This window comes from Suillus subaureus, assembly GCF_016647635.1.
Source record: "Suillus subaureus strain MN1 chromosome Unknown BJ212scaffold_3, whole genome shotgun sequence".
Lineage (NCBI taxonomy): Eukaryota > Fungi > Basidiomycota > Agaricomycetes > Boletales > Suillaceae > Suillus > Suillus subaureus.
The window spans coordinates 1478571-1698555 of record NW_024538559.1 but is presented as its reverse complement, the minus strand read 5'-3'; the positions used below and the strand labels follow the sequence as shown (position 1 = coordinate 1698555).

Sequence of the window (219985 nt, the reverse complement as noted above, 5' to 3'; positions counted from 1 at the left end):
AATTGAAAGTTTCTTGCCATTCTGAGCACCATGAACAACTTGATGGGTGACAAACTAGCAGAATTTGAAAGATTTTTGTGCTATGTGTTGATAGTTGGACTGACACAAACACCCTTGTAGATACTATATTACACTGGCTTCAGATAGATAACACACTAACACAATGATAATCTTGCATTGCATTGATAATCTCAATTAAATTTTGTGAAACTTGAGTCAGGGTTCAAACATAACCAAAACCAGGTATTTACAGGATAGATTTTAGCCTAACCAAAATGGAAAGTGTTGCAAGACTTTTAAATAGTGTTGCCACCAAGGCGAATTGAATTAAATTGAGGTGGGAAATTGCAGCAACTCAACACAACTCAGCACTTATGAGTTGTAATAAATTGTGCCTCGTTTGACTTGCAAGTTGGTAACAAGTTTGGGAGTGATATGGACTGATAGTCCAGCCAATGAGAAGCCAGTGAAGCTCATACCACCAACGACAATTATTTGCAAGTAGCTACACAAAAAGCAGACAGAACTAATTACAATCAATTTCCCTTGCATTCATGAGCAACTGATCGAGCTCTCAAAGATTCCCAGTAGCCATCAGCTCATCAACTGCTCTTGGAGTTACAGGTCCACATATTGTGTAGTCTTGCTTGTTAGCCACTAGGTCCATTGTAAAATCAAGGTGGTCTTGCTTGTAGACGAACTTCAGAACTTGTAGTGCTTTGAGTGTGATCAGAGATAGGTTGCTGTGCCACAGAGTGCAGTTCTCTTCGCTGGCTGAAAAAATATGCTTGGAAGGCACAGATGAAGCTTGAGCAGGTAGGACATCCATAGCAACACGAAATAAAAGCAGGAATATGTGCTCTTTTTGCTATATAGCAATTGTTAATCCTATGAAATTAATGAAGGAATTGTATGGCATATCTCCCAGAAATGAACTATATCTGTTATGTGCTCAGCCATTTTGAGTAGTAGACCTGCATCTTCATAACAAGAAAACTCGCACTCAACATTTTTCCTGTCCTGTTCGAGTTCCTTGTGAATGCATTCCTCTGTGGTTTCCGGTGCTAGTGAGTGCATCATTGGTTCAGAGATGATGATGGTGGGAGTTGGAGGAGTAGTGCTGGTGCTAGTAGTGGATGCTGAGTGCCAAACGGTTACATTGAGATTGTTCATGCATCTGTATCCAGTGGACAAAGACTGAGAAGCAATCACTGTTGAATTGGTGAGCTCCTGCTGTGATACTGAGTGTGCGGATGGTTCCAATCGGGTTTGGGCCTGGCCAACTCTGATGGACATACAAAATGAAGTCATCCGGACACTGAAAGTCATGACTCGTCCAGAATGCACAAAAAAAATGTACTGCCTGTAGTATCCATTCTCGAGCATTTTGGATGTCCTGAGCCTCCCAGTGTTCCTTCAACCACTTGAGCTTGATGCTTGGGTTGACAACTTTTGTTCCACATATGAAAAGGAGTTAAAGGAGTCCAGACATCATTAATAATGGATCGACAAGTGAAAGAAATAGAAACACACTCATTGAAAGTGCATATATGCATGTTTTCCTTCCTTTGTTTATGTACTGCCTCAGTTTATCAAGACTGACATCAATATAGTGGGACAACTCCCATATCGTGCTTCATAATTGGGTCCACTGACAACTGAGTACTTCATAAGCTGGTAGGGCCATTGATAGAGTTGGTGTCCACTCCAAAGAAAGGAGTTCCTGTGCTACATGAGGAACCTTGATGATTTGATGTATGTCACAAAGAACATCAGTATCCTTCACATCCATGGAGAGGTCTGTGATGTCAACATTCTGTGTCTCCAATAAGAAGGATTAGATTGCCTTCAGCAAAGAACATGTTAGTGTGAGCTCTGGCATTGACACAAGTATGTACAGGGTTTAGCAATAGCACTCTATCAATCATCTTGAATGTTGAAGACCACCTAGTTGTACAGTCATGCAGTAGCTGTAATGTCGGGAGTGTGGTCTTTCCATCAGGAAGTTTACCTCTCCAGTACCCATTTTCATTCCCTTCTTGGATCACAGTCTGGAGACAATGATGGTGCTGGCCAGATAAATGACAAGCTGAAACTATTCTGTGACATTGTCCAATTGGGTCTCACTCAAGTGTTCTAATACATGCTTGAAGTGCTTGTTGGCTGGCAGGATCAGTTGAGGTTGCAAGAACAGGAAAGCAAGGGTTCTTCTTTAATTCTGCAAGGATTGCTTGCACTGCAAGGTTAACCACATGCGGAAAGCACCTGATAATGATTGGTCAGTGAAATTTTCAAGCTTCAACCTTGGCTTACCATAGACAATTTCTGTCATGATCAAAAGGAATATTTCTTCACCTGAGTTCACCTTTGATCTCTACCATGAATGTGTTATTGTTGGATGCATTGTCCATAGTGATCTGACCAAGCTGTGCAATGTGAGTATGAACATTGAATGTGACAAGGGGAACAACCTGTACCTTGTTGCTAATTTCGAGCTCATCAGTGATTTTAAGGAATTCTTGACCAAGGTGTGCACCAGTATGAGCCCCCTCAATAAAGTGAAATGCAATGAGATGTGCTTTAAAAACTAAGTAGCCTTTCCCATCATGCTGTGAAGAAGAAATTGGTACTAGGCGGTTAGCAACTAGCACTACTTATCCTAAGAAGCGTAAGTTAATTGATCAGCCTGAGAGGACTGCTATTGAAGCACTTCCTTCAATTATGTGTGAGGGAAGTAAGTGAGCGAAGGAGTTATAACCTATGTTGGCCTAAGAAACTTGAGTGCAGACCATATGTATACCTTTGAATTTCTATGCCAAGGAATCGACCATGAATGCGGGCAAAAATCAACTGATGTTAGTATCACAAGAGTGGGATGAACCATTAGAAGATACGAGCAAGTGTATTGGATGTCAGATGCTGGTGCGGCAGATGTAATGCACACAAAATTGACTGCGCTCTATGGAGCAGCTGGTCACAAGGGATATAGTGTGAATGAAGAACTGTGCTAAACTACTGGTCATGGGTCAGGTATTCTTGCAAGAGCTTAAGGGTAAGATCCTAGCAGTACAGAACTTCAGAGCAGTTGAAATGTGCAGGATTGCCAAGAAAGAGCAAAATAGATGGATTGTGCAAGGTCTACAAAAATAACATGAGAATGACTCTCCTATAGAGCTGAGTCCAGGGGGAAGGGAACTACTCAATTGTATGTACTGCGGTTGTTTATATCATAGTGCGTGAATGTCTGGAATGTGTAGGCGAGAATTGTAGCATAGTTAGCAAGCGCATGATGAGTCTATAGGTAATAAGACATCATGCACTGTGGATCGTGAGTAGCCATGTAATAAGACCTGCAGCTCGTTTAGCAATGACATTTGGGAAAATTAATGCACCAGTGGAGATAGGTGGACATGGATAGGACATGGGAGGGTGGATTCCTAGGACTGGACTGGAGTAAGAGTGGATGGGTCAATATATATGGATTTAATGATCCGTGCTTTATCTCCTTTCCTGAAGGTGAGAAGAACTGTGCTATTGATCATACACGCCTAGCACTGGTATGATCATCATAGCATGTCATGAAATGTGCTGTTAGTGCCATGTAACTATCCAGGTTCTGATCACTCCAAAGATCAGTGGTATGAGAAATGCGACTGAGAGAATTCTGACAAATGGATGAGTGTTGTAATGTGAACGCATATGAAATCTGTTGTGTCATACCTTGAGATCATCTTTAATTTTGCAGTACTCTGTCCAAAACTCCTTGAGAATCATTTCTGTCAGCTTCATGCAATGTGGGAGGTTCTTGTCCTGTATTTTGCCTTCTCCAAGGTACAAAAGCAGATCCCGAAATTCAGGACATTCAATAACATTGAAGGACTGTGGTATTCTGAGTACATCTGTTAGATAAGCTCATGAACATTAAAATATCTTCACCTGATCATTTACAACTATCCACTTCATGAGCAGATGATAGAACATCTCAATTGTAAATGGCAAGCGTTGAATTTGTTTCCCAGGGTCTTCCTCACCGTTTTTGAGTCCCACAATTGTGCAGATTTCTTTGTACCATTGGCTGTGCTTTAACAAGTGGATTCGGCAGGTTACTGTCATTCCATCACCAACTTTGTAAACTTTCCATCATGAGTTCTCCTTGTCATCCCTGAACATTGTGAGTGTCTGACCAATATTAATTAAACCAACATCAGGAAAATGTGATATGGCTATATAGCAATCTATAGCACTATAAGATGCTATATAGGGGCCATAGAGCCATAGCTCATATAACCAAGTGCTCAATTGTGTAGGCTAGTTACAGCAATATATAATGTGCTATAGTGTGCTATAGTACCATACAATAGTATGGTAACTATATCCTACTATATAGATGACCAACATCAGACCCATTTCAAGCTATCTTGGTAGCTACTTTGTTGCCATTGTAGCTCTCAAAACCAAAAAAAAAGCGAAAATTTCAAATTATATTTCAAGTAACTACTACAACACATGTAAACTACTAACTACCAAGGAGGCAAAAATGCGAAAATTATAGGAGGCAGAGGTAAGATAGCTAGAAAGAAGAATCAGAAAAGAAAGGTGAAAACACAAGAAAGACTTGCCAAATAATCAAAAATGCGAAAATTATTGAGGGGGAGGAGGGAAAAGAGCTAGAAGAAGGAAAGGGTCAGAGAGGAAGGAGAAGAAGAGAGAAAGACTTACCAAATAGTCAAAAATGCGAAAATGATTGAATGGAAGGAGGGAAGGAAGAAAAAGAGAGACAGAAAGACTTACTACCTAATAGTCAAAAATGCGGAGCTAGAAGAAGGAGAGGTCAGAGAGGGAAGGAGGAGAAGAGAGAAAGCAGAAGAAAGACTTACCAGATAGTCAAAAATGCGAAAATTATTGAGTGGAAGGAGAATGAGGAGGAGGGAAGGAAAGAGAAGGAAAGGAAAAAATGGGAAAAGATTTGTGGTTGACCGCACTTTTGCTTATATAAGCTGTGCCAAATAAAATCACAACACAAGACTTGGTGAATTTTGATTGAGTGAATTTTCGCATTTTTGCTTACTTGACTATGGGAACTTTTTCCAATGAAAATCCAAGTTGTAGCCCTTGTCAAGGAGAGTCTATCTGTAGTCTTATGATGTCAATAGATTAAAATCCTAGTAAGTTATAAGCAAAATACTCGAAAGTGGACAGTTCAAGAAAGCACCTTGACCATGGGAACTTTTCCAATGAAAACCAAAGCTGTAGTTCTTGTCAAGGAGAGTCTATCCATAGTCTTATGACATCAATAGGTTAAGATCCTAGTGAAATATAAGCAAAATACTCAAAAAAGTAGATGGTTCAAGAAAGCACCTTGACTGTGGGAAAAATTCTGATGAAAACCAAATTTGTACTTTATGGCAATCTATAGAATTACATGATTTCTATAGCAGTCTATATACTGTTATAGCTAGTCATAGACTGTATAGAGCTATGGTGTACTATAGAGGCTATATAGAGGAAGGTCTTCTATAGAGATACAGTTTTTCCTGATGAAGTGATACTCACCCACAGAGTCAACAGGCAACATATGGTGAGTTGGGCTTTTTCATTAACCTTGGCTGATTCTCTGGTATTTTGTCTGGTTTTTCGGGGGAATTCACTGCCCACATGAAATACCACACATCAGAAGCAGCAACCTTTGTATCACGTGGAGGCTGTCTTGCCTGAGGAACTGGTCCTGAGCCAGTTGGAATAGCCATGTTGCCTGCTGCTGCAATTGAAGGTTCACTAATCAGCACAGTGTTGGAGGATGGTGTTGACACAGGCCCAACTCCACATACAGCAGCTGCTGTTGCTGGTGTGGTAGCAGCTGTACTGGCATCTGCCTTCTGTCGCTTTTGAGCAGGTGCTGTTCTGCTAGCTGGGGTCATATTTTTGCATTTCCGGCTTCTCTTCTCTGCTACACCTGTGTTGACCACCTTGCCAGTTGTATTCTGACAGGGTGCATTCATAGCACTTTGTGGCATCATATCCTGGGGTTGTCTAAGCCCGGCCACAGGTAAATGCAAAGGTGATGATGCATTAGTAGGGTTGTACTGAGGCGGTCCCCACATTGTGCAGAGCATATGAAAATTCTGTGGAGGCATTGCTTGCATCAAAGTAGTGTACAGCCCACTGTGTGATGAATGAAGATCTTGTGCAGGTGGAATTTGCAGTACATGATAATAATGTGAGAAGCCTTCTTCACCATTTGCACTTGGGGCAGAAGACTGAGTTGTTGGACCAGGTGAAATGTTCTGGAGTGATTGAAAGGATCCACTTGGAGTCTGAAGTGGAGACAGTGTGTTTTGGTGAGAATTCAAGTGTTCTAGACTGAGATGACTCAAAGAAAATGACCATGGCCCAGCATTCTGCTGCAATGACATGGTGCCAAAAATGTTGCTCACAGTTCCATGCTACATGATATTTGAGTATTAAATGGGTTCAGTCAGGGTTCAATAGCCAAGATTGATCATCTAGAAAATTCCAAATCCTTTTGAATGTTGGAGGGGCAGCTACCAGTCTGTTGCAGCTCATGCCAATTGCAGTGAGATATAATGATATTGGCCATTCACAGGGGATTATGATGTATGGAAGTGAACTACATTGTTAAGGTCATACTCAAAGGATAACTGGATCTGAAGGGCTTTGGCCTCAGCTCGTGTGCTGTGCCCCTTACCCAAGTGTTGCCCCTTATTTCAGGAAGGCAAGACTAGTGCATCCAGAAGGTTGGATGAGTAGCGTAACGGATCCAGATGACTTCCAGATGAGGGATAAGTATCGTAAGGCTAATCTGGACAAGTCCAGACTAGAAACTAACAGTAATGGACTGTCGGAGACAGAGGCAGATACAGATAGACTATAGGAATCAATCCTAAGTCTCGGAGGGTGACAAGAGTAGAGGTACTCAAGTCCGGAGGACAGGAATGAGTAGAACTAAGATGATATTCGAACTGAGGTACTACAGAAAGTTACAGGAGGTTATATACTATAGGTATCTAATGGAATGATCAATCAGCAGAGTCCGAGGCTATGTATGAAGCATGTGGATAGTCTATTGGTAAGTAGAAACAGATCACAAATCATGAAACAGAAATGAAACATAGGTAGCAGATAAGGGAGCAGGATGGATATACAGATAACTGAAATACCAGAGTTAGGGGGTTACTGAAAGGAGACGAGTGCTGGTTGTGGATTCGGATGAGTTGTGGACTGGACCAGATGAGTGGACAGATTGAATGACGAGATGTTGGAGGGAGATAAGATGTGGATAGGATTGGAGATAAGATGTGGATCTGAGATGAGATAAGGGTCAGATCTGAGATCCAGATATGTGGATATGACATACATCAACTCAATTCTAACTTGCGAGTTCAATGAGTTACAACTTGATTTAGCTTGGTAGGTTTGAGTTGAAATGAATTTGGTCATTTTCAAAGCGAGTTGAGTTTAACTCAATTTGAACTCACCTTGACAACAACACTATTTTTAAACCACAATCCCGCAAAGTCAGATTCTTACACCTGAGGCAGGATGGGATCTGCCTGTGGGACAGATTCACATCATATCCACAGAAATATTTTACATTTGTGATAGAATCTGTACTGTAATGATATTGGATATCAAATTTTACATATGTTTGTGATATGACATTTGGGCAAATTGGGGGGACAATATCCTAAATCTGATGGCATCTTGTATCCAAACTGTGAAATAAAATCTGTTTTACTCTGAGATATGTACCATATATAGAATTTAAGCATGAATGTGGTGGCTGATCAATTTTAATTACAAATTTTAAATATGAACCCTATACATATTTGGTATGGAGCTTTCTTATTGGTCAGTCATTGAACAAATTCAGAATAATACAATCTGGATCTGCACATACAAAATATTATTGTCATAATTTCAATATGAGCATGGATCTGGTGCTAAAACAAAGGTTTCCTTTCAAATTCTAAATATTGTTGTCTATGTATTCTTCATTTGGAGATAAATCTGGTGGTGACACACAGGTGCACTGACCGCCAGCAAGCTACTAGCTATCTCCCAACATGGTTCTCCTATCAGCATTGGCTGATTTATCTTAAAGGACTAGGAATGAAGTCTCAGCGTTGGTGAAAGACCAGCTTATACATTGAATATACAGTGGCTCAAAAAACTGTCTGCATGTTTTGACATTTTTCACTATCTATGATATTGTGTGAGAATGAACAAATGGCTCAAGGATATGGTTATACCACATTGTAGTATGGCTTCAGGGCTTTCATTTGAGCCCTACACCGTGGGAATCGGTGGAGATATGGTGGAGACATAAGGCTTATAAAATGATGACTCATGTGGACAGTTTTTTGAGTGTATATTAAAACTATATAAATCATTATTTATGACACCACAAAAATCATGCCACTATTATATAAATTATGAAGTGGTGTCATTATGTTATTTTATGACTATATCTAACTATATAAACCAGAATATCTCATGTATCATAGTCATAATCACCATGAAAGCCATCTCCTCTGCTCAAAGAGATAATATCCTCTCTCTGTCTTATGCTGGCCTCTCTGCTCGCCAAATTTCCTCTAGAACTGGAGTATCCAAGTCCACTGTGGCCAAGTTTATCAAAGAAAGCCACCCAGACAAGGAAAACTCTTGTGGAGGACGTCCATCCAAGCTTACCTCTACTGACAAAAGGGCTATTATCCAACATATCACTACAGGAAAGGCTGATAATGCTGTCCAAGCCACCCATTATATCAATTCCACCATCACTACCCCTGTCTCTTCACAAACTGTGAGGAATGTTCTCAAGGCAGCTCATCTCAAGGCAGTAACAAAGAAGAAAAAACCTCTTCTCTCCATCAAACATAGGCAGAGAAGACTAGCCTTTGCCTTAGCTCATCAACACTGGACTGTAGAGGACTGGAAGCATGTTATATGGTCAGATGAGACCAAAATCAATAGGATTGGGTCAGATGGGAAGGTATATGTATGGAAAAAGAAGGGAGATGGCCTAACAGACAGAGAGGTTAATGGGACTGTCAAGTTTGGAAGAGGTTCTTTAATGGTATGGGGCTGTATGGGATGGAATAGTGTGGGAATACTTGCTGAGGTTGAGGGGAAGATGAATGCTGAGCAGTATGTGGACATTTTAAATGACCACTTGCTGCCTAGCTTGGCAGAATCAGGGATTGATGAAGAAGATATCATTTTCCAACAGGATAATGATCCCAAGCACACATCCAGAAGAGCTAAGGAATGGTTTGAGGAACATAACATCAATGTTCTTGACTGGCCAGCACAGTCTCCTGATGTCAATGTCATTGAACATCTCTGGGAAACACTCAAGAAAAAGCTTCAAGCCTATGAAAACCCCCCTAAAGGAGTATGGGAGCTTTGGGAGAGAGTAGCAGTGGAATGGGGGAAGATCACAGCTGAGGATTGCCAGAAATTAATTGAGAGTATGCCTAGAAGGATAGAGGCAGTAATTAAAGCCAAGGGAGGTCATACAAAATACTAGAATACCTGGTTATTATTGTAAAATACTTGAGTCAAAAAACTGTTCGCATGAGTCACCATTTTGTGAGCCTTGCATCTCCACCATATCTCCACCGATTCCCACGGTGTAGGGCTCAAATGAAAGCCCTGAAGCCATACTACAATGTGGTATAACCATGTCCTTGAGGCATTTGTGAGTTCTCACACAATATCATAGATAGTGAAAAATGTCAAAACATATGGACAGTTTTTTGAGCCACTGTACCTAGGAACGAAGTCTGAAGATGAAATAATGTAAGTGAGAGACGGCGTGCAAAAGGGAACATAGACTATACCTCAGCATTGGTGAAAGACCAGCTGAGGTACAAATAACAAGAAACAACGAGTATATGTAGTGCTACACTATAGAGTCTGTGATGATGTAGAAAAGAGAAATGGAATGTCAATGTTGGATGCCAACACACCCCCACAACGAGACAGTGAAATGGTGCGAAGCACCCCCATCACCGAGAGACAAGAGCCAGGCCAGAGCAATGATGAATGAAGAGAGGTCGCAGAAGAGACTTAGTGAATATGTCAGTAATGTTTTTGTGTGTTGAGAGCCAGATGGGTAAGAAAGTGCCTTCCTCAATATGCCAGCATATGAAGTGGTAATGAAGATCAATGTGTTTGGTACAGAAATGATTAGCTGCTTCCTTCGACAGGGCAATAGCACCAGCATTGTCAGCGAAGAGCTGAAGAGGAAGGGAGATGGGGATCTTGGTGCAAGTGAAGAAAGACTGCAACCATAGGCTGTCTTGGATCACAGCTGTGAGGGCCATATACTCAGCCTCGGTGGATGACAAGGCGTGAGTCGCTTGTTTCTTTGCTGAGTGTGAGATGGGCCTGCCATTGAAAAACCAGATGTAACCAGTCATGGAGATGCGATCCTCGGTGCATGAAGCCCAGTCTGAGTCGCTGAAGCCATGCAAGGCAGGATTGATACCAGGTCCACCATAGTGAGTGCGAATGTCTATGGTACCAGCCAGATATTGAAGGACATGTTTAGCTGCAGAATAATGGCATGATTTGGGAGAGGCATTGTATTGTGCGAGCTTCATGACAGTGTGGGCGATATCCAGACGGGTATACATGGCTAAGTATAGCAGCTCACCAATGAGTTTCCGATATTTGGAGTCGAGATTGTCGATATGAGGGTAGACATCGGTGGGATGGCCAAATGGGAAGTTTGGATCCATGGGCAATGCAACAGGATTGCAGTGAGTCATACCATGTTCTCCAAGGAGGAAAATGATGTAATCCTGTTGATGCATCCACAATTCTCACATCTTGTGGTCTCAAATGAACTGAATCCCCAAGTATTTAGTAACTGGTCTGAGATCTGAAATGCCAAACCGCTTTGCAATTGCCTCCTTTATCTGGTCGAGGAAATGTCTGTTATTTGAACCCATGAGTCTGTTGTCAACGTGCCAGGCAATGATACAGACCATGCACACTCCTTCACCATTGATGTGGTTGAAGATAAAGACTGCATAATCAGCTTCGCAGCGAATGAAACCAAGAGAGTGTTAAGAACCATGCTCAAAGGAGAGAGAGACTGACTCAGAGGGGCTTGGCCTCAGCTCGTACGCTGTGCCCCTTACCTGAGTATGTGCCCTTCATTTCAGAGGAAGTCAGATGATGGTCTAAGGAAGTCCAGAGGACTTCTGGAGGCTGGCCACTCTGGTGGAGAGTGCGGGAGGACTTCCGGAGGAGCACGTGAAATGTCCGGAGGAGCGCAGGAGAGTTCCAGAGGAATGCAGGAAATGCTCAGGAGAGTTTCCACTGCAAGGTAATACTTCTACAGGAAAACAGGATGGAAGGATAGGAGGTCTGGAGGACAGAAGGACAAGATGTCTGGAGGTCTGGAGGTATGGAGGACAGAACATCCAAAGGTACAGAGGGCGGAACATCCGAAGGTATGGAGGGTGGAATGTCTGAAGGTACAGAGGGTGGAATGTCCGAAGGACAGGATGCCCAGAGGTATGAGGGACAGGATGTCTGGAGGTACAGAAGACAGGAGGTCCGGAGGTCCGGAAGGAATAGGGGCTACATTGGACAAAGTCCGATGCAGAAGCAAACAGAGGTAGACTACCCTAAGGTAGAGTCGGAGGGACAGGAAGTGGACCTAAGTCCAGAAAGAGGGTAAGTGCCGGAAAGGCAAGACTCCAGCGTAGGGAAGCAATCCCTAGACTTGGGACAGAGACATAGGGGACAAATCCGAAGGTCCAGAATTCCAGCCTAGGGAATCCTTCCCTAGGCCTTATGGAAAAGGACAAGACTCAGACAGACTGAAGTCCAGAAGATGATTGGCAAGTAGAACAGGATCTAAGATGATATTCAGACTGAGGACTCTACAGGAATTGTACAGGGGTTATATACTAGAGGATATCTGAGAGGATCAGTAAGCAACAGAGTAAGGCTATGTACGAGCATGCAGAAACACATTGGTAAGTAAGATGGAACATAAGTAAATGAACTTGGAGATGAAATTAGTACAAGGATCAATCAACAAGATGGAAACAGAGATAACCAAGAACTGGAAAGGTGGAGATGCCTAAATGGGGATAGGCGCAGGATCTCGGACGGAAGGTGGGAATAGGTCCAGAGATAGTACAGTTAATATCCGGAGGTCCAGAGATCTGGGGATCCAGAAGGCAGGATGGAAACAGGACTGAGATATGCGAGGTGGTGGATGTAGTCCAGAATCTGAGAGGAGGTAAAGTCCAGATGTCTTGCTGGACGGAATGTGCATAGGGTGGACAGGATAGGGGATCCAGGAATGAGTCGGATATGGGGTCTGGAAATAGGTCCGGAAAGCATGGGGATATGATGGGATCTATGTCTGGCATATGGGATATGACAGAGAGGTAAGCACTTCGTGCAGTAGTTTGTACCAGCCATAGGCTGCCTGTTTAAGTCTGTAAAGCAAGGAGAGGAGATGACAAACGAGCTTTGCAAAGTCGTCGCCAAGGCGTTTGAACCCTGGAGGCTGCCACATATACACATCTTCCTGTAACTTGCCCCATAAGAAGGCACACTTGGTGTCAAAACAGTCAAGCTCCCAGTTGTACATCGCACAGTAAGCAGCGAGCATGCGAATTGAAGCTGACTTGGCAACAGGTGCAAAGGTCTTCCCAAAATCCACCCCCAGGATTTGTGAAAATCCCTGCATGACAAGCTGAGCCTTAAACACTGGGCCACCCTTCAAGTCCTCCTTGAACTTGAGAACCCACCTACAACTGATGGCACAGCGACCAGGAGGGAGAGGAACTAACTCATAGATATTCATTTCTGACATCAAGTTGATCTCTTTGCACATCACAGCCATCCAATGATCTGCATCAGGGCGTCGCATTGCTTCATCAAATGTCACAGGTGGAATCGCAAGGTCATATCCAGCAGCTAATGGGTTATGGCAAGTGTCACTGCAGATAGAGAGGCTGGCTACCTCAGCAATTATAAGATTGGTGATGACATGGGGAAAGCTGACATTGTCAGTGTTGGGCACAATGGCATCAGGGTCAGGAATGGGAGGAGGAGGTAGGTCAGGCATGGGCGTCAGAGTAGTGACAATGGGAGCATCGGCAACAACAATCGTGGTGGGTGGAGGAGGGACTCCATGGAGACAGGCAACTTGGATCTCCTGCTGATGTGCAAGGTGAGCTTTCTCACTTGCAACGCATTCCTGGAACATCTGACCTTTGACAGTGGGCAGAGGGATATGGCCCAAGCAACAAATGATGGGAGCATGAGGAGGCTTGATAGAGGTGGTGGGAGCAGACTGAGTGGGAGGAGGCTTAGGTTTGGTGTCGTCCTCATCATCATTGCTGTCAGGGAAAGGTTGCATCAAGAAGCTCTCATCAAATTTGACGTCACAAGAGTTAAAGAATGCACCTGTGACAGTGTCGCGACAGCGCCAGGCTTTGACACCTGGAGGATACCCCATAAAGACCACTTCCCATGAGTGAGGACCAAGTTTCTGTTGTACTTCTGGGGGAATGCAAGTGAAACAGTGTGAACCAAAAATGCGTAAGTGTGGGAGATTGGGTTGAGTGCCATGTAACATTTCATACAGAGTCTTCCCTGGCAGCAAGGCATGGGACTCAGTCCGATTGAACAAGTAGCATGCTGTGAGAGCTGCTTCTCCCCAAAGCTGTTGAGGTAAATGAGCAAAGTCCAACATTGCATACATACAACCTTCGATTGTACACATCACCCTCTCCGCCTTCCCATTCTGCTGATGAGCATAGGGGGCAGAGCATTGACGTAGGACTCCTGTTTCCTCAAGATTCTTGGTAAAGTCATCATTAAGAAACTCCCCGCCATTGTCAGAATGAAACACCTTCACCCATTTGCCTGAAAGATTCTCCCAGCAAGCTTGCAGGGTCAGCCAGGCAGCCAGCACTTGATCCTTCATCACAAGAAGTTGAAGGTCAAGAGTGTGAGTGTGATTGTTGAGGAAAATGATGAAGTAGTGTTTCCCATGAGGCATGACTGTAGGGATAGGCCCACATACATCGCTGTGAATTATGGTGAGGAACATGTCAGCATGTTCAGTCTCAGATGAGTGAAATGGAAGATGAGGATGTTTAGCGAGGATGCAGCTCTTGCAATGTGAGAGTGGTGAGGCAGACTGTACAGTCACCCCCTGCACAACACGTGAAAGGCACATTACAGCTTCCTTCCCAATATGGCCAATGCGAGTGTGCCAAAGGTCCAACAAGAGAGGCATGTCAACAAATGCTGAGAGTTCGGGTGTGGAAGATGCAAGAGGCATAGAGTATGGGATGAACTCAAAGTCCAGCGTGTAAAGTTTGCCAGTGACAGGGATAGAGCCAACGTGGGTACCCTTATATGCTAACTCACAGGTCATGTTTGACCAAAAATTGATGTCCCATCCTTTTGCATTCATACAGCTGACAGATAGAAGGTTGAGGAGGGTGTTGGGAGCATGCAAACAATTTGTGAGCTGTATGCGAAGACGATGACCACTGATGGTGAACCAGGCAATGCAGGTACCTTGTCCAGTCATGTGCAGAATGCCATGATTAGTGGTAAGGACGTCGACTGGATCCTCCATGGAATAAGAGTGAAAGAAGCTGCAGTCCTTGATGAGAGTGACCGTAGTTCTGGAATCCAGAATGTGTTACGGCGAACTAGGATAGGCGCAATGACAGATACTCGATAAGAGTGATGTCTGTGGTTGGATCGAGACCTCACGAATGTAAGGCTTCTTAAGACAAGTCGGAGAGAGTGTCTCTGACTTGAATATCAGTTATCGGACGACTTAGGATTGGGGGTCCTAAGCAAAGGATAGTTCAGGTGAAAACCTAGTAGATTAAAGTGAAGATCTCCTAAGTACAGAGCTGAGCTTATATAGACGTAGCCTACTTTAGGGCAGGTACGTATGCATCATCAAGACGAGTCAGAGATAAGGATATACGTCATCAAGACGAGTCAGAGATAAGGATGAGTCACCTAGCGACAGCAGTGGCGATCGTGATGTAATACAGATATGGTAAGAGACTGGTCTACTGATGGCGCAATGAGGCGCGGTCAGGATGTAATACACAGATAGAGAGGAAAATGAGATAGGGGTGGACAAGATTGTAACATTACCCCTCATTTAGGAGTGAAGTCACCGACTTCAGTCATCCTGATTAGCCCAGTAAATGGGGTCAGCATCGTAGTTTGAGTGAAGCAAGTCATCCTGCTCTTCAGTGATAGAGAGTTGGTCTTTGAACTCAGCAGCATGGTAGATAGCATCCTGCTCAATCTCCCATCGGGCGAGAGCATCGTAGAAACCGACGTCAGTCCATACTAAAGGAATGACTGCTTCTCCTTTCAACTCTTTACAAAAGACCGACAAATGGCCAGGTGCATACTCCTTGCAGACTTGGCAGTAGTATGCAGGACAGTTCTTGTGATGATGCCTGGTGACGTGGCAGTTACAACATACGACATTGTTGACCGGCGATGTTTTTACGGTTGTGATGGAGGAGGATTGGTTTGGGGGAGAGGGCAATCTGGATCGCTTAAGCATTGCCTTAGACGGGGAGGTGGAAGCTGCTTGCTTGGCAGCGATGTGGGAGGATCTCCATTTAAGTGGGAGTCTATGTGTGGTTCTCATGATGGGGGCAGGAGAAGGAGAATCTGGTACGTTGAGTACAGCAATAGGAGGGATATTATCATCCTGATGCTCAACGGTAGTCATCGTAAGGACTGGTGGCAGGATAGGAATGGCGATGTGGGGGGAAGGTGGATGTGCGACTGGGTCGAGGGCAATGCACTCAGTGACGATATGGATGGCTTCTCAGATAGCCTCTCTGGTATCGTCAGGCAAGAGGCGGATTGCAGTGTTTCAAATACGTATATGAAGATGACGGAAAATAGTTTTGTGGCGTTCATCATCTAGGAGGTTGGCGGTACGGTCAATAAGACTAGCGTCTCTAATGATCCTAATGATAAGACCACTGGATATTGCCCCTTGCTCTCCAAGAAGGCGATCTATCTCAATGGCGTATTGCTGGGAGGTAATAGTGGACTCAAATAGAGCGCTCGTCTCTACCTGGTCAATAACCAAGAAATAGTCTGTGAGGGTGGAGTCATCAGTAAGAGTGAGGGTAGAGTCGGAAGCCAGTGGTGATTCTATTGGGGCTGATGAGTGGTGTGTGAGATTAGCGGCAGTGGCATTCTGATAGTCAAGGAGGGTCAATGGGTGGGCGTTTCCTTCAGCGACAGTGTTCATGGCAGCGGTAAGTTCTTCAATACGTAATATGCAAAGACATAGTTGTTCGAGGTGGGACATTGTTTGGAAGTTTACAACCTATGGGTCTTTTTATAGGCGACAAGGATGTCAGAAGCATTGCTAAGATTTTCTTCAGGAACCCATTCGTTGCTGGCAGAGGAGTATCCTTTCCAGGATATGAGATAGTGTCTTCGTTTACCCATTCCTTTGTGTGATAAGATCACATCAATTTCATATTCTTCTTCATTATCGATGATGTCAGGAGGTGGGTCATGGAAATTCGGGCCGTGAACTTCTGTTTCATGATAGGACAATAGTTCGGAAGTGTGGAACATGGGGTGTACTTTCCACTGGGGAGGTAATCGGAGTGTGAATGTGATGGGGGAGAGAACGTCGGTGATAGGGAAAGGGCCATATCGTTTGGGTGCAAGCTTCCGCGATGGTAATTGCGTGATCAGATTCTTTCCAGATAACCAAACCTTATCTCCTATCTTCCATGGATGATACTTCTGTCTGTGAGTTCGTTCCGCCATTCATTGCATAGCAAGGTTATGGCAAGAGAGCGCTTCTTCCCTAGACTTTTGGAGACAGTGGAGTCTGTCTTCTGCTGCGGGAACCGTAGAATCGGGAAGTGTGTAAGGGAGGGCTCATGGTTCGTATCCCATCATTAGGAAGAAAGGTGACGTGTTGCGAGAGTTGTGTTTCCAATGATTATGCACAAATTCTGCCATAGGGAGGTGTTCCACCCAGTCTTCAGGGTGATTCCGACAATAGATTTGGAGGTACATTTCGAGCTCTTGATTGAGTCGTTCGGTTTGGCCATCGGTCTGGGGGTGATAGGCAGTGGAAGCAGCTATCTTGTATTTCAGGAGCTTGGTGAGGGCTTGAGAGAATTTGGATACAAATTGTGGTCCACAATCAGAAATGACTTTCTCATGTAAGCCAAATCGGCGGTAGACGTATTTGAAGAATTTCTTGGCAACCCCTTCAGAAGTGATGGTTTTAGTGCATGGGATAAGAATCACCCCCTTTGTAAGGCCATGGTCTACCATGACCATGACAGAATCAAAACCGGTGCACGGGGGAAGATTGGTAATGAGATCAACAGAGACCTGGGCGAAGGGAGCTGCAGCAACGGATGGGATCGGGACAAGGGGGGGGGTCGTCGGGTGAGTGTCTGATTTCATCTGCTGACAGAGTGCACAGCCTTCCACATATTTACGGATATAGGTGCCCATAGAGGGCCACCAGAAGTCACGTTTGACTAGTTCTTTGGTTTTAAAACACCCAGGGTGACCCACAGTGGGATGATCATGACATCGTTCCAAAATAAGGCGCTGCCCGGTGGGATGGATGTAAGCGTGGTCCTTATAGTAAAGAATATCGTCCTTAACTGCCCAATCTGCGAGGGCGGATTTCATTGGGGGAAGGGAACGGCCATCCAATGCATCGGAGGCAGCAGCAAAGATGGGGTCAGGGTCGGAAGGGTCAGGGTTTGTGAGAGTGGTCATGAGCTCAACATCAAGGAGTCGAACGAACATGGAGTTGGGAAGGAGTGTTTCATCGACATTGTCTTCTGAGGAATCCGAACCATGGTCAGGGCGGCGGGAGAGAGCGTTGGGGGCGACAAGTTTGGTTCCAGTGACGTGATGGAGTTCGATATCATAACATGACAATATTAATTGCCATCGGGCTTGTTGGCAGGTTAACTTCTGAGCCGTTCTGAAATACAGTAGATTTTTATGATCTGTGAAGACGACAACAGGATGAGGGTTGCCTTCCAGGTAATGGCGCCATTCAGTTAGGGCGCGGATAACTGCGAGGAGTTCACAATCGAAAATCTGATAGTTCTGTTCTGTGGGGTTCAGAGTCTGTGACAAATATCCACATGGGTGATAAACACCATTATCATCAATTTGGAGCAATACTGCTCCAGTAGCGATGAGAGATGCGTCAGTAGCAACCATGAATTGTCTGCTGGGATCAGGGTTCCTAAGTACCGGTTGCTTTAAAAAGCACTCTTTCAGTGTGGAGAAGGCAGACACGCATTTATCCGTCCAAAGGAATTTGGCGTCTTTCTTGGTAAGGTCAATCAGGGGTTGTGCGATATTGGAATAATGGGAAATGAAATTGTGGTAGAAATTGCAGAACCCCAAGAATGACCGAACTTCTTTCACAGTAGTAGGGGTAGGCCAATCCCAAATACCATTGGTCTTGGCGTCATCCATTGCCACATGTCCAGGGTGGATTATCATTCCGAGATACTCCACTTCTTGAGCGTCAAACGTACACTTCTCAGGTTTGAGGAAGAGTTTTTCCTGTCGAATTCTTTCAAGGACGTGCTGAGTTCATTCATGGTGAGAAGTGAGTTTGTTAGAGAAGATCAGAATGTCGTCCATGTATATGACAAGCCATCCTTCATTGATCTCCTGTTGAAACGTTCTATTCATATATGCCTGGAAGGTAGCAGGGGAGTTACAAAGGCCAAAGAACATGATGTTTGGTTCAAAGAGACCATACTCAGTGGTAAAAGCGGCTTTCCATCGATCTTCTGGGTGAATGCAGATATTGTTATACCCTGAATGAATGTCCATCTTCGTGAAGTATTTGGCACCATGTAACTGAGTGACCAGAGAAAGCAGTAATGGAAGTGGGTAAGCATTCTTAACCATCCATTCATTAATGTACCAGTAGTCTTGACAGGGGCGAAGATCTCCGCTTTTCTTTCCTACAAAGAAGAATCTGCTTGCCTGGGGCGACTTTGATTCAGAGATAAACCCCTTCTTTACGTTTTCATCGATGAAAGCTTTGACCGCTGTTCGTTCTATTTCTGATAATGGATACACCTTGGACGTTTTTGGAATGAAACTGGGTTTAGTCTCAATTCGGTGGTCTATACCAGGTCATTCAGGCGGTAGCTGATTGAGGCCGTCTTTTGCGAAGATGTCGGCAAAATCATGAAGGTAGGAGGGAACAAGTTCTTCAAATGACTTCTTCTTCTGTTCAAGCCCAGTGGCTAGCACAAACTGCTGCGCTTTGTTACTGGTCTTAATGTATTCGGCAGGCCGTGACAGAGGTGTAACCGTAGATCATAATTCCGCAGCGCTGGTACCATCCTTGGTTAGGGGAGTATCCAATGAAACATTGGTGAATACCCGGAGCTCGGAGGTGTCAATGGGATATTCAACCAAGAATTCGTTGTCTTCTAGGTGGTAGGTGGAGATTTCACGTACAGGTGGTGCATGGTCCATTGTCCATATGTCATCTTTCATGTTGAAAGAGCCGTCATTGTCATCAGGGATGGGGTCCAAATTAGGCATCGCTAACAGGGCTTCTTCGTCAGGAATTTCCTTGATGGTGGCTCGGGGCATTGGTTCTCTGGGTGGCGTAACCAATTTAGGAGGCGCCTTTGGCAGTGCTACAACTGGAATCAGGTTTATCTCCTGACCCGTTTTTTCTGGTTTTCGGAAAAGGGGAGGGAGTCCATTCTTCTTTCGTTCGTTATCAACTTCTTCTTCAATTTGATCACTTTTCTCCATTTTGGAGAGCTCTAGCGTTTCCGCTTTCCATCGGATTACCAGGTCCATAGTGCGTAGCCAAGGGATCCCTAGTAAGATCTGATCACGTCGGCCAAGCCATGTGATATTAAACTTTCCAATCATAGATCGTTTGTCTATTTTGACAATGAGGACACAATATCGGGTGATAGCACCTCCTCTCGCATAACTTCCATCTGCAGTAGTAACCCGGAATGGTTTCGATAGTTTGTGTGTGCAAATTCCATGAGTCTTGACAAACTCTTCGGAAATAAAGGTTCCAGCGGCGCCGGAGTCAACAACAGCTGTTGTTTTGATGGTTTTTAGACAAGTTTTGGAGATAAGGGAAATGGGAACGCGAAGTTCCTTTCTGATTCCAATACTCTGTACAAGTCTTATAGGTACATTGGAAGATACTGACGTCGATCCAGTCTTCCATATCAAAAATCCTCAGCAATGCGACGGATCGTTGTATCTTCATCTTCACTATCGCTTATTTCTTCTCGGCGAATAGGAGTCTTCTTCTTCTGTGGGCATGCTCTAGTCAGGTGTCCCTTCTGATGACACGTGAAGCATAGTCCCTTTTTCATATGGTCACTTCTTTCAGCGTCGGTAAGCCGGTCTACCTCCATGGCATTTGGATCGTGTCGGTCAATGGATGGTCTGGGTACATAGCATTGTCCCATTGGTTTAGTGGCGGTCCGATGATTTGATCGGTATGCGGCACCCCTCTGGTAATTGCTGTCAAGTCTGATGACTGCAGCAACGTACTTATCAAAGTCTACGGGGATGGTTTCCATCTGAAAGATGGAGTTGACGATTCCCTTCTTCAATCCATCATTGAAGAACGTGATTAAGACGGTGTCCTGCTTGACACAGGCTTGTGCAGCAAGAGTCTTAAAGCTGGTGATGTAGGAGGTTAGGTCGCCCGTCTGTCTCAACGTTCTAAGTTTATTCATGGCGGTGCCGATAGCATCGGCCAGTACGAAGGCTTCTTTGAACTTGGTTTCAAAGTTCGCGAAGGTTCCATAGGATTTGGAAGCAGAGTTGTCAACTTCAGTGTAGAAAGTGAGTGCCCAACCCATAGCACTATCTTCTGTCATATATGCGAGAGCGGTGATAACCTTTTTGTCGTTGGTGTTGTAGGTCGTAGCGTTAAGCGCAAAGTATGCCTTAATTGCATACAACCATCGTAGGGCCTGCTGAGGGCTTCCATCATAAGTGGACAGAGCTCCGGCTTTCAATTCTGGGGTGTTGGGGACGGTGGACATCCTGAACATCTGGTCAAGTGATGTTTCTGATTCAGGGGAATGTTTTTAGTTCTCTCTCTGAATTCTTTCTGGGGTCTATATCCTCTCTGATGATGGAGAGGGTCGGTGAATGACTTTAATCTTTTGTTACGGCGAACTAGGATAGGCGCAACGACAGATACTCGATAAGAGTGATGTCTGTGGTTGGATCGAGACCTCACGAATGTAAGGCTTCTTAAGACAAGTCAGAGAGAGTGTCTCTGACTTGAATATCAGTTATCGGATGACTTAGGATTGGGGGTCCTAAGCAAAGGATAGTTCAGGTGAAAACCTAGTAGATTAAAGTGAAGATCTCCTAAGTACAGAGCTGAGCTTATATAGACGTAGCCTACTTTAGGGCAGGTACGTATGCATCATCGAGATGAGTCAGAGATAAGGATATACGTCATCAAGACAAGTCAGAGATAAGGATGAGTCACCTAGCGACAGCAGCGGCGATCGTGATGTAATACAGATATGGTAAGAGACTGGTCTACTGATGGCGCAATGAGGCGCGGTCAGGACGTAATACACAGATAGAGAGGAAAATGAGATAGGGGTGGACAAGATTGTAACAGAATGGTAGTGAAGGGCAAGTTGATGCTACACATGACTTTGTCGTGGACTTCAGTTATGGAAGCGAAAGAGAGATCATCCATCAAACTGTTTAAATCAGCTGCCACCGCAGCGATAACAGGTGCAGTCGCCACAGGAGGTGTAGGTGCCTTAGTGACTGCAGCAGCAGCCACATTAGCTGTTTCCTTCTCCTTAGGTTTCTCCTCCGGCTTCTTATTCTGCATCCAAGGTGCCTGTCCCACCATACCACCTCCCTTGCTATAACAGTGGGCATGGTTGTGATCCCCCTTATTGCATCTGGGGGTGGTACAAAACACACCATCAGGGTTGAACTTGTGCTTGCGCAACCCTGTGATAGAGTTGATGCCGGATGGAGGAGCAGTGGCAGTGGCATTCGTGTATTCAGATCCTGGACGAGCTGAGTGGATGGCTTGGGCATGAACATGACGTGCGGCTTCAGCAGTGATGCGAGCAACACAGCTTTCAACTGTGAAATTGGAAGGTGTGCTGGACATGGCAACCATGATTTCATCATGCATCTGCTGTTCGAGCATAGACTTGAATTGTTGCCAGATAGGCGTTTGTGGGAGTCCAATGAGCAGGCTGTAAATGGTGTCACTGTCACATAGAGGAGCACCAGAATTGTGTAAACGCTTGCGAAGTACAGCATGTTGACCAACATAATTTGTCACATCTGCTGAGTCCTTCATGTGAAGCGCATCAAGACGTTGATGGAGCTGATACTGTGCACTGGTATCTGTGTGATTGAAATGCTCTGTGAGAGTTTTCCAAGCCTTACATGCCAAGACTGTATGCGAACAAGAGATGAGGGCCCCAACAGAAGCATTGAGATGACAAGTGATGAGATCTTTAGCCTTCATGTTGTCCAGTAGCCATTCATGCATCTTTGCCTTTTTGGTGGATGTGACATTGGCCGGATTGATGGGAACGGGCATTAATGATGGAGTCCCAAGTAGGTTGGAGGGATCAGAGGTCAAGTTGATATGACACCAAAGGTCTTCACACACAAGAGCATATTGCATCTTGGTGGACCAACCGACATAGTTTTCTGAACCCAAAAGTTCAGGGATATGATCATATTTCCCCATTGCAATACCACTATGAGGGATTAATACAATAAAGTGAAAGATGTGAGCAGTGGGCTAACATGAGTGAAGTTCATCCAAGTAGTTTTGTCTGGCTAATAGGAGCCAGGGCTCATAACCTCTTAAAGGACTAGGAAGACGAAATAATGTAAGTGAGAGACGGCGTGCAAAAGGGAACATAGACTATACCTCAGCATTGGTGAAAGACCAGCTGAGGTACAAATAACGAGAAACAACGAGTATATGTAGTGCTACACTATAGAGTTCGTGATGACGTAGAAAAGAGAAATGGAATGTCGATGTTGGATGCCAACAATTTAAACTGTCTTCTATCATATAAAACGGAACGCGTTCACCGTCCTTCATTCCCCCGCTATTTCCCTTGAAGTTATCATATTTGTGCTGATAGACTATTAGACGATGCTCTACTTGTCATTCGGGTTCAAGGCTCTAGCAGCATCGGTCGCTCTCGTTCTGGCAGCCAATGTCCTCCGCGCTAAAATACGATTAAGGCCACGCCTGCCTCTTCCCCCATGTCCTCCTGGACATTGGCTATTCCGAAACCCTCTACCAAAAGTCAAGTGAGAACATAAATAGAGGACGCTCTGGATCTACGTGGACGCTGACAGTAAACGCATTACAGCCAGTCTCAACAGTTTGCTGAATGGATCAATACCTACGGGCCTATAATCTCGCTTCGGGTCGGGCCTGGTAAGGTCATGGTCATCATTGGCAGATATCAGGTAAGATGGTTCAAATACTGGTTATTGCACACTTTCATACTCGCTTGCGCAGGAATCGAATGACATAATGGAGAAGGAAGGTGGTCAGTTAGCGGACCGCCCTCGTGCGGTTGCAGCAGGAGAGATCTTGTCTCGTGGGCTACTCATGGTCCTTGCACCCGCAGGGGAGCAGTTCCGGAGACTTCGCAAGTTGTGTTGATATCCTCTCTTGCCGAACTGTTTGATTGAAGTTGTTTCATTAGGGCAGCATACACTCATCTTCAAGCGAAGGCTGCAGAATCCTATGCGCCCATTCAGATGGACGCCGCTCGTGATGTCATCCTCGACATCCTTGATAACCCTAAAGGACATCAAGCAGCTGCGAATCGGTGTGTGGTACTTCATGACTTATCCTACAACCACTTGACGCATTCAACGCAAGCTACGCCGCCGCGGTCATCCTGCGTGTCATGTATGGGAAGTCCACGCCTACCGCCGCAAATGCTCCCGAGATCATCGTCATCCACAAAACGCTCAAGCGCTTCCAGATGCTCATGCGACCTGGGGCATTCCTGATAGAGCGCTTCCCAATCCTAAAATACGTCCCAGGATACACAACCGAGTTGGAGGAATGGAGAAGAGAAGAGAGTCAGGTCTACCATGACCAACTCAATCGCGTTTCAAGAGAATTGGCTGGTTCAGTCAATGTCTTTCTTAAACACCTTCTGACCAGTTCGTAGGCGACCGGCAAAGCTGGTCCTTCATTTGCTCGGTACCTCCTTGAGAACCAGTCCTCGCACAAGCTTTCGCAAGAAGAAATGGCCTATCTTGCTGGATCGCTCTTTGGCGCTGGTTCAGACACGACGGCTGTGGCAATCATGTATGTCGTGATGGCTTCAGCATGTTATCCCAAGGCGCAGGAGAAAGTGCAAGAGCAGCTGGACATCGTCGTTGGTCGTAACAGAGGTATGTCAAAGCTCATCTTAGTGAACGAATTTCAACCCGATCGTTACAGCTCCCACGTTCGATGACTACAATTCGCTCCCGCAGATAGAGGCATTTATGCTGGAGTGTCTTCGCTGGAGGCCTGTGGTAGCCCTTGGATTTGCTCACTGCGCATCGACCGATATCGTTTATGTACGTTTCCAATTCCTTGGCATGATTTTCCGATTCTTATGGCTGCTCGAGCAGAAAGGCATGTGTATCCCAAAGGGCGCTATCGTTTTTGGCAATCATTGGTACAGATTGATATGCATTCTGGTCAAAGAATATGCTGCTCACCCTTCAACAGGGCAATCTCACGTGATCCGATTGTTTACCCCAACCCTGACATGTTCGATCCTGAGAGGTGGCTCAACAGCGAAGGCAAAATTCGGGACGACATCAAGTTCCCTTCATATGGCTTTGGACGCAGGTACGGCCTTGCCTGATATTGGACCGAGTAGAACCTTGTTGAAAAACAACCTGCAGAATCTGCCCCGGGCGGCACATAGCGGATCGTTCGGTCTTTATCAACATCGCGCTCCTTCTGTGGTCGTTCAAGATCACTCAGGACCCAGAGAACCCAATTGATGACATGGGCTTCGTGGACCGCGTGGTTGCGCACCCCAAACCGTTCACTGCGCGTTTTCAGCCGCGATTTGGGAATGAGGCATCTCTGAGAGGCGCGATGGCTCATTACAGGGAGGGGATGTAGGATCTTGAACACGAAATAATGGCTTGTACATGCGCGCTTAGGATTTGTACTATTAGCAAGAAGCATCAGGTTGTTTTTGGAATATTGGACGACCACCCAAGACCTCAAATTAGTGTGTATGGACTGCGTGCATTCCTCATTTACATTTCGTCTTTGTGCAATTTACAAATGCGCCAGCCAAGTCTCGATTAACCCCCAGTGTCTAGACGTTTACCAGTGGACCCGTTCTATGGTCACTAGCAGCCTTCTTGCATGTGCGTCATTTTGTTACTCGCATGTTTGTTCAGTCTCACCCAAGCGTTAGTTCTTTGACTTCCTTTTTGGTTTTCCTTCACAGTACTTCTCGACGTGTAACACCCGACCTCCCGAGCGCAGTAACTAAAACGGAACCGACTTCGTTGATTCCCCCGCCATCTAATAATAGCGCGTTCCTTGACCATTCTCGAGCCTCCAGTGTCTTTCTTATGCCTCCTTAGTGTTGTTGGCAATACTGCGCCATTGTGCCGCGCCAGTTTCGCCGACCTGGCAATTATTAGGGGAATTTAAAGTTAAGTGCCCAATGCCCAAGCCCGTTTGGCAGATATACGTCACAGAGCATATACCGCGACTGCATGTCATGCTCCACGCCTCTCGAGAGCATGTCCTAAAGTAAGCATATCTTCGCATGCAGTGCCTGCAGTTCTAGTGCATCTTGGACAGGAATGTGAAGCGCGCATTGGAGCTTGCCGACATCGTCACGGATTCGAGGTACAAGCTATATGATGATTTCTTGCATCTCAATGGTCGGAGGCTTGACGCTGCGTGTCGGGCAATGTTAGCTGGGGTGGATCGGATCCTTTCAAGATCATTCTGTCGTAATCACACATTTTCGACATGTTTTTTTCTCTCTATCTTTATGCGACACGCTTGTTGTATTTATGACCTTGTTGATGGGCTGCGAGTTTGTGGCCCGTTCCCTTCTACTCATGCAGAAAGGATGTTCGATGACCTCTGCATTCTATGCGACACGAAGACTCAGTAACAGAGGGACGCATCAAAGAAGAGTCATACCCAAGTTCGCGGGGATGAATATACCAACCTGATAACGGTAAAGGCGGAGTATATCATGCCTTGTGCTTCATTGTTCGAACGTTCATGATCATGACGCATTTGCAGAAAGCAATATATAGGAGCAGGCCATGATTGATGTATAACAAAAGTATCGTGCAGACATGATTTAAGTAACTGAGATATTGTTGGGACAGCGGGAAATGAAAGGGGTCAGGACCACAGAAAATAGCGAGCGAGCCTCAAACTAGATACCTATATGAACAAATACGATCCGCTGTTCCAGTGGAATATTTTTTGCGCCGCAATCTCTTCACAGCCTTGTGCAACGCCATCGCAGCCCGCGTGCAGTCCAATCTCCCCGAATCATCAACCAGCTTGTCGTAGAAAGCAGACACAACCTGCCGTGCAACTTCGTCGTCGACGGACCACATAGTGTTGGAAATCAATCCGTCAACATAGTAGTATAGATATTTCTTTTTGTTTGGTGTCGCGTTCACTACCTTCAACGTACTTACTAAATACGGTAACTCCGCTCCAGGTACATTCGCTCGTCTCGTTTTCCCCTTCTTCCCCAGTCTGTTCATACTCGACTGGGGTAAGTCTCACTATATGATACTCACATTCCTTACTGACGTAGTACAGGACTTACGAAGTCCTTGTCTCTTTAGGTACATACTATATAAGTCTGTTCATACTCGACTGGGGACTTACGAAGTCCTTGTCTCTTTAGACGTGTGACGTCTCTTACATAGAACCTATGACACTACGAAATCCAGAAAATTGCATCGCCGCGGCGAGATGGATCGACTCGTCGGGACTCTTCTCATCGCCCACGGTAGTGTGGCAAGCCGATAAGAATGCAAACTCCGGATTCTCCCAGTTGGATCGGATGATGTCCATCAACGGCCCATCACGCATTGCAAAGGAGGATTCAAATGGTTGTTGTCGATTCGGCATTCCATGGCAGGCTAGGTGAAGCCACTGGTTATGATTAAGTGTGTCGAGAACACCCTGCACTGTCGCGTCGCTGTCCTCGAGCGACGTAAAGGACGAAACGATGGGTACGAGACGCTTAGCTATGTCGGCTAACTCGGGAGCGACACATCGCAATTCATTCCCACTGTCCGGGTTTCCTTGACCAATTGCAACAAAATATTGAGTAGATGTATATTGAGAAAAGCGCTGTCTCGCACGAACGAGCGCCGCCAACGTGGGGGTATAAGAGGAGATGTAAATCTGTGACAAGTTGTCTCTCCCCTTCTCGTAGGGTCCTGCTCCATGTAGAGGAAGTAAAGTGAATTCAGCGGTGGGACACCACCAGATACGCGAGCCAGGCTGAACATCCGACTTCTTAAGGGCTTGGACTACGGGGTCGACGATATCATGCCAAAGCTTGCGGAGGATGCCTACAAGCGTGTTTTGATGATTGGAAGAACCAAATTGCTCTGCGACGGACTGAAAATCGAAGGACAACTCGGAGACTTTGGTCCGCGAGATATCAATTGGAATGTGGACAGGATTTTGGTCACGGAGAACGATCAAGGTATCGCAGCTGTGCTGACTAGCATTGACGATGATGACAGGACCTTCTTCAGCGGCCTTCTGTAGGTCGGAGAACAGGGGAGGCAGGAGAAACCGAGACAAGTCGGGGAGCATGCGGATGCGCGAGAGAACATCGTTCCATTGCATGGTCAGTTGTCGGATTTGTGGGGACTGGTCTTCAGTAGACTTATCAAATGTGCTACGAAGGCGAAAGCTCAACTGCTTGAACTCTGTCGCCAAGGCTCCGCCAGTATCACCAGGCAGGGAAAGTTCATCGAATGGTGAGCTCAGGCGTGCCAACTGGGTCCAGAACACTGCACGGCCTTGCTCCACCAGTTCCACAGCAGTTGTCAGCGCGCCATGACGAATGCTGCATGAGAAAGCGTCCACAGCAAGCGAAGCCGAGGCCATCCTCACGACATCAAAATGACGCGACGAAGGTGACAAAAGGGTGACATGCTGATCTAGGAATTTCAATGCAGTTTGGTATGCAATCAATGCACAATCATGGTTTGCGTCCTCGGCGAAGGTGATCCATGACTTAGCAACAGTCAGATCGCGACGAGAGACTGCATGGGATATGTGGGGGAGTTGCAAGAACAGGCTAAATGCTTCATCAAAGTCAGACGGGACGCCCCGCTCCATGAATCTGTCTCGAAGGCTGAGGGCGAGATTGCTGAGACACATCGATCGATCAGAATGACCGGAGGGGAGAAGGAGTAGTGCAGTCCGATTGAGCTCGATGGACTCATCAAGGTCAGATGGGACGCCCCGCTGCCTGAATCTGTCTCCAAGGCTGAAGGCGAGATTGTTAAGACACGTCGGTCGATCAGAATGACCGAGGGGGGAAAGGGACAGTGCAGCCCGATTGAGCTCGATGCACTCATCAAGGTCAGACGGGATGCCCCGCTCCGTGAATCTGTCTTGAAGGCTGAGAGCGAGATTGTTGAGACACGTTGATCGAACAGAGTGACCGGGGGTGAAAAAGAGTAGTGCAGCCCGATTGAGCTCGATGCATTCATCAAGGTCAGACAGGATACCCCGCTGCGTGAACCTGTCTCGAAGGCTGATGGCGAGATTGCTGAGAGACAGTGGTCGATCAGAATGACCGAGAGGACGAAGGAGTAGAGCAGCCCGATGGAGCTCGATGGACTCATCCAGGTCAGACGGGATTCCCTGCTGCGTGAATCTATCTCAAAGGCTGATGGCAAGACTGTTGAGAGACTGTGATCGAAGAGGATGACAAGAGGGGAAAAGGAGTAGTGCAGCCCGATTGAGCTCGATGCACTCATGAAGATCAGATAGGACACCCCGCTGCGTGAATCTGTGTCCAAGGCTGAGAGCGAGATTGCTGAGAGACAGTGGTCGATCAGAATGACCAGAGGGGGAAAGGAGTAGTGCAGCCCGATTGAGCTCGATGCACTCATCTATGTCAGATGGGACACCTCGCTGCGTGAATCTGTATTGAAGGCTGACAGCGAGACTGTTGAAAGATGACCGGGGGGGAGAAGAAGAAGTGCAGCTCGGTTGAGCTCGATACACTCGTCGAGGTCAGATGGGGCGCCCTGCTGCGTGAATCTTTCTCGAAGGCTGACGGCAAGACTGTTGAGAAACTGGGATCGATCAGAATGGCTGGAGGGACACATGAGTAGTGCAGCCCGATGGAGCTCGATGGACTCATCCAGGTCAGACGGGACGCCACGCTGTGTGAATCTTTCTTGAAGGCTGACGGCAAGATTGCTAAGAGACAACGATCGATCAGAATGACCGAGGGGATGAAGGAGTAGAGCAGCCCGATGGAACTCGATGGACTCATCAAGGTCGGACGGGACGCCCCGCTGCCTGAATCTGTCTCCAAGGCTGACGGCGAGATTGTTAAGAGAATGCGATCGAGGAGGATGACCAGAGGGGAAAAGAAATAGTGCAGCCCGATTGAGCTCGATGCACTCATTAAGGTCAGACAAGACACCCCGCTGCATGAATCTTTCTCGAAGGCTGACGGCAAGGTTGTAGAGAGAAAACGGTCGATCATGATGACCGAGGGGACGAAGGAGTAGTGCATTCCCACTGAGTTCGATCGACTCATCCAGGTCAGACGGGACGCCCCGATCCGTGAATCTTTCTCGCAGGCTGACGGCAAGATTGTTGAGAGACAACGATCGATCAGGATGGCCAAGGGGACGAAGGAGTAGTGCAGCCCGATTGAGCTCGATGCACTCATCCAGGTCAGACGGGACGCCCCGCTGCATGAATCTTTCTTGAAGGCTGGCGGCAAGATTGTTGAGAGACCGCGGTCGATCAGAATGACCGGGGGGACATCTCTTCAAAGCCGCTCGATATTGTTCTACATCGTCCGCCATGCTATGGTACCACACTCAAGTTACACGAGTACTGTTAGGAACATAGGGAGGATGAAGCCAAAGGGCGCTCAGCGCAAGTGAGCAAAGACGACACTATCATGTTATCCGCCTTTCATCAGCACAAAATCGAAGTAGACAAGTTGGAATTGCAATGCACACGCACATATGTAGAAATTCGAGCAATGAAGTAGTAGAAACCTGTGAGAGGATATGATATGCTGAGCGCTTGTCGATTACAACAGGTTCCACGTGTCCACTGCAGTCGACAGCTATAAATTTACTACAGCATCCCGACAGATCGAAGTTAGCGAGCTTTGTGCCTGCAAATTTGCAAGTCGACTTGAAAGCGTCGGGGACCTGGGAATGACTAGTTCAACACGGGAAGTATGATTTTATCATGATCCAGGAATTCACATTTTCCGTGGAGAACATTGTAATGAAATATAGCCAGTGTTTAGCCCGCCCGGTCCCGCCGACGTGCTCGTCCTATTTCGGTGGTGGTCTTCTTCACTTTCTCGTTGGCGGGTGACCTTGACAAACTTGGCAAACCCATTTTACTGCGTGTTCAACGATCGACATCAGGACTTTTCGAACATCAAGCGTGTGAATCATACCTATCAATGTGTTAGACTCCCTCTAATCGTGATTTTGCAGATAACAATGCTATGGCCGGCGGTGATAGCTAGGACACACGATCGGACTTGGTCAGGAAGGAGTTGGGCTGGTTTGGTAGTTGCAGGTGCGTTCTTCGCGATCTTAGGTGGATTCGCTCACTCATTACTCGAATAGATCAAGTAGTGCGTCCGAACCACGATTCGCATACGTCCGCAAAATCTATGGATTCAAAGTATGTCCTACAATATAAGGCTTCAGTTCGTGCTAAGCTCGAGCCTGTATCTCAGACATGACTCTTGATAAGAAGGAACAACTTCTTCTATCGAGGTCGTTATGAGCTCGTCTTGGCTTTCGAAAGACAGAAACACCTGATCAAGTAATCGTGGGGCTCAGCGCGATGCCAGCACTTATGTAGATCCTCCTTCCAAAGCCGCACTGACCGTCAGCGAACCACTAGCTATCTCCCAATAGGGTTCTCCCACAGGCATTGGCTAGTTTAACACATCTTCTGTCAGCTTGCTCAAGATAAAACTGGAGTTGCTGCGCCGCGCGTTTATCATCCTTTATCCCTCCACCGCTTCCCTTGAAGTTACTGTATTTGCATTTATAGACTATTAGACAATGATCTACTTGTCATTCGGGCTCAAGGCTCTAGCAGTATTGGTCGCTCTCGTTCTGGCAGCCAATGTCCTCCGCGCTAAAATACGATTAAGGCCACGCCTGCCTCTTCCCCCAGGTCCTCCTGGACATTGGCTGTTCCGAAACCCTCTACCAAAAGTCAAGTGAGAACATAAATAGAGGACGCTCTGGGTCTACGCAGACGCTGACAGTAACGCGTTACAGCCAATCTCAGCAGTTTGCTGAATGGATCAATACCTACGGGCCCATCATCTCGCTTCGGGTCGGGCCTGGTAAGGTCATGGTCATTATTGGCAGATATCAGGTAAGATGGTTCAAATACTGGTTACCGCACACTTTTATACTCGCTTGCGCAGGAATCAAATGACATAATGGAAAAAGAGGGTGGTCTGCTAGCGGACCGCCCTCGTGCAGTTGCAGCAGGAGAGATCTTGTCTCGTGGGCTACGCATGATCCTTGCACCTGCAGGAGAGCAGTTCCGGAGACTTCGCAAGTTGTGTTGAAATCTTCTCTTACCGAACTGTTTGGTTGAAATTGTTTCATTCAGGGCAGCACACACTCATCTTCAAGCGAAGGCTGCAGAATCCTATGCGCCCATTCAGATGGACGCCGCTCGTGATGTCATCCTCGACATCCTTGATAACCCTAAAGGACATCAAGCCGCTGCGAATCGGTGTGTGACATTCCATGACTTGTTCTACAACCACTTAACGCATCCAACGCAAGCTATGCCGCCTCGGTCATCTTGCGTGTCATGTATGGGAAGTCCACGCCTACCGCCACGAATGCTCCCGAGATCATCGTCGTCCACAAAATGCTCAAGCGCTTCCAGATGCTCATGCGACCTGGGGCGTTCCTGATAGAGCGCTTTCCAATCCTAAAACACGTCCCGGGATACACAACCGAGTTGGAGGAATGGAGAAGAGAAGAGAGTCAGGTCTTCCATGACCAACTCAATCGCGTTTCCAGAGAATTGGTTGGTTCATTTAGTGTCTTTCTTAAATACCTTCTGATCAGTTCTTCGTAGGCGACCGGAAAAGCTGGTCCTTCATTTGCTAGGTACCTCCTTGAGAACCAGTCCTCGCACAAGCTTTCGCAAGAAGAAATGGCCTATCTTGCTGGATCGCTCTTTGGCGCTGGTTCAGACACGACGGCTGTGGCGATTATGTATGTCGTTATGGCTTCAGCATGTTATCCCAAGGCGCAGGAGAAAGTGCAAGAGCAGCTGGACATCGTCGTTGGTCGTGACAGAGGTATGTCAAAGCTCATCTTAGTGAACGAATCTCAACCCGGTCGTTACAGCTCCCACGTTCGATGACTACAGCTCCCTTCCGCAGATAGAGGCGTTCATGTTGGAGTGTCTTCGCTGGAGGCCTGTAGCAGCTCTTGGATTTGCTCATTGTGCTTCGGCCGATATCGTTTATGTACGTTTCCAGCGCTCTAGCATGATTTTCTGATTCTTATTGCTGTTCGAGCAGAAAGGCATGTGTATCCCAGAGGGCGCTATCGTATTTGGCAACCATTGGTACAGAAATATGCATTCTAGTCAAATGAATGTGCTGATCTCTCTTCAACAGGGCAATCTCACGCGACCCGAGTGTGTACCCCGACCCCGACCAGTTCGATCCCGAGAGGTGGCTCAACAGCGAAGGCAAAATTCGGGACGACATCAAGTTCCCTTCATATGGCTTTGGACGCAGGTACGGCCTTCCCTGATATAGAACCCAGTAGAACCCTGTTGAAGAACCACCTGCAGAATCTGCCCCGGGCGGCACATAGCGGATCGTTCGGTCTTTATCAACATCGCGCTCCTCCTGTGGTCGTTCAAGATCACCCAGGACCCAGAGAACCCGATTGATGATATGGGCTTCGTGGACGGTGTGATTGCGCACCCCAAACCATTCGCTGCGCATTTTCAACCACGGTTTGGGGATGAGGTATCATTGAGAGATATGATGGCTCGGTACAGGGAGGGATTATAGGATCTTGAGCATGATTCGTGAAGTAGTGACTTGTCCATGCACTTGGAATGTGCTGAGGTTTGTACTGTTGGCAAGAAGCATCAGATTGTTTTTTGGGAATATTGAACTTCAACGTGACTGCCCAAGACCTCAAACGAGCAAGTGTCGGCACCGTTATGGCCGCTGTGCACGTGCATTCCTCGTCTACACCATGCAACTTACATATATGTGCCAGCCAAGTCTCAATCAACCCATTGACAATGGACCCGTTCTATGGCCACTGGCAGGCTTCTTGCATGTGCGTCGTTTGATTACTCGCATATCATGTTCAGAATACTTCTTTATCTGGCAGCTTCCTTGTTTCGTCGGTCTCATCCAAGCATTAGTTGACTGACTTCCTTCTTACTTCATCTCCCCAGTACTTCTCGACGGATGCAATACCCAACTTCCCAGCGAGCGCAGTGGCAAAAACGGAACCGACTTCGCCCAATCGATCGGATCAGCTCTTGGGAACCCACCCCCCGCCATCCGATAATAGTTCGTGCTCCCGCATTCCCTCGCGGGCCTCCAGCGTCTCTGTCATACCTCCAGCCTTTCCCTCTGATACCTCCAGCGCTACTCTCATCTTGTCGACTCCTCCCTAGCCCTTTCATCATTATATCATCGCCACTACTCTGCACCAACACGTCCCCTGTCACATCGTGCAAGTCGATGCAATGATCTAGAACCACGATTTCACTCTGACCACCAAATTCATAGTCACCACTGTTAAGGCTTTGTCGGCGGTTGCTGTATCATGACCACAATAATAGTGACATCGGCTGCGCCACTCCCGACTCCGCATGAAGACACCAAGACAAGATATGATTTGTAAATGACTGCAGCACAAAAAAATCGGATACCTGTATGTATGTATACCTGTATTGAGAAGGGTAGCTTCAGTTTCCCCAGTTCTCGCGAACTCCGATACTCAATTGTTCTGAAGCAAGTGTCTGGACCAGACAGGGTTTGTATGATTGAGTGCATGGGACGAGATGGCAGAGCACTTACCCATCATGAGTAACTTCTCTCACAATTGAGAGCAACGGCGCAATATTGTTCATATGAACTGTGCTCAGCGGTGTGCTCGTCTGAAAGTCTACCACCGGTACCTGGAAGGATGCAACTGCCAGCATTGCCAAAAGACAATCAACTTGTACTTTTTCCGGCGCTCCCACCAGAGTCAATTTCTGTAACATGGGAAGATGAAGTCGAGTGAACAAGTGGATATGTCCTTGCTGGGTGTCCTTCAGTACGTAGGCGAGAGGGAGGATCATCGATTTCAGCACCGAACTACTTATAGGGGTAGGAACGTCCCTATAATAAAAGCCTACAGCTTCATCAACCAGGATGGTCTCCAGGTGAGGGAAACTGGCTATAGCAGAGCATATAGCATGCGTGGAAGCGGCCTCCAGACGTAGATTTCTGCAAGTAAGGGTGGGCTGTCCGTCTGGGACGTTGAGATAAAAGTAACCATAGAAGTGTAGGCGCGAAAGCTTTGGTGCATTGATTCTCCTGAGACTTCTGTTATTGCACACCAAGGTTCTCAACTGAGGAGTGTCGAAGTCAGGATCCCAGCTATACACGGGTGACATCAACACCGTTTCCAAACGCTGGCTCTCAGAAAGGAGGACATCAAGAACTCGAGAATTTGCCCCTGGTTGAACCCAACCATGTATGCGGTGTTGGAATCCGTCAACAATGTAAAGGGTGAGGGGAAGCCTGCCAGAGCGAGCAAGCCAACACTGGAGGAAATATGGAAAAAATGGTTTCCATGGTTTGATTTTCACACGGAGCACAATCTGGATGTGCGACCAGACTCGCGGCGTTGAATGTGCAACAACTCGCCAAAGGCGGCACACTCTGGTGTAGACTAGGGGAGGGTTGGCAACATCGAGCGAAACAATGTTATGTTCTGACGATAAGATACTGGGACAGTCTGGCCATGGCATGTCGTTAACAATGAGCAAAAAGACTTGTTATAGAAGTTCCATTGGCAACCGATGGATGTACGCCGGTCCTGTCGGCGTCAAGTTGACGGGAGAACTTGAACGAGAGAATGATATTAATGTGTAGATCTCACGGAGCAATTTCATGCTCCTCTTGCTGAATGCTTTCATCATTGACATTGAAAGCAGATTTCTCGTCTTTAGGAGAAGACAGACAACTTGGTCAAAATTTGGATGTTTCATCAGCAAAACCCTAACCCTATGTGCTGCACTGCACAACGCTGCACAGCAATCACAGTGTCACAGCGAGGTCCCCCCATGTACAGCGCTGTACAGTGCTGCACACTACACAATTTCTCAATAAAACATAATTATTAGCACACCATCTTGTTATATACATGTTTATGACTACATCACACTTATTTTTACATAGAATCAATACTTGTGTGGTGCTGCAGAGCCTTTACAACAAAATCTATGTGACCTGTGACACGCTGTGTGGCTGTGGCGCTGTACCCAAATCAGGGTTTTGCTGATGTTGTTTGTTGTCGTATTTAGGACTCACCTGATACTTACATGACGCTCGTTTACTGATTAGTTATGATCCCCAGCCTCTCGCTCTCCCTTTCTTTCCATGTCCCAATTTACTTGTATCCGATACTCAATTCTTAATGGTACTTCTTTGTTTGCATGCAAACTCTCACCGAGAGGTCACGGATTCCCGTCCCCCTCAATGACCGCAATGTGATCTACATCATCCAGAATGAAAGTCACTATGCTGATTGTCGAAAATGTACGCTGTATGACACAAAATTCACTCTACGAATGAAGCACTCAAGTTATGTCCACGTCTCCATGTGACCACTCAGCTTTCTGTCCGATACGGTCTCGTAAAGCAGGTATGCTGCTAGCGAGCGAGCAACTTCCCCTCAAACATTTTTGTAGAATGCTTGCGCTGATATAATCGTGTAAGAAAATACGAGCCTTCGATGGGCCCTAATATTGATATGGCGGCGTCGTTCATTCAAACGACTTCGGAATGAAGGTCCTGGTGGAAATGTCTTTTGGTACCGGAAGAGGCATGCGTAGCAATCGGGTCGTTTCTATGACACTAGAGTTGAATACACTGTAAAACTCTTAGATATGTGCCTTCTTGCCTTTAATTGTTCAGTCGACATTCTATCCATTGCCTTTTTGATAATATATAGCTCACCAATCGAGGCGGATTTGATGTGTCTTGCGTCACGATAAGGCGCTCGGAATATTCATTAACGCAGAATACGTACCTCGAGACTGTATTGACTTTCGCTTGCTTGAGAGTTTGACATTTGCCCATTTGCGATTGTAGTTCTGCTGATGCAAAGTTTCGGACCGTCTGGTAAAGTTGTATAAAGGTAAACGACGATCAATTTATCGTTTAGCGTGTAGCGCCAGTCCTGTTGTTCACATTGCTCGTGGACAGTCATGTAACAGTCCGTAAAACGGTACTTGATGCACCGAAATCAGTGGCTTCACCTGGCCTGCCACATTAGCATAGGCGATGAGTTGGCCTCGATGAAACGATCCATCGTCGTTGGAGCAATACAATCATAGGTTCCATGTTGTCAATGATTCGGATGCGTAACGTTCCATGTAAATTTTCTCCTCCCGCTTTCTCTAACCTCCAAACTTGGCAGAGAATTCGCGCACTCCTTAGTCGGTGCATCAAGTAGGCGCCTCCTGCCGTCGAGGCTGGCTTGTGTTTCCCTCCATCTGAGTTCGTACTCAGCCCATCAGTAGCTACAACTGTGACGCATTAGGCCTGCCGAGTGCCCACAATCTTGTCCATATTGCACTTGATACAAGACTTCGAGTTGATGTCTCCAAGTAGTGCTCTGAGCTCCGGTCCCTCGCCGAGATTCATATGGTGAGGCCTTTTGATGATGATCAACTTGAATTACTGGCGTCCAACGCATGTTTTGCAATGGTATAGTCGGTTGACCATCTTCACTTAGCTTCAACGAATGCACCATGGAACTAAAAATGTCATAAGGATGTAGCTGCAAGAAAGACAACACCGATGACCTGTTTACGACGGTAGGTCATCACCTACAGTTGGATCGCTGGAACCATCATCCCAGCTAGGCGTTAAACGAGCAACCTTCTCGGGTCGCTCATCATCAGTCGCCGATGGCTGCACGGATGAAGCGGGTATATCGGTACGTTTCCTTTTCCTCTCCAACTTCGCCTTCTCCCTCGCCGTCAGCTTATCGAACTCGTCGTGTAAATGCGCCTTCAACTTGGGCATGCTCACCAGGGCACGGTCGCACTGCCAGCAACAAAGGTCGCCGTCCTTTAAGAGCGACCTATAATGGTTGGCGTCGAGCTTAATCATCTACCAAACAAACCCCGAAATTCCGTCATTAGTGCGAAACAAGGCATCCTTTGCCGCGCGCAACGTACTCTCTGATAATATGAAGGCACAGCGTCGAACCACGAAAGGACATCCTTCAAATGCAGAAAGAATCCCAGGTTAGGATGAAACGAATTGTAGTGCTTCTTCAACTTCATCTTCGGAGAGTACAAGTCTGCAGAAAGCACATGCAAATGGAGGTGTCTGAAACGATGCCATAATGATGGGATGAACTCAATGAATCCATAAGATAGGATAGACAAATGCTTACTCCATGCTCGAAATCGGGTGAAACCCCATCCAAATTTCCCACTTGAATTTATACAGCTTCATCATCTCTTCCTCAATCATTTTCTTCACGTTATTCGCTTCCTCGTTCAGGTTCATAAGCACCTCCTTTGCGGTGCTTTTCTCGCATCGAAGCAAAGAACGCAAGTCTGCGAGATGGCGTGCGCTCAATGGCGGCTGGATTCGCGGTATGACCAAGAAGTGAAAGATGGATTTAGGGAACGCATCGAAGACCGTCAGACATGTTTCCGAGTGAGAGAGTAGGATCGATGGTGGTAGAGTCGTTGGATTGGGTTTGGATGCATAACGGCGGAAGATGGCAAGATTGGGGACAGAAGGTGCAGTTGCCATGTGTGCAACCTATCCAACGCTTCTGGGACAGTTGGACGTAGATCGCAGTGATGCCACTGGACTGTAGTACAGTTCTACCCTGCCACAATGAGGATGCGCAGCAGTACTACTTATCGGGCTCGTCATAGAAACGTATTACATGTACTAACCTTGAGCTTAAAGGCGCCATTGAATAAAAAAGCCTGGGTTGGTACAATGGTTAGGTGATCCCCGGATCAACTAGTACGTCAATGAAATTTTCTTCAATATAAGAAATTCGGGGATGAACGTTGTAATGGGTAGTTGTATATGAGTCCTCAGCGGTGACACGATGAATCATGATCGACACGGAGCTCCTGCTAGTGAGTATGTCATGTCCGGTGAAAATTAGTTGAACCACCTACTACTAGTATCACGATGATCATCGCGGAACTTACTTGCCGAAGCAGAGCTGAAGTCGGCGGTTGCCGGCATGAATTTAATTCTGATCACGGTTGTTCCTCCAGCCGTCAGGTCCCATAGTCCCGAGTACTTAATACGAGGCTCAAACCAAATTCAAGGTTATCGTGAGGCCGTGCAGTTTCAAATTTCACTGTATTGAGCCCTCTGAGCCAAATTATGCTCCGGCTCGACCTCACTGGGCCCCGAGGAACACCAAGAATGGCCATAGAATCCTTACTGATATTCATTCGTCCTCACATTGAACAACCGTAGTCTACTGTCCATGACTCCATCATTCAAACCTTCACGTAAAGTTGCAAAATTTGGCACCGAACGACAACCACAGTATTTCAAATCGTTATCAGGTGCGTCCTTATGCAGCTCAACTTCAACTTATTTATACGACTTTCATAATGAAGCCTAACTTGAAGGAGTCGCTATCTTCGGATATTATCGACTCGGACTTTCTATCGCTTGATTTGAACATATTCATTATTAATGTGCCATATTCAACCTACTCTCTGCGAGCGCTCGTTTTTAGAGGGATAATCATGCGGGAGCATGCCATTTATTCATCCCCGACTCGGAGTGTTCGCTTCAGTGCCAGGAATGGCATGCCGCATGAACGTAAAGGCAGAAGTCAATTGACAGGATGCCGCCCAGCGGTGTGGTTCATGTGGGCAACCTATACTTATACCAAGTACTCTCGTGCGTACTACAAAACAATTCCTCCGAGCTTCACTCACTGCCAGCACTGTATGCTTTTGCCTACCTGTATAGCTTACGGCAAGCCATATCAGGTCGCATCTAGCTCACCTGTTAAAATGGAGGACGAAGCTATTTATCACGCAATAAGTGCCTTGACGATCATTCTCGGGTTGTCGATTGAGTAGCTTTTTGGTTGTAGGCCACCGCTACCAGACTGGTGGAAGGCCCCAGACTCTAAAGAGTTCCCTAAAAAGGCCTTTCTATTTCGTGCACTCTGCTTGATCTCGGTAGCGAGACCCTCTATTGACCAATACTGGCTGTCTTTCACAGATGATGACAAATGGGAGAAACAACAGAAGAAAATCATTAACAAGCTGTGTAACACTAACATAGTGGTGGGTGATATCGATGTGACATTGCCGCGTACTGATGTGGTGGGTGGCGTTGCAGGCTGGCTTGATAGTGGTCTTTGCAGTCAAAACATGAAGAAATCTAACGCTGAGACTACATATGCTCACCACTTCCGTGGTCTTTGTTTCAACACAACCACCCATGACATCATTTCTTCGGTACATATTGCGTGGTTCCTATATTTTCGCCTTCTTGTCATTCGCGCATGCGCTCGATTGTTTGATGTGCGGTTTAGCAGTAGTTAATATATATGACGCCTGTGATCGAACATGGGTTAAAGATGTTGGTGGCGAAACTGGCCTTGTACATATCGACATTCACACAATTGCAGGTCTTGACAGCGTCGCGCTTTCGATTGTGTTGTACACCTGTATCTATCAGCTGGCCGGGTATATCCCTCACCGTCTCTATCATTTTTCCAATGTTAGGTGAGCAGTTACATCCTCGCGCTGAGATGTAAATTACTAGTGACACTTCATAGCAATTCTGAACGCATGTTGTGCTTCCGGAGTGTGGTGGGTTCAATGCTTGACCACGGTAGAGGTCTTGTCCTGGGCGTGGCTGCCTCCTCTCTTCGCCTGGTGCGTAGTCCTTAAAAAGCACTCGATACAGTCGGTTTCATACACCTTTGTAATGTTCCCTGGCTGATCATTCCTTTCGAGATAAGTAAGCAGACAGTGTGCTATGTTCGTTATTGTCAATTGTACATGAATATGATCAATTCGCATCGGACACGGAGCTGATGTCGCGACTCGGGAAAGCTACTTCAATCTCAAAATGACGAACCCCCGCAAATTAGCCAAATCTTAGATCTTGATCAGATTCCAGAGGATACAGAACGTTGCAAGCAAAAGACGGCGACGATGAAGTTGGGAAACAACAGTCGGAGGGCAATAGTCATCGATTATGAAGTGGCTCAAAGAATGGGCCCAAGTAATTAGTTGGACTCATAATCAAAACACCAGCTTCGAGGCGCTCGACGTCGAACGATAAACGTTGTTTGATTGGGCAGGGACTGCCACTCGATTACACAAGCAAACACATACAGGATTGACGGGGCGACCCATGGAGGCTCGAAGCTCTAATGAGGCAATGACCAGAGTTCCAATATTTTGGCCGGGCTTCCAAACGCGCAGTCCCGCGGAAATGTGTAACGAGTAGGGCGTGCACTGGCATATCCTCAATCCCTTGTCCTATGATAGCGCAGCAGCCTGAAGGCGCTGCCACAGCCGCACTGCCCATTGAGACACTCAATGTTAAACTCTACCAAGGCATGTCATCGCTTATTGTAACAAAGAAACTGATTGCTTTTGATGGATTGGTCAAGCTCATGATAGAACCTCGGCAAGCCTTGGATCTCACGGGAAGATGCGAGTTTTGACGCTGGCCTGTTACACAGCACCAACACTGCCACTTTCTAGTTGCCCCGTATAACCTCAAGAGTTTGGTGTTTGTTTGATATACCTATTACCCATCAATTATCCATCATACACATTATGTGGTCCTGGGACACCCAGCCGAATTCGCATGCGCAATGCAAGTTTATCGAACTTATATTCGATCGAACTGGAAAGTATCCCAACTGGGACCCGCCCTCGGAGATCCCAGTGCGTGTTAACAGTGGCCCACATCGCCCTTCATTGGATGTTCATGTTGAGCAGGTTGGATCGTACGGAAGGATTGACAAAGCCACGGGCAATCTGATTACCCAAGGCTCCATATACTCAGATGACTTCAAACATTATCTTATCGATGCAGGTATCAACTTTGAGTCTGGCGAGCATCTTCCCGAAGAATGTCCAGAGGAATCTGAATTCACGACTTGGTCCAAAAACGTGAAACGAATCGAATCGAATGTCGATTCTCAAGCGTGAGTCGGCGGGTCCTTAGCTTTCAGTCCTTTTCGATCATCTCCTAATATCGCATTCCATTGGTTCTACCAGGGGTGTTCCTGAAATTGCCACAGCTGCAATCAAAGGGACATGGCAAGTTAAGAAAGGCACCACTGGCGCTGTCTTGCTCATGAGTAACCCTCGCATAAAACGCATTACTTCGGACGCCCTGGGGAAGCTCGCTCGTATTCAGCTCCTTCAATCCATGCATCTCGTTACCAAAGCCTTCTATTGCCCTGCCTTCTCCATGTACCTCTCAGATACAAGTGAGTCTGCTATCCTATCAAAAACAAATATACTCATCCAGGGTAAGGCGGTGAAAGTTTCTCCATAGCTCTTCTAGGTTCCGCGCCTCTTGTGGCGCCTGTGGACACCGTTAATGCCATGGCTACTACGAGATGGTGGAGTGACACGCAATCTGGATTAACACGCAACGGATGCAAGACAGAGCATTGCTTCACCCCTTTATATGAACTTTTGCATGTCAGGCACCCTCGTAACAGGCGATCGTCGCCATCCCCAGTACGCACAGGTGAAATGTTGTGAGTGTACTCATTACTACTATGATGGATATTGGCTAATCGAGGAGCGTGCAAGATGGATAGCCCCTCCCGTCCCGTGGGCGCCTCTCCGTGAGGACGGCACAGAGGTGCCGGTATATATCAACGTGGGTATCACATCTAACTGGCCAACTTCCATAGTTGACGAGTTCTTCTACAGGATAATACGGATTCCAGCGACTCTGAGCCGGAATAAGGCTACATCCACAGTAGCGAACATTGGCAGCGCCTGTGGCGAGATACACGATGAGCTTGTATCATGTTGTAACATTATGACTTTCGTATTGCCTGTACGATACGCTTTCGATGCCACTCTATACCCTACGTAGTTTTTGCAACAAGAAAGAAAATCATATGGGTCAGCAGTATCTATCTAATTTGTACAATGAGCCAAGAAGGGGAAAGCACAAGGCAGTTCGGGCAAAAATCTGATCACCGACGACCATGTTCTAGTTGTCAACGAGCGAGGGCAGGGTCGAGTTTTAATGCGTAACATACCCGAGCTCTTACATGTAGGCTCTCCGAGCGCAGACCACGACTGAACGACAGCGTGCATATAAGGGGGAAGTCCATAATTGTCAACACGGATAACAAAGTGTGCACGGAACAACGTTTTGTGCAATCACTTATTGTCAATGTGACAAGGCTCATGTATACCCCACGCCATTATTCATGTTCATCTTGGAACTTACGATCATGGAAAAAGCAACAAGCATGAGCTGCTGGGTGATGCGTACGAGAAGTCACGGCGAAGTGGGAACGAAAGACCACTAGTAAGTAGACGGAATATACGGCAGGATAAGAAATTTGACTAAAGTTGATGGAAATATTGTCGAGAAGCACGGATTGATCAGAGTGCGGTAGCTCGATGGAGCCATCCATGTCAAACAGGACGCCCCACTGCTGGAATCTGTCTCGAAGGCTGATGGCAAGGTTGCTGAGAGATGGGTCAGAATAGCTACGAGGACGCCAGGGCTCCTGCATGACCACTTGAATATGGATCGTAAGATGACGAGGAAATATACAGTCAACAACGATGAATCAGTGTTGTGTAAAGTCTAGATCGCTTCCTAGTGATATTGATTAGTCGGTGAGTCGAGGATTGAGAAATCACATTAACTAGATAAGAGCCTCTCGTCAGACAATGGAAAGCACCAGTAACTTGAAAGCCGATAACTAGCTTGGCTGGATTTATCTCACAAAATCGAGAAGATTGACGTGAATAGGCAAGAAATCAAGCGAGGAGTGGTTGCCTAGCTTGATTGAGGTTGCATTACACAAGAACTATACAGGAGGGATAAGTAGTTAAAGTGGAAGCGGTAGTGAAAAATGAGACATAAGGAATTGGCAAAGTCCACTAACATGTGGGAGTCAGGGACTAGTACCATAACTTTAGAGAGCTTGAAGACTCTTGAAGAGGGCCTTGTTATTCTGTCGGAGTTTTAAACTGCTCTGCGCAGATGCTTGTGGACCTGTGGCTGATAGTAAGCATGGCCGCTACACTGCGGTCCGCAGCAGGCGCCGGGATGAAAGACCCAAACTTTCAACCAAGGCATGTAACCACTGCCCATTGTAATAACAGATTCGAGCAACCCAGGCGTTCATAACTGATCGATGATCATGAACCGTATCTCTGTGTTTGTTTGAACGGATCCACGTCGTGACGACTAGAATAACATTGTGTCCTTTTTTCAGAATGCTCTCACGTCGCGGTATACCATCGGAGTTTTTGGCGCCTGTCACAGCAGCACACAGCAGCACACTGCCCTGGCCTTTACATCCTTTAAAACCTCGAGATCGTCACTCACTGGCAAACCATATACTCACCAAAGATGTGGACCTGGCTCACCCATGAGTCGAATGCGCAACGCAAGTTCATCGAGCTTATCTTCGATCGAACCGGGAAGTATCCCAACTGGGACCCACCCTCAGAGATTCCAGTGCGTCTAATCAGTGGCTCACATCGTCTTTAGTTGTATGCTGATATCGAGCAGGTTGGGTCATACGGATTAATCGACAAAGATACGGGCAATTTTTTCCCCAAAGGTTCCATCTACTCCAACGAATTCCAGCCGCTTCTCCTCCGTGCAGGTATCGACCCCAAGTCTGACGAGCATTATCCCAAAGACTGTCCGGAAGAGTCTGAATTCACTACTTGGTCGAAAAACGTCAAAAGAATCGAATTGAAGGTCGAATCGCACGCGTGAGTCACCAAATCATCTGTCCTGATATCGGCTTGAATCCACCAGAGGTGTGCCTGGGATTGCCGAAGCTAGTATCAAAGGAACGTGGCAGGTCAAAAAAGGAACTACTGGCGCTGTCTTGCTCATGAATAAACCTCGCATAAAAAACATTACTTCAGACGTCCTTGGAAAGCTCTCGAACATTGAGCTCCTTCAGTCAATGCATCTTGTTACCAAGGTCTTTTATTGTCCTGCCTTCTCCATGTATCTCTCAGATAAAAGTCAGTGCGTCATGCCGTCTGAAACTAATATACTCATTTAGATACAGGCGGAGAAAATATCAGCATTGCTCTTCTAGCTTCCGCCCCAGTTGTAGCGCCCGTTGGCACTGCCGGTGCGATGGCTGAGATGAAATGGTGGAGTGACTCACAAGCTGGATTGGCACGCAACGGATGCAAGACGGAGCATTGTTTCACTCCTTTGTATGAACTGCGGCATGTCAGGCATCGCCGCAATAGGCGGGCGACACCATCCCCTGAACGCACAGGCGAACAATTGTGAGTGCAACCATTAGGCTGACATGTTGGTTAGCTGAGCAGGGTATTAGATGGGTTTCCCCTCCTCTCCCGTGGGCGCCTCTCGATGAGGATGGTCAAGAGGTGCCGGTGTACATCAACGCGAGTATCATGTCTTACTAGTCAATCTCAGTATTTAACAACTCCTTGAACAGGAAGATACAGATTCCAGTGACTCTGAGGAAGAGTGAAGACTCCAAGCATGTACTCCCAGTAAATGATCATTGACAGCAATACCCAAACAACTCGCTTCCCATAGTACAAATGTGTTTATGCTGGGATTGATGATGAGTTTGCATCATATCTGTAACACCAACAAGCATTGTAACTTTCATTCGGACTGTACAGAATACCTTGGAATGCACACGTTATCAAATGAAGAGCCGGGGACAACATTTAAACTGACTCGGAGTCGCAGGCAAAGCTCTGACGTACCTTGGTGCACATGCCAGATAATGATCGCACAGTCCTTTTACCCAGAGTCTGATAACAGGGGTATAGAACTTTTATCCCAGTGATGCCACTAACCTAAAGATCCGACTTGTGATGCTGATAGTCCAGATGCATATGAATCACTTGACGATACTTAATTACAATGTTAGGGCGATCACTTAAGGGCGGCAAAGTTCAAATTCCACACTTCTTCGCAGCCGTGCACATAACTCAGTGGCACTAACCATGCATGCAAGTCCAACAAATGTTAAAGATCTCAGACTTTACACGACGATTACATTCTCCCATTTTTACGAGGAAGTCCAGTATACTGACTTTCATCCAGGATGTAGCAGATCGGACTGAGGTCCGGTTAGTTCTGAATATTGTGCACTGTGGTTAAGAGAATAATATGCGGAATTTTTTGTCAAAAGAAAACAAACAGTCAATGAGATAATAACGCGAATGGCGGCTAGCAAATTCGGCACTCGGAGTTCGTCCTGGCCGGTGATAGAGGACAGGTAGCAGGTCCCTGCGGGGAAAAAGATTGGCCCGTGGTGAGGCTCTGTACTAAACATGATTAACACGCAAGGATTGATCTCGCTTTACATATCCTGCCCTCAGCGGTATGGCTGTTGCGCTGGGAGTTTAACAGATGGGGGACCTCGCTAGAGGATTTCCCAGCTGATGTGTCGCAGAAATTTTACTGTGTTTGGTGACGGGGGCCAAAAACAGTACCGGGGAAAACGCACTCCGAACATACAATGTACACGAAGGTGCGTAAGCGGACCATGGAATCGTCAGCGTTCATTAACGGGATCGGGCCTTGATTGTTCTTGATCGGAAATTTCATATAGAATTCATTGATGTTAAATATATGAGCATGAATTGGCAAAATATGAAATGTAATCAGGGTTGACGAGATGAGGACATCAACAGAACGTGTACCACCAATATTGGCAGCGGAGAAAGAGAAAAAATAATTCTCTAACATACAAAGTTCAGCTAAGCATCCGGATCATGAGTGATTCAAGGTCAGATCACTGAGGACTGTTGACATGTGTTCATGATGTTCCGCGAGAACGTAATGAAATCCATGCAACCCCTATAAGAGCTTCACACGTTGCGTAAAGATTGATTAAGAGTCGACGAGTGCATGAAATGCCAGAACTTGTTTGTAGGGTAGAGCACGGGTACGGGTAAAACCGCGGTGTATTGCTGACGGGTACGGCGGGTACGGGTACGGTGTAGATTATGGACACCCGCCCCTACACCATGCCTACCCGTGGCAGTTTGCGGTGTTGGACGGATGTAGAGCCCTCAGCTTGTCCGAGGTGCGAGGGTCAAAATTTTAAGGACCTCCCGAGTCAGAGCTGTCACCGTGTCACTCGTTCCAAGAACATCAAATCTACATCCACCCATACTGTCGAAGCTTCGACCGCAGGTTCATCATGTAGCAATGTCGATTCAGAGTGACGATCGACTGCACTGGTTATGCTGATGTTCCAGTGGATTATGCGCTGCTTGAAGAAGACTGACGAGTCTTCTATCCAATCATACTCGTCAAAATCGTCTTCGATAGGCTTCGATATCACCGTCATCATTGCCCGAGCCATCGGTGATCGATGTCAATGCCATTGACACGGCGACGGAGTCCGACAACGAAGAGGACCTGGATGCGGAACTTCGTAAGCCTTCTGCTGATACTACTATAATATATCAGTGCCTTACCAATTCAATACAGAAGACTCAAGAATTAGCGTTCACCTGTCTATGGATTTTTGATACCGATCATGCTGCTATTCAGAATGTGAATGGTCATGTTTGCCACTTCTTCCCCTGCGCAGCACAAAAATGTAGATGAGAATCAGAGGTATTCGCCGTCTCCAGGACTCAAAAATACTATGCGACCCGCGGGTCTGTGAAAAAACCGCGGTATACCACAAACACCGTTCATACCCGTAGAATTGGCGGGTCGGTGTACACCCGTACCGTAGCGGGTGCGGTGTGGCTCCAGCGACCCGCGGGTCCACCCTTACTCAACTCTACTTGTTTGGAACGGCAAAAACATGAACCACATTGAGGGGATAAGCCTGAGCTGTCCAGGAACTAAGTGATCGACGGGGCATCAACCTTCATGCTAGACATACTTACCAGATGCTTTCTCCCACAAGTTAGCCCAGCACGCAGACGGATCCAATCTAAGTCTCGTTCCATATGATACTAGAGGGATCGTCATGTACGCGGCCTCAGGTACGTTACTCGTGACCTTACCTGTGAGCTTTGGGGTCACAAATTGAGCTTGGCATGAAGTCTGACATCGGGAGACCCCTCAAATCTATATATAGGGCGCCGCTGCTTGTTGTTGTTCTTCAGCACCTGAGTCTGTTTCGGTTCTCTGTGTTAGTCTTCCAGCTCTTCTGAATCTCACACGCGACAGTTACAGAAAGCTGCAGAAGAGCGGGTCCAGGGGACCACAGCATAATAGCTGAGTCTCAAGACATTGACGCGAGAGAGTAGATATAAGCGCTCGCTGAACTTACACGGCATTTGCCGACAGCATACCTAATATAGCAATCTCAGGAACAAAATCTGTCTTGAAGTTAACGTCGACGTCAAGAAGTGTGATTCATATATAGCCTGGATTTTGTTGTGAGTTTCACTTCTTATCAGCAGCATTTGAGCTGACCATTGAACGTGATGATGCTAGCATCGACCACGTCGAGTGTCGCAATAAGCAAGGCTCGCTCAAGACGACGGTCGCATACCTTGAAGCTCACACCGGCTTCTGGCACACCTGGACTAAACTCATCTTCGTATTCCCATTCGTCTTCCTCGCCCTTATCTTCGTCGCGAACTACATCGTGCTGCAAACTACCATACATAAGTTCGTGCGACTTGCTTACCCCCGCAGACACTGGCGCACACTCTTCCAAGACAAGTTCTTCTGTAGTGTCTACACTGCCGTCATCACCACAGAAATCTTCACAAAGTTCTGTCGTCTCTGCTGCATCGATACCTTCTATGCGCAATCACCATCGTCCACGGGAACGCGACTTGCTCTCCGAGAATCGTAACCAGGAACTGAGTGCAGACGATGATGAAGATACAACCAATGTTATATATGCTGCCAGACGCACTCGAAGCAGTCAAGACATACACCGTCACGCAAATACACGATCAGCGAAGGATTCGCGAGCGAGTGGGTTTCATGCATTCCTAAGCGTGGGCCTTGGCTGGCGGAGGCCCAAGTCAGAGCAGATAACGACTGCTCCAGGACAATTAGGTGCTGGTGAAACTGAAACCGAGGCTGACGAACCTGTGAGGATTTATCGGTATATATCTCATACCTTTCTTACTTGGACATGTGTTTGCAGCCGCGACATCTTCCGACGACGCGTATCCTACCTGCCTCAGGTCCATTAGTTCCACCAAGCACTCTGACAACTCTACTTTTCGATGTATCGCGCCTCTTGTCTGTTGTCCCTGCTTCATTAGGCGCGCTAATAAATGCCTGGTGTGTGTGGAAACCTCCAGGTCTGGACTCAGAACACTTCGCTCCCGGATCATGCTCTCGAATAAATCAAGAGCATGATAGTTGGGGTCGTATCGCCCTGCCGGACAGAGCTGATTATCTCCTGGCTGTGCTTTGGGTAAGGTTTTGGCTTTTTGGGATGGTTAATCTCCCAGTTGATATTTCTCATCTACAGGCATTACTGACAGCGCACCAATGCCTCCAGTTAACAACCGGACTCCTTCACCGGTGGCGTGCCTACTACGCCCCTTTATCCACGCTTATACGCCTTCTCGCTTTGCAGGCCATTTGTTGGCCTGCGACCCACTTTACACTTGACATCCTTGGCGGACTAGGTTTTAATGTCGATGTCGCATCCTATACACTAAATATCTTGGATGGCACACTGCTGCGTTGGACCACAATACGTCCGGATGTATGCTGGGCTGTTATAGGGACGACGACGTGCATTTCTCGCAGCATTCAAATATGGGTGACAAGCAACCTTCTCCCATCAGATACAAGCACTCGCGCATCGGCAGTCCCTGATCGTCTACGGCCCCATGTGAAACTTAAGAGCGAGGAGACACGCAAATTGGTTGGGCGCCGGTGGGATTGGGGTATCGTTGCAAAGGTCTGCATATTACCTGCAGGGTGTTTGTATTTTGTCATGGCGTGGATTGGCGCATGGAGAAGGGAGACCTGGGGCTGCTAGAGTTACAGGTCACTTCCATTTATACCTGCTGTGTAGTTTTATGCATCAATATCCCCATATGTTGAATATACATCACGCCATAAGTGCAGTGTCAGAACGCTGAGCTATCAAATCATGGATCTTGTGTGGCCATTCTCTGAAGTCGGCGTGAGGGGAGAATGTCTGTTTCTATCTATGGGAAAGAATATAGGCCTATATGGGATGCACCATCCGATTTGGTTGTCCATGCCAGTGATACATTCGTTGAGGCTATGTGTTCTGAACCTCTTTTTGCAGCATTCCTCGCCGACTTGGATAACTTGGGGAACGTTGGTATAAAACACAAAGATTTCTTTGGCTGCTGTGGGTGTCATAGTCGCACTAAGGCTACTCAACGCACGAATAAGATAAAAAATAATTTATCAAGCAAACTATTGATTGATACACCATAGCGAGTAATAGATACAATTATAAAAACACCCACCGTTGGCTTCAGGACATGCATTACAGCAATTTGACTCATTGCAGAAAGTTTGGCTCAAAGGCAACGGGAGGAAGTACTAGTAGGCCGCGCTGATTGAACGAGGGGTGCGACGATCGCTGGGATCAAAATTCTGCTGCCACTGTTCTCTAATCTCCAAAAGATGGTGACCGGCTGCAGGTAGTTACACTGCGGCATTCGTCCCCGAAAATGTAGGGACGTCAGGGTGTATATGTTTATCATTCCATCAAGACTTACTGACACTCGGCTGGCTCTTGATTTAGCCTCAACTCTTGTGTAAATATGTTGAGATCAAGAGATCCCACATGTGGAATAATTTATATGAAATGACTGTCTTGCTTCTATTAAATCTGCCTGAGGGAGACTGCTTAGCGTGATTGCTGTCTTCGAACTTGGGGATTAAATTAATATTTTAATCAGTAGCAGCAGCTATAAAATGCATGAGCACAGAACTGACGAACAACCAACAAAATAACAAACCCGCACTCAGCTTAAAGATCTCGCACTTTTCGACTGTAAGGCTCATCTTTCCAACCTATAGATCCTACTGATGAGGGTCTAGATGACTCTCTTGGCGATTATTCTCCTGGCATTTATGGCTGTTGGTCCTCTTAGTGCACGAGTCATGCTCGACTCTGAGACCACTGACGCTGAAGCATGTGTTTTGGGGCTGTGCGGGGGTTTCCCGTGCCCGGACGCGGTTATTACGTACTCCAAAAGTTGCGTCTTGAGTGACGGTACCACGTCGACTCAGTACTGTTGTTCTCCATCACCTGGGAAAGGGTTGTGACGCAAATGAGGGGTTCGGGTATGTCAGCGATGAAACTCTTTTTCAAAATATGTACTGAGCGCAAAATACTGTAGAGCTACGACACTAGGTTCGTCACATGCAGCATGTGATTATGTCATACTCAGTGTCACTGGTTCGAATGTCCATGTGACCTGTGACCACACCCAAATAGATTTGCCTGCGGATGCTTTGCCGCTTGCAACCATATGACATGCCGCTGCTTCGTGATTGTGACAACTTGCTTCAGGATTCGCCTCACATAGTGCTAATGATGGTTTGCAGAAGTGTCTCGCCCATACTGTGAGATTCAAAGAGATGCAAGGGCACATGAAGGACACAAACAGAAGCATGAAGAAACTCTTGTGGTTCATGTCAACTGGCAAAACCCCTTGTTATGGGCTACTATTGCTGAAGCTGCTGTTCAAGTAGGGATTGGCATATCTCCCATAGAGATTGTGCAGGATCTTCAGCAGAGGGACTTAACACAATTCCAGACATGACTCCACAGGTAGTTGGAATGTGGATTGACCACTCAGGTGACAAAGCTGTTTGGAGTGCAGCGACTCTTGCTCGTGTTCAACGATGCAGCCTACCCATGTACCAAAACACATGGAAACACATTCTATCCTCCTATCCCAATGTGGTCAAATTGATCATGAATGACCTTCAGTCTCTCTGTCAAGTTGGTGTTGCATTGGACACTCTCCACTGCCATGGTATCATCCTTGCACACCTGCAATGCTCCATTCCCGAAATTTTTGAGCCTGTTGCCAAGGATGGTTCTCGCTTCCGCTGTACTGAGAATTGGGTGAAGGAGTTTCTTTATGAACACCTCAGTTGGAGCTTCCACAGGGCAACACATGCCACACAAAAAACACCACCCAATGTTGATCAGATTCTCCTCGACCAGTTCCTCCATCTGTCACTCACAATTCATGACTGCGCAATCTTCAATGCTGCATTCATTGTCAATATTGACCAAACAAATATCATCTATCAACCATCAAACACCTCAACTTTCGAAACAACTGGCTCAAAGCAAGTCTCTGTAATTGGGCAGGAAGAAAAACAAGCTTTTACCATTGTCAATGGAATATTGGCCAGAGGTCATGCCCTCCCCTTGCAATTGATCTATGAGGGGAAAACTTCTTGCTCCCTTCCTTCAAAGTCAACTCCACAATATAAGGAAGCAATGGAACTCAAGTTCAAAATCTCATACTCAAGCACGCACACCTACTGGTCAACATTTCCCCTCATGTGCAAGTATGTTAATGACATTCTGGTGCCTTACTGGGAAGAGCAGAAAGTGTTACTTGATGCACTGGCTGACCAGGAGTGTGTTTTGCACCTTGATGTGTGGAGCATGCACAGATCAATTCAATTTTGCATGTGGTTGGATATGACCTACCCTTGGATCAAATACTGCTTCATCCCTGGGGGCTGCACTGGTGTTGGTCAGCCATGTGATGTTGGTATTCAATGTCCATTCAAACTCGCTGTCAAACAGACGCAGCATGCTGATATAGTCAACGAGTCTCTCACTTGACTCACCCATGACAGTTTTGCATCACTCATCCAACTTGACATGACAATCAGCACCCTTCATGATTGGTCATTGCAGTGGGTTGTAAATGGGTATCATGCTATAAACAAGCCTGAGCTCATAAAGCAGGTTTGTTTCTCATTTACTCACATTGTTGAATCTTGATGCATGGAACTAAATCCTATTTTGAAGGCATTCTTCATGTGTAAGGCTGGGAAGAAGTTCAATCTCTCATTTGTGAGTCTCACAAGTTGGGAGGCATTGCAATATTTATGTGATGTTCAGAAGAATGATCCAGCTGGATGGGCGAGGATTGCTACTGCTCAGTACAAGACTGATGGTGTCGAACAGGCAACAAATTCTGAGTCAGAGGATGAGGCTAGTACTAATGCTATTGGAGTCAAATCCCTGTTCAATGATGCCAGCAAGCATGATCTTGATGCCAGTGACATGCCAATGGATGCACTTCTTGACCATATGGCTTCTGGGGGTGAACAGGTCCATTCTGACTGCCATATCAATGCAGATGGTGGACTTTCATGTGCAAACCACTCTGAAATCTATGATGTGGGTGACATTGCTGCTGAAGATGTGGAAGGTAGCTTGAACAGTGTTCTGAAGGTTGATTATGGGTGTGGAAAGTGTAGATGCATCACAAATTCGATGTATAATGATTTTTGGTCCCATTAGTGCACAACCTATGTTTTTCCTATGTTTTTTTCCGAATGTCACAAATTAGCTTCATCCCGCCAAAATTCATGTGATGGTCACACCAAATAGATTCGATTCATCAAGGGCTGTGACCTGTGATGAACCTAGTGTTGTAGCTCTACAGTAGGGATGAAAACAGTTCTGCTTGCATGTTAAGCTGCAATAAAGTATCCCCCAAATATTCTTGCAGGTTGTCTGTGGTAACATTCTTTAGTTACCTTTGTAAAGATTTTTCTTTATTGCCAAGAAGCCAGACTTGTTCTTGATCACTGACTGTACAGACCTAAGAATCGAATGAGGAAAGAACTACCTGCACAATGGAGTCCTTGTAGGGTCAATGTGGCAGCAATAGTGGCACATACTGGTAGCAGTTGGCTGCATGCTAAGTTAGCATTCAGGTCATTCTGTGTCAGAGTCAAATAAACTCCAAGATATGTGCCTTCTTTCCTTGGATTATTTGGACTCTCCATTGTTCAGCCTTTTGGATAATACAGTAAGCAACAAAACCATTGCAATGTTTGTGTGAGATTGATTACTTTGGCTATATCATCACAGGGATGGCAGCTATGAAAATGTGAATGAGAGCAATATTGTAGCCCTATATCCAGGCTACAATAGGTGTACTACATTGGAGATGTGAAAACATATCCTTAAAAGGATATAAGCAATTTACTACATGGTATGCATTGCAATGGTTTTGTTGCTGATATTTTTAAATATCAAAATCCTATCAATAGACATCAGTTATGTTATTTAGTATGTCCTATAATGTCATGTGACATGTAAAAGGGTCACCATGATATAAACAAAGCCAAATGTTGAACTTTCTCAACATTCATCATCATGAAAACCCTCTCTGCTGACACAAGCAACTGTTACAGTTACACTTGCCCCCTATTCATTTTCCTGCTTACTTGTATTACATCGTGATCGCTATTGCTGTCGTTAGATGACTCATCTCCTCCTTCACTGTATTACATCATGATTGCTATCGCTGTCATTAGATGACTCACCCTTATCTCTGACTCATCCTTATCTCTGACTCGTCCTTATCTCTGACTCATTGTGCTTGCCCTAAAGCACTTACTTACTATATATACTTGGTCATGTACTCAGTAGATCTTCACTTTAATCTACTAGGTTTTCACCAGAAACATCTCTTGCTTAGGACCTCCAATCCTAAGTTGTATTGACCGATATTCAAGCCATAGACACTCTCTTTGGCCTGTCTTATGACCCTTGCATTTGCAAGGTCTTGATATAACTTCAGTTGCCGCTCTTATTGAGCTACTGTTGTTATGACTATCCTAGTCTATAACAAAAGATTAAAGTCATCTAATGACTCTCTCCATTGAAGAGGTCCTAGACCCTTGAAAACAGAACTAGGGCAGAGAGAGACCAGACATCCCCTGCAAAAACAGAAACATCACTAGACCAGAACGATCAGGATGTCCACCACCACCAACACCCCAGAACTTAAAGCCAGAGCCCCCTCTACCTATGATGGGAGCCCTCAGCAGGCTTTGCAATGGTTGTATGCGGTTAAAGTGTACTTTGCGCTTAACGCTACAATCTATAACACTGACGAGAAGAAAGTCATCACCGCCCTTGCATACATGACTGAAGATAGTGCCATGGGTTGGGCACTTACCTTTTACACTGAAGTCAATAACTCCGCCTCCAAGTCTTATGGAACTTTTGTGAATTTCGAAACCAAATTCAAAGAAGCTTTCGTACTGGCTGATGCCATCAGAACAGCCATGAATAAACTCCAAATTTTGAAACAAACGAACGACCTCACTTCCTATGTTGCTAGTTTCAAAACCCTTGCTGCCCAAGCCTCTGTAAAGCAAGATGCTGTTTTAATCATGTTTTTCAATGATGGATTGAAGAAGGGGATTGTCAACTCCATTTTCCAGATGGAAACCATTCCCACAGATTTTGACAAGTATGTCGCCGCAGCTATTAGACTCAATAGCAACTGGCAAAGAGGAGCCGTATTTCAGCATAACCACTGCACTATTACCAAACCAATGGGACGGCGATACATGCCTAGACCGTCTGTTGACCGGCATGATCCGAATGCTATGGAGGTAGACCGGTTGACCGAAGCCGAAAGAAGTGATCATATGAAGAAAGGATTATGCTTCACGTGTCACCAGAAGGGGCACATGACCAGAGCATGCCCACAGAAGAAAACCCCAGTCTGTCGTGAAGAAATAGAAGATGATGAAGAGGGTGAAGAAACAACAGTCCATTGCCTTGCCAAGGATTTTTGATGTGGAAGACTGGATTAACGTCAGTATCTTCCGATGTACCTATCAGACTTGTACGAAGTATTGGAATCAGAAAGGAGCTTCAAGTTCCCATTTCACTCATCTCCAAAACTCGTCTGAAAACCGTCGAAACAATGGCTGTTGTTGACTCCAGCGCTGCCAGAACCTTTATCTCTGAAGACTTTGTCAAAACCCATGGAATACGAACACACAAACTCATGAAACCATTCCAGGTTACTACTGCAGATGGAAGTTACGCAAAGGGGGGCGCTATCACTTGGTATTGTGTCCTCATCGTCAAGATTGATGAACGATCCATGATTGGAAAATTTAATATCATGCAGCTTGGCTGGCGTGATCAGATCCTACTCAGGATCCCCTGGCTACGTGCCATGGACCCAGTAATCTGATGGAAAGCGGAAACACTAGAACTCTCTAGAACTGAGAAGAGCAATCAAATTGAAGAAGAAGTCGACACCAAACGAAAGAAGAATAATCTTCCACCTCTCTTCAAGAGAGGAGGCTCGAGATCAGAACCAACTCCAGTTGTAGTGCTGCTGAAGGCACCTCCTGCGAAAATGTTCACAACCACATCACCTAAGGAACCAGCACCCTGGGCTACCATAGAAGAGGTCCCAGATGAAGAAGTACCCCCTGTACTCCCTAACCTTGAACCCATCCCCGATGATGACGACGATTCCTTTGACACTAAGGATGATGTATGGACCACAGAATATGCACCATCCGTATGCGAAATCGCGATGTACCACCTTGAGGATGATGAATTTTTGGTTGAGTATCCCACTGATGCTTCCGAGCTTCGGATTATCACCAACACCTCACTGGACACTCCATTAACTAAAGATGGTACCAGTGTTGTGGAACAACGATCCAGGGTTACACCACTGTCATGGCCGATGGAATTGGAATACATCAAAACCAGTAATAAGGCACAGCAGTTTGCGTTAGCGGCGGGACTTGAGCAGAAGAAAAAATCATTCAAAGAACTTGTCCCCTCCTACCTCCACGATTTTGCCGACATCTTTGCAAAGGACAGCCTTAATCAGTTACCACCTGAGCAACCTGGCATAGACCATCATATCGAAACCAAACCCAGCTTTATCCCCAAAACATCCAAGGTGTACCCGTTATCGGAAGTAGAGTGTACCATGGTCAAAGCTTTTCTTGATGAAAATGTAAAGAAAGGTTTTATCTCAGAATCAAAGTCGCCGCAAGCAAGCGGTTTCTTCTTTGTAGGAAAGAAAAGCAGAGACCTTTGTCCCTGTCAAGACTACCGATATATCAATGAATGGACAGTTAAGAACGCCTACCCTCTCCCATTACCACTGTCATTGGTCGCTCGGCTGCATGGTGCAAAATACTTCACAAAGATGGATGTCCATTCTGGGTATAACAACATTCGAATCCACCCTGACAATAGATGGAAGGCCACTTTTACCACAGAATATGGTCTCTTCGAGCCCAATGTCATGTTTTTCAGTCTCTGTAATTCTCCTGCTACCTTCCAAGCATATATGAACCGGACATTCCAACAAGAGATCAATGAAGGATGGCTCATCATATACATGGATGATATTTTGATCTTCTCCAACAACCTCACCTCTCATCACGAATGAACCTGGCATGTCCTTGAAAGAATTTGTAAAGAAAAGCTATTCCTAAAGCCAGAGAAGTGCATGTTCGACGCTCAAGAGGTAGAATATCTGGGAATGATCATCCATCCTGGGTGTGTGGCTATGGATGTTGCCAAAACTGACGGTATTCGCGATTGGCCCACCCCAACAATGGTAAAAGAAGTTTGGTCATTTTTGGGATTCTGCAACTTTTATCGAAACTTCATTTCCCACTATTCCAACATTGCCAGACCCCTGATCGACCTCACCAAGAAAGACATCCAATTCCTTTGGTCAGAACAATGCGCATTAGCCTTCTCCACTCTAAAAGAATGCTTCCTAAAGCAACCAGTCCTCTGAAACCCAGATCCAAGAAGACAATTCGCAGTAGCTACTGATGCATCACTCGTTGCTACTGGTGCAGTATTGCTGCAAACCAATGAGAATGGTGTTTATCATCCATGTGGATATCTATCACAGACATTGAACCCCACAGAATGCAATTACCAGATTTTTGATCGCAAACTCCTCGCCGTCATCCGCACTCTGACTGAATGGCGTCATTATTTGGAAGGCAACCTTCATCCTGTCATCATTTTTACAGACCACAAAAATCTGTTGTATTTCAGAACTGCCCAGAAGTTAACCCAGAGACAGGCCCAATGGCAGTTGATTTTATCCTGCTATGATATTGAACTCCACCATGTTGCTGGTACCAAACTTGTCACCCCTGATGCACTCTCCCGCCGCCCCGACCATGGAGTAGATTCCTCTAAAGACAACTCCAATGAGACCCTTCTCCCCGACTCCATGTTTGTCCGCCTCCTTGACCTTGAACTCATGACCTCTCTCGCAAACCCTGATCCCTCCGACCCCGACCCCATCTTCAAAGCCACCTCTGACACCTTAGATGGTCTTTCTCTTCCCCCCATGAAATCCACTCTTGCAGACTGGACAATTAAAGATGATATCCTTTACTATAAAGACCGCGCCTACATCCACCCTGCTGGCCGGCACCTTATTTTGGAATGTTGTCATGATCACCCCACCGCTGGTCACCCTGGGCATTTTAAAACTGAAGAACTAGTCAAATGGGACTTTTGGTGGCCCTCTATGGGTACCTATATCTGTAAATACATAGAGGGTTGTGCCCTCTGTCAGCAGATGAAATCTGATACCCATCTGACCATGCCTCCCCTCATCCCTATCCCTTCTGTCGCTGTGGTTCCATTTGCCCAAGTATCCGTTGACCTTATCATGGATCTTCCTCTTTGTGCTGGTTTTGACTCTGTCATGGTTGTGGTAGACCATGGGCTTATGAAGGGGGTAATTCTTATCCCTTGTACTAAAACCATCACCTCCAAAGGGGTCGCCAAGAAATTTTTCAAATATGTCTACTGTCGATTCAGCTTGCATGAGAAAGTCATTTCTGATCACGGACCACAATTTGTGTCAAAATTCTTGAAAGCCCTTGCCAAACTCTTAAAATACGACATAGCTGCATCTACTGCCTATCATCCCCAAACTGATGGTCAAACTGAATGTCTTAATCAGGAACTCGAAACCTATCTCCGAATCTATTGTCAAAACCACCCTGAAGATTGGGTGGAACATCTTCCTATGGCGGAATTCGTGCATAACCATCGAAAACATGACTCTCGCAACGCCTCACCATTCTTCCTAATGATGGGATATGAACCAAGAGCCCTTCCTCATATACTTCCTGACTCTACTGTCCCTGCAGCAGAGGATAGACTCCGCTTGCTCCAGAAATCTAGAGAAGAAGCACTCTCCTGCCATAACCTCACTATGCAACGGATGGCAGAACGAACCCATGGACAGAAATATCACCTGTGGAAAATAGGAGATAAGGTTTGGTTATCGGGAAAGAATCTAATCATGCAGTTACCATCACGGAAGCTCGCACCAAAGAGATATGGCCCTTTCCCAATCATCACCGTTCTCTCCCCTATCACATTCACACTCCAATTACCATCACAATGGAAGGTTCACCCCACATCCATGCTTCTGAACTATCGTCCTATCATGAAACAGAGATTCATGGTCTGAACTTCCACAACCCACCCCCAGATGTCATCGATAACGAAGAAGAATATGAAATCGATGCAATCTTATCACACAAAGGGACGGGTAAACAAAGATGCTATCTAGTGTCCTGGAAAGGATACTCTTCCGCTAGTAATGAATGGATCCCAGAAGAAAACCTTAGCAATGTCACCAACGTCCTTGCTGCATATAAAAAGGCTCACTGATTGTGAATCCAGAAACCATGTCTCTTGAACGCCTACACCTCTGCATACAACGCATCGAAGAACTCACTGCTGCTATGAACACTGTAGCCGAAGGAAATGCTCACCCGTGGACCCTTCTTGATTATCAGACTGCCACTGCCATTGCCCTCACCAATAACGCATCTTCCCCAATAGCTTCCCCACCATCATCCAACTCTACCCTTACCACCGACTCTACCCTTACCGACTACTTCTCTATCATTGACCAAGTTGAGACCAGTGCTCTATTCAAATCTGCTATCACATCCCAGCAGTACGCTATAGAGATAGATCGCCTCCTGGGAGAAAGAGGAGCGATATCTAGCAGACTTATTATCAGAATCATCAGGGACACTAGCCTCATCGACCGCACCGCTAACCTTCTTGATGACAAACGTCACAAAACCATATTCCGCTATCTTCATATACGTATTCATAATACTGCAATCTGTCTTCTGCCTGATGATACTCGAGAAGCTATCAGAGAAGCTATCACATCGTCACAGAATGAATTGCTCTCGACCCAAGTCACACGCCCCCCTCTCTGAATATTGCCATTCCAGTCCCACCGCCGATTCCTGCAGCAACTACCGTGGAGCATCAGGATGACAATATCCCTCCTATTGCTGTACTTGACATACCAGCTTCTCCACCTCCTACCCCCATCACGCCCACTACACACAGATACCCTGTTAGATGCAGATCCTCCTGCATCGCTGCCAAGCGAGCCACGTCCATCTCCCTGCACAAAACAATCAAATGATCAAGATCTCCCTCTCCCCCTAACCATTCCAATGCCGTCACTATAGTAAAAAATGGCACCAGTTGATAACGTCGTGTGTCATAACTGCCGCACCGCCGGACATCGTCACAGGAACTGCCCAGCGTACTATTGTTGAGTGTGCAAAGAGTATGCACCTGGACACCTATCAGTCTTTTGTAAGGAGTTGAAAGGAGAAGCAGTCATTCCACTGGTATGGACTGACCCTGGCTTCTATGAGGCCCTTGCTCGCTGGGAGATCAAGCAGGATGCCATTTACCATGCTGCTGAGCTAGCCGATAAATCACTCCCTATCACTGAGGAACAAGACGACTTGCTCAATTTGGACTACTCCGATGACCCTATTTACTGGGCTAACCAAGATAACTGAAGTCGGTGACTTCTTTCCTAAACAAGGGGTAATGTTACAGTTACACTTGCCCCCTATTCATTTTCCTGCTTACTTGTATTACATTGCGATCGCTATTGCCGTCATTAGATGACTCATCTCCTCCTTCACTGTATTACATCGTGATCGCTATCACCATCATTAGATGACTCACCCTTATCTCTGACTCATTGTGCTTGCCCTAAAGCACTTACCTACTATATATACTTGGTCATGTACTCAGTAGATCTTCACTTTAATCTACTAGGTTTTCACCAGAAACATCTCTTGCTTAGGACCTCCAATCCTAAGTTGTATTGACCGATATTCAAGCCATAGACACTCTCTTTGGCCTGTCTTATGACCCTTGCATTTGCAAGGTCTTGATATAACTTCAGTCACCACTCTTATTGAGCTACTGTTGTTATGACCATCCTAGTCCATAACAGCAACCAAATCATTTTTCACCTTAATTTTAACCAATTTACAAGGGAGATCTCACATGCTACTGGTGTACACCATAGTACTATTATCAGAATTCACTCTAAACCTTATTCTGACCTTCAAAAGTCCTCTGGTGGTTGTCCTCCTGTCCTTTCCTCCCCCAATGTTTAGCATGCTACATGGTTGATCAGTATAGACAAGGCTGGAAATGTCACTCAAGTGATAAGAGCACTTCAGGACATCAAGAACCAGTCTATGTCCTCTCAGGCAACACATCATTACTTGAGGAAATCTGGTATGAAGCCTGTAGTGAATGAAAAATACCCTCTCCTATCCAAGTGTATAGGAGAGTAAGACTAGACTTTGTTATCAGTCACCAGCTCTGGACAGTGGATGACTTTAAAAGAGTCATATGGTCATATTAAACCAAAATTAATCATTTGGGGTCAGATGAAAGGAAATAGGCTTGGAAAGGAACAGGAGAGGCCCTAAATAATAGGCTAGCAGGAGAGAAGAGGGTATTTTTCATTCACTACAGGCTTCATACCAGATTTCCTCAAGTAATGATGTGTTGCCTGAGAGGACATAGACTGGTTCTTGATGTCCTGAAGTGCTCTTATCACTTGAGTGACATTTCCAGCCTTGTCTATACTGATCAACCATGTAGCATGCTAAACATTGGGGGAGGAAAGGACAGGAGGACAACCACCAGAGGACTTTTGAAGGTCAGAATAAGGTTTAGAGTGAATTCTGATAATAGTACTATGGTGTACACCAGTAGCATGTGAGATCTCCCTTGTAAATTGGTTAAAATTAAGGTGAAAAATGATTTGGTTGCTTGTGTCAGCAGAGAGGGTTTTCATGATGATGAATGTTGAGAAAGTTCAACATTTGGCTTTGTTTATATCATGGTGACCCTTTTACATGTCACATGACATTATAGGACATACTAAATAACATAACTGATGTCTATTGATAGGATTTTGATATTTAAAAATATCAGCAACAAAACCATTGCAATGCATACCATGTAGTAAATTGCTTATATCCTTTTAAGGATATGTTTTCACATCTCCAATGTAGTACACCTATTGTAGCCTGGATATAGGGCTACAATATTGCTCTCATTCACATTTTCATAGCTGCCATCCCTGTGATGATATAGCCAAAGTAATCAATCTCACACAAACATTGCAATGGTGTCTTAATAACCGAGGGTCTTATATAAATGCATGTAAAATGTAATGACACCACAATTACACTAGGATAAGACTTCTTGCCAGTCCTCAATTAACATGGTCTACAACTTTTCTTCTTTTGTGGTAGATAACGTGTGAGTTCTTGGGAGGCTCGCTAAACCAATCTATGTGATTAACTTAGCCGGAGCTTTTGTGTTATATCCCAACTTATAAACTTGTCTAGGATAAACCATCTAGACACTGGAACATGGTTCCTTGTTAAGATAATCCTCTGTAGAGACTACGGTCTCAAATACAAATACATTGTCCTGCATGATTTGGGAATCATGCAGAACATGTATATGACATGTCATCCCACATTTCCATAGTCTGTTAGCTTAGTCCTCAGACTACACAAAATGTACTTTGAGTACAGACTCAAGTGCAATATTTCACTTTGCATGCTCCAATCATGCAAAAATATGGTATGTTGAAGAAAAGTCAAATATGATGAAGAAATCATATATTGACCTGGTCAAAGTTGATAGTCATACAAAAGCTTAGGTTATTGCCTATCATTTGGCTTATTTACTTTGACTAGAAATAACCAAGGAGAAAAGATAAAAGCCTACCAAAAGCCTATCTAAAAAGCCAGTGTTTTGATTTGTTCTGTCTTATGATTTATTCTACTTTATTTTCTTCATATTTTTCTTTCATTTCCTTACCTACTTGATTCTTTGACCTCCTAGAGACTCCACAAAATGTACCTGCAGGGTATGATGTCATGTGTTATGGCGAACTAGGATGGGCTCGACAACAGGTACTCAATAAGAGCAATGCCTGAAGCCGGATCAAGGCCTTACAAATGTAAGGTTCTTAAGACAAGTCAGAGAGAGTGTCTCCGGCTTGAATATCAGTTATCAGACAACTTAGGATTGGAGGTCCTAAGCGAAGGATAGTTCAGGTAAAACCTAGTAGATTAAAGTGAAGTTCTAACTAAGTACAAGACCGGGTTTATATAGATGTAAGAGGTTTAGGGCCGGTATTGTACGCGTCATCAAGACAAGTCAGAGATAAGAGAATGACGTCATCAAGACGAGTCAGAGATAAGAGGATGATATCATCTAGCAACGGCACATGGCGGTTGTGATGTAATACAGCTGCGGGCGGTTGGTCTAATGATGGCATGGTAAGGTGTGGTCATGATGTAATACATGAGCGAGAAAGGAGAAAAAGAGATAGGGGTAACCATGATTGTAACATTACCCCTTGTTTACGGATGAAGTCACCGACTTCAATTATCTTGATTGGCCCAGTAGACGGGGTCCGCGTCGTAGTTGGAATAGAGCAGATCATCCTGCTCTTCAGTGATGGTGGTCTGCTCCGTTGCGGCGGCATGAGCGATTCCATCTTGCTCAATCTCCCATCGAGCAAGAGCATCGTAGAAACCTACATCGGTCCACACCAGTGGAATAACCGCTTCTCCCTTCAACTCTCTACAGAAGACCAACAAATGACCGGGTGCGTATTCCTTGCAAACTCTGCAGTAATACGCGGGACAGTTCTTATGACGATGCCCAGCGACATGGCAGTTGTGGCATATGACGTTATCAGCCAGTGGCGTCTTTACGATTGTGACAGAAGAGGACTGGTTTGGGGGAGATGGGGATCTCAACCGTTTAGACGGTGCTTTAGTTGGGGAGACAGAGGCGGCTCGTTTGGTGGTGAGACGTGAGGATCTTCTTTTAAGCGGGAGTCGTCGTGTGGTGTGTGTGACGGGGTTAGGAGAAGGAGAAGTCGGTACGTCAAGTACAGCAATAGGAGGGATATTATCATCCTGATGCTCCATGGTAGTCATAGTAGGAGCTGGCGGTGGTACGGGGATAGCGACATGAGGGGATGGTGGTCGCGCAACGGGGTCGAGGGCAATATGCTCGGTGATGATATGGATAGCTTCTCTAATGGCATCTCTGGTTTCCTCAGGTAGGAGACGGATCGCAGTGTTGCAAATACGTATGTGAAGATGGCGGAAAATGGTTTGATGGCGCTCATCATCAAGGAGGGCAGCGGTACGGTCAATAAGGCTGGCATCTCTAATGATTCTGATTATGAGGCCGCTAGATATTGCCCCTCGTTCTCCAAGAAGGCGGTCTATTTCTATAGCGTATTGTTGGGAAGTGATGGCGGATTTGAATAGAGTGCTTGTCTCTACTTGGTCAATGACCAAGAAGTAGTCGGTAAGAGTGGAGTTGTTGGTGAGGGTTAAGGTGGAGTCGGAGGTTGGCGGCGAAGGTACAGGGGATGATGCGTGCTGGGCGAGGTTGGTGGCGGTAGCGTTTTGATAATCAAGGAGTGTCAATGGGTGGGCGTTTCCTTCTGCAACAGTGTTCATGGCGGCGGTAAGTTCTTCGATGCGGAGGATGCAAAGGCATAGTCGTTCAATGGATGACATTGTTGGAAAACCTACAGCCCATGGGCCTTCTTATAGGCTTTAAGGGTGTTGGTGGCATTAATGAGATTTTCTTTGGGAACCCACTCATTGCTAGCAGATGAATATCCTTTCCAGGATACGAGATAGCATCTTCGTTTACCCATCCCCTTGTGCAACAAGATTGCATCAATTTCGTATTCTTCTTCGTTATCGATGATGTCAGGTGGTGGGTCGTGGAAGTTCAGACTGTGAACCTCAGTTTCATGATAGGTTGATAGTTCAGAAGCATGAAACGTGGGGTGGACCTTCCATTGCGGAGGTAATTGGAGTGTGAATGTGATGGGGGAAAGAATGGTGGTGATTGGGAAAGGGCCATATTGTTTTGGCGCAAGTTTCCATGAGGGTAGTTGGGTAATCAAATTCCTCCCGGATAGCCAAACCTTATCTCCCACCTTCCATGGATGGTACTTTCATCCGTGAGTTCATTCGGCCATTCGCTGCATAGTGAGGTTGTGGCATGAGAGGGCCTCCTCTCTTGACTTCTGGAGGGAAGCAAGTCTTTCTTCTGCTGCGGGGATGGTGGAGTTTGGGAGAGTATGAGGGAGAGCTCGTGGTTCATAGCCCATCATTAAGAAGAATGGTGACGCATTGCGGGAATCATGTTTTCGGTGGTTATGCACAAATTCTGCCATTGGAAGGTGTTCAACCCAATCTTCTGGGTGATTCCAGCAATAGATCCGAAGATACGTTTCGAGTTCCTGGTTGAGTCGTTCGGTTTGGCCATCTGTCTGAGGATGGTAAGCAGTGGATGCTGCTATATCATATTCCAAGAGTTTGGCAAGGGCTCATGAGAACTTAGATATGAACTGTGGGCCGCAATCTGAAATAACCTTCTCATGCAGACCGAATCGCCAGTAGATGTATTTGAAGAATTTCTTGGCGACTCCTTCTGAAGTGACGGTTTTAGTGCAAGGGATAAGAATTACCCCCTTCGTAAGGCCATGGTCGACCACGACCATTACAGAATTGAAGCCAGCGCAGGGAGGGAGGGAGGTGATTAAGTCAATGGAGACTTGGGTGAAAGGAGCGGTGGCGACAGAAGGAATGGGGACAAGGGGAGGGGTTGTCGGATGGGTGTCAGATTTCATCTGCTGGCAGAGGGCGCAGCCCTCGACGTATTTACGAATATAGGTGCCCATAGCGGGCCACCAGAAGTCGCGCTTAACTAATTCTTCAGTTTTGAAACGCCCGGGATGACTGGCGGTGGGGTGGTCATGGCATCGTTCTAAAACAAGGTGCCGGCCAGTGGGGCGGACGTAGGCACAGTCTTTATAATAGAGGATATCATCATTGATCGCCCAATCAGCAAGGGCAGACTTCATTGGAGGGAGGGAGAGACCATCGAGGGCATCAGAGGTGGCGGTAAAGATAGGATCAGGGTCGGTGGGATCGGGGTTCGCGAGCGCAGTCATGAGCTCGACGTCGAGAAGTCGGACGAACATGGAATCAGGAAGGAGTGTTTCATTAATATTATCGTCAAGGGAATCTGATCTGTGGTCAGGACGGCGGGACAGAGCGTCTGGGGCAACAAGCTTAGTCCCCGCAACGTGATGGAGTTCGATGTCATAACATGACAGAATTAACTGCCATTGGGCTTGCCGACGGGTTAATTTCTGGGCTGTCCTAAAATATAACAGATTTTTGTGATCGGTGAAGACGATGATAGGATGGGGATTTCCTTCCAGATAGTGACACCACTCGGTCAGAGCGTGAATAACTGTGAGGAGTTCACAATCAAAGATCTGGTAGTTTCGTTCAGCGGGGTTCAAGGTTTGTGACAAATATCCGCATGGGTGGTAGACACCATTATCATCCATTTGGAGCAATACTGTACCCGTAGCAACGAGGGATGCGTCGGTAGCGACCGCAAATTGCCTGCTAGGGTCAGGGTTTCGAAGGACTGGTTGCTTTAGAAAACGCTCTTTCAGGTCAGAGAAAGCAGCCATGCATTGGTCTGTCCAAGAGAATTTAACATTTTTCTTGGTAAGGTCGATCAAGGGTCGTGCGATGTCGGAATAGTGGGATATAAAGTTTTGATAGAAATTGCAGAACCCCAGAAATGACCGAACTTCTTTCATGGTTGTAGGAGCGGGCCAATCCCGAATACCGCTGGTCTTGGCGTCATCCATGGCTATGCATCCAGGACGGATAATCATCCCAAGATACTCTACTTCCTGGGCGTCAAATGTGCACTTCTCTGGTTTAAGGAAAAGTTTTTCTTGTCAGATCTTTTCAAGGATGTGTCGGGTGCATTCGTGATGGGAGGTGAGATCATTGGAAAATATAAGGATGTCATCCATGTATATGACAAGCCATCCTTCATTGATTTCCTGTTGGAACGTCCTATTCATGTACACCTGGAAAGTAGCGGGGGAGTTGCAGAGACTGAAGAACATGACATTTGGTTCAAAGAGACCGTATTCGGTGGTGAAGGCGGCTTTCCACCAATCTTCAGGGTGGATACGAATGTTATTATATCCCGAACGGACGTCCATCTTAGTGAAGTATTTAGCACCGTGTAACCGAGCGACCAGGGAGAGTGGTAACGGGAGTGGGTAAGCATTCTTGACTGTCCATTCATTGATGTATCGGTAATCCTGGCAAGGGCAAAGATCTCCGCTCTTCTTTCCGACGAAGAAGAAACCACTGGCCTGTGGTGATTTCGACTCAGAGATGAACCCTTTCTTTATGTTTTCATCAATGAACGCTTTGACTGCTGTGCGTTCCTTTTCAGATAACGGGTATACCTTAGACGTTTTAGGAATGAAACCGGGTTTAGTTTCTATTCAGTGATCTATGCCGGGTCGTTCAGGTGGTAGCTGGTTCAGACCATCTTTTGTGAAGATGTCGGCGAAATCATGGAGGTAGGTAGGGACGAGTTCTTTGAACGACTTTTTCTTCTGCTCGAGTCCGGCAGCCAACACAAACTGTTGTGCTTTGTTACTGTTTTGATATACTCGTTAGGCCACGGCAAGGGTGCAATGGCAGGTCGCTGTTCTGCAACACTGGTACCGTCTTTGGTTAATGGGGTATCCAGTGAAACGTTGGTGATTACTCGGAGCTCGGCGGCGTCAACGGAGTATTCAACCAAAAATTCATCGTCTTCTAGATGATAAGCAGAGATTTCGCGTACAGCTGGCGCATAGCTCTCTGTCCATACATCTTCCTTCATGTCGAAGGAGTCGTCTTGATCGTCGGGGATAGGGTTGAGATCAGGCAGCACTGGTGGGGTCTCTTCTTCTTCATCAATGACTTCTTCTATCGTGGCTCGAGGTGGTGGTTCCTTCAATATAACCGGTCTCGCAGGAGGCGCCTTCGGCAGCACTACGACTGGGACCGGGTTCTTTTTCTCGTCTTTCTTTTCTTGGAATAATGGAGGTAACTTGTTCCTCCTTCATTCGCTATCAACTTCTTCCTTGATCTGATCACTCTTCTCTGTCCGAGAGAGCTCTAGCATTTCCGCTTTCCATTGGATTATCGGGTCCATGGCGTGCAGCCAAGGAATCCCTAATAAGATCTGATCACGCCGACCAAGTCGTGTGATGTTGAACTTCCCTATCATGGATCATTCATCTATTTTGACAATAAGGACGCAATATCGGGTGATAGCGCCCCCCTTTGCATAACTTCCATCCGCAGTAGTAACTCGGAATGGTTTTGAGAGCTTGTGTGTATGAATCCCATGGAGTTTGACAAATTCTTCGGAGATAAAGGTTCTGGCGCCGCCGGAGTCCACAACAGCTGTTGTTTCGACAGTTTTCAGACAAGTTTTGGAGATGAGAGAGATAGGAATGTGAAGTTCCTTTCTAATTCCAATACTTTGTACAAGTCTGATAGCTACATCGGAAGATACTGATGTTGATCCAGTCTTCCACGTCAAAAATCCTCGGCGAGGCGACGGATCGTTGTATCCTCATCTTCTTGATCGTCTATTTCTTCCCTGTGAATGGGGATCTTCCTCTTCTGTGGGCATGCTTTGGTCATATGCCCCTTGTGGTGACACATGAAACATAGTCCTTTCTTCATATGGTCGCTTCTCTCAGCTTCAGTGAGCCAATCTACCTCCATGGCATTTGGATCTTGTCGGTCAATGGAGGGTCTGGGTACATATCGCTGTCCTGATGGTCTGGTGGTGGTGCGATGGTTTGTTCAATACGCAGCTCCTCTTTGGTAGTTGCTATCCAGTCTAATGACGGCAGCGACGTACTTGTCGAAATCTATTGGAATGGTTTCCATCTGATAGATGGAATTGACGATTCCCTTCTTCAGTCCGTCATTGAAGAACATGATCAGGACGGCGTCTTGCTTTACAGAGGCTTGTGCAGCAAGAGTCTTGAAACTGGCGATGTAGGAGGTGAGGTCGCCCATCTGTTTCAACGTTCAGAGTTTGTTCATGGCGGTACCGATGGCATCAGCTGGTACAAAGGCCTCCTTGAACTTGGTTTCAAAGTTCGCGAAGGTCCCGTAGGTCTTGGCGATGGAGTTGTCGACTTCGGTGTAGAAAGTAAGTGCCCAACCCATAGCACTTCCTTCTGTCATATAAGCAAGGGCAGTGATGACCTTCTTATCATCGGTGTTATAGATTGTAGCGTTAAGTGCGAAATACGCCTTAACTGCATACAACCATCATAGGGCCTGATGAGGACTCCCATCATAGGTGGATGGAGCTCCGGCTTTCAATTCTGGGAGGTTGGGGACTGTGGACATCCTGAGCGTCTGGTCAAGTGATGTTTTCTGGTTCAGGGGAACGTTGTCGTTCTCTTGCTGAGTTCTTTCTGGTTCTATAACCTCTCAGATGGAGAGGGTCAATGGGTAGACTTTAATCTTTTGTTATGGCGAACTAGGATGGGCTCGACAACAGGTACTCAATAAGAGCAACGCCTGAAGCTGGATCAAGGCCTTACAAATGTAAGGTTCTTAAGACAAGTCAGAGAGAGTGTCTCCGGCTTGAATATCAGTTATCAGATGACTTAGGATTGGAGGTCCTAAGCGAAGGATAGTTCAGGTAAAACCTAGTAGATTAAAGTGAAGTTCTAACTAAGTACAAGACTGGGTTTATATAGATGTAAGAGGTTTAGGGCTGGTATTGTACGTGTCATCAAGACGAGTCAGAGATAAGAGGATGATATCATCTAGCAATGGCACATGGCAGTTGTGATGTAATACAGCTGTGGGCAGTTGGTCTAATGATGGCACAGTAAGGTGTGGTCATGACGTAATACATGAGCGAGAAAGGAGAAAAAGAGATAGGGGTAACCATGATTGTAACAATGATGTCATGATGATGTCATATAGCTCCACAGAAATTTCTGGAATATTCTGTTGGATACTATGAAGCCATCTATGATGTCATAGTGATGTCATTGGATGCTAGAATGTTCTGCTCCACTTGGCTCCACTTTTGCTCCACTTTGCTCCACAATGAGGTCATTTATGATGCAACTCTGATGTCATTTCTCTTTCCAACCTTATTTCTTGGTACTATACAGTTTCTCCCATCTCATGTATTTAAGGAGAGCACTTCTCCACCCATAAAAAAGAAAAATAAGAATCTCTTTTATCATTTAAAAGAACCTCCACTTCTTCCACTTTCTCTGACATTGACACTCTTTGTGTTAGCCAGGAAGTGCAGACCAAGTACATTTGGTTTACTTGCTCTGAGATCATTTATTCTTTTCTTGACTGTACCTGTGCTGTCTAGTGTGCATCTGACATATAGTTTCAGAGGACTAGAAGTACCAAGTCAAGCCGTATTATCTGTGCCTGCAGATTCCTTTGTTGGATCATCTGCTCTTGTATCATGTCATCTTCCTTGGATTAAACCCTTTGCATTTAGGCAGGGAAATCCAATCAGCTTCTACCAAGTTCCCTTTTATAAGTCCTTTAGTATATCAAGGCAGGGGAATATCATTAGCATTATTTGCTACCTAGTTTTGTGCATAGTACGCACCTATTCTTTATTTTCTGTCTAGTCAAGTATAGGACTAGAGAGACTCACCCACAAACTCTATTCTCTATCTAGTCAAACATAGGACTAGAGAGACTTACCTACAGAATCTATTCTATTTGTCTAGTCAAACACAAGACTAGATAAAGTTCTATCTACATACTCTACATTATCTGTCTTGCCAGATAAAGCTAGGCTTGTATTGTAGAACCCCTATTTACAACCAGGTAGAATAAAACCACCGGGCTGTATAGCAGGTAACCTCCCACGAATGCCGCATTATCTACCACAAAAGAAGAAAAGTTGTAGACTGCAAACTTGAGGTTGTAGGCAGCATTCAGTCTTATCAAAAGTGTAATTGTGGTGTCATTGCCTTTTGACCACTTTTATATAAGACACCTCAAGTAAGAAGACAACATTGACCAAAGACTGGTTGGTCAAATAGGCACAAAGTGGTGAGAAACTAGTCTCACAAATGATCAGATTGACCAAAGCTTGTGTTGGTCAATTTCAGTAAACTAGGTGAGAAGTGGGTCTCACAAATGAACAGATTGACCAAAGCTTGTGTTGGTCAATATCAGAAACTAGGTGAGAAGCTGGTCTCAAATAAACTAAGTTTCTATTGTAAGAAACTTATGTAATCTCAAGGGAATGTCTTTTCCCTGCACTTGGTACTTCAAAGGGGCTTTCTTTGTAAGCAACAATCTTCACAGTGAGTAGCTCAAACTGAGATTCAAATGATTGCAAGTGGGAGATCCTATTTTTTTGGGGGGAGAATGGGCCCTCCTTATATACATTTTGTGTGGGAATATTATGTAAGTAAAAAAGCGGAGCAATGACATCAGAAGTGGAGCAGAACATTCCAGAATATTCCATAGGTGGAGTAATGACATCAGAGGTGAGTCATTGTGGAGCAGAACATTCCAGAACAAATGACATCATCATGACATCATAACCTTCAACAGAATACTTGCAGGAGTATCTGTGGAGCCATATGACATCATTATGACATCATACCCTGTAGGTACAATTTTGTGAAGTATCTGATGGGTCAGAGCATCCCAATAGAAAAATAAATCAAGGAAATACTAGAGAAAACAACTCAGAAATAATAATACAATAACAAGACACAAAACACAGGCTTTTTAGATAGGTTTTTGTTAGGCTTTGAATTTTTCTCTATGGTTTTCTCTAGCCAAAGTGAATAAGCCAAAGGCAAGGCAATACCTTAACCTTCTTGCTTCACAATATCAACTAGGTCATTATGTGATTCCCATCTCACAAATGACTTTTCTTCAAGATATAATAAATTCATGAATCACAGAGGGGAAACTGAACTATATGACCAAGGTTTGAAACCAAGGTATGGGTTGACTAGCCTGATACCTAAGCTAACAGACTTTGTCTTTTAGGGGGACTACCTAGTAGTCATGTCCATGCATGATTCCCAAATCATGCAGGACATTGGGAAGGGAACCACTCTTCTTCTCATATGCTCTCAGTCACTCTAGCATCATCTCCATCAGGTCATCTATCATCTGTGGGCATCAGTCAGTTATATGAAGGTAAGAAAATGATTTGTTATGAGCAGTATACCTCTTGCTTTGACTTCTGATACCTCAAACTCGCAGGGCATTGTGTGAAAGACTTATCAATAGTAGCAATTACTGCAGCAATGGATGGAGTGCCTGCCTTGCTGGCAGGTCCAGGGTGGGTGACATCCATGCCCATGAGCATTGTGCTCTTCATAGTAGCCAGCATGTGCTTTCAGCATTGAGAGTATGATTGATGCCCCCAAGTTTCTGGTTCAGCTTCAGGGTGACATTAGCATAGTACTGCTGTGGACCCTTGTTTTTCAAGACCTTGTTCAGGACAATCATGATAGAATGTATCCCAAGCTCAACATTGCAGATGCGTTTGATGCCAGGGTACAGCTTCATGTCACAAAAAGGTAGGAGGACCAGTATGAATGTTGGTTTTCCCTTTATAAAGTTCTGGATTGTCTGCTTGATTTCCTTTATACCCTCCAAGTGACCCCTGTCCCGAGACTGTTGGGGCAACTGGGATGTTTTTGCAACACTTGGAGGCTGGTTTGTGAATATCATTCCTGACCTCTGACAACCTTCTTTGAACCCTGTCTACACTTTGGTCATGTCTTCGTTACTGGGAGCAGCATACCCATCAAAAATGACCAGAACCACCCATTTGGCAACAGAAGCCCCAGTGAGGAACTTCACATTTGTGAGGTTCCAACTTCCTTTTGCCAGCTGTATGAAAAGAGGACTGGAACGATATTGCAGACTTTTGGGCAGAGGAAGTTCTCATCCAGGAACATGGGTCATCATCTCATTGATCAATATGCCAAACTCATCTAGAAGATTCACCTTGGGTTCAGTCAAAGCAAGCGAGGGTAATCCTCAGTTGATTATCTCTTCAAAGTTGGTGGCCAGTGACTGGCATGCATGATTCAGCATATTTGCGGTCTCTGTTATGAACTAGGATAGTTCTAACAACAGATGACTTGATAAGAGTCAGGACCTCTGCCAAGATTCTACATGAGACAATAAGTCAAGTGTTCAGTGTAAGCTAAGTCAGAAGGAGTGCTTCTAACTTAAAGTATGATTCAGACAACAAGAGATTGGAGATCTCAAGTGAAGGATATTCCAGGTAAAACCTAGTAAGATTAAAGTAAAGAACTAAAGTATACAGGAGGACTATTTATAGTGAACTACTGTGCTTTAGGGCAGGCATGAGAATGGAATGAGTCAGAGATAAGGGATGTGTAAGCAATAGCAAGAATAGGTCATCTAGCAATGGCAACAGCAGTTGTGATGTAATACAAGATATGAATCAGGGATAAGTCTAATGGTGGCATCATACAGCTCGTGACATAATACACAGTAAGGAAGAGAAAATGAATAGGGGTGTACATGGTTGTAACAGTCTCTTGATCATCAAGAAGACCTCTGAATGGCTGCAATGCAATCATACACAGCTCTAGTGGAACATGAATAGATGCCCCCTCTGTCCCAAGGTCAGCGACTGGGAGATCTGGACATTCCAGAGATATCCCATGCACTAGCACCTCATGATTAGCTTATTGAACAGAGGCTAACAACTAATGACAATACCATTTTCAAAATGCTGGGCAACTGAAATCTGGTGTCCATCCTTTATAAACATTGTTTTCTTTGCAGATGATGACATGATCCATAATAACATGTGATGTTTAGTGTAACTGAGATACATAGTGGTCACTTTGACATTCTGAGTAAACTACTGCAGAGTTGTGCCCTTGGAACAATCCGAAAATTCTTTACATGCTGAATCCAGTCATGTGATAGGCTTGTAGAAGGGTGTCATGCATACACCAACATTGACCATCAGCTCTCCAAAAACAGGTCTCACAGACAAGAAAAAACCTCTGAATGCTTGCAAGCCCATAAGCCTGGATGAGAGCTCATTTCCCTTGTAGCCTGGGAACTTGAAGTAGCAACTGTTTCCAACTTGAATTGCAGTCAACGATGCATGTTGCTGAAGAACAATGTTGTATGCAGATATGAGTGGGGAAATGTTGTATTTTTCATTATTGACATCACAGTGGAGGTATCTGGACAATAAAATTGAGACAACAGATCACATCTCTTAGCTCAGTGTTTACTTCTTGAGTTTGCTAATATCCCATTTGCAGAGCAATTCAAGGGAGACAGTATACCCTGGTGAGTTTGGACCAGGTGTCTGTCCTTCCTTGAAGAACCTCACAGTAATCTGCATGGGTTGGGGCAGCTCCTTGGCAGATACTAATGTCTCTCTCCCATCAAATGCCATGGAGGACTTGACACTCTGCCAAGTCTGCTCATTAGTCTGCTCCAGTAACAGTAGGAGGCGATGTTGAACATCCTTTGCATTCCTAGTTGGTTCAACTTTGACATGATACATATAAATCAGTGAATTTGTGACCCTCACTGCAAAGAAGTTGGCAACCAGTGCAACTGGTTCTCCATAGGTGCTGAACCCTGGATGGATAGGCCACTCATACTGAATGCCAACTTCACAACACATTTTATCTAGTGCCTGCTCATGAGAGTGGAGTAATTCATCAGCTTCACCTCTTTGAGAGACCTGCTGCGGTCTAGCAGGCGGTCCACAAGTGCTTCGTGCAGGACCTGCAGCAGGGTCCCGTTTCCCAGGGCCCCGCTGAGCTCCTCCGCGACCACGAGTGCCTCGGTTCTGAGCTCGGTTAGTACGATTGGGATTGGTGTTGGTATTCATGGTAAAGGAGTAATGAGAGTTTGCAGTGGGAGCTCGAACTTTGTGGTGTTTAAATCACTTACTCAGCAAAGAATTTCGTTGTTTACACGCACAGATCAATACACAAACTTTAAATAAATATTCGCACACAAGTACAGTATCGGTACGACTTGCAGTAGCCCCCATCAGATATAAAACATGCTCCCGCGCAAGTCAGGATGCACGCCTTCTCCCCAGGCTGCCTTCGCCGCCTGAAACACTAACTTCTTCTCTTCCTCCTTGTCCACTTTTCCTTTCCCCTTCCCTTTCCCTGTTGCGACAGAGCTTGATACCTTATCATCGGCACTCAAGAAATCGTTCAAGTAACATCTCCCTCTTTCACAGGCCAAATCGGCGTAATATGCGGCTGGGACGAGACTCACGGCCTTGGTGGCACGAGCGTATAGGTAACTCGCAGTGTGTGTACCCTGCTGCACCTCATCTGCGCCAAGGTGGTTCTCGTCATACACCACTGTGTAGTGGGTTGCCTTCACGTGACCTTGTAAGCCAGCGTGAGCTTGAAGGTAAAAGTCAAAGTCAAACCTATAGTGATCAAAATGTTAGAATAATCAACTTGCGGTCAAATAGAAGGGCCATACACTGCAGTGACGCCTCTATCAACGACGGTTCCTGGACGAGTGTTACCGTTTCGGTCTGCGAATTGAGACTCGGTCGGCCAGAACTTGGCATGGTGGCGCTTTCCACAAATGATGATCGTCAACGACGGGCGATACGGCTTCGTTTGGGGGGCTCTCTTAAATGCCTCCAACATCTTAGGAAGCTCTTCCTCCAGCACAGTATTGAATTGGCCCTGTTCATTCAAAATTAGCCGGCGACGTCAAGATAGAGTAAACAGCTCATCTCACTTCAGACACGCCATCCCTATAAACAAAGACTCGGTCTGGCAGGGTTCGATTCTTCTGACTGTAAAACATGAGGCGTTCTATCATCATCGCAGTCAGGTCTGTGATCATCTACAAACAAGGAGTGAGCGTTAGGGCGACAACATTGCGATGTCGCTTACCTCTTTCTTGGTCTCCTGACACCTGAGACTTGCTGGGAATTGGACGAAAGAACTATCTGCGCTTGCGACGACAGCAGCAATTGATGGTGTGCCTTCCACACTACCGGGGCCGGGGTGCGTGACGTCCATGCCCACAACCATCGTCTTGGCCTTTGTCCACCACTTCATGCTCTCCGCATCTAGCATGTGATTGACACCTCCGAGTTTTGTGTTCAACTTGAGAGCGACATTTGAGAAGTATTGATCTTGTTTATTGCGGTCCCGTAGCACCTTATCTGTAAGCATATGGAGGGTGTGGACGCCCAACTCAACGTCACAAATCCGCTTTATTCCTGGATAAATGTAGTTGTCCCGGCGAGATAAGATGACGAGTATGAATGTCGGTTTTCCTTTCTGGGCAATTTGCCGCCTGATATTCTGACGAATCAGGTCTAGCGACTGCTGCCTTGATGGATCACGGGCGGGAGAGATGAGTTCTTGGTTCAACAAAGAGGGCGATGACCCCAGCGACATGCCACTATTGCGGCATTTCTCACCGAAGCCCTTCCAGATCCCCTCCAAAGCCGGGTCCGTGGGCCCGTTGAACACGGCTTGCCCATCTTTAATGACAAGCACCCACCAGCTCTTGATGGTTCCGCCAAGGTGGAATTTAACGTCAAGAATGTTCCAACTGCCGCTGCTGACGTTGGGAGGCTTCCCTGCTTTATAGCTGAGGCGAGGCGGGGGAAGTTCACGTGCAGGGATGACCGCCATGTTGTTATCTACCGCCATGCCGAAGCTGCTCATAGGACTAGCCAGCGTCTGAGGCGTAAATCCAAGAGTGGGAAGGCCGCGGTCAACGATGGCATCTGCGTTGACTCTGGGCGGGTTGCAGGCGAACCGAATCATGTTCGAAGTCTCTTTCTCATTGAGACGCCCTCTGAACGGTTGTCCGGGCTCGATTTCACATAGTTCGGCTGGTACGTATATGGGGAATTTCGAATTCGGGCCGGAGGTGTCAATGACTGGACAATCGTGTGCATGCTTCAACTTGATGTGGGGGTACTCTGATGAAGAATTAACGATTGAATGAAGTATGGGATGAAAGAAACGAACTTCTCTTGAAATACTCTTCAACAGATATCTTGCCATTGTACTCTTCGCAGTGAAAAGTCGTCTGCCTCGCAGTCGTAGTCATGATCTTCTTAATCGGTTTCTTTTTCTTATACCCTAGATGACTCGTGGTCACCTTGAGCTTCTGCGTAAAGCGTTGAAGCATGGCGCCGTTGGATGACCGGTTGAACTCCATGATGGCGTCGGCAAGGTTGCCTGGCTTGTAGAAGGCAGTCATACAGACACCGACGTTCACCATGAGTTCCTTATACACAGGTCTGGCGGACGTGAAGAAGCCTTTCCAGGCCTCCACGCCAAGCGCTAGCTCAAAGCGCTCTTGCGAGGGGAAGAAATAGCGATTCTTGCCTACACGAACGCCGGTACGCACTGCATGCGTTTGGAGTATGAGATTCACAGCAGCTATCAGTGGCTGGACGTCGTAGTCCCGCGACTCAATGTTGCCACTGAGATACCTGGCCATCATGAATTAATGTGAGAACAAAGGAGGTAGCTTTCTATAACTTACTTCGTGAGTTGCGCAATATCCAGGTGACCCGTGTGGGTAATTGCGAAAGTATATGTCTTGGATTTGGCATTGGGACCAGCTTCCCCTTCTTCGTAATACTGGACTTGCACGTCAAGGGGCTGAGGCAGTTTCTTGGAAGCCACAAGCCTCTCGCTATTGTCATGGGCAATGGACGGCACAAACTCTCTCCAGCCTTGTTGATTGCTCCGTTCTAGGAGCCAAAAAAGGCGCGCACGAATGCGCTTAATGTCTGTAGACGGCGTAATCTCGACATGATAGTCGTAGATAGGTCCTTTAGGAAGCTTTATAGGAAAGAAATTGGCTCGCAGTGTAATTTGGCGGCCGAGGGTACCGTAGCCAGGCCGGTGAGGGCGTTTAGGGTTGAAGGCGAGTTTTTTGAAGGAAGAGATCAATTGATCCAAGGTTGCCAGACGTTGGTCTACAGACGTAGGGCCCCGGAAGATCAATTCTCCTGGACCTCCCCCTCTGGGACCACCGCCATACCCGCCCCTCGTACTGGGAGAACCTCTTCCTCCACCAAACCCGCCGCCACCCCCTCGAGCGCCACTTGGGGGACCACCGCGATTACCGCCTCTGCCTCGCGGAGGGTTGCTCATGGTTCAGAGATATAGATGGGTTCGTGGTTGTACTGGAAGAGAATTAGACCCAAAGTTACTTATAGTCGTGGGCAGTGATAGGTCGTGGGTAGCGCTTGTGAAGTTGCTGCGCGAGTCAAGTACAAGTCGTCATTTGTGGCTGTGCAGTAATTTAGATTCTAGACTAGCTAGTATGAAATGTGAAAGCGAACAATGAGGTTTTGCATTGTTCCCTTCTGATTTGGATACCTAGAAAAACACGACGTACGATTGATAAAAGAACGTTTGCCCCCATGCACTTGCGCAGTGATCTGGATTCGAGTCACTTCTGAATGACTCGGAAGTCACGCGCACGCTTGAACCGCCTTTGATCAATGATTTGTAAATTTCATTCACCCAAAGAAGAGCGACTTAATATCCAACTATAACCATGCTTCTTTGTCGGTGCTTCTGTTGGGATGTACACGACCTACACAGGCAAAAGCCTATTACAAGTAACAAAGCCACGTGGTTCACAACTAAAGACGGCCTATAACCCTACACCTCACAGCTGAGTGCGTGCGAGCACCTCATGGGACCAACGATTGCCCTCTCTCCACCAGCGCGTGGTGCCCATCTCAATTTCATGCAGCGCAGGATAAGCTGCGGAGATCTTTGGCACGAGGAGTCGTTGCTTTGCGGCATCACCGCAGACCGTCACCGATTTTTGGTAATAATGAAGATGCAGCGTCTCGAGGTTTGCCGGAAGTAGGAGATGACCGTTAGCAATCCAATTTAAGAAACCCTGATTTGAAAACCTTCATTAGAATTGTGTTTATCTCGTCGATAGTCGACACCCCTCACCGATATCAAGAACAGTGGATGGTGTGAGAAGTTATCGCTATCTCGCGCTTCCATGGTATCAGCAAGCATGTCCATGATAAGTGACATAGGTTCTTCCTTGTTTGTCATGAGCAGTCAGAAAATATTCACGCAGAGGGCGTAAAACTCACTTCGTCAACACCCATATTAATATTTGGCGTGCGGAGGATATCAAGCCGCAGATGGCGAAGATTTGGGTGGATGCGCACGATGTCCTACATGCTGTCTGGGGTAGGATGAAAGGGAGAGAGCATGAGATCATGTACTACGCGAGTGGACGCAGAACAATCATTCAATGCTTTGCAGACAACATTGTTGTCATAGACGCCAAACGGATTCCCAAGACTGGCTTGAGGATCGGTCCTGTGATTCATCCTCAAACAAACAACATTGACGGGCCGCCCAGGAAGTAAAATGGGGATAAGAGTCGGAAAACCGTCATAGGCTACGAGGTTGAGGACAACAGATTGTAACACCGGCTTACTAGGCTTAGCCATGGTTGAGAAATTCGAAATGGTGAGCGATGTGAGTGAAGGTGTTCCACTCAAGAAGGCAAACAGCGTGTCCATGTGAGTTTCCGGAACCACCACAGAAAGATGCTTTAGGTTCTCGAACTGCCCCACCCGAGCGAGTCCAAGGAGGAAAGAGTTTGAGAAGGTGAGGTCGAGTAGTGTGAGTCTTTCTAGATGTCAGGGGTTGAAGAGCGAGGAAATAAGTTGTGTAGTTGGAGGTGGTACGGGTGGTGGGTCACGATGTGCCTCATAAGTAATTGATACGACTTTGAGCTTCATAACCTTGTCGGTGGATGATAGATCGCATCGTTCCATGTTGAGGTATTCCAGCTGAGGGATTTTTACCAGCACAGACCAGCGCTCTTCCTCAATCTGAACATCTGAAATGCTCAGCACACGAAGGTTTCGGCATAACGGCAAAATGAGGAAAATCGAGAAGGATGGTTGTACGAAGGGGAAGCTGGCTTTGTCGTATTGCATGATCTCTGTTTCTTCTAACGGAGCAGGCGATCCAAAGGTCCTGATGCTCCACGTCTCTACTAGCCCGAGTACCTCCCGAGCGTCACTGTCACTTTGAAGGGCGTGAAGACGAAGAAGAAGTCGGCGTGCTCGTGCGATTCGTGCAACATCTTTATGTCGAGGCTGGAATATGTGCCGGATGGTGCGCTTGTATGGGATTGTAGTGGTGATGTGTTTGAACAACAGGTCTTTGCAGATAAAACGAAACGACCGACAAGTAGATGACACAGCAAGGAGATCATCAACCTCCAGGAAACTCCAGCAATGCTGCCAAAGTTCGGGAGGAAGCGACCACGTATTCTTTGGTTCCTGCAAAATTCCAAAGAGCTGACCCATTTTACGTATTCTTCTAGCTTTTAAGGCGAGGTGAACGTCGACGTCTAAGCTTACGTGAAAATATGCGACTACTTGTTTATGATGTCATCCCTCGCCTGTAGGGTACCGCGTCTTAACGATTTCCTTCGTAAACCTTTCTCTCTCTCTCTCTCTCTCTCTCTCACTCAACCTTAATACTATACAATGCAGAATCCACAACGCGATCTTCCAGTCGTGCTGACAGGTCTGGCTACTTCCCACAACCCTGCTGATTTGCGTGCAGTTGTCAAGAAATTCTATACCAACGACGCCTCTTTGCACCACCCTTTCAGGGTCATAGAGCATGGAACAAACTCGAGGCAGAAAATCCTGGGCATGTACGAGTGGTGCCGCATCATCAGCCCCGACACTACCTGTGGTGTGAATGCAGTGTGTTAGTTTACCCAATAATATTATTTCGTCGTTCAAAACTGACTATATGCGCGTCTAGTTTATGATAGGAAACACCAGGTTGTTGTCGCCGAGGTAACTCGACACTTTCAAGTTCGAATCAGTCCCTTCAAGGCAACCCCTTCTCGGTGAGTGTATGCGCGCGCCATTGGTATCCCGTCGTGATGTTGACATGAACACGAATCGCGCACCCGTCAGCTACATTATCCGTATCAAGCTCCAGGAGCGAGACAAGGTATTCTATATCTATTCCCAAGAAGAATTCTTGCACCCCATGGTTCGTCTATTGCTGACAATATTATTCCTTTGCATTTCGCCCTGATCGTCAATATTAGGACTTCATGAATTCAGTTCTGCCACCCCTTGCTCCGCTGGTCCGGCTTGCACTTGTCTTCTTCACATTGATGGAGGTCATGTGCTCGAAGGTGTGGGTCTTCAGCTTGTTCCTGTGGGCGAAGCTCTTCGGCATAGGTAGCGACATTCAGAGAGGCAAAGTCAAATCGGGCTTAACGAGGTTGGTGCAACCTGAAGACCAGGAGACGGTAGATGCCATATTGAAGACTACGCAATACGGACGGTCCGGAGGTAACACGAACAGTTAAATGCTAGCGCAGCATGCACACTCCAGCTTTGGCATCTCCAGTCCATTGTTTTCATCATCATTCCCAGCTGTACTTGCATAAGGATCAGGACTCCCACTGTACTTTGATCACCAACACTTAGAAACTGTATTTTCAGACGCAGCCATGATCGTCGCTTTTGTACTATGTTAAGACGTCACATTATACCTTGTTTCTCGCACAATGAAAGTTTAGGCGTGGGCCCCTAGCTCGTTCGTAATCTCAAGACCTCGACATAAGTCCACAAGACCGTTATTGGCACCTAACCATCTGTAAAGTCGACCGATTGATAACTTGAAACAGACATTAGGCAGTGAGCACCATCGAGCCAGCGGTAGGCCAGACATGTGTTAAACGGACCAGCACAGGAGCAAGAACGGCAACCATTTCCTAAAATATTCACGAAATAAGTTTGTTGTCTGGGAGCACAATGCCGACTCGAAGCTCATGCATCATGTGACATGCTTGGGGCACTACATTAATTACCTGGCTTGTGACTCATTGACACTGAAAGTAGATGGCGGCCCTCAAGTTGCGCTAGGATTTATGTCTTCAATATCGCGATGCAGACAAGGTTCGCGCCATGCTATTCTTTGTGAACTGCCGTGTAACTAAATTCGTTAGGTTGCGCGATTTCATTAGAGCCAGTAAGTCGATAATGATCTGCGAGCTCCTCGGATTTGTGTAGATGGTTAAAAGAATAGAAAGTAGTAGTGTTGGCGTTATTGCCAGTGCATATGGCGACACAGATTGACCTGCCGCTGGGTGGGTCGCGTTAAGAATTTTTAAAGGTATAAGCTAGCTGTCAAAAGATTACTTAGGATGATACTACAGAACGCACTCATTAGATTCCTGTGGACGGGGTGATGTTTTGGTAAGTGTTGGCTTCGACATTAAGGTTAAAGCCAATTCTAACCAAAACATCATAAATTAGAGTCCCGCAGTGCACCGTACCACCTGAGCACGCAGCGAACTTGTGATGGTGTTCTATGTAGCGAGAAGGGCAGGGCCCCTCCATGGATGCCAGCTCCACACTTCCGCAGGGAAAAGACTGTTGTTGTTAGCTGTTGAGTCACAGTCCCGTCTGCGGGACACCAAAATGGTAGTGTGGGAATCCACGTCATCGCGGTCTGATGGCGTAGTTGGTTATCGCATCTGTCTAACACACAGAAGGTCTCCTGTTCGAGCCAGGGTCAGATCATAATTTTGGTATTTTTCTTTCTTATCCCAAGTCAACTTGGTCAAAGTATTGTTTCAATGATGGTGATCAACCATTCATTTGATTCCTATCTGTCCAGACTTCTTGTAGAAGAAGGAAGCCAGTCATCCGAATGCCTTCTAAAGGTCATAATCTTCAATTTCTGCACCCATATAATCCTTCTCCTGCTGATTCCGTCGGCGATGATTGCTTTCGAGGACTCTCGGAGGACCCGGAGCTATCGATGTATGTTTCGTTGAATCGTTGATGACAACCCTGAGGCCTGAGATCTGATGCTCCCTACTAGTCTTTATAGGCCAGACCTTAGACGACTGAAAATAGTTGTTCCTTGAGTCTAATTATTATCCCGCGGTTGCACTCGTTTCCTGCGGCTATTGTCCACGATGTGCTCATAGTGTTCTCACGCAAATCAACTATAGCGCTTGCTGGATCGTTCCCCAATTACCACACCTTGCTGATAGACTTTTGGCCTTTCTATTTCTGATCCATGGTCTATGTCATGAAGACGTGCGGTATGACCTATCTTTGTTATCACCTCCCCGCCTGTTGACCATTGCGCTCTACTTACTGTGCTTCATCCACGGCGGGTGCGCTTTCAAACCCTTGCATCTCTATTTCCTGCTCTGACGCCTTGTCCAAACATTCTTCCCCCGACAGCTTCCCATTGGAAGGTATTAGTAGCACCATCCAAGACCTTCCTACAAAGGAATCTTCAACGAGATGTCGTGTGCTCTTTAAATTTCTATGGGGCCCTATTGCTGACCAGTTGATTTGATGCCGTCATGGTGATACGCGCAAAAACTTGAACTGTGAACAAGCATGTCTACGTCATAGGTATGTCGGCGAGGAACAAAGCACGGTGATCTCATGCTGATAATATTAGAATTTAGGACACTCCAATGGTAGATTCAATGAATTACATCCGAACCAGAACTGAAAAATAGGCACTCGTAATATGCTGTCGCTACTTGACCCATATACTCCAAAGACATGAAGCTTGAAGCTCTGTGTTGGCATGGTTGCTTCATTCAATGCTATGAATCCTCATAAGTAGTCTGAAAGCTAATCAAATCACGCCCGAACAAAAATGATCATAAGTATAGCGGGTATCGCGAGAAACTACCCCATAAGTTGCTAGTGAAAATAGTAATGGAATACAATAATAATACATCGCTATCGTCATATCTCGTTTCATCATCTATTACGGTACATATCACGGAGCCCCTGCTGCAGCAGGTGAGCAGCGTGGGGCGGCGCCCATCAATGCCTTTACAAAGCAGGCGCAGATGTGACAATAGGGGCTAGGAGAGCCCTATGCTTAGGTGGGGCGGTGGCTGTAGAGGTGCAAGCTCCGTCGTTAACCCAGACACCCGCGGTACCTGTTATGGGAGTGTCAAGTTTGTTTTTCTGGAAAAACCGAGTTCAAATCACCTCCAGGGGTGTCGTTCTCCGTCCACCAGCTCGCAGCCCACAGGTACCCACTAAGTTATAGGTTAGTAGATGGATAAGAGCAAAGCAGAAAATATGCACCCATAGGTCACTTCATCACCTCCGGTATACTGTGTAAGGTTCAGTGTTGAACGGAGGAAAAAATAGAAATATACTCACAGCCACACCAGTGGTCCATCCAGCAACACCTGCGCAAGTGGTCCCGGGAGTTGTCAGTGTGGTACTGGTGCTTGTCGGTGTGGTACTGGTGCTCGTTGATATGATACTGGTGCTCGTCGGTGTGGTGCTAATGCTTGTAGTGCCAATGCTCGTAGAGGTGCAAGCTCCGTCGTTAACCCAGACACCCGCGGAACCTGTTGTGGGACTATCAATTTGTTTTCTGGAAAAACTGAGTTCGAATCACCTCCGGGGGTGTCGTCCTCCGTCCACCAGCTTGCGGTCCACAGGTACCCACTAAATTATGGATTAGTAGAAGGACAAGAGCGAATATGAAAATACACACTCGTAGGTCACTTCAGCACCTCCGGTATACTGCATAAGGCTTAGTGTTGAACGAAGGGGGAAAAAGAAATATACTCACGGCCTCACCGGCAGACCATGCAGCAACACCTGTGCAAGTCCCGGGTGTTGAGGTACTGGTGCTTGTCGGCGTCGCAGACGTCGTAGTTGTGGGCATTGGCCAGGTGTCCCCGCGCACAGTCGCGATCCATGAGGAACCAGCGTAAGGATACTGATATCGGCATGCTCAGAAACCCTGCGGATCACTTGGATTCTCACGTACCTCCCAAACCATTACACCGGCATCTAAAATTCCCCATGATGATCAGAGAGAGAAAGTAGTTATGTCAATGGGACAGACTTACTCCATCCAGAAGCATAGGCCGAGGAAACACAGGACGCTAAGAGAGATGGGTCTATGTACCCGTTGGTGGCTTGTGCTGAAGTAGCAGGCTTGCCAATCACAAGCTTGTTCAGAGAAATACCGCTATCAGCAATTTGGAAGAGTGCAGATTGTGGCCAAGCAGTCGAGGAGTTGTACAGGAGACCATCACAAGTTGTGTACTCCGTTGTGCCCTCTGTTTGTTGTTACTATAGAAAAAGGGAACGCATCGAAGAGATACCCACGGTTGTAAAACTGAGGTGCCAGAAAATTAGAACAAGCAATTAAAAATGATAGGATGTCGGCCCGCACCTGCACATTATACCAATCAATCATACTGCCGACCACAGAATCTACCCAGAGGTATCCTCCACCACCCCAATAATTAGGAGAAAACCTTTTGGTTGGATTCAGTCAGTAGGCATCGACTTGGCCACTATATATTCACCATGGTGCAACAGCTGTGCGAATAAGTTTAGCGTGATAATGGTGTTTTCTGAATATCTCACTCACGAGCATGAGTCAATATATATTGGCCCTGAGGAAGCTGTGTGCGCAGCTGGGTGGTGAAGTTGCCGAGCCACTGCTCAGCAGAGCCAGTACCAGCGTCGAATGCAGCGAAATCCTAAGGAAAATTAGTTCTCATCGAGCATTACCAGACATCATGCAACATGCCTCGTAGTCGACATCTACACCCTGGAGGCCATATTCGATAACCCAAGCTGCCATAGTATTCGCGGTATCGATGGGGTCGTATCCCGATGAAGTGGGGGTCTCAGTGGACCCGAAAAGGGACACAATGAGTGAGATACCTGCCGCCTGGTACTCGGAAAGAATCGAAGAACGTTGAGATGCTGTAAGCTCTTCCCATTCCTGAGCTTGATCTGCTGCACCATATTCCACGAGGAAAGACAATGCAAACACATTGAAGCCCTGATGTTTGTACCAGTCGACAATTAGGGTATCAACTACAAGTAGAGGAAGGGAAGGCTTACCGAAATATCTGACACCGTTGGTTCGCTGGAAACGTACGCGTCACTGTATAAAACGAAATGGGGGGCTACTGGGGTAGCACGCTTCAACACATTCCTTGCTTTTGGAGTCAGGCCTCTCAGCATCTCCTCAAGAGGTACAGAGGCGACCTCTCCGAAGCACGTGAATGCTGCCATCGCAGCCGTCAGGGCAGAGTAGAGATGTACCATGATGTCCGAGATATGGAAGGTGAACGAGGGTTTGAACTTGTGCAGCGAAGTAGCTACCTATCCAACACAATCCGCCGCGATTTATACCTGCAGATAAGAATGTAAAAGTCCCAACCAGAATCAAAAATTCAGATACCCCAAGTACGTGTGATTAGTTATCTCATGAGTGTGACGGAAATAGTGGGCCATCTGCTTCTGACGACGAGGACAACATATGTGGTTCCTGTAAGCAGAGCACCAGATAGTCAGAATAGAACCTTGAGAACTTGTCAGAGTCCCCTAAAGGGACATGAGGTAACGCAAGGGCATGACGCAGAATGAACGAATGTTTACATGATACCGAATAGGTAGGCATCTCCTCAAAGTGACAAAGGTGAGTGTGCCAATGACTGGCCTCAATCGAGGTACCGAGATCCTCCCATGTGGGACTCGCTCTAACTTCTCAGCATCCGAATATATCAAGTCGGCTTGAGTAGAACTCGCGCTGCTGGGCAGATTCTACCCCATTGTCCTAATTAGTATGCTCAAGCATTCGAACGGTGGATGTATCATCAGATTGAAAAGGTATCTGAAGGAGGGAGAGAAGTTAAAAATCAGGACATATCGCATGCGACTCACCATATTTAGGAATCTGAGTCTCTAAAGCCGGCAGTAAAGAGATCAGTTCGTCGCAATTAGACGGTATCTCCTACGCATGGGATTCCAGCCGGGAACAGCGGGTCAGCAACCTGCGGCATTGAAGTACTGTCACTACTGCAGTGCCGCGTACGTCAAACGACGATTCCGAGTCCTCCCTTCAAATGGTTCAACTATTTGGAGGGGGGAATCAGTATCTGCTAGTAAGAGACTATATCTATAAGTTTTTGTCCAATGATTTGTATAGCTTGTTTTAACACAACCGTCGACGATGAACGTATTGAACTGGACTACGTACTAGTAAGTACTTGTTCCGAGGACATTTCCTAGTTCTCACGCTGCGTGCAACTCCCATAAGAGCTCCATTCAATCTTCCAGCATACGGGAGGTACTTGGAGATGTCCCATAAACGCAAGTACCGCGGCAAGGTTCCACCAATAGCTAAACTTCTAGCTAGATTCACGCCAGATCTTTTCACTTTGTCTATTCAAGCACACGAGGCTACTATCATCCGCGGCCCGCAATCTCTTTCAACAGCACTTTCTCTTGAGGCGCCGCATCTTCCAACTTTGGGGGTCTATGCAAACGACGCTCAAATCGGTAACGCTCTCATACAATGGGGTGCTAGCACAAGAAGTTTTCAAGTTCTTAACTCGGATTCTTCTTTCCCCGAAGCGTCGGATGACAAGGCTACTTGGGTGGATAGGTGGGTCTCACTAGTAGTATGGTCATTGCTAAGCTATGGCGGGTCGTCTCAAAACACAAAGTGGCAATTATATACTCTGCGCATGCAATGTCGTAGATCCGTCGGATCTACGCTCTATCCGCTTCGAATTGGAAGATATGGTCTCATCGTTATCCTCTGTTCTACCCAGTTTGATCCAACACTCGCTTAGATACGACGCTCGTCTTCTGCTTGATGCCGTCCCAGAGCATGCAAGTTCGAGTATCTCTCAGTCAAGGCCCTTGTCTTCAACCGGATGGTCAGACTTGGCATCTGACACTGAAGATACCTTTTTCTTCACACCAAATGAGATTGAGGACTACCGGCGCGAGAAACGCAGGCGCCTCATTGACCAAAACAGAGAGGATCGTCTGAGAGCTCTTGCCGAGACTGACGACAGCGAACAGTCGGATATTTGGGGAGGTAGTGATGAGGAGGTAAGAGGTCATCCACTAGTACCTGTACCGAGGATGACATATTAGACGGCAATTCCTGTGCTAGCCTGATGATGTCCAATCAGAGCTCATGAAAAGAACAGCGCTACACCTTCTCTCGTCCCCTAATCCTGCGCAATTGGAGATGCGCATTCTTGCAAACCATGGTGCAGATAAGAGGTTTGCATTCTTAAGGGGACGGTGGTCACGAGCATGGCGCACAACCAAGGAGAGGCTCAGACAGGAAAAAGTCGACCAATCAGCTCAATCGCTGCGAGCTTCACGGAACATAGGTCTGGGAGGACTCGCTGCGTATGGAGATAGTGATGACGAAGGTAGCGAGGAAGAGTCTGAGAGTGGAGAAACATCTCCATTAAAGGTTGGTGAGAGTTCTGTCACGACCCTGGATTCGCTTCAGAACCACGATGCACGGTTGGAGGGGGTTGAACAGGGGGCTCGGCGCGCTAGAGCCAGGGAGTGGGCTGCGCAACGCCGTGCACGACAAGGACAAACTTTGAGTACAGATGAGGATCGGACAAATTCCTCAAATTTATGATGGCCGTATGGTGACTATTTGTTTCCCGGATACAATGTTCCCTGAATTTGCAACGCGAATTGCTACGCTCTTTTTGAAATAGTGCAAGGGAAAATGCCGTTTCTGGACAATGGGCGAGGCGCTCGAATAAGAAACACGATGATCTGACCTTACTTTCAGTACCCTCATGATGGACCCCTTCGAATCCAAACCATTCATCTGTACGGAGTTGACCTCTACTGGTTCCCTGCCTTTTTCAAACGGTATTGGGATGTCGCATGGGTAGACGGTGGTTAGAAACGCTTGAAGTGCTGAGACAAAAATTCTGTGTCCTGATGACAGCTCCATTTCGTAACTCTCCGTAACGGTTAGTCAGGCATTTCCCTGGACTCTTGGTTACGATGCAGATATCAAAACTGTGATTCATTTAGACACTTCCTAGGACATCTCGGCTATCTTGGAACAATTCCAGGTCGCCGCTGAACCAGTGCAGCTGTCAAACCTAGATTGTCCTAGCACCCCTGGGTATGCAAGCCACAGCGAGCTCCTTCCTTCTGAGTATAAAATATTTGTATGTCCTGCTCATCTGTTCTAAACCAGGTCCCCACCAACCGATCTTGTTGTGAGTTTTCCTAATCTTTGCTATGTAGTACCTATTTCCTAATGACGGCTCCTGAACACAATAGCCTTATCACATCAATATTAATCATGTCCCAGTCCTCTTCTGTAGCACAACCGAAGTACGCACGTCTTTCTTTTTTGCCAAAATGTGAGCTTATCGTCGTTACCCCATAGGGAATTAAAGCATGTTGGCATTGTGGGAGCTGGTATGGCTGGCCTGTATGCTGCATATCGGTTGAAATTGTCAAACGATCCCCGCATCGCAGTCTCTCTGTACGAATTAGATGGGAGGGTCGGCGGGCGCGTTAAAACCTACCGCTTTACATCCGAGAAGGACCAATACTTTGAGGCTGGTGCCATGCGTATTCCAAGTACCCAGATGCATCAGCCAACCTTCGACTTGATTAAACTTCTCAATGACACCTATCACGCCGACCTCAAACTTATCCCTTATCATCTCACTACCCCCGGCAATCGCACCTTCATAAATGGTATTTTGAAGAACGGGGGCGATGATGGCACTGCCAAGGCGCTGGGGTTCGACCTCCCGGTACCATATGGTAACAAGACTGCAGATGCTCTGCTACTGAGTGCTATACAGGCGTTCATTGATTTGTTGGAGAGAGACTTTGACCAGGGCTGGAATCTCCTCCTGCGTCTTGACAAAGTCCCATTCCGTTCCTACCTGGAAGATCTTGGATGGCCGCAATCAGTCATTGATTTCACCGAGACTATGTGTTCTCAGACCAACCAGTTCGCACTTAGCTTCTCCGAGCTCATCATGCAGAACCTCGACTTCGACACGAAACAGTGGTTCACACTGGATGAGGGGATGGACAGACTTCCTCAGGCGCTTGCCAGGGTGGTTGGCATGGACAATATCACCTTTGGTGCGCGAGTCCAGAAGATTGAGCAGACAGGTGATGGTGTCACTATCTGCGCAGATACGCCTAGGGGTCGGGTAGAGCAAACCTTCGACAAAGTGATTCTTGCCATTCCACCCAGTGCGTTAAGGATGATACCAGAACGTCCTCGCTGGGATTACAGGAAGGAGCAAGCTATCCGCGCTATGTTCTACGAGGCGTTGTATAAGATCGGTCTGCGCTTCAAGACTCGATTTTGGGAGCATGTTCAACCCCCTTCTCTAGGGGGACAATCGACGACTGATCTGCCGATTCGGTGGATTGTATATCCATCCAATGGCATCGGTTCTGAGGGACCTGGTGTCCTGCTTCTGTATTCCTGGAACACAGACGCCTCTGTGTGGTCCTCCATTCCTTTCAGTGAACGTCTTAAGAGCTCTCTGTGTCACCTTTCAAAGGTTTTCCCGAGCGTTGACGTCTACAACCAGTTCATCGCGGCAGAAGATTTAGCCTGGTCCGAACACAACCCTACCGGCGACGCAATGTTCCTTCCTGGGCAATTGTCAGAGTACTTCGAAATTGCTCGTCGTAAGGAGGGTAACATCTACTTCGCCGGAGAGCATTTGAGCCGTCATCATACGTGGATTACCGGAGCCATCGATTCTGCCAGATCAACTGCAGAAGAGGTTATTAGTGACTTTGCCTTGAAGCGCGTTCCTACAGGGTGGATTCCCCCAGCTGGAACAGAACCCAGTGATCATTATGATCCTGAGGCTAACCGCATGAAGGTGATCAAGGGTGGGCTAGAGAATATCAAGAACAACCGCGAGGAATTCGAGAAGTCTGTCTTACTACTAGTAAATGCTCTATACCACAAGCATTGATCATATCCACGCGCATGTACTATCTAAATAGTAATTTTACTTGCAACATTCGACATATTTGTGCGACTCATCAAACAAGAATGCTTAACACGATTGTATTCCTCTGGAGGAACATTCTGCTTTACCCTCGGGACTAGTACTCTGAGACTCGGCTATCAAGTACCAGTGCAACATCGACACGTCCGCCGCCACGTGGTCATGGAGTGAAGACGTGTCACGTGTCCGGATAAAACCGGTTCTTTAGTAAGTAAGAGGTGAATTCTCCCTAAGTTACTAACCCCTTGCTAGCTCCCCAGGACATCATGGACCTGCTGCACTCTCAGCTTGCAGTACTCCAGCAAAAGTTGTCTTTTGTTGCAACTGATCCAATCGACTGGAAGTTTTACGTTCAAGCTTTCTCATGGGGCGTTACGTTGTTCGAGTCTTACCTTCTGTCAGTGTACTGCTCTGTGGAATTCTCTTTCCTAGCTAACCTTTTTTTGCTCGCAGGCTTCGCCAGTATCCCCTGTACTCGAAAACTTCTCCTCCAGAAGTTTTAGCAGACCACTTTGATGCTAAGGCTTTCACGAAGTCCCAGAATTATGGCAAGGACAAAGCAAAATTCTCCCTGGTCACTGGACTGTTCAAGCAAGCCCTTGATTCTGCCATGCTCCATTATGGATTATATGCATTTGCATGGGACATGGGTGGGCGGATGATAGCCTATTTCGGATATGGCAGCGAGTACGAGGTTCAGTGGCTTCTTACAATCGATTCAAACTCCAAAACTGACTGAACATAATAGATATTGCAATCCCTTGCGTTTGCTATCGTGCTTTTTGTGATCTCGTCAATACCTTCGATACCTCTATCTGCTTACCAAACATTTGTTCTGGAAGAGAAGCATGGCTTTAACAAGACTACGCCCACGTTATTTGTTACGGATCTCTTGAAAAGCTGGGCGATTGGCTTTATCATCGGCATGCCGTTTCTTGCCGCCTTCCTTTACGTTTTTGGGTGGGCTGGGGACCGTTTTGTCCCGTGGCTGATGGCTTTTCTGTTCGGCTCTTTCCTCTTGGCAAGTAGTGCTGTGCTGATATGCTTTCTCCTCTAGCCTGGCTTTTCAGATCATAATGGTTATTATATATCCAACTGTGATTCAACCACTCTTCAACAAGCTTTCGCCCCTCAAAGAGGGCGAGCTACGCACAAGGACTGAATCGCTCGCAACGAAGCTCAAGTTCCCCTTGAAGCATTTGTACGAGATCGACGGTTCCAAGCGTAGCTCCCATAGCAACGCTTACTTCTTCGGATTGCCCTGGGTCAGTGTACCCCATCTGCTGTGACCGTCCTTGCTCATCATGATTTAGAGCAAACACATTGTCATCTTCGACACCCTGATCAAAGAAAGCAAGCCAGACGAAGTCGAAGCAGTTTTAGGTATGCACACGTTTTCTTTTCTGGTCTGTCGATCGAACGCCTTCAATCAGCGCATGAACTCGGCCACTGGTATCACATGCACCCAACGAAGTTGCTCTGTGTATCTCAAGTCCATATCTTCACCATCCTTGCCATGTTTCCCGCCTTCTTGCACGCACCTCAGTTCCTGCGGGCATTCGACTTTTCCGAGGCTAGTCTCTGTCCGCCCACCAACCATCGTTGCATTCTTGCTATTCCAGGTGCATTATGATGTGGCCTTTCCTTTCATGTGACGCTGACTCTAAACATAGATGATTCTTAGCCCCCTAGAAGCGATTATTGGCATTGGGCTGAATTTCCTTTCGCGCCAGTTTGAGTGGGAAGCGGACCGTTTTGCGTGCGAGATCCAAGAGCGATTGTCGGCTCCAGAGATGAAGGATATGGGCGAGAGGCTTTCACGGGCGTTGATCACGCTCCATGTCAAGAATCTGAGTACCTTATGGGTTGATTGGCTGTGAGTTGAGTTGTGATACTTTGGAATCGACGGGCTGATACGTCATTGATATAGATACTCGGCTTATCACCACTCGCACCCCACATTGACAGAGCGACTGAAGGCCCTTCAGGCATTCCAGGCTAAGATGGATAGTGCAGCGAAGAAGGAGCTCTAGATGATTCGCTTCCGTTCGATTCAGTAGGTATGGTACAAGCATCTCATCTACATATTATAAGCACGGAGCGTTTGATCCCGCGCAAGCAATCCGGGTCGACGCCATGTGCGCGCTACACTAGTGGTTTATTTTGGCTGACGCGTTCTCGAACGATCGCTTGGCGCTGCGTTTGGACTATGTAATGTGCTGTGAGCTCTTCTTACAGTTTACCATTATTATGGCGTCCTCTTGCACAGCATTAATATTGTTGGAATTCAGAATGTGTCTTCCTATGCTCATGATATTGATAAGATACGCATCAGCTGGACAATTTTCATTGCGACCTGCATACGCGACTACGTTCAATGGTTTGCACGGTGTCACTCTAGATGCATTTGCACAAGGTCAACTGTACACAGCTCTCCCGAGTGCAGAATGCATCAGGACGTTCGGACGTTGTTATCGACGACGAATGAGGCAAATAGATAACTACTGTAGATAAGAACTGAATATAAATAATGTTTGTCCATCCGTAGGCAAGCGGATTCCTGGTAAAATTGTATATTTCATCCCAGGTACGCTCAGGGAACATTATTGAGTATGGATAGTATCATTCCCCAACTAGGGTTCTTCGTGAAACATAATCCTTTGCATCCTGCCTTCCCTTGTCAACATCGACGCTGAGGAGTACAGGCACTGCTGCCCACACCATGAATACGAGGAAAAAGAATGCGTAGCGAATGTTCCCCGTACTATCCGCTATCAGGCCGACGACGAACGGACCAACAAAAGAGCTTGACTGTATGCAGAAATGTAGTCAGTGCAAAACAAACTTGAAATTATCTGCCTACCTTGTCTGTTATCGAGAAAAGACCGTACCTAGGGCTGTATGTCAAGATTTTACATGCCACACTCGTGAAAGACACGTACCATCGAGCTTCTTCCCCAGGAGGTAATAACTCCGCATAGAAAGCTCTAGCGTAGCTCTGAAACGCACCGTACGCAAAACCTGTGATAGCGATACCAGTCGGTTAATGCTTACAATCGAGGCAAAGGGCACAGACCAAAATACACTGCGAGACCAAACATTTCTCCTTGCGTCGTCAATCCGCCAAATCGCGCAGTTCCCTTGAAGATGGGCAGGAATCCCAAGCACCCGTATGCTGGAATCAGCGAGACCATCATCACGAGAAGGACTAGGACGTGAAGATTCGACCACATGAATTTACGTTGAAGGATGGGGGATACTAGAGAGCCAATGATTCCTGAGAGTGGTGTGATAGCGCCGATGAGGACGAGAGACGAAGCTTCCATATGCAGAGTCGTTTTCCCAAACAGGATCGCGGTCGATGTTATAGTAGTGAAACCTGTTGAGAAGTCAAATTCAGAAGAGTATTGGATCGGTGCAATAACAGACAGACCATCGGAGAGAAGGAACCAAGCAGCAAGGTATCTGAAGGTATGTTGAAGACGCTTTATTTCCCGCCAGCGAAGCATAACTCCCAATCGTTTCCATGCAGCCACAATCTCCGAACTGAAGGTCCAATCGTCATCTGGCTTGATAGAACCAGATTCTGGTTCGTCGATGGTGCTTGCGTTTGGGAGCCAGATAGCAGCAGGAATCGAGAACAATGCCCACCATATGCCGCTGAGGCCAATGGCGAGACGTAATGAGAAAGTAGATCCATGCAGGCGAGTGACAGGTATCAGTGCAACCAAGAGAAGGATTATTCCTGCGCCATAACCCGAAGCAATTCCCAAGGATGATATTCGCGAGGTGGCTCTCGATAATGCGGCAGTGTAATTTGATTGAGCAATATCAGGATGGGTTGGATGACCAAGAAGAGGATCTGACACTTCTTCAAAAGAGGGTTCTAATTCAAGATCAACGCTTGCAAGAGCAGCATTCTCATTCTGGTTTTCAGATGAGCTTGTCAGTTCGGAGTAAGCTTGAACTACTTCTGGGGAATCTTTCCCCAATGACGGCAGGTACGCGTTCATAGCTACTATGGAGGCACCAAAGCCAACATTGGCCAAAATTGCAAACAGCGCAGAGACCATCCATAATGATGACGTTGACGATAGAGGAAGAAAAAGGCTCGCGGAGAATGCACCTATTGCAGCAAAAGTGAGGAGAAGGGGCTTTCTGTATGACGCTGACAACCAGTAATGAAGACTAGTTCCAGAGCGAAACTGTGGAACATACGACGGTCGGCTATGCTCCCCATTGAAATCACCGTGAGTGCTTGCAGAGCGACAGACAACGAGTAGACATAGAGACTGAGTGTGTTAGGACATCCGCACCAGCGCTAGTCAGGATAAATCAGGCGCACCTAAAACTGGCGGTATCTATCCACAACCAACTGATCTTCACTGCACATCTGCCATCTGCGTTTGCGGGCGTAACGCCCGAGAGTGAAGAGCATGATTCAGTCTTCTCTGGTTGCAAGAACCCATTATCACGGGCAAATTGCTCCAGACAAATTGGTAGGAAGAGTGTGAGGGAAACTACCACAAAAGCCTCGCTTGCTATGGCATGAGAAACTGATTGGGGAGGAAAGTACGAGTACTACACACCTAGCAAATGCATAACTGAGCCATCCTCTCAGCCTTTGCTTGTACGTGGCCGACATTATACACTGGTCGTAGGCCCCCGGGAGCTCCCTGGATCAAATGTCTGTGACACCGCCCATATGCCGGGTCTCAAATATATTTTTCGGGTGTAAAACCTGCTATTCCGGACAGACATGTAACACGGTTTGGCATATGTGACACTCCAGATACAACGAAAAGGCATGTAGTATTACAGGAACGATGGTTAATGACGGACGCGTCCCGAGTACGCCTACTGTACGTATCCGTGATGAAATACTAAACTTTCGTGATCTTGCCCTCAGAATCATGAGTCTAGGTAATTTTACTTCAGTGCTTGCGGTGCCGCAGTCAGTGCTACGGCCAAGCTACGGCCCATCAGCAAACCGACATATAAGTTCTCGACATGGTCACGGTAGCCGTGGGAACTGGTGAATTGGATAAATTTAAATGACTATCGATACGGCGAGAATTTAAATAACATGGCTGGTGCATGGCAATGTTGTGACAGTGCTTTGCGTCCAGTGCACTAGTGAGTACTTGAGTGTTGGTAGGGTATTTGTGTCCATTGCTGTTTTGCCTGTTTAAATTGAATTGCACAAAGACATACCGGAAAATTGGGGATGTCCGTCCCATTGTTCCGGACAGACACCAAGTATGTGGGGGCTTCCGGGGGCCTCTGGTCATGATGCAGGCCAATTGCCATTTGCATCGATCCCCTGATTAAACTTCTGGGCACTTAGAATTCAATATCAATCCTTACTAGTTACTCGTGTATTCGAGTTGTTAGAGTCGGAATGTTAGACGGAGATTCCTCGCCTCAGGAAAAGCTACGGGCCTGGGACTCATGACAAATAATTATACGATGAGCTTGGTATGAGCACAAAAATCACTCCAAGTAAATCTCACGTCAACTGAAGGTGCTTGATCATTCTGTAGTCCCAACTTGCTACCGGGAAGCGCTGGGTCGTAGAGTCGAGTGTCTTTCCCGCAGCATCGTTATCCGTAACCAACGCATTTACAACCCTGAGTATGCCAAAGAGCACTGCAAAAAACGATAGCCTCCATAATTGGGTGGGTTGACTCATTGTATTGACCAACAAAATTGAGTTTAGATTGAGATGACCGACTACGCTAGGAATTGTCACCATCTGAGCAAGTTAACGTGGCCCACTAGTGAGATGCTGACGACTCGCCAGTGCACCCAACCTTGAAAAGATGTCGCCCTCAATGGCTGACATACGATATCTTGATCTTATCGTTTGTGAACCTGGCGAGAGTAAAAGAATGTAGCGGTCAGCCACACGAGTAGAGAGGATGTTTCTGCACGTGGAAGAGAGATCTCCTCAAGCGGGGAGTTGTAGCCTTCGAGTTAAGCTACATCATTTTAGCGACGAGTAAATGGGAACGAACTGAGCGATGGATAGTGACGTAGTAAAGTAGGGTAATAATATCCGATTGCATGGCCTACGAAAGCCTCCGAGCCGGGTGTACAGCAGCTAGCATATGATTGTGCCACCTCCCAGCTACAGAGCATGGCGGCATTAGGACCGAGAGAACAATAGAAACATACGACATACCTGCTCTAAGTGAGCGTCAATGATATCACCATCTTCCATTTCCATCTGATGATGCGTCAGCGTACGAGCGTCGACCGTTCTCTGGACATCAGTAGAGTACTCACATCTACAGGTGTATTTTCAGCCCGCAATCTTTTGCCATCGTAGGTGAACTTAAACGTCCCTGAAGGATTGACCGTGAGTACAGACCTTTCCGAGAGCAGTCGCCACTCACCTGGTTCTTTTCCAAACCGTTTCTGGTGTACGTCATGCAGATCGATGAACATGCAAGATGTGATGGAACGATCATGTTCTCACCTCTGCTGCATCGAATATCTTCTTGAACGGCATGTTGTGCTTCACCTTCACAGTGATTTCTGGCCACGGGTCATCAATACCTGCAACGCGTCGGAATGGCACGAGGGGAAGACTGACGGGTACCCTCGTAGTTAATGACCAGGCTCAACTTCGGTTTGACATCTTCAGCAATATCTTCGGACATATCTGTACACGCAGTCGGTTGAAGGCCCAATGTAAAGGAGTGGAGAGTTCAGTACAAAACGACACTAGCTTGGATGGTCTCAGTAGTTAACGCGTACAAACGCGTGCATTTCAGAAGCCACTCTTCCCACCTTCACGTGACTACAGGAAGTACAGGCAGTGGGGCCAACAGCTTCAATTACATAACAGTAGCGGGCTCGGAATTTCCAACTGCATCTTGTGCTCGGGAGAACTCTCAGAGGCCCGTAGCACATCCATCACAATGAAGGGGGCGTCACAGCCCACCATTGATACTGTTGGGATGTTGCTCAGCCCTCGTGCTGGCAACATACCATCAGTATTGAACTTAAGTATCAGTAGATCTAAGTGTCGATGATGCACGCATACCTCACATATTAGTCTTAAATAAATCACACGCGTCGGACAGATAAGAGTATCATAAGCGCATACCTCCCCGGTTCTATGCAAAATGAGTTGTCAGAAGTAAAAGGGTATTGTTTCAAGATAGATTGAAGGTATACATCATTACGACAGGGCTGTTTATGTCGAACAGAACGATGTCCCGACAAATTGGACAGTAAAAGAAGTACAGTAGAAAAAAAACTGCTGACTATAAAGTATTCCTGGACGATGCAAAGATTTACGAGAACTTCCATCTGCAGGTGATAAATGAGACACGAGTTTTTTCGAAGATAGCTTACTCACTTGTTGCCACAGTTGACGCATCTGTAAACGAGACAAAAAGTGAGTATATCTTGTACAACAGGTCAAGGTCACATACGTCACGAAAGTCTAAAAAAACATATACATAAACTTTAGTCTGATTCCCATTAAACATTTACTCACTGTCATTGGCTCGTCAGCGCTTCTGGTCTGCGCCTGGCGATAGCGACACTTGCGCTATGAACAATGAGATACCAAGCCACCAAATTCGACGAAAAAATCTTACTTGCTTGCATCTTGAGCATTGGAAGCCTTCCGTTTCGGCTTCTTGTTCGCCAGCTCCCAAAGACTTGAAGAAATTCTCCTCCTTTATTTTTTGATCTGCCGCTCGTCGTTCCTCCGAAGACATTTCCTAGAACAAGTCAGCTTTTAAAAAATAGATCTTATGATGCCTGATATACCTCGCTTGTCATTTTGCTGAACTTCTCCGCCGAAAGATCGCCGCTGACAATGTTCTCTCGCAGACTTGGATTACCCTTGTCCTTGAGGTTGACGTACGAAGAACGGATCTTGCCCTTGTATGCAGCATTAGTACTGCCAAACTGTACAAAAACAGCGGCCTCCACAGCTTTTGCTCGACTCAGAATTAGCTCACTGGCTATTTTCAGGGTCAGTGAGAGTTGGAGTAAAGCTGAAGTCTGGGACCAACTCACGAGCACCAGAGTCGCAAGCAAGGCCATCATAAATGAGTTCCGCGCACCTGTCCCGCGTGTTGTCGCCCGTGCCGGACGCCTTTACACCATCTGCTTTCGCACTACGAGGCTCTAACTTCCCGTTCACTGGGGCGGGGGTAGCGGCGTTAGATGGTGTGACCGAAGCAGATCCCTTGCGAGCTTTGTGAGAGGATAGAGTTGATAACCATGGTCATCATAAGGATCAAGCAGCATATGCGGATCGGACTCACTTGGTGCTGCCCTTCCGTTCGCAGGTGTCCCCGCTTTGAGCCTGAACCTCCTTTAGCGCGCTCCACCTCGTTTTTCCACTTCTTCACAATCTCTCTAGCAAGTTCGGAGACCTCTTTTGCCTCATGAGTCCGCAATTTTCCGACAGCGAGCCCTGCTTTGCTTTCCTATGAATTCACACCAGTGAGTCAGAACAAAGGAAAAATCCGGGCACGAATACCTACCCTTAGGATTGCTTCATTTACTTGGAATTCTTTCTTCAAGATTTGCAGAATCGATACCTTTTCCTACACGAAAGTTATCAGCAAACAAAACTACAAGCATTGACCTAGAAAGATTTGTACACACCTCTGTGGAAGTATTTTGGAGCTGTTTAACGAGCTTCTTAAGCTCGGCTGCTTCAGACATGACTGACGAAATGCTATGTCTACCACTATGTTACTTCAAGCACTATTCAAATCCTTCTTAAACCACCTAAATCAAGACCACGAAATAGTCTTGAAGCATGTGTATGAAAGCTCTCTAGATACTTCAGATAAGCGAATCGCGGTTCGTTCTTGTAAATAAACAAACAAAGGTAATCAAACCGGTCATCCCCAGCCACCCCGCCAGTTGACTAGCTCATTTCCTCGGTAATCCAGTATTATCAATGACTACAACATACACTCTTCCGCCGTTGGATCCTTTACTGAAGAGGAGTGCAAAGCGCACGAGAGACATATTTGCATCATGTCCAGATGATGGAATGAAGGAGGATGAGAAGAGGTGCGTAACAAGTTCTGGGACGCCGAGCATATTTGCTGAAGAGACTTTCAGCGCGCGAATACGTCTCTCGGTGAAGATTAACGACGAATACCGTGATTTCAAAGAACTCCCTCCTGCATTACTTGCTCAACAAGGTCCTATTGGTCCTACTCGGCCAAAGGAGCAGAGAAAGGCAATCACTGCCGGACGTAGGTTATCAGTTCTTCTCAAGTCTGACTGATAGTCTCATCGGCTCATTCAGCATCCAGCGACACATCAAGAATGATTGCCACAATAGACAATACACCCAAAGTGCAACCCTCCACGTTCGTTACGTCCAATAAGCTCTCCGAGGCTCTAACTCTACACAAAACGACTCGTACCATCAAGCCAACATACCATCCACCATGGAAGCTCGTCCGCGTGATATCTGGCCATTTGGGTTGGGTTCGCAGTGTAGCGGTTGAGCCAGGAAATAAATGGTTTGCTACTGGTGCTGGAGACAGAGTCATTAAAATTTGGGACTTGGCTTCAGGGGAGTTGAAGCTTTCCCTGACCGGTCATATTTCTACTGTCCGAGGACTGGCTGTTTCACCGAGACACCCGTACTTGTTTTCGTGTGGTGAGGACAAGGCAAGTCATTCTGTCTTCTACCGACCTCGTCTCGTTAATCATTGCTCCCTTTAGATGGTGAAGTGTTGGGACCTCGAAGCAAACAAAGTTATTCGGCATTATCATGGTCATCTTTCAGGCGTTTACTCTTTAAGTTTACATCCGACGTTGGATGTTTTGGTCACATCCGGTCGTGATGCCTCAGCTCGTGTCTGGGATATGCGCACAAAAGCCCAAATTCACGTTCTCGCAGGGACATTCTGCAACAGTAGCGGACGTCAAGTGCCAAGAATCCGATCCACAAGTCATCACTGGAAGTATGGACTCGACGGTTAGGTATGTCGAATTTTTTCGCAAATTAATACACTGGCTGATCCTATCCTGGTCAAGGCTGTGGGACCTAGCAGCTGGAAAGACGATGGTTACCCTCACCCACCACAAAAAATCTGTAAGGGCCCTGGCAATTCACCCAACAGAATATTCCTTTGCATCTGGTTCCGCAGGCGGTAATAACATCAAAAAATGGAAATGCCCAGGAGGGTGCATTTGTACACAACTTCTCCGGTCATAACGCTATCATAAATACGCTTTCTGTCAATGCAGAAGGCGTATTTTTCTCTGGTGGTAGGTTACCATATCCTATTGGCTTTCCTCAAATTTGAATTAATCGCCATTGTAATGCTTAGGTGATAATGGCACACTCACGTTCTGGGATTATAATACGGGGACTCCATTCCAAAATCTTGATGATGTACCACAACCCGGTTCCCTCGAGGCGGAAGCCGGTGTCTTTTGTTCGACCTTCGATGTGACCGGAACGCGGCTCATTACTGGTGGCGCTGACAAGACTATCAAGGTTGGTTGGGCAACTCAAAACGCACAAAACTTTGCTTATTGATCTTTCATAGGTTTATGCCGAGCAGTCGCAATAATTGCCGCACGTGTGTATTCTTCACTAGAGCGTCTTGTTGTAGTATCGTATTGTGCTTCCTTATTTCCGTCTGCACAGACTATCCATGTTGTTTTGCGGCTGATTTAATACTAACAGGGTTGCAAGCGCACACCATTCTATACGAAGCGCATATTCAGGTTGAATGTTCCGTGCTGTAGGTTGTGCTCCCATCGTAATGGCATCATTGGTTTTGATTGAGTGGTGTATTCCTTTATGCTCGAGTCATCTCTACGAATGTCAATGGGAGTTGCGAGATCAGCGACAGCATTCAAGTGGTCGCTTCTCAGTAGAATGTCCACGGGCTCTGCGATGGTCTCTGATTCGTGAGAATACCTCAACACCCAATTTGATTTGTAAGCTCGTATGGAGGGGTTGCCTGAAAGAACAGCTCAAAATGCACTTTTCTAGATTGAGTTCACTCTTTCGGGTTGGTATTTGAAGTGGGGCACATTCAACCTTGAAATCAAAGTTTCCTGCAGCTGCCCAGACTTTCTACGTCCGTCATTGGGAAGCCCAATGCGCTAATAACGTCCCCCTCACCTGCATGAATGCGAGTGGCACTCTTGATACGAATCATTCGCTCAGTGTGGCAGGATTATCCCAACATTGCACCCAAGCCTTGTCACAATTCGCACTCCAACAGAACGTCAGCAGCTCAGGCGCTATCGGGTGTTTGGAATGCCTCTCATCTCCTCACGGAAGAGCTTGCCCAAGTAAGTATTTCAACACTCCAACATATGTATTCGTCAAAGTTCATAATTGTACGTGTGGTATCAAATATCCGCTACGAGTCATGCCACGTCAAAAGACTCCTCGTCTTCTGAAACTATATCTCGTCCTGCTACCTATTCGCCGTCGTGAGCTGCAACACCTGCAGCACAGGATGTCGACGATAATGTCTACGATTGTGACGATGACCTAGGTATTTTCCATGAGAATCAACAAACCATGCAGCATTAAATTCACGAACAATCATTATTGCGTCGATGATGGACATGATCACATTGGCTATTGCCGAGATAACGTCATTAATGCCGGAGCCGATTGCAGAAACGATGGAGCCCTAGGTATGCAGGAAGATGTCGGTACATGCCATTAATATTGGGTTTGGGACGCACGCACCATGATGGATTCAGCTTAGCCGAAGAATAGAAGAAAGGGGTTTTATTTCGTAATATACTTAGTGTATCAGTTCGTTCGGAATGGTTGAACATCCGAGTGGTGTAGTTTTATACTGTCGCAGACGCCTCGATGATGTCACGAAATGGCCATCATCATCATTGGAGCTCAACTGGAGCCCAATTGGAGCTAAGTACAAGATGGTGCCTGAGAAATCCGTAACATTGCCTTTGACTCGCCTTTTGGATCTGCTTTCTGTTGCAGATGTCCTAAGGTCAAACTAGCGGGGCTGCACGCTGTAAGTATATTGATCCCATGAATTTTGGAAAAGTGCTCACTGGCAGTGCTGCGGTGATGGGTGTTGCAAGTCAGGAGGTTTCATTTGCTCCAAATACTAGGACTTGGACCAGTAGTTGGCTTGACTCAAAGCCTGGGAAGGCAAGTGATCAAGCTAAGTACTTGTATATGAATAATTACACTGAATTCTTCAACTCAGTGATTCCTCCAGCAGGCAACCGTTATAACCGACGTGCCTCAGTCACTGACGGTGATAAACTCTCAATTTGGTGGTACATGTCCCAACTAGAAACCACGACTGCTGCGAGTGAGCAGCCAACTGTTGCATATGACACTAATTTCTGCTTCCCTGTTCGCGAGTTGGAGAGCGAACGGGTCAAACTGACACCTTTCATCGTAGGTCATATTACAAGATTCTTATCAGCCGCTAAAATCAATCAATCGATAGCCTGACCTACACGCAGATCTCTACTTCCAAGGTTCAGCTACCTATCCCGATCTCTACGAATTTATACCTTGGGAAACTTTTACCGACACTTCAGACTTCGTGAAGCAAGTGATTGATAATCGCGTACGACCTGACACTGGGGTAGCCCTCTATGCTATCATCGACAAGACGCGTACCAGTATCACCCCCTCCTCATCAGCCAACTTCGCCGGCATCATAGGATACATGAACACATCTCCCGCAAACTTATCAACCGAGATCGGTTACGCAATGATCCTACCGCCGTTCCAGCGAACGCACGTCACCACGAACGCTATCGGCTTACTCCTTCAATACGCCCTCGATTTACCCCCGCATGGTCTGGGGCTTCGTCGTGTAGAGTGGAAGGCAAACAGGCTGAATACTAAGAGCATAGACGCTGTGCAGAAATTGGGTTTTAAACTGGAGGCTGTCTTACGCTGGGATAGGATTTTCGCTGGCTCGAAGGCAAGTGCGACGAATGGAGTGGAGGAGAGGGAGGGCGATCCGCGTCCTGGCATGGTGGGGACAGATACGGCATTGTTGGCATTGTGCTGGGATGATTGGGAGAGCGAGCGTGCACGGATCCTGAAGGTTATGGACCGAAGATCGTGACGAAATTCGTTATCTATTAGAAGCCGTTGTCCATGGTATTCGGCCCCCTGGACGATCAGTCCACGTTAATTGTGATATATGACCGCATAGCAGAAGTGCAATATCATCTACCATTGCCTTTGAAGAAGGTCAAGCGGGAAAACGACGCTCCCTGGCTTGGCACCAACGTACTACTTAAATCGAGCTGTCTCCCGTGACGTCCAAGATAAATGTCAATATCATACATTCACCTGGAATCCAAGAGTCAGGTATGTTCTACGTATCAAGATATCACCAGGTCAAACTCTGGGCAGGATCAAGATGTGAAGGTAGCGGAGTGACCCGGTATTCAGGGTAATATGTGCGAGCCCTTCCTCATATACATTACACCCGGACTTATCTATTTCGTCTTATCATCCCACCTGGAAATGGAGAGATTACTCAGAACCGGATCATAAAGACATGCGTTACGCAAGAATAACTCACAAATCCAAAAATAATTTCCACAGTATGGAAAACATGATTCCCTGGAGGCCGTTCGCCAAGATACGGGTTTTAAGTCCCCGCCCGAACAAACCCTTGAGGCCGTCTGCTGCGATGACGGCGCGGGCAGCATCGGTATATCCAATTCGGGTAGCGTTGACTTGTCGGTAGGTCTTCAGCACGCGAAGAGAGTTGGAAATGGTGTCAGAGGCGATGGAAGCTGCAAAGCCGATTACGGCGGAACGAAGGAGTTTCTGCAGTATATTCGCTGGAAGTGGGAGGACCGCATTGAGATAGTTGTACGTCCCGAACCACTGGGTAAAGAATGAGCAATGAATGTATGACCTAAAATAAAGTACTTACTGGGTAGTGACCGACGAACGTGGCAGCGGCAGTCGCGAGGGCGCCATACCACAAGCTGCCAACGCCATATTTCTTGACCTAGGAGAATATCAGGACAAGCAATTACCATATGCGTGAAGATATACCCTAGCTCTCAGTAATGCAATGCCTTCCTTACCCTGCGTCTGCATAGTCGTCTTGATCGTGTCAACTGGGGTCAAGATCATGCGGAAGCAAGCCGCAGCAACACTCGCGAACACTGTCTTCAAAAGTGTGGGCAAGGTTTTCATATATGAATTACTTTGAAGGAGGGCGAGGATGCCTGCATTAGCAGCGGTGTCACCAAAGCGGGACACTGGCCCTTGGACCAGAGCTGCGGTAAGGCCTTGGTAATACCGTGTCCAGCCACCATCAGTGTATAAAATCTTGGTAGCCTGTGTCGTCGTTGTACCGTATCGGTATTGGTAATTCATGATCGTGCGCAGAGGCTGCATAGTTTTCAGCGGAAATCGGAGACATTCGGTATGAGGAATATCATACCATGAGCGTCAAGACCTGCAACACCATGGCTGCCAGGATATCAAATTGTGGCAGAAACGTCCCAACGAATAGATTTACTTACCCGCAGCACCACTTAACCCTCCCCCTAGTGCACTCTTGAACGCCTTTCCCAGGTCAAACTAAAGAGAACATTGGACGTGAGGAAGAAGGTGAGTGCACGAATCAAACTACAACATACATTCACATCATCTGCGTCAATGAAGCCTTTGATGAATGTGGCCAATATAAACAATCCTAGCAGTGTCAGAACGCTATAGACGATTATTTGCCTCTTGGTCCATGGGTCTTTCGGGTCACTGGTCTCGTCTGTCAAGGTAAGTGCCTCCTCATCCTGAGGGCGACTTAAGCTGCCTGTGGGGTTATCATGATAGCTTGGCGGCTTCGAGTTGGCCAGTAAAGGCTGTTCCTCGGGAACGTTAATTCCGGCAGACATGGGTGATTGGGACATCAAGCGGAGGTCGCATACTGGCCATGATAACGAGATTGCTGACGAATGCGTTGCAAATGCGGAACATGTGCATGATTCTCGGAAACCTATAATTATAGCCCGACGCGTGTGCTCTTGGTCAAGTCCGCAAGCCTCCGCAACCTGGAGGTTTATCCTCACGAAGCTCCGGCTTCGCGTGGTCCAGTGCAATATCAGACAGGTGGTGACTTGATGCACTTCCTACCACTTCTCACCGATCAGTTCCATGCCATCAAAAATATGGTGCACAGGGATTGCCTGCTACAGCTTGAAGCAAGTTGACGTCAGGCGTTCGCATTATGGGAGGTTGTGTAAGACTGTAAGCATCTTTCTTCAGAATCATTTTGGTTCATTGATCTACGGTTGAGCGCTGTCACGGAATGGAGCCACCTCACGCGGTATTAGCCGACATCCCAGGATGTTTAAGCGTTTGTGCAGCACAATTGTTGCGAACCTGGTACTTTGGTCTTGAAGACCTGACTCCCTGACGTGACTCCGAGTCCTGTGCATGCTTGCAATTGGGAGTTGCGCGAATTCGGGTCGAGGCGTATACGCGTCAAGATATGTATGTGATACAGGCCCTATAACGCCGCTATAGCTGGGCTGGACTTGAAGCTTTGAAGCTTGATCAAAAGCTCTAAGGCACAGAAAGGCACAAATCTACTTCAGGATCAATCGATTATTGTTCAATTTTTGTATTGGCAGTGCATCGGCGGCAGTATTGGTCGTGACTTGGTGATCTCCTCATCATGATCAGTGAATTGATGGGTCCGTGACATTGTAGCCGTGAGACCATAGCGACCCTCTCGCACCCTTGTCCTGAATACTGCCATGGCGAGTTGACATTTATTCACCTCGGCTCCCAAAAATTACTATAAGGCTTGCAGCTGGTGGCAGCCGTTCGATCATTTTTTTCTCTCAGCTCTGTACGAAACAGTCGGTATCACGACTTGAAAGTTGGTACCAATGGTCCAAATCACTCCTTTCGTTCAGGTTCTTGCTACCGTCGCACAAGGTAAATTTCGATCCACTGATATCTACTAGTTAACTGACACGCCTCCCTCGCATCTAGCCTCTCCTTTCGTACGCGACATTTCTCCCAATGCTCTTGCTGTTCGCCAGGTAGATACAAGCGACCTTCCTTCTCAATGCCAAACCACATGTCAAGTCATCAATACGATGACTGTGAGTACACCCGATAACTTAAGCTCCTGACATCGCTCAGACATCCCCCAGAACTGCGGCACCAGTCTATCTTGTATTTGCGCGTCGTCCATCGGAACCGAGCTTCAATCATGCATGAATTGCATTGTTGCGGCTGAACCATCTGACTCGACAGAAGCTAATTCCGCCATCGAAAGCTGGAACGAAGCTTGCGGTGGATCTCTCACTGTTCGTTGATGGCTTCACAAGTTCGATTTTGTGGTGGCCTGACGGTATTTCATATTTACAGCTTACTAGCGGAAGCACTTCCACTTCGACAACCACTTCTAAGGGCTCTACTGCTACTACTACCAGCAGCGGCAGCAGCAGCCCTTTTACTAGCAAGACTGGCGATGCTGTGGGCATGAAGACGGCTATCGGGGCACTTGGCTTGGTCGTTGCCATTGCTTGCGGTATCATGATCCTCTGAACATGAGTGCCAACCTTAGTCTTTTAGGGTCACCTTTTCCTGACGCATCAGCATAACCATACCCTCCCTTCTTAATACCATATAAGTATACCTCTTGTTACCGAACACATCAACCAGTAAAAAATTTCGCCGCTATGGCATGGTGCTCGTTGATCAGTGGTATCGCTGAAACAGGAATAATGAGTCCAGAAGAGGATCGTGCGAAGTGAGACAATCAAATACGAGGTTTGTGTAAGGTACCTATTTCCATCATATCTCTGGATCAAATGTCCTGGTCTGGCAGATGCGTGATATATAGATTATTCCCTCAAACACCCCTTATACGTTGCCTGGAACTTGAAGGTTTTAAAATAGTTCTACTATTGTCGATCGACAAAGAATCGTCTGTTCCAGCTTTAAAAAATATTTCTCGGTGAAGATAATCCACCAAAGATGAGTTGTGTACCTGCGCAACGTTTTGTTATTTAATCATCGACAAGACACCAGTAAGAAATTAAACCAAAGACCAAAATGCCACTACTAAACAGACCAATTGGGAGGGAAACAATTGCATATATAATGAACAAAAGTCCATCATGACATATCAACATACATGGTGTTCGAATATAAGATTACACAATGAGTCTGAGAGAGTGCAACAGAACCACAAGCATGCTATCGTACAGATTAATCTGACAGGGGTAGCGTTGGATGCCGTAAACGTCAGTAGAAGCATCGACAAACTGGAATCGACATCATACAAGGGTATACAAAACCTGAAACAATGTGATCATGCAAAAAATCAATCATGGTGCCATGAGAGCAGGTGGCCTGTGGAGGAGGTGATGCTGCGTGGCTAACTGTGCGCGTTCGCCTGCGAGCTTGTTGATCGAATTCAAGAGATCTCCGCGACGAAGGGGCTCTGCAAAATAAATATCCGTGAGACTCGGAGAATACATGGGTAAATGAAGCACATACTGGTGATGTGATCGTCCATGCCTGCCTGCAGGCATCGTTCGCGATCACCGATCACTGAAAAAGCAAATTAGCGAGTACCATCATTGAGCTTCGAGATTGTAACGTACTAGCGTGAGCAGTGAGGGCGATGATAGGAATTCGTAGGAGTCCTTTATGCATCTCATACGCTCGGATCAGCTCGGTGGCTTCCATTCCTCCCATGAAAGGCATTGATACATCCATCTTGGGAAGATATTACTGCTGTGGGTCATCGAGTGAAAAATGACTTACCAAAATAATGTCAAATGGCTTGTTCACTTGTACCCGTGCCTTGAAAGCTTCGACGGCTAGACTTCCATTCTCTGCAATCTCAACTGTGTGGCCATACTTCTCCAGAATCTTGACCGCTAGTTTCTGGTTGACCATGTTATCCTCGGCAAGTAGGATGTCAAAGACAACATCATTTGGTGCCGAGACAGGCGAGACAGTATTCGACTCCAGGGCGGAAATAAGAGCGGAAGCAAGATCTTGAGCTGTGACTGGAGTCGTAACCTGCGAGCTGATGCTGTTGTCCAAGCACCATTTAACTACAACTGTCAACCCCATATCACCAGAGCACATCCTCGCATACTCACGATTCAGACGTGGCATCGAAGGCGCCAATAATACAATGGGAATGTAGCGCAGATGCTCATATTCCCTAATACTCTCGGTCTATGAAGGCGTGAGGCAAGCATGAACTCATGTGGCACCTACATAACGTACCATGCTCAACGAGTCCACGACGATAGTGTCGATATGCGGACAGCGCTCCTTGTCGGCCACCTCGCTGACATCATGGATGACGTATGGTCTCAGTCCAAGTTCCTGGATCCTTTGGACAACCCCAGTCGTGTCGTTGAGGGTGTCAACGAACAAAATAGCACGCCTGTGGAATGGCTGCATTTTTTGCAGTGTGATCTCCAGCGTACTTTGGGAAATCTGCGATGTGATCGTGAAGAAGAACTTGCTTCCCTTCGAGACCTCGCTCTCCACCCACATGTTGCCTTGCATGAGGTTGACGAGGCGCTTGGAGATGGAAAGGCCCAGACCAGTTCCCCCATATTCCTGTGCGACGATCAGCTCTGGCCCTTACGATAAATTGCAACATGGACGTACTCTCGTCGTCGAACCATCTGCCTGACAGAAGGTGTCGAAAATGAGGTTCAGTTTGTCTTTGGCAATACCAATCCCCGTGTCAGTCACACAGAACTCTAGGGTCACACTCGAGTCATCCAGCGCCAGTAGCCTTGTGCTCAGTGCAACGTGGCCTTTGCGGGAGACCTTGGATGGTGTGAACTTGATAGCGTTACCAACCAAGTTCGTGATGACTTGACGAAGTCGTAGCGAATCACCAATAAGTTGATCAGGAATATCCGGGTCGACATCATATGTGAGATCGAGGTTGTTTTGAGAGGCGCGGACGACGAGGGTCTTGAGTATGCCGAAAACTGTTTGACGGAGGGAATATGAGACGGCTTCCATGGTCATTCGGCCGGCCTCGACTGTAGAACATGTAATGAGATTAATGCATTGACATCGGGAATAGATCCTCACTCTTCGAGATATCCAAAATGTCATCGATGATGAGTAGTAGCGAGCGAGCCAATGAGTGCACTAAGAGCAAACTCTCTCGTTGCGATCGGTTCAGATCAGAGTCAAGAGTAAGCTCTGTCATGCCAATAATCCCGTTCATAGGTGTCCTATGAGATATTGAGCACAGATTATCAAGACGAGAAGGAAGCATAATGTTACCTGATTTCGTGTGACATGTTCGCCAGGAATTCAGATTTACTCCTGTTCGCCAGCTCAGCTGCCTCCCTCGCAGCGGTATTTTTCTGGATACTATCACGCAAATTGAATACCATCTGATTGATCTGTGTTTTCAAAGAGTCCATCTCTCCGCTGGCCTCAACAGTGATGAAACGAGTGAAATCTCCGTCCATAGCAGCTGCCGAGATCTGGGCAAATCCACGCACTTGCGTGGTCAAGTTGCCAGCCATAGTGTTGACGGACATCCTATAGCGACCTCAACACCCATTTCCACGGATTATGTTCCTTACTTACGTGATTTCTTGCCAGATACCCTGGACGTTGCCCACCTCGGCCTGGACACCCAATTTACCCTCTGTACCGACTTCGAATGCGACCTTCTTGACTTCCTTGGCGAAGATTGCCAATTGAGCAATCATATCGTTAATAGTGTTGACTAGGCTTAGCATTTCTCCGGACACAGAGACACCAGTGATTTGTTGAGTTAAGTCTCCGCGGGCGACGGCAGTCTGACAACTAACTCAATAGAAGGGCTAGGTCGCAGTAAGAAATACTAACAGTTGCGACAGCAATGGTTCGGACTTGTAGGGTCAACTACGACGCCGAAAAATCAGCGTTAACCCCGTAAAAGATGAAATGGACCTACGTTAGCAGCCATGACATTCACGTTGTCCGTCAGGTCCTACTTGAGATGAGCATCGATCTACAGCCTATGCAACATACTCACCTTCCATGTACCACCGACGTTAGTTACACGAGCCTGACCTCCCAATCGACCTTCTGTGCCGACCTCTCTTGCGACACGAGTGACTTCATCGGCGAAGAGACTCAAGCTCTCGGTCATGCCATTGACAGTCTCCTTCAACTCCTTGATCTCGCCACGCACGTCGACTTCAATCTTCTTCGTCAAGTCACCGCCAGCGACAGCCTTCGTCACTTCTGCAATCGACCGCACCTGGTTGGTCAAATTCATAGCCATGAGATTGACATTATCTGTAAGAACCTGTAATGAACGTCAGAAATGACATCATCTCGCATCTTTGCGCCCTACCTTCCACATGCCCTGCACATCAGGGACATAAGCTTGTCCACCCAAGATACCTTCCGTACCGACTTCCAAAGACACACGAGTGACTTCGTTGGCGAGCGTAGACAATTGGGCAACCATGGAATTGACAGTCATCTTCAAATCTAGCATTTCTCCCTGCACATCGACGTTGACGACTTTGTTTAGATCGCCCAAGGCAACAGCTTTTGTGACCTCCGAGATCGATCGTACTTGGTCAGTCAAATTACTAGCCATTTTCTGTCACACGGCATATCAGCGACGTTTGACGAGACCAGAACACTATTTATATAACTCACATTCACATTGCGTGTCAAGTCAGCCCAGGTACCCTGCACACCTTCTACGCGAGCCTGGCCACCCAATATACCTTGCGTTCCGACTTCAAGTGCGACACGAGTGACTTCGGATGCGAAGGCGCTCAGCTGGTCCACCATAGAGTTGACAGTGCCCTTCAACGTTGACATCTCGCCTTCGACCTGGATCTCAATCTTTTGCGTCAAGTCGCCCCTAGCAACGGCCGTCGTGACATTGGCAATAGACCGCACTTGGTCCGTCAAGCTTGAACACATCCGATTGACCTTGAGACGCAGATTAGGACACTATCCCGATAAGACACAGGAAAGGACATACATTGCGAACCAACTCGAACCAAACACCTTGAACATCTGGTACGTGCGCTTGACCGCCCAACTTGCCTTGAGAGCCGACTTCTAACGTGACACGGGTAACTTCGGCGGCTAATGCACGCAGCTGAATAACCATTCCGTTTACGGTATTCTTCAAATCCAGGATTTCGCCACGAGCATCGACATCAATCTGTTTCGACAAATCTCCCTGCGCGACAGCTTTAGTGACCTTGGCGATACTTCGTACTTGACTGGTTAAATTGGCGGCTAATTTATTGACGACACCAGTCAATTCCCGCCAAGTACCTTCGACATCCAATACGAGAGCCTGTCCACCGAGTTTACTGCGGAAAACTGAGCAAATCGTATAAGATCTGGGTTAGTAGTCACTTTACCCTTCTGTACCGACTTCTTGACTGACACGAGTGACCTCTTTGGCGAATTGTCCCAATTTGTCGACCTGTCAATGATATGCATGAGCGAGACCTTTGGATAAGATTCTAGACGGATACCATAGTGTTAATGACGTCCTTCAATTGAACCATGACCACACCCTGCACGGGAACCGTAATTTTCTGGGACAAGTCACCTCTGGCCACAGCATTACACACACGAGCGACATCTTGGACTTGAGCCTTGAGCAACCTTAGTTCTTCAACAGCGCTCATGCCGCTTTCGAACGCTGCAGCAGCAAGAGGACCAGGAGGGACGACAAGAGGAGATCCATTAGGCGAACCATCAAAGCTACTATTAATTCGGCTCATAGTCAAAGTGTCGGTAATAACTTTTCCGCACGTCGGGCAAGCCATGTGTTCGGGATGCGATGTAGGGGGTGCCGAGGCCGAGCTTCCGTTTGAAAATGACCGAAGGAGTGTTGCAGCATCCATATGAGCTGGAAGTCCATCGAGTGATAAGGACATTGAACTTGCACGAGCAGAGTGTGATTTGTTGACTGGTGTATGATCGTTGCTTGCTACACCATTCGTGCTATCGGCGTCCTGCATTTCGACATCGATTGATTCTACAGTAGGTGTGAGGTTTGAGTTGGTCTGAAAACAAGAAGTTGGTCCTGGTGAATTGGAAGACGGAGCAAAAGCATTGACATTGGTACTGGACTGCATGAGGGAAGAAGATGGGTTGGTCTCTTTCTGAGAAGATGAAGATGAGGACATGGGAGTGTCGCCTACACTGCGTCTTTTCTTTGTCTCTGGCCCATTTGTCTGCCAACACTCCGAAGCTTTGATTGAGGCCAGAGTCTCTTCTGCAGTGTACATTCTGCGTGCGACTGCCCCTAAGGAGCGAAGGATAGTGTCTGTTTGCCAATCTCCAGGCCCATCATATCGTGGAGGTGGTGTCGACATGGGACATAGTTCATAAGCTGACAGGAGAGCAATAAGATGAGAAAGAAATGGATGGAGAAGACCCTGCCGCTGAGTGTCAGTCATTGTGCTCATCGTTGAATGCGACAAGCAACAACGGCGAAAAGTACACGGACAGCTGGGAAGGGAAACAGTGGAGTCGGAAGCGCTTCTGAGACTATGTAATTGTAATCTTATTATAATGCCCGTTCTGCGGCGAATTCTGCCACAGCAACCCTTATTCGAATGACCTGCTTTAGTCTGCTTTACAAGTGGAGCTTGAACTCTTCAAGCGATTCGGGCATTATCCTTGCCCACGAATGATTGAAATGAACGCCTCATGTTCTCTCATGTCCTCCTGACCAGCGCATGCATTAATCAATGCTCTTCGCCGCGGTTTTGGTGTTTGAAATGGTGCTTGAATAGTCCCTCTTTTGTTTCTAAAATCTGCAGAGCTCACGATTAACCCACAAACTTCGCAATAACATCTTATACATAATTGATCATAGATACCAATACACAAGTCCATACTGCCAAGCACGATGACGCCACCACGACTTCGATCAGATGTAAATCGGAAGTGTTGGATTCAATCCCAGCCAGTCAACACCCTCAACAAACTCCTTGTCATCGATCAAGAAATCCTGGGGTGACAAGTGAGCGCCAATCTCGCATAAAACATCTGGGACGCACCAGGGGGCACTCGACCACTGAACCCCTGACCTGGGAAAGGCGTTCCTTGATACGCTGCAGCTGTATTTCTGGCACAACGTGACCAGTCTTAACCTTTGGCAAATAGTTCTGCATAGTAACCGTCAGACATGCTCCGAGGAAACTCGTAGACATCGTTGCTTGCCTCGTACGCAGACCAGGAACGAACAAGGTTAGTGGGCACAGGGCGGAAGACTTCTGTGAAAATCTCGCGATTTGTTCTTGCTGTACGATTCCACAGCTCCAGGGTGCTGTCTGCTAGGGGATCCGCCACGGCATTGTCCTCCCGCGTCCCGATCTCGTCGTCGTTGGGCTCTGGCGCACATCGCATGAACGAGGTGACCTTCTCGGTGGAATGCAAGACGTTCTGAGGCTCGATAAGGCCAAGGTGCTCTGTGTATATAAGTTAACTAACACTCGAGCAGGTTTCGCGTTATTCTCACCCCGGAAGAGCTTGCGACGCAGAGTAGTCGCAAATCGTGCGGCCATGTATGGATGCCCGTCCATCGTCGAGCGCACCATGTCACCGTCTTCGACAACGAGCGCGATTTCAGAATCGCCATCTCCCTAGAAGGCGAGGGCTGTGAGATTACACATACCTGCTCAGCAGTAGCCGACCTACCTTTTGACTTCTGTCATTCAAATTTGCAGAACCCATCTAGCCCCAGTCACCAATCAGAAAAAGATACAGACCGATCCGGAAGTACTCACGATAACACGTCTGTCGTCAACGATCATAACCTTCGAGTGAATATAGAGAAGCTCTGACACGTATCTTTTCGACAAAATTAGCTGTAGGAACCAGCGACACGCAACAATGGACATACGCATCCCGCTCCTCTGCCTCAGAACCATACCATATCTCATCGCTCAAGCGTGTTCGGTCCTGCAGTCTATGTTGCGATACGGTATCAGACACATCTTCGTCGCCTCTGATATCATCTGAGCCTTTCTCGAATGTCCGGACAATGTTCACTGCGTCATCATATGAGGCCGGTAGAGGCACCTTCTCCAGCTTCATCTTGATCTGGCTCAAAGCCATGCCTTCCTGTGCAGGCTGAGGTACTTTGATAAACACTTCCTTCGGAGCGTCGTTGCCAGTGTAGCGGGAACCTTCCCATTGGCGCGCAAGAGCGATCTGAGCTTCATAGAATGTGACCCCCGAGTTTGCTTCCATTTGAGATATCAACGTTTCTGTTAAGCCACGCTTAGAATAGACCTGCAATGCCATCAAAGAGGTATCTTACTCTGGGGAGCATTGATCCTGTCATAGGCACGTAGGTGGTAGAAACGAATGTAGTCCATCCTAACACCCGATAAAACAATCATCAAAAACAAAAACAATCACAATCACAACAATCATAACTCACGGCTCAAAACCAGCTTTTCGGATCTCTTCATATATACTGTGACCGCCACGATTAATCGTGCGGTACTGTGCTGCCATGATAATCTTCAGAGCACTATCATTCTTAATATCCCCGGCAAATCCAGGGAGCTCAGGTATAACCACAATGACCTAGTTTATCGCTCAATGGTCAGGTGAATAGTAACAAAAGATATCACAGACCTTGAACTTTCGATCATCCCTGGCTGCTTTAATGATCCGCTCAACGATTGCCTTTGCTATTTGGTTCTTCACGGGGCCTTCCTCGCGCGTGTTAGAGATGCTGAATATAGCAAAGGGATCAGATCACAGGATCATGCACGTTACTTCCATACTCACAAGAATTGGTTTTCTTTGGATCAGTCACCAACGTAAATAACTCATTAGAATAAACGTTCAATAACATCAGAACTTACCAATATAGATGAAATGATTGGCCTCGTTGATCAATTGAATGTCTGTACCAAGGTTTCAGAGAAAACACGCAGCTTGTGCATGGGGAGGACGTACAAGCATTTTGGATGCTGTGTTCGGTAAGCACACCGTGGCTCCAGTCGCAGACACTCCGCACAGCCTGCACGCGGCATTGTCCGTGCGGGGGAGCAGTGTAAGGCGGCTCAACTTCGTCATCTGCTTCGAGGTGGAAGCGTTGTCTGAAACGACGGCCCATCTGATGCCATTTCTCACGATGGGGGTGGCCTGTGAGTGATTAGCATCAAACAGGGTTACTAGCAAGCATCTACATACGGACGACAGCTTCGTTCGGAGAAAGCGCCACATTATGAGGAAGCGCAAGCCAGTCAAATCGGCTGTGGAGCGGGTGGTAAGATTAGATATTTCGTTTGAAATTATTGAACTTACTCATCATTACGGTACTTTAAGAACGTTGTAACAATGAGACTTTAAGCGTCAATCAGACCATCTGACCACGTACCTTCCTACGTTTCACCTCGTTCCACCTCTCAACGAAATGCTGGGAAAGATCCAAACAAACAGAACCACAAAGTGTCATATGTACCTAATATGTTAAACAAGGATTACACAATGTGATATGGGAGATGAAACGACTTGACACTTACATCATGCCATGGCATTCTGGGCGTTTCCATGATCGAGACAGCATTGCTAACATAATTGTCGACATTCTCGAAGTCAAGGACACGTGCGTTGTTATAATCCTGCCCAGGAAAGAGAGTGCGTGACCAATCTGTCGGGTGTACGTCTGCAAGAGGGTGATTGTGTGTATCCCAGCGACCAAAGCAAATGTCGAGTCCTCCAACACATCCGCGGTGGTTGTCAACAACCACAAGCTGTCAGAAATAGGTATGAAGGTTACAGTAAACAAAAGGGCATGTGCATACCTTCTCATGGTGAGACCAGAATTCCACGGCGTCTGCGACTCAAGGTTACGTAAATGTGTTGTTGATTGCTACGTGTTCTCACCTTTGCTTCCAATATGATCAGGGTGTCGCATACAAGCGATGTTCGGGTGTAAGGCCTCTAACGCGGCCTGCATTACTTTGAATCAATATCCTCGAGACTAAAGACGAAAAGAAAAAGTGCCGACCTTTGTATGCTTCGAGTTCATTGACATGGTTTGAGTGACCTGAATGGTTCGCAAAGCTTAACAGGAGTTGAATGACCCTCGATAGAACAGTACCTCTTTATAGACGATAACATATACTCTCACTCCTTCTCGAGCCTTGCGTTGAAGCAATCGGTCGAGTCTCCATTCCGGATGATCTGCGGGTGGTCGTCTGTGCATGAAATACTTCAGCCATTGAGGCGCAGCAACCGTTGTTCAAATACTAACCTAAGGTATAACTCAGGTGTGAGCCACCAGTCCTGTGATAGCGCATTAGTCTCGAGCTGGCAATAACAATAGTTTCGGAGATACATACTAGTATAAAGATACACTCCTTTGCACTGTCGAGTATCTCAGACAATGCATACATATAGTCATGACCATCAATGTGCCTGAAATGAATCTAAACATCTGAATGGGTTATATGGATGAAAACGTACCATTTAATAGCATTGTCTAACCTCTGATCCGCGAAGCTATCGAAACGGTGACTGGCATTGATCTGCGCTCTAATCTCATCGTCGAGTTTCTCCTCTGGGTTATCGTGACGCCCTGGCCAGCGAATTAGATATAGTCAAGGTTAAATGCGGTGTTTATGGTGCTCACTATTAGGATCGATGATTCCTAGGGTGAGAAATGATCATTAGGGACGCATCTCAGGAGTAATTTGAACGCACCGATAATCTGATCCCTTGTCCTTTCAATGCCCTCTGGAAGCCGCTCTGCGTAGTCTAAGATCTTGTCAAAGAAATCCATGCTGTTGAAATTGGTCGACCTGATAAATTGTTGCGAGTCTTGTGATCACCGAAACCGCTGTCAGATAGTATAAAGGCAACCTTATATATGGCCACCTATAGCCACCGTGCGAATATTTACTGCGCGCGCTGACAGCCAAGTTGACAGATCTAGATGTCGGACTAGTGATGAGTGCACTAGTTGTCATACCGCTAGCTCTTCCACTGACAGCAAAAACGCGCATCCTTGATCCTTTCCTCTCGGCATAACCGGTCTGCCAAAAATTTAGAACCCGATAGGCACGGGCGCGTTGCGAGCGTGTGCAGTACATTCTTCCGCTGTCAGTGCAAGAAGAAGATGAAAGGGATATAAAAGAAGCCAGCGCAACGCGCGGATGTTCATGAAGGCGGGGTTATGATGAGATCATTGATCCACTTGGTGCACATGGCATTAATTAAGGCACTCAGAGAGTCATCTCGAGTTGGCGAAAAGGTTTGGTAGGTGCTAGAAAGCTCCGATGCGGTCTGCATTTTCCTGTCCGAGAGCACCACACCGAAGCCGACTCGGAGATGTACAGACTGCGTGGGATAAGCTAAATATGATACAACTTCTTCTTCAATGGAGGCTGTCCACAAGTGAGTGAGACCCTCTTGGTGCCAAGCATTATAGTAGAACACCGCAAAATGACAGTGCCGTTCGAGCACTGTCATCCACTCTATCGAACAGAGTAATAGTATGTGGGAGCTCCATACCGCTTGCAATGCAATGGCAGAAAAAACAGTCCCACATGATACACAAACAGTTAAATGATGACATCCAGGGTTGATCGATATCCACTTGGGGCCAATTCAAGGCAGCTCGGGCACATGTCATTTTCACAGGTTTCGACGTGACTTTCCCTGCCATCTCCAGATCATGGATCCTGTTGTCATCTCATTTCTTGTTTGCTGTTGACAAATGAGACTCAGAGATGTGTGAATGATACCCAAGGCTTGACTTACCCAATGGCTTGCTACTGAAACAATAGCAACTCGCTTTTCTGCTGCTTCATCCAATCCACCAGCATACTGCAGTGAATGCTTCTGTAGGCTACTATTGGACTCACTGTGTCATTGACTACCAATCATTAACCGACCATCCTCTGTCCATGATGTCAGGATCCAACTCCTTTGCCAGAACCCGCACAATGATATGTTTTGTAAACTTCTGCCTAATATTGTGGCACCTGGGTTTGCAGTTGGGGGAAGGGGCAGCTTCATGCAGCCACTCTTGTTCTGTGAGGAGTATAGATGAATACAGGATTGCTGTATTACTGAGTGTTACAGCAAGTGCACACAAGATAGTGCATGGAGATGGACATCATGTGGTTCTGGTTCGGTTTTGTGTGCACCAAATCTCCCTAAGAAAAGATCCAGCCAGGCCAAGTTCACTCATGGGATTTTTATCCTGCGGAAGGTCCTATACACATATCTGCCTCCATCCACAAGGCATTGAATTCATCCAAGGACACCCCACTCTCTGCCCCTGTTATTTTGGTGTGGGTAGGTGCAATATTTAACATTGACTGGTTGTGACAATTATCATAGCATGGTCATGAATCCTGCATTGGGAGTGAGAAGAGCAGCAAGGTTTACTGTCAAGTCTGGAATGCTTTGGCCCATGACGAGTACAAGGATTCAGACATTTCCAAAGGTGATTGAGCTGGTTGAATGTCAAAAACACCTCTGTCCACTCCTGCTTGATACCTCAAGTTCTGAGTATCCTTGTATGATAATTGCATGATAAAGCAAAGGCAATGATGGAGAGACATTGTCAGCTGGTACACTATGATACAACATGATTCGGCCTGTTGTCCACATGTACAAGCCTTGTGGTTGTGTAAATCAAACTTAGATCTCAATTGGGCTACCATTGGCCCAGTGGGCTTGGCGCGGGCCTTGACCAGTTCGGAAACTATAACAGCTGATCCTGTATCACAAGGTGGCCTTCAAGATGGCCCATCTGCAATGAACATGTGATCTGCATGCCGGAAGACAATATTCCGCAACTGATTGACTTATATGTACTATCACATCTCTTGGTAGTCCTAGTCCTTCCAAATCTTATCTAAATGAGAACATTTCAACATGTCCCATTTACAACGAGGATACTCTGCCAGTGCAATGAGGTTTATAATTTCGAATTTTAGCCTATGTGGATGTAGATGAAGTGGGTGTCAAGGAGGTAACTTGACTATGACATTTAAAATTTGAGCAGCACCTCCAAGAGTTGTCCCAATGCATTTGGCTGAAGTTGGCTGCATTTCTGCCAATGTGCTGGGGAGGTCAGGTGTTGTACATGTTGAGAAGTACTGGAGAAGGGAAGCAGTCGACAAAACAAGACATCTGTAGGAGAATCTGTGCAAGTAACAAAAGTGGTGCACATGCAAGAATCCTGCTAGCAGCCATAAAATTGGTCTGCTGGTAGATGGTACTTTGGGTTAATTGAGATTTGGGTGGTGCATATGTAAGTTGCATGAAGTCGACATGTAGATGAGTCTCAATGCAGCCACATGTGCACTAGTTTGAGGTCTTGAGCAGTGATGTTGAAGTTCAATATTCCAAAAACAACCTGATGCTGCTTGTCAATAGTACAAACCTCAGCACTTCCCAAGCTCATGCACAAGTCACTACTTCATGCTCAAGATCCTACAACCCCTCCCCATACTGAGCCATCACATCCCTCAATGATGGCTCATACCCAAACTGTGGCTGAAAGTGTGCAGTGAATGGTGTGGGGTGCAAAATCACACCATTCACAAAGCCCATCTCATCAACCCAGTTCTCTGGGTCCCAAGTGATCGTGAACAAGTACAGGAGGAGTGTGATGTTGATGAAGACTGAATGCTATGTGCCACCTGGGGCAGATTCTGAAGGTTGTGTTTCAGCAAAGTTCTACTTGGTCCAATATCAGGTGAGGCTACACCTGTGTCCAAAGCCATATGAAGTGAACTTGATGTTGTTGCAAATTTTGCCTTTCCTGTTAAGCCATCTCTCAGGCCTCAGGGTTGAACTTGTTGGGTTTGAGGTAAACACTGGGTCATGTGGGATTGCCCTGTCAAAGTGTGTTCAGCATATTATTCTGTAGGTTTCTGCTCAAGCAGCCATACAAATTGGAAAATCAAACCAGAGCACTGAGAAATGCACATAAACAAGATCAGCCAAAGCATAGTGAGCAAATTCAAATGTTGGTACAGGTCTCCAGTGAAGACACTTCAACATGAACACTGCGATCTGTGGAAGGGAAATATAGTTGAATATGGGAGCTATAACAACCAGGTTGAGGTTCATTCACTAAGATGAGCCTTGACATACCTCTGTCAAGACCAACAATGATATCCAGTTGCTCCTGCACTTTCTCCTGTGCCTTGGGATAACATGCAGAAGTTATGACAGCACACATGATCACTATAGCAGTCATGTCTGAGTTGGTGCCAAAGAGCGATCCAGCAATTTCTTCATCTGAAAGCTTGTGTGGGGACTGGTTCTCAAGACAGTATCAAGCAAAGAGGGTCTGGCTTTGAAGGTCGCCTACAAACAACTGAGGGTCAGGTGGAGTTTAAGAACGACATTGAAGAGATGAACCAATTCTCTTGAAACATGGTTGAGTTGGTCATGGAAGACCTGACTCTCTTCTCTTCTCAGCATCAGTAGCTTATGCACCCATTGCATAAGTCATGGCACTGCACTCCAGTTCATGTGTCATTGACTTGCAGGTGGATGTGCAATGTGACAGGAGATGCATTGATGTCTTCGACTATTGTCTTCAGTGTAGATGCATGTGGTGGCAAGAGAGGGGCAGGGAAGAATCAATAAGATGAGGGCAGCGCGCTGGAGGTATCAGAGGAAGGGTTGGAGCATCAGGAAATCATGAGTTTACTTAATCCTTACTTATTTTGAACCTTTCCCACTTATTTCAAATGGATCTACTTATTATTCTTAAATCACTATCTGGTCCCAACTGAACTATCAGGATCTGTTGGCAATCATCATAAATGTGTGCTATTAAATTATTGGACTCTCAATTTGCAAGATGGTACCTCAAGAGAACATTTAAGAAAGAAAATCATCAGCATTAATATGTCACTCAAGCTCCATACTAGTCACTAATTGTTAGTCTTATGCAATGAAAGATGTCTCTCAGGCCCAACAAACATATTGGAATACTCAATTTTGAAGCAGTTGTCAAATTTCAGAAAAAAAGTAGGTTGATTGTAAATAAGCGGGAAAAGGTCGAAATAAGTAAGGATTAAGTAAACTCACGATTTCCTGATGAGGGATGGGAGGGGTGCTAGAGGCTCGCATAAGGAGTTGTCATGAAGGCTTGGGAGGGAATGCAAGAGCACGAACTTTAATTAGTCTACATGACGGGAGCTTGGGGGATGGGTCCTTCAGACTATCATAGGCAGCTTGACGACATTTAAAAATTGAGCGGCACCTTCCAAGTAGGAGTCCAACTCCTTGGTAAAGTCTGATGAAGAAGACTGCAGAAACAGGCCAACGTCAGTCGCCAGGCTAAACGTTAAACACTTATTATAGCGTTCTCCCCCAAAAGTGTAAACTTCTGAATCATGATTAAACCATGCTCCCCGTGTTGCACAAGCCAGTCCCAAGCCTATGACGCTTTGATTTGCGTATTGACAGACGTCTGACGCAGAGCTCCCGATTTGCCTGGATACTGTGCTTGGTTGGCAGCTATCGACCGCAGAGGATGGTTGGAACCTCTCGTAATTGACTAGTGCTCGGCATTTCATTTCCCCTCGTGCACACGCCATAGACGCGCTGCAGGCTGCAGGCATGTTTGTTTTCAACCTCAAACGTTACTCTCAAAGGCCTCTACTACTTGATTGCGCGGATTTCTACTAATGTGCGTGTGCATCGCGATTCAAACTTATCTGCCCGGACGTTGTGCTGATGAAAGGCGGATAACCCAACAGTTTTCGTCGTCTTCGCCCACTTGTACTGTTTGGCTTCATCCACCCTGTTCTCCCGACAGTCCTCGCATAACTTAATTGTGATATCATAGCATGGCAGACGATGTGGGAAGGCGTCGAGCGGCCTTGAAGAGATGTCCCCTCGGCCATTGTCTTCGATCGGGGTTTCTCAACAATCTCGCCAACAGCCTTCTAGGTAGATTCAGGCAGCGGAGCGTCCCGTCTGACCTTGATGAGTCCATCGAGCTGGATCGGGCTGCACTACTCCTTCGTCCCCCCGGTCATTCTGATCGATCACAGTCTCTCAACAATCTCGCTGCCAGCCTTAGAGACAGATTCAGGCAGCGGGGCGTCCTGGCTGACCTTGATGAGTCCATCGAGCTACATCGGGCTGCACTACTCCTTCGTCCACCCGGTCATTCTGATCGATCAGTGTCTCTCAACAATCTCGCTGCCAGCCTTGGAGACAGATTCAGGCAGCGGGGCGTCCCATCTGACCTCGATGAGTCCATCGAGCTCCTTCGGGCTGCACTACTCCTTCGTCCCCCCGGTCATTCTGATCGATCACTCTCTCTCAACAATCTCGCTGCCAGCCTTCGAGACAGATTCAGGCAGCGGGGCGTCCCATCTGACCTCGATGAGTCCATCGAGCTCCATCGGGCTGCACTTCTCCTTCATCCCCCCGGTCATTCTGATCGATCAGTGTCTCTCAACAATCTCGCTGCCAGCCTTGGAGACAGATTCAGGCAGCGGGGCGTCTCGTCTGACCTCGATGAGTCCATCGAGCTCCTTCGGGCTGCACTTCTCCTTCGTCCCCCCGGTCATTCTGATCGATCACTCTCTCTCAACAATCTCGCTGCCATCCTTCGAGACAGATTCAGGCAGCGGGGCGTCCCGTCTGACCTCGATGAGTCCATCGAGCTCCTTCGGGCTGCACTTCTCCTTCGTCCCCCCGGTCATTCTGATCGATCACTCTCTCTCAACAATCTCGCTGCCATCCTTCGAGACAGATTCAGGCAGCGGGGCGTCCCATCTGACCTCGATGAGTCCATCGAGCTCCTTCGGGCTGCATTACTCCTTCGTCCCCCCGGTCATTCTGATCGATCAGTGTCTCTCAGCAATCTCTCTGCCAGCCTTGGAGACAGATTCAGGCAGCGGGGCGTCCCGTCTGACCTCGATGAGTCCATCGAGCTCCTTCGGGCTGCACTACTCCTTCGTCCCCCCGGTCATTCTGATCGATCAATGTCTCTCAACAATCTCGCTGCCAGCCTTGGAGACAGATTCAGGCAGCGGGGCGTCCCATCTGACCTCGATGAGTCCATCGAGCTGGATCGGGCTGCACTACTCCTTCGTCCCCCCGGTCATTCTGATCGATCAATGTCTCTCAACAATCTCGCTGTCAGCCTTCGAGACAGATTCAGGCAGCGGGGCGTCTCGTCTGACCTTGATGAGTCCATCGAGCTGGATCGGGCTGCATTACTCCTTCGTCCCCCTGGTCATTCTGATCGATCACAGTCTCTCAACAATCTCGCCAACGGCCTTCGAGACAGATTCAGGCAGCGGGCCGTCTCGTCTGACCTTGATGAAACATTTAGTCTGTTCTTGCAACTCCCATCCATATCTTATGCAGTCTCTCGTGCGGATCTTACTGCTGCCAAGTCATGGGCTGCTGCCGCTGAAGAGACAAACCATAGTTCTGCATTGCTTGCATATCAAACTGCATTGAAATTCCTGGATCAGCATGTCACTCTTTTGTCGTCTTCGTCACGTCATTTTGATGTCCTGAGGATGGCTACGGCTTCGCTTGCTGTGGACGCTTTCTCGTGCAGCGTTCGACATGGCGCGCCGACAACTGCTGTGGAATTGGTGGAGCAGGGCCGCGCAGTATTCTGGTCCCAGCTGGCACGCTTAAGCTCGCCGTTCGATGGATTCTCCTTGCCCGGTGATACCGGCGGAGTCTTGGCGGAAGGGTTCGAGCAGCTGAGCTTCAGCCTTCGTAGCGCATTCGACCAGTCTACTGAAGACCAGTCCCCACAAATCCGACAACTGGTCATCCAGTGGAATGGTGTCGTCTCCCGCATCCGCATGCTCCCTGACTCTTCTCGATTTCTCCTGCCTCCCTTGTTCTCCAACCTACAGAAGGCCGCTGAAGAAGGACCTGTCATTATCGTCAATGCTAGTCAGTACGGCTGCGACGCCTTGATTGTCCTGATTGACCAAAATCCTGTCCACGTTTCGATTGGTATCACGCGGGCTCAAGTCTCCGAATTGTCCTCCGATTTTCACTCCGTCGCAGAGCAATTTGGTTCTTCCGATCATCAGAACAAGCTTGTGGGCATCCTCCGCAAGCTTTGGCATCATATCGTTGACCCCGTGGTCCAAGCCCTCAGGAAGTCGAATGTTCGCCCTGGCTCGCGTATCTGGTGGTGTCCCACTGCTGAATTTACTTTGCTTCCTCTACATGCAGCAGGACCCTATGAGAGGGAGAGAGACAACTTGTCAGAGATTTACATCTCCTCTTATACCCCCACTTTGGCGACACTTGTTCGTGCGAGACAGCGCGTCTCTCGATATGCATCTACTCAATATTTTGTTGGAATTGGTCAAGGAAAGCCAGACAGAGGGAAGGAACTGCGATGCGTCGCTCCTGAATTAGCCGCCATAGCTCAGCATCTCGTGCCCATCGTGACGTCCTTTACGTCGCTCGAGGACAGCGACGCAACAGTACAGGGTGTCCTTGATGCACTAACCCACAACCAGTGGCTTCACCTAGCCTGCCACGGCACGCCAAATCGACAACGACCATTTGAATCTTCTTTCGCAATGCGCGATGGGCCGTTGATGATCAAGGACATCATCCGATCCAACTGGCAGCATCCGGAATTCGCATTCTTATCGGCTTGCCACACTACTGTGGGCGGTGAAACGAGTCCCGACGAGTCGATCCATCTCGCGGCGGCTATGCAATTCTCTGGATTTCGCAGTGTGATTGGCTCTATGTGGTCTGTCGACGACGAGGTTGCACGGCAGGTTGTGTCTGCCTTTTACGACAAGATGGTGGATGATTCAGGGAGATTGGACTGCACGCGGGCTGCGATGGCATTGCACAAGGCCGTGAAGAAATTGCGGCGCAATAATATTCCACTGGAACAGCAGATTGTATTTGTTCACATAGGTGTCTAGCTAGTTTGAGGCTCGTTTGCTATATTACTGTATCCTGTGACCCCGATTGCTTTCATTTCCCGGTTGTCCTACCTAGACCTCAGTTACCTAAATCACGTCTGTACGATACTTTGGTTATTTCTTTCTCATGCATTGTTGTACATCATTCACACCTATAGTATATGGATACGAGCCTGCTATACTTGCTCTCATGCGTTGCTTTCTGTATGTTTCGTCATTGCCTTCGTCTGGTACAGTCACCCCTACAGACTTGTGTGCAACTCTTCTTTGATGAATCTGAGTCTTTGCATCGTATAGAACCAAAGACCATCGATCATCCTTTCTATACGAGTAGAAGGGGACGAGCCAAAACCTTGTAGCCCATCAACAAGGTCGTAATTACAGCAAGAGCATCACATAACATTAGTGAGCAACTATGGAGAAAATGTGAGATTACGATAGAATAATCTTGAAAGGATCCGATCCACCCTCTTCCAACCCAGCTATCGTCGCCCGGCGCACAGCATCAAGGTACTCCCCAAGCCTTCGGCCATCGAGATGCAAGAAATCATCATACAGCTTGTACCTCGAATCCGCAACAATGTTGGCAAGTTCCAATGCGCGCTTCAGATTCCTTTCCAAGATGTGTTAGATCTGCAGGCACTGCATATGAAGACATGCTTACTCTGGGACATGCTCTCGAGAGGCGTAGAGCATCACATGCAGCCGCAGTATAAGCTCGGGGACATATATCTGCCGAATCCGAGTTAACTCGCGGGAACGCCGATCTCCTGTCTCGTTCGGCATCATCCAATCCGAGGTGAGCAGCTTCACTACGGCATCGTAGGCCTGGTCCATAAGCCCCTTGTAGTCGCTTAACCAAGCGGCCCTGGTGTCCCGGTTCATTATCGATACCTCTAGACTCTGGCACTCGACGACCCGGTCAAGACTGTCCCAGATCGTGAAGAATTGTCTGTAGTGAAGGTATTCTGTGGCTCGTTCCTCAGGTTGATCGATGGAGGCGAGTTCACGCGGAAGCATCTCCACAAGGTTCTTTGCAAGTGATACCCTCCCGGCACCTGAAGTCGTGGATTAAGCCATGATAGTAGAACCTCGATAAAAAGCTTGCCTAGGAAGTACCGTAAAATAACGGTGGCTTGTTCCAGTGCAGTGTCATACGTTCCATCCTCGAACGTCGTCCACTCTATGGAACGAAGTAGGAGGAGCTCGATATCGGAAGGAGTGGCCTGCAACGCAATGACAGAAGGGAGCGGCCCCTTCATTTGGGGCAGAAGCTGCAAGTACTGTTCAGCCCATAGTTCCGTGAGATGCAAGTCATTCCAACCTCGAACGCTCTATCGATTGTTCGCTCAGCAGTGACGACTGCCACCCTGTGGACATTTAGACCATGTTCTCGTGCACGAGTCAATGCTAATCGACGTTCGTTGACGTCGGCAGTCAGTTCAAGCGAAGTCAAGAACATCGCATATCGCTCTACTGCATTGTCTCCTAGTGCGCCAGCATACATGGCGATCAACTCCCGCTGGCCTGCAGCCTAGCAGGGAGATCAGTGCGGGAAAAAAAGACTAAGGACGAACTCTCACTTCCAACACTTGTAGATAAGCCTCGAGAATAACTTGGGTCGCGAGCGGCGGAGCTGGAATGTCGATCATCCGTAAATAAAGGCAGAGGTGGGCGAAGAAACGTGTCATCGTGGGGTACCTGCTGCTTCATTAGAGAATGTCGAACGCACATTGTTCGGCTTACTCTGATGATTCGGGATCGAAGTTTCCATCCCTGAGTCCAGCTGCAAAGGTTTCTAGCAATGAACTTGTCCGATCGAGGATGATGGCCAGCTGAGAGACGTGGAATGCATGGTCTGCGGTGGGACTGACTGAACGGTCAACACACAGAAAATAGATACATGTATGTAGGCCGTACCCGTCCTCCACGTGAACGCTACCTAGTGTTTCCAACGTAGATGTCGCTTCTTTCTCCCACTCTTCTTCCTCTGCTGCATCTTCTTCTCGGGATGGCAGCGAAGGCATATTTTCTAATACCGCCAAGCCTCCGTCCCAGAAACCGCCACCTAATTTAATCGTCTCTGCGGTCTGTTTCTCCTCGCATAGGATGCTGATCTGCGCCCACAGATGGTCTTCCCATGTTCGACATGCAGACTTGAGGACGCTGAATGTTTGCGGGCAGGGTGCAAGAGCTGCATAGAGAATGCGCTCTGGATCTGGGAGGTTGGGCTTTGAAGGACACGTTAACAAGTTAGTGCGAAGATGATTGGACAGCGCACATTCAGAGCTGCTCTTGCGCATGTTGATTTCCATAGTTTTCGACGTGGATTTCCCTGCCACCCTTCGGCGTCCTCGGCGTCATCGATGCCGTCGTCATCCCGTTGCTCGTTTGCTGTCAGCAGATCAGAAAGGTGTGTGGATGATACCTAGAGCCTGACTTACCAATAGCTCGCCACTGAAACAATAGCGAACCGCGGATGCTTGCAGCTCTCCATGGCTGATGTGCTTTTCTGCATAATTCAACTGCCTCGTCCAATCTGCCAGCACGAACAAATGAATAAAGCGCTTGTGCCAAGCTTTTCTCAGATCCCTGCGAATGATTGCATGTCAGTCAGTGTTCGACGGATGATTATTTGGCTCACGGCGTCATCAGCTGCTAATGATCGACCATCACCTCTATTCATAGCATCAGGATCTAGCTCTTTTACCAGACCCTCTCTGATTCCCGAGCCCGTACGTAGAGCCTGCATAACATTATGTTTCGTAAACTTCCAGTATCCCGTGGTGGCTTCTGGATGTTGCGGCTGTGGTGCAGTTTCATGAAGCCATTCTCGCACTACGACGAGTTCTGTTAGCAGCACCGACGAATGCATGATTGCTTGTGCTAGTGTTGATGTGGGTGTGTAAGGGTTTTTGACGAGTAATGTGCGGGGATGGATGTGTGGTTCTGGTTCAGTTTTGCGGGCACTGCAGTCGACTTGAGTTAAGAACCAGTAGCAAGACGCGTTCACTCACGGCATTACAGCCTGGAGAAGGCCCCACGTGTTGGCCTCCATGCGTAAGACGTCGAGTTCCTCCTGAGAGACATCAGAAGACGCGCTATTCTCTGCCTCTGTGATTCTGGTAACTGGTGAGGTGCGCTCCACTGAGAAGACATTTGATACACACTGGTCGCGACACAATTGTCGTAGTCTAGGCGCAAATCCGGTATTGGGATCGAGGAGAGCAGCAAGGTCATCTTTTGCAGCCTGGCACACGGAGAGGACTTCCGCACAAGACGAATATAATGATTCGGACATTTCTCCAGATTTTGAAGATTGTGTTGAACTGGTCGAACGCCGAGAGTGTCCTTATCTACTCGAGGCCGGCAGCTACACAGTTCAGGTTCTAAGCCTGGGCCTGATTGCTTAAAATTGAACTGGCGGGAGACTAGTCGTGTTCTCCCTAAGTGCGAGGAACGAGCACGTGGTTAGAACGTAGTCTATGCCATTTCGGGTAGGAAATGTGCACGCCTTCCTTCTTCTCCCCGTCACCCAGCCTCCAGCGTCATAACTGGTGTTTCAATCTTCTAGTTGATTCTGCCTTTAAAAGCAGTAGCAGCAGACCGCAATAAGTGGAAAGCTTAATATTCAGTAATATAACATGGACAGGTTACATTCTGATCCAAGTTTTTTAGTATGCCCAGACTTTATGACCGAACGGTATAGAGTCAGCTGCACCAGCATGGTCAATGCCAATGTCACGGAAGCTCAAGCAGCAGAGACTCTCCGCAACATCTGGATAACGACCAACGAAGATTTGTGTCTACAATGGCATCAACAAGTCGTAGAAGATGAACATTTGAATGCTGAGAGGCGCCGCTTAGCTGAAGAAGAAGCAGAGTGGCAGAAGGCTGTACTTGAACTTGAGGAAGCCACAATGAGAGCAGACGAGAGAAAGAAAAATTGTTTCAAGCATTTGCCAATTCCAGTGTGACCATGTCCACTCGTCAATGACGAAGAAGCTTTAGTTTCCAAGTTCGCCTTGAGAAAGTTGGACAAGGGTCATTATGTCGAACTATACTATTGGACCAATCACGGTCTCAAGGATGCAATGATCAATTATTGCACCCGAGATGACAACAGTATGGTACCTACCAAGGGCGAGGATGGTTCCACAGTCTGGATCAACGCGGCGTCATCAAAACCCGCCTCAAGAGTCATTCCAGATCGTAACCTAGCACCAGCTGATTTCTCTCAAGCGGTACCACACATAGTAGCAGCGCTAGAAGATCGAGATTGGGCTCAGCAAAGAGTTTTAATGTTAGCGCAGTTTTGGGGAGCTATCATGGTTCATCGCTATTGGAACTCCCGCGATATGTTGGCTCAGAAGGCCATTCTCTTGTTCCAAGAAGAACAACATTGTGCGTGGCACAGCGCCATCACTTTGGCCAAAGGAGCATGGGACATCTTGGTCATTGACAAGATGGCCCTAGCATGCACCTTTGAGCGAGTTTATCAGTCATCTCTCATCCGCTCAGACAACCCGAGGCCAAACCCCCAGGTATGTAATTTGTAGCCATTTCGAAGCAACCCATCACTGATTGTTTTTCTTCATTTTAACTCATCGCGATTATCAATGTCATTGATAATTCTCTACATTGGTGTTACCTTCTGTCTCGTGCGTTTGCCTTATGCATTATTGTGTGTGCTGTTTCGAAATCTTGTGGTTGCGTTGGCGTTTATCAATTTGCGATTGCAGTCACCTGCATTCTAATCTCATGGCCGTTTACCATCAGATTCAGATCCAAGGCAATAGTTCTCGAAGTGGGCAGGGTGAACAACCCTCCCACAAGCATTCGAGATGTTCAAGGCGGTCCATGTCCCCACAACCTCGGTGTTGCTCAGCTTCTCCTGGAACCAATAAGAAGAGTAGTGGAGTGAGAAACTCTCAGGCACCTGCACACCAATCGGGTTTTCAAGACAGTGTACATGGCCATCGTGCCCCAGCTGTGTGCGCAGTCTGCCTGGGGTGTCATGGACACAGTTTCATCGAGTGCACTGCCGAATGTCTGTGGGACAACAACTTCCCAGCTGTTGCCACTCGCTCCAACAAAGCTCTCCTTTTGCAAGGTTCAGACAAACCACTATGCGTCGACTGGCAGCGCACACGAAGCTGCTCCAGTCGACAGCACAATGACCAACATGTGTGTTCAGGATGCTTGGCCACATCTCATGGAGCCCAAGCTTGTTCTCAAGTGCAGGCAACACCAGCCGGTCACCCCATATAATCACACAATATGGGAGAGTCAATTTCGTGCTCATAACCTTATCGACATCTATCCAACTTTACCAGCAGGACTTCAGTCAGGTTTCAACATCAACATCCCCAGCATTCGTCATACTCAATCCCCACCTAATAGCCCCTCGCTCATCACCTTTCGGTTCGCCTTTGAGACTATCTTGGACCATGAACTTACCACAGGACGTTATATTGGTCCCTTCACGCACGACGATCTACTACATCTTCTGGGTCCCTTTCAGTCCTCTCCCATCTCCATTATACCCAAACCAGGGAAGCTGGGCAAGTTTCGCATCATACAGAATGTTTCCTTCCCCCTGGTCCCTTCTACAATCTATCCCAACAGGTCAATCAACTCAAGCATTAACTCCGATGATTTCCCATGCACTTGGGGCATGTTTGACACCATCTGCACCATCATACGATCACTCCCACCAGGGTCCCAAGTGGCCACACACGATGTGGCAGAAGCATATTATACCATTCCTTTGCATGCCTCGCAATGGGCAGCTGCAGTGGTCTGTCTCCCAGATGGAGACTTTTGCATCGACACATGTGTCACCTTTGGCATGGGACCCTCTGCAGGTGCCTATGGCCACATCGCAGATGCTGGTGTTGACTTACTATGAGCTGCAGGTCTGGGTCCACTCGCCAAATGGGTGGACAACCACATCTTTTTTTGCATTCAACGAGAACATCTCCTCAACTACAATGCACACAGGAGCGCTGTACATACTCTCCTGGACATTGGAGGACGAACGCAAATGGGAGGGCGGTTGTGGCACAAAGGCAAGGTGTTTGAGGATGACAGCTTCGAAGTCCATGCCGAAGATTGTAGGTTCCCGCTTCGTGACCTATCACAATCCTCCTTGCGGGCTGACATTGACACAGAATTTGCATTCGCCTTTGCAGACATTGATTGCGCCTCCTTACCATTGGGTATCCCTTGGGAACCGACCAAGGATTCAGTCTTCGCCTTCGTGGCGTTATACCTGGGCCTGGTCTGGAACCTCATCAAACTTTTGGTTGAATTATTGTTGGCAAAGAAGAATAAGTACTCTGCAGCCATCGCAGAATGGCAATTGAAGCCCATGCATGTTCTCCTTGAGGTCCAATGGCTCTATGGCAAACTACTTCATTCCTGCCTGGTGGTCCCAGCAGGATGCACTTACCTCACCACATTGGAAACCATGCTCGGAATCTGCACCAATCATCCTTTCATGCCACACCACTCCGTTTGCCACCTCAATGATGACCTTGACTGGTGGCGAGCCAAGCTCGCACAATCACACGTCCATTGCTCAATCTCACAACCCTCCTCTCTCATTGACATTTGTGCATTCTCCGATGCCAGCACATCTGTCGGAGTTGCAATTACTCTCGATGGGTACTGGCATGCCTGGACCCTGCATCCAGGGTGGTCAATGCTTGACAGCCAGCGAGACATTGGATGGGCTGAATGCGTGGGATTTGAGCTCCTCATCCACACCATCCTTAACAGCCACGAAGCGCATTCCTCCAACCACTATCACGTGTTCTGCGACAATCAGGGAATTGTCGATGGCTGGAAGAACGGTCGCAGCAGGAATTGGGCCACTAACCTCATCTTATGTCGAATCCATCAACTCCTTGACTCAGTTGGGAGGGGAACTTCATTCCATCTGTCCTATGTTGCCAGTGCCAACAACCCTGCAGATGGCCCCTCTAGAGGCATCTTTCCCCCTCATCGTTTCCTCCTTCCACCCATTATCCTTCCTGGCGACCTCTCAAAGTTCCTCATTGATGCCGACCTATCAGCCACACCCCTTAATACCCTCATCATCAATCAGAACCTGAGCTCTGATGAGCTGGTTGTCGAGGCAGACAACTGGAACTGGGGCGATCAACTCTGCAAGTTCCATGATGCTTGGTGGGACTAGAACCCCCATTTCCTCAACACTCCACCAATTGTTCCAACGACCACAGTAGCACAGCTGCGTCCCTACAAACCTATGCTAACCCCATCAACTTCAGTCCTGAGACCACACTGTCTGGCTCGAGATCGACTAAGGTTATGGGTACCCACAGTATCGCGTTCACGCTTAGATCACACTGGAGCTGTGGTTGCAATCTCAGAGGACAACCTAGACCGTATACTTGTTGTCATTGTGCACTCACACGCCCCAAGCACGAGAGAGACTTACAGCTCTGGTTTGTTAGTTTTTCATGTATTTTGTGATTCACGCAACATCGCCGAGATACAGCGGTGCCCGGCTCCCTCGCTCCTCATCCTTGCCTTCATCGCTTCTTGCGCAGGGATGTACTCTGGAAGAACACTCGAAAACTATCTATATTCAGTACGTGCATGGCATTTGCTGCACGGTCAGCCCTGGTTGGTCAATCACAACCAAGTCTCATTAGCGCTGGAGGGTAGCAAACGGCTTGCACCAGCGACTTCGACTCAACCAAAACGAACCCCATTCACAGTGGATCTCATCAAAGACTTATGCTCCATGCTAGATCTCAACACGCCACTTCATGCAGCGGTCTACACATGTCTCACTACCTCCTTCTTCACCATCGCAAGGACAGGAGAGTTCATGGTACCAACACTGTGGGGCTTCAACCCGTTGGTACACGTGAAAGTAGGTGACATGAGGAATGAGAGAGATCGGAACGGTTTCGAGGTGACAGTCTTTTGTCTGCCACATACTAAAGTCGCAATCACCAGAGAAGAGGTGTTCTGGGCAGCACAGTCAGGTGTTGTCGATCCTCAAGTGGCGCTCGCGAACCACCTTGCCATCAACAAATTGTCCTCGACGGACGCACTCTTCAGCTGGAAACATCATGCAGGCACATGACCCTTGACGAAGACCCAGTTCCTCAAGTGTCTACAATCAGCAAGTGATCGTTTACGCGGCGACTCATTGAAAGGGCATGGGATCAGAATTGGTGGGACTTTAGAGTATCTACTACGAGGCGTGCCTTTCGAATCGGTCAAAACCATGGGCCGCTGGAGCAGTGATGCTTTCCTCATCTATCTTCGACGACACGCTGTAATCCTAGCACCATACCTGCAGGATCGTCCAGTGCTGGAACCTTTCATGCGCTATGCACTTCCATGAAGTAACAACATCGTAAGTTTTGCGTAACGCCTTTTTTTTTGGGGTCGAGCTCACGCTAGATGCGTCGTCACGCTCCTTATATTCAGGGTATCTCAGCTTGCTCTTCCCCGTTTTAAGAAAGGCCCCAAGACTTGTTTCGGTCGAAAACCCTGCGGGTTTTACCCAAAACTCTCGTTAAAATTTGTTTCACTCTATTGAACTTTCGTTACTAGCTATTTTCGTGACTCGAAACTTATCATGTTCTCATTCTCGTAGTGTCTTAATCCATTGAACACATTTCTCACAAGATAAGCATAGACTAGACTCTAGTGGTCTAGCAAGCTTCGAACGATCGCTTACGTAACACAAGCCATTAGTAGGGTTAATGATCCCACCTGTCTTCGCTGGTGGGAGTTTTTGACCTTGCGGTAAGAATGACGCGACTGAATTCCAACGATACACAGACTACAACAACATCCCTGCCTTGCAGGACCTACAGGTTGTTGTTTGCAACCATCAAACTAGTCCGCCGCTCCCTTTTGTGATATACCTGTATTTTATCATCGCTGGTCGATGTCCCACTTCGATACCGAGCACTCCAACTTGGAGAATAACCCTCCTATCCTGAAGCTGCCTTTCGAAATTCTTGATTATTGCTGGGGTTATCTGAGACGACAGGATCTTCTCCAAGTGTCCCGCGTGTCCCGCGTATTCTGGTACACCTCGAGATCTAGGATATTTCAGTCGCTCACTGTCACCCTGCCATCTCCGGACATCCTCCCCTTCAGCCAGAATCTGGTCCGTCTCTCAACGAACAAAGTTCCTAAGATGCTTGAACGTGCTACTACCCGAATCACAAGTTTCTATTCAGATCCAGGTGCTGGTGAACTCTGGGACATGGTCCAAGATTGGACGATTGCAGCTGCGCCGGCGATCAGGAGCAACATCCGCTACTTTGTTCGCTCACAAGAAAAGAACCTGGCTCCGAGTCCGGTCGATGTCATCTTTCCGTTTGTGTCATGCAGTCGTAACCTTCGCTCTCTCGAACTTGTCCGCATGAATCTTGGAAGGCAACAATGGATCATCATCGAATCCTTACCTGTACTAGAGACTCTCAGACTCATCTCATGCCTCTTCCCGCCTTCATCTCATTTGGAGCGCCCACTCAAACTAAAGGAACTTGCGATCGCTGGAGACAGCTTCGGTCCCCGTTCAATTGAAGAACCATTGGTTCCTGTGCTCTGTAACCCAGCCTATCTAGAAAAACTCACCCTCATCGATTTTCTTATCACCCACACTGTACTAGCGGTTCTTTCGTCTATGGCGCCCTTCCCCCACCTCACATATCTAAGCATATTTGTTACATCCCCGAGTGGCGACCATTTCTTCAGATTCCTCGCAGCAATACCTGCCCTAGCAACATTGAGGATTTTCCCCTGGTCTGCAAACATCACGCCGCGACACCCGTTGCCAGCCCTGTCTTCCCTTCGGTCTTACGACGGCTACCCAAACCTGCTTTCGTACATTGTGCCTGGACGACCAGTCGATTGTGTTTGCCTCGTGCTCATGATGGTCACTACAAATGACGATCAACCAGGTTATGCCATCCATTCCGAGCTGGTCTCGACCGTGCGCGACATCTCACTTTCTGCAGTCTCAGTCAGGAAACTAGCAATCGAGTATTTTCTGCCCACTTTAGATAACCTCGCCGCCATCGCGAAGCATCTTCCAGATCTTCATCACCTGGACTTAGGTCTTATCTCGGGGCCCCCGCCACTAACACCCGTCAGTGCTGTATTTACCTTTACACTGCAGTTTCGTTGATGCTTTTCCATGTCCACAGGGAGAAATTATCACCCTTTCCGAGTCAAGTTCTGAGTTCGGCCTCAACCATGCTGGTGAACCACTTGATACTGTGGACACTGTGCAGGTACGTCGAATCGCAACTAAGGCCATACCCTCACGAAACTCTTTTCAGGGCCTTCTGGTTTGGCTGGCGGAGGGTCGTGCCCCACTTCCGCCTAAGTTGGTGACACTTCGGCTATCACATAGTTCAACAGAAAACGAGGACGTGCAATGTGTGGAAGGTATCAAACAATGGGAACTCGTTCGTTGCTTGCATAGTAGGTATCCGAGACTGTGCGAGGTCGAGATGGGAGGATGCCGTTGGTGGAGGGAGGATGTGCATTGGTCGCGGGAGATTCTTGATTTTGAGGAAACGTAGATCCTTGTCGTGTGCGTATAGGGCCGGATGTGCTTCAGGTTCACACCAGTGGGATGCAAATAACACTATAGACGCACATCTATTACCACTCCTGACAAACTACGCTGAAGAACAGGTGGACTGGGACTCACCATTATAATAAGCGATGATAAGTATGAGAACTCGTGAGGTAACCGGAGGCAGTCCAAAAATTTCCCATCCCTCCTTCTGAATTCCCTCGAGTGAACCACATGAGCCACCAATTCCTGCGTCGGCGGGCTGGGCTTATTCATATCATTGGCTAGGCCTCATGTACACAATAGAAGTGTGCCCATGTGACGTCGATTTGAATAGCCAGCAGTCCATTCACCACATAAACCCACTCTTTTCCAGCTGTCTAAAGTGACCCTCTATCATTCGTCGCAATGCCTTGGGAGTCGATCAAGCTGAATTCTGGTAGGTGTTTCTTTCGTCACCTCAGAACCAGCGCTGACAAGGTGGTCCATATGTCAGGATATTACATTCCAAGTATTGGATTCGGTACTTGGACGCTAGGTAATGGCCAAGGACCTATCGACCAGGTTGAACAAGCTCTGGAAAATGGGTACAACCATATCGGTGAGTCCGGTCACCTCACAGCTACAACTTATGTTGACGTCAATCCTATCGCATAGATACTGCGCAATCCTACAGGAATGAAGGAGAAACCGGCGTCGCTTTGAAAGAAAGCGGGCTTACTCGCTCAGATGTCTTTGTGACCACCAAGTACTCTGGTACAAACGGTCTTGACATCCCAACTTCCATCAGGAACAGTGTCAACAGCGTATGTTCTGTCTTAACTTTGGAGCCAGTATCCTCATAACGGTTACTGCTAAATAGCTTGGGATATCGTATGTCGACCTTTATCTGGTCCATTCCCCACGCCTGGCAGTACCTGACATTCCTACATGTTGGGCACAAATGGAAAAGGTCAAGGAAGACGGACTTGCTAAGTGAATGATTTGCGAGATAATCCTGTTGGACAATCTGACATGAAACCGCAGGAGCATTGGTATCAGCAACTTCGGCGTCCAAGACATGGAGATTTTGTTGGGATCTGCGAAAGTCAAGCCTGCGGTCAACCAGGTGTGTAACATCAACTTGTCCAAGACTTTTCTTCATAAGTTCGCATAGATCCTCCTTCATCCATACGTTTATAGGCAACAGAAACCCATCCTTGAGTATGCCGCGAAGAATGGAATCGTCATCGAGGCATACAGCGCGCTGATGTTAGTTAAACTTCAGGCTCACTGATGCATCGTTCGTGCTGATTGTCATCCCTAGCCCCATCACGAAGTTACCTGGCGGTCCTTTGGACAAACCATTGAACGAAATTGCCGCAAAGTTTGGTGTGACGGCCGATCAAGTCCTTCTGGCGTGGACTAAAGCCAAGGGAGCCGTCGTCGTCACGTGAGTCTATATGTAGTATCTTGGAATTTCCCATTAACAGAAGCCTATCTAGCACAAGTTCAAAGAAGACGCGCCTGCAAGGCTACCTCGCGGCAGGCGATATAAGTGGGTTCAATTAGATCAACTGTTTTCACTAGTTCTGAACAATTTGCTTTAGCTTTGTCTCTAGAGGATATTGCTGCCATTGACGCTGCGGGCGCTTTGGGCGAGAAGAAAGTAAACATGAAGACTATATTGAAAAGGGTTGTCGTAGGTGCAATTGCTTGCACTGCAGTCTTTGGTGCATGCAACTTCCTCGGCATCAGCATGTTGTGAAGTGATCGTTAGCCTTTGATAAATGCTCAAATGTCTCTAGTACCTGTTCATCATGCCACCAATCCAGTTCCATGCTGCATAACCACTCGAATAGAACCATTCTCAGAAGTTTCCCATCCTTACCTCTGAACCATGCTTGTTCACAATCATTTGTTCAAGATAGATAAGCCCCATGATCCAACAACTCATGTCAGAGCAAGCTGGGTCTATTCATATCACTGGGCCTCATGTGCATGATAGACATGTGTCCATGGGGTGCCAACTTGAGTAGTCAGCTGTTCGTTCACCACATAAACCCATCCTCTTTTCCAGTCCTTCAAGGTATCCCTTTATCATCATCCATCGCAATGCCTTGGGAGTCGATCAAGCTCAATTCTGGTCGGTGTTTCTTTCGTCATCTCCGAACCGGTACTGACTAAGGGACTAATATGTCAGGATACTACATTCCAAGCATCGGATTCGGTACTTGGAAGACAGGTAACGGCCAAGGACCTATCGACCAGGTTAAACAAGCTCTAGGAAATGGATTCACCCACATTGGTAAGTCCTCAATCCCTTGGTATCTCCGAGCGACAGCTTTTAACGCACATATCCCGTCGTGCAGACACGGCGCAGGCCTACAAGAATGAAAAGGAAACCGGTGATGCTTTGAAAGAGACCGGACTTTCTCGTTCAGATGTCTATGTGACAACCAAGTACTCCGGTACAAACGGTCTTGATATCCAGACTTCTATCAAGAACAGTTTGAACAGCGTATGTTCTGTCCTAGCTTGTAGCCAGTGTTTTCATGACGTTTACTGCTACATAGCTTGGGATATCGGATGTTGACCTCTATCTGGTCCATTCCCCGCGCCTGGCAGTACCTGACATCCCCACATGTTGGGCGCAAATGGAAAAGGTCAATGAAGATGGACTTGCTAAGTGAATTATTTGCGAGGTGGGGCTACATGACAATCTGACTTGAGACCACAGGAGCATTGGTATCAGCAACTTCGGCGTCCAGCACATGGAGACTTTGCTGGCATCTGCGAAAGTCAAGCCTGCGGTCAACCAAGTGTGTAACACCGAATGATTCAAAGCTAAATTTGACTTGAACGACAATTTGGCGTAGATTCTCCTTCATCCATATGTTTATCGGCGACAGAAACCTATTCTCGAGTATGCTGCGAAGAATGGAATTATTATCGAGGCATATAGCGCGCTGATGTTAGTTCACTTCAGACTCCCTGACACATATGTTTGTGCTGATTGTCATCCCTAGTCCCATCACACAGTTGCCCGGCGGTCCTTTGGACAAACCATTGAACGAAATCGCAGCAAAGTTCGGCGCGACGACCGAGCAAATTCTTATGGCGTGGACCAAAGCCAAGGGGGCTGTCGTCGTCACGTGAGTCTATATGTGGTATCTTGCAAGTTTCCCATTGACAGTGTCCCGTCTAGCTCGAGTTCAAAGAAGGCACGCCTGCAAGGTTACATCGAGGCAGGTGATATAAGTAGGCTTTCATTCGATCTACTGTTTGAAGTAGTTCTGAACGATGTTCTAGCTTTGTCTCCAGAGGATATTGCTGCTATCGATGCTGCGGGAGCTTTGGGTGAGGAAAAGCCAGTGTAAAGACCATGTTGAGAAGGGTTGTTCTGCAGTGTTATTCCTCGGTATCTGCATGATGTACAGTTATCGTTACCGTTTAACAAGTGGTCAAATGTCACAAGTGCCGGCTCACCTTGTGACCGCTAATCCAGCAAAAAAAGTTCCAGGCTGCGGAACGACCTAAATAGAACCATTTCTCAGATCCCTCGCGTGGAGCTAAATGGTAATAGTTCGTGTGAGTAATGTCTTGCGTTATGTCTGAGTCGTCAACGGGGACAAGGCTTGTCCCAGCACCTTCTAGACAAACGATTTACATCCCGCAAGGTTAGTCGACAAGCACGTCAATAATGCCTTGGGACTTGATCCCCTTGAACTCCGGTGCGTTTTGATGCATAGACTGGATCGCTGGGAAGTGGACAGTGGCCAATAGATCAGCTCACACAGGCCTTCGATACAGGATTCTATCATATTGGTGAGTATACTTGGGACTGGCCATCGCATCCCAGCCAATAGCAAGCAGATACCGCTCAGCTTTACAGGAATGAGGCCGAGGTTGGCATCGCCATCGGTCAACTTGGGCTAGAGCGTTCCGACGTATTCATCACAACCAAATTTTCTGGCCTCAATGGACTCGATATTCCGACTTCAATTCGAAATAGTTTGGAATACGTGCGTAGTAGTCATATATTGCATGCGCGGATAGAAGTCGATTAACAATCGCAGTTGAACACTTCTTATGTCGATCTGTACCTCATTCATAACCCGGATCTAGCTGTGCCAGACATACCAACTGTTTGGGCTCAAATGGAGAAAGTCCAAGAAGCAGGTCTCGCTAGGTAGCTATCAGTACTCGTAATTCATCGGATTCGGAAGCTGACGTTGACTGCAGGAGCATTGGCGTGAGCAATTTCAATGAGAAGCAGCTAGAGATTCTGCTGTCGTCCGCCAAGATCAAGCCAGCTGCTAATCAAGTGAGTAAACAGACCGATTACGGGCAGTTAACGAAATTCAAAGCGCGGCCGCTCCACTATGTAGATTTACCTACATCCTTACAATCATCAGCAACAGTCTCCGACTCTGGAGTACGCCGCCAAATATGACATCGTAATCGAGGCATACGGTGCTTTGACGTGCGATAATTTCCGAGTTCACTTGAAAGTTTGATCATGATATTCCATATTTGAAGGCCTGTCACAGGCGAACCAGGAGGTCCAGTGGATGCCCCTTTAAACGAAATCGCTACGAGGCTCGGAGCCACCGCTGATCAAGTGCTCCTCGCATGGATCAAGGCAAAAGGTGCAGCCGTGGTGATGTGTGTCTTTATTAATCGGTTGAGGGGTGACGTTGTTGATGTCGAAACCCACCAGCACCAGCTCTAAAAAAGCGCGTCTTCTAAGTTACCTCTCCGCTGGAGATTTTGGTGAGTCACCTTGTTGCAAATGACAGACCAAGTTGAAGGTCTGATGCATCACGACAGAACTATCTGCAGAGGACGTCAAGACGATTGATACTGTGGGCGCTATCGGAGAGAAAGGAATCACGGTCAGACATGGGCTGCGTAAACTCGGGGTGGGCGTTTTGTTTGGGATCCTGATCTTGGTTGCCTGCAGCTATTTCAAAGGTCGAAACAAGCGGAGCAACGTTGCAAAGGTGCTGGAGAGAATTTGACCGTCATGTAGGCTACGCGCTCGATGAAACACCATGTAAGATTACCCTCACTAGTATGTCTTCTTCTCCCATACGTTGAAGGCTAGCCCTCGGCATTTAGCATCGCGAGCGATCATTGTATGAACCTCTGAGGCCTAAGGGTCTTGTAGACAACGCTCAAGGGTACGGAAATGAGGGTGAAGTGGGTATTGCTTTTCACAGAAGAGATGAATTACTCTGGCCTCGCATGATGGGGCCAACATCCCTACTACGATCAGAAACAACGTCAACAACAACGTGTGACTCATCACAATAGGTCAGCCTAGATGCCAATGAAACCAGATCAACACACTTCATGCGGACCTACACCTGACTCATAACCCACGCCCCACGGTACCAGACATCCCGACGGACTGACTGTTAAAATATATGGTGACATCCTTGTTTGCTGCTTTGGCTTCCCGCTAATATATCAATAAAGGAGTGGTATAAGTTTGCGGTGAGCCAGGTAAGAGATCAATACGATAAACTTTGCTCACGGGGGCCCGGAGTCTAACCTTCGAGATTCGAGAAAGATCTTTTTCCATCCTTGCGCTGTAACCTATCGAGCCTTTGCTGTTATTTCAGAGTAAGGATTGACAGATTGTTATTGGATCTATAATGCTCCTTCGCTCACAGGATATTTCATCTAAATAAAGTTTTAGCTAGGTTTACATAGAGACAATGGGCCTGATGAGTTGGGTACTGAAACTTAGCTTGAAGGGCCGGCAACTAATTCAAGTTGTGAACTCAATCTGAATGTGAATTTCATCAAAATATAGCTAGACAGGCTTGCCAGGATTGGCATAGACTGCTATACTCCAGTGCGATACGCTGCATATAAGTGCTTGCATGTCAGTATGATACTTCGCGTTCAAATTGAAGGGTTAAATTCGAGGTCGAAGCTTGGGTGGCAGCAATAATGATTCCTCGGAAATGGCCCCGGTCCCCGGGGGTCCTACTAGTAGATCACAACCAATGTCTTTTATCGATCTCCAGCCAGCTCAACACAAGTACATTTATGGTCCGCTCGCAACGAGAAGAGAAGCCTTCTATGTCAACACGATGACCATAATTTGAATCACATTTTCCACCAGCATCAGGCACTGCATGCAACAAAGCGCAACTGTGGCGCTTCCTGTAGTGCTAAGTGCTTTCCCTTCTCTCCATAGGCGGCTTCCTAGTCATTTTCCACCACTTGCAAGTCGGTGGTTTGTCGAGAGCACTTGCACTTGGTCACGGTCATGTCTCATGAGTCATCATGCCATGGTGCTCGATTGAGTCTGGTGTTGGAAACGAAAGGTTTGATCTAGGGCTGGCAACACTCTTGAAATCACTTATTGTCGTGTGTTTTTTTTACACAGGCACCTTCGAGAACCCCCGCGTGTGTTGCCCATGCACTTGCGTGCATGTTGTGGTGGCTTCGGTAAGCAGAATTATACCACTTCTGTCTGATGCAACCCTAACTTCTGTTGCCAGCATGTTTGGAGTGCACTGGTTGCGGCCTCTGCGCAGTGGGGATCGACGAAGCTCGGGGCCCCTCCTAGTTGAATGCCACCTTCATCTGTGTCCTAGTCTCAAGTGATCTGAGCACTGGATACTGTGGTTGTGGTTTTGTGAGCTGAGTACCTATCTTAAAATGGACAAGTTATTATACCGCGTGTACTTCCATACATCTTGTATCCACGTGTAAGCTTTGATTTCATAGAACACTGCATGTGCCAGTGTATGTGTCATTCCGGCGACCGAGGTTGTCAACGAAGATCGCCTACAATTGTTGCGCTCTCCTTGCTGGTGTTCTGCTCTCCCTCCCGCGATCCTGGCAGGACCATCTCATATGGTGCTGGAGTATATATACATCCAACACTGGTCTACTATTCTCGGTCACTCTGACTATGCCTAAGAGAATCTCCGCTGCATTATCTGGTACCCCAACCGGTGAACCTCGTCCTCCGGCACCATGGCATGATGATCTACCAAAAAATAAATTTTGGTGTCTCTGCTACAAGGCATTGTGCATGATTGCTGTATCGACGTCGTCGGCTGAACACTGGCGTTACCTCACAGAGCGTCCGATAAAGAAAGAATGGATAGCACACAAGGAAATGGTGATGAATCGGTTTGAAAACATGAACGTCACTGTAAGTTTAGGCAATATGCTTCTTCGATTATTGAAACTTATCTACAGGCGGGTCTGGTAAAATTTTGAAAAGTTGTTCGAGGATTGTGGCTGACTTCATCCATTGCATAGGTCTTGACGACAAGCGCCGTTTTCATATCCACTGATCCTCGCAAGTCATTTTTGTCCTGTAGGAAACTACCGAAATCCTAATCTGTCGGTTATCAGCATTTGCACCTCTTATGCCCTACGCAAGCGTAAGCACCTTTTTGTTTTATCTTCCGCCCTCACTAGGAAACTAATAAGTTCTTCAGCATGGTACACTTTCTCCTCTTGAAACTTCGTTATGTTAACGTGTAATTAGGGTCATATATCCTTCAAGTGTGCGCGTTTGTAGCTGCGTTGATCAGTCTGATGACTGGTACTTCTGTTCTCATCATCTATGACACTTGCTATACAAATGATCAGTTAATGAAAGTGCGTCATTCACCTTCATACGTACTTCAGAATTGAGTAACAGTGACCGTTAGACGTTAATGCACTCTCGCTGGCGTCGCATATGTTGCCTTATACTGATGGCATATCCATCCCTGGCTCTGGCAGTCTCGACATTGACTTTGATGACAGGTAAATTTGTGTGCACGTTCCGGTTTCGAGTCGTTGATCTCAACACACTTTTAGCCTTCTTTATAGCCGGTTTCACATCTGACAAACTCTTTGTAAAAATTATGACTGCAGGAACCTACTTGACACTGATTTTGCTCGGCGTACTTGCAATATGTGTATTCAGTCCTCATTTAAGAGAGTGCGTGGTCATACATGTCACCCGCCATCCAGAAATTAATTTGTGTGCTATTTTGTGCTATCAGGATCGTTGATGGCGAATCTGAATCACATGCCACAGACAGTCACAATCCCCAAAGCTCTGAGCCAAAGGTCGTCCGCGATAGCGGGGTTTGTCCCAGGCATGTGCCTATTCATCCTGCTTGATTCGAAAACTAATTCAAGTATTAGTGATCACAGAAAACCAGACCCTTCGCGCAGCCTCGCGTAGGGGAGCAAGTCTAGGGGGAGGATTGCGCCATTAGCTGGTGGTATGGATGGACATGTCACTGTCGATGTCTCATTTGTGATGACTTTGTGTCGCTTTGAATCGGTGCTTCGCGTTGTTCTATGCACTCTGCAGGTGTTATATCTAAGCAGCCCAGAATTTGTATACAAAGGTGCTGGAAAGAAACAAATGACCGTCATATGCTACGTGCTCGATGAAAGACTAAGATTAGCCTCAAGTGTATCTATTCATATACTCTTCCCATCCGGTGAAAGCTGGGCCTCTGCAATTCAGCCGTCTCTCAGACGACTTAGTTGGCAACCATCCCAAGCCTGATTAGAGACGTATCACAACTATGCCTTGGGACCTCGTCACGCTGAATTCCGGTAAGTTCAAATGAGGTGGAATAGTTCCTATTCACCCAACGTCATCAGGCTACGCTATGCCGAGTATTGCTTATGGTACCCGGACCCTTGGGAATGGGCAGGGTCCCATCGACCAGATCGCGCAAGCTTTTGACACGAAATACTACCACATCGGCAAGCATCTCTGAGCATTGCAATTATATGAAGGTCTGAAATTTGAGGGTCTTGTAGACACCGCTCAGGGGTACAGAAATGAGGGTGAGGTGGGTATCGCTCTTCACGAAAGCGGTCTGTCGCGCGGAGATGTATTCATTACGACTAAATACTCTGGCTTCGATGGGCTCGACATCCCTACTGCGATCAGAAACAGCATCGACAACGTGGGTGGCCCACCACGACTGGTCAATCTAGATGCTAATGGTACCAGATCGGCACGCCTTACGTAGACCTATACCTGATTCATAACCCACGCCTCGCGGTACCGGACATCCCAACAGCGTGGGCAGAAATGGAGAAAGTGGTGGATGATGGGCTGGCAAAGTGTGTTACAACAACCCTATTTGCTGTTTTGGCTCACCGCTGACCAACATAGGAGTATTGGTGTAAGTAATTTCGGTGTACAAGATTTGGAAATTCTGTTGGCGTCCGCGAAAATCAAACCTGCTGCGAACCAGGTAAGGAACAACATGATGGGATTTGCTTGCGGGGTTCTAACCTTCAAGAAAGATCCTTCTCCATCCCTATGTTTACCAGCAACAGGCGCCTATAGTGAAGTATGCTGCTGAACATGGCATTATCATCGAGGCATACAGTGCCCTCCAGTGGGAAATTTTGTATTGTATCACGTACACGCGACTGACGTGAGGATGCAGACCCCTAACAAAGGAACCTAGTGGTCCGTTGGATGCTCCGCTAAACGAGATCGCCACCCGACTTGGGGCAACTACAGACCAGGTACTTCTCGCTTGGACAAGGGCTAAGGGCGCGGTTATCGTCACGTAGGTTCCACTTCGTTTACCAACGTTGTCGATCATCAATTCCCAATGCCTTTCTAGAACCAGTTCCAAGAAAACACGTTTAGAAGGCTATCAAGATGCAGGCGATATTGGTAAGTGCTATCTCGAGAAGTGACTTGGTACGTACGGCAACTTTACATTGTTTACATGGCAGAGCTTTCAAAGGAAGATATTGCTGTGATTGATGCTGCTGGCGCATTAGGCGAAAAGCGAATCACCGCTAGAATTGGGCTGCGGAAGTTTGGTGTTGGGGTTCTAGTTGGGGTTATGGTGTTGGGCCTTTGCAGTTATTTCGGAGTAAGGATTGATAAATCGTTATGGGATCTGCTATTATGCTCCATAGTTCGTTAGGACATTTCATTTGAGTCAGTCTGTGGCTAGGTTTACACTGTGTACAGACAGTCCTGATGAGTCGGGCACTGAATTCAGAAAGGCTAGCAAAACGTTCAGTCCGAACTTCGATCACCTAGACGCTTGCCAGGGTTGAATAAATAACTTATGTAATCTATCCGAATTCGGGTCCATACGGTTGATTCAGAGAATGGGTGCCAAATTGCCGCAGCAGCGCATCAGATACATCTCTGCCAGCTCAACGTTCAACCACTATGTCTCTTATCTCCAGCCAGCCTAACACAAGCACTATGAACATGTATGGTCCTCTCGTAACTGACAAGAAGAGAAGTCCTGCATGTCAACACAACGCCCACGATCTGAGTTACCCATGTGAATGCCCTTCAGCATCACACCGTGCATGCCACAAATCGAGGCTGCGGCGAATCATCCTGCCTATAGCGCTTTCCCTTCTCTCCATGGGCGCCTTTCTGGTCATTTCCCACTGCTCGGAAGTTGGCGATCTGTTAGGAGCACTCGGACTTAATCACGGTCATGCATTGGACAAGCGCCAAACGACGAGTAGCACCTCAAGCTTCACGAGCAAAAAATGTGGTGCAACAATGTCTTCATTCATTGTTTCTTCTGACAACTCACTTCAGTGTACCTAATTATTATTTTTGTTGGCCTTTTCCTCGTCCTTTTAGCGGCTATAATGCTCAGTTTCTGGTGCTGTCAAGGTTCGATCAAACAATCTTGAAAGCGCTTATTGCCTCATGTGTTTGATACAGGCGCCTTTCAGAATCCCCTGTGTTGCCCATGCTACTTGTGTGCATGTTGTGGTGGCCTCGGTAAGCAGGACTATTCCATTTCTATTACACCAACCTTACCTTGTGTTACCAGCATGTTTGGAGTGTATTGGCTGTGGCCTCTGCGCAGCTGGCATTGACGAAGCGCTATAGATAAACGCTGCTTTCATCTCTCCAGCGATCTGAACCCTCTACTTCATGATTGCGACCCTGCCGGCTGATCTATCTTATGATGGACAAGTTAATGATACTTCCATACTTGTCGTATCACATCATTGGCGAGCTTCTGTTCAATGAACAATATATGTGACATTCTAGCGCCTGAGGCTGCTGATGAAGATTGTACACACTTCGTATACTCTCCTGCTCTGCTCACAGCTTACTTCCTTCCGCGTCTATCGGTTCCGGGTAGAACCGCTCATATGCCAGTGCTGTATATATGCTCATGCAACACTATGGTGCACTATCACTCTCAGCATTTTCCCCATGCCTACGAGTTCGACGGTACACACCACCCCCCTTCCCACCTCATCATCCTCCGATGACTCCGAATGGTGTGATCTACCAAGAAATCCTTTTTGGTGTGTCTGCTTTAAGGCGTTGTGTATGATCGCTATATCGAAGTCGTCGGTCAAGCACTGGGAAGAGCTCAGAAAGAATTCGACAAAGTCCAAACAGGATTCGGAAGAGCTCAAACGGAATTCGACGGAAGAGAAATCAGAAAAGCATAAGAAAATATTGATAAATCGGTTTGAGAACATGAACATCACAGTAAGCATCGGTGGTAAACATAGTCCTTCCGTTATTGAAACTTATTTGCAGGCGGGTCTGGTAAGCAAACTATAAAAAGCTGCCCGAGGATTGTGGTTGACTTCATTAAATAGGTCTTGACGTCAAGTGCTGTTTTCATATCCACCAGTCCTCGCAAGTTCATTCTTTGTCTTGTATGAAGACCACGAAAAACCTAACCTACCTGTTTTTCTCAGCAATCCAATCTCTTATACCCTATGCAAACGTAAGCATTTTTCGTTTCTTATAGTGTCCGTGTGTAGAAACTAACAGGTTATTCAGCAAGGTAAATGGTAAACTTCCTTCTCTGGAGACTGGGTTGTGGTAACGTGTGTCCAGGATCCTATATCCTCCAAGTCATCTCTTTTGTAGCTGCGTTGATGAGTTTGATGACTGGCACTTCTGTCCTCATCATCTACGACACTTGCTATGCACACGAATGCATATTGGAAGTGCGTCATTTGCCTGCCTTCATACGTCTTCAGGCTTGAGTAATAGTAATTATCAGTCGTGCAAGGAATCTCGCTGGCGCCTCATATGCTGCCTCTTACTGATGGCATTTCCTACGCTAGCTCTGGTAGTCTCGACATTGGCTTTAATGTCAGGTTTGTGTGTGGAAGTTCCGATTTTAAATTGCCATTCTCAAAGCCTGTTCAGCCATATATATTGCAGGCCTCACATCGGACAAACTGTTTGTGAAAGTCCTGACTGGAGCATCTTGTGGAATATTTCTCCTCCTTATTGTGCTCGCAATATATGTATTCAAGGCTCCTAAAAAGTATGTGCTTTTATATATCACCTAACGGCCAGAAATTAATTCGGGGTGCCATTAGGGCTGCCTATGCCACCGGTAATGTCATGGACAATGGCTCTGGGCAAATACCCGTGGTAGCCGATTATCAGGGCAGCTCGCGTGGGCGTGCTGCAAGTCTAGAAGACGGATTGTCCCATTAGCTGGCGGTATGGACGGACATGTTACTGTCGGTTCATTTTGTCAAGATATAACTATCGACGTCACTCTCGTACGTACTCTTCCTTTCCTTTTACATATGCAATCACTCTTCACTACACGCCTGATACACGTTCCCCTTTGATTCTCCGTCTCAATCATGGTATTAAAGACCTCTCCTCGTCGAATATAGTTCTCTAGTCGTTTCACTGAATCTAAAGCCTTCGTTCTCGTTCGTCGTTCCTAGTCCGAGCCTCTCTGATTCTCAATACATTTTTTGTTGTTGTTAATATTACTTTGAACCAGTTCCTTGCGTTGTTTCCTCTTAGATGAGAGAAAAATACAACTATACACTCTGCAGCGCGGAGGGACAGTTGTATCCAGCAGCTGCGGCACAGTATTTTGTCGGTCGAGAACCACTCTTTCTATCACTCTTATCATCATATCGTTAAGTTGATGGGTTGATAGTTCCTGTTCGCTATGATAGTTGTCACTCAGAGTCTAGTAAACTGAATGCAGAATGCCGAGCTATGTCGCCAGTATTGACATGGCCTACGGTGGTCACATCTTGAGGTACTGCGTTTGCTGCTACGATAACATATTTACTATTCCATTTACTGGTGGGTTGAGCTGAGGATGACGCAGCGGTAGTACCAGTGATGATTAGGCTATCGTAGTATTGAACGCCTGAAACTACAGACACGCTGCATACATTGTTACAAACACAGTACATCACAGACGAGAATCCAGGCGTTCACTGAGATGTCAGGTCTTCAAATTCGAGCCAGGGTTGATGCCAAGTAAAGGTCCTATGCTTTCGAAGTTAAAAATCTGGTTGAAGGTTGCGGATGTTCTCTTCTCTGAATTTGACCTATAGCTATACCGTGACTTGCAAACGGAGATTTCAGATGAGACTTAGTGCGCAAAGGCTTAGTCTCCTCTAGCCAAACTAAATAGAAGGAAGACAGTCGTTCTTTCTTGATTATGGACGTCGACCCATATTTCAAACATATACAAGCTTGTCATGCGTCGAAAAAAAGAAAACACAGACGAGCTCCATCAGTAAACTCACACATTCCTTAATGTCCTTAACACACTTATCTCAAAACTCGTTTGCTCTCTCTCACATCATTCACCTAGCATATCTTATATTCTTTGAGTGTGAAACACAATAAAACATATATATTAATACACCTCAACATTTTTTTTCTGAATACATTCAGGTTGAAATTTCGGACAAGTAGATCCATTTTCAACAAGGCAGTTAAGTGCAAATAAGTCTGTTTAAGGGCAAAATAAGGAATGTGTGAATTTCCTGATGGCCTTTTAGTAACCAACAAAATTGAACAAATCCTCCACTTCCTCGAGTCAGGGATAATTTAAATTGACAACTTGTACTTGATGGGATCTGCGCAGTGCAAACATTTGAGTAACTTGGCATGGACTCCACGCCCCTTTAGTCAGCATCGTGTAGTTATAATAGGTAAGAGGACTTTGTGCACCTTTGGGTTGCCAGTTTGCACTGGACCTGATTTGGTGTTTTCCAGTTTTCACTACTAGGTTGATTGTTGCAGAGCATCATAGTCAAATATTGAGAACATCACAATAATATACAGGTACAGCCCCCAGCCCAACATACAATACAGCAAACTAACTACTGTAGAGATACAACACTAACTTTGTCATGCATCACAAGCTGCCATGAATTGAAGCTATTCAATGTGACTGTCACACTGATTTTCATGACTGAATATCAGCAAAACCCTGATTTGGGTACAGTGCCACAGCCACACAGCATGTCACAGGTCACATAGATTTTGTTGTAAAGGCTCTGTAGCACCACACAAGTATTGATTCTATGTAAAAATGAGTGTAATGTAGTCATAAACATGTATATAACAAGATGGTGTACTAATAATTATGTTTTATTGAGAAATTGTGTAGTGTGCAGCACTGTACAGCACTGTACATGGGGAGACCTTGCTGTGACACTGTGATTGCTGTGCAGTGCTGCACATAGGGTTAGGGTTTTGCTGATGAAGCTAGATTGTGGCATGCAGTAAATTCAATAAAAAAACATATAGAGTGCCTCAATAAGACTAAAAGTTGGTATACATCCTATTTGCAATCCATCTATGCTTTCCATGCCCACAATCTACCTTTGAAATGCTGTCAACTTCACCATCAATGTCACCCACTCCAACATCATAGACTTTGGATTGTGTTGCAGGGGTGGGACTGCCATTGGTGACATCTAACACACAACTGGGATAGGTCTGTAACTCTTCTGAAGCTAGATAGTCAGTTAATATGTCCAGAGGCACATCACTGGCATCAAGACCACTGAGTTGAGGTTGTGGTCAAGTGTAGTGATGAAATTGGTATCAAGCAGCTGTGTGACAGATAAGGTCTGCAATGGGATGGTTGACTGAATTGATGTTGGAACAGTTAACAATTGTTTGATTTCACATCTGACAGATGATGGAAGGTGGTTCTGCTCAAAAATGCGACCACATTCAAGCCAATCCAAGGTGACAAATGCATCAGTTTCAGACTTACAGTTCCAGCATTTAAGACCACTCCCAGCATTATTTGACAGCTTACAGGTGAAGCCATGAGTAGCAATAGTGAAGTACCAACAGACTTGGACACCTGTCATCGATGATGGCGATGCAATAGTATGTACACTTCATTACACCTGACTGAAGCTATTTTGGTCTAGTCATGGATGGATGTGGTTGAAGTTGGTGTCATATCTCTACAGTATCACTCAAGAGATGTCAGCATCATCTGTGCTGCTACCACTAGCAGTAGGCTGTCATATCCCACAATCTGGACTCACATTCCATAATATTCCTATGCCTTCCAAGCTTACATCTGGACCCCATATCCGACTCATTGCCAGATCCCCTTCCACTGTGTGCTCCACACCTCAGTAGGATTGACTCCATCCTGGATTTACCCCTAAGCTCTGGACCTCTGGATCCTCACTACTAGCCTGATCCATACCACCCTATCCTGTCCACCATATGTGCACTCCATCCAGCAAGACATCCGAACCCCACCTTGTCTCAGATTCAGGACTATATCCACCTCACCTTCTGGATCCTCAGATCTCCGGACCTCTGGATATCAGCCATAATTATCTCCAGACATATTCCTGCCCTCTGTCTGATATCCTGTGCCTATCCCCATTTAGACATCTCTGCCTTTCTGGCTTTCAGTTACCTCTCATTCTGTCTTGCTGATTGATCCTTGTACAAGTCTTCATCTCTGAGTTCATTTAGTTATGTTCTGTCTTACTTACTAATGTGTTTCCACATGCTTGTACATAGCCCTGTTCCTTTGCTTGCTGATCCCCTCAGGTATTGTCCAGTATATAATCCCTGTAGATACTTCTGTAGTTCCTCAGTTTGAATATCATCTTAGACATTGCTCTACTTGTCCAATCCTCTCTTGGACTTTGGTCCACCTAAGTCTGTCCTATCCATCAGGCCTAGGGATTGATTCCCTAGGCCAGAGCTTTGCCTGTCTGGCACTTACCCTCTTTCCAGACTTAGGTCCAATCCTTGTTCTCTCTGACTCTACCTTAGGGTAGTTTACCTCTGTTTGTTTCTACATCAGACTCTGTCTGATGTAGCCCCTATTCCTTCCAGACCTCTGGGTATCCTGTCCTTTGGATGTCCTGTCCTTCGTACCTCTGGATGTCCTGCCCTTCGTACCTCCTATCCTTCCATCCTGTTTCCTGTAGAAGTATTACCTTGCAGTGGGAACTCTCCTGAGCACTTCCTGCATTCCTCTGGAACTCTCCTGTGCTCCTCCGGACGTTTCCCATGCTCCTTCAGAAGTCCTCTAGCACTCCACCAGAGTAGTCAGCCTCTGGAAGTCCTCCAGACTTCATTGGACCATCATTAGACCTCATATGAAATAAAGGGCACATACTTGGGTAAGGGGCACAGCACATGAGCTGAGGCCAAGCCCCTCTAAGTCAGTCTCTCTCTCCCTTGAGCAACATGGTTCTTAACATAGGCTCAGTGTCATCTATGCTACTGTCTGGCTGCTTTGTGAAAGAATATAGGCTGAAACCTGGCCACTCGCAATAATAATTACAACTATGCTGCTTTTCAAACTTGCTAACAGCAACCTCAATGTTGGCATCTCCAAAGATATCCTTGCCTTGGCTCATGGTACTGAGGGTACAGAATACTAGTCAGCACAAGTAGTGTTTCATATATTAATGGCCTTACAGTGGCTCAAAAAACTGTCCACATGTTTTGACATTTTTCACTATCTATGATATTGTGTGAGAATGAACAAATGCCTCAAGGACATGGTTATACCACATTGTAGTATGGCTTCAGGGCTTTCATTTGAGTCCTACACCGTGGGAATCTGTGGAGATATGGTGGAGATACAAGGCTTACAAAATCATGACTCATGCAGACAGTTTTTTGAGCACATATTAAAACTATATAAATCATCATTTATGACACCATAACAATCATGCCACCATTAAATAAATTATAAAGTGGTGTCATTGTGTCATTTTAAAACCATATCTAACTATACAAACCAAAAATTTCCATATGTCATGGTTATATTCACCATGAAAGCCACCCCCCCTGCTCAAAGGAATAATATCCTCTCTCTTTCCTATTCTGGCCTCTCTGCTTGTCAAATTTCCTCTAGAACTGGAGTATCCAAGTCCACTGTGGCCAAGTTCATCAAAGAAAGTCACACAGACAAGGAAAACTTCTGTGAAGGATGTCCATCCAAGCTCACCTCTACTGATAGGAGGGCTATTATTCAACATATCACTACAGGAAAGGCTGATAATGCTGTCCAGGTCACCTATTACATCAATTCCACCATCACATTCCCTGTCTCTTCACACACTGTGAGAAACATTCTCAAGACAGCTCATCTCAGGTCAGTAACAAGGAAGAAAAGGCTCTCCTCTCTATCACACATATGCAGAGAGGACTAGCACCCTTCTTGTTTCACATATATACCTTGCCATCTGACCCAATCCTATTTATTGTGGTCTTATATGATCATATAGCATGCTTCCAGTCCATGTAATCCAATTCTGATGGGCTAAGGCAAAGGTTAGTCATCTCTGCATATGTGTGATAGAGAAGAGAGCCTTTTCTTCCTTGTTACTGACCTGAGATGAGCTGTCTTGAGAATGTTTCTCACAGTGTGTGAAGAGACAGGGAATGTGATGGTGGAATTGATGTAATAGGTGACCTGGACAGCATTATCAGCCTTTCCTGTAGTGATATGTTGAATAATAGCCCTCCTATCAGTAGAGGTGAGCTTGGATGGACATCCTTCACAGAAGTTTTCCTTGTCTGTGTGACTTTCTTTGATGAACTTGGCCACAGTGGACTTGGATACTCCAGTTCTAGAGGAAATTTGACAAGCAGAGAGGCCAGAATAGGAAAGAGAGAGGATATTATTCCTTTGAGCAGGGGGGGTGGCTTTCATGGTGAATATAACCATGACATATGGAAATTTTTGGTTTGTATAGTTAGATATGGTTTTAAAATGACACAATGACACCACTTTATAATTTATTTAATGGTGGCATGATTGTTATGGTGTCATAAATGATGATTTATATAGTTTTAATATGTGCTCAAAAAACTGTCTGCATGAGTCATGATTTTGTAAGCCTTGTATCTCCACCATATCTCCACAGATTCCCACGGTGTAGGACTCAAATGAAAGCCCTGAAGCCATACTACAATGTGGTATAACCATGTCCTTGAGGCATTTGTTCATTCTCACACAATATCATAGATAGTGAAAAATGTCAAAACATGTGGACAGTTTTTTGAGCCACTGTACATCAGGAAAAAACAAAATTTGTGGTAGTCCTGGTGACAGCTATGTAGCAGTAACTCAGACTATATAGAACTACAACAGGCTACAGCAAGCTACAGTGGGCTACAGTGGGCTACAGTGGGCCACAGTAGATGCTTGGAGTCACAATAGTCAGTCAATAGTCTACATAGTGCTATGTAGCCCTGTAGTGACCATAGCAAATATTAATTACTGTAGTAGTAATTCCAAGTAATCATGGCAGAAATACAACATATTCACTGTAGTGATATATAGGAAACCAGGTTACTCTATAGTTCTATGTAGCTGAAATCAGAGAAATGGAATAGTAGTGTTGTAGTGATAATTGAATGGACTTGTCAGACTTAGTAGAATTTTTGCATTTCATTGTGTGACATTGATACAGTGGCTCAAAAAAGTGTCCCAATGTTTGTGGATTTTCATGTAATTGCTTGATTGTGAGTCAGTGTGTGGGAATATGATTAAGCTATAGGGAGATGTCAGAAAGCTCTAAGAAGATAAGCTTCTCATATCTTCATCCTATAGAGGGAGGAGACCAGCCTTTGCTCTCAAGCACCAGTATTGGACTTTGAGGACTGGAATAGGACTAACTGGTCAAACAGGACAAAATTCAATAGGATGGGGTCAGATAACTGGGAATATGTATTGAAAAATGCAGAAGAACTACTAGGACAAAGAGAAGTCAAGGAAACACTCAAGTTTGGAGGAGAAAACTTTGTGATATGGGACTGTATGAGATGGAATAGAGTAGGAATTTTATGAGGTGGAGAGGAGAATAAATGCAGAGTAGTGCATCTCAGTTTTGGAGAAGTGTCTTCATAGAAGCATGCAGGAATCAGAAACTAATGAAGAAGGCTCTATCTTCTAATAAGATAATAATCTTAAGCATACTGCCAGTTGGCTACCAAATGGTTTGAAAACTATAATATTGCTATTATATCATGGCCAGCACAATCCTCAGACCTCAACCCTATTGAACAGCCCTGGAAATTGCTCAGGAGATTACTTGGAGTGTGTCATGATCCTCCATAGGGGCTATTTCAGCCATTGGGAGGAGCTGCAGCACAGTAGGAGAAGATTGGTAATGAGTAATGACAGGAATTGATAGATAGTGTGTTTATAAGAGTGGGAGAAGTGATTAGAGCATCAGGAGGAAAGACCAAGTACTGTAATTATAGAGATTGTATTGGTCAAATTCAAAGTCAAAAAAGTGTCCTAATGAGTCACCAGATTGAAATGTCCATATATTCACATGATAATATCAGATTTTCATGCTATAGTGGACAAGGATAACACAAAGAAACAGAGCTTTCTGACATCTCCCTATAGCTTAGTCATATTCCCACACCCTGACTCACAATCAAGCAATTACATGAAAATCCACAAACATTGGGACACTTTTTTGAGCCACTGTATATATTGCAATTATTGTTGAAATATGAGCCCCTTCAGTGACAAACTCCATATTATATGGGTCATGCGACCTACATAATATCCTGTATAAGATGGGCCAGTAGACTATGGACTGATGTTATGTATATCCTCAATGTTGACAGGTGGGCCCATCTATGCTGATGTTATAAATATCCTTGATGATGGTGGATGGGCTGGGGGAAGTATTATTACTGATGGAGATGGGTGAGCCCATCTGGGCAATATGTAGAGTAGGATAGACATATATTATAGACAGTTGGGCTGAAGAGAGATGTATGGCAGATATTATTATATAGACAGGTGGGCTGATGGGGCAGTGAAATATTTATTATATATGTAGGTGAGCTGAGGTGGGGGTATACTAGATAGATGAGTGGGCTGATGGGGCAGTGAAATATTTATTATATATACAGGTGGGCCAACCTGGGGTATTTTACATAGATGGGTGGGCCAACATAGGGGGATGTCATATAGATGGGTGGGCCCAGATACATATCATTTAGATGTATGGGCTGAGGTATTGGTATACTATATGGACATATGAGCAATGCTGTTGCACTAGTTTTGATCCAAGTCATCAATGACATTCAGACTCAGATTCTGTCAGCATTGATCAAAGTCAACATAGCTAAGTGCCCTGTTGACTCAGAATCCAGCAATACCTCAGAAGATGGTCCATAGATGTAAGGGCCAAGGTATTTGTATACTATATGGACATATGGACATACATATAGGCTGAGGTAGTGATATATATTACATCAGCAAAACCCTGATTTGGGTACAGTGCCACAGCCACACAGTGTGTCACAGGTCACATAGATTTTGTTGTAAAGGCTCTGTAGCACCACACAAGTATTGATTCTATGTAAAAATGAGTGTAATGTAGTCATAAACATGTATATAACAAGATGGTGTGCTAGTAATTGTATTTCATTGAGAAATTGTGTAGTGTGCAGCACTGTACAGCACTGTACATGGGGGGACCTCACTGTGACACTGTGATTGCTGTGCAGCATTGTGCAGTGCTGCACATAGGGTTAGGGTTTTGCTAATGTATATTGACAGGTGGGCCAAGGTAGTTGTTATCACATATAAACATAACTGGGCTTAGATAGTTGGATAAGAAACAAATCAGTTTGCTGATGTAGGCACCAGAGAATTGAAGACATGGAGTACATACCCCTATATGAATGCATATACCTATCATCAACCATGGAAACCTGAAACCTGAAAGCCTGAATACATCATGTCTGACATTTACCAAGTACTGAAACCCAAAACTCAACACCCAAAATCCAAAACTCAAAACTCAAACATCAAAACAAACTTTGAACCCTGAACATCGAAACCCAAAACTCAAAAGTCATAAAAATGTATGAGTTTTGAGTTTTGAGTCTTGAATCACTGAATCCCAAAACCCAAGCATTGAAACCCAAAACTTGAAACTCAAAAGGTGTAAAAATGTATGAGTTTTGAGTTTCAAGTTTTGAAGTTTTGGGTTTCAGTACTCAGGACTCAAAACTTGGTGATTTGATAAATGGACTGGCAGAGGTAACAATCATTGGAAAACTTGTATATACATGGCTTTCTAAGCAGGCTGAGGCATGAGGCTGGTGTAGAATTGAGTCTACATGCAAAATTAAGCAAGGTGGCACAGAACTCTTGTTCCTTCCCACATCAGCCTACAAATCTTCTTGTCCCAAGTACTAGGCACTAGTCTCAGTTCTTTTGCATTCTTCAAAGTAAAGTCTACAAATGTTTAATGGAGATCCTAACATTGCTATATGACCAGATTTCACTCTAATTGAGCACCATGAAGCCTGACAGCAGCTAGTAAATGAAGGACTCACAGATGAACAAGCAGTCTGTTTGTTAACAGTGCTATGGACTGTGAGGAACAATGTGGACAAAATGCATTGGGCCAAATGACAAGAGCATATAGATAATGTTCGAAGGCAGGAAGAGGAAGAAGAGGAACAACGTTAGCAGACCCTCAAAGATGAAGAGGAGGCAGCATGCTGTGAGGAGCACAAGAAGAACAAGACTAAATACATACCCCTCATCAGAGCCAAGGTTCCTTCTGACCCCACCATAATCCCTGCGCAGTATGCAACAAGGAGGTTGAAAGCTGGAGAGTATTGCAAGCTCCACTACTTCACCAATAGAGGACTGAATGATGCCAAAATCTCAGCACTAATCACTGAGCCAGATGTGCTAGTAATGATGCTATCTAATGATGGAGTCCACTCCTGGGTACTAGCAGCAGCAGTCAAAGATCCCAGAGCAGCCCTGGTAGTCAAGGATAAACAACTCACATGGGAGGAGTTCAATGAGGCAGCACCAAGAATGATCATGTCAATGAGAGTCCATGACTGGCCCAATGACAGGGTCCAGATGCATATCCAATTCTGGACTGTACTCCAAGAACATTGCTGGTGTCATGCCCCAGACATGCTCAAGCAAAGAGCACTTCTGCTATACCAGTCACAGCAAAGGCGCAGATGGCACCTCACAGTGGGAACAGTGCATGGCTGAAGCCTGGAAGAGATCAATCAATATTTACTTCTAGAAGCTAGGGAAGACTTATTTAATGAGCAGCATGACCAGGTGTTCACAGCCATCAAGGTCAGTGCTTTGTCCTCCTACTTTGCTTCGAGCTCTGCTCAACTCCCCTTCATTTTATCATTTTCATTTTGTTCATTTCACTCAGTGTAATCATTCACTGGGTACATTCCTTTTGTTAGCCATCACGCACTAGCAAAAAACCTTTTGCTGTAATCACACACAACCCCCCCTGCATCAATCATGATGCACCCATCCTTCCATTTGGGCCAAACATGCACCTGTCCAGTCATGCCAATCGCATGCACCATGTCATATCAAATGACACCTAGGCCATGCCATCATCACCTGGACCACCCCATTACCATTACTCATAATGGTTCACCCTCATGGAATATCACCAATTCATACTGGGTGCCACTATGAACCTCAACCGACAACAGGCTGCCACAGCTGCCACTCCCAACAACCAGGAGTATCCCCATGTGCAACAGCAGCCAGGAACAGCCCCAAAGCACCTGTTCCCAGCAGCAGAAGCAGCAACCGGAAGCAACAAAAAGGTACACACTACTCAGGCACCTATCAATGCCAGGCCACTTCTATGCTGTGCAGTTTGCCTTGGGAGGAACCTGCACAGGACAATTGAGTGCTCACTCACCCACATGTGGGATGGGAACCATGAAGCGTTCTCAGAGCATATTACCAAAGCCTTGTGGACCAAAGATAGGAGACAGATATGCACCACTTGGCAGTGGGATGAAGGATGCACAATGCCAAAACACAATGCCAAGCATGTGTGTTCAGGGTGCAGGGCTACTACTCATGGAGCCCAAAAATGTCCTTGAGCACAGAAAGCTGCACCCTCAGACACTGTATAGAGCAGAAGCTTGGGACTATGAACTACAGCTCACAGGACTTATCAATTGTTTTAGTAAAATACCAGAAGGTTTCTGTTCAGGCTTCAGAATAGATTTCCCACCTATCTTCACTGTACAGATCCCCCCAAATAAAGATTCAGTTTACAAGTATCAGAACGAGTTCAATCTTATCATCCAGAAAGAACTTGAAACAGGGAGATGTGTGGGACCATTCACAGCTAACTCTCTAGAACAACTGATTGGTCCTTTCTAATCCTCCCCACTTTCAATCATCCTGAAGCCGGAGAGACCCAGAAAATTCAGAATCATCCAGAATTTCTCCTTCCTGCATTCAATCACAACCACTTTCCCAAGCCCATCCATCAACTTGTACATCAACACCAACAACTTCCCAATAACTTGGGGAAAATTCTCAGTAATATATCAAATAGTTGCCACACTCCCCCCAGGGTCAGAGGCAGCCACAAGAGACGTTGCAAATGCCTACAGGACAGTACCCCTGCACCCATCGCAATGGCAAGGTGGGGTAGTACAAATTGCGGAAGACTCATTCTGTATGGACACATGTACAGCATTCAGGGCTACCCCTTCAGCAGGTGTTTATGGTCACATTGCAGATGCTGGGGCAGAGATCTTCAGATACTATGGGATCGGCCCCCTTGACAAGTGGGTAGACAACCATATCTTTTTCAAAATCCTTAGAGAGTACCTCAAGGAGTACAACCAAATGTGTGCCACATGGTCAGAAGCCTTTGCCAGAGAAGGAATACACCAGTCAGGAAGTCACTTATGGTACAGAGAGATATGTCCAAGCACTGGACAGCTTGAGGAAAGCAGCAAGAACTGTGCTAATCCACTGAAAGACTTATCAGAATGCTCTCCCAGATCAGAACATGACAAATGTTTCAACTGCAGCCTCCAAGACATTGATGAGGTGTCAGAGGATATGGGCATCCTATGGAAGCTTATAAAAGATCAGCCATTTCAATCAGTGATGATCTATACAGGTTTTCTTTGGGACATTAAGCTTAGAACAGCCTCACTAAGTTCAGATAAGACTGACAAGTACCTCCTAATGATTCATGAATGGAGGAAGAGAAAAGTACACATCCTACTTGATGTACAAAAGCTATATGGCAAGCTATTGCACACCTGCGCCACAGTACCTCAAGGATGGGCATATTTAATGGGACTTGAAAGCATGCTGGCATCGTGTGAGAGCAAGCCATTTCTTCCACACAGACCTGACAAAGGTATAGCCAAGGATTTGATATGGTGGTCAGCACTATTACAATCTGGTGGAGTGACAAGAAACATATACCCATCATCCCTGCTCATGTTACAGTACCCCACTCTTTTTCCCATCATCACTGTGGATGCCTTATGGCTGTACTTCTAATGCTTCCTTTTCACTGTGCTGTTTCCTCATGGTCTCCTTTATCTCTGACTCACACTTTGTTTTCCTGTCATATGCCATTCTGGACTCTCAACTCTAAATCTGCTTCTCTGGATATCCAGATCCAAGATCCGGATCTCAAATGATCTGATCTATCTTTATCTTTCTTCCAGAATCCAAACCCTATATCAGCACCCAACCCCATTTAGACTTCCCCTGTCTCCGGACTCTGGTTAACCATGTTTCCCTTCTGATTATTGATCCATTACATACATTTCATTTCCAGTGTTCATTATTTGTGATCTGTCCTACTTACTAATAGACTTTGCATATGCTTTGTACATAGCCCTTATGTTTGCTGATTGATCCCTATATGATACCTACAGTATATAAACCTCCTGTAACTCTTGGAAATACTCCAGTTCAAATATCATCTTAGTTCCTGCTCATTCCTGTGTCCTCCAGACTTGAGATAAAGTCTCTTGTCATATTCCAAAGTCTTAGGATTGCATCCTAGACTACATTTCCAACTCTACCTTAAGGTAGTCTATCCTCTGTTAGTTTCTAGTCTGGACTTCATCCGGATTAGTCTTATCCACTTGTCTAAGTAACATCTGGATGTCCATCGGATTTATCTCATGTTTCAGATCCAGATGTCCATTGTCCGCCTAGTCAAATCCTGGAAACTCCAGACGACTGTTCTAGCCCCTGGAAATTAAGGGCACATACTTGGGAAAGGGGCACAGCATACAAGCTAAGGTCAAGCCCTTGTGATCCAACCCCCTTGTGCATGTGACCTTAACATTTCCCATGAACCTTCCTTTCTTAGTAGTCATTACCCTTTGCCCAGCTTGGTCTGTGCATGATTCTCTTATGCATATAAACCTTAGTTACTGCTTGTATTTTCTCTAACTTGAATCTACTTGGTTCTCTTTCATACTTGAACTCTAGCTCCTTGGGAAGGAGGCTAGCCACTGTCCCATTTGAACTCTAGATCCTGCAGGAGTCTAGATGATCGTTCCTGAGGGAGGCATTAACTCAATAAGGCTTAGTCCTTGATTGACCTTGATCCTTGATTCCTTTATTGGAACAACGCTCTATCTGAGTTCATAACAGCTCAGAGACCCTCATGCATTTTTAGATGCTAGTTCAGGCATTGGGATTGGAATCATCATTGGAGAGTTCTGGAGGGCTTGGAGACTCATACCAGGTTGGAAGACACAGAATGGGAAATGAGACATTGGATGGGCCAAAGCAGTCAGATTCAAATTCCTTATATACACTCCTGCCATTCTCCCTGGCACTAGTAGCAGCATCCTCATCCATAGAGACAACATGGGAATCGTGGAAGGATGGTGGAAATGGCATCACCACAACACAGCTGTCAACAGTGTGTTTTGAAGAATCAACCAGTTCTTACATGACTTACCCAACCATCTCAAAATCACTACAGCCTATGTGGCCAGTGCATCCAACCCAGCTAATGAACCATCCAGAGGTATCTACAGACCAATCAGCTTACTTCTTCCCAGAATCCCTATTCCAGAGGAACTTAGCACATTTGTTATTGATGCCACTGAACCTCTCTCCCCTGCAGAAATCTGCCATCTGCACAATGGGAACTACTCCACTCCAGCAACTAAGTTCATCAATAGAGCCCTTATTAGACAGCAAGCTGCAGAAAGAGCACTTGCCTCAAGAATTGAAGAAGACTACTTCATCAACAGCACACTCAGGAACAAATGATACCAAACATTGCTCTCATTTTGGAGCAATGCTGCCAGCCCCAAGCACTGCAGTGCCTATACCCCATGCCTATTAACAGAACCTTACCCCTTTTCCATGCACCCTTCACTCACACTGTCTAGCACGAGACTGATTAAGACTATGGGTCCCAGCAGGGAATAGCACCAGACTGACAGAGCTGTCAGCAGAATCAGCCACTTGCCAAATTTCAGACTCACAGCTCAATTGGATACTAGAAGTAATGGGGTCATCATGGGTACAATCAACCAAAGAGCTATATGGAGCAGGACTTCTTGTATTCCATGTGTACTGTGACTTGCAGAATATAATAGAAGAGAAGCGGTGCCCAATAGACCAGACACTGCTTCTTGAGTTCTTCTTGAGCTGTGCTGGATCATACTCAGGATCAGTGCTATTGAACTATGCAGCAGGGCTGAAAGCTTGGCACCTGCTACATAGCAGGGACTGGCAGATTCCCCACACTGAACTCAAAGCCATACTTGATGGAGCAGCAAACCTTGCCCCCCAAGCCTCAAAGAAACCAAAGAGAGTTTCTTTCACACCTGTTTTCATCACAGAGATACATTCACATTTGGACCTTAACTCACTGCTCAATGCCACAGTTTTCGCATGCCTCACCATGACATTCAACTCCATTGCCAGACTGGGAGAGTTCACCATCAGTGCTATCAAAGATTTCAGCCCAAGAAAGCACATCATGAGAGGAAGAGTATTAGAATCAGAAGACTGCAACAGCCTTCCAGTCATGAAGTTTCACTTACTGAGTACCAAGGTCTCTCCAATCAAAGGAGAAGATACCTACTGGACAGCACAAGATAGGCTGTCAGATCCAAAGATGGCCTTGCAGAACCATTTCCACATCAGCTTAGCAGACAATGAAGCACACCTTTTCATGTGGAAACATGTGAAAGGCATCTGTCCCCTATTGAAAAAGGAATTCACCAAAAGAATCACTAGCACAGCACAAGCAGCAGGCTTACCAAACCTCAAAGGTCATAGCTTGCAGATTGGTGGCACCTTAGAGTACTTGCTCAGAGGAGTCCCTTTCGATGTTGTTAAGTCTATGGGAAGATGGTCAGGAGATGCATTTATGTTGTACCTGAGAGACCATGCACTCATCCTAGTGCCATACATCCAATCAAAGCCCTACCTCAAACCATTCATACACCACATGATGCTGATAGTGTGCTAAACAGTAAGAGTGAGTACACCTCCTAAAACCTGGGCATCAAGCTTTGCTGTATGTGTAACTGCACTCCTAACATATGGGAACACAGCTCACCTTGACACACAGGTTCAGACCCTTGTTTCAGGCCAGAAAAGCCCTATGGGCCTTTTGCCCAAATATCCAATAAGTCTCTGAACTCTGGTTCAATTCAAATGAACAAACTCTCCTGTAGTATCGAGTTTGATTGTAATCAGGCATTATCCTACCTAATCAAACTCACTATTCCTACAAGTAACACTTAGCCACTAATGCACATAGATCTATCACTATGCAATTATATAACCATGCCAACCTCCTCAGAAGACACTTCAACCTTCACCTCAACATCCACCTCAACATCCATGTCATTGGAAGAATTGTATTCTGGGATAAGGTTGCTTGGATCACCCAGGTCCACAATTTCACTAGATGTATCTGGAACCTCTGGATGAACAACCTGGTTGTAAACAGGAGGCCCTCAATGGCAGAGGTATCCTCAAATTTCAGGGGTATGGGCATCATCCCTGCCATTGAGAGATCAATGAGAGGAGGAAGTGTAGATTTAGATGGTGACATGGACATGGGGATGGATTGATCAAGTAACAAGGATGTTGCATTAGTAGGAGGTTTGGGAATTGGGAATGAGGGGTGTTGGTTGACAATTTTGTGCCTAAGGCCTTCATGGAGGCATTGCAGGGTATCAATCTTACTATCCTGCTCTGCCATATGAGCCTTGTGAATAGCAATGTGAGCTGTACCATCCTGGATTGCAATTGCCATGGCATGGAGATCCAGCATGGGTAGGTCAAGTGCTGCAGCAGGGACTGCCAAACTCAAAGACAGAAGTGCTACAAGGGAAAATTAAGGTCAGACAGTGATGAAAAAAAACTTGGGTAACTTATGAGCTGGTACAGGTGCAGGTGCCTTGACAGCAGTGATGATCTTGCTGTGACCACATATCTGGGTCTTGGGAGTTGTCACAGCAGTGACACCCAGAGTTCCAGACTTGCCACAAGACTAACTGTGAGTTTGGGCCTTGGATTGGGAGATGGGGGGAGCTTTGGAAGGAGCCTTGGAGGGTGTCCTGGACCTTGTGTTCCAGGTGGTAGAGGAAGCATGAACACATTTTGGCAGGGTACCCAGAGTTGTGGGAATGCACTTGATCTTCTTTGTTGTGTAGCAGACGGATGACATATACATATTCCTGGTCCTCTTGTCCAACCAAGTTATGCAGGGCCAGTTTAGCTTGGTACAAACCTAGCATGGGTTGTTCTGTGGGTTGTGTTAGTGTATGGACACACTTCAGATAAATCAAAGTACTCACCAGTTCAGGAATGAGAATACCACCTACATCGATGACTGGGGGTGCCTGTACTGGGGTTCCAGGAGTTGGCTGGGAGGGCTCAATGACTACTGGGTGACTGCCGGCAATCACCTGCTACATTGTAAGTATACAGCTGAGTCCTGGATGCATAAATGTTACTTACTGTAGCAGGGCCAAAGGGTTTTTTGGTTGGAACCCGGGGTGATTGAGGTGAATTGGAGAGCCAGGGAAGGACAACATCTGGCACTCCAGCCAAAAATGGCTACAAGAAAATGTGAGACAAGTAAAAGACAAACCAGATGACATACCTGAATAGTTGTGTCTTCATCATCTTCCAACTCCACAAGGGGCTTGGACTTCACAACATGAGATGACTTTGCATGCTTGCAAGTCTTCATCACAGACTTTGGCAGTTGGGAGGAGAGTGCTGAAATCATGGGAGACTTCCTCTTCTGACTCCCTTCTGCCTCAGGCTCTGGGTCAGCATCAATAGCCTTACCTTTCCCCTTGTCCCAGTACTTGGTGGTAGTGTTGGTAGAAGGACCAGCAACATTGCCAGTGAGGATTGGTGGGGAGGGAAGGTTGACTGGAATTGGACCTGTGGAGGGAGGAGCAGCAACTGGGAGATCAAAGGTATGGTCATCTACAGTGGCTCAAAAAACTGTCCGCATGTTTTGACATTTTTCACTATCTATGATATTGTGTGAGAATGAACAAATGCCTCAAGGACATGCTTATACCACATTGTGGTATGGCTTCAGGGCTTCCATTTGAGCCCTACACCGTGGGAATTGGTAGAGATATGGTGGAGACATAAGGCTTACAAAATCATGACTCATGCAGACAGTTTTTTGAGCACATATTAAAACTATATAAATCATCATTTATGACACCATAACAATCATGCTACCATTAAATGAATTATAAAGTGGTGTCATTATGTCATTTTAAAACCATATCTAACTATACAAACCAAAAATTTCCATATGTCATGGTTATATTCACCATGAAAGCCACCCCCCCTGCTCAAAGGAATAATATCCTCTCTCTTTCCTACTCTGGCCTCTCTGCTTGTCAAATTTCCTCTAGAACTGGAGTATCCAAGTCCACTGTGGCCAAGTTCATCAAAGAAAGTCACACAGACAAGGAAAACTTCTGTGAAGGATGTCCATCCAAGCTCACCTCTACTGATAGGAGGGCTATTATTCAACATATCACTACAGGAAAGGCTGATAATGCTGTCCAGGTCACCTATTACATCAATTCCACCATCACATTCCCTGTCTCTTCACACACTGTGAGAAACATTCTCAAGACAGCTCATCTCAGGTCAGTAACAAGGAAGAAAAGGCTCTCCTTTCTATCACACATAAACAGAGATGACTAACCTTTGCCTTAGCCCATCAGAATTAGATTACATGGAATGGAAGCATGTTATATGATCATATAAGACCACAATAAATAGGATTGGGTCAGATGGCAAGGTATATATGTGAAACAAGAAGGGTACTAGTCCTTTCTGCATATGTGTGATAGAGAGGAGAGCCTTTTATACTCCAGTTCTAGAGGAAATTTGACAAGCAGAGAGGCCAGAGTAGGAAAGAGAGAGGATATTATCCCTTTGAGCAGGGGGGGTGGCTTTCATGGTGAATATAACCATGACATATAGAAATTTTTGGTTTATATAGTTAGATATGGTTTTAAAATGACACAATGACACCACTTTATAATTTATTTAATGGTGGCATGATTGTTATGGTGTCATAAATGATGATTTATATAGTTTTAATATGTGCTCAAAAAACTGTCTGCATGAGTCATGATTTTGTAAGCCTTATGTCTCCACCATATCTCTACCAATTCCCACGGTGTAGGGCTCAAATGGAAGCCCTGAAGCCATACCACAATGTGGTATAAGCATGTCCTTGAGGCATTTGTTCATTCTCACACAATATCATAGATAGTGAAAAATATCAAAACATGTGGACAGTTTTTTGAGCCACTGTAAAACCTCCCAGGCAAGGAGATTGGGGTGCCAGACATGCTTCAACAGGTGGGGATTGTCATACCCAATGCTGTGCCAGTTAGGCCAGACCTAGGAAGTTATGCCCCAGATGTGCAATAACTCCTTGGAGCATGAAAGCATGATGCCAGCAGGGGTCCAGACCCATAGTCCTTGACTACATGAGCCTGCCTGGATGTTAGAGAGAAAAAAAGAAAAAAAAGAATGCTATATATCACAAGTAAACTAACCTGTGATGTTAGAGCAAAGTGGCTGGGACCTGGGGGAATCTGCTGGTGCCACTGATAATGGCCATGATCTGGGCAGTGGATGCCTTGAGACTGGTCAAAGAGGTGTCAACTGGAGTGGACATGATGATTGAGCTGAGAGACTTAAAGATCTTGAAATTGAGTTGAAATCTGTTATCACAAGGATGAAGTTTCAAAAGAAACAAGACATTTGATGGATAATCTATAAAATTGTTGATTGTTTGTCTTTTTTTGGTCATGGTTTAACTTTCAGCAATTGCCAGTTGTGTTGAACTTTGAAGTTTTTTCAATTATCAGTTAACAAGTCAATAAGTTCCCTATACAACATAAGCCCACAGCCAGCTGTTTGATTTAATGACCCTGACTTTGTATGATGGTGCTCTATGGCATGACTGCCCTGTTAATCCTAGAACAGATCCCTGTGTCCATGCATTCAACAAATTCTCGGGTATTGTGTCAATAGACTCACAATAGTGTGATGTAAGAAATGCCCTCACTATGGCCTTCTTCTCCTCAAGTTTTGTTTTGGTGATGTCTGGAAGTAACAGCATCCCATCCCTGTTGGTTTCCAGTTTGAAAGCAGGCTTTCTGATTCTTTTTTGACCTTCCTTCATCTATTGTCCTCCATCCTGTACCCCAGCACCTATCATCATGATGATCAACAAATTCCTTTTAGTAGCCAGAGTTCAAACACTCACTGAACTGTTCCTGTGTGTACTCCTGCCAAACTGACTCAATGTCCTTCCAGTCCTTTGTCTTCATGAAGCTGTCCCCATCTCCTAATGCCTCATTATCATTGTGCCTGCATGAAATATATTGAGATTGAAGATCTGTAATGATTGACAAAATTCACTTACATCCTGAACAGCACCTCTCCCTGTTCATTCTTCCAAGCCAACATCACAAACACTCTCATCCTGCATTGCCTTCACATCTCCTTCAAAAAGTGCTCCATATATGCAGGTCCCTTCTTACAAGTGACTTGTGCTTGTATCTCAGGAGGAGGAAAGTTATTGGACCATCCTTCAGCTGTTTCCTTTGCCTTCTCCAACTTGTTGTTGGACAATTCAGCCATGACTCTCTTCACAGCCACCTGATAATGCTTGAACATACCAGGACCTCCTGGCTTTGCCCTGGACTTGTCCTTGATCCTCTTTAGCACCTCTTCCTGGTTCTGCTAGTAGATCACCATCCTAGGTGTCTATTTCCTCCCATACTTTATCATGTCCTTCCTTTTCTTCTTTTTCTTGTTGTTAAACAACCAAGTCTTGTACATCTGAGCATTGATGGAAGAATAAGATATTAAAATTTAAGTTTTTCAACACAGCAAGGATGAATCACCTGTTTCCTCTTCTTCCATTGTGCTTGGTTGACCTTAGGAGCAAATAACCTGGTAGCCCTAGCTATGGCAGTGAAAACTGCCTGCTTCTCTTTCCTTTTTGCTGAAGTCTACTTAGGAAGATGGTTCTTCAAATCTGAAATTTTGTTTTCCATGAGCTTCTGTGTCTGTGGTTGATATGCCCTATGTCTTCCAGAAGTCAACTGAGTGGAATGACCCAATCTTGCCATGGTGAATGAGATTGCAGAATGGGCTGAGGATAAGCAAGGTGGAAGTAATAATGGTTCCAAGTTGAACTTTGAGCAAAGCCTAACAGTTGATTAATTGACCCATATTGGATGCAATGCCATTAATGGAAATGAATTTGTAATGATGCATCAAGACTGCATAATATCATATTGGAACAACAATTCATTCAACCTTCCTGAGCTAATGCTTTGCTTGCAACATCAGAAAATAAGATGAGGATAGGTAGATACACCCCACTGCAAAAATCCCACAGGGTAGAAGCAAGGGGCAGCAAAGGTAGGAAAACTTGGGTTAAGGTCCCACTTGTAAGCACAAAATGACATGCCTACAGGTCCATGCCTCACTTTCCCCCAGAATCACTAACACTTCAGCCTGTTGAGGTACCACCTCCTTAGGAAGACTTTCCTGACAATACTTATGAGCATGACCAAGGCTTATTTGAGCCTTTGCAACTCCCAAAAACCATGGCAAGTTCATGTAAAATGTTGGATTGTCATTCAAATGATAGCTAAGCATAAAAAATGCAGAGTCAGAATGACTACCTCAGGTAATGGCTGCCAAGGCAGGAATCATACATATCTACATCACCTCCAGACAAATGAACATGGACTATGCCCTTTGTGAGGCTGCCTAGCACAACATGGAAGGCATCACCAGGGCTGTCACCTTCTATGATATCAACTGTCAATACAACAAGCACTTTTGGGTTTGGGTGGATTAAAGCTGATTTCTCAAAATGGTTCTGGAATTGACCATCATTCCCAGAATTGGGTTGTGGCATGTCCATGGACATCAGGACAGCTGCTATGTCCAATATGTATTAAATTTTATTAAAGGCATTGGTTGGATCAATGGAGAGATCATGGAGACCCTATTGTCACATCTCAACCTGATTTCCCCTGCTGCTCAGGGAATGTCATTCCTGCATTGAAAGGAATGTCTTGATTATCAGATAAACAATTCCAATTTCTGCAAGATGATCCACATGAAAAGGACCCTTTGTCATAAATACAAGCAGGCAAAGAATGGCATCACCAAAAGTGAAAAGGCTTTCAACAGGCTTGATGAAGCAGCACCTGCAGATTCAAAGACAGAATGGTTAGCCAGTGAGAGGATCACTCAGTCCAACAGAATAAATGATCCTGCAGCAATGGATATATATGAGATTAATATCAAGAAGGGTAAGTTGACTTTGGCTCCATCAAAGTCAGAATTAATTTTTGCACTCAGCACTGAGCAAAAAGGAGATTGAGCTTAGACTGCTAGAGGAGGGTAATGTCTGTAATGCAGCACCTGCTTGCAGATCTGTGGTAACATGGATATCAATGGGGTTGGCATTTGAAGAGGCTCAAATTCCATTGCTCATTGAGGTCTGAAGAATTGGAAGAAGAACTACTGAGACACAGAGGTTAGACATCATCTGTCATATACCATTCTGGACTCTCAACTCTAAATCCGCTTCTCTGGATATCTGGATCTGAGATCCAGATCTTCAATAATCTGATCTATCTTTATCTTCCTTCCAGAATCCAAACCCTATATCAGCACCCAACCCCATTTAGACTTCCCCTATCTCTGGACTCCAGTGAACTATGTTTCCCTTCTGATTATTGATCCATTACATACATTTCATTTCCAGTGTTCATTATTTGTGATCTGTCCTACTTACTAATAGACTTTGCATATGCTTTGTACATAGCCTTTGTGTTTGCTGACTGATTCCTATATGATACCTACAGTATATAAACCTCCTGTAACTCTTGGAAATACTTCAGTTCAAATATCATCTTAGTTCCTGCTCATTCCTGTTCCTCCAGACTTGAGCCAAGTCTCTTGCCATATTCCAAGTCTTAGGATTGTATCCTAGACTACATTCCCAGCTCTACCTTAGGGTAGTCTATCCTCTGTTAGTTTCTAGTCCAGACTTTGTCCAGATTAGTCTTATCCACCTGTCCAAGTAACATCTGGACATCTATTGGATTTATCTCATGTTTCAGATCTGGATGTCTGTTGTCTGCCATAGTCAAATCCTGGAAACTTTGGATGACTGTTCTAGCCCCTGGAAATTAAGGGCACATACTCAGGAAAGGGGCACAGCATAAGAGCTGAGGCCAAGCCCTTGCAATCTGACCCCCTTGAGCACACAACCTTAACAACTTGGTGAAGAGTTTTGAGTCTCAATGTTTGAGTTTTGGGTGTTGGTACTCAGGTTTTGGTACTTGGTGATTTGAGACTTGAAACTCAAAACTCATAAAAATGTATGAATTTCAAGTTTTGATGTTTGATGTTCTAGTTTCAGATGTCAGGTTTTGGTACTTGGTAATTTGAGACTCAAAACTCATAAAAATGTATAAGTTTTGAGTTTTGAGTTTCAAAGTCTGTTTTGATGTTCAAGTTTCAGGTTTCAGGTGTTGGGTTTTGGTACTCAGTAAATGGCAGACATGGTGTATTCAGGCTTTCAGGTTTCAGGTTTCTGTGGTCAATGGTAGGTACAGTGGCTCAAAAAAGTGTCTCAATGTTTGTGACTTTTTGTGTAATTGCTGTATTATGAGCTAGGGTGTGAGAATATGACTAAGCCATAGGGAGGTGTGGGAAAGCTTTGCTTCTAAGCTTTATGTTTGATTCCTCCAGTGTGAGAAAATTATGTCATCAAGTGAAGATATGTTTAATTTAATTTGGTGACTCATTGAGACACTTTTTTGACTTTCAGTTTGACCAATACAATCTCTATAATTCTGGTACTTGGTGTTTCCTCCTGTTGCTCTAATTACTTCTGCCACTCTTCTATGCATACTATCTATCAATTTGAGGCATTCCTCATCAACAATCTTGCCCCACTCTGCTGCAACTCTCTCCACAGCTGAAATAACCCCAATTGAGGATCTTGATAGACTGCAAGTGATATCTTGAGTAATTACCAGGGCTGTTTAATAGGGTTGAGGTCTGAGGACTAGACTTGCCATGATAGAACACTGATACCATAGTTTTCAAACCATTTGATGGTCAACTTGAAGTATGCTTAGGGTCATTATCTTGTTAGAAGGTAATGTTTTCTTCATTAATTCTTGATTCTTGCATGCTTCTGAGCAGATCCTTTTCCAAAACTGAAATGTGCTGCTTTGTATTCATCCTCCCCCCCACCTCACAGAGAATTCCTACTCCATTCCACTTCATACAACACCATACCATTAAGTTTCCTACTCCATACTTTAGTGTTTTCTTGACCTTTCTTTCTTCTAGTAATTTTTCTGCATTTCATTATATATATTCCTAGCCATCTGGCCCCATCCTATTGATTTTTGTCTCATCTGACCAGATAGCCCTATTCCAGCCCTCAACAGTCCAATATTGAGGCTTTAAAGCAAAGGCTAATCTCCTTCTTATATAGGCTAAAGACAGGAAAGGCATTTCTGCCTTAAGAGTACCCCTGACTATTTGAGTGGAGAGAGCAGTGTAGATGATGTAATTAATGAATTTGGTGGCTTGAGTAGCATTGGCAGCCTGCCTAGTTGGAATATTATGAACAAGAGATTTTTTGTTATATGATGTAAGCTTGAAAGGACAATTTGATTTGATATTTTTCTTATCTGGAATGACTTTTTTATGATCCTAATGATAGCAACCCTGCTCAGACCAGTTTTAGTAGCAATCTGCCTGGTATACAGATTAGAAAAGCTGATGATAATAACAATAGGGGCTATTTCAGCTGTGGAGAGAGTTGCAGCAGAGTGGGGCAAGATTGTTGATGAGGAATGCCTCAAATTGATAGATAGTATGCATAGAAGAGTGGCAGAAGTAATTAGAGCAACAGGAGGAAACACCAAGTACCAGAATTATAGAGATTGTATTGGTCAAACTGAAAGTCAAAAAAGTGTCTCAATGAGTCACCAAATTAAATTAAACATATCTTCACTTGATGACATAATTTTCTCACACTGGAGGAATCAAACATAAAGCTTAGAAGCAAAGCTTTCCCACACCTCCCTATGGCTTAGTCATATTCTCACACCCTAGCTCATAATACAGCAATTACACAAAAAGTCACAAACATTGAGACACTTTTTTGAGCCACTGTAGTGGTTGGGCTATCCTGTGTCATAATATATAGAGTGCTGGGCTGGCCCGACAACTATTTGAATGTGATGTGCTATCCCAGGGAGTATATAGGGCTGCCCTACTAAATTAATTAGGTAATGTATATAGGGGAGCTGGGCTATCTCACAACACAATATAGTGCTAGGCTGCCCCACTAAATTGTTGTGGCACCCCAGGTGATGTGTGTAGGAGATTTGGGATATTCCATATCACAAGATATATAGTGTTAGGTTGCCCCAATAAATATTTGAATATGAGGCTAACCCAGATAGTGTATGAAGGGTAGTCAAGCTAGCCCAATGTCACAGGTATGGGTACTGATGTTCTTAATGCTCTCTCACTCATTGCTCTCAACACTTGCTCATTTCTCTCAACTCTTACTCAGTTGTTACTCTTGACACTCACTTGTTCATCACTCTTGCTCACTTGTACCTGTGGACCCATACCCACCACATGAGTATGGTGTGGCATGGGTACAGGTACATCCTGGAATACCCACAGGTTACCCATGCTATTGCCTAGTAGTAGAATGTGCTTTTGTAGAGATGGATCCCTGACACCCTGGCTAATACTTGGATAACCCTTGAAAATTGCTGCTTGGGATACCCCAGATGGGTCATGGGACATGTTATGATACGCCCTGCCCTGCTGTACTTTTTCTCTCTTTCTCTTGTCATTGTCATATATTGTCTCTATCTGACTCATCTTACATTTACTGTATTACATCATGTGCTGCTTATGTGTACATTTCCTTTCTGGTCTCTCTGACTTTGTCACTACATCCATATTAGGCATATGGTCATATTTCTACTTACTTGCACCTGCCCTAAACCTCTCCTAGCTTTTCACTATAAATATGTGACTCCCAACTGTGTAATTCTTTACTTTAATCTTACTAGGTTTTACCTGGAACATCCTTTGCTTAGGACTCCCAATCCTAAGTCATCTGAACTGTACTTTAAGTCAGAGGCACTCCCTCTGTCTTAGCTTACACTGAACATTTGGCTTATTGCCTTATGTAGATTCTCAGCAGAGGTCCTGACTCTTATTAAGTTGTCCATTGTTAGAACTATCCTAGTTCATAACAGGACAGACTAAATACATTGGCCCAGTTGACCCAAGTTTCTCAGGGAAAGTATTAGAATGGCCCAGGTTACAACCTGTATTGCATGGGAATACCATCTAAGATCATACCCCTTAGGTGGGATTTTAAGACAGAATATATGTACCTAAGAGGTACCTTTTCCACTCTCCATATCTATTGACAACCAGGCAGCCATATTATCTGGTGGGAGCTTTCAGTCAAACCCAGGATTGTACATTGCAATCAAATTCCAGAGGATGATGTGGAAACTTCAATGTGACAACCCCGACCATGATACCACCTTGCACTGGGTCCCAGGACACGAAGGTGTCCATGGGAATGAGGAAGCAGACAAGGCTGCTAAGGTGGCAGCAGAAGGCAGACACAATAATAGCTCCAATGCATCCCTCCCATGCTATCTTCATAAAGGCATGCTCCCACTAAGTATTTCTGCTCTCAAGTAAGCACACAGCAAACAGACACACAAGATGGTCCCAAATGTGGCTCACCTCCCCAAGATTTCAATGCCTCCACCACATTGACCCCCATATCCTCCAGCACTCATTCATCAAGCTCACCTCCTCCTACTCCAAACGCCTGACAGGACTCATTCTGGGCTTCCACACCAACCACACCCCCCTCAACCAACATCTCTTTTGTCTAGCTAAGGCGGAATCCCCACATTGTCCACATTGTCCAGGAGTCAGTGAATCCGTACATCATTTCCTCTTCAAATGCCAGCAATACCAAAGAGAACGTCACATACTGGCATGTGCTCTAGGTCAAAAATCCACCTCCCTCCCATATCTGTTAGCTGAAGAGGATGCCATCCCTCATCTCACTCGCTATGCGAATGCCACTTGGTGCCTGAAATCCATGTTAGGTGAAGTACTCATGCCAAAACCAAACCCTGCCTGACCCCCCTGTAGACCCAATCATGCAGAGAATGCTGTGCCTCCACAAACCAACCTCCTCACTCCCCCCCCTCACCACCTACCTTACACACAACATAATACACTACCTATTACTCCTGCAAACCTCTTATACTCTCTATAAAAATCAAACCTATTCTCACTTGTCAACATGAAATCACTGGTTCAACCCTAGGGCCTCAGCCAACCAGAGAAAGTGACCCCATCAGCAGCACCCGCATATGACAACTTTATGTGGAAAGCTGGAGACCCACTGTGATGATCATGTTCAGGCTGGCCTGCTAGGACCCCATTCTGTAATCCCCATCCAGTCTGCACATCTCCTGCCCATCTCTGACACTTTCCTGCCATCTCCACATCTCTGACACATCGGACCCACTCAGAGATCCCGCACACTCATCCTACCATGTCCAGTCCAGTCCTGCTTAACCCCACTGGTGTGTAGTCAGTTATTTCCCATTACTGATTGAGTAGACAGCATTATTACATGGATTCCCACTGGCCACAGTACCTCATGGCCTTTTACCTACATATCATTGGACCTGTGTTTTTGCTACTGCTTTCACCTATGGACTCTGGATTTTCACATAGCTAGTTATTGTCATATCTGCATATCTGGATCTCAGATCCAACCCTTATCTCATCTCAGATCCACATCTTATCTCCGATCCTATCCACACCTTATCTCCCTCCAACATCTCATCATCCAATCTGTTCCACTCGTCCAGTCCAGTCCACAACTCATCCAAATCCACAACCAGCACTCATCTCCTTTCAGTAACCCCCTAACTCCGGTATTTCAGTTATCTGTATATCCATCCTGCTCCCTTATCTGCTACCTATGTTTCATTTCCATTTCATGATTTGTGATCCATTTGTACTTACCAATAGACTATCCACATGCTTCATACATAGCCTTGGACTCTGCTGATTGATCATTCCATTAGATACCTATAGTATATAACCTCCTGTAACTTTCTGTAGTACCTCAGTTCGAATATCATCTTAGTTCTGCTCATTCCTGTCCTCTGGACTTGAGTACCTCTACTCTTGTCACCCTCCAAGACTTAGGATTGATTCCTATAGTCTATCCATATCCACCTCTGTCCCCAACAGTCCATTACCATTAGTTTCTAGTCTGGACTTGTCCAGATTAGCCCTATGATACTTATCCCTCATCTGGAAGTCATCCAGATCTGTTACACTACTCATCTGACCTTCTGGATGTGTTAGCCTTGCCTTCCTGAAATAAGGGGCAATACTCGGGTCAGGGGCACAGTGCACAAGCTGAGGCCAAAGCCCTTCGGATCCAGTTATCCTTTGAGTATGACCTTAACAGTATATTCAAACTCACACCTTACTGAGTATACTTACACTTCCTATGGCACCAACCAAAACTGCAAACACTCTCCAAGCAGCCGGATTAGTATCTGCCTGCTGTGATTCCACTCCTATCGTCAACACCTTCAATAGCTTCTCACAGCATCGTGTTAGCCAGCATGCTACTGCCGGAAGCATCTCGGAGCTTCTGAGTCGTCAACATCCAGAGACCCCTACACAGACTCCAGCCCTAGCCCCTCTGGGCCAAAGAGATCTGGATGACGATGACATTGATCATGATACCCCTGGTGGAAATCCAGATGATGATCCGGATGATGAAGATGATGATGATAGAGATGATGGCCTGGGTCCACAGGATTGTGTTATGGTACTCCTATCCAGAGCTATCAACAATCTCGCCTGAAACAATCGTCGCACCACCCTCCCCAAAGATCCTAAAGTCAAGGTCCGGGAGCCGGATGTCTTTGATGGCACCAAGCCCTGGAAACTTCGTGCATTCTTTGTCCAGTGCAAGCTCAACTTCCAGAGCAAACCCAACGCTTTCCATACCAGAAGGTCTAGAGTCAATTTCACCCAATCCTATCTCAAAGGAATGGCCCTTGAGTGGTTTGAACCCGACCTCCTTTCCGATGAACATACCGATCGTCTGGACTGGATGGATGACTATTCAAAATTCATGCTTGAACTCCAGACCAATTTCGGACCTCACGACCCTTCCAGAGATGCAGAAATGCAGCTTGAACAACTCAATATGTGTGATGGACAGCGCATCAACAAGTATGTTGTAGAATTCCAATGACTTGCCTCGCAGGTCCGCAGATGGGGTGACGGAGCCCTACGCCAACAATTCTATAATGGACTTCCTGCTCATATCAAGGATGAAATCAGTCACATGGGGAAACCTGGCACACTCTCAGAATACAAAACCCTTGTGCAGACCATTGATGCCTGCTATTGGGAATGCAAAGGAGAGATCTCCCATGAAACCAAATCCTCCGCACCCAATCCTCCTGCCAAGTCTTCCGAACGGACCAACACCAATGCATCTGGATCTGGAAGCACTTCCTCCAGAAACAACAAATCCAGAAAGACAACTTTGTCCACTACCTCCACCTCTAAAGCTCCGGACCTTAACAACAAATTGGGTAAGGACAGGAAGCTTACATCCGAAGAATGTCAGAGGAGGCTGGACAGGAAGCTCTGTCTGTTCTGTGGTGGACCTGGGCATACTGCTTGGGACTGCACCAAGTCAACTTCACGCGCTACCAAAGGTCACACAGCTACAGTTGATCCAGAAACCAAACCGGATGCCTCAGACGAGGCAAAAAAATAATCCACGACCCTCCTGACTCTGCATGGGATGAGGGTCGCATTGACTCAACGCTGTTTCCTTGTCTGATCCGAACTCTCTCTGTCCATATGTTTCCATCCCTACATATTCCGATATTTCCGACTTTCCAGCTCTTGTAGATTGTGGTTCTTCCCATTGCTTCATAGAATCCAACTTCGTCCATAAATATAATCTACCTACCTATGCAATTTCTCTGATTCCACTCTGTTTGTTTGATGGTACTTGTAATGCAACCATTTCCAAAGCTATAGATCTGCCCATCCATTTCTTGTCCGGTGTAGTCACCTCTGATACGTTCTACATAACTCCTTTGGATTCATCCTGTCTTATCGTCCTTGGATATAGCTGGCTTAACCAACACAATCTGTTGATTGACTGGGTTTCACACAGCATCAAGTTCCAGACTCCACCTCATGGAATGCCATTGACCCCTCCAATATCGCCTCTGCCACCTCCAGTGGAAACTACCCCTCCGACTACTCCAGACACCTCCGCTGATACCTCCGAGCCTAACATTTCTCTAATCAATGCAGCTGCCTTTTGCCAGGCCTGCAAGTTAGAAGGCTCCAAGCAGTTCAGCATCTTCCTATGTCCTTCTGGTGCCAAGATCCGCTCTGTATCCACTTCGTCCGATGCTCCAGATCTATCTGCAATCCCTCCGGAGTATCATGAATATGCGGATGTCTTTGACAAGGGAAAAGCTAGCCAACTTCCTCCTCATAGGCCTTACAACCTAAAGATCGACTTAGAGGAAGGTGCTGCTCCGCCCCTAGGCACCATATATTCCCTTTCCCCGGTTGAGCTTGAAGCTCTCTGGAAGTTCCTGGATGAAAATATCTTGTCCAGACTCCTCCGTTCCTCCTCCTCTCCACACAGAGCCCCTGTCCTGTTTGTCAAGAAGAAGGATGGCTCCCTGCATCTTTGTGTGGATTTCCGTGGCCTGAACAAGATCACCAAGAAAGACTGCTATCTGTTGCCCCTCATTGCCGACCTCTTAGACTCTCCAAGCTGCGCCAAAGTTTATACTAAAATCGACCTCTGGTCCACTTACCATCTCGTCTGGATCTCTTCTGGAGACGAGTGGAAGACAGCATTCCGGACGCGCTATGGCTCCTATGAATGGTTAGTTATGCCCGAGGGTCTCACCAATGCTCCAGCGTTTTGTCAATAGCATCTTCGCCGATATGCTTGACATATGTGTTGTGGTGTATCTGGACGACATCCTCATCTATTCCCATGACCTTGCATCCCATAAGCAACATGTCCAAGAAGTACTTCAACGACTCCGAAAGCATCAACTCTATGCCAAACCAGAGAAATGTGAGTTCCACTCCGATTCCATTGAATACCTTGGTTACCTCCTGTCTCCAGAAGGCCTTACTATGTCATCCAATAAAGTCAAAGCTATCATTGACTGGCCAGAGCCACAGAAGGTCAAGGATGTTCAATCCTTCCTCAGATTCGCAAATTTCTATCGTCGTTTCATCTTCAACTACTCGGACATCGTCACTCCACTCACCCGGCTTACACACAAGAATGTTAACTGGGATTTTTCGGAGGATTGCTGGAAATCATTTGCTGCACTCAAGAAAGCCTTCACTTCCGCTCCAGTGCTTACGCACTGGATTCCGAACATTCCTATTGTCATTGAAACCAATGCCTCTGATTATGCTATCGCTGGAATACTGTCCATTGTATGTCCGGACTCAGAGCTTCATCCAGTAGCATTCTATTCTAGAACCCTGTCCACTCTGGACCTCAACTATGATACCCATGACAAGGAACTCCTAGCCATATATGAAGCTTTCCAGACCTGGCAACACTACCTAGAAGGCTTGTCTGAGCCTATTGACATTGTCACAGACCACAAGAATCTTGAGTACTTCGCAACCACCAAACTCCTCTCTTGCCGTCAGGCACATTGGTCGGAGTTCCTCCACTGGTTCAATCTCATCATCTGTTTCTGTCCTGGAAAACTTGGAGCAAAACCAGATTCCCTCACTAGACACTGGGATGTCTATCCCAAAGAGGGGGATAAGGACTATGCTCAAGTTAACCCTCATAACTTCTATCTGGTGTTCACATCCGAACAGTTAGCTTCGTCCCTACGAGCATCAACCCTAGCATATCCAGTGCTCCAAGCAGCTGTACTCATAGATGTTGACCAACTCTGAAACAATATCCTATCCACTCTCCCTAATGACCCTATCACATCCACTCGAATGTCCAGTCCTCCAGATCCCAGATGGACCATGGATGATAGTGGTTTCCTCTGTTGCGACAATTGTATATATGTCCCTGATTCCAATGACCTCCAACTTCGCATCCTCTGGAACACCCATGACCATCCCCTGTCTGGACACTTTGGGCAGAACTGGATGCTAGAACTCATCCGACACAAATATACCTGGCCTGGAATACACACCTATGTCAAAGACTATGTTAAATCGTGCACCACCTGCGCCCAAGCCAAGGTTCCGAGACATAAGCCATACAGATTGCTCAAGCAACTTCCTGTTCCGGAAAAGCCTTGGAACTCCATCTCCATGGATTTCATTGAGCAACTTCCAGACTCCTCTGGCTTCACAGCCATCCTCGTCATCATAGATCGTCTATCCAAGCAAGCAATATTCATTCCAACCTACGACACTATCACCTCTCTGGACCTCACTCACTTGTTCCTACTCCATGTGTTCTCCAAGCACAGTGTTCCATCCCATGTAACCTTGGACCGGGGAACAGAGTTCATATCCTACTTCTTCCAGTCCTTAGGAAAAGCATTAGATATGATCCTCCACTTCATGTCCAGATATCATCCAGAAGGGGATGGACAAACCGAGCATGCCAACCAAACCCTAGAACAATACCTCCAGATCTACTGTAACTATCAGCAGGATAACTGGTCAGAACTACTCCCCTTGGCTGAATTTGCATACAACAATGCTCTGAGTGCTACCACTGGAGTCTTGCCCTTCTTCGCCAACAAGGGATACCATCCGAACATATCCATCCACCCAGAACGTGACCTTTCCTCCGTCCATGCACAGGAATATGCCATAGACCTTAATGAGCTTCACCAATTCCTCCAAGAAGAAATGACCCATGCACAAGAACATTATCAAGGACCTGCGGATGCAAGGTGGATACCAGCCCCAGACTTCAAGGTTGGAGATCAAGTCTTCATCAAAGCAAAGTACTTCCATTCCACTTGCCCTTCCAAGAAGCTCTCAGAAAAGAACTTAGGTCCTTTTGACATTATATCCTGTCCTGGATCGCATTCCTTCACCATCCAGCTCCTGGATTCCATGCATTCAGTACATCTGGTCTTCCATGTCTCCCAACTAGAACCTGCAGTTCCAAACACCATCCCTAATTGTATCCAACCACCCCCACCTCCAATAGAAGTCGACAGAGAACCAGAATATGAGATATCCGAAATCCTAGACTCTAAGTTGGACCACCGGAGATGACAATGTCAGCTTCTCTACCTCATCTGGTGGTCCAGATATGAAGGGACGGACAAAGAGACGTCCTGGTTACTAGCCACGGAGCTTGGAAACACATCGGATCTAGTTTTGGTATTTCACTCTTCGTATCCAGACAAACCCGGTCCAATTGCATTACAATGAGTACAAAAATCAGATACAAGTACATTAGGGGCAGAAGTGGAAATCTGGAGCTCCTCACCCATCAGTCTCCATGTCCCCTCTGGATCCTCCAGCCTCCTCCTCAACATCCTTGTCAGCATCATCCGGAGTGGAGGCATCCACAATCCAGAATCCGTTCTGGATCCCCTCCAGGAGGATGGACTGGAAGTCCCTCTGCTGCTGGATGAAGTCCTCCATGTTAGTGTTCATCTGCTCCATCACCAACCTACTCCCTTCCGCAGCTCCAATACTCTCCTGGAGAAGCCCATTGGTCCAGGCCAGTTCTGTTACTATGCTGTTGGCAGCAGCAACCCAGGCCTGGTCACCATACTCCACACTCCCCTCATCTGTCTCTATTCCGGTCCACGGATTGGAAGCTTCCTCCACTTCCAGTTCCTCAGGGGTAGGGCTCCTCTGACGTCTCTTACCCTTGGATTTCGGAGATGGAGTCACCACAGCACGCTGCCTCTTCCGCCTTGGTTCCCTGGGCTTGTCCGCACTTCCAGGACAGGAGACCCTATCAATCCTGCAGACATCGCAAGACTTGATCTATCTGGATATCAGTACACCCAGTTCTGGATGTCCACGGCAAGGAATATCTCACCAGTGCATTAGACTTGGCATCCTCCCAGGAGCACGTCTTCTTCTTACTGATGCAACGAGTGCAGGGAGCATCCTGAGCTCTGGACATAGAAGCAGACTGGGACTAGCATACCCCTCAGTTCTGGATCTGATAGAGTTAGCATCACTCACCCTCCTGGCCACCTCAGCCCTCCGCCTCTCCTCTTCCTGCGCTACCCGGAGCTTGGACTGCTCAATCTGCTTCCTCTCCTCCTCACATTTCTGTTCCGCTTCCTGACATTTCCACTCCTCTTCCTCTTCCTCTCTCTGAGCTGCAGCCTCCACAAGTGCCATCTGGCACTGAAGTTCTGCAAGGGTCTCCCTAGCAGATTTCTGACCACTGGATTTGTTGCCAGACATGATATTCAAAGCTAGTATGAGTGGGTAAAGTGAGGAAAGGAAGGAAGACCTAGGACACTTTGACATCCATATATCTGTGGAAACCAGAACTCACAAACTCCATCCATCAGCTTCTCCATCAATTCTCGCCCTCATATCATCTGGTCCAGATCATCAGATCTTGTGCCTCTAGGGATCAGCCCTAAAGGGGGGATACTGTCATATCCGCATATCCAGATCTCAGATCCAACCCTTATCTCATCTCAGATCCACATCTTATCTCCCTCCAACATCTCATCATCCAATCTGTTCCACTTGTCCAGTCCAGTCCACAACTCATCCAAATCCACAACCAGCACTCGTCTCCTTTCAGTAACCCCCTAACTCCGGTATTTCAGTTATCTGTATATCCATCCTGCTCCCTTATCTGCTACCTATGTTTCATTTCCATTTCATGATTTGTGATCCATTTGTACTTACCAATAGACTATCCACATGCTTCATACATAGCCTTGGACTCTGCTGATTGATCATTCCATTAGATACCTATAGTATATAACCTCCTGTAACTTTCTGTAGTACCTCAGTTCGAATATCATCTTAGTTCTGCTCATTCCTGTCCTCTGGACTTGAGTACCTCTACTCTTGTCACCCTCCAAGACTTAGGATTGATTCCTATAGTCTATCCATATCCACCTCTGTCCCCAACAGTCCATTACCATTAGTTTCTAGTCTGGACTTGTCCAGATTAGCCCTATGATACTTATCCCTCATCTGGAAGTCATCCAGATCTGTTATGCTACTCGTCCGACCTTCCGGACATGTTAGCCTTGCCTTCCTGAAATAAGGGGCAATACTCAGGTAAGGGGCACAGTGCACGAGCTGAGGCTGAAGCCCTTTGGATCCAGTTATCCTTTGAGTACGACCTTAACAGTTATATATGGTTGGGCAACCAGAATTACAAGCACCACTTAGTAGGAGGGAGAAATCCCCAATACTGGTCACCCCATACCTGTCTTTAGAGTTACCCTTGCCAATATACCTGTTTACCCACTCTCCTTGACCCGACACGAGTGTCACTCATTCACTTGACCCTCCCTAACATCTCCAAGCTAGTCCTGACACTTTCCTTCCCTTCCCTTACTCTCCTGCCATCTCTGCATCTCTGCACCTGTGGACCCAATTTCCCACGCATTGGACTTTGTCCCATACCTTCAGACTTGATCTCTGACCTTCGGACTTTTGACCCTTGTGTAGTACTGATTATTGAACTTGACTAGACAGCAGATCCCTCAGGTCAAACATTCTTGCTTGCAAGTGTAGCAGCTAGGCAGGATTAGTAGATATATGTATATTGGCTAGGTATTCTAACAACTATCTAGCCAAGTTGTGTTATCCACACCACTTCATGTCTCAATTGGATACTCTTACCTTCACCTATTGCACCCCCTACTTGATTTCTGTTAGGTCCATGCAAGCGGCCAAGCACATGTTATTCAACACTTCAGCTATTTCCTTACATGCTAGTTTACTTATAGTCACCCCTTCTTTGACAAATTGCCCACCTAAAATGGCCAGTGGGAACGGCAGAATGATGGGGGCATGCCCTACATCATTGCATTTGGGAATTTGGAGTTGGGTTGGGATGCAGGGTCCCGAGACTAGATAGTACTGTCCTACATAGAGTCTCACTCTCAATGGACAAAAAATTGGATACAAAAAAAAAAAAAAAAAAGAGGTACCTTGAGAAGGGTGACTAAAGTGGTCTGGACTTGTAAGAAAGTCTATTAAGTCAAAAAGCAATGTTCCAATTTTCATTTACAAAAAATTAAGGGACAAAAAGTGAGATAAGCAACCAGTAGTTTTCCTGATGTCACTGGATATCCTTCTCATGGCATGTCTGTGACTCATACTCAATTGAGCTTGATGCAAAGATATAACCATACAGGGACAGGACAGCCTGTGGAAGAACACAAATCATTCCTACATCATCCAAGGCTCCAGCAGGCGATATGGCATTTATATATTGCTGTACACGAAGCATGGTCCCAAAACATGCGTCGACAGTTACAGAACCCATTTGCTGAATATGCGACAGATGATTATCAGATATGCAGAGTTAGCTAGCTGATGTGTACTCGTCAATATTGCGAAGCGAACTATGCGTACCTTGCACGCCAGCTGTACCGTTGAAAGACCATGTTGCTATAGATAAATGACTTGCGCCGCAAGCCATTGCTAAACGGTGAGGTGTTATTTATTTCCGATGTTCCGGTTGAATTAATGGGCAAAGGTACACGAGTTGGGATGCATGTGATAGCGGGAGATGGTCAAATGAATGTCGCGAAATAGTTTTAACGCCAAGCCAGCGAACAACTCAAGAGCACACATGAAAGGGCCGAGTCTACACCGGGGGCCAAAATGAGGGTGTCCGCCTATGTGCAAGTTGGCAACGAATTTGCAAATATTTGATTTTCGGAAATTGTCTTCGGTGTGGACAAACGTTAACCGGTGGTCCCAAAGTGCCGTCGACCTTCTAAGTGTCAGTTACATTCAGATTAAGTCCGCCGGCTGATGTTGCCCTTGCATGCTCTGACGCCCAATTGGTTTGGATGATGGGCCGGAGTACTAGTAAATGTGAATTACGATACGTGCGCGTGAGGTACGACGTCGGACACCAAACAACGACCTGATCAGTGCTTGTTGCGGTACTCTTGGCATGCAGATCTTTACAAGGGAAAATTTTGGACACAAGTAATGTAAAATTTTGAAACGGTTACGCACTCTGATCATTCTGACACATTCCTTTGAATCATCGACCTCCTGCCAGTGTTGACATTACATTCCGTCATTATATCCCTAGTGACAGCATCTTATCCATTCCTTAGCTATATTGCACTGCTCCTTCCTATCTTTTAGATATGTTTCCTAGCCTTCCCGACTGTCGTTACAACTTCCCCGAAACTAGTCGCAGGTCCGCGGGGTTGTCAGTCTCGACGTATTACTAGGACTACCGGAAGCATCCGGACGAGCGCAGTTCCGCTTCCTGCGTAGACCGTCTACTCTCGGGAGGACTACGGAGTTGTAGGAACCCCCCCCAGGCCGTTAGTACATTTGGAGGAATCGAGAGCACGGGATGGGATCGATGAAGCATAGCGTTGACGTGGTAATCCATCGATCCATCATCGATTCCATGGCGTAAGTGGATCATCCATGATGTATTTAGCTAGTTGTTTTATCGATCGATGGCATGATGGCAGTACATATCGGACTCCAATCTCGTCGCCATGTTTGCGGAGTTTAAATTGAAATATGGACTGGTTCATATGCATGTAAGCACAAACTCGCCTCGGTTTGCACTCCATAGCTACTATAGTGCGCACTGCGTTCCCTAACACTACTGACAGTGAGCCACCAATTACAGACCAAGTGTAAATTGATGAGGCTAATTATTGGCTAACCTGAACTATGTAGTGTTTCCGCCGGTCGCATAGTTTCTACAAATGCTATACTCCTCGATAAAGGCCGATCTCCACCCGCTCTGCGTTCATTTAGATTCCCAACGATGTGACTTGACTCAGGGAGGCTGAGGACTAGCCAAAGTCAGGGGCGCTGCAATTGCCTTGACTTGACGACCGTCATTGTAATCTTGAATTCGTCCTGATCGAGAAGCAGTGGTGCCAGCGCGTCACGCGTGGATCCTTCAAAAGCAGATGAGAGACGAGGTGGAAAAGCAGTATATCCGCCCTCGAATTTCAATCTCTCGCCTTGTGCACATAATGGTCTTCTTATCTCCAACTACCTCTACCACCTCAGCAGTCGACGTCGGTCTCAAGCGTGGCCATGTCGACTATTATCGCCACCTATCGTCGGAAGCCCGTGCCAGGCTTCCTAACCCAATTAAGTCCATCTGGAAAGCTGCTCAGGTCAAACCTGGTACCATCAATATGGGAAATGGTTTGTGTGTATCATTGAGATTGAATACACTGGCTAATTCGATGCAGGTGACCCGCACCATACGTTGTATCCCATATGCGAGATGAATTTTATCGTTCCTTCCATTGACGAGCATGACCCTGTGCAATCATGGAGGTCTGGCACTGGCGAGCAAAATATTATTGCTTCATATAAGGACGACCCTTGCGCTCTGAGCCTCCGTACTGCATTCGCGTATGGTGCTGGTGCTGGTCTCAAGGAGGTTCGCGATGCTCTCGCAGACCTCAATGACAGGGTCCACTCTCCCCCAAATCACACCGTGTCGCTCAGCCTTGGCAATGCAGATGCCCTGACAAAATGTTTCCGTCTTCTCGGTGATCCGGGCGACTCGTTCCTTTGCGAAGAATTTACCTTTTCTGCTATGACCAACGCTGCTCTGCCCCTAGGCATTGAATGGGTCCCAATCCGGATGGATAACAATGGACTTGTTCCTTCAGATTTGGAACGAATTTTATCCAACTGGGACGAAGCAACGCAAGGTAAACGACCCCATGTGCTTTATACAATCCCGTATGTTACCCCCGTCTCTCAATCAGTCCCATACAGCTCACGATTCTTATCCAGGTGCTCGCAGAACCCAACAGGAAGCACTCTTTCGTTGGAAAGAAGGCAGCATATTTATCAAATCGCACACGATTGGGATATCATCATCCTTGAGGATGATCCGTACTTTTTCCTCCAGTACGATCTTGGCGTGAACCAGAGTACGATACAACAGTACGGGTACACGCGTGCCTTGGCGGGAGTTCTTCCTCGGTCTTTTCTATCTATGGATTACGACGGACGCGTAATGCGCCTAGATAGGTAAGACTATTTCCTTTTTACAAGAGCCACGGCTCTAATTTGAGTACAGTTTCAGCAAAATCGTTGCCCCTGGAATGCGACTCGGCTGGGTCACGAGCAACAGCTTCTTCGCAGAGAAGCTTGACATGCTGACGGACTCGTCTTCGCAACATCCACATGGCATGGGCCAAGCTTTCGTTGCCGAGTTGCTTGGCAGTGGTGGCTGGGGCGTCGATGGCTTCATGAAGTGGATTTTATCGCTGTGCAACGAGTACCAACGTCGGAGGGATCTCTTCATGGATGTCTTCCGGCAGAAGGTTGCCATTTCTGGCTTCGCTACTGCAGAGGTACCACAATCTGGCATGTTTGTCTGGATCAAAATCAACCTTGAGCATCACGTACGGTTCTCAACATCTCAGACCCCCACGGTGCCAGGCGGTCCGACGACGAACACCGCGGACCTCATGGACGAGCTGTTCCGGAAGCTGCTAAATAGCGGTTTAGTCATGATGCCAGCATCGACATTTGCCATTGTTGATCGCACGGGGACAACGGGAAGCCACATTAATGATGTAAGTTCTTGCGTTATGCGCGTCGAACGCACACTCATGAAAACATGCAGCGAGTGAACTTCTTCAGAGCAACATTTGTTGGTACAGATGTAACGATTCGTGATGGCCTTACGATATTTGGCCGCACACTAGAGGAATTCTTCTGCTAGAAATTATATCCAAACTTCTATCGACGCCAAGCCACTTGTTCCGCTCTAGGTTACGTGTATACAGTGCTTGTAGGATGCGGACTCTAGTATTCTATTCACCGTTCGCATCCATTTTAATCTACCGTGTTATACATTGATATGTTATGTGTATCGTATTAATTGGAAACATGTACTGCATATCATTTACCATACTTACTACACCCCATTCGCGCCTATTATTTATGTGACTTCTTTGGAATTTCGACGGATAATAGCTTGATGGCAATTGGCGTCCTGACTGGTCTGATCGCGTCGACAAATGCTCTAAAGCATCAGAAAAACGTAATTCACTGCAGAGCCATCTGTAGCCCTCTGTAACACAATCCAATCCGCTGATTTGAACTTCTGGCACAGATCTCGGGCTCAGGTGTCGCGCGCGCCATGACCAACAGGATAGGTAACTTCCAACAAAGTTCTACAGATGTATTTCTGTGAATCTTCGTGCGTTATGACTTCACTGAGCTTGCACCTTCTCGCTGGAAACCTTGAAATCCGTGGATGGGTCGTTACCCCTCTGTAGACTTCCGTTTTTGTTTGTTTTTTGGTTTCCATTCTTGTCTATTGAGGGTATGTTGCTCTACGTAGGATAACTCTATCTAGTCTAAAGGCCCCATGCCCCGCTGCACCTCAGAGTTCGCGAATGCCCTGTTGTGAGGCATACTATCCCTTCCACTGCAATCGGCACCCCACAGAAGTCGGCACTTTCACAAAACTCGTATTTCTAGCTACTTCAACACAAAATTCTCAACATATTTATTATTCTCTTGCTAATACAACTAATTACGAGGTCGAACGACCATGATTGAAGAAGAATTGAATGAGATAGTTGAATGTGCCGAAGTCACGCAGAAATGTCACCTGCTGATATGTGCCGTGACGGAGTTTCAAACTGCATACACCAACTTTGGAAGTGCCGACTGGTGTTGGGTGCAGTGCATTCGCAGATCTAGCAGCGGTAGACGAGGAAAGCTGCGAGCTTTGTCAGACACTAGTATCATGCCAGACACTGAGTAATCGACGTTTGGGAGTGCAGGAGCCTCGTCGGCATGCCCACGAGAGTCAGCAATTATTATCTGCTGCATAGGAGGAAACTGTTGCTGACTGGTGCAGCATCCATACAATATTAATGTACATGGTCTTCCTACACATCCACTCAATTTTATAACTACAGTTGCCCTCATACTTAGATATATCTACTAGTTAATACTCGTTCAAATATTCGAATATTCACGCCGAATTCTTGCTTGACTGCCGGTCTTTGAAATCGGCCTATGTGACATGTCGTGACTTATAGCGACATTTGCGTGACTGCCGACTTCTGTGGGGTGCCGATTGCAGTGGAAGGGATAGTACCCCAACCAGTCCGCCGTTCCCGCCGGCCGAGACTTCCATTTAGACGCGGCTTGCTCAGATTGTCGCCTGGATCATCTTGTTAAAATCTTACGGTTTACATCGTGATGGGGTTCGAATCGTGAACACGGTGAATATACTCGATCTTTTACATAAATATCCACATTATCCTGGAGACAGCACAAATATAATGAAGTTCACAGATGCTAGTAATACGCATGACGAGAATATTCAGGGAACGATCACCGAACGAACATGAGCAGCTCGAGTTAAAATCTCCTGCAGAGCACCCTTCACAGCGTCCATGTTCCTTATATCGACTTCGTTGACTTCCTTCGGCCCCTCTAGCAGCCCACTATCAATTTTCTTCGCAAGGTCATCCAGTACCTCCTTGACCTCCAACGGGCCCAGAATGCTCGACATCATGCCCTTTAACGTAAGGGCCTTTGTATAAAATGTCCGCAGGTTGACGGGGAACAGTCCGTCCTTTGCATGGACAGCCATGACCACGACACGACCGGTACCATCTGGTGTCATAGTGAAAACTGCGTCATTGAATGGCTGGTCGTAGCCGGCACAGTCTAGCAAAACATCAATTTTGTTCTGCAGTCCTGCCTTGGCTATGGCCTCGCGGATGGCGCTTTTAGAGCCTAGTTCGATGGGCGTGACGTATGACGGGGGTGTCACTTTGGCGAGCGAGCTGTACGTGCCGAATATGCGTGCCCCGCGCTCCTTACAGAGCTGGGCTGCTGCGGAGCCAATGCCGCCTCGAGCACCTGGGGGATTGAAGTTAGAGATGATAGATGGAGTACGTCGAGTGATGTATGTACCAATGATAATAACATTGTCTCCCTCCTTGACATTCGCAAGAGTGTCAACTGTAATCCAGGCACATAACCACGGCAGGGTCATGCTACCAGCCCTGGAGTGGTCGAGAGATGCTGGCTTCCGGCTCAATACAGCGATAGGGACAGTAACGTATCTGGAGAGCCGTCCGTCTGAAAAACAGGAGACAAATCCGTGTAAAATACGCACTGAGAAAATGTTCCATCCGAAGTGAAGCCCCTCTGGCTTCCTGTTCCCCACACCTCTGCTCCAATCCACTCTTGACTCGAGGCCCCAGACGCGTCCAGCGCTTCAACGACTTCCCCGGAGAAATCTCTGCCAGGAATGCGCGGGGTGGTCACAAATGGAAGCATGCCTAAGACGGCTGCAGCATCGGACTGATGATGGGTCAGAAATGCTATTGCAGTATGATATGACTCAAGTTGTAGGCTCACCCCGTTGACACCGGCAGCTCTGACGCGTACGAGAGCTTCGCCGGGATGTACTGTGGGTTTGTCGATGTTAACCAGAGACAACTCATCGAAGGACCCAGTCTTCTCGAACTTGAGAGCTTGCATGGTGATTTGACGACTAGACGTGGATGTTAAACAAGAAATTATTAAACCAGTGCAGTCAAACTCACTGGAGGCAATAATTAATACGCCTTGACACGGAGAGATTGATAAGGCAGGAGATTGTGCGACTCGTGAACCGCTGGAGTTGAGAGGTCATCGCAACGACGACATCGCATCCGATGATCTAAGGTTGATGGCAAGCTAGAGCTAGCGCTCACAGCTCTAGGTTACAGTTTTAACTAGAGTACTTGGCGTTAGGTTACGTTTCAAACTTCAAATTTCAGCACTGCTTCACCACAAGTTTTGATGCGAACTGGAAATTGGTTCGGACCAACCAAATTCAGACCGGCCTGCCTGGCTCGAACTGTGGTCTGATCTGTCGGGGTCTCAATTCATAGATCAGCGACAGGTACAAGTTTGGAGCATGGTCCCTAAAAAAGTGGATAAAGGTTACTCTTTTGCGTTTAGGATCGACGACGAATGCGTGACACCGGACAGGCCTCTGAGCAGAGCTGAATGTGTAATATGTAATTCAAGTGATTCATGCAGCAACAACCTGTTGCGGAGAGTGAAAGCTGTGTCGAGGTGTGACAAGGCGTGACGAAGCTTTTAGCAGGACGACCCCCAAAAAATTCCCTCATTCAGCCTCTGATTCTTATTATCACAGGCACTGAATTGACGATGACTTCCGTCGACTCACGATCATCACTTGGCCATAGATAAGACTCTGAGGACACAATCGAGCCATATGTACCAGTAAGTTCTAGTAAGCTTGACAGGACAGGTTAGACTAACAAGCGGACACAGAGATGTGAGACACGTGGTCTTGCACAGATCGGCAGTCACTAGACTAGCCTCCAACTCCAACGGATCATCGCTCTGATTAACGATTTACGGAGAATTCACGACCAATCAGAACAGGTTGGAGCTTATCTCCTGGTCTTCCTTCCCACAATATCGGACAGTTGTACCCTGGCAAAATCTATTAAGAAGTGGTCGGGACAGAGCGTAAGCAGAGTGCACAAGATATCATCGGTTGTGCGGTATCTGTCCATACAATTCTCGAGACAAAAATTCATGCATATAAGCAGCATGTGGTCACGACTGGATTATGCTGTAAGTATGACCGCCGGAGTAGCCATTTATCACCTTTGCCACCCTCACCGGCTTTCATGAAAACCGCCGGATGGAGCGCCATTGGGGATCAGATTGGCTCTAGCGTGCTTCTCCCTTGGAAGGTGCAGTGACTCCACGACGCAGTTAACTAAACTTTAGGGGCTAATGGAGATACCGCTGCATACTATATGCACCACGCTGTGCAGATCTATCTTATCGATATCCAAAGCCATTCGATCATGTATACTGCGGTAGGACGAGGCTAGCTCGCGATTGGCCCGTTTCATGGGATCCGAGGTAGCTCAATAATATTTTGCATGAAATGTCATATTTGCAAATGGAGCACACTGATATCCGACTCCCGGACTCTCCGGTGTTCCTCAGAGGCCATGGGCGATAGTGTGGTGACTTTTCATGTTGCTACATTGCTACAAGCTAATCCTGTGCTGACATAGTCTAACATGTTGCAGGACTTAGTATTTCACACCATGAACGATTGCTTCATTGACAATAGCTCCGCCTAGTGATATGAGCGGTGCATCTTGCAACGACATATCTAACTTGTTAGCCCAGCCACTTTGCTAGTACATTATCATTATTGCGTAAGCTCACTCAGGCAGTGCTGCTCCATTGTGAGTCCCGACTTCATAGTATATAAGCTCGGACCTCCAAGGAGATCCGCACCAAATATCTTAGACACCTTTTCTTATCCTCCTATCATTTTAGAATTTAGACATCTCGCAATGGCACCCGTCGCAGTCACCGCTACTACAACCACTGAATTCCTTGCAAACCTCAAGACATCCCTTGTCTCTCCTCAACCTAATACCCTCCACGACGCCATCGCTCAAGCTGTCGACCGTTATCCGTCGCACGAGCTTGGTTTCATAACCTCCTCGGCACACGACTCCTCCATCCAGACGAAGACCTTCAGCGCGTTCAACCAATGTGTTCGCAACCTTGCACGTGCCATGCTAGAGTGGGGAAAGCCCACAGGCTCAGTCGTCGTCGTGTACCTGACGGAGCACGAAGACAATATGGCTGCTGTATGGGCGTGTCTGCTGGCAGGCTATGTTCCCTGCTTGCAACCCGCGCTTAGCGCGCAACAGGCCCATAAGGAGGGCCATGTCGCCCACATCAAGAACTTGTTCGGGTCTGCTACTTGGTTGACCAACGAGATTGGGGCTGAGCAGATCAACACCATTTCTGGTCTGGAGGTTCACTTGCTCTCAGAATTAAAGGCGTCGGCGGAGACATTTACCGTCTCAGCTGACTGGGTCGCGTATGAGGCTAAGCCAGACGACGAGGCGATCCTGTTCCTGACCTCAGGGTCTACTGGATTCTCGAAGGCGGTCGTGCACACGCACCGCACGATTCTGGCGGCATGCCGTGCCAAGGGGCAAAGCTACGGCCTGACTTCCGAATCTCGAGTCTTGAACTGTAAGTCGCAGGTGGTTTAAATCGAATGATTAAAATTAATCATGATATTCAGGGGTCGGATTTGATCACGTCGCAGGATCGTTGGAGATGCACATCACACCTCTGCTATATGGCGCTTCGCAACTCCACGTGCATGCATCCGCTATCCTTGCTGATCCTCTTCGGCTGCTCCGTCTGATTGACGAAAAGGTATGTCAACATGAAATCATGGCCCGAGGCTTCTCTCATGATTAAATTGTTAGTCGATTGAACTGGCTTTCGCCCCGAACTTCTTGCTCTCCAAGCTCACGCGTGATCTGGAGAAGCGCACCGACCTCTTCGGACACTTTGACTTGTCCTCCATCAAGCGGATCAACAGCGGTGGTGAGGCTGTCGTTTCCAAGACCGCGAAAGCGTTCGCTGGGACCATGAAGCAGCTCAGCAAGAACCCCTCCGCTGTGTCGTTCGTCATTTCTGCTGGGTTTGGAATGACAGAAACTTGGTAAGGCTTATTAAATTATATGGGTATATAAACTAATGGGTCTTGTTTACAGCGCCGGATGCATTTACGATCCTGTGGATGTCCTCGCAACGGAGCCTGCTCACGAGTTCCTTGATCTCGGGCGACCCATCAATGGTTGTGAGATGCGCATCGTTGACCCCGCAGATGGCTCCACCCTGCGCACAGACGGGGAGAGCGGCGAGCTCCAGGTTCGCGGACCAATGGTTTTTGTACGCTACTACAACAACGCGGAGGCTACTTCCTCCAGCTTCGTTGAGGGAGGCTGGTATCGCACCGGCGATGTTGGCATCATCGAGAATGGGGTGATGCGCCTTAGCGGTCGCATCAAGGACACCGTCATCGTCCATGGCGTCTCATATGGTATCCCTGAGCTCGAGACCCACCTCCAGACCGTGGAAGGTGTCACGCACTCGTTCCTCGCCGCAGCTCCGTACCGCGCTCCTGGGCAGGAGACAGAGGGGTTCATCATTTTCTACTCGCCGACCTTCGACCTCGATGGAGCAGACGCTTCCACGAAGCTGTTTGCCATGCACAGGGCCCTTCGGGATATCTGTGTGAAGATGATCACCCTGCCGCCTCAGGTCATCGTCCCTATCCCTGTGAACCAGATGGAGAAGACCACACTGGGTAAACTGTCTCGTGCGCGTCTGATCAGTCTGTTCAAGCAAGGCCAGCTTGGTCAGCACATCGCGCGCTCCGAGGAGCTTCTCAGCAAGGCACGAGGCGCCACGTTCGTCGCCCCGTCCACCGAGACGGAGAAGGCGCTTGCGAAGATATATGCTGGCATCTTCAACCTCGCGGAAAGCGAGATGTCGGCGAGCGATAACTTCTTCGAACTCGGTGGTACTTCCATTGATGTCATCAGGTCAGTATATTCGTCCCGCCTTAAAATGACTCTCACTAATACATATGATCTCCAGGCTCAAGCGCGAGGGAGAGGCACATTTCGATCTGCCCGAAATCCCCACCATCCAAATCCTCAAGCACCCTGTCATCTCGAGCCTCGCAAACTATGTCGACTCTCTGCTCTCCAAGGACAGTCAGACTGAGGAGTACGACCCCATCGTTCCCCTCCAGCTGACCGGAAACAAGACGCCCATCTTCTTCGTGCACCCTGGTGTCGGGGAGGTTCTGATTTTCGTCAACCTCGCGAAATACTTCCAGAATGAGCGTCCGTTCTACGCTCTCCGCGCTCGTGGTTTCGAGCCCGGCCACCCCTTCTTCACTTCCATGGATGAGATGGTGTCGTGCTATGCTGCAGCAGTGAAGAGGACCCAGGCGACGGGACCATACGCCATCGCTGGCTACAGTTACGGTGGTGTGGTCGCATTCGAAGTTGCCAAGCGGCTCGAGGCCATGGGCGAGGAGGTCAAGTTCGTCGGTCTGATCAACATCCCTCCTCATATCGCCGACCGCATGCACGAGATCGACTGGACAGGCGGGATGCTCAACTTGTCGTACTTCCTCGGTCTCGTTTCGAAGCATGATGCCAATGATCTCGCTCCTGCTCTGAGACCGATGACGAGGAAGGAGCAGCTCGAGGTGGTGTGGAAGCTGTCTCCCCCTGACCGTCTGGTCGAGCTGCAGCTGACGCCTGAGAAGCTCGACCATTGGGTGGACATCGCGGGATCCCTGATCGAGTGCGGAAAAGACTACAACCCGTCAGGCTCAGTTTGTATGTCATTTCTCTTCTGACTTCATTATCGCTTGCTGATATACCGGGTCTGTTCAGCCGCAGTCGACGTTTTCTACGCCATTCCTCTCCGCGGTAGCAAGTCAGACTGGCTGAACAATCAGCTCAAGCCATGGTCTGGGTTCAGCCGCGGCGAGCCATCATATACCGACGTGCCTGGGCAACACTACACGCTCATGGACTTTGACCACGTCCCGCAGTTCCAGAAGATCTTCCGTGGTCGTCTGGAGGCTCGTGGGCTGTAAAAATTTAGAGTGGGATTTCATGTTTATATCTGTCTTTTGCAAGTATCTATTCAACTACACTCGCAGTACACGTGTCCCATACTTAATTTGTTCGACTAATGTACTTAGATTATTGTCTCATAAAAAGAGTCGAAGTTCATCATTTGTTTGGTTCGATTAACATCATGAACGCTGAGGTTGTCCTGGATTCTTCGGGAGTAAGTGCCTTTTCTTTTTCTTTTTTTTTGAAAAAGAACATTCTGTCCATTTCGGGTGATATGCCGCACGCTGCTGAATAGGACATAAGTGTCCCGGTCTCTAAGTTAGCACGCCGCTAGCGCATCGTCACGTGCTGTCAGGCATTATTTGTTTCAGAAGGCGTTGCCAAACAAATTGGGTGCGGTGCATACATCATCACGACCCGATCCTCGAACAGCATCACAACCTATTTGCTCGGTGAATGGATGGTCTCAGATTCAAGTTTACTGTCGCACCCTTATAGACTTGGACATTAGATGCAAAAAAACCAACAGGCAGGCAATGACATTCAATTGTAAGACTGGCTGAACGAGATGATATCCTTCCCTCAGGGTCAAATAGTTATATGAATAGAACGCCATTATGAAGGTCAGGTCCTCAAATTTACTTTCCGCCGAGAAATTGCAGTCCGATGACACGAAGTTCCGCGGTCAGCTGATACATCTCATTTTTTGAGAGTAAGCATGTTTACTCTCAGACAAGTCCTAAATGTGTGCTAGATGCAAGGGAGGAAGTTTTGAGGTACAGGTCATGAAGAGATCTGCCATGTCGAGACTCGTGTAAGTTCAAGTTGTGACTCTCATGTCGTTCACATTTCCACATTTACTTGGTAGGCCTGGGTGCTCTCCTTTAGTCCATTATCCTGTTTTTATTGACGTGGTTCTAATGAAAATCCTGCGTTTTGTTTATCAGATAACCTAGGGGTACTTCTGTCGAATCTTGTGTTTCTAGCGCAAGAGCGCCATCTCTCAATGCGATTAATAGCAAGGTGAACAGAATTAGTGCTCGATGGTATCTCACATGTATGAGACAGAGCTTACAACATGTCGTCATTTTTAGCACTTTGGCATCTCTGTGCTGCAAATCCGATAGCATCTTCAAAAACAGCAAGGCGTCGTGTTATCATATGCTTCAGCGAGATCTTACATGACTGATTTGTTTGTTGGACTCATCTGTGACTCATATGGTCTCTAGTTCTGCAGAGAAATCTGCCAAGTATTACTATCGACTCCGTGAGGTCCACTCGATTCAAGTTTGATCTGATAACTATATGCAGCCACTGTGGACCCTGTCATCTTCCTTCCGAAGCAGTGGTGTACATGTATAGGCGTCACATAAGCGTCTACCATCCGAAATTACCAAGCCTCAGGCCTGAATTGCTGCTTGTAAGCCGTGTCTGGCGGCAATGGCCGTAATTCAAGTAATGGCAACCATTCCGTCCCATATATTGGTATATTGATGTTGTTCGCTGGTTGGATTGCGACTATGAGACACCTTATCACAAATTTGAAACACCACCAACGACCCCGTCTATGCAGCGCTGCACCCTCTATATTCTCGATACTATCGTCCCACGAGCAAATTGGCAAGGGCTTTCCATTACATTTGAGACGATTCGCCATTCTCCGTGGAGCAGGGATCTATCAAGCAATGGACCTATGACGACTGTTATCTCCAGAGCTCGGGTATCCTTGATCGTCCTCAGTACGGATGTCAGCAACTACTCCAGCTCCACCGCCAACGGTGGCCAAACCCCAAACAACTCGTACGCGGAGTTCGCGATAAGCCTTGACAGGCACATAAACAATTTTGGTAGATAACAGTCGGGGTCAAGGCGCCCTTCGAAGAAGGGTGTAGCCAAGAGGAATTAGTCACTGGGTCATGCAAATGCATTAATGGGGAGCAAACGAGGCTGTATACATGAATATAGGTTAGACTGGTACTTTGTTGACGTTTAGCTTACCGATGCAGGGGTACTTTCTATGAATGACGTAGCCTCCGCTAGCCAGATCATATCGAAGGAGTGACAATTGATCCTTCTTTGCTATGCAAATGGCGTAAATTATGGATCATTCGAGTTTCAAAGAAAGGTCGCTTACCCACTCTGTACAAAACTTAGCTGAAAACGCAAGGATTGATTTTGACTTCAGTGGTGTGGTTATTGTGTAGGAGATAAGGCACCTTGCTAGAAAGCCAGCTAGCCATGACTAGTACGTCTATCTCGCAGAAAAGATAGGTGCAAGCGATCGTATTGGACACACAAGAGAGTGCATGAGTATCTATGTTATGCTGGGCTGGAGAATCGTCGATGCATATTGCGATCAGTGAAGTACAAAATCTTATATGGATTGGCGAGGGGTAAATTACCGTGCGGAGCAAGGTCAGCAGTATGTACCACGTCATTGGCAACAGAAGATGCCAACGTCAATAATGACTTCCCGCAGAGGCCCAGCATCGTATAAAGCGAAGTGTATCGCCCCTGTTCAGCGGATAGGTGGCGCTGATGATCGAGTCAGGTTCTGCTAGATCGTATTGTTTTCCATAAAACGAAATAGATAGTAGGCGAACCTCAGCCCAAACAACCGAGGGCAGTTCCTAGATGAAATTATGATAGAGTCGGTGGACTTTAGAGGAACTTCGTCACTTCAAATGAGCGCGGACCCCTGAACGCCGAGTGCCAAGTATTACGCAGGCATGATATCAGGTTTCGAAATTTTTATTTATTTGTTGTTTCTTTTTTTTCAAAAAAAAACCACATAAAAAATTAGCAGTCCCCGTGGCGTTCGGGATCTATTGTGATCAATAGAGTCACGGAGGCATACGATCACAGGGCTTTTGATGGGCTGCGACCATAATCTGCATTAATTAGTGTGTGCTCTATGGTTAGAATTTCCAAAGCGGCGAAAAACGAAATACACAGTACTCTCTATGGAGTTTGAGTGTAGGCATACTATTGTCCTGTCACCCTAGCGAGCGTATTAATACCATATCCTGTTAATTGTAGAAAGGTATGGATGCATACTCACCAGGTATTGCCTGTCGCCTCTTCTACCAATACTCTGGTACTACAGGTCTAATAGAGGATTCTTCAAAGTGATCGTAGAAGATTCACTCACAGATGCGAGAATGATCTATTTTGAAATCTGTACCGTGACAACACAGCACAGCACTCAGGCTAGTACTGTCAAGAAAACTACAAGTCAGTACTAGTGCAAACTGGAGCCATATCAAATACCTTGCTACGACCGGGATTGATGCGTTTGAAATCTAATAGGTCCAGGGATGTCCTCAGGTACGTATGACCAGGATATATAGATGATTCGAACCAATGTGCGCTCACACGAGCCATCCCAACCTCAAATCATCCATGCACTTCACCATTCAGTACCTTCACTGCTTACTTGGAGTTCGGGGCTAGCGCTCATCTCCGAGTCTAAGTCGGTGATCACACATGACCGTTTAGTTCCAACTGGCAGTGCAACATCACGCACAACCTGTTAGGTGTGGACAAAGCAGACAAATTCTCTGCATAGCAAGTATCTGCGTAAGGAAACCATCGAGGATCATCTTTTAGTTTGGACGCAATGCACGAGGCAGCAGCTGGGAGGAGAGTACCTTGTTGAGCGATTTCTTGATAATTCTTAAAGCGTTTGAATACGCTACCGTGCACATAGGTGCCGCCTATGCAATGGACTCGAAATGCGCGCGAGTGGGGGCCGTTGAAATATCACCTACATGAACAGACAGACATACCCCATCAAAAACTACAATGACAGATCGATAAAGGGGACCACATCTAAGACACAAGCTATTACTGTGGGTCTTGGAAGGCAAGTGATTGTTGCAACCAACCACGGCTGTCGCGTATATAAATTCATGACATTGCGGGTAGTACAAAGCATTATGGACTAGAGGACATGTTTGCATATCGTGAAGGATGTTGTGAGGCGGGCAATCGGTAGCATCGAGGACTCGAGAAGATGCGCTGGGATTTTTTGAGAGAAACACAGACATTCTGAATATGAAGTTCGTCAATAGAATAAGGATACCGAGAGAAACCGAGAAGACGTACACAAGTTTCTTCGCTGTACGCGTAGAGACGATACGGGTTACCACAGATTTAATGGATCCATCACCATGTGCACGGCATTGCATCAACTGTATCTAAGACTAAGTTTTTCCAAAGGGTTCCCACAGTGCCGACAAAATTGTCGGAGTCGGAGACTCCGCCCACGTGGTGGATTCGCCACGATGCACACAGCACTTCGTGTACTTAGCTTGATCATGTATCATGTGCTACTGACGAATTGCCATTGATGTTCGTGATGTCGGAAAAAAGTTTCTGGCCTTACAATTCCATGTGATACATTCCAAGCCTAGCAAGGGCCAACTTGCAATTAGCGCATGTCATGATGGGGTACGATAATATCTTACTAAGGCTCTGTACGGACACCAAAAATTGAAATAAAAATAAGAATAAAAATAAAACGGAAATCATGTGACGCCATCACATGACCTGCTGGGAGATCCCGGATATCAAGGGTTAAGGTAGGGCTCGTACAAAACCGACCAACATCATGTGACAAAGTATACAAAGTGTGACAAAACTACAGAAAGGACAAAGGCTCAAGAGATTCACAAAAAAGAAAAAAAACAGACTCCTGTGGATCATTGAGAAAGCTGTTTGGCACAGTTCACATATAATTGTGATAAAGTAGATGTAGTGGAAGTTTTTGATGTTGTACATGCATGTAACATACTTCAGGCCAAACATAGAACACTGCCATGACACTGTCCACCAGCTGCCAATTAGCATAGTCACATTAGGTCATAGTAGGTCATGGTTGGTTGGTTTTGTATGAGCCCTACCTTATCAAAGGCCCAGCAATATGTATCAAAGGTGCAGTGATAAGCATCAATGCCATGTACCCTAACCAGCAAGCTGCTCTTGCTCTCTGGAAGTGCAAGGAGGTTTGCTGTTGTCATTTGGTAATAATTGTAACCTGTATTGTCTCCCAAATGGTATATATGTATCATTTGATCTTCTTATCTCCCACTTCCCACTTCCCACATCCCATACCACACTTCAGTGCTAACTGGCCATGCATGGGTCTGTGAGCTCCTCACAGGCCACCCAGATTGCATAAGGCACAACCTCGGTGTCAGCTTGGAGATTTTCAAGGCACTGGTCAAAGTCCTTGAAGCCAACAGGTTCAATCAGTCTCACAATGGTGTAAAAGTGGAGGAGCAACTAGGCATATTTTTATATGCCTGTGTGACAGGACTCTCAACCCATCATCTTGGTGAATGATTCCAGCATTCTTCAGATACTATTTCAAGGTAAGTAATCTAGTATTTCCTGTCTTTTTGATTGTCTGAACTCTTGTTAGATCTTGCTTGCCTTTTTTTCAGAAGCTACATTCTATAATGCCCAGGTTTGGCTTCCTACACAGGACATGCCCATCTCTAACACCATCTGCAATGGTCCATGGTACCACTACTTCCAAGACTGTATTGGTGCAGTTGATGGCACTTGCATTCACATGTTCTCTGCACAAGAAGACCATGATACCATGCAAAACAGGAAGGGATACCTATCTCAAAACTGCCTTTTCATATGCGACTTTGACTTCTTATTTATTTATTCACTTTGCAGGTGGGATGGATCAGTTGCTGATGCTTTGCTCTGGCATGATGCACAGCAACATGACCTGCAGATGCCTGAAGGGGCTTACTTCCTTGCAGATGCCAGCTTTGGGTCATCTAACACACTGTTGGTCCCATATCACAACGTCTGCTATCACCTCAAGGAATGGCATCAAGCAAATGTTGCATAAGTCAATTTTTATCTCCATGTAGTTCAATATATCTGACAAGCTTATGTAGGCCCAAAACCCCCAAAGAACTGTTAACCATTGGCACACCTGTTTGTGCAACATAGTCAAGCATATTTTTGGCATTTTGAAGCACCAATGGCACATCTTACAATTACTGCCTGAGTATAACATGAATGTTCAAGTGTGTATACCTTTGATGCTGTGTGCTCTGCACAATTTCATTCATAGATATGAACCCTCTATATTTGATGATGAATATGATGAGGATCTCTTTGCTGGTGATGGTGATGATGGTCTTGGAGAGCTGGCTGAAGGCCCTGTTGGCCAAGCAGAGTGGCAAAGAGCAGAGCAATGTTGAGATGAGATTGCCAATGCAATGTGAGAGGATTATTGTGCTGATCATGTACATTGTGGCCTTCCTGTACCTGGTTAATAAAATCTTTACAGTATAGTAACTGTACAATGCCAATGAATCAATAGCGCTAATGAAACATGTATTGATTGGTTAGAAAAACAAAGTGATCTAGGCTGGGAACTACTATGCACTTTCTGGAATCAATGATCAACAGACATCTCATTTCTACCCTTGTGAATCTCTTGGAGCATTCTTCTCAAGAAGCCAGCCCTGAGTGATGCATCAGTCATGTATATGTACATTTCTGCTTTGTATTTGTGGTGCAACATGTGATTGAGAATGTCTAACTTGTTGTCCTGTGATAAGTCAGGGAGCTGGCAGATAAGGTCAGTGGCTTTAGCTAGTGAAGAGAGGGGGGCCTGTGACTGTGACTTGACTGATAAGACATATCCAGGGGGGCAAGGTGGAGGTCTCAGCAAAAGTCTTGGTCAAACCTTCAACAGCGCTTGCAAGCAATGTTAGTGCAGTGCTGCCATCTTGTTGGGCCTGCACACTTGTAGATGGAGCCCACTGCTTCTTCTGCAACCCCTCAGCACTACCAAGCACACTAAATTTGTGCTTGCTGTGGCTGGCACTAGTCAACACCAACTCAGGGTTGGTGGAGGCAATAAAGGAATTGAGGGAGGGAGAAGATGGTTGGCTGCTGAAAGGGGTCATGATATCAATATTGTTTGTGGCAGTGTTGAGTGAATTGAGATTCATGGGGGATGCACTGGGAGGTGGTGGAGGAAGCATGGAACCACTGGAGGAAGGAATGGCTGAAGAGGCAGGTTTTTTCTTCCTTTGGTGAACATGGGCACCTTTGCCTTTGGCCCCCTTGCTGCTGCCCTACATGCTCTCAATTTTCATGAAGTGGATGAAGCCTTTGTTACAAAAGGGGGCAATGCTAGGATTGGCCTTGCATTGAAAAAAGTTAGTAGGATATGAGAGTGCTGGTTGGGAGTACTCACCTTAACAAGATCATTCCACACATGCTGGGTCTCAGGTGATATGCCTGCACTGTCCTTATCACTCCATGTAAGCCCTGAACCATTCTTGATGCAAACAACTTGAGTATATGAGGACTTGAAGGTATTCCATTTATTTTTGCAGGACTCCACACTCTTGTCAGTGCAAGTCTGCTTCTGTTCTGGAGTGCCATGAGAGTTGATATATTCAGCAGCTTTGGTGAGTGTTGTTTTGGTGAAGTTCAGGCCATCCCAAGTGGTGGAAATGTGATTGGAGAGGAAGTTGAGTAGGAGCATCTCTTTGTACTCCTTCCACTATGTGGATGTCCTTGGTGTGACTGCTGGTAGTGGCATGTCAATATTGCCTTGAGAACTGAGAGAGCAAATAGAGCCTTGGGACTCATGATCAGACATGGTGGTAGGTAGGATAACAAGCAGGATGCTTTGATGATACTTTGATTGATTAGTAGTTTATCCAGGATCTCCCAGTGGGTCATGTGATAGTGTCACATGATTTCTGTTTATTTTATTTTTATTTAATTTTGGTGTCTGTACAGAGCCTTAATGGACATTATGTATAATATAAGGCATCTGTAAGGGCCCTGAGTTAATTGACAGATGCTAGCCTGCTGTGGAACCAAAGTAGTACTATCACTTGTCCAGAGTTGCAAAATGTTCTGACCAGTTTTTCATAACACAACAACTACACAACATTAAAATAAAGAAATCTGTCCAGCCTACATTGCCAGAGAGAAGCTGGTGCAAAACAGTGTTTGAGCACAGAGTTGCAAAATTTCTCACCCACATAGAAGTCATCCTGTCACACTGTGTCATGCTGCTGTTTAACTCTCTGACAAATGAAACCAGGGTGTTTGATAAGTATTGTTAGAGATTCAAAAGGCTTTGTACAGCATTGAGGCTTGTATTTTGAATGTGCAAGTATGCTTATGGACTGTAAGGTATCAACTCGACAGATATAATGTATAAATATGCTGCAGGAAAGATTATAGAGAGGGTGACTGGTGTTGACTAGCAGTGGTTGGGTAAGCTGAAAAATAATGTGCACTAGAACTGGAGGTATATGATGATTATCTAAGTATGGATTAAATGTGTTAGTATGGTAGGGGGAAGAGTAAGTGGGAGGTATGCTTGGGAGAATACTGCGAGAGGATGAAGCAAATGGCACTTCACAGGATGGTCCTGCATGTGATGAAGTAGTAATGGAAGGAGTGATATTGAGACAAGGGTGTGTGGGGGGGACATTCTGATCAGTTTCATTAGAAGGGCCTTTGTAGAAGGTCTGTTTTTGTCCAGTGTGAGAGCAGCTGGCAAAAGGCCTAAAAAGTGTGCTCTGTTGCAATGACACAAATGTTAGGAGAAGAAGAAGCATGTAGAATAGTGCAGGCATGTTGAATGTTATCCTTGAGTTCTTGAGAAAACTTGGTGGGTTGGTTTCTCTTGGGCATGTGACCAGCACTGCAAGACTGAGAGCTTAACTTCACAGATGAGTGAGTGCATGTACAGGTGTTAGCCAAGTTGCTGAGCAGCACTTTGCAACTCCAAACACAAGCTCATTCCTCCTGTCATACTTTGCATCTCAATAGTACAACATCTATGGCTCTCAACACAACACAGTTTTTATGTCAGAAAAAATTAAAGGAGTGTTAGAAGGCAATGTGAAATCACTAGTAAAATTCCTGAATTTTTCAGTGCATATGATGGCTTCCCTCTAATGGATTAGCATGGAAAGTACATGTTCTGCACAGTATTTTGCTGCTGCAAGTACTTCCAGCCTGTTTTTCATGAAATAAAAAATACATACAGCAAGCTATGTGCTAATCACCCTCTAGAATCATTGTGCTAAGGAAATAAGCGGAAGATGAGTGTGCTACATTGTGATTTGCAACTCTGGGCCAAAGCTAGTAGTCTCTGGATAATTCTATTAAGAAACCCCCTGTGAGAAACAAACCCCAGGTTTGTTGAGTAATCCAAACCCATGTACAATGTCAAAACATAAAGGGTTTCTTGGTAATGGTCACTGGCCAGTGAGTACTGAGCAACTGGTAGCCAACAAGGTAGTGCACTCAAGTTTGACATCACATGTATAGATGGAATTATAGTCTATTGGCTTACATGTCCCAGTCATGTCCCAAGGAATCTACTAGTTTAATTTGAGAGTTTAGATAAATTCTCTTCAATTTGGAAAAGGACAAGAGTGGCAAAGGTGACAAATGAATGCAGCTCAGTACAGTGGAGGTCATAGGTAATAAAGTGTGGGAGTTTGACCTAGGAGTTTGAAGGGGAAGGATGGTATTCAGGACAGGTAAAGAGATGAGTAATGAAGTGGATGCACAACCATGAAGCCTGCTCATGGCTGTAGAAGGAGTTGGTATGATGAGTGGAAGATTGAAGGCAAAGGTGACAGACAAATGCAGCTTAGTGAAGTGAAGGGCATAGGCAATAAAGTGTGGGAGGTTGATCTGGGAGTTTAGTGGCTTGTTAGGTCAGATTGTGCATCAAGCAAGCTGGCAGCAAGAGAAGGGAGTGGGCTGGATAAAGTCAGCTGAAGATGGGAGCAGAGATGCTGAAAATGATGCACTGCATGTAAGTACTTTTATACTTGGTGTTCCTAGGCTGGCTGCTCATTCTTGTGGTGCTGTCCAATGTTCTTCACTCCAGGCTGGTTCTTGGAACCTTTTGATGGCCATGGCCATGCTTTTAGGGTTTAGACATGGGTGGTGACACTGGTGAGAGATGAACAGTTGGATTTGTGTGCATTCTGGTGGTGGTGGCTAACAGAGATAAGCAAAGGTTTCTGAATAAGCTCTTGTTAGGGTTTGGTGAGGGAACCTGAAAGTTTGGACATTCTGTCCCATCTGGCAAACAATGATCACATTGAAATGTGCCTCTGATTGTCTTGCAAGTATCCCTGGCTTAAGTTTAGAGGTTACATTTGTGTTTGCCTCATTAGCAACAAGCCTCAAAGACAATATCATTCTTATGCAGCCAGCTACATACCACATATGCAAGCCACCCTTATTTCTTCCTCCTAGCATTGTTGCTTTTCTCAGTGCTGCCTGCAAATTGTCACCAGCATCCATGAAGATGTGTTGGGATGTCCTAAAGAGTAGTGTCTGGGCTGGCAATTTTACCATTCACAAGAAGATGAAAGACTTATTTGAGATACATGGACACCCTCATGGCCTTAGTAAGTGTTCGTTGACATGCATCCATGAAGCTGAATGAATTATTTTGATAGCACAATGCACATTCTATCTACCATTCAAGATGTGTCCCAACTCTACCTGCAAGAGCACACAAAAAGGCCTGTTGCTCAGCAAGGCTGAATAGCATAAGGTGGTCCTATTCCAGTATGGTCCCTGCTTACCATGTTCAACTGTATTGTGGATGTAAGTGCTATGTCTATCTGACAACATGGCTCAATATGACCACTAAATTCCCCTCAGCCTGTAAGATGGCTTATCATGTGAACTACAAGGTTGTTGGTAACTGACATATTTACTATGATTATACCACTGCACTGCCAGACATTGTGTAGATTGCTGATCACTACATTGTTGAGTATTAGGTAGTGAAGTTATGGAAAGTTATAATGTATACTCCCTGGTCTGTTGTCATATGCCATTCTGGACTCTCAACTCTAAATCTGCTTCTCCAGATATCTGGATCCAAGATCTGGATCTCAAATGATCTGATCTATCTTTATCTCCCTTCCAGAATCCAAACCCTATATCAGCGCCCAACCCCATTTAGACTGCCCCTGTCTCTGGACTCTGGTTAACCATGTTTCCCTTTTGATTATTGGTCCATTACATACATTTCATTTCCAGTGTTCATTATTTGTGATCCATCCTACTTACTAATAGACTCTGCATATGCTTTATACATAGCCTTTATATTTGCTGACTGATTCCTATATGATACCTACAGTATATAAACCTCCTGTAACTCTCAGAAATACTCCAGTTCGAATATCATCTTAGTTCCTGCTCATTCCTGTGTCCTCCAGACTTGAGATAAGTCTCTTGTCATATTCCAAGTCTTAGGATTGCATCCTAGACTACATTTCCAACTCTACCTTAAAGGCAGTCCATCCTCTGTTAGTTTCTAGTCTGGACTTCATCTGGATTAGTCTTATCTGCTTGCCCAGGTAACATCCGGACATCTGTCGGATTTATCTCACATTTCAGATCTGGACATCTGTTATCTTCCCTAGTCAAATCCCAGAAACTCCAGACAACTGTTCTAGCCCCCAGAAATTAAGGGTGCATACTCAGGAAAGGGGCACAGCGTACAAGCTGAGGCCAAGCCCTTGTGATCTGACCCCCTTGAGCATGTGACCTTAACATCTGTAGTATCTGTATATTTTGAGCCTGTCCCTGCTAATCATATACTTAGCACCTCAGCAACCAACTGTGCACATATCTATAATATTGCACTCATGAATGCAGAGTCCATGCAGTTCCTGGGCACAAAATGGTTCACCAAGGATGTAACAATGGACCACATTTGGAACACTTTTGTTATCTGTACACTGCTTGAAGATTGCTGTGAATACCATTGTCTCCTCAATGTCAGTCAGACCATCAACCAGAACAAGCACTTCATAGAGGCAATGTCAGACAGGAACAGACACATGTGGATCTATAACCAACTGCTTGCTCATTGGTACTTTTGTACTAAGTGTACCTGTATTTATGATCATAGTGATACTGGTATATATGCTTCTTGTAGTGTTGTTCTGTGCTCATGTTTTTACAGTCAACAAACTGGTTTCTGTCATTGTGGTAAATGGCATCATTATGAGCCATCCATGCTGCTCTGTCCCTAACTGCTGGGTCCATCTCCATACCACACAAAACCACTTTTGTCATGTCCACTCTGCCCACCTCAATCAATGTGCCATTAAAGGTGATGCATGATCTATCACATTAGATAGCCTCATATGTGATATCCCTGCATACCAGAAGTCTGAAGCACTGCACACTCTGCAGGGCAAGTCTTGATTCTGTCTGCATGAATACCTTGAACATTCATGGGCTATCCATAGGTATCTTGCAAATGTCCAGGCTGCAGCTGATGATGACAGAGACAATGATGACAGAACACAAGCCATCAGAGAGGAGGAGTACAATGTGAAATTGGAAAAGAAGAAGAGGCTTTGTGCATAGTTCACCCACAACTATACTTATTGTGAGGAGTTAATTGTTGTGCCTTGTGGAATATTCATGCTTGTGAGACTATGCACAATGCTGAGGGAGTAGGGAGTATTGCTGAATTTATTTGTCATGCCTTCCAGGACCCAGAGACATGCCCAACACATGTGTTCTTCAATAACAACTGCTGAATTGCGCTGCACATCCAGAATAACCCATTCTTTCAAGACATTGGCCTTTCTGTTGATGTCTTCCACTTCAAGTGCAAACATTCAAAGCAAGACACATTCTGTCAAGAGAACTGCAACCACACTGCATTTCTGGAGCTCAAGACAGATGGCAGGGAGTGGTATTTCAACTCTTCAGCTTGTGAGCAAATCAATTCCTAGTTTGGTAAATTCAATTCCATCACACAAGGCATGAAGCCAGTCAAGTTTGAATTCTTCCTTGACAAGATGATCTTATGCAGGAATCAGGAGACCTTGAAAAGATTGGAGAAGATAGGCAAGAAACTTTCAGTTTGGATGAGGTTGAGTTCACTTGGCATCTGAGTTAGCTACACCTATAGTACTGTAAGGTATATATTTTCTTTGTTAATGCAATTACCTTTTGCATTGAGAGTTCTGCCTTGTCTTTGCAGTGTAACAGCATGGACTTCCTTTTCTTCAGTCCTTACCTGCAGTGTAGCAGCATAGATTTCCCTTTCTTCAATCCTTACTCTTAACATAGCAGCATGAACTTCTCTTCCTTCAGTCCTTATCCTCATCTTTGTAGCACAATAACAAGACAAACCAAGAGATGTGAGAGATGTATGATTTAATTGAAATGAGACAAACTAAGACAAATCCTGCTAATAATGAGAAACAGAATATGAGATGAATGACAATACCTTCAAGGAACTCAGGACCAGGTCTCTGTCATGAACTTCAACCATAAACCATCTTCTGTTTGCCCAGCCTTGATAAACCTATCCATAACCTTGGCAGGCACATCTGCCCAATGCTTCTTGTGAGCATGAAATGTTGTGCTAGCATAAGAGACCCTAAATATCTTCTGAAACACAGCAGCAACACCTTGGCAATGCTTGCTGATTGTCTCACAAAGTCTGAAGCCCTTGGCAATATTGCATGCATAGAAATCGCCTGGCCAGACCTTGACATCATTGTCCACATCAATCAGATCAGAGAGCATGGCTTCAGATATGACTGCATGAGCTGTCAAAGATCCTACCAAAGGGCATGCAGTGGCTTGTTCAAGTAGTTTATGGCAAGTACAAGGTGGGCAAGAGTCCACACTGGTCATGGGACTACATAGACTGCAATGACAGACATTTTGTTTAGAAGGTTTGGGAGTAGAGATGGTATCCCAAAAGATGAAATTGAATAAGCTGAATATGATAAGAATGGCCATCTGGAACAAGGTTCAGCAGGAGAAGTACTGGGTGAAGCTTCCAACAGAGGTTTGGCTTTGCCCTTTGATAGCAGCAGGGCCTCAACCTCCAACTCAGATGGCAAGGTGCCTATCTTGATATCATCCTGAGTATGACATGGCTGAGAATGTGAATAAGCATGAAAGACAACTTTGTTAGGTGTGGGCAAAAAATTATAGTGCTGATGCAGCTCCTCATGGACTTCAGCATGGTTATCAGCCAAGTGAGAGCAGAGGTTAGGTGAGGAGTTGTTGATACTTTAGATACAGCTATCAAGATCCACACAGTGAGTTATGTTTGGGTTCTTGAGGAGGACAGGCTGGCCTTTGATGACAGTGATCAGATAGCCTGGCTGTACATCTCGCCATTCTCATCATCAATGGTTCCATACATGAATGATGGAGGCAGCATCTACTCCTTTGTTGATACCAGCAGCAGCTAGTCCCATCAGGGATATAACTTGATGGTTTAGTGATAAGTGGGGCCAAGTAAATGATGGTGTGCCTAATGGACTAGGGGTCCCAAGGGTAGGAGCTATGCACCAAAGGGCCCATCAGCCCTTTTCATAGCTTAGTCAGCATGTAGACTAGGTTTTGCTATGTTCATAGCTAGCATTGATCATCATTGCAGCTTGTCTGCCTTGCTCTAGGCTTAGACTGCTGGCCCTGCTCCACCAACTGGAACTCAAACATATTGGGCTGACTACCATCCTGTGAGTGTGATGATCAGTGTCTATCTTAAGGTTATGACATGATGTGAGTAACACAACTTGGCTAGATACTTGGTAAAGTATCTAGCCAATATGTTGGGTCTAAAGTGCTGTACCTAGCTGCTATTCAACTCACAAGGGTTTCTGTACTAGACTTAGAGCTCAGAGAGGAGAAGAATCATCATAAAACTGCTAGTCTCAGACTACAGGTAAAGAGTGAAGGTAAGAGGTGATGCTTGTATAAGCTAAAGAAAGTGGGAGTAAGTAAAGGTAATGAAAGTAAGTAAATCTAAGCCCAAGGAAAACTTGACTGTCACAACAAGGTAGTAGGTTATTCAGTGAGATAATATTTCCAGTCTCCTGTTCCCTAACTAGTTCTGCTCTCACAGACTTGTCTATATACTATGTGCTGCTACTAAGTAGCTGAGTCTGTATGTACCAGTGTACACTTATTAATGAGTCCATGTACCATATTACTAATGTTTTGGCTCATGTTTGTTTACTAACTACTGTCATATCCCATATGCCAGACATAGATCCCATCATATTCCTGCACTTTCCAAACCTATTTCTGGACCCCATATCCAACTCATTCCTGGATCCCCTATCCTGTCCACCCTATGCACATTCTGTCCAGCAAGACATCCGGACTTTACCTCCTCTCAGATTCTGGACTACATCCACCACCTCACATATCTCAGTCCTGTTTCTGCCCTGCCTTCCGGATCCCCAGATCTTCGGACCTCCGGATATTAACTGTACTATCTCTGGACCTATTCCCACCCTCCATCCAAGATCCTGCGCCTATCCCCATTTAGGCATCTCCGCCTTTCCGGTTCTCGGTTATCTTTGTTTCTGTCTTGCTGATTGATCCTTGTACTAGTTTCATCTCTGAGTTCATTTACTTATGTTCCGTCTTACTTACCAATGTGTTTCCACATGCTTGTACATAGCCTTACTCCTTTGCTTACTGATCCTCTCAGATAGCCTCTAGTATATAACCCCTGTACAACTACAGTAGAGTCCTCAGTCTGAATATCATCTTAGATCCTGTTCCACTTGCCAATCATCTTCCAGACTTCAGTCCATCTGAGTCTCATCCTTTTCCATAAGGCCTAGGGAAGGATTCCCTAGGCTGGAATTCTGGACCTTCGGATTTGTCCCCTATGTCTCTGTCCCAAGTCTAGGGATTGCCTCCCTAGGCTGGAGTCTTGCCTTTCTGGCACTTACCCTCTTTCCGGACTTAGGTCCACTTCCTGTCCCTCCAACTCTACCTTAGGGTAGTCTACCTCCATTTGCTTCTACATCAGACTTTGTCCGATGTAGCCCCTATTCCTTCTGGACCTCTGGACCTCCTGTCTTCTGTACCTCCGGATGTCCTGTCCCTCATACCTCTGGGCATCCTGTCCTTCAGATGTTCCGCCCTCCATACCTTCGGACGTTCCGTCCTCCATACCTCTGGACCTCCTGTCCTCCATACTCCAGACCTCTGGACATCTTGTCCTCCTGTCCTCCGGACCTCCTATCCTTCCATCCTGTTTTCCTGTAGAAGTATTACCTTGCAGCGGGAACTCTCCTGAGCATTTCCTGCATTCCTCTGGAACTCTCCTGCGCTCCTCCGGAAGTCCTCCCGCACTCTCCACCAGAGTAGCCAGCATCCAGAAGTCCTCCAGACTTCATCGGACCGTCATTGGACTTCCTCTGAAATGAAGGGCACATACTTGGGTAAGGGGCACAGCGTACGAGCTGAGGCCAAGCCCCTCTGAGTCAGTCTCTCTCTCCTTTGAGCATGGTTCTTAACAACTACAGTGACTGCACTCAGACTTATTCATGTCCAGCTCATCACAACAGTCTACTGCAGAGTAGAGAAGGAGCAACAAACCTTTACCCAGGAATACACAACTGTATAATACTATGCACAATTCCGCACCTCAATCTCATCAGTATGGTGCTGACATTGTTCTTCCTCACATTTGGATGTTTCTGCTAGTTATGTTATAAAGACTTCAGGCATTTGCATATGATACTGAGGGCCATTCTTTGGGGAGGCGCAATTACATGCAGGCACAGTTTTAGCCCTCATCAGCTTCATTGCTTGTAGGTTATCAGGCAGATGCTCAATGTAAGTTTCAGCAATGGGTGCAACACCTGATACATCATGTAGGAGTTGGTGAATGTGACAGGCATTCAGCAAGTGCAGGAATATGGGACCAATTAACATCAAAGTCACATAATGGTGGCCTAGCCACAGCATCTTGATTGTCTGGATGTTCATGATCACCTTTGAGCTCCAACCCTTCAGCATCATTAAGATCACCAATGTGGTTGAAAAGGTGGCAGCCACCCAGGTGCCTGCAGTGTTTGCAGCAAGTTGACCAAGCACAGTTCTTATTGACACAGGTGCTGCTATAGCCCACAACCATGCACACATAGTGCTTTGGCACCAGTAGGTGGGCACTTCTGGTTTGCTGGCAAGTATGAGCATGAGCAATAATTGCTGGAGAGGATCATGGTGATCCAAAATGCACAAAGTTGCACTTCATACCATCCTGATTAACATTAAAACACTGTATCTTATCAGCACATATTGAAATTGAAGGAGATGGAGGGAAAACTTACAATCACTTGCCAGCAGCCATGGTTTTCATGTTCATTGGACTTGCACACTGTCCATGGACATGGTTTATTGCATGTTAGGCATGAAATGTCATAAGTAGGATGTGGGCCTGTGGTGGGCTGAGCTGCAGGGTGTGGCATCACAAGCATCTGGACAGAGTAACAGTGTTGGGAGAGTGACAAGACAGAGACAAAGATGCAGAGCAATGAGAGGGAAGTGAAAGGTGGCAGGTTGATATTGACAAACAAGACCCTTTATATTCCTGAGGGTGGGGGCATACTGTGGGCAGGGGCATACTGCCAGAATGCCTGAGGACAGCATGAAAGATGGCTCCAGGGTGCCTGTAAGTTGAGCAGCATCCAAAGGAATTCATATAAACTAGCAGTAAGCAAGGGAATGCCACCATGGAGGAGGCACAAGATTAAACTAACCTTGCCTCAGGGCCTGTTTCCAGTATAGGGTAGAGCAAAAAGTCCATTAGCATTAACAATGCCAAGTGACAATGAGCAATGAGCAGGGCATGATGCACAACTAGCAAAGCAACACCAAAAGTATACTGTAGAGTTACAACACTACCTTCAACTAGTTTAGCTGTGACCATCTTACCCTTAGCTTCAAAGCTTCAAATCATGATGTGACGTGTGACCTATCCAAAATAGGTTCATTCCGAGTCTGTTGTTTCTCATTTGTATGCATAGTGTTCTCATCGTGGTCCAGCAAATGATAATTGAGTTAAAAAAACCTTGGTCTCATTGAAGCACTTTATGTTTTTTTTTCCGTCAAATTTACCATATGTCACATTTTAGCTTCATCTTGTGAATATCAGTGTGACAGTCACATTGAATAGCTTCAATTCAGAGTGTGGTGTGATGCACGTCGAATTTAGTGTCGTAACTCTACAGTATTCAGAAATTTCGGAAAAATCCCGATGCATCCCGGATGGCCAAATTTAGGGTAGGACGGACGGGTGGGGCGGACGGTCATTTCCAATTTTCCGGTATATGCGGTTTGTTTCTCACGGGGGGTTTCTTAATAGAATTATCCGTAGTCTCTCGAGCCTCGTAAGGTCTTCTAAGGCACTTTGAAGGCCCATCAACTAAAATTTGAGGCATTATAATAGTCCTTAGGTTTTTCCGACACTGAGCCCTGGTACCTAGGCTGTTGAAGTCCCTCTTACAGTTTTACGTTCTTCTTGTCACTGACTCACTGCTGCAAAGGTGCGTCACTAGGTTTTTTGTTCCCATCTCTTGGCAAGCCAACACACCGGGCGGTCAGTCTCTGTTCGATTGCGATTCCTCCTGGGGTCGTGACGGTAGGATCGACTGGTCAAGCCTTACTCTTCTTACTTACATATGATCTCGTTTTCTTCTCGGTTCTATCCATCCCACAATTTGAGTGCGGCATATTCCGCTCTATCCTTGGCAGTCCCCATGTGTATATCCGCGGAGCCTTATAATATGACATACGAACATCCACGCGCTTCGTCTTCCACGTAAGATCGATTATCGTTTGACCTGATCCGTCGAGTCAGGATCCCTGAACTTTAGCAAGACGACAATTGAAAGCTTTAATTACCAATTTCAAGCCCGACGCCTGTTCGTGAGCCCTGCATGGAGCTCCGTCGGGCAATGTTTTCTGGTACACTGGCTACATGGAGCTCATCAGGTATGATTCGTGAGTCTCCCCAGGGTGCTTTACATTGACTGCGGTGGTTTTCTGACGTCATACAAGGCTTTATATATATGATTTTATATCTGACGATATCTGTGGCTCACCAGTACTCTGATCAGTGATCCGAAGGTAGAGTAGGACTCAAGCAGTGACTTCACGACGATGCTAAGCTAATTCGGCTCAAACCTAGTAGGCAAGCGGTGATAATGCATCACCGAAGCACAGCTTGGGACACATTGCACGTATGTCACGGTGATCCTGAACCCACGGAATAGGGAAACAGTAAATCCAACCCTCACAAACCAGCATTTGCAATGCTTCACACGACACATTATCGACGCTTGGACTAGTATCCGACGTGCACTCAGAGTCACGATGGTGACCGGATGGATTAGTACGGAAGTTGTGACCTTACCGGTGCAAGGTCTACAGCATAGCCCCCACGCAAACGTGTTGCAGGTATGTATTTCACACTATTAGTTGCTCTGATCAGTCACTTGGCAGCAATAGACCAGGCTGTGGTCTGTGCGGTGTGTGCTACATCGGCCTCAGTTACCACTACCACCTAGTAGTGCGAGATGCCGTAATCTCACCGCACTGCTGCTGTCTGGCATCTAGGTATATAACTCCAGAGAAGCTGGCACCTCAAATTTCAACATCTTAAACACCTTTTCCTATCCTCTTACCGTTTCAGAATTTAGACATCTCGCAATGGCACCCGTCGCAGTCACCGCTACTACAACCACTGAATTCTTTACAAACCTCAAGACATCCCTTGTCTCTCCACAACCTAATACCCTCCACGACGTCATCGCTCAAGCCGTCGACCGTTATCCGTCGCACGAGCTTGGTTTCATAACCTCCTCGGCACACGACTCCTCCATCCAGACGAAGACCTTCAGCGCGTTCAACCAATGTGTTCGCAACCTTGCACGTGCCATGCTAGAGTGGGGAAAGCCCACGGGCTCAGTCGTCGTCGTGTACCTGACGGAACACGAAGACAATATGGCTGCTGTATGGGCGTGTCTGCTGGCTGGCTATGTGCCCTGCCTGCAACCCACGCTTAGCGCGCAACAGGCGCACAAGGAGGGCCATGTCGCCCACATCAAGAACTTGTTTGGGTCTGCTACTTGGTTGACCAGCGAGCTCGGGGCTGAGCAGATCAGCACCATTTCTGGTCTGGAGGTTCATCTGCTCTCCGAATTAAAAATATCGGCGGAGACATTTACCGTCTCAGCTGACTGGGTTGGGTACGAGGCTAAGCCAGACGACGAGGCGATCCTGTTCCTGACCTCAGGGTCTACTGGATTCTCGAAGGCGGTTGTGCACACGCACCGCACAATTCTCGCTGCATGTCGTGCCAAGGGGCAAAGCTACGGCCTGACTTCCGAATCTCGAGTCTTGAACTGTAAGTCGCAGGTGGTTTAAATCAAATGATTAAAATTAATCATGATATTCAGGGGTCGGATTTGATCACGTCGCAGGATCGCTGGAGATGCACATCACACCTCTGCTATATGGCGCTTCGCAACTCCACGTGCACGCATCTGCCATCCTTGCTGACCCTCTTCGGCTGCTCCGTCTGATTGACGAAAAGGTATGTCAACATGAAATCATGGCCCGAGGCTTCTCTCATGATTCAATCGTTAGTCGATTGAACTGGCTTTCGCCCCGAACTTCTTGCTCTCCAAGCTCACGCGTGATCTGGAGAAGCGCACCGACCTCTTCGGACACTTTGACTTGTCCTCCATCAAGCGGATCAACAGCGGTGGTGAGGCTGTCGTTTCCAAGACCGCGAAAGCGTTCGCTGGGACCATGAAGCAGCTCAGCAAGAACCCCTCCGCTGTGTCGTTCGTCATTTCTGCTGGGTTTGGAATGACAGAAACTTGGTAAGGCTCATTAAATTGTATGGGCATATAAACTAATGGGTCTTGTTTATAGCGCCGGATGCATTTACGATCCTGTGGATGTCCTCGCAACGGAGCCTGCTCACGAGTTCCTTGATCTCGGGCGACCTGTCAATGGTTGCGAGATGCGCATCGTTGACCCCGCAGATGGCGCCACCCTGCGCCCAGACGGGAGAGCGGCGAGCTCCAGGTTCGCGGACCAATGGTCTTCGTACGCTACTACAACAACGCGGAGGCTACTTCCTCCAGCTTTGTTGAGGGAGGCTGGTATCGCACCGGCGATGTTGGCATCATCGAGAATGGGGCGATGCGCCTTAGCGGTCGCATCAAGGACACCGTCATCGTCCATGGCGTCTCATATGGTATCCCTGAGCTCGAGACCCACCTCCAGACCGTGGAAGGTGTCACGCACTCGTTCCTCGCCGCAGCTCCGTACCGCGCTCCTGGGCAGGAGACAGAGGGGTTCATCATTTTCTACTCGCCGACCTTCGACCTCGATGGAGCAGACGCTTCCACGAAGCTGTTTGCCACGCACAGGGCCCTTCGGGATATCTGTGTGAAGATGATCACCCTGCCGCCTCAGGTCATCGTCCCAATCCCTGTGAACCAGATGGAGAAGACCACACTGGGTAAACTGTCTCGTGCGCGTCTAATCAGTCTGTTCAAGCAAGGCCAGCTTGGTCAGCACATCGCGCGCTCCGAGGAGCTTCTCAGCAAGGCACGAGGCGCCACGTTCGTCGCCCCGTCCACCGAGACGGAGAAGGCGCTTGCGAAGATATATGCTGGCATCTTCAACCTCGCGGAAAGCGAGATGTCGGCGAGCGACAACTTCTTCGAACTCGGCGGTACTTCCATTGATGTCATCAGGTCAGTATATTCGTCCCGCCTTAAAATGACTCTCACTAATACATATGATCTCCAGGCTCAAGCGCGAGGGAGAGGCACATTTCGATCTGCCCGAAATCCCCACCATCCAAATCCTCAAGCACCCTGTCATCTCGAACCTCGCGAACTATGTCGACTCTCTGCTCTCCAAGGACAGTCAGACTGAGGAGTACGACCCCATCGTTCCCCTGCAGCTGACCGGAAACAAGACGCCCATCTTCTTCGTGCACCCTGGTGTCGGGGAGGTTCTGATTTTCGTCAACCTCGCCAAATACTTCCAGAATGAACGTCCGTTCTACGCTCTCCGCGCTCGTGGCTTCGAGCCCGGCCACCCCTTCTTCACTTCCATGGATGAGATGGTGTCGTGCTATGCTGCAGCAGTGAAGAGGACCCAGGCGACGGGACCATACGCCATCGCTGGCTACAGTTATGGTGGTGTGGTCGCATTCGAAGTTGCCAAGCAGCTCGAGGCCATGGGCGAGGAGGTCAAGTTCGTCGGTCTGATCAACATCCCTCCTCATATCGCCGATCGCATGCACGAGATCGACTGGACAGGCGGGATGCTCAACTTGTCGTACTTCCTCGGTCTCGTTTCGAAGCATGATGCCAATGATCTCGCTCCTGCTCTGAGACCGATGACGAGGAAGGAGCAGCTCGAGGTGGTGTGGAAGCTGTCTCCCCCTGACCGTCTGGTCGAGCTGCAGCTGACGCCTGAGAAGCTCGACCATTGGGTGGACATCGCGGGATCCCTGATCGAGTGCGGAAAAGACTACAACCCGTCAGGCTCAGTTTGTATGTCATTTCTCTTCTGACTTCATTATCGCTTGCTGATATACCGGGTCTGTTCAGCCGCAGTCGACGTTTTCTACGCCATTCCTCTCCGCGGTAGCAAGTCAGACTGGCTGAACAATCAGCTCAAGCCATGGTCTGGGTTCAGCCGCGGCGAGCCATCATATACCGACGTGCCTGGGCAACACTACACGCTCATGGACTTTGACCACGTCCCGCAGTTCCAGAAGATCTTCCGCGGTCGTCTGGAGGCTCGTGGGCTGTAAAAATTTAGAGTGGGGTATTATGTTTATATCTATCTTTCGCAAGTAACTATTCGACCACTTATACTTGGAGTACATGCGTTCCGTATCTAATTGCTTGACTATTTACGTCGCCATACATCTGTCGTTGTCTTATGACAAAAGTACATATTAAAAATGATTCTCTGCATTTTTTCATGATGGTGCTTGTGAGCCCACTGTTTAGAGTAATACATATGGTCTTGATTCTGCCAACATCGGGGTTGATATAGATTTTGCATCCTTCAGTGCCTCCTACCTATTGCCGGACAGTGTTGCTTTGATTGTACTGACTGGAGCTTACATCAGCAAGGACGGTCAAATAAAATATTCATATTCATATTCAAATTCATGTTTATTTCAGAAGGCACTGCCAAACACCCCACATCATGACAATACACCAGTACAACGGTAGTAAGCCATTGCAGTAAATCCTGGTTGTTCAGGTTTACTGTGCACCTGTATGATAGACTTGGACGTTCCTCGGCTCATACGGATTACATACGATCAACGGCTGGCCATGACATGATAGGCTGATAAGACAGCTATCCTTGCTTCAGGACCGAAAGGTTGTAGCGACCTATTTCGTGTGTGTATGATATTTTGGAATACAGCACTCATACACATATCTCATAACGACACAAGTCGACCATAGATGGAGTAAATGGAGCAGAGCTGTGCCGAGACAGGATAAGTAGTGGACGGCTTTCCAAAGCGATGTATTTAGCAATGTCAGAGCAATAATTCATATACGGTACGTACTTAAGATAGTCTATCATACATCGGCTGCGCCTAGTAGTCACCACTTGGAGCAGTCTGCAGATGATAGGCTCTGCACCATTAGCGCGCGGGTGGGCGGTGACAGCTTCAACTTGACCTCAATATACTTGAGTTTATGGCAGTGTTGTGATGAGTTGGAATCTGACTCACGGATGTGCCCTTGCGATACTCATGTTTACAAGTCGAAGGGTGAAGGTTATATACTACTTCACAGGCACTTGGGGCCTGTCACCCGCCGGAAGAACATCTGGTTGGCTGTATGTTAGCTTCACTTCGTGGCAAGAGCTAAAGCTACACGTTCGACGCACCGTACCGAGTATGCATCAACTACGTAGCTTTAAAATTAGCATACTGCATGACATATCTCGGGAAAGTAAAAAGGTCAATAGAATTTTCATGAGTAGAGACGCACCTTATCTTCGTCCATGACGAGCCTGCGTGCGTACGTGGCTCAGCAGCACAAGAGCGGCCTTCTCCTCAACAACTCAAAGAAGTACCCCACC

General features: G+C 46.4%; 59 protein-coding genes and 1 non-coding gene across 60 annotated transcripts; 37 read left to right on the top strand and 23 right to left on the bottom strand.

Annotated features, from left to right (window-relative positions):
* Positions 1-3538: 3538 nt before the first annotated feature.
* BJ212DRAFT_1260804 (uncharacterized protein) lies at positions 3539-3840 on the bottom strand (the record flags this gene model as incomplete). The annotated part of the gene is made up of 2 exons (XM_041330137.1): positions 3539-3664; positions 3721-3840. Coding segments are annotated over 2 exons (246 nt in total), but the record flags the coding sequence as incomplete, so codon positions are not given.
* A 1721-nt stretch (positions 3841-5561) lies between these two features.
* BJ212DRAFT_1295907 (uncharacterized protein) lies at positions 5562-6413 on the bottom strand (the record flags this gene model as incomplete). The annotated part of the gene is made up of 1 exon (XM_041332373.1): positions 5562-6413. The coding sequence occupies one exon, from the start codon at positions 6411-6413 to the stop codon at positions 5562-5564; it is 852 nt and encodes a 283-aa protein (XP_041198556.1).
* A 16968-nt stretch (positions 6414-23381) lies between these two features.
* Positions 23382-25436, top strand: BJ212DRAFT_549412 (cytochrome P450). The gene is made up of 9 exons (XM_041343476.1): positions 23382-23571; positions 23624-23760; positions 23814-23939; positions 23993-24242; positions 24291-24516; positions 24566-24687; positions 24742-24788; positions 24842-24964; positions 25021-25436. The coding sequence occupies exons 1-9, from the start codon at positions 23548-23550 to the stop codon at positions 25244-25246; spliced, it is 1281 nt and encodes a 426-aa protein (XP_041198555.1). The 5' UTR covers positions 23382-23547; the 3' UTR covers positions 25247-25436.
* BJ212DRAFT_1322734 (uncharacterized protein) lies at positions 25290-25993 on the bottom strand. Its single transcript, XM_041334474.1, has 2 exons — positions 25551-25993; positions 25290-25500 (listed from the first exon to the last, which is right to left on the bottom strand). The coding sequence occupies exon 1, from the start codon at positions 25910-25912 to the stop codon at positions 25709-25711; it is 204 nt and encodes a 67-aa protein (XP_041198554.1). The 5' UTR covers positions 25913-25993; the 3' UTR covers positions 25290-25500; positions 25551-25708.
* Positions 25994-26606: 613 nt separating this feature from the next.
* BJ212DRAFT_1295903 (CHAT domain-containing protein) lies at positions 26607-30198 on the bottom strand (the record flags this gene model as incomplete). Its single annotated transcript, XM_041332372.1, has 3 exons — positions 26607-26650; positions 27052-29027; positions 29315-30198. The coding sequence occupies 3 exons, from the start codon at positions 30196-30198 to the stop codon at positions 26607-26609; spliced, it is 2904 nt and encodes a 967-aa protein (XP_041198553.1).
* Positions 30199-31434: 1236 nt separating this feature from the next.
* BJ212DRAFT_1260538 (cytochrome P450) lies at positions 31435-33434 on the top strand (the record flags this gene model as incomplete). The annotated part of the gene is made up of 10 exons (XM_041330118.1): positions 31435-31595; positions 31657-31756; positions 31809-31945; positions 32000-32125; positions 32179-32428; positions 32480-32705; positions 32755-32876; positions 32931-32977; positions 33030-33152; positions 33209-33434. The coding sequence occupies 10 exons, from the start codon at positions 31435-31437 to the stop codon at positions 33432-33434; spliced, it is 1518 nt and encodes a 505-aa protein (XP_041198552.1).
* A 376-nt stretch (positions 33435-33810) lies between these two features.
* On the top strand, positions 33811-34358 carry BJ212DRAFT_549318 (uncharacterized protein). The gene is made up of 2 exons (XM_041343475.1): positions 33811-34116; positions 34173-34358. Exons 1-2 carry the CDS (start codon positions 33846-33848, stop codon positions 34211-34213), a joined length of 312 nt encoding a protein of 103 aa, XP_041198551.1. The 5' UTR covers positions 33811-33845; the 3' UTR covers positions 34214-34358.
* Positions 34337-35617, bottom strand: BJ212DRAFT_549302 (uncharacterized protein). The gene has a single exon (XM_041343474.1). It carries the CDS (start codon positions 35402-35404, stop codon positions 34460-34462), a length of 945 nt encoding a protein of 314 aa, XP_041198550.1. The 5' UTR covers positions 35405-35617; the 3' UTR covers positions 34337-34459.
* Positions 35618-37469: 1852 nt separating this feature from the next.
* Positions 37470-38432, bottom strand: BJ212DRAFT_1444490 (HIT-like domain-containing protein; the record flags this gene model as incomplete). Its single annotated transcript, XM_041337967.1, has 4 exons — positions 37470-37746; positions 37789-37823; positions 37844-37997; positions 38065-38432. 4 exons carry the CDS (start codon positions 38430-38432, stop codon positions 37470-37472), a joined length of 834 nt encoding a protein of 277 aa, XP_041198549.1.
* Positions 38433-39879: 1447 nt separating this feature from the next.
* BJ212DRAFT_549111 (uncharacterized protein) lies at positions 39880-40808 on the top strand. The gene is made up of 4 exons (XM_041343473.1): positions 39880-39952; positions 40011-40253; positions 40303-40399; positions 40453-40808. Exons 2-4 carry the CDS (start codon positions 40071-40073, stop codon positions 40617-40619), a joined length of 447 nt encoding a protein of 148 aa, XP_041198548.1. The 5' UTR covers positions 39880-39952; positions 40011-40070; the 3' UTR covers positions 40620-40808.
* Positions 40809-41467: 659 nt separating this feature from the next.
* Positions 41468-42813, top strand: BJ212DRAFT_1322661 (uncharacterized protein; the record flags this gene model as incomplete). Its single annotated transcript, XM_041334473.1, has 6 exons — positions 41468-41578; positions 41633-41841; positions 41915-42129; positions 42177-42405; positions 42461-42530; positions 42584-42813. The coding sequence occupies 6 exons, from the start codon at positions 41468-41470 to the stop codon at positions 42617-42619; spliced, it is 870 nt and encodes a 289-aa protein (XP_041198547.1). The 3' UTR covers positions 42620-42813.
* A 1442-nt stretch (positions 42814-44255) lies between these two features.
* Positions 44256-45304, top strand: BJ212DRAFT_1260422 (uncharacterized protein; the record flags this gene model as incomplete). Its single annotated transcript, XM_041330108.1, has 5 exons — positions 44256-44363; positions 44415-44626; positions 44673-44887; positions 44935-45163; positions 45214-45304. 5 exons carry the CDS (start codon positions 44256-44258, stop codon positions 45302-45304), a joined length of 855 nt encoding a protein of 284 aa, XP_041198546.1.
* A 2898-nt stretch (positions 45305-48202) lies between these two features.
* On the top strand, positions 48203-49933 carry BJ212DRAFT_548791 (uncharacterized protein). The gene is made up of 3 exons (XM_041343471.1): positions 48203-48265; positions 48324-48934; positions 48991-49933. The coding sequence occupies exons 2-3, from the start codon at positions 48638-48640 to the stop codon at positions 49840-49842; spliced, it is 1149 nt and encodes a 382-aa protein (XP_041198545.1). The 5' UTR covers positions 48203-48265; positions 48324-48637; the 3' UTR covers positions 49843-49933.
* A 2747-nt stretch (positions 49934-52680) lies between these two features.
* BJ212DRAFT_1261616 (uncharacterized protein) lies at positions 52681-53346 on the top strand (the record flags this gene model as incomplete). Its single annotated transcript, XM_041330190.1, has 2 exons — positions 52681-52785; positions 52849-53346. Coding segments are annotated over 2 exons (603 nt in total), but the record flags the coding sequence as incomplete, so codon positions are not given.
* A 16876-nt stretch (positions 53347-70222) lies between these two features.
* Positions 70223-71219, top strand: BJ212DRAFT_548759 (uncharacterized protein). Its single transcript, XM_041343470.1, has one exon. The coding sequence runs from the start codon at positions 70277-70279 to the stop codon at positions 70799-70801; it is 525 nt and encodes a 174-aa protein (XP_041198543.1). The 5' UTR covers positions 70223-70276; the 3' UTR covers positions 70802-71219.
* A 2890-nt stretch (positions 71220-74109) lies between these two features.
* BJ212DRAFT_1476107 (uncharacterized protein) lies at positions 74110-75048 on the bottom strand (the record flags this gene model as incomplete). The annotated part of the gene is made up of 2 exons (XM_041339324.1): positions 74110-74386; positions 74438-75048. The coding sequence occupies 2 exons, from the start codon at positions 75046-75048 to the stop codon at positions 74110-74112; spliced, it is 888 nt and encodes a 295-aa protein (XP_041198542.1).
* Positions 75049-75212: 164 nt separating this feature from the next.
* On the bottom strand, positions 75213-78325 carry BJ212DRAFT_1261010 (Piwi domain-containing protein; the record flags this gene model as incomplete). Its single annotated transcript, XM_041330155.1, has 6 exons — positions 75213-75609; positions 75666-75877; positions 75933-76040; positions 76091-77136; positions 77186-77655; positions 77709-78325. The coding sequence occupies 6 exons, from the start codon at positions 78323-78325 to the stop codon at positions 75213-75215; spliced, it is 2850 nt and encodes a 949-aa protein (XP_041198541.1).
* A 373-nt stretch (positions 78326-78698) lies between these two features.
* BJ212DRAFT_1322614 (uncharacterized protein) lies at positions 78699-80789 on the bottom strand. The gene is made up of 5 exons (XM_041334472.1): positions 79917-80789; positions 79432-79847; positions 79297-79380; positions 79148-79243; positions 78699-79088 (listed from the first exon to the last, which is right to left on the bottom strand). The coding sequence occupies exons 1-5, from the start codon at positions 80530-80532 to the stop codon at positions 78849-78851; spliced, it is 1452 nt and encodes a 483-aa protein (XP_041198540.1). The 5' UTR covers positions 80533-80789; the 3' UTR covers positions 78699-78848.
* On the top strand, positions 80625-81761 carry BJ212DRAFT_548706 (uncharacterized protein). Its single transcript, XM_041343469.1, has 4 exons — positions 80625-80944; positions 81002-81089; positions 81160-81238; positions 81297-81761. Exons 1-4 carry the CDS (start codon positions 80716-80718, stop codon positions 81561-81563), a joined length of 663 nt encoding a protein of 220 aa, XP_041198539.1. The 5' UTR covers positions 80625-80715; the 3' UTR covers positions 81564-81761.
* Positions 81762-82708: 947 nt separating this feature from the next.
* BJ212DRAFT_t26 lies at positions 82709-82782 on the top strand. The gene has a single exon. It is a non-coding gene; the product is annotated as a tRNA-Val (tRNA).
* Positions 82783-83880: 1098 nt separating this feature from the next.
* BJ212DRAFT_1573964 (glycoside hydrolase superfamily) lies at positions 83881-86331 on the bottom strand (the record flags this gene model as incomplete). Its single annotated transcript, XM_041342100.1, has 15 exons — positions 83881-84179; positions 84232-84281; positions 84331-84359; positions 84409-84602; positions 84653-84702; positions 84752-84780; positions 84830-84979; positions 85031-85053; positions 85113-85325; positions 85375-85384; positions 85442-85526; positions 85578-85590; positions 85643-85754; positions 85823-86062; positions 86125-86331. 15 exons carry the CDS (start codon positions 86329-86331, stop codon positions 84070-84072), a joined length of 1515 nt encoding a protein of 504 aa, XP_041198538.1. The 3' UTR covers positions 83881-84069.
* A 1115-nt stretch (positions 86332-87446) lies between these two features.
* BJ212DRAFT_1244446 (uncharacterized protein) lies at positions 87447-88621 on the top strand (the record flags this gene model as incomplete). The annotated part of the gene is made up of 3 exons (XM_041329633.1): positions 87447-87673; positions 87864-88128; positions 88193-88621. Coding segments are annotated over 3 exons (921 nt in total), but the record flags the coding sequence as incomplete, so codon positions are not given.
* Positions 88622-89323: 702 nt separating this feature from the next.
* BJ212DRAFT_1476100 (uncharacterized protein) lies at positions 89324-91028 on the top strand (the record flags this gene model as incomplete). The annotated part of the gene is made up of 2 exons (XM_041339323.1): positions 89324-89400; positions 89456-91028. 2 exons carry the CDS (start codon positions 89324-89326, stop codon positions 91026-91028), a joined length of 1650 nt encoding a protein of 549 aa, XP_041198536.1.
* Positions 91029-91330: 302 nt separating this feature from the next.
* BJ212DRAFT_1476099 (peptidase family M48-domain-containing protein) lies at positions 91331-93097 on the top strand (the record flags this gene model as incomplete). The annotated part of the gene is made up of 8 exons (XM_041339322.1): positions 91331-91461; positions 91518-91758; positions 91813-92066; positions 92122-92329; positions 92378-92447; positions 92498-92686; positions 92757-92940; positions 92995-93097. 8 exons carry the CDS (start codon positions 91331-91333, stop codon positions 93095-93097), a joined length of 1380 nt encoding a protein of 459 aa, XP_041198535.1.
* A 517-nt stretch (positions 93098-93614) lies between these two features.
* BJ212DRAFT_1322585 (MFS general substrate transporter) lies at positions 93615-95759 on the bottom strand. Its single transcript, XM_041334471.1, has 7 exons — positions 95654-95759; positions 95410-95601; positions 95283-95356; positions 94498-95232; positions 94141-94443; positions 94007-94085; positions 93615-93955 (listed from the first exon to the last, which is right to left on the bottom strand). Exons 1-7 carry the CDS (start codon positions 95707-95709, stop codon positions 93916-93918), a joined length of 1479 nt encoding a protein of 492 aa, XP_041198534.1. The 5' UTR covers positions 95710-95759; the 3' UTR covers positions 93615-93915.
* Positions 95760-97167: 1408 nt separating this feature from the next.
* On the bottom strand, positions 97168-97729 carry BJ212DRAFT_1476097 (ubiquitin-related domain-containing protein; the record flags this gene model as incomplete). Its single annotated transcript, XM_041339321.1, has 6 exons — positions 97168-97194; positions 97249-97293; positions 97353-97411; positions 97463-97484; positions 97546-97604; positions 97663-97729. The coding sequence occupies 6 exons, from the start codon at positions 97727-97729 to the stop codon at positions 97168-97170; spliced, it is 279 nt and encodes a 92-aa protein (XP_041198533.1).
* Positions 97730-98150: 421 nt separating this feature from the next.
* Positions 98151-99878, bottom strand: BJ212DRAFT_1322569 (transcription factor S-II, central domain-containing protein). Its single transcript, XM_041334470.1, has 9 exons — positions 99702-99878; positions 99549-99610; positions 99403-99515; positions 99105-99284; positions 98853-99049; positions 98678-98803; positions 98571-98628; positions 98434-98482; positions 98151-98384 (listed from the first exon to the last, which is right to left on the bottom strand). The coding sequence occupies exons 1-9, from the start codon at positions 99759-99761 to the stop codon at positions 98369-98371; spliced, it is 861 nt and encodes a 286-aa protein (XP_041198532.1). The 5' UTR covers positions 99762-99878; the 3' UTR covers positions 98151-98368.
* A 52-nt stretch (positions 99879-99930) lies between these two features.
* On the top strand, positions 99931-101906 carry BJ212DRAFT_1322567 (WD40 repeat-like protein). The gene is made up of 10 exons (XM_041334469.1): positions 99931-100118; positions 100170-100306; positions 100360-100730; positions 100785-100919; positions 100963-101045; positions 101100-101157; positions 101246-101333; positions 101396-101565; positions 101618-101650; positions 101758-101906. Exons 1-9 carry the CDS (start codon positions 100003-100005, stop codon positions 101639-101641), a joined length of 1182 nt encoding a protein of 393 aa, XP_041198531.1. The 5' UTR covers positions 99931-100002; the 3' UTR covers positions 101642-101650; positions 101758-101906.
* A 1447-nt stretch (positions 101907-103353) lies between these two features.
* Positions 103354-104158, top strand: BJ212DRAFT_1260652 (acyl-CoA N-acyltransferase; the record flags this gene model as incomplete). The annotated part of the gene is made up of 2 exons (XM_041330127.1): positions 103354-103473; positions 103526-104158. The coding sequence occupies 2 exons, from the start codon at positions 103354-103356 to the stop codon at positions 104156-104158; spliced, it is 753 nt and encodes a 250-aa protein (XP_041198530.1).
* A 379-nt stretch (positions 104159-104537) lies between these two features.
* On the bottom strand, positions 104538-105956 carry BJ212DRAFT_1295888 (mitochondrial carrier domain-containing protein; the record flags this gene model as incomplete). The annotated part of the gene is made up of 7 exons (XM_041332371.1): positions 104538-104559; positions 104624-104934; positions 104984-105061; positions 105109-105450; positions 105503-105531; positions 105585-105642; positions 105702-105956. The coding sequence occupies 7 exons, from the start codon at positions 105954-105956 to the stop codon at positions 104538-104540; spliced, it is 1095 nt and encodes a 364-aa protein (XP_041198529.1).
* Positions 105957-107150: 1194 nt separating this feature from the next.
* Positions 107151-107847, top strand: BJ212DRAFT_1322545 (uncharacterized protein). Its single transcript, XM_041334468.1, has 3 exons — positions 107151-107174; positions 107226-107381; positions 107443-107847. The coding sequence occupies exons 1-3, from the start codon at positions 107169-107171 to the stop codon at positions 107620-107622; spliced, it is 342 nt and encodes a 113-aa protein (XP_041198528.1). The 5' UTR covers positions 107151-107168; the 3' UTR covers positions 107623-107847.
* A 157-nt stretch (positions 107848-108004) lies between these two features.
* Positions 108005-113383, bottom strand: BJ212DRAFT_1322528 (uncharacterized protein). Its single transcript, XM_041334467.1, has 20 exons — positions 113253-113383; positions 113169-113180; positions 112578-113114; positions 112461-112525; positions 112070-112409; positions 111736-112017; positions 111422-111676; positions 111098-111373; positions 111017-111052; positions 110929-110964; positions 110665-110879; positions 110353-110616; positions 110155-110300; positions 109717-110102; positions 109324-109665; positions 109194-109272; positions 108850-109145; positions 108687-108801; positions 108580-108633; positions 108005-108523 (listed from the first exon to the last, which is right to left on the bottom strand). The coding sequence occupies exons 1-20, from the start codon at positions 113337-113339 to the stop codon at positions 108408-108410; spliced, it is 3939 nt and encodes a 1312-aa protein (XP_041198527.1). The 5' UTR covers positions 113340-113383; the 3' UTR covers positions 108005-108407.
* A 375-nt stretch (positions 113384-113758) lies between these two features.
* Positions 113759-117989, bottom strand: BJ212DRAFT_1322516 (uncharacterized protein). The gene is made up of 26 exons (XM_041334466.1): positions 117784-117989; positions 117713-117730; positions 117547-117658; positions 117423-117498; positions 117335-117366; positions 117182-117278; positions 117089-117127; positions 116965-117031; positions 116883-116914; positions 116601-116831; positions 116456-116539; positions 116383-116396; positions 116269-116330; positions 116032-116220; positions 115938-115979; positions 115861-115873; positions 115705-115804; positions 115505-115653; positions 115382-115440; positions 114962-115328; positions 114846-114909; positions 114757-114792; positions 114578-114701; positions 114280-114527; positions 114117-114224; positions 113759-114067 (listed from the first exon to the last, which is right to left on the bottom strand). Exons 1-26 carry the CDS (start codon positions 117860-117862, stop codon positions 113987-113989), a joined length of 2523 nt encoding a protein of 840 aa, XP_041198526.1. The 5' UTR covers positions 117863-117989; the 3' UTR covers positions 113759-113986.
* Positions 117990-120528: 2539 nt separating this feature from the next.
* On the bottom strand, positions 120529-121378 carry BJ212DRAFT_1261491 (uncharacterized protein; the record flags this gene model as incomplete). The annotated part of the gene is made up of 3 exons (XM_041330179.1): positions 120529-120719; positions 120804-120934; positions 121092-121378. Coding segments are annotated over 3 exons (609 nt in total), but the record flags the coding sequence as incomplete, so codon positions are not given.
* A 1528-nt stretch (positions 121379-122906) lies between these two features.
* Positions 122907-125931, top strand: BJ212DRAFT_1295884 (CHAT domain-containing protein; the record flags this gene model as incomplete). The annotated part of the gene is made up of 2 exons (XM_041332370.1): positions 122907-125843; positions 125884-125931. The coding sequence occupies 2 exons, from the start codon at positions 122907-122909 to the stop codon at positions 125929-125931; spliced, it is 2985 nt and encodes a 994-aa protein (XP_041198524.1).
* Positions 125932-125944: 13 nt separating this feature from the next.
* Positions 125945-129436, bottom strand: BJ212DRAFT_1322485 (107-domain-containing protein). The gene is given in 15 exon segments (XM_041334465.1): positions 125945-125996; positions 126061-126156; positions 126340-126612; positions 126632-126638; positions 126758-127054; positions 127105-127270; positions 127321-127530; positions 127580-127697; positions 127743-127865; positions 127917-128227; positions 128278-128390; positions 128441-128588; positions 128641-128965; positions 129014-129118; positions 129167-129436. The coding sequence occupies 13 exon segments, from the start codon at positions 129295-129297 to the stop codon at positions 126429-126431; spliced, it is 2238 nt and encodes a 745-aa protein (XP_041198523.1). The 5' UTR covers positions 129298-129436; the 3' UTR covers positions 125945-125996; positions 126061-126156; positions 126340-126428.
* A 225-nt stretch (positions 129437-129661) lies between these two features.
* On the top strand, positions 129662-130387 carry BJ212DRAFT_1225407 (uncharacterized protein; the record flags this gene model as incomplete). The annotated part of the gene is made up of 2 exons (XM_041329445.1): positions 129662-129944; positions 130008-130387. Coding segments are annotated over 2 exons (663 nt in total), but the record flags the coding sequence as incomplete, so codon positions are not given.
* A 4402-nt stretch (positions 130388-134789) lies between these two features.
* BJ212DRAFT_1322480 (uncharacterized protein) lies at positions 134790-136711 on the top strand. Its single transcript, XM_041334464.1, has 2 exons — positions 134790-136146; positions 136205-136711. Exons 1-2 carry the CDS (start codon positions 134935-134937, stop codon positions 136583-136585), a joined length of 1593 nt encoding a protein of 530 aa, XP_041198521.1. The 5' UTR covers positions 134790-134934; the 3' UTR covers positions 136586-136711.
* Positions 136698-138693, top strand: BJ212DRAFT_1322477 (NADP-dependent oxidoreductase domain-containing protein). Its single transcript, XM_041334463.1, has 9 exons — positions 136698-137020; positions 137078-137182; positions 137239-137387; positions 137444-137556; positions 137608-137689; positions 137738-137832; positions 137888-138013; positions 138066-138118; positions 138171-138693. Exons 1-9 carry the CDS (start codon positions 136990-136992, stop codon positions 138326-138328), a joined length of 912 nt encoding a protein of 303 aa, XP_041198520.1. The 5' UTR covers positions 136698-136989; the 3' UTR covers positions 138329-138693.
* Positions 138676-139940, top strand: BJ212DRAFT_1476083 (NADP-dependent oxidoreductase domain-containing protein; the record flags this gene model as incomplete). The annotated part of the gene is made up of 9 exons (XM_041339320.1): positions 138676-138706; positions 138764-138868; positions 138933-139081; positions 139137-139249; positions 139301-139382; positions 139440-139534; positions 139590-139715; positions 139769-139821; positions 139873-139940. 9 exons carry the CDS (start codon positions 138676-138678, stop codon positions 139938-139940), a joined length of 822 nt encoding a protein of 273 aa, XP_041198519.1.
* Positions 139941-140181: 241 nt separating this feature from the next.
* BJ212DRAFT_1322468 (NADP-dependent oxidoreductase domain-containing protein) lies at positions 140182-141734 on the top strand. Its single transcript, XM_041334462.1, has 9 exons — positions 140182-140298; positions 140330-140388; positions 140437-140585; positions 140640-140752; positions 140806-140887; positions 140952-141046; positions 141103-141228; positions 141284-141336; positions 141394-141734. Exons 1-9 carry the CDS (start codon positions 140264-140266, stop codon positions 141582-141584), a joined length of 903 nt encoding a protein of 300 aa, XP_041198518.1. The 5' UTR covers positions 140182-140263; the 3' UTR covers positions 141585-141734.
* Positions 141735-142575: 841 nt separating this feature from the next.
* Positions 142576-143307, top strand: BJ212DRAFT_1322466 (uncharacterized protein; the record flags this gene model as incomplete). Its single annotated transcript, XM_041334461.1, has 2 exons — positions 142576-143028; positions 143082-143307. Coding segments are annotated over exons 1-2 (233 nt in total), but the record flags the coding sequence as incomplete, so codon positions are not given.
* BJ212DRAFT_1322462 (uncharacterized protein) lies at positions 143297-144965 on the top strand. The gene is made up of 9 exons (XM_041334460.1): positions 143297-143743; positions 143791-143799; positions 143854-143893; positions 143950-143978; positions 144085-144198; positions 144252-144348; positions 144403-144526; positions 144591-144686; positions 144736-144965. Exons 1-9 carry the CDS (start codon positions 143498-143500, stop codon positions 144773-144775), a joined length of 795 nt encoding a protein of 264 aa, XP_041198516.1. The 5' UTR covers positions 143297-143497; the 3' UTR covers positions 144776-144965.
* A 57-nt stretch (positions 144966-145022) lies between these two features.
* On the top strand, positions 145023-146604 carry BJ212DRAFT_1573944 (NADP-dependent oxidoreductase domain-containing protein). The gene is made up of 8 exons (XM_041342099.1): positions 145023-145158; positions 145369-145517; positions 145565-145677; positions 145730-145811; positions 145864-145958; positions 146010-146135; positions 146193-146245; positions 146308-146604. Exons 1-8 carry the CDS (start codon positions 145128-145130, stop codon positions 146502-146504), a joined length of 846 nt encoding a protein of 281 aa, XP_041198515.1. The 5' UTR covers positions 145023-145127; the 3' UTR covers positions 146505-146604.
* A 77-nt stretch (positions 146605-146681) lies between these two features.
* BJ212DRAFT_547053 (uncharacterized protein) lies at positions 146682-147460 on the top strand. The gene is made up of 3 exons (XM_041343468.1): positions 146682-147095; positions 147146-147334; positions 147387-147460. The coding sequence occupies exons 1-2, from the start codon at positions 146759-146761 to the stop codon at positions 147241-147243; spliced, it is 435 nt and encodes a 144-aa protein (XP_041198514.1). The 5' UTR covers positions 146682-146758; the 3' UTR covers positions 147244-147334; positions 147387-147460.
* Positions 147416-149154, top strand: BJ212DRAFT_547027 (uncharacterized protein). Its single transcript, XM_041343467.1, has 9 exons — positions 147416-148063; positions 148115-148123; positions 148177-148216; positions 148279-148307; positions 148364-148367; positions 148421-148533; positions 148590-148686; positions 148739-148859; positions 148915-149154. Exons 1-9 carry the CDS (start codon positions 147626-147628, stop codon positions 149033-149035), a joined length of 972 nt encoding a protein of 323 aa, XP_041198513.1. The 5' UTR covers positions 147416-147625; the 3' UTR covers positions 149036-149154.
* Positions 149155-158324: 9170 nt separating this feature from the next.
* On the top strand, positions 158325-158693 carry BJ212DRAFT_1223694 (uncharacterized protein; the record flags this gene model as incomplete). The annotated part of the gene is made up of 1 exon (XM_041329426.1): positions 158325-158693. A coding segment is annotated over one exon (369 nt), but the record flags the coding sequence as incomplete, so codon positions are not given.
* A 5744-nt stretch (positions 158694-164437) lies between these two features.
* On the bottom strand, positions 164438-165903 carry BJ212DRAFT_1295876 (uncharacterized protein; the record flags this gene model as incomplete). Its single annotated transcript, XM_041332369.1, has 7 exons — positions 164438-164619; positions 164853-164990; positions 165165-165226; positions 165267-165442; positions 165467-165577; positions 165630-165728; positions 165775-165903. The coding sequence occupies 7 exons, from the start codon at positions 165901-165903 to the stop codon at positions 164438-164440; spliced, it is 897 nt and encodes a 298-aa protein (XP_041198511.1).
* A 4149-nt stretch (positions 165904-170052) lies between these two features.
* BJ212DRAFT_1261052 (uncharacterized protein) lies at positions 170053-170256 on the top strand (the record flags this gene model as incomplete). The annotated part of the gene is made up of 1 exon (XM_041330157.1): positions 170053-170256. A coding segment is annotated over one exon (204 nt), but the record flags the coding sequence as incomplete, so codon positions are not given.
* Positions 170257-170277: 21 nt separating this feature from the next.
* BJ212DRAFT_1261375 (uncharacterized protein) lies at positions 170278-170701 on the top strand (the record flags this gene model as incomplete). Its single annotated transcript, XM_041330176.1, has 2 exons — positions 170278-170506; positions 170556-170701. Coding segments are annotated over 2 exons (375 nt in total), but the record flags the coding sequence as incomplete, so codon positions are not given.
* A 4102-nt stretch (positions 170702-174803) lies between these two features.
* BJ212DRAFT_1203088 (uncharacterized protein) lies at positions 174804-174968 on the top strand (the record flags this gene model as incomplete). The annotated part of the gene is made up of 1 exon (XM_041329105.1): positions 174804-174968. A coding segment is annotated over one exon (165 nt), but the record flags the coding sequence as incomplete, so codon positions are not given.
* An 11546-nt stretch (positions 174969-186514) lies between these two features.
* BJ212DRAFT_1295872 (pyridoxal phosphate-dependent transferase) lies at positions 186515-188235 on the top strand (the record flags this gene model as incomplete). The annotated part of the gene is made up of 5 exons (XM_041332368.1): positions 186515-186692; positions 186740-187241; positions 187296-187535; positions 187585-188086; positions 188137-188235. 5 exons carry the CDS (start codon positions 186515-186517, stop codon positions 188233-188235), a joined length of 1521 nt encoding a protein of 506 aa, XP_041198507.1.
* Positions 188236-189855: 1620 nt separating this feature from the next.
* BJ212DRAFT_1444469 (chaperonin 10-like protein) lies at positions 189856-191027 on the bottom strand (the record flags this gene model as incomplete). The annotated part of the gene is made up of 4 exons (XM_041337966.1): positions 189856-190400; positions 190455-190606; positions 190660-190847; positions 190905-191027. 4 exons carry the CDS (start codon positions 191025-191027, stop codon positions 189856-189858), a joined length of 1008 nt encoding a protein of 335 aa, XP_041198506.1.
* A 1856-nt stretch (positions 191028-192883) lies between these two features.
* Positions 192884-196020, top strand: BJ212DRAFT_1444468 (atromentin synthetase; the record flags this gene model as incomplete). Its single annotated transcript, XM_041337965.1, has 6 exons — positions 192884-193580; positions 193633-193769; positions 193823-194061; positions 194114-194947; positions 195003-195757; positions 195815-196020. The coding sequence occupies 6 exons, from the start codon at positions 192884-192886 to the stop codon at positions 196018-196020; spliced, it is 2868 nt and encodes a 955-aa protein (XP_041198505.1).
* A 380-nt stretch (positions 196021-196400) lies between these two features.
* Positions 196401-197203, bottom strand: BJ212DRAFT_1322396 (uncharacterized protein). The gene is made up of 3 exons (XM_041334459.1): positions 196951-197203; positions 196741-196817; positions 196401-196687 (listed from the first exon to the last, which is right to left on the bottom strand). The coding sequence occupies exons 1-2, from the start codon at positions 197131-197133 to the stop codon at positions 196743-196745; spliced, it is 258 nt and encodes an 85-aa protein (XP_041198504.1). The 5' UTR covers positions 197134-197203; the 3' UTR covers positions 196401-196687; positions 196741-196742.
* Positions 197204-203118: 5915 nt separating this feature from the next.
* Positions 203119-203534, bottom strand: BJ212DRAFT_1260300 (uncharacterized protein; the record flags this gene model as incomplete). The annotated part of the gene is made up of 2 exons (XM_041330102.1): positions 203119-203187; positions 203241-203534. The coding sequence occupies 2 exons, from the start codon at positions 203532-203534 to the stop codon at positions 203119-203121; spliced, it is 363 nt and encodes a 120-aa protein (XP_041198503.1).
* A 2589-nt stretch (positions 203535-206123) lies between these two features.
* Positions 206124-206375, top strand: BJ212DRAFT_1247525 (uncharacterized protein; the record flags this gene model as incomplete). The annotated part of the gene is made up of 1 exon (XM_041329676.1): positions 206124-206375. A coding segment is annotated over one exon (252 nt), but the record flags the coding sequence as incomplete, so codon positions are not given.
* Positions 206376-207979: 1604 nt separating this feature from the next.
* Positions 207980-208180, top strand: BJ212DRAFT_1261622 (uncharacterized protein; the record flags this gene model as incomplete). Its single annotated transcript, XM_041330193.1, has 1 exon — positions 207980-208180. The coding sequence occupies one exon, from the start codon at positions 207980-207982 to the stop codon at positions 208178-208180; it is 201 nt and encodes a 66-aa protein (XP_041198501.1).
* A 1134-nt stretch (positions 208181-209314) lies between these two features.
* On the bottom strand, positions 209315-210291 carry BJ212DRAFT_1295868 (uncharacterized protein; the record flags this gene model as incomplete). The annotated part of the gene is made up of 3 exons (XM_041332367.1): positions 209315-209640; positions 209853-209964; positions 210235-210291. The coding sequence occupies 3 exons, from the start codon at positions 210289-210291 to the stop codon at positions 209315-209317; spliced, it is 495 nt and encodes a 164-aa protein (XP_041198500.1).
* Positions 210292-215551: 5260 nt separating this feature from the next.
* BJ212DRAFT_1524227 (atromentin synthetase) lies at positions 215552-218957 on the top strand (the record flags this gene model as incomplete). Its single annotated transcript, XM_041341722.1, has 7 exons — positions 215552-216248; positions 216301-216437; positions 216491-216729; positions 216782-216937; positions 216997-217614; positions 217670-218424; positions 218482-218957. The coding sequence occupies 7 exons, from the start codon at positions 215552-215554 to the stop codon at positions 218685-218687; spliced, it is 2808 nt and encodes a 935-aa protein (XP_041198499.1). The 3' UTR covers positions 218688-218957.
* Positions 218958-219985: the final 1028 nt, after the last annotated feature.

What these genes read in the sequence shown, in the direction of transcription:
- BJ212DRAFT_549412 (XM_041343476.1), top strand. Translation starts at nt 23,548, where the DNA reads ATGGTCATCATTGGCAGATATCAG. An exon ending in TCATCATTGGCAGATATCAG is followed by an intron (nt 23,572 to 23,623) that starts GTAAGATGGTTC and finishes TCGCTTGCGCAG; the next exon opens with GAATCGAATGACATAATGGA. An exon ending in TCATATGGCTTTGGACGCAG is followed by an intron (nt 24,965 to 25,020) that starts GTACGGCCTTGC and finishes AACAACCTGCAG; the next exon opens with AATCTGCCCCGGGCGGCACA.
- BJ212DRAFT_1322734 (XM_041334474.1), bottom strand. Translation starts at nt 25,912, where the DNA reads ATGCGAAGATATGCTTACTTTAGGACATGCTCTCGAGAGGCGTGGAGC.
- BJ212DRAFT_549318 (XM_041343475.1), top strand. Translation starts at nt 33,846, where the DNA reads ATGCAATACCCAACTTCCCAGCGAGCGCAGTGGCAAAAACGGAACCGA. An exon ending in CACGTCCCCTGTCACATCGT is followed by an intron (nt 34,117 to 34,172) that starts GCAAGTCGATGC and finishes CCAAATTCATAG; the next exon opens with TCACCACTGTTAAGGCTTTG.
- BJ212DRAFT_549302 (XM_041343474.1), bottom strand. Translation starts at nt 35,404, where the DNA reads ATGCCATGGCCAGACTGTCCCAGTATCTTATCGTCAGAACATAACATT.
- BJ212DRAFT_549111 (XM_041343473.1), top strand. Translation starts at nt 40,071, where the DNA reads ATGCTCACCACTTCCGTGGTCTTTGTTTCAACACAACCACCCATGACA. An exon ending in ATCGAACATGGGTTAAAGAT is followed by an intron (nt 40,254 to 40,302) that starts GTTGGTGGCGAA and finishes ACACAATTGCAG; the next exon opens with GTCTTGACAGCGTCGCGCTT. An exon ending in TATCATTTTTCCAATGTTAG is followed by an intron (nt 40,400 to 40,452) that starts GTGAGCAGTTAC and finishes GACACTTCATAG; the next exon opens with CAATTCTGAACGCATGTTGT.
- BJ212DRAFT_548791 (XM_041343471.1), top strand. Translation starts at nt 48,638, where the DNA reads ATGCGCAATCACCATCGTCCACGGGAACGCGACTTGCTCTCCGAGAAT. An exon ending in AAACCGAGGCTGACGAACCT is followed by an intron (nt 48,935 to 48,990) that starts GTGAGGATTTAT and finishes ATGTGTTTGCAG; the next exon opens with CCGCGACATCTTCCGACGAC.
- BJ212DRAFT_548759 (XM_041343470.1), top strand. Translation starts at nt 70,277, where the DNA reads ATGTCATTTCTCTTTCCAACCTTATTTCTTGGTACTATACAGTTTCTC.
- BJ212DRAFT_1322614 (XM_041334472.1), bottom strand. Translation starts at nt 80,532, where the DNA reads ATGGGTCAGCTCTTTGGAATTTTGCAGGAACCAAAGAATACGTGGTCG. An exon ending in GTTCTGCGTCCACTCGCGTA is followed by an intron (nt 79,381 to 79,431) that starts GTACATGATCTC and finishes GACAGCATGTAG; the next exon opens with GACATCGTGCGCATCCACCC. An exon ending in TTAATATGGGTGTTGACGAA is followed by an intron (nt 79,244 to 79,296) that starts GTGAGTTTTACG and finishes ATGACAAACAAG; the next exon opens with GAAGAACCTATGTCACTTAT.
- BJ212DRAFT_548706 (XM_041343469.1), top strand. Translation starts at nt 80,716, where the DNA reads ATGCAGAATCCACAACGCGATCTTCCAGTCGTGCTGACAGGTCTGGCT. An exon ending in CTGTGGTGTGAATGCAGTGT is followed by an intron (nt 80,945 to 81,001) that starts GTTAGTTTACCC and finishes ATGCGCGTCTAG; the next exon opens with TTTATGATAGGAAACACCAG. An exon ending in TTCAAGGCAACCCCTTCTCG is followed by an intron (nt 81,090 to 81,159) that starts GTGAGTGTATGC and finishes CGCACCCGTCAG; the next exon opens with CTACATTATCCGTATCAAGC.
- BJ212DRAFT_1322585 (XM_041334471.1), bottom strand. Translation starts at nt 95,709, where the DNA reads ATGTCGGCCACGTACAAGCAAAGGCTGAGAGGATGGCTCAGTTATGCA. An exon ending in TTGGTTCCTTCTCTCCGATG is followed by an intron (nt 94,444 to 94,497) that starts GTCTGTCTGTTA and finishes ACTTCTCAACAG; the next exon opens with GTTTCACTACTATAACATCG. An exon ending in TGGTCTCGCAGTGTATTTTG is followed by an intron (nt 94,086 to 94,140) that starts GTCTGTGCCCTT and finishes TCGCTATCACAG; the next exon opens with GTTTTGCGTACGGTGCGTTT.
- BJ212DRAFT_1322569 (XM_041334470.1), bottom strand. Translation starts at nt 99,761, where the DNA reads ATGTCTGAAGCAGCCGAGCTTAAGAAGCTCGTTAAACAGCTCCAAAAT. An exon ending in CGTGCCCGGATTTTTCCTTT is followed by an intron (nt 99,516 to 99,548) that starts GTTCTGACTCAC and finishes TTCATAGGAAAG; the next exon opens with CAAAGCAGGGCTCGCTGTCG. An exon ending in TGCTTGCGACTCTGGTGCTC is followed by an intron (nt 99,050 to 99,104) that starts GTGAGTTGGTCC and finishes CCCTGAAAATAG; the next exon opens with CCAGTGAGCTAATTCTGAGT.
- BJ212DRAFT_1322567 (XM_041334469.1), top strand. Translation starts at nt 100,003, where the DNA reads ATGACTACAACATACACTCTTCCGCCGTTGGATCCTTTACTGAAGAGG. An exon ending in ATGAAGGAGGATGAGAAGAG is followed by an intron (nt 100,119 to 100,169) that starts GTGCGTAACAAG and finishes AGAGACTTTCAG; the next exon opens with CGCGCGAATACGTCTCTCGG. An exon ending in TCACCCACCACAAAAAATCT is followed by an intron (nt 101,158 to 101,245) that starts GTAAGGGCCCTG and finishes GGAAATGCCCAG; the next exon opens with GAGGGTGCATTTGTACACAA.
- BJ212DRAFT_1322545 (XM_041334468.1), top strand. An exon ending in CTTGCGGTGGATCTCTCACT is followed by an intron (nt 107,382 to 107,442) that starts GTTCGTTGATGG and finishes TCATATTTACAG; the next exon opens with CTTACTAGCGGAAGCACTTC.
- BJ212DRAFT_1322528 (XM_041334467.1), bottom strand. Translation starts at nt 113,339, where the DNA reads ATGTACACTGCAGAAGAGACTCTGGCCTCAATCAAAGCTTCGGAGTGT. An exon ending in ACGTCGGTGGTACATGGAAG is followed by an intron (nt 111,053 to 111,097) that starts GTGAGTATGTTG and finishes CATCTCAAGTAG; the next exon opens with GACCTGACGGACAACGTGAA. An exon ending in AGCCATTTGACATTATTTTG is followed by an intron (nt 108,802 to 108,849) that starts GTAAGTCATTTT and finishes TATCTTCCCAAG; the next exon opens with ATGGATGTATCAATGCCTTT.
- BJ212DRAFT_1322516 (XM_041334466.1), bottom strand. Translation starts at nt 117,862, where the DNA reads ATGGATTTCTTTGACAAGATCTTAGACTACGCAGAGCGGCTTCCAGAG. An exon ending in CCAGAATGCCATGGCATGAT is followed by an intron (nt 116,540 to 116,600) that starts GTAAGTGTCAAG and finishes TTAACATATTAG; the next exon opens with GTACATATGACACTTTGTGG. An exon ending in CAGTGGTCGAGTGCCCCCTG is followed by an intron (nt 114,068 to 114,116) that starts GTGCGTCCCAGA and finishes TTGTCACCCCAG; the next exon opens with GATTTCTTGATCGATGACAA.
- BJ212DRAFT_1322485 (XM_041334465.1), bottom strand. Translation starts at nt 129,297, where the DNA reads ATGTCCGAATCATTATATTCGTCTTGTGCGGAAGTCCTCTCCGTGTGC. An exon ending in CTTATCTACAAGTGTTGGAA is followed by an intron (nt 127,531 to 127,579) that starts GTGAGAGTTCGT and finishes TCTCCCTGCTAG; the next exon opens with GCTGCAGGCCAGCGGGAGTT. An exon ending in CAATCGATAGAGCGTTCGAG is followed by an intron (nt 127,271 to 127,320) that starts GTTGGAATGACT and finishes CAGTACTTGCAG; the next exon opens with CTTCTGCCCCAAATGAAGGG.
- BJ212DRAFT_1322480 (XM_041334464.1), top strand. Translation starts at nt 134,935, where the DNA reads ATGTCCCACTTCGATACCGAGCACTCCAACTTGGAGAATAACCCTCCT. An exon ending in GGCCCCCGCCACTAACACCC is followed by an intron (nt 136,147 to 136,204) that starts GTCAGTGCTGTA and finishes CCATGTCCACAG; the next exon opens with GGAGAAATTATCACCCTTTC.
- BJ212DRAFT_1322477 (XM_041334463.1), top strand. Translation starts at nt 136,990, where the DNA reads ATGCCTTGGGAGTCGATCAAGCTGAATTCTG. An exon ending in GTCGATCAAGCTGAATTCTG is followed by an intron (nt 137,021 to 137,077) that starts GTAGGTGTTTCT and finishes TCCATATGTCAG; the next exon opens with GATATTACATTCCAAGTATT. An exon ending in TCAGGAACAGTGTCAACAGC is followed by an intron (nt 137,388 to 137,443) that starts GTATGTTCTGTC and finishes ACTGCTAAATAG; the next exon opens with CTTGGGATATCGTATGTCGA.
- BJ212DRAFT_1322468 (XM_041334462.1), top strand. Translation starts at nt 140,264, where the DNA reads ATGCCTTGGGACTTGATCCCCTTGAACTCCGGTGC. An exon ending in CAAGAAGCAGGTCTCGCTAG is followed by an intron (nt 140,753 to 140,805) that starts GTAGCTATCAGT and finishes CGTTGACTGCAG; the next exon opens with GAGCATTGGCGTGAGCAATT. An exon ending in AAAGGTGCAGCCGTGGTGAT is followed by an intron (nt 141,229 to 141,283) that starts GTGTGTCTTTAT and finishes GAAACCCACCAG; the next exon opens with CACCAGCTCTAAAAAAGCGC.
- BJ212DRAFT_1322462 (XM_041334460.1), top strand. Translation starts at nt 143,498, where the DNA reads ATGCCTAAGAGAATCTCCGCTGCATTATCTGGTACCCCAACCGGTGAA. An exon ending in CTCTTATGCCCTACGCAAGC is followed by an intron (nt 143,979 to 144,084) that starts GTAAGCACCTTT and finishes AACGTGTAATTA; the next exon opens with GGGTCATATATCCTTCAAGT. An exon ending in CAAATGATCAGTTAATGAAA is followed by an intron (nt 144,199 to 144,251) that starts GTGCGTCATTCA and finishes AGTGACCGTTAG; the next exon opens with ACGTTAATGCACTCTCGCTG.
- BJ212DRAFT_1573944 (XM_041342099.1), top strand. Translation starts at nt 145,128, where the DNA reads ATGCCTTGGGACCTCGTCACGCTGAATTCCG. An exon ending in GAGGCATACAGTGCCCTCCA is followed by an intron (nt 145,959 to 146,009) that starts GTGGGAAATTTT and finishes GTGAGGATGCAG; the next exon opens with ACCCCTAACAAAGGAACCTA. An exon ending in TCAAGATGCAGGCGATATTG is followed by an intron (nt 146,246 to 146,307) that starts GTAAGTGCTATC and finishes TTTACATGGCAG; the next exon opens with AGCTTTCAAAGGAAGATATT.
- BJ212DRAFT_547053 (XM_041343468.1), top strand. Translation starts at nt 146,759, where the DNA reads ATGTCTCTTATCTCCAGCCAGCCTAACACAAGCACTATGAACATGTAT. An exon ending in AAGCTTCACGAGCAAAAAAT is followed by an intron (nt 147,096 to 147,145) that starts GTGGTGCAACAA and finishes AACTCACTTCAG; the next exon opens with TGTACCTAATTATTATTTTT.
- BJ212DRAFT_547027 (XM_041343467.1), top strand. Translation starts at nt 147,626, where the DNA reads ATGAAGATTGTACACACTTCGTATACTCTCCTGCTCTGCTCACAGCTT. An exon ending in TTTCATATCCACCAGTCCTC is followed by an intron (nt 148,217 to 148,278) that starts GCAAGTTCATTC and finishes TGTTTTTCTCAG; the next exon opens with CAATCCAATCTCTTATACCC. An exon ending in GTATTCAAGGCTCCTAAAAA is followed by an intron (nt 148,860 to 148,914) that starts GTATGTGCTTTT and finishes GGGTGCCATTAG; the next exon opens with GGCTGCCTATGCCACCGGTA.
- BJ212DRAFT_1322396 (XM_041334459.1), bottom strand. Translation starts at nt 197,133, where the DNA reads ATGCTATCGGATTTGCAGCACAGAGATGCCAAAGTGCTAAAAATGACG. An exon ending in CAGAAGTACCCCTAGGTTAT is followed by an intron (nt 196,818 to 196,950) that starts CTGATAAACAAA and finishes ACTTGAACTTAC; the next exon opens with ACGAGTCTCGACATGGCAGA.